Raw genomic sequence first — 288358 nt, 5'->3', positions numbered from 1 at the left:
TCCCAACAAACTTTTAATATTAGTCTAAACAATATTTTAAAATTATATTTTAATGATTTGGGGCAAAATTGAAACGGGTCTTATAATTCAAAAAATAGAATTTTTAAAAAAAATTAGATTTACCAAGATATTTAAATGACACTTGCTGATTATTTTTAGAATAATACGATTAAACTATAGTGAAAATTTCATATAAATTGGTTAAAAATCAAAAAAGTTAGAAATGCCCTGTGTTACCTTAAAGATTCCAAATTTGAACAATGTATGACAGAGAGAAGCTGTCTTGCGTTACATTTAAAGATGACGTAGAAGGTTTTTTGGGAAATGAGAGAAAAGAAAATTACAAAGAACTTGAAACTGAGTTATTACGTACTTATCATCTTTTGAGGTGCAATATGAGCATTAAAATTCACTTCCTTCACTCACATTTGGAATACTTCCCAGACAATTTAGGAAAAATGAGTGACGAGCAAGGTGAAAGATTCCACCAGGATATAAAGGAGATGGAACGCAGATATCAAGGACGGTGGGATGTTAACATGATGGCCGATTACTGTTGGTGTTTAAAAAGAGACAGTGATGTGGACCATAAACGAAAAACCCGAAAAAGAAGCTACTTGACTTCAAGAAAAACACAAAAGTTATCATAATATTGTAAATGAACAGCATTATTGTGTTTAATTAACTACAGTTGCAACTGTATGCATTATACTGCATTTTGTTAATTTTTTAATCTTCATTTGTAAAAAGTCCTTACGTGTTACATAATATTTAGTTTGCATTTTGGAATGATATCATCATTGCTGATATAAATCAATTAAAATTTTACAAACAAGAAAAAAAATATATATATTTTTTTTTTGCAGGGTGGTGTTATTCATAGTTTTTATTTATTTAATTTTTTTTTTTTTTTTTTGCTGCATAGTCTTTGTCTTTATCTCCTAGCTTATTGTGAAATCATTGGAGTTGGTTTACTAGCTCGTGAGGATAAGGAATCTGTCCAATGGCTGAGTAAAGCTTTTAAACAGAGCAATGATAAATGCCATGAAACTCGCGTCATTGTTACTGACAAAGAGCTTACTGAACGTGTGATCTTCAGAGTGCATAACTTGAAAGTTGCTTGTTCCACATCTTTAAACGAGAAGTATAAAAAAATGGCACAAATTTTAGTCGCATACTATTAATTAATATGTTTTATAGTTAGAAAATGTTATTTTTGCTTGATATTATATTAACCACTTATAATTAGGAATAACAAGTTTTTCCTTTAGTGGAAGAAATAGAAGAAACTCATTAAATCATCGAAATATTAATGTAGAATGTTAAACTATTTATGCCAGTTTGTATAGTGATATTATTTACAAGTCATATATTAAATCACTTAGTAAATTCAAAAATTATGAAGAAAAATTTGTTAATTTCTAAAGAAATTAAAATAAGTTATGTAGGTTGAAAACTTCTGTGTAAAATTAAATTATATAATAAATCTATAAATTACATCTAAATGTTTACTTTTTCGTACTTAGTTAAATTTAATTTGCTTTAAATTTGAACTATTTATTTATACAATTTTATTGGTCAATTTAAGTTTATTTTAGTTTTTTTCTATTTTCTTCGAGTGCCCTTGGTCGCTTTTGAACAAAATACCAAGCTTGTTTATGATGTATTTCATTTCAGATTACTCCAGAAAAAGCGGGTGTGTCAAAGGATGTTTGTGATACGGCACAGGAATACTTGACAAAATTGGCCTACTGCCAGTCTGAAGAGTCATACTCATTTCTGCATTAATCTTTGGCGCCTTCATCTATTCTTAAATATTACAACGATAACTGGCATGACTTACGAAAGGTAAAAAGCAGGTTATTTGAAGAGCTGTGTACAAATGTTCTCTAAGTCTTTACAGCATAATAACAATGATTTAGTCTGGTTGTACGATCACTTCAGTAAAACAAACTCAATCATGGATCTGATTGTCTATAAGTATCACTTGTTGACCTCATCAATTTATTTCCCAGAGTTATTAATGTAATATTGACTATTGCAGGTTCAAATTGATCAATTAACATGCATTAAAATGTTTTGAAATATTTACAAAGAGGGAAAATTGTTTTTTGGTTTTTAATTTTAGATTGCTTGTAAAACAACTGGTAAGTTTTTAAAACCCTGATCAGTACAACTTTGAAAAACATTTGTACTTGAAAAATGTTAATAAAAAAAATAGAACAGGGACCTTATTTGGGAACTATAAATTTTATTACCCACTAGACAAACACACATCAGAATCTTTGATTTTTATACTCCCCACAAATTTACTTAACCTGAAAGCAATCCTTTTTTGCTGTAAATACATTTTCAATAGCCTGAAATGTAGGACAACTTAAATGGCACAAAAATTTACCCGATTTATAAAGAATGCTGTATCCAACCAGCCTCAAACATATACTTGATTGTGTTGGACTGTCCAGGGCGGACTTAATTTCCGATTATCTCCTGTCATCGACTTTCTGGAGTTGATCTGACTGATGTCAGATCTATGAGGATGAGCAACAACAATCAAAATTATATCTATTCTTGAATCTTTGTATTTACTGCTTTCTTAATTTGTTTGTCTTGTTTTAGGAATGGACTTACATGAGTTGCGCCATCGGAATTTTTTAAACATGACAAACAATCGACTGGAATGTATAAATGGGAAGTAACAGACTGTAATAAGGAAGTTTAGCTCTTTCTCGACATTCATAAAGAGTTAGCTCTCGATTATATATTCAATGAGAAAGGAGCGTGATCATGCTACAGCTACTGCTGTATTAAAGATACCACCTTTAAAATTGCGGGTTGGAAGTGTCGAAGGACTGGGTCACTAAATTTTAAATCCATATCCTTTTAACATGCTCCTAAAAAAAATAAGCATGTCTAATGATCCGAAAGTGACAACAGTTAAGGAATCTAATTTTATGTATGAACACGAAGGAAATTTTTACACTACTAGTGCCATCTCCTGTCATTGTGTGTGGTTCAATGCTATGAAACTACCCTGCACACACATACTATCAGTGCGAAGAAAGTTATCAATCAGTACATTTGATCAGATTTTGCGTGACAAGAGGTGGTTAAGAAGTCATCTCGAATCTGTACATAGATTGTTTAGTAACAGTTGCATAGATTTTGAGAACTCTTATACTGAAGCAGAAAAAACCAACAGTGTTCCAAAAACCACCACTGCGAGTTACTGTCATCTTTTAACCTTAATGCAAAAAGTTGCCGCTGAGTCCACTGTAAGTGAGTTTCTGGAGAAAGAAGATTCTTTAAAACTCTTGCTCAAGTAAGATTTACTTAACCTTTATAAGTAGAGAAAAAGTGGTACAGAAATTATGTTTTATCATATTTACAATAACAGGTGTTGATCTAATTTTTACATTTGATTTTCTGTGGGGAATAATAATGAGGTAGTCATTCGAGGCAAAAGATTCGTTATGATAAATTATTATAATGCTGTAATGTAAAGGTTTTTATTCCTCTCTTAATTGCATATTTAGAAATTTGTCTTATTTGCTTATATTAGCTTGTGGGAAAAAGGTCAAAAGGTTACTTTAAGTGTAGCTGAACCAATAAAGAATGTAGAGACTGCTTTAATTGATCATAATTATGGATGTTCAGCTGCAGATGACGCTCAGTTAGCTTCTAGTTCAGCTGTGAGGGACAAAGGGTAAGATAACTCATAGAATTTCTTAATCTAAATGTTCCACTACTAAAGGATTGTTAGAAGTATAGCAAAAAAGTATCTTCGGACAAAAGTTGAAAAGCTCTCTTTTTTTTGTACTATAAAATTATGCTACATGTTTTTGTATCGTTTGGAAATATTTCGGTACTAATAACTTTAAGTGAACTGAGGTTATTTAATTTCTCTTTTATTTAATAGGACACAATTTACTGGTGTAGGTGAGCCTATTCCTAGCACATCAGGAATGAAACTTCCAGCTCCTCTAAAAAAAGGAAGACCGGCAGGTAAGATTATTGTTGTTTTACACACCTACCATCCCTTCTACATTTTGGACATACATATTAAAAATCTGCAACTTCTTAGTCTGTTACAGAAAAAAAGCTCTTTTAATTTTGGGGATATTTGCAAACCACTAAAGAACTGTCCTGGAGAAATATTAAGAATCCATAAAAAAAACCTATAAGAAAAGGAACAATTCTATTCTTTAAATTAGAAATAGAAAATGAAAAACATAAATATTGTATGCATTTGAAACTGGGTTAGCATTTGGTCCTGGAGCATATATAAGGAACTATTAAAATAAAAATTATTGAATCAATTTTTTCTGTACTCTTTAACTTTATGTTAAAACACTAGTTATTAAAATTTTTTTCTGAAATTAGAAAAGTATTTCTTTTTCTATATATACAGTCGGTAAAAAAAGTATTGGCACATCAATATAGTTTCAAATATTTACGCAACGAAAAGTTCTAACTTTACCAATTAAACTATATTACACTCAATTTTCAAATGAAAACTAAATCACAAAATATAAAATTCCTGTCATTGTTAACAAAATATTTACATAGAAAAAAACGCATTTTATTTTACAAAAAAAATATTGGCACACTCGAATTGCATTATTACCACTACAGATAAGAAGAATAAAACCTTATATTCACTTACTGAAACCGATTCATAATTTGTACTAAGACTAGATTATTAAGTTACGTTCAGTGTTATTTTGAATTTCTCTATTCATTAAGTATGAGTCCGAAGAAGTGTGAAATTCCAGGCTCCACTCGAGAAAAGATAATATGTCTCCGTGAATTAGGAAAAAGTTATCGGGATATTGGAAAAAAGTTAAAATTGAGCTTTTCAACAGTTCGTTCCATTATTAAAAAAGTGGAAGAAACAGGATCCACGAAAAATAAACCCCGATCTGGTCGCCCAGTCAAAGTAAATGACAGGGAAAGGAGGCATGTTGTTAAAATGGCCCTAAGAAATCCAACTCAAAGTGCTCGAAATTTAGCCAACGACTTTGCGTCAACTTCTGGCAAGTCAGTGACGCCACAAACTATTAGAAATGTTCTCCATATGAGTGGTCTTCGGGGTAGGAGGCCAAGGAAGAAACCTTTTATTAGCGAGGTTAATAGGAAAAAGAGACTTGAGTTTGCTCTGACCTATCGAAGTAAGCCAATGGAGTTTTGGAAGCAAGTTATTTTTTCTGATGAGAGTAAGTTTGAAATATTTCGGCCAAAAAGCATTTTAACTGTTTGGAGGAAAAAAGGTACTGCTCTTGATCAGAAAAATATCTTGTCAACAATTAAGCATGGTGGGGGAAATGTGATGGTTTGGGGCTGTATGGCGCATAATGGGGTTGGAAATTTGGAAGTTATTAATGGTAGGATGACAGCTTTATCGTATATAGAGGTTTTGCGCCGTAACTTGAAAAGCAGTGCTAGAAAATTAGGCCTCCAAGACACCTATATATTCCAGCAAGATAATGATCCTAAACATTCCGCGAATGTAACAAGGGAATGGTTGCTTTATAATGCACCAAGAAGGCTACGCACTCCCCCCCCCCAATCACCTGATCTAAACCCGATCGAACATCTTTGGCACCATCTAGATCAAGAAGTAAGGAATAACCACATTACGGGAAGATATTCTTTAGAATCTACATTGATTCATTCCTGGAATAATATTTCCTCAGATATTACCAAAAAGTTAGTAGAATCTATGCCACGAAGATTAGAAGCAGTCATTAAGGCCAATGGATTGCATACAAGATATTAAAAAGCAAATCACCGATAATGAAAAATGTTTTTATTTATTTCACTAAGTGTGCTAATACTTTTTTTGCAAAAATATAATAATGTTTTTTTGTTTTAAATTCTGTAAAAGCAAGTGTGCTTTTTATTTTCACTTACTTTTGTTTTTACTATAATAAAGGTAAAGAAAATCCTAGTTTGGATTAGTTTGGTTATTTTATCTTGCAAGAATTTTAAATTAGCTTAGTGTGCTAATACTTTTTTTGTCAACTGTACATATAATAATAGGGTTACATCCCTGTTATCATTGTTGTATTCAGCTTGAATAATTCAGTCGTAAGCCATAATACGTTCTAAAAATGTTTATTTAAAGGTAGGCTGGTGGTTATAACAGTTCACATCCCCACTCCACAAGGGAGGGCGTGTGGATAAAAATCCGGATGGTCCCGGCAGATCTTTTATGGAACACGTTATTCAGCAAGAGACATGCGAAAACCATCGGTCCCGCATTCAATACTAACAGAGAATGGTGTAAACAGGCTCAAGTCGTACATACCTTGTAACTCTACGCATAATCGATAATCATTTAATGCTTCCTAATATGAAAGTGAAAGAGGGACAAGATTTTAAAAATAACTCCTCCTTTGAAATATAAATCTAATAATAATTCAATTGTATGTTTTCAGCCTTGAAGTCCCAAAATAGAATTTCTACACCTATTCTTTACCAGAGACATTTAATGAAAACGAAAGAGTTTTAATGTTATTAATACAAAAGTATTTATAATTTTTGTATTACATGCATACACATTTTTTTCCCCGTTTTACTTCTTTAAAAGAAAATCACACATTAAACGGCCCAAAAATTAATTCTATTATTTAAGCAGAGTTCCCAAGGTCCTTAAAAACTGCTTGATTTTTATTTTCTACAAAGATTTTTTTTCTTCTTAAAATAGTTTATATTTTTAGGTTTAACAACAACAGTTGTTGGCTTGAAAAGGAAGAAGTGTAATAGGCCTGTTCCATTTACAAGAAAAGCTATTTTGGAGAGGCAAAAGAAGCTTTTGGAGTGCTTTGATGAAGAAACATCATCAAAGGCCATGAATAAAAGCATTTTGACCGAAGAAGCTTCCATAGAATGTAGTATCGAGAAGGTTTCTTCTTATTGTATGGAATCATGTGTGGAAATAAATGAAGTGAAGCAATTCTTTACTTCAGATGGATGGCTGTTAGTTCAAAACGTGATTGCTACAAAATCGAGAATGATGACATGGGAATATGATTCCTGCAAACAAGATTGAAGTTGTGGGGAGAGTAGTTACAGACCATGTCAACCGTCATCTATGAAAAGGTACCCCTGGTTAGAATCAAGTTAGCACGCTTTATATACTAGTGAATGATGTTAAACTTTTGTAGCAGATTTTTTGCGACATTACGGTTTGTTGATAGACCTTAAACATGGTTGTCTTAAAGATCCGCTGACCAATCTTGTCAGCACGGGCACTAAGTCCGCGGATGACACACCTCAAGTAACTTTAATTGCAAATGACGCTGCTTATCGGGATATTTTGAACAAATACAGTGATGTGATACGCCCCTATTCTAAAACCAGAGAGGTACCTTTTGATAGATGAAGGTTGGCATGATCGATAACTCCGCCCCCACAAAGTCATTGTAATACAATTTTGTGCGACTCTTGTTTGTAGTGGTATCACTATTCCTGTGTCGGCCTTCAGCTGCCTCCAAAACAAAAGTATTGGTTTTCTAGAAATTGTAACATCTAGGATTTTTTTCTTCAGTTTATTTTGTTTATCTTTCTGAAAAATATTTTTTGAATAGATATTTGTTGTGTGTTTGCCATTTTTTTTAAAAAAAATCGAAAGTTGGCTAAGGGCCAAAGTATTTGCTCTGATTGCAACTTTTCTTTTATTCTGTTCTATTTTACTTTCTGATATGCTGTAAAAATCAATGCCGGAGAAATCAAGGAATGCGAGTAGTGTGTGATCTTACTTATGAGTATTCAGGACACAATGTGACATGTGATAATTTTTTTACATCTTACAACTTAGGACAACTTCTTCTGAAACGGAAAATGACAATGCTTGACACCATTAGAAAAAATAAAAAGGAACTTCCTGAACAAATGCCAAACAAAGAAGTACACAGCTCATCATTTTATTTTACAGCAGACACAACTGTTGTCAACTACATTCCAAAAAAGAACAAGAATGTTACTTTGCATCACGACAAAGAAGTCTGCAACAGACCTGACAAAAAACCACAAATTATCTTAGATTACAATTCAACTAAAGGGGCTGTAGATACTCTTGATCAACTTTTAAGCACATACATTTGCAAAAGAAAAACAAATCGCTGGCCTATGATAGTATTTTATAACATGCTACTCTACTCTAACCCAGAGTTAAGTAACTTTAACCTGAAGATATTCCCGGTTAGAGTAACCGCGCATGCGCAATAAACGAATGTTTATTTACTTCGTCGGTATATTTTATATTTCTGCTGTTCTTTTTTGTTTCTATTTGCTAATTGTTTTTCGAAATTTTAAAAAAAGATTTCGCCTGGATAAGGTAAGAGTTAGAACATTAGTCTCCATCGTAGAAAAAGATTTACATTATTCATCGACTCTAAACAATGCCCTGTCACCTTTGGAACAAGTGATTATAGCACTTTGTTATTATGCCACCGGAAGCTTTCAGTTTCTCCTGAGAGATTGTTTCCAGGTGAGCCAGTCTGCTATCTGTAGAGTTTGTCCACAGAGTCAGCCAAATCATTGCGCAAGGAATTTATTTCCTTGCCAAAGACCAAAGAATGTGAAGAGGTAAGTGAAATTTATTTTATTGAACTTGCTTACACCTACAAAGCAATTAATATCTATGAAATTAAGCACCTGTTTAGAAATGCATTTTATAAATTATTTTTTTTTATCACTTACATTCAATTTTCATTTTTTTTCTTTGAATGTACAGACAATCTGCGATGCAGACTTGTTAATTAGAAATGTTGTGGCTAGGTGGCCTGGAGCTGTGCATGACAGCACAATTTTCAGTAATAGTGCTGTCTGTCTTGATCTACAGACAAAACCCATTTACAAAAACTATCATCTCCTAAGCGATAATGGTTATGGTTTTTTATTGACACCTGTATTGGGACCAAATTCACCTGCACAAGTGAGGTACGTCATTGCATTCGTAAATTTTAAAATGATTCTTGTATACTTTAAAACATGTTATTTTTTCACTTCATAATTGTTGGTAATTATTTATGTTTTGTAACAGGGCAATTACTTATTAGCCACCTATTACCATTTTTTGATAAATATGCTAATTATTACACTGTGGTATTTTTCATTTTAAAAAATTTGTTAGTTTATGAAGCCTTTTAGTTCATTGTATTGAACATTTGTGCTTTTCAATGTAACTGCTTGTATGCTATGAAATATTACATTCATTCAAAACCACCAAATAACCAGCAACAAATTATAAGCTAAAGACAAATTTAGGATAACAAAACGCTAATTTTATGCAACTATTAAAACATTAATTTTGATGCCTTAGACCATGTACAGGGTTCCGTTTTCTAATTATTACAAAGTAAAGAGAAGCATAAATTTTTACTTCATAAATCTTTTGTCTATTAAACATTCTTGCTTGTAAAAACTTATTTAATTATTGGAATGAGAATTTAAATACCTCTCTATATCAAATACATTGAGCAGGTTGTGAAATAATTTGATTGACATTAAATTACGAAGCACAGTGTTGATCTTGAATTGGTTCCTCATGGAAAACAGTGTCTGAATAAATATGTTGATACTAGTTATTGTAGGAAATTATTATTTTCCATTTGTCCAACTATTCTGTTCTCCTGACTTGATTTTTAATATATTTATACTTACTATATACAATACAAGTTTATAATTTATTATTTAGTGTCACATCACGCGAGTTTCAAAATATATTTTTAACTTTTTTCTCTTGAACTACTTTAAACATTTCATTTCAAACAAACTTTTTGACCTTATGATTTAAATCTTCAGCCAGATTATTTAAAATTGTATGTTGATATTGTGGAGTCGGGTTTATTTTTGGCCGTATAACAGGGGTGACCGGCGAAGCCAAGATTAACAATTCGTAGGCTTATATAATTCACCACTTTTTTCAGATATGTCGTGCTAAACCTTTTAAAAAAACTAGCAAAATCTGTCTGATATTTATAAATTTAGTTTGTAGTTATTTAACGTTTAGCCAGACGGGCAAGCCATGCCAAAATTAGCGTGGCATTCAATGTGTTAACATAATATAGGCAATGTTCCAAATTACACAATAATCATTTGTCATGACAAACCCAAACTCATATTAAAATAATTTTTGTAAAAGAGATATGATAGAAACTGTTATTTAGTTAAGTTGATTGGTATTTTGTTTCAGGTACAACAAGGCACATGTATTAACAAGAAATACTGTAGAGCGAAACTATGGAATTTTAAAAAGAAGATTCCCTTGCCTGAGCATGTCATGCCACATCGACCAATTAGACAATATTAATTGTGGGTAATTGTCCGGATTCAAATAATGCAGATACGGAAGTTGAAAAGTCTTGAACATGGTATTGAAGTTCCTGAAATAATACAGATTTAGGATCAGGACAAATTAGAAAAACAGGAAGGAAGTAATTCCCAAATCGATACAGAACTAACTTTAGAACTTTAAAGCCTTTCCATCTGACGACGAAGAGGATTTCGATAACAGAAGTTAAAGTTATGGGGGAATTCTTTTCAAATTAATCTTGTTGCAGTCAGTGCATTGCTCTCTATTCTCCGAGAACACTCTTGTTTTTCGGATTTACCATTAGAAGCTAAAATTTTGCTGAGACTCCTCCTTGTGTCGTTTCGAGGGCTGTTCAACCTGTCCAGTGTTTCAATATTGGAATAAAGAAAAATATCTGCAGATCGTTGAAGGCTTTGACAGAAAATATTTCAAGCGTTCAACTCCTGATTAATATTCATGGCCTGCTTGCTTTTATTCAAAAGCACTTACACAGAATTTGGTCTTGTTTAAGGTCTTGTAACAAATTTCCATTCTTTGAAATCCGTTGTATTCTCTATAGGCATATATTGTGGGAAGGAAAGCCTAATAATTGTTCCGTTTATCTAAAGGAATTCATAGAAGAAAGTATAATATTAATAACAAAGATTCAGAGTAGCCGAGTAAAAAATATTATCTATTAAAGGCTTCAATTGCAATGCACTAGCTAAGTTTTTACTTTTGGGAACTAAAGGGCATACCGGGTATAGTTCATACACAAAATGCTAACAAGTTGGTAAATGGGTAAATAATCGTGTAGCGTTTACTGAATTTACAGCAGCTGAAAGGACCCTACTATACATTTTTAAGTGATGAAGACTTGCATGTTTCAGAGTGCTGCTCATTCCAGATATTAATTTTGTTCATAGTTTACCTTTAGATTACATGCAACTAGTTTGTCTAGGTGTGGTAAGATCGCTTGTCTATCTGTGGATTTTTTGAACCAGCACCTATTAAATTTAACTCGCGCATAATAGAAAGCATTTCTTCTGAATTAAATGCCTTAAAAAATTGCGTTTCCTTAGAATTTTCTAGAAAACCCCGTCATTGAAATGATGTAAAGAGATGAAAGGCAACTGAGTTTAGACAACTTTTATTTTATACAGGGCCAGTTATATTAAAAAAATTTATATATTTAAAAATCGATATATCCCCTTTCAATTTCAATCTTGCTTTGCCCAGGAATTTTTATACTTTTTGACTTTGTATTAGAAAGCATGAAAAGTAGTCTATTTATTCTGGCAAATATAACAGCTTTGAAAATGCTTATTAACTATAATTACATTTTTTTTAACTGTTATGTAGTAGTTTAACTATGAGAAACACAATACATCATTTCATCTATAGTTACTTGAAAGAAGTGCTTTAATCTATATTTACTTACATAAATGATAAAAATTTGTTAACTGTAGGAAATGAATAATAAAACTATTATCAAGTCATCTCAACAAACATTTTCAAGATATTTGGCTGCCATATGCAACACAGGTGTAGAGCATGGAATATGCGGTAGTTTTATTCACGGAAGAAGAACACTCATACGGTGTAATACCAACTAACTGGATTCATATTAATGGCCATCATTGTTTTTACTCCAAAACACACTCGGATCTAAAGAAAACCAAATTTGTCATAGAAAGAGTAACACCGGAAGGATGATAATCATATTTTTCCTATAAGTCTGAAACGTCTTCTGAGAAAAGATACAAGAAATAATTATAATGATGTTATTTTTTCACCTATTGCAGAATATATAGTACTTATTTTATAAATACAGTAAAACCTCATTAAGTCGTCGTTTTCCTATGATCCCGACTAAGCCTCATGGACAGTAATGGAAAATAATTTACCCGTCATCGAATTTAATTCTACTCCGGATAACTCGTGACCCCCAAAAATGGCAAACTTATCTCTTTTCGCACTTTTTATACCATTTTGTTATCTTTTCAGATCCGCCCCTTTCACTTTAAGTATCTCGGGGAATTTCTGACCATCCACGAACTTCGCTCTACAGCTGTGAGAATTCCTTTCCTTTTAGGGGATTCTGGGAATTTTCCACGCCAATCGTTCAAAGTTCGCACTTCTTGCTCCGACTCAATCGAGTGTTGACGTTTTTCTTTATTGTACGTACTTCAGTTGGACTTCATTTCAAGTCGCGTAAGCCCCGCTATAAGGGCCCTTTTTTTCTTACAAAATTGTGATTTGATTACGTTTCAAAATGCCGGGAAAGCGAAAACTTACCTCGTTATCTCTGAAAGAAAAAAAAGGACTTAATTGGACTTTTTGAAAAGTCAAATGTTTCGAAAACAGCTTTTGCCAAAGAACACAGTATTCCGAGAACTTTTTTAAGTGATATTCTATCATCAAAGCAAACGATTGAAGAAGCAGACTGCAAAGGCAATAGAAAGAGAATGAGGAAATCAAAGTTTGACGAGATCGAGGAGAATTTAGTTCGATGGTTAAACCATACAAGATCGCAAAACGTGGCTATTTCTTCTGTCATTCTTAAAGAAAAATTGCTAAGGAGTTGAACATAGAAGGTTTCCATTGCAGCAATGGTTGGCTGGAGCGTTTCAAAGACAGAAATTGTCTTTCTTTTAAAACGATTTGTGGGGAAGCCGCAGCTGTTGATGGTGATGCTATAGAAAATTGGAGGAATAGTGTTCTCAAGGACATTTTATCCACGTTTGATGCCTCGAGTGTTTTTAATCTAGATGAAACGGGCTTATTTTATCGTCTTTTGCCTGATAAAACTATCGTTTAAGGGCGAAAAATGCATCACTGGAAAAGCCAGCAAGCAACGTCGAACACTATTGCTGGGAGCGAATATGAATGGAAATGAATATGATGCTTATTCAAATGCATGGATGACTACAACGATTTCCGTAAATTGGACTCCCAGTTTTCGTGCCAAAAGAGAAAAGTTACCCTTATTGTCGATAATTGCACAGCCCATAGTCAGCCCGAAAGCTATTGAAATCGTTTTCCTTCCTCCAACTGCTACTGTACTTCTTCAGCCATTAGATTAAGGGATAATTCGGGACAAAAAAATGCTAGTAAAGGACCTGATAAAAGCATTGGATAAAAATGACAAGTTTGAAGTTTCCGTTTTAGACGCGATCAATTATGTGCATAGAAGTTGGAGGCCTCAGTTTCTTCGCAAACTGTTTTTAATTGCTTCAGACACGCGGATCTGTAGCCAATGCAGAATCCGAAGATATCCTCTGCGAAGAAGTCGACCCTGAGCCCTGTAATATCTCCCTAACCGCAACTGAACAGAAACGAACTGCGCATGCGTAATAGTCAGTCAGTGATTTTTAAGAGAGTAAGTTGTAGGAGATCCTCTACTCTCTGCTATAGAGTCATGAATGAAAATTTGTGTGTTTTTTTATTTTTGTTATGTTTAAATAAATTGTTTTTGTTTATTACCACGTTTGTCTGTATGTTCGTTGAGAAATACATTACAGCCCTTAGAAAATTTGCTGCAAGTTCTTAATAAGATCCCTAAGTATACCATACCGCCACGTTCTGTCATAAGCCTTCTGAATATCAAAAAAAAAAAAAAAAAAAAAAAAATTTGAAACTAAATGTTGATTTTTCAAAAAGGCATGACGGATGTATAAGTTTCAAGTCTAAGTAAATTGTCAAGAGTGCTGCGACCTTTACGGAATCCCCTTCGGTGCTCAGAAAGATCATTCTGGGTTTCAAGTAGAAACATAAGGCGTCGATTCACCATTTTTTTCGAGAAGTTTGCAAAGACAGCTAGTCAAAGCAATAAGTCTATAGCTAGTAGTTTCTTCGGGGTTTTTACCTGGCTTTAAAATGGGAATTACATAGGCAGTTGACCAGTTTTTAGGAAAAATTCGTTCTATCCAAATGCGATTGTATAATTTTACGAGAAGATTTAAGATTTTATCCGGAAGGTTTTGAAGCATAGAGTAGTGAATTTCATCAGGACCTGGAGTTGTTGGGTGGGTATTTTTTAAAGCTATTTGAAGTTCGTTAAATGTAAAAGGTTCGTTGTAATTACTATTTGTTTTTTTATGTGTCATTTTTTATCTTTTCTTCATTTCTCTTAATTGAAGCGAATGGTTTAGTGTAGTTAGAAGCGCTAGAACCTTGAGGAAAAGCAAACAAGGGCGTTTGTAATATCGTGTATATGTGAGATAGTTAAATTATTACACTTAAGAATAGGAATATCATGTGCTGTATATTTGCCAGAAATCGTCCTTATTTTATTCGAGATTATGTTGGATGGTGTGTTATACTTTATGGAAGAGATATAGCTTTGCCATGAAGTTTTTAAGCGTTTCGTCGAGTTTTTCGGGCTGCTGAACTGCTTTTTGAAAGCAATCAGGTTATCAGTAGTTGGATGCTTACTAAAAATCTGGCAATACTGTTTTTGCCCCTTTTGTGCTTTTTGACAATCTACGTTCCACCACGGTTTCGGGTGTTTTGGTAATTTTGTGGATGGCAATTTTGAACTATGTTTGGTTGCTTTAAGTACCATATCTGTGAAATGATCAATTGCAAGATTTATATCAGCTTGGTTTATTAAGCTTTCATCAATATGCATGCAGGCGGAGAATCTTACCCAGTTTGTAGTGTTCAATTTTATTCGCGGTGTTTTGGATAATACATAGTTGCTATTGCCTGTGTGAGTAAGTGTAAGTACCAATGGAAAGTGATCGCTATTGAAGAGATCGTCACGAACATGAAATAACCAATATGGGTACATAGATGCACTGCATATAGCTAAATCTATAGCATGAAATGATCGCGATGGAGAGTGAAAGTGGGTGCTTTCCCCCGTATTAGGAAGACACAGAGAATGGTCATCAATTAATTTTTCAATTAAAACGCCTCGCTTATTGGAGTCAGAACTTCCCCAAGTAGAGCTATGACCATTGAAATCTCCTAATATTATAAAAGACTGCGGGAGTTGACCGATCAAGTTATCTAAGTCAATTTGGGATTTATTATCTCCAGGAGGAAGGTAGATACAGCAAAGGATTAAGAGAATTTGTAGGGGTAGTTGAACGGCCACTACTTGCAAGTTAGTATTAAGTGATATCATTTTCGACGGATATCTTGTGGAAGTCAAGATCATAACTCCGCCACAAGATTTATTGTTATTGATGTTATCTTTTCTAGTTATATTGTAACCACGCAGTTTAGTTGTTTGAGTTGGTTTAAGAGCGGTTTCTTGAGACCTAAAATTTCTGAGATTGTAATGTCTTGTCTGAAATTACGCCTTTCGAAATATTTAAGGTGTTATGAGGGGTTACTGTAATTTTAACGTTTCCAATTAGATTCAATTTTAAAAGTGAAGCAGTTTGTTTTTTAGAATTTGTTTCCACTAATAAGTTTCCAGATGACGTGGGTTTGACATTTTTTGGATTCCCAATGTGTGTCTCAATCGTTTTTTGAACTAGAAAAGGTGGCATAAAAGATAGTTTCTCTTCTGCAGAACTTAGAATAAGGCACTTTGCGTTAGAGGGGTCATAATTTGTACATTTTGATAGGTTAAAACTAGGTAAGGCTGTTCCGCTTTTGTTCTGGTGAGCGGAACTGAACACCTGTTCATTTTCAGCCATAGGAAGGGAAAAAAACTTCCACTATCGGCGACACCACCCACCTCAGGGGATGCGAGAAATAGATAAAATCTGCTACTCTACACCGATGCTGACCAATAGCTATAAGCCCGAAAGTCACCCCTAGAGCAGCCTCCACCCCGGGCCTTGACCCTAGCCAACAGATGACATTCGTGACTGGCAAATTGATGCATACAGGCCAATATGCCCTTCCCGTTTGCCAGAAGCAGGGGCCAAAGCAGTGTATTGGGGTACCAGGATGCCCCTCAACTACAAGGATCCCCTTTTCCAGGGACACGGGTCTCCACGCACGGCGAACACGCGGGTGGTTTCTTCTCATCAGGGTCCAACATAACACTGAACCAAGACGAAAGGTCCTTACCAGTTAATCTGGCAACCACGATAAGGAAGAGAATTGATAACAAATAAGGAATCGCCACAAGATTAATAAATATATCAAAGTAGCCAGAAAAGAGAATATAGATCATGAGTCTAGTGACCAATATTCTGCAAATGATATCCAGAATTTGAAAGTAAATAAAATAATTTTCACTCACTAGGTCAACGTACTTAAATGTGAAAGTCAGAAACTCAAAACAAGACCGCCGCAAGGGAGAAATTGAAGTATGCTCAGGTCCAGCTCGGGGCCCCTGTACCCGTCACATAAGAGTGTGCCCCTGGGGGCCAATATTATAAGGGCCTTAGGAAATCCTTATGATTTAGATAAACCTCATCCACATTTCCCTCAATCAAGACATACATGGAATTATCACATAGAGCAAGTCAACGATCCTTACTCTCCTTACAATATGGAAGATGCAGAAGATGAGTATGAATATTGTGACATTAGGTCACAGCCTAATTTATAGATATCTTTTTTTTTAATCAATAATACTAATTCTTTTAATTTTGTAATACACGTTTTATTTCATCATCTTTCGTTAGCCCCTTAAGCGGTAGCGCAATTTGGACATTCTCCCCCTAAAATTCCTTACCAGCTCCTTAAAGAGCCCCTTTTATTTCGAGAAGTTTCCACCCTTTTTTTTCTGAGAATTCCACTGGTCGTCGGCATCTTTCATCTCCGCGTGTTTGTTGTGTTTCTCAACCGTAACTTTTAACGCATAATCAATTTTTCGTCTCAACTCGTGATTTTTAGGTAATTTAACTTTAACTTGCACAACATGCACTACAACTTCAATTTTAAGTTTTTGGATCTTATAAAAAGGAAGAGCGCGAAAGAGGAAAGAGCTTTCGATAATTTGATGTCATATAATTTGCTGCCCTCCGCTTAACGGAGTTTTAACATTTTTTGCTCCCACCTCCCTAAGGTGGAGAAGCTTTTTTTTCTCGAAGATGGCTTCTCTGCGCCATCTTCATTTGATGTTGGGCTTTGTTCGCTGAAAATAACTCACCTATCGCCATGCTGTCCTTTTCATTGTCTCTGATGAATTGCTTACTAAAGAATTTTCCTTTTCCTGACAAATTGGATTAATGCCTACTAAAGAATTTTCCTGACAAATTGGATTAATGCCTACTAAAGAATTTTCCTGATAAATCGGTTTTAATGCCTACTAAAGAACTCTCCTGATAAAATCTCCAGTTTTTTTAAAGGATGATCCGCTGACCAACTACCGTCAGGGATGGAAATCCCCCACAGTCATTTTTAACTCCTGTTCCAGTCATCACTAGTTCCACATCCTTGGCATGAGCCATTCCTAAAATGATGTCGTGCCTCAACATGATGATTTGTCTAGTTTGTTTTTCCTCCAATAAAACAATAGTGATTTTTTTCAAAAAAGAACTGGACTGATTCCTTTTTCACTAGCCAAAAAGTTTTTGTTTGTTTCATCCTAAACTCATCTCCGATCCAGGACTGGATATCTTTTTATGGATAAAAAGGTATGTGCTTTGAATATACTTGTTATCTTCTAGAACTGTTTTTGAAGAAGAAGAATTACTATTTTTCTGGGTTAGCCAAACTTCGTAAAATGTACAACTAACTATGTTTCACCCGGCCATTATTTTTTAGTTTTTCTCTTTCTAAATTGTTATTTTTTTGCAACTTTTTCATTCTTTCTATACCCAACCTTAACAGGGCAAATATTATCCAGACCCAGCTTCTCATCGCACACATCCAAAGAAGAAGCCCATAATGACACTTAAAATCACTAAAGAACAAAAAAAAAAAAAGACACTCATAGAAAATAGCAGGGAGAAGAACGTCTTCTCGTTACCAGATCATTGTCTGGTCGTTTTCCATTGTCCGGTGATCAGCAATTTTTTTAACAAATATTTCATAGTAATATTTGTATTTTTTTAAATTACTTAAACACATAATTGTAATTAATTAATGACGTCTGATTTTCGAATGCCAAATTTTTTTTTGTTTTTCGACCCTGTAGTTCTGTACAGTATTTTTTTTTTCCTTTTCTAGTATGTCATAAGTCACTATTATTACATACAAAATTTTTTTTGGATTTTTTTTGCAGAGTGTGAATTCTCTTTGCATAATGTATACAAGTACACCTCATTGTACATCTCAAGGTGTCACAACGGTTGTTATGATTTTTTATTGTTTTGTGTTATGTTGTTTTATACAAATTGTTGATGCTGAGTTTGTTAATTGTATATTGTTCAGCAATTTTTGTTAGGTAATGCTTTTTGTAAGCAATGTGTCAAGGCCTTGTTTTGTTTTGTGTTTGTTTTGTTTTTAGCAGTTTTTTTTGGTCAAAGTTCTGTGAGTCAATTTGTTGTTTTTTTAAGTGTTAAAATTCCTTGCAGTTTTGTTAAGTTTAATGTTTTGCCTAGGCTTTTCCTGTTACAACTAGTAAATTTAATTGCAATTTTTTTAAATTTTTTTTCAAGTCTAAAATTAATAATGTTTATGCACTTATTGCTCTCACTAATGACTTTGATTTGTTTCAGGTATACAGTTTGATGGGTACTAATTTTTTGTCGTTTTAACTCGGATTACTACTTATCAATCTTGTTTGATTGGTTTCAACTTTTTTTCTCAAAAATTCACTTAATAGATTGATGTACAAAATGTTGTACAAAGTTTTCTTGTTCGTTTAAGCTCGGAGTATTGTCAGTCTACAATGGTAGCCTGATTTTTTTTCGTTTGTTTGCAATTTTTCAATTTTTTTTCATAATAAATTCCAGCAAACAAATCAATTTTTTTCAATTCCTTATTACAAGGAATAATTTGAGTTAATGTCCTTTACCTCAAAAAAATTGCTTTTCCACTATTACTAAGTGAGATTTTCTTTTTTTGAATAATCAATTATCCATTTTACCTCCTTAATGTTATTTTCTTTGGAGAAGATTTTCTCAGTCTACTTCATGTAGCCTGAATTTTTTTATACGGGTGTTATTGCACTTATAGGCATTCACATGCATCAAGGCATATGTTGTTTAAGTTTAATTTATAGTACATGTGTTGACGATTCTGTGTCAAAATGTTTGTTTTCATTTAGCAAACAATTAAGATTGTTTTGTGTTTTTTTTCGTCCATTTATCAAACAATTAACATTGTTTGCCTTTTCACTAATCAAGATGCAGCCATGTAAAGCTGCTTATATGTATGTGTTACTAATTCTTTGTATGTCTTATGTTTGAGGTACAGCTTTTCTCATTTCAGACTCTTACTAACAAAAGTTTTGATATAGATTGTTATGTAAACATCTGACTATTTGTAAGTGGAGTAGTGGTGAACTGGAGTTGCAGGCTGTTAGAACTTAATTTCATTTATAAATTTTTTTGGATTAATATCTTTTTTGGCAAAAAAAAAAAAAAAAAAAAAAAAAAAAAAATTTTTCTTCAAAATTTTTTTTCTGCAGTGGGGGGTATAATGTGACATTAGGTCACAGCCTAATTTATAGATATCTTTTTTTTTAATCAATAATACTAATTCTTTTAATTTTGTAATACACGTTTTATTTCATCATCTTTCGTTAGCCCCTTAAGCGGTAGCGCAATTTGGACATTCTCCCCCTAAAATTCCTTACCAGCTCCTTAAAGAGCCCCTTTTATTTCGAGAAGTTTCCACCCTTTTTTTTCTGAGAATTCCACTGGTCGTCGGCATCTTTCATCTCCGCGTGTTTGTTGTGTTTCTCAACCGTAACTTTTAACGCATAATCAATTTTTCGTCTCAACTCGTGATTTTTAGGTAATTTAACTTTAACTTGCACAACATGCACTACAACTTCAATTTTAAGTTTTTGGATCTTATAAAAAGGAAGAGCGCGAAAGAGGAAAGAGCTTTCGATAATTTGATGTCATATAATTTGCTGCCCTCCGCTTAACGGAGTTTTAACATTTTTTGCTCCCACCTCCCTAAGGTGGAGAAGCTTTTTTTTCTCGAAGATGGCTTCTCTGCGCCATCTTCATTTGATGTTGGGCTTTGTTCGCTGAAAATAACTCACCTATCGCCATGCTGTCCTTTTCATTGTCTCTGATGAATTGCTTACTAAAGAATTTTCCTTTTCCTGACAAATTGGATTAATGCCTACTAAAGAATTTTCCTGACAAATTGGATTAATGCCTACTAAAGAATTTTCCTGATAAATCGGTTTTAATGCCTACTAAAGAACTCTCCTGATAAAATCTCCAGTTTTTTTAAAGGATGATCCGCTGACCAACTACCGTCAGGGATGGAAATCCCCCACAGTCATTTTTAACTCCTGTTCCAGTCATCACTAGTTCCACATCCTTGGCATGAGCCATTCCTAAAATGATGTCGTGCCTCAACATGATGATTTGTCTAGTTTGTTTTTCCTCCAATAAAACAATAGTGATTTTTTTCAAAAAAGAACTGGACTGATTCCTTTTTCACTAGCCAAAAAGTTTTTGTTTGTTTCATCCTAAACTCATCTCCGATCCAGGACTGGATATCTTTTTATGGATAAAAAGGTATGTGCTTTGAATATACTTGTTATCTTCTAGAACTGTTTTTGAAGAAGAAGAATTACTATTTTTCTGGGTTAGCCAAACTTCGTAAAATGTACAACTAACTATGTTTCACCCGGCCATTATTTTTTAGTTTTTCTCTTTCTAAATTGTTATTTTTTTGCAACTTTTTCATTCTTTCTATACCCAACCTTAACAGGGCAAATATTATCCAGACCCAGCTTCTCATCGCACACATCCAAAGAAGAAGCCCATAATGACACTTAAAATCACTAAAGAACAACAAAAAAAAAAAGACACTCATAGAAAATAGCAGGGAGAAGAACGTCTTCTCGTTACCAGATCATTGTCTGGTCGTTTTCCATTGTCCGGTGATCAGCAATTTTTTTAACAAATATTTCATAGTAATATTTGTATTTTTTTAAATTACTTAAACACATAATTGTAATTAATTAATGACGTCTGATTTTCGAATGCCAAATTTTTTTTTTGTTTTTCGACCCTGTAGTTCTGTACAGTATTTTTTTTTTTCCTTTTCTAGTATGTCATAAGTCACTATTATTACATACAAAATTTTTTTTGGATTTTTTTTGCAGAGTGTGAATTCTCTTTGCATAATGTATACAAGTACACCTCATTGTACATCTCAAGGTGTCACAACGGTTGTTATGATTTTTTATTGTTTTGTGTTATGTTGTTTTATACAAATTGTTGATGCTGAGTTTGTTAATTGTATATTGTTCAGCAATTTTTGTTAGGTAATGCTTTTTGTAAGCAATGTGTCAAGGCCTTGTTTTGTTTTGTGTTTGTTTTGTTTTTAGCAGTTTTTTTTGGTCAAAGTTCTGTGAGTCAATTTGTTGTTTTTTTAAGTGTTAAAATTCCTTGCAGTTTTGTTAAGTTTAATGTTTTGCCTAGGCTTTTCCTGTTACAACTAGTAAATTTAATTGCAATTTTTTTAAATTTTTTTTCAAGTCTAAAATTAATAATGTTTATGCACTTATTGCTCTCACTAATGACTTTGATTTGTTTCAGGTATACAGTTTGATGGGTACTAATTTTTTGTCGTTTTAACTCGGATTACTACTTATCAATCTTGTTTGATTGGTTTCAACTTTTTTTCTCAAAAATTCACTTAATAGATTGATGTACAAAATGTTGTACAAAGTTTTCTTGTTCGTTTAAGCTCGGAGTATTGTCAGTCTACAATGGTAGCCTGATTTTTTTTCGTTTGTTTGCAATTTTTCAATTTTTTTTCATAATAAATTCCAGCAAACAAATCAATTTTTTTCAATTCCTTATTACAAGGAATAATTTGAGTTAATGTCCTTTACCTCAAAAAAATTGCTTTTCCACTATTACTAAGTGAGATTTTCTTTTTTTGAATAATCAATTATCCATTTTACCTCCTTAATGTTATTTTCTTTGGAGAAGATTTTCTCAGTCTACTTCATGTAGCCTGAATTTTTTTATACGGGTGTTATTGCACTTATAGGCATTCACATGCATCAAGGCATATGTTGTTTAAGTTTAATTTATAGTACATGTGTTGACGATTCTGTGTCAAAATGTTTGTTTTCATTTAGCAAACAATTAAGATTGTTTTGTGTTTTTTTTCGTCCATTTATCAAACAATTAACATTGTTTGCCTTTTCACTAATCAAGATGCAGCCATGTAAAGCTGCTTATATGTATGTGTTGTTATGTGTTACTAATTCTTTGTATGTCTTATGTTTGAGGCACAGCTTTTCTCATTTCAGACTCTTACTAACAAAAGTTTTGATATAGATTGTTATGTAAACATCTGACTATTTGTAAGTGGAGTAGTGGTGAACTGGAGTTGCAGGCTGTTAGAACTTAATTTCATTTATAAATTTTTTTGGATTAATATCTTTTTTGGCAAAAAAAAAAAAAAAAAAAAAAAAAAAAAAATTTTTCTTCAAAATTTTTTTTCTGCAGTGGGGGGTATAATGTGACATTAGGTCACAGCCTAATTTATAGATATCTTTTTTTTTAATCAATAATACTAATTCTTTTAATTTTGTAATACACGTTTTATTTCATCATCTTTCGTTAGCCCCTTAAGCGGTAGCGCAATTTGGACATTCTCCCCCTAAAATTCCTTACCAGCTCCTTAAAGAGCCCCTTTTATTTCGAGAAGTTTCCACCCTTTTTTTTCTGAGAATTCCACTGGTCGTCGGCATCTTTCATCTCCGCGTGTTTGTTGTGTTTCTCAACCGTAACTTTTAACGCATAATCAATTTTTCGTCTCAACTCGTGATTTTTAGGTAATTTAACTTTAACTTGCACAACATGCACTACAACTTCAATTTTAAGTTTTTGGATCTTATAAAAAGGAAGAGCGCGAAAGAGGAAAGAGCTTTCGATAATTTGATGTCATATAATTTGCTGCCCTCCGCTTAACGGAGTTTTAACATTTTTTGCTCCCACCTCCCTAAGGTGGAGAAGCTTTTTTTTCTCGAAGATGGCTTCTCTGCGCCATCTTCATTTGATGTTGGGCTTTGTTCGCTGAAAATAACTCACCTATCGCCATGCTGTCCTTTTCATTGTCTCTGATGAATTGCTTACTAAAGAATTTTCCTTTTCCTGACAAATTGGATTAATGCCTACTAAAGAATTTTCCTGACAAATTGGATTAATGCCTACTAAAGAATTTTCCTGATAAATCGGTTTTAATGCCTACTAAAGAACTCTCCTGATAAAATCTCCAGTTTTTTTAAAGGATGATCCGCTGACCAACTACCGTCAGGGATGGAAATCCCCCACAGTCATTTTTAACTCCTGTTCCAGTCATCACTAGTTCCACATCCTTGGCATGAGCCATTCCTAAAATGATGTCGTGCCTCAACATGATGATTTGTCTAGTTTGTTTTTCCTCCAATAAAACAATAGTGATTTTTTTCAAAAAAGAACTGGACTGATTCCTTTTTCACTAGCCAAAAAGTTTTTGTTTGTTTCATCCTAAACTCATCTCCGATCCAGGACTGGATATCTTTTTATGGATAAAAAGGTATGTGCTTTGAATATACTTGTTATCTTCTAGAACTGTTTTTGAAGAAGAAGAATTACTATTTTTCTGGGTTAGCCAAACTTCGTAAAATGTACAACTAACTATGTTTCACCCGGCCATTATTTTTTAGTTTTTCTCTTTCTAAATTGTTATTTTTTTGCAACTTTTTCATTCTTTCTATACCCAACCTTAACAGGGCAAATATTATCCAGACCCAGCTTCTCATCGCACACATCCAAAGAAGAAGCCCATAATGACACTTAAAATCACTAAAGAACAAAAAAAAAAAAAGACACTCATAGAAAATAGCAGGGAGAAGAACGTCTTCTCGTTACCAGATCATTGTCTGGTCGTTTTCCATTGTCCGGTGATCAGTTATTATCGCCATCTGGCGGCGTGTTATAGTTACGTTCAATGGCACTCAACATCTATTAGCAATTTTGTATGTATATATATTGGGTGGATTTCTGTTATTAAGAATGTCTGCAATCGACATCGCGAAAGCTAAAAGAACAACTGTTAGCAAACTTACTACTCAAATAATTAATCAGATAGATGCGAAATTAAGATTGAAGGGAGAAGATGATGTACAGGATCTTAGATACGATTACGAAAATTTGATTGATAAATATAACGAATTAAAAGAACTTGATCCATTAATCGAAAGCAACATAGGTTGATGATAGCCCTATTTCTGATATTCCAGTGGCTGTAGAAAAACCTCAAGCAACATTTGTCTTTACACATAGCGCAATGTTTAGTCAACTCCTTCAGAATGTGCCTTGTAAAACCTGTGGTAAAGAGTCACTGAACATTAATCAGCACCAATCCCTTAGATTTTCCATAAAATTGGAGCTGCTGTGTCAGGAGTGTGGCGAGAACTATGGCAGTACTTTCTCAAGTGTCAGAGAAAAGTTAAGCATGTCATTTGATGTAAACAATAAACTTGTAAGTGCCTTCTTATCAATTGGGAGAGGCCATGCTTCCATGGAAACTTTTTCCTCAGTGCTGAACATGCCTACTATGGACAGAAAAACGTTCACGAAATGTCTTCGCAACCTGAGTTATAAGAATGCGGAATTTAAGGAAAAGATATTTAAAGCTTCTCGCGATACTGTGAGAAAAGCTCATGTGGAAATATATCAATTTTTTCATCTCCGTGTACAGAAGAATCTAAGTGTGTCGTTTGACGTCACCTGGCAGAAACGTGGTCACACCTCCAATTTAGGAATAGGTCATCGATGTTCTCACCGGCCTTGTTGTTGATTTTGAAGTTCTTTCAAAGTATTGCCAAAACTGCACTGTTACAGAAAAGCAGTTTGGAAAAAGTGCACCAGAATTCGCAATTTGGTACGAAGGCCACTCTTCCGAATGTGATAAAAACTTTAGCGGCACATCAGGATCAATGGAGATGCATGCTGCTAAAATTATATGGGAACGCTCTGTTGATTCCTGTAACATGCGTTGTGTTCAATTCTCAGTGATGAGGAAATAAAAAAAAAAAGAATGCATTAACCATGTTGCCAAGCGCCTTGGCACTGGCAACATGGTGACAGAGTGGCGTATAAAAAAAAGTTACACTTGGCGGGCGTAAAAAAGGAGGTTAACAGAGGCGAATATATCGATGTTGCAGAACTATTACCGTAAAGCCATCAAGAATAATGTTCCTGATGTACAGAAAATGAAGACTGCAGTTTTCGCAACATTTATGCACTGCACACCAACGGACGCCAGACCTAATTTTTGTCTGTTTTCCTTTTCTAATTTGAATCTTTATTTAATTTCACCCCAAGCTCTTATAAGAGAGACGCAAATGCTTCTTTTCTTTCTCGATAGCAACAATTTTGTTTCATCTTTTCTTTTTGATTCAAGGTCGAGTGACCCCACTGTAAGGCCACTGGTCCCCTTCATGTCCTACCACCCCGGATTACTGTTTCAGGCATTTTCTCATGTCATTGATTCAACCTTCGTCTCGCACATGGTGAGCAAACCGCTTCATTCTGGTTTGAATAATTCTGAGAAATTTTAATCACGCCTTCGAGTGGGACATCTTCTTTCATACCTTATTTAGTATGAAATATGTACACTGTATCACGACAAATATGTACATATGTATCACGATGATCCATGGTGATATGAGAAGGTGATCTATTGATTGTGTTGGCACCTCACAAATGTTTGCATGAGAGAACGCACGAGAGCATGAAATGGACGGACGTATGAAGGTCTAGCTTCATACAGCCGTTCCAAGCTTGATGGAAGGACATCTTGCTTCAGAGGATGAGATTTGCCAGATTTCACACGATAGTAATAAGCCAAAGAATATTACATGCGGCGTAAATTCAGAGATGATTGATGAAAAATAGCATACAAACTTTCTACAGGGGAAGTGCGGAATGCGCCACTACATATACGTAAAGCCGTATGGTGCACTGTATCTAATAACCTTAAGTTGGGTGTAGTGGCAGTGCCGTAGACGGCACAAGCGTAATCTATACGTGATAGTATTTGTACAATCTGAGTAAGGCGATACGATCCGCACCCCAAAAGGTATTCGACAAAACGCGTAATATATTCAAAGTCCTCTTACACCGTTTTCTTAGATGTAAAATATGATTATTGAAAGTGAGTTTCTGATCAAATATGACACCTAATCATACCCTGTTTCCACTAGCCCAAGTAAATCCAGATTAAAGCGTAATCTAGATTTCAGTAGGTCACGTGATGGATTAAGTCTGAGTGAGCTGGATTACAGTTGATCTAGTTTGAGAAACTAGATTAGCGCGCGCAAATCGAGATTAGTCTCTGAAAATCGAAAATGGAAGCTAAGCAAAAGAAAATATCTTGGTCAGAAAGTGAGACCAAATTGTTAATTAATTTGTAGAAGACACACCACAATTATTTGCTAAAGGCAAAGAGAAATAAAACAGTTTATGAAAGAATTGGCAATGATATGAAATTTTATTGTTTCAATAAAACATCAGTTGCTATTGAACTCAAGTTGAAGAATTTGACAGCTAAATTTAAGTAAGTGATTACTTTTGCTTGAGAAATAAATTCCGAAATTAGAAATTTAAGAAATAAACTCCGGACGTAGAAAAAATGAAAACTGCAATTTATGCCACTTTACTTATGTCACTGTATGTCAAGTGATAAAAAACCGCAGCACAGCAAGTGCCCTTCCGGAGCCGAGTCTTGGTGCTTTTTTCAAAGAGCACTAGCAACAGGCTGTAAGCCTAAGAAGCACACAATAATGAAAAAAACTGACTGAAACAGTTGTTGAAAAAATATTACCAGTGTACCAGAGACTGGCCTCAACGGAACTTTTGGAAAGGTGTATTAAAGCCGGCACCCATAATGCCAATGAATGTTTACACCACTGCATTTGGGCTAAATGTCCCAAAGAGATATTTATCTCAAAAAAGAGACTAGATACTGCCGTCGTTTCAGCCATTAGCGATTTTAACCTGGGCTACGTCAAATCCTTAGAAATCGCTAGTCAAGACAATTCACTTGATGAAAGTTCCATGGTTGGTAATAGCTTCTAAAAAAGACAACAGAAGAGCATCTCAAAAGAGACGACAACAATCAAATGTTTTTTTTATAATCATATTTATTTTTTTAGTAATCATAGCCCACTAACGGCATTCCTATTATCTGACTGCATAATTTCAAAACTATATAAAAAAAATAGGACACAAACACACACAGCATATCCACTGGACTATGGCAAACCCGGTGAAGGAGTAACTCTGAAAAGGGTCCGATCCGGGTAAGCCATAGCTCCATTAATTATAAGTACAGTGAGCAACCCGGGACGAGTGGTGATCTACCAGGACGACCGGGTCACTGTTTTAGCAGAGCCATATCTTTATTTAAAACATATGTTGAATAACAAACATGTAAATAGTTATGTAAATATTTTGTATATACTTTTTATTTTAAACTTAATGTTAATTACGTATTATCAATTTATGTTATCATATCCAACTGTTAGTTCTTATCTTTTCCTGTATATCTTTCTATTGTTTTAACGATGGGGGAATTTCCCCTATATTTTTTTTAGATGAATCGGTTAGTGGCGCTTTGCGCCAAACACCGAGATACAACCCATATCAAGCAATCAAGCTCAGTTATTCTCACATTCCAGCCTGAGACGTCGTGGGAGAAGGATCTACTTTATCCTAGCTCTCGCAAGAAGTGATCCTGCGCGGATACCCCGTTTATTATGCGGACTCTGCGACGAAGCTGACGAACTGGGTGCGGCGTGGCGCTTCTAAGCCTATTGACCTGAATCGAGAGTAAGGCAATAGTGCTATCTTCAGATTGCTGCAGTATTTCTTTGCTGTTCCAGAGCTTTTTTAAGTTTTTTTTTTTTTGTGACCAGTGTCTCGGTAATGTATTGACCAAATAGCAGTGGAAACCCTAAGACTTGTTCTGCCCGGTGTCAACGAAGCTGCTAGGAGGTGATTGAGAACGAAATGAGGATTTTGATGGCAAAGTCTCTAACGGCAAAACCATAATTAAGCCTCAGTCTGCTACTACTCATAATGCAATTACTACGCAGGCCACCGATATGGGCCTACCCTTTCACACCTATAATTAAGAGGAAGATAAGGTCTTAAAAGTTGTGATAAGGGGCCTACATAAAAATACTGATGCCAGGGATATACAAGACGAATTGCAGCTCATGAATCATGCCGTTACTAATGTTACTCAGCTAACTAAAAGGGTTAAAGGGCAAAAAGAAAAAATACCACTATTCCTTGTTACGTTGGACAGGCGCATTGAAAGCGCGACAAAAATGTATGAGACGACATACCTGCAAGGCATCTCAAACATTAAAATTGAAAGCTTCAGAGGCAGGGGAAAGGATCCCATGCAATGTTTTAAGTGTCAGAGGTTAATGCATTCCCAGACCGGGTGCCACTACCCTGAAAGATGTGTAAAATGTGGAGAGGGACACGCACCAAAAGTTTGCGACAAACCAAGAGAAACTCCAGCTAAATGCGCCAATTGTGGGGATACCCACACGGAAATTTCAAAAAATGCCCAGAATATACTGCCCTGCTTGATAGAATCAACAAAAAGGCCAGCAATAAAACCCATACGAATAATGCTCCAAGAAGGGCACCTCCTCCCAGGAAAAATGTTTTCATTAACAAATCCTGTTATTTTTATGTATCAATTGCGACTTACTAATGTATATAACCCAGATTTTTACTTTATTTTTCTCATTGTAACATTTGATAGTCACACCTAGTTAGGCACCCCCTTTCCTTCCTCCATTTAAATTTTTTACTGAGATGAAAGAGCAGATATCCTGCACAGGATAGGCACTCTGCAAAACTTGAATAGTTAGTTAGTACTCAGTTATTCTAAAATGTGTGAGTCTAGACCTCTTGTGCACGGTGTCTTGAACTTTAACGCTTGCATAAAAAATTAAACAGAGAAGACTATCAATCAAGAGAAGAGAATTATAGCTCTGCCTGTGGATCTACCCATGATTTTACCATCCGCAAACTACAAAGATCGGTTAGCTACACTACAGCCCATACTAATTTGACAGCCACGGGTGTTACATGCAACTGTATGTCGAACCATGAAATATTTCTGAATCAAGCCTTTCGAAAGTATTTTTTAAATACTTCCACGGCTCAGTGCGGGTCATAGTAGAAAATGTAGTAAAAAATGACTATCATTTTTAAAATGTGATAAATAGTGACTTTAAAAACAGCGTTAATAATCAGGCAACATCCTAATAACCTTAAAAATATACCTACTAACTTTAAAAATATACAACTTAAAGGAAAAATATCGGTTTAGAAACATTTATTACATTTGTATAATATCAGGATAAAATGACTTTGAGAAAATTAAAAAAAAAATGTAGATCACTTAGCCACACAAAAGTGTGTTACCAGAGTGCACCACGTGGAGGTGGATCTACATTGCACCCCAAATATACAAAATGTTTTTTACTCAAAAATAAAAATGCCATCTAAAAGTGTCTTAACTTACTGTGGGCTAATGAAGTACAGATTTTGAGTTAACCCGTAACAAATTTTATCCTACAATATTAAGAGATAATGTAACGATGTAAAAAGAGGTCTGATTATGAGAACCTAGGTTTTAAAGCTCTGTCAGATATAAATTTATTTCACCTATGTGTCTATGCCTTAAAAAGACAATTTTTTAACTGCCATTCAGCTTATACATTTTTTGAGCAACAATCATAGAATTTTGGCAGACCTTAACAATCAAGAAGCTCACCAAAGAGCCCAAGCAATGAATATTTCATTGACCTAAAAATAAAAAGTATTAATTAAAACTTAGCAAAGTTCCTATTTACTCAAAGAATAAAAATATTGAGAAAAAATATAAACATTACTGTTTAATTATATAATAAAGAATATGCATCAGAATTTTTCTCCCTTTCATATAAGTTAATTTATTATTATTGTTCTTTAGCTTTAATGAAACAAAAACTTCTAGCTTAATGATATTCACTGAAATTTTGTGAATAAATGAGTTAATTAGATGTGGATAAATGAGAAATTAAGTGAAATTTTAAGTATAACTAGGATGATGGTGAACTAGTATTTCAATGAACTAGAGTCTTGAAAGTGTTGATACATTTTCGGCTAGACTGAATGTTTAACCTGAGATTTTTTTTCAACTATGTATTTTAATTAAACTTTTTAAAATTAAAAATGTATTAATTTTACTATTTTAGAATTTTTTATTGCAAGAACTGACAAATAGTTTGCAAAAATAAGGAGAGAAATGAACAATAAACATACTTTGTTAATACTATATTGCAGAAAATGGAATTAAAATTTATAAATTTAAAAAAAATTTCCGAATGTAACAAAATTCCTATTTATGCAAGGAATAATAAATATAAGCGTTAATGTGTATTTAAATATTTAATACATAGTAAAAAAAAGATGACATAAACTGCTTTAGTAAATATTCACTTAAAAAGAAAATCCTTCAACTCTAGTAAAAAATAAATAAAAGAAGCAACAATAAATTACATTATTTGAATTCTTGAACATTATCACATAGATTGTAAAGATGGACTGATATTTTTCAATTGACTAGATTTATGAAAATACTGATTTGTTTTAACGTAATAACGAATTATAAAATCATCAATCTTCTATCTATTCTAAATGTATACTATTTCTATCAAATCTACGACTTACTTTAATTAAGTAATTAGGCTGTAATGGAGCATTATTTTAGTTTAAAAGTGGAATAAAATATTATTTTCTATGAGTTTTAATACGACTGATTTTAAGAGAAAAGAAATATTGATTCGCTGTTAGGAGCATTAGGATCATTTCTTCAGACACTTTAGTGATAAATAACAACGCTGGAAGTTTTAAAATCTTCCTTTCACTTTGCACACTCTCTCAAAAACCGTAAATTTAATTCACAAAATTTTTACTAATAATTTACAAAGAAAGTTCATACGATATATGTGATATCAAAACTTGATTGAAATATCCTTAGCGGATGGAGACCGCACATTTCCATTCAACACATGTGACGTCATAACCAATCGGGGATCATTTCTTATTGCATCACTTACGGAGGCCTTTAGGGGAAATTTAAATGTTTAATAATTAAATAAATTAACATTTGCCGAAAAAAAACCAATCAGATTTTCGGTTTCAGGAGAGAATTTCCAATAAGTTAGATATGAAAATAAAAAAAATTATGATACGCTGCAATTGTCCAGTGCAGAGTTCATGCAATATATATGCTGATTTCCAAATGAATCCAATTATGATATCCATGAACATTTAAATACAAAAAAGCTTGCATAAAATAAAAATATCAATACTATAAAAATGTATGCAAATTCCATCAAATTATTTCATATTTTATTCATTACACATTTAGTAGTAATTACTAATTAATTAAGCAGGCTAATTTCAAAGAGAAATGTTGAAATTAATATTTTATAAAATAAGATTTAAAAATAAGTGGCACAGTTAATTGGAAAATAAATAAACATAGAAGAGCTTTAAACTCATTATATTGCAGTAACAAAAAATATTATTCTGGGTCTCATTTTCAGTTTGCCGAAAACAAAAAATTTAATTTTGAATAAGTAACATTTTATTTTAAGCATTTGTAGCTTTATAAATAATTATACTAAGTTTATTTCATTACACGCTTATTTTAAAAACAATATCAATGGATTCTATTGAAATATATATAAATTTCATGTAAAAGCTACCCTCCACCTTTCTACCACATAGTCAAGAAAATATGTAGAAATATGAGATCAAGAAAAGATGAGGCAATAATGTCAAAAAAACAAAAAAAGTATAAAGCATATAGCTATTCCTATTTGACTAATCTTTTATATTAAAATATCAACACAAAAATATGGATGTATCGTTTTATACGTGTTATGAAATAAAAATTTTAAGAAAAAGCATTTTGTTAAACTACCGTTTTTCCTAAAGTTGAATTTGTGAAAGTACCGCTAAACTGTAGTAAATTTGACCTCGACAGACCCCTGGAAAAGGTACAAAATTTCTACTTGACAGCACTTATTGACTGTGAATTATTTAAAAATAAGGAAGTTGCGTAAGTTTCATATTTCAAAATGTTAAGTTTTATATTCTATATGCCATTAGACAGCGATATAGCTGCTTTTGGAAGTGCTTTCGAATTAAGTGACAGCATTTTCTGCAAAAAATAAAATAAATAACTAAATTGGGAGTCACTTGCTTCTTAGCTATGGTTTTGGAAATTTTGCAAACTTAAGATAACCTAGTTTTAACAGTGTTTTCACTACAGCACGTGAACGCGAGAATCTTGCATATTTTTTTATTTTCTCGCATTAAAAAATTATTACTGCGCGAAATTTGCGGATCTCTTCCAGGATCTCATTATTTTCAACATCTGCCCCATTATCTAGCTTCCCTTTTTACCAGTGTTGTTCAGAACCTCTTCGAACAACAGAACACATCCATGTCACGCCTTTCAGAACACACTTCTCTGCAACAACGTGTTTACCGTAGGTAAGGTTTCTTCATGTAAAACGTTCAAATTTTTTACGCACTAATGTAAGATGGACAGATACCTTGTTAAGGCAAAATCTTCTATGATGATGCACCAAAAATATTCAATGCTTTAATAAATAGAAGACATTAAAAAAGTATTATAATTAAAGAAATGATTTTTTTTCCCCAAGAGTTTGTGTTTTTTTAGTATTTAGAAATCTCACTTAAGTTTTAGAAATCTCACCCTGTTTTTGAGAAAGGGTGAGAAATTCTTACCCATTTTTTTTCTATGATGAAAACACTGTTTTAACTAACCAATATTACAACTAATATTTTTAAATTTTCGATATTATTTTAGTGTTCCAGTAGCTAGTTAATAGTTCCAGTACCGGTTAATACTTCCTCTGATAACATTTTAAAAATTAAGAATTTAAAGTAAGATAGTAACAAGCAAAAACTTTGTAGCATCTTTATTATCTAATTTAGTATCTTTAGAACTGGAATTTCTTGACCTCATATAAGATGATTAAAGTTTAAAAAGCATGTAGTTACAATACAGGTCTATTTAATAGCTGATATTTCTAGTGCTTTTTTTTACAATGCTTTGTAATAATTAAATGCTGAAGTTATATATATACTAATATATATAATTATTTCGAAAGATCCTTACCCAGGGGTCAGTCTAGGTTTTTTTGAGAGATTTTGTGAAAATTTAAACATAATTTATTAACATTTAAAATTTATATTAAAAAATGAACACAAAAATATGCTAAAATTAGATAATATATATATATATTTTCGAAACTATGTTAAAAGTAATTTGTCAAACAACCGTTTTTCCTAAAAATGAATTTGATAAAGTGCCCTGGACAGACTCCTGTCACCACAATAAAAATTCATGCAGTAATTCAAATTAAAACAAAAAATATCACTAGTTTACTCAACAAAATGATAAATAAATCTAAAAATGTTAAATACTAAAGAAGAAGTCATTCACATCGTAACATTCAAGATAGACAATACTTACTTAATTTCGAAAGATAGAATTTTTGTTAGGCTTATCTTATGAGAGCAATTTAAAATTACTATTTTGTTAAACGAAGAACTATTTATACTGAATTGTAAGGTATTAATACTTGTGATAAACATTTTTAATATCATGTAGATATATTTCTTGATACTTGGTTTATAATTGAATCTCGGCAATCAAACTTGAAGAAAGAAGAAGGCGATAAACATGTTATCCAAAGAACCTGTATGGTTTTCAATTGCTTATTTTTGTCTCATACTGCACTAAACACAGAACAGAAAGACTGCACTAAACACAGTCTATACTTAAAAGCGCCACCTAGTGTCTTTCTTTCTTTGCATGACGTTTCGCATGAATTCGTGGCTTGTTACTCTCTGCAACTTTACGGGCAATTTCTCAGTTCGGAGTTGCCGATAGAGTTGTTTAATTGTTAGAACGGTTTCTATTTATCTAAACCTTTGGCTCTTATTTTTTTTTTATGTGATGCTATTATCTCGTATATGTTTCAACGATGTTTGTAAGGGGAGGAAAAGGAAATCACACACGCTGTAAAATATTGATTGATTTTCATTTAGTTTTGAATATTTTACAGTCTTTATTCAGCTGAAAATAAAAATTCTGAACATTTCCTTTCCACATTAGTGGAGTAGCATAAAAATGATTATGATTTCTTGCTCAGAATATAAAATGATATTGAGATATCAATGAATTTCGTGTTGCATCTCTAAAAGGATAAGAGGGTAAAAGGAGATTGGATTTAAGTACTATCTAATATTTTTAAGATTTTTTTTTACGTTGAAACGAGTGACTAATGTTATAGAAGTTATTATTATGTAATTATGTTATACATATTTACTTATTTAACATTACTAACTATAGTTATAAATGTTAAATACGTAAACCAATAAAACCAAGCTGTCTGAATTAATAGTTTAGCAAATAAAAGTTTATAAAAGTTTTATATATAGGAAGTACAATTTTTTGGCTTATGCCACTTTATGGAACTAAGGATATACTTATACCACTTTAAGCAACTAGAATAAGGGAGATTAAATACCATTAATTTGAAATCAATTAAGCCTTCAAATATCCCTTATAAACCTATTTTACGTTTGACAAATATGTTAATTCTAGTTCTAAGATTATTCTATACAGTAATGAAAGATGACAGGTATATTTGGTTTTGTACACTCATGTCCATAAATTAAGGATAATGAAGTTCAGGCACAGAAAGAGACAGAAGTCAAACAAATTTGACTTATTTGTAAAGTCTATATATTAAACAAGAGGTAAAGAGCAAAAAAGATGCTATATGTTTGACATAATTAATAAAAATTGCGATTTTTACTCCCTGGAGCAAATTCAAAAAAAAACCCTATTTACAAAAAACAGTATAACATGGTTAGTATGATGGTTAATACGGAGTATGTCTCCTGGACGATGCAATACAGGTCGTATAACGCCTAGGCATGCTGAGTATCAAATTATCAATCTGATCTTGGGGAATATTGCACCACTCATCAAGCAATGCCCCCTGAAAGTCCGGTAGACTGGTGGGATTGGGTTGACGGGCTGCAATTCGTCGGCCAAGCATATCCCACACATGCTCTATTGGATTCAAGTCCGGTGAGTATGCTGGCCAGTCCATACGGGTGATATCCTCCGATTGAAGGCATTCGTCTACAATGTTTGCACGGTGAAGACGGGTGTTGTCGTCCATAAACAAAAATTCAGCACTGATGGCGCCCCGAAACAAACGTACATGTTGTTCCAGAATGACATCCCTATAGATGTGGCCTGTCATCGTTACACTCTGAACATGCAGGTCAGTTCTGGAACCAAGAATAATTCCTCCCCAAACGAGCCATCCTGCACCATCGTAACGGTGTCGTTCAATGGTGTTGTCTTGGTGGTAACGGGTACCTGGCACTCTCCATATGAAAGTCCGGTGAGAATCCGACTGCAAACTTAACCTGGACTGGTCGGAAAACATCACACAAGACCACTGTTGCTGTGTCCACGATGCATGCTCTCGACTCCAGGCTAATCGCAGGCGACAGTGAGTTGCGGTAAGTGGAACACATCTGACAGGCTTATGAGCATATAGACCAATGTGCCCTAAGCGTCTGTACACGGTCTGTCTTGAAACTGTCGTACTGGTAGCTGAAGAGAGCTGACGAGACAGGTCGGATGCTGCGCTCTGTCTGTGTCTGTTGATAGTAACTTCCAAATACCGGTCTTCATTCGGCGTTGTAACTGGGGGGCGACCTGTGCTGCAACGTCTACTCACATTACCATCATCTTGGAAAGTTTGCCAAAGCCTGGAGATGACACTCTGAGTGATTCCAAGTTCCTCGGATACTTCCAGCTTGGTACGTCCACATTCCAGTCCTCCGAAGATTCTGCCTCGTAAAAAATCATCCAAATGCTTCCTTTGTGCCATAACTATGCGGTTATTGCACTGAAAGGCTTTTATAGCGCTTGTGAACAATTTTACTTCTTTGCCACCATTCTTTATATACCCCTCTCTTACTCTCTCGTCATTGTGACGTACTACCAGCGTCATCTAGTGGTTTTCTGTAATTTGCATATTCTTCTTCAGGATGTGTGTGATAATTCTACTAGTGAAATTTTAATTTTAGAGTTGTATTTCCGTGTGATTCTGAATTATCCTTAATTTATGGACATGAGTGTAGTTTTTATGTTTGGACTGCAATTTGTTTTTAAAAAATAAATTGTATTTATAAAAGAAGACTATTAAAAATGGAAGTATATTGAAAAATTAGTAAAGTAAACTTACATGCATACTACCATTGTAGCAACCAACCGATGCCCTGTGGTGCCACCTATGTCCTCACAACCGAGACTCAGTTCAAGTTCGGATATGAAACCTTAAACATGACTTTTCCCCTTTCCCCGAGTTTTCTTAAATTTTAATTCTTGTTTTTACTTTTGTTCAAATGTAATTAATTCATCTTTGTATCTGTGGTTATTAATTAAAATTCTTTATTAAGTGTACTTTTAGACACTTTTGTCCTAATTTACAATTAATTTGAGTAAGCCGATATTCCTTTACACTACACCATTGTAAAAACTTAAAGCATTGTAACGTGTCCAGCTATATTAAAACAGTTCTTTGTTTTATTAAAAAAAACATTTATTTAACACCACAACAAATACAGTAACAACATTAAATTACCCGTATCGGGTTAATAATAATCCTTCAATAAAATATCGAAAATCCCGTAACGGGTTGGAATAAACTTACAAAAAACATAGAAAGACCCGTAACGGGCTAGTATAAACTTCAAATTCAAAAACCAAAACTACTCTACAAAATATCAACAATCGTCTGTTCTAAAAATTCTAATTTTATCGCCTGCTTTTATTTTCTTATTTATCTCTTTATGTGTTTAATTTATTTTGTTCATGCTTTTGCGAGCCCGTTATTTTTTCAATATTTTTGCTTTTACTCATGCTTTTTCCAGCAAATTATTTTTTTAATATTTTTAGACTTTATAGCATGAATAAATACATGTTAAGTACAGATAAAAAGTAAAGCATCAATAGATAAATGTAAAGTATAAATAAAAAGTAAAGTACCAATAGTTAAGTTTGAAAAATACTAAACGAAATATTATGCAAATCATCATATAGAAGAAAAAAACAGTGGATGAATGTAAAATTTATTAAGAGGATTGTGAATTTATAAATTTGTATTTTTAAAAATTACTTTCTATAGATCATATTACTACCTTTTTAAATACTTTTCAATAATTACCAAAAAATAGGGTAACTTTGTAGGAGACAAGGTAAATATTTGCCACAAATGTTATCTAATTTGCTTTAAAATAAACTTTTCGAAAATTAAAAGAATTCTTAGAGAAGAATAAAATTATTATTTCACAAATAATAATAATTAAAAAATTAATAATTTTTTTTCTTCAAATAATCGAACGTATGCTTTTACAAATAATAGAAATGAAGATTATAATTTAAAAATAAAGAAATGCAATCATTATTATATTTTATTTTATAAAAATGCAACAAAATTGTGCCAGTGTGGATATGTCCTCATTGGCTCCACTATCATGCGTTTATGTTACAGTGAATGACCGAAATGAAGAGAATGTCAGCAATCACAATGTTGTTTTGATAAATGGCCGAAATATTTGTTATATACGATTTGATATTAATTAATATTATTATACATTTATTCGATATTTTAATATCTGCTGAGGATAGAAACATCATTCTTGTTGTACCGGTTAAATGCATACCGGGCAATGGCACTTGACTTAAAAAAAACATCAGTGTACTGTATACCGGCAAATGTATACTGGTCAGTGGCACTTAACTAGACCTAGTATATATTTCGGACGTTTACCAGGACTTAACTATGCGATTTTCAACAGAGGAAGTCTACAACTACTATTTTCGTACATTCACAGAAACATTTTCACTATTCCAACGAAAACATCTGTTTGCTTATGCCTACTGCTGATTAATGGTAACCATACGAACAAAAGTTAATTTTAAAAAAAAGCCGTATAATTTATAACATATTTTCTCAATTTGTATAAATTCGGAGAATAAAATATGTTAATGAAAGAGTAAAGAGAAAATGTGAAAGTTACTTTTTACCTTAAAAGTCTTCGTTTATAAATTTCTGTTAAAGTACAGTGTGATTTTGCAACGGCTCATCAATGTTAACCAATCTGCGATATTTCGCACAGGACATTTGACCAATAAAGAAATTGTTATTCAAAATGTTCACTCTTGCTTCATGTCCACTCTAGCTCCTCTCTGCCCTATCTATTTAAAATCAAACATTCCATCTGGTAAACCCCTTCTTTTGGGTTCTATAGAAAAATTTAATACTTATCCAAATTATTTATTTTTATTTAAAATATTGTCGGAATTAGCTGCAAAGTCACATTCTAGTTCATTCGTCTTTTATTTCGATTGCCGTTTCAAAACTAGACGAAAGTTATACAGGAGCATACCCAGTTTAATAATCCGATAATGGAATACCAGAAGAGAAAAAAAAAATGATTCACTATATATTGGTTTACTTTTTTTTAAAATTAAGTCAGTTCCTTTAGCGAGATAATAAAAACTGAGATTTAAGCAAATAAATAAATAAAATAAAACAAAAATATACGAAATGTTTCTGGAAACCATGGATGCAAATAGAACAAAACAAATCCTATAAGTGTCGAAAGAACTAAATGTTTGTTTATTTTATTTATTTTTTTGAAAAACTAATCTTCCTATTTGTCATTCTAGACATGACTTGCTCTAATTTTTGTAAAAATGCTAAAATTATTAAGAAAACTCATTTGTCCATGTAATATGTTTTACAAAAGGGAGGAAAGTTTGCTATTTTTTTAACATAATATTATACACCTTGTCGGTCGTTTGAGACAGGTTACAGTTGAAATATTGGTGTCATAGTTTTTGAAAATTCCCCTATCTGTTTAGAAATATTTATAGAAACTGCTTTTAAGAATCCTATTTTTTCTAAAACACACTCAGTCCAGATAGCACTAACATAAGGTACGAAGCTTTATAAATTGTTTTGTTAATTTTTTACGACGCGTCACCAAAACAGAAAAATGATTTAGAATTAAGATATGTGTGATATTTTTCGAAAATTCCCATAAAACGTTCATAAAAATTTAAAAAAAAAAAATCGTTTAGCTATAAAATTGGCTTAACTTATGGCGTTTAGCTAACTTACTGCTACTTACTTTAGCTAACTGGCGTTTAGCTAAACTTATAAAATTGGTCATTTTATAATCAATCCGAAGTCTGGGAAAAAATATATCATCCTTTTCTCAGACTTAATATACAAAATTGTTCCTTTTTTTCCTGACTGATTTACCTTCATTTTCTGTTTTCAAAATAATTGATCCGTTAACTTGTTAGCATTTGGAGAATATTCGTTGATGTTTTTATCTTTTACAATCAGGGATGTTTTAAAACCTCTTTTTATATTAAAAATAAAAAAATAAGAAAAATAAAAAAATGGGCAACAAGTTTTCCTAAAATAATTATATATATTTTTAAATATAAATAGAATTTTTTAAAAAATCTATAACTTGAAAAAATATGTAATTTGAAAATATGTATAATATGTAAAATTAATAAATTTAAAGATTATTTATTCAAAAATAAATAATAAATATAACAAATAATAATGGTGAGATTATTTAGAAAATCAGACGAACAGCCAAGAAGTTTTAAATTTATTTATTCTTTAATTTTTAGAAAAAAGTTTTTTTTGACTTGTTAAACATTGAAAAAATTGATTGGAAAACATTGGACTTGATAAACCTGTTTAATTCAGAATACAACATGATTGAATATCATTAAAAGAGGTCTAATGTATGTATTAGCATTTTTTTCAAAAATTAATAAATGAATATGTCGGATCCCAAATATTAACCTATTATCACACTAATACAGTGATTCTCAACCACTGTGCAGCGGCACTTTTCAGTGCCGCCAAATATTAATTATTACTCAATAATAATTGTTATTACTCAATAATTATTACTCAAGTAATAATTATTATAATAATTCCAATATAATATAAAGGAATGATAATTATCACTCAAGTTATAATTATTAAGTATTAAAAATATACTGCAAATAGGGAATAAGACCGGGATAGCCTGGTCGTTAGGGTGTTGGACTCGGGTTCAAGAAAACGGGAGTTTGAATCCAGCTGACTGAAGAATCTCCGTGTATTAAATGGTGACTGGTGTGCATTAATTTTATTTGGGTCACAAAATCCTCCAAGTTCCCATAACAAATTGATACCTATTGGGGGTACTAATTGGGGGTACTGATTCAGGAATTTCCTTGGCTTCTGGGTTGGTTCAAAATTACAAGGCTACGGAGTTGAACATTAGTAGCCGTAAACCCAAAATTGGGCCGGCTGTTCAACGACGTATATCAAATAAAATAAAACGATAAAGTAATAATTACAATGCTTTTTTATTAGGAGTAAAGTTTAAATTAAAGCAAAATATATATATATATATATATATATATATATATATATATATATATATATATATATATATATATATATATATATGTAATAACAGGGCTACAACCCTGTTATCAGTGTTGTCTTTAGCTTGAAATAATTGCAGTCATAAGCCATCAGACGTTCTAAACAGATTTATTTAAATGTAGGCTGATATTGCTAACAGTTTACGTCCCCACTCCTGCAAAGGAGGGGGAGTGGACAAGACTCCGGACAATTCCTGAACAGCTTATCAGGATCACATCAAGATGAAAAGGACACGCAAAACTATGTGTTCTTACGTTTTATACCAACACAGATTTGAGGAAAAAAGGCACACTGTTGTACATTCCTTGTAAACTTACGCATTAAGGAAAATCATTTCTGCTTCCTTATGTGGAATTGAAAAAGGGAACGATTCTAAAAATAACTCTTCCCTTGAAATATAAATCTATTTATATTTCAATGGTATGTTTTCAGCTTTGAATTCCCAAAATAGAATCTCTCTACGCTTATTCTTTAACAAAGACATTTTATGAAAACGAAAGAGATTTAATTCTTTTATTAATACAAAAGTATTTAATTTTTGTATTACATATATATATATATATATTTTAATAATTTTCAACACTTTAACTGTGTGAACATCTTTGACGGAGATAGTCCTGTCTCTGGAAATTTTAAAACGTTAAAATAAGTAGGAAATTTAATGACTATTTAAATTGTTAATTAACAAAAGAAAGCAAGCTAAATAATAATTTACAATAGGAAATATAAACTAACAATTAAAATAAAATATATGCAATTAATAGCAAATATAAAAACAATAGTATGAAATTAATAAAAACAAATTATCAAAAAACAACAAGCTGAAGTTTTTATTATTAACTTATAATTAATACCTTAATAAACGTACTGTTTATTAACTTTACGTTTTTGTAATATTATCTAATTTAACATTCAAAATTAGTATCATTAAGTAAAGTTATACTTTTCTTTGCCGTCAAATTTGAAAATCGTTAAAAGTGTGCTGCTACAGAATTTTATTTTAGTTTGATATGTTGCTATTTTGTTAATTTTTTTTTGTCGAACATAGCTACTATTATAGAAAACTAAACGTATACATGCACTATTAGATGCTAATAAAAATAACTTTTAATTAGCACATAACCATGTGCTAATTAAAAGTTAGAAAAGCTATTTTTGTTTCGGAGGGATAGTCTTACATATAAAATATATAAGCTTATTATAAATTCCATAGATAAGAAAGGTATGATATATGCATATAAGGCTTATGATAAATAAATATTCTACTGTGTAATAGTCCACTTAAATTATTGCATTGTTTAATGGTAAGAGTGAAATTGTTTATCATCATTAAAAAGATCGAAAGGAAATCCTGGATAGAATAAAAAAAACATAACAAGTAGTTTTGATAATGCGCTTTTTGAAACAGTAGATGGAAGTTTTTTTTTTTTTTTTTCAATGCTTAGGTCAACAGGAATATTTAATTTATCTACAATTATCTTTTTTATTTTTTCCCCTCAGCCATTGCGTCATCGCACTGTCGTCTCTAATCTCATTCTCTAGTGGCAATCGGGTTTGTTTTGATTCTCTCACCCACTATATATGCGAAATTCAATGTGTTTATGGAATGAAATTTTAACGTAATCCTTCAACACCATCTAACTATGGATTTAATGGATATTTTGTTCAATACCTATGTTATAACTGCCGCGTTGGGATTTTTAGTGTACTTTATTTATAGGTAAAGTAATTTTTTTAATTTTATTTTTGTTCGTAATTGAGTTCCTTATACTGAGATCTCAATTAACTTACACTTATATTTTTTTAAAATTAACTCTCCAATATTTCTAACTGTGTTCTTATTTTAACTTTTACTTATTTAAAAAAAACTGTTAAAGAATTAGTTGTAGCAGAAACATATTCGTGTAACTATTTTAGATTTTATATTTATTATTATATATTGTGTTTTATAATTGACATTAAACAGCCAATTCAATTTTGAATTTAAGACTATTAATGTTCAATTCCGTAGTCTTGTAATTTTGAACACAATCCAGAAGACAAGGGATAAAGTATTGTGAAAAATTTGCCTTCGTGGAGGACTATTGGTGGGAACCAACTCGCATTTGCGATGGTGGGGAAAACCACGAAAACTTCCTACGGTTAATCAGACGGCAAGGGGCTCCAACCTATGACCCGTCTACCACTGAGGATATTTTACGTCAGCACTGTGGTCGGTGCGAGTCGGGTGAGGAATTTCTATGGACCAACAATCGCTTGGATTCGAAACTAGCTTACCTCTTTGGGAGGCAACATTGTAATTGTGCATTATTAATGTTTTAAAAATAACCCTATTGTGCGATTAAATTTAGTTTACGAATGGCATCGTGGTACAGCCACCAGGCATAGAACCCAGCGCATTGAACTGTCATTTGGGTTATACATCCAGTAGTGCTGGTTTAAAGCCCATTCAATCTTTATTTTTAATAAAGTAAAGACAGCTGGTTCGTATTATCTCTATCGTGACCAGTGGTTGGAAATAGCGCATTACAAGTAGTGAAACTACTGTAGTCTTTACTTTTTTTTCGTAGTTTATAGCGTAGTGTGCTACATTTTTGAAAAAGGAGTGTTAGCGCGATACAAAAAAGCAGTAGTTTGTAGCTATTCCTGGCAACTTCTTTTAACGTTAGCTCAAAAAAGAAACATGATTTTAATGCAACTAATTTTTCGAATTTGATGGGTACGTCAATGGCTGCAATTAAAATGCATTAACAGAAATTACGTTTTTAAAATCACGTATATTTAAACTAGTCATTATGAATTGATGGGATCACCTCAGTCACACTTTCCCATACGAATGCACACTATTGAAACATGGATGTTATTTCAAAGGATGTACTTAATTTCTTAGAGGGAATAAAAGAGCATTAAACAATTGCAACTTTGCATTTCTTAAATTAAATGTCGAAAAAGGCCTAAAATATTAAATGAACGAATTCGAAAAAAATGTTATGGAATTACAAACTAGCTCATGTAAACATAAACGAAAATTTCTTTATATTTATTGTAAGCCAATTTCTAATTCAAAATAAATTTGAATATAGGAATAAATTAAGTTCTCCAGCAAAGTTCGTCTTCTTAAATGTGTGAAGTAGTTACTAAATTCCAAAGTAGTTGCTTGTAGTCATCTTTAAACGCGTTTTAAAATTATGAAATTAATTAATATTTAAAAAAATAACCGGTTTCTGAAAAAGAAAGGGTATGCAATTGGAGTTAAAATAAAGTGGGAAAAAAAAGCAAAAATAAAATCATATTAATGTTTTGGTTTTGTGGCATTGTTTGTGTTCTTTTCACGTTGTTTTAAATTTATCCAAATATCAATTTATTGCTGTATGTTATTAATTATGTTTATTAAAAAGAGGATTGGAGATGGTGTAGAGTGCTTTTTACATCATTTGTTTTTCAATTTCTATGCATTAAACGTTCCCAAGTAAACATTATTTTACAGCTTATAATGTTTGACATCTAGTAACAATATTATTTTTTGCTTGAGTTGTAAACTACCTTTCTTATTAATGATTTTTCACGATTGTACAAACAGAGTTAAACCTATCTACTAAAAAGTAGTTTGACCCTAGATCTATACAGCTTACTGGATCTATGCAGCAATGTCTATAAAGCATGCCTGGATCTATACAGCATGCTGTTCCTATTATGCAATCTATGTTTGAACTCTTTACAGCAATAATGCAGTACGGAAAGAAATGTTAAGGCAACTATTGTGTCTAAAAAATCAGATATTTATCTTGCGTTGAAAAAACAAAAAAAAATCTGTACTTAAATTTTAAATTATCTTAAATTTTAAATTATCTTGTTAAATTAATTGTTTAGCGTCTTAAATGGTGTTTTGTACCTTATCATAAAAAGATATTAAATCACAAATTCTATTTCAGATTCGCAACCAGAAATCACACTTTTTGGGAGGAAAGAAATGTCCCGTACGTAAAACCGTATCCCTTCATTGGATCACTCAAGGACAATTTTCAGAATGTAAGTTCAGTAATGGTTTCAACTTTTATCTCGTTAGTTCGTCCCTTTTTTGGGACGACTGAGAAAACAAAAAAAAAAAAAAAAAATGCATTAAGTACTAAAAAATTATTTTTGTTTTGTCTCAAATCTGAAAAAGATTAAATGACTAGATATTTTTGTTTCAAATTTCATCAATGGCCGTATGCATCAACCATTCTGAAATTTCTTATATATTTTTTTAAGGCAGACCGGAGAAAAATAACTTTTCGTGTAATCGAGACAGCTAAATAAATCAGGTTTTATTTTTAACCCGTTAGTGCACCTACGTTGCAGGAAAAAAAATGCATAACTTCTTCATAAGAATTTTTTTTTTTGTCTCACAAATTTGACAACTATTACTATTGTTCACTCCTCTAATAAATTTTATCAACGGAAAATCAACTGCGTTTATCTCAGAATCAGATTTTTTTTCACATTTGACACCACCTTAAATGTTGTTATTTAAATAATTGTCTACACTATTTCATGTGTATGAATATAGCACACATGTTTTGATTTACAGATTAAGAGGAAAAACTAGAATTTCATTTTTTATGAAATTTTTTTTTTTTTTTTTTTTTTGATAAGGCAAGTGTTAAAATGTTTAAAAATTTGCTTTTTTAACTACATTGATCCCCAATTCAGTAGTATATACACTTGCTTGGAAGATAGTAGCTTAAAACATAGCTGATAGTCTGCTAAATAAAATCCTCAAATGCTTTTGTTTTGTTTTAGGAGATCGAAATGTGTTTACAGTGTTTTAAGGTAAATGCAAAAAAAAAAGCCTTATTTTTATCTAAAAATGGTCATATAAATAGAAAATAATGATAATATTTTTGCTAGTTTTATGACATTTGAACCGTACTAAAACAATAAACAAGTTTTTTTTAAATTTTATATTAATATTTAAAAATAGTTGTCGAAACTAGTCGGATACCTCAAAAGGTACTGCTAAAAAACGAAAAAATTTAAACAGTAATTAGTTCGTTTTTCTTCGAATGTATTTTACCAGTAAAGATCAGATTTCCAATATATTTCTCAAAATTACATTTGAAAACTTCAATGTATTGTATGTATTAGGATTATAAAAAGGTTAATTTATAGCGATAAAAACCGTCCCCCTTTTGAACTGTTATAAGTCTCGTCAACGAGTAAAATTACTTCTTATTTATTTCTTCTTACTGAGTCCCACAATTTGTAATCTTCAAGTTAATTTTTTTCAAGAACGAATGATTATTTTTCAAATCTAAGTAATTGTCTATTCCGTTACGATTAACGTACTATTGACAAAATGCTCTTACATAAAGCTATAATGATTGTATTTTGAAAACAAAACTTTCTGTGTTTTTGTGGAAAATGTTAACGTTTAAGGAGAAAAACACTGATACATAGGAAGAAGTAAATACGGGGATCTGTGAGCGGAGCGAACAGGGTGTGGAGCCTACTACTTTTTTTTAAAAAAAATGTATATAAAATATATCGCAGTGTTATAGAAAGTTTTTGTGTCGAACAGTATTTGGCTTAAAATTCTCTAAATTGTAACCACTTCAAAGTTGTTTTCCCCATTTAATTTATATTCATGATATAATTTAACGCTAAATTAAATAACAGTTATTAAGAGCTTGTTAAATTGTTCTTTTAAATCTAAACTGCTGCCAAAGCGGTAAAGAATAACTAATCAAGTGAATTCTAGGCTGGTAATTATAGTTGAAGTTCATTTGAATGTAAGTAAAATCGTAAAATCTACAGATGGCGCCTAAAACTGAAACTCAACATTCGATTCGATATTATTAGACTGATAATTTGCTTGAAACTTCAACGATCATATCGGAAATAATCCCGGAATGTTTAAGTGTCATAGTGCTATTGTTTTCCATTAAAATCTTGTTCTTCTTATTAAACTTGACTTCATTTTTTTTCATTTCTTTTAACGAACCAGAAGCCAGAAACCATTGAATGATCGATTTGGGGTAAGGAACTTCGAATTTTGTATTTCGTGTCAAATACGTCTGGATTAATACAGCAGCAAGAAATTTTATACAGAATTTTTACTAATTACCTAAGTCTGAAAGAACAAAAAATATTTTCTGTGCTAAAAATACTGAAATAAGCAAATTTTGCAATAAAAAAAACTTTTTTACTATCAATAAAAAACTACAAAGATATGAACATTTGGGATTAGAGGGGGTTCACTGTTCCTTTCTACAACCCTTCTTAATGTATGATATAAAATTTTTTATCATACATTAATGTTGTTTCTTTGTTATTTCTTTCTAGAATCTAGAAGACTTGGATGCGGAACGATACAAAACTTTAGGCAAAATCTATGGGTAAGTATTACAAAGTTCGAACTAAATTTTAAAATTGAGAAAGTGATGTAAACTTTTAACAAGGAGTTAATACCGATAATTCCTCGTTTTAGCTACCACCTCAATATGGCGGCAAAATTACTAAAAATTCTGAAAGCTTTGGTTTTTAATTATTTACCACTCTATAAAATATTTTGCAAAAAGCGTATTAGTTGGCAGATCTGGCTAAACTATTAGGACTTTATTTTCCAGTTTGACCGCTACTCTTGGTTATTATATATAATTTATATGTCATTATAAATATGTTATTATCATGAGTCTGCTTATAGTTTTTCAAAAAAAAAATTAAAAAAAAATTTTGCTTTTTAATGCAGAAGTTTAAAATTTTTTCAATATTATCGCTATTCTTTGAAATCTGTTTAATCTAACCAATAAGTGCAGATGATATTTTAAATTACGAAATTAGACTTAAAAACGTACTTCCTCTGCACGTAAACATATTTATTTTTCGATGGATTTGGATTCCTCACCAAGAGTAGCGGTCAAGCTGGAAAATAAAGTACTAATAGTTTAGACAGATCTGCCAGCTACTAAGCTTTTTGCAAAATATTTTATAGAGAGGTAAATAATTAGAAACCAAAGCTTTCAGAATTTTCGGTAATTTTGCCAAAATGTTAAAAGCCTCACCGCAAAAGAGCTGGTACAAAGTGGCTTCGCATATGAACTTTTAAATCATTTGCGTGTTGAAAATAAGTTTAAATGAGAAAAAAAAACATTTAAACATAAACATAGCTGCCATTAGAATAAAATTTTACAAAAAGCGTAGAAAGTTGGCAGCCCTGGTTTAACTAGGAGAGAGGTCGAAAGTTTGAACCCCCCCTTCATGCTAATTTTACTTTTTACATAATTCGCCATACCTCGGGAACTTTTTAAGTTGATCGAGATATTTTTGCTCTCAATTATTAATTTCGTTCATCCAAAGATAATATCATGCAAAAAAATGTTTTAATAACAATTTGTTATTTTATTTAATAGCCGAAATAATTTTGAATTGTAAAGTTTGCACATTTTTACACATTTTAGTTATTTTAATTGAAAAAATACGAAAATCAGTCGAAAAATTTCTAAATTATCAAATTTAAAAGAAAGTCGTATATTTATAATTCTTGAGAACAAGAATGCGAAATTTCTATAATAAATAAAATGTTATTTAGGGAGTGTTATTTTTCAAGAGTCAATCAGGACATTTGTAAAATAAACCAACAGCTCAACAGACTTTCAAACAAAGAATATACATACAAAAATTACAAGACATATACAAGGAATTACAAGGAGTATACTTGCAAAAATAACAAGGTATATACAAGGAGTTACAAGAAATATACTTACAAAGAATACAAGGAGTTACAGGGAATATACTTGCAAAAATTACAAGGTATATTCGAGGAATTACAAGGAATATACTTACAAAAATAACAAGGTATATACAAGGAATATATATACAAAAATTACGGAGTTGAACATTAGTAGTCGTAAACCTAAAAAAATTGGATCGGCTGTCCTACGATGGTTATAAAATGACTAACGGTAGCAAGATTACATTAAGACCCAATCAAGGATTAGTTACATAGTAAACTAAAAATAAATATTCGTTTCAATATTGATAATCCAATAGCAAATTGTCCCTTTTCAAGAACTATAATTTTTATTACTAGCACACCAACTGATTGCAAAAAGTAGTTGATTATAAAATTTTTACATCCTTCATTTTCAAAAAACTAAATTAAAATGTACGTTCAAGAAATATGCTTTTAATATTTTAGATTCTATGAAGCGACAAAGCCATGCTTGATGGTTGCTGAGCCGGAACTTTTGAGGGATATTTTGATTAAAGACTTTCCAACATTCACAAATCGTAGAGTAAGTATTCAAGAATTTTCTTTGTCCTCTATCGTACATTTCCTTAAGAAACCATCTTATCTGAGGAAATTTTTTTGTCCTTTTCGTACATTTTCTTTGACTCTCATTTTTAGGAAATTTCTTGTCCTGGTCTGTGCATTTTCTCAAAAGTTCATTTCATGCTGAATTTTTTTTATTTTTTATTCTCGGTTCATTTTAACAAAAGTTCACTTCATGGGAAGTAAATGTGCTGTCCTCCTTGGTACATTTTCTTTAAAAAGAAAATTTAAAATAAATTTATTTTGTCTTCATTGGTACATTAATTGAAAAGATCATTTTAAGCGAAGTAATTTTTGTCCTCGTCTGAAAATTTTCTAAAAAGTTAATTTATGCAAAGAAATTTTTTTTGTCCTCATCTGTACATTTTCTTGTAAAATCATTTCTTGTGAAGAAAATTTTTTGTCTCGTTGGTATATTTTCTTAAAACTTCATTTAAAGCGAAAATAATTTATAGTAGATTTTTTTTGTAAATAAGAATATAACTGACTCAACATTTTTATTTCACGTACAGGAAAGTATTTTTTTCTGTTATGACAATATTTTTTTAAATTAAGTTTTTATATTATTTATTATATATAATTCTCTTACGTGGCTCCCAAATTTTGACTGTATTTCTTTTCCGCCGGTGGCAACGTTTGTTTTGTTTTGAAAACACCAAAGCATTCTGCCTTTTAATGATGTGTTTCTGATCTAATATATATAATTCTCTTACGTGGCTCCCAAATTTTGGCTGAAGTACTTTGTACAACTAAATAAGATTCTTTTCACAACAGTTAAATATTTACTTTATTTTCTTCATTCATAGAGAAAACAGTCGGCAAAGAATTCTGTTAGGTTAAAAAACATTTCGCTAAAAAAATAACGAATTCTAAGAGAAATAAAAATAAACAACTTAAAAAATAAAAATGCTGTTGCCAGCCATAGAATATTTTGAAAGTTAACTTAGCAACATAAATCAAAATGACATAGAAGCGCAACTAGATCAAAATTATGATACCTTATGAGACGTAACAAATCCTTCAATTCTAAAAGTGTTGTATCGCCAAATGCCCAAATTAACAATTGTGCTCTTAAAGAAATTCTATAAAAAGATTTAAATAAACAACCTACTTCTACAACTGCTTCTTGAAGAACTTGGCTCATTGATTAAAAATATTGTTTTAATTTTACAGTACTAACTTAACTTCTACTTTCATTATTGCTATGACCCTCTTTCATTACATTTTACAACTTCATGCTAAATTTGAGGACTTTAAGTTGTTTTGTGGTTGAATACTGACATTTAGAAATGTGTACATAAAAAAAATATTTAGAGGTTAAGAATTGCCTCAGAAAAATTTGAATTGTTGGCATTGAACTTAACAATGGAAGCAATCGTTTTTGTGAAAAATTGAATTGTATTGTTGACATGAAAACTAAAAATATTGTATTTCAACTTAACAATATTACCTTAATTTATTTATTGCCTCGGAGAAATTTGAATTGTTAGCAATGACTTAAACAAAAAGTTTTATTTTAACTGACAAATATTATATTATGATTTTAACTTTTTCTATGACTATACTCATTTTCTTACTCTTTTCTTTGTTTTTTATACATTTTATATTTTTGTGATAAAATAAAAAACTTATAGTTGTTCTGCTTCTGAACACTGATGAAAACACAAAATGATATGCTTCTTCAACAATCAAAAATATATACATTTATTTTACAAATTCCATATTATTAAGGTGGCGCCCTTCAGAGAATTAAAAATACAAAATTATCTTTATCGAAGCCGATGCTTTACATCCGGCGTTCAGCGGCAGACTACTATTTCATATTGTTTTAAAACACATGGCTTTAGCCCTCTGGTGGGAAAGACTTTAAAACAAAACTTACAACAGTTACTTTTCTCAACAACTGAAATTTAGAATAGTGTGATTAAGAAAAATATGTGAACTGCTTGCAATTTCAAATTAATATTGAAATGTACAGGTTTAGAATTTTCTACAGTGAAAAGTTTTCGGAACTTCAGTATTCAAAAAAGTATACAAAAACTAGACGTTAAGAACGTATCCAATGAGCGAGCAAAGCGAGCATTGGATTGCGAAGCAATCCGAAATGAACTGCGAAAGCAGTTCCGGGGGTTGGTGAGCGCCAGCGAGCAGGGGGCGAAGCCTCCTAGTTGTTAATATAACTCTTAAAGTGCATTGAGCCAGAAGAAGTTTTTGAGATATAATCCTGACGTTTTGAAAAAACTAAGAAATAATTTAAATTTGAAAGTAATTTAAACTTGAAAATTGAGACTTTTATAAATTGCTCTAAAATGCTCAATAATTTTTCCTTTTTTCTTAATTAACATTTTTGCCCATGTTTTAAGATATACCCAGGGTTGGATTAAAGTATGATGGGGCCTGAGGCTAATGTGCAACTTGGAGCCAAACCTATACCAAATTATCCAAAACTTACCTATATTCAGAAATATTATATCTTTTTATGAAATTCAATTCTAGTTTAATTTGTTTCACAAAAAGTAATTCTTTTCTACAAGAACATTAACATTTTTAAAACATCAAATATTAACGTTTGATTCGATTAAGTTTCTACGTTGAAAATACCCTCCGTATGAAATTATAAATATTAAGTAATAGTAAGAACAAAATACCATATTTAAACAGCAAACAAACAAATTTTAAAAATCGAAAGCAACATATTCTTTTCTTAGAAAGTTTTTTACACATTTGCCTACCAAAACCCCTAGGAAATTGTAGCTACTTTGTATATGGTCACAAAAAATTAGTTAGGAAAACCAAGCACTTGTGACTAAATCAAAAGAAGATAATTGATAAAATTGGGTGGGGCAGAAGGAAATAACATGACTAAGTGTAATTTTTGCCCCTGAATTTTACAGCTAAAAATTAATTAGCTTTTTTACTGATTCCAAAGAAAAATTATAAAACATTATACTTCATATCTAATAATTTCTTAGAAACAATAGAAATAAATTAGACATTCAGAAACTTACATGAACTTTAGTAGACTCTAAAAGATTTCGGAAACTGGGACTACAGCCCCCTCTTTATCCGGCCCTGGGAATGCATAGTTTTTAAAATACATTGCTTTCTAAATGACCTACATTCTATTTATGTTAATGAAAATCTGTCTAGTCTATTTCAAAGAAAAACAGGCAAAAGAAAATTACTCTGGAATTCTTTAAAAGAATTAATGAAATTTCTATTTTAGTATATGGACATGGGGGATGACGTACTGAATAAGATGATGACTGCTTTGCAAAGCGAAGATTGGAAGAGAGTTCGAGCTATTGTTTCACCCACATTTTCTACGGGAAAACTTAAGAGGGTAGGTAGTTAATACTGTGCATTACGCGATTAAATGCAATCATTGCAACGGTATTTATTAGTTTACTAACATTAAAACCTCACTGAGTAATTTTATTTTTATTACCGTCGTTGAACAGCCGATCCAATTTTTGGGTGTTTGACAGCTAATGTTCAGCTCCATAGCTTTTTAACTAACTTAGCCTGACGGCAAGGGCACTCTAATCCACGATCCGTCTACCACTGAGGATATTTTACGTTGGCACCGTAGTTTGGTGCGGAATTCGTATCGACCAGCCGTCGCTGGGATTTGAACCCAGTTCACCTCATTGGAAGGTAAATGAGCTCCCCTGAGCCATCACGGCTCTAATAATTTTTTCTTTTAATTATTACCGTCATAGAACAGCGGACCCAATTTTTTGGGTTTACGACTACTAAAGGTTCACCTCCGTAGCCTTGTAATTTGGAACCCAACCCAGGAAGCAAGGAAACTCCTGGATCCGTACCCAAAGAGGTATTGACTTGTTATGGGAACATGGAGGACTTTGTGACCCGACAGATTTAACATGCACCAGTAACCATTTACTCCACGGGGAGTCTTCGGCCGGCGGGGGTAGAACCCAAAATCTCTTGGAGATGCGCCCAGCCCTACCAACCAGGCTATCCCGGCCCTTAGTAATTTTATTTGGCATTAGGAACTCGTTTTAAAAAGTATTATCTTGATTATAACAATGAATTAGCCTAAAACGCCTTACGTCTTTCGTGTATTTCGCCAGATTTCGAGAACTGTTTAAAATACAATTATAAATTTCATTTATTCAAATACAATTACATGCAAAAAATAACTTTTAGTAAATATTTATTATTTTATTTAATAATTGTTGAAAAAAAATTTGAATTGTAAGGTATTAAAATTTTCACATCAATTTAAAGAAGGTTAAAATACGAAATTGAGCGAAATCTATCGAATAGTTCCCAAGAAATCGAATTTTAAAAATTCGATTTTAATATGTATATATATTTAATTTTTCAGTAGCTATGTGACCGATTTCGCTCGAAGTTTGTATTTTGCAATATAAAATTATGTTTTTTAAAATGATGGAAAAATTGTACACCTTACAATTCAAAATTTGTTCAACTGTTATTAAAATTAAATTTATAAAAATTATAATTATTTATTGAAAAAATATTTTTTACATGGCATTGTTTCTGTATAAACAAATTTTATAATTGCGTGCCAATCCCTTTAAAAAGTTCTTGAGATGATGAAATGAGCAAAAAATAAAATTTTCATTAATTGGTCCAAAATTTGGACCACTCTTCTGACCAAACTATTGTGACTATTTTTAACCAACGAAATATTGGGATCGTAGCTCAAAATATCTTCTGCACTAAATAATTAGCAAATTTATTTGAGGTCACGTCCTCACACCATTAAGATTGAGTCCTAGATCCAGATCATTATATGAAAATGTATTCAAAAAAAGTTTTCCGCTCTGTACATGGTAAGGTGATCAATTGCCTTTAGTTTTGTATTCTTTCTCTTTAGTTTAAAAATTATATTTCTGTTAAAATCTGAAAAACAAGTTTAGTGACAAATCATTTGCCATTCAGGTTCTGAACATCTTTCAAGACTGTGCCAAAACACTCATTCAAAGTTACACAAAATCCGCCGATTCGAAATCACCAGTCGATGTTTTAAAGTAAGTAGTTTAATTAACTCACTTTTTCGGAATATGAATTTATAAGCAAAATTTGTTTATCTCTTTTTATAAGCAATATTATAATTATAACTATCGTTGAATAGCCAATACAATTTTTGGGTTTACGACAGCTAATGTTCAACTTCGTAGCCTTGTAATTTTGAACCCAATCCAGAAGACAATGGAACTCCTGGATCAAGTATTGGGAGAAATTTCCCTTCGTGGAAGACTTTTTGATGGAACTAAATAACAATTGCGTTTCAAGGAAAGGAAGGTCACGATGCCCTCCCACGGTTAGTCGGACTGCAATAAGACTCTAACCCATGATCTGTCTACCACTGAGGATATCTTACGTCAGCACTTTGGTCGGCATGTGTGGTATCGACCAGCCATCACTGGGATTCGAATCCGTTTCTCCTCATTGGAAGGCGAATGCTCTATCCCCTGAGCCATCACAGCTCTTTTTCTAAGCAATAAAAAAAAGCTGTAAAAAAGTAGAAATTGTATGTTTTTAGGAGATTAAAAATATTTCTGAAACAGTACAAAGACTTTTCGTGAAGTGTTTTTGATAGTATATATTTTTATAGACTGATCAGGAAATTTTTTACTATCGTTTTTAAACTTTATTTTATTATAAAATTTATATTTATTGAATTTTTTGTTTGAATATGTGCTTAATTTTAATTTATTCTTATTCTTTTAAATTATTTTTTTTTTTACATATTTATATTTATTTTTTCCTCCACGTACTTTTAGGTTTTATGGGGCGTATACTATGGATATTATTGCAAGTTCTGCCTTTTCCACAAAAATTGACTCTCACAACGATCCAGATAATATATTCATCCAAAAAGCTAGATCGATATTCAACCAGGATATGGGATTTTCTGTTCTTCTTTTCTGTAAATATACATATTTTATAATATTCATTATACTTCTTTTAGTATGTACGTTATTAAATTACTAGTAAACTTAAATTAGTAACATGCTATTCCATAACTATGTTAAATATTATAATAATGTTGCTAAAACATATTACAATATTCAATATAGTAACATAATAACGTTAGTACTATGAATGTTACTAAAACTTATTGTTTTGTTACTAAAACTTATGGATTTTTTTAAAATTAAATATTACTTCGTTAGTTTAAATCTAAACTAGCTTTAAATATAGAAATTGAAGTTTGTGTAACTGAACTTTAAGTAACGTGCACTGGTCATGGGAGGAAAGAAATAAGAATTCAAAATAAAATTTACTTTAAAAAAAAACAATATTAGAAAAATTTATTTACATTTAAAGTCTTAAAAAGAAGTTCTGCAGTACGTAATAAATGTTTCAGCTGAATTTTCAAAAGCATAATTTTTGTAATTAAAATTTTTCTGTCTCATCTGTTGTTATTATTTTGTCATTAATTGTTTACCAATTCCTTATATGACACCTAAAACTAAACTCAGCGGCGCGACAGTCCTAGAGGGCCAAGGCCTACTGTGCCCATCTCAGTTCTCTTGACCTTGGGCTCTGTGATGCAGGAGCAGATTTTCCGGTCAGGTGGTCAGCCGAACGTGGAACCCCCCCCCCGTGTTTAGTTCCCAAGCATGCTTGGTACTCATTTATCGACCCACTGAAGGGATGAAAGGCTGACTCAACCTTGCCCGGCCCGAGGATCGAACCAGGGACCCGTGGCACGACATCGCGAAACGCTACCGCTCAGCCACCGGGCGTCTATATGACACATAATATACATTTATTTCTAAATTAGATGAAAATTGTCTGACAATGTGAATGCACCAGACAAGTGGATTGGCGACATTTTCCACTTTATATGCAGGAGCCTGGATTCCCTTTTCTTTAAAAAAGTACTCAAGAACCGTGACATAAATAATTAAAAAAATATTATTTAAATCTATATAAACATAATACTTTTTAACTAAATTGATCTGTAGGTTAAATCTTCTATGACATATTAATTAAACTAGCTTATTGACTTCTAGGCTTTGAACTACAATATGTTATTATTTTGTGGCCACGTGATTAGTTATTTGCCAAATAAATAAATAAAATAAAATGAAATTTTTTATACTGCATGTAACAGAAAGTAAAAGTTTGCAATCATTCTAATTCTTAGCATATTTTTTGCTGATCAAAAACCATATCTATCGAAAAGAAGGTGTATTTATTTGATAATTTTAAGAAAGTATACTTTTTGCTTGATTCTATAATATAGATGATAGTTATTGAATCATTAATATCGGTTTTTAGTGCGTGTAAATTAGGATAATTAGAACAAAAGTATTTCATTGGATTTTTCCTTGCTTTTTTTACATATTGTTTATAATTGTTTCTTACTAAACGATTTGTTTTTTTGTTTTTTTTAATCTGTTATCAAGCTATTATTTTTAACTATTGAACTAAAAAAACAATTTGGACTTTTATTAATTATTTTTTCGACAATGACTTTTTTATGTTTTTTTTCGGAGAGTGGCAATATTCAATACCTCCTAAAAGAGACAAGGTCTCCGCACGGGTTGCCACAAACGAGAACTCCAATCCTTTAGCAGTCCGAACGTACTAACATATTTCGTATTTCCACCACTGCACTGTTTAGTTGCTCAAACATTGATACATCTTTCTTATTATTCCCGCACTGCGCACATTGCGTCACGTCGGACTCCTCACCTGATCCGTGTGCGGAGGCCTTCTCTCTTCTAGGAGTTGTTGCGTTATTGCCGTATGAATGCATCGATTTTTTTTAACGTTTGTATGGCAAAGATATATATTTTTTTTCAGTTTTGTTTCCGAATATTATGAAACGGATTGGATTCTCGCTATTTCCAAAAGATACTATGCAATTTTTTAAGATGACGACTCTGCAAATCATCAAAGAGAGGAAGAAAACAGGACAGGTGATTTCAGTTTTCATTAACATTGCCAATTTCAGTTGTTTGACAATGCATAGACAATTACTCTTTGTTTTACCTTTAAAAATAAATTTAATTCTATTCAACATTTATATTCTGCAACCATTTAATCATAGTTGCAAATTACTTTCTCAAAACCAGCTTCTCATGCCCACGGTAATATAACATTAAAACTAATGTAACATTAAAAGTAAGTATAACCAAGTATTTTTGACAAAATAATAAAATATTTATAACAAATTCCACTGTTAAAGGCAAACATAACCAAAAATTGAAAACATGTTTAATTACGATTAAGTTAAGTCTGATTGGAAATGCATATTTTTTGGGACAAATTTTTCACTTTTTTGAAAAAAAAATATTCAATGATTGATACTTTTTTGTAAGTGACAAAATTTTGCAAAATAATTTCAATGGTTTGCACTTTAAATTGCTTTGTAAATGAAAGATAAAGCGAAAATTCATTCACGTTTGTTAAAATTAAAAAAAAAAAAAGCTCTTTTAAATTCAACCATTTTAAAAGAGTTTGGTTTTTAAACGAATTTGATTTTTAAAAGAATGAGACAATTTAAAAGAACGTATGTATATACAGTGGCTTAAAAAATACATTGATTAAAAAAAATTCAACTCGTACCTAACTGTTCTTCTTATTAAAACGCTGGGGGATGTTTCCGTATCGTGATCTGTCTCGCCAACTACAATCGCCAAAGTGCCTCATGGATTTTAAATTTGCAAGTTTAAAAAAAAAAAAAAAATGAGTAGATGTTTACCTGCGGGTGACTATGTGTTATATCTATCGAATTGGTCCTTTTCTGTGATTGCTATTCTGCTACAGATCACGATACGGAAATCTCCTGAAACGCTGAAGATATTTATTATTTTATATATTTATTTATTATTTTATATTTATATATTTATTTATTTATTTTAAAATATTTATTATTTTATATTTATATATTTATTTATTTATTTTAAAATATTTATTATTTTATATAAAATGAGATAATACATAATTTTTACGAAATAAAACATCAAAAACGCTACTTAAACAAAAGGAACTAATAATATTTTGAGTTAGAGTTAGCCTCATGGAAACATAAAGTTGATGAAACCTAACCCCTCGAGAGCTGGAAGTCGACTAATTGTTCTTATTGCTGCCATTCGATAAATTACAGTTGGGTTACAATGTTTCTTACATTTTTTTTATTTAAATCTACATGATGGATCGACTTCCGTCGGCTGAGTGGTAGCGCTTCGCGCTCCTGTGCCACAGGTCCTGGGTTCGATCCTCGGACCGGGCAAGGTTGCCTCACCCTTTCATCCCTTCAGTAGGGTCCCGCAGTGGACTGATCGTTAAGACACGGTTCTCATCAGATCACCGAAGTCAAGCATCACTGGCTGCGGTCAGTGTGCGGGTGGGTGACCCACTTGGATCAGTCTGCGTAGGGACCGAGGGTGTGCGGTATTGGTCCTCGTTAAACTGTGCTACCGTAAAGTGCTCGACTTCGCGTGCAGGTCGTTGGGCTACCGAAGCGGGGGTGCCATCCCCTCTGCAGAGGATCAAAATTGTGATGGCATGTCTTCGGATCATCCTCAGGGATGTTTCCCAGACCGTCGCCAATAGCCCATTGTGCAGCTCTAGTGCGACGTAAATCAACAACAACAACAACCCTTCAGTAGGTCGATAAATGAGTACTAAGCATGCTTGGGAACTAATCACTGGGGGTTTCGCGTTCGGCTGACCACCTAACCGGAACATCTGCTCCTGCACCCCAGAGTCCAAGGTCAAGAAAACTGAGATGGGCACAGTAGGCACTGGCCCTCCATGGGCTGTCGCGCCCCTGAATTTAGTTTACATCATAGATATTCTGAAAATCGATGGATCAAAAACTTCGAATATATTTCGAACAGTATATCTAAAGTTGTTATGCAAACTGAAAAATCATGTATTTTAGAAACATTAACAGAGAGATCTTAACAATTCTTAATTTTTTTAAATTGTTCAAAATTGAAATTATTTTAAAATTAAAAAAAAAAACTTTTCGTGTATTGTATTTTTTTTATTTAAAAAACTATTTTTTGTCCTCAAATTAATTTAAAAAATTTTTTTTGCAAAAAAAACGCGCTTGAACGATCAGGAATGTTTGATAATGACCCAAGTAAAATTTCCCATTGAATCCCTCCCCTCTCGGAATAACTCCGGTTTTAACCGTCGTGTCAAAAACCTTTCTTGACTTGGTTTTTGACAAATATCAAAAAGCCAAAATTTTGGTGTAAGAATCATTATTAGCTATTGTAAATATAAAGTAATTATAAATAGACATACATAAATTACAAGTGATCAATCAATTATACTCTTGAATTATTTTAATGTTGAATGCAAGTAACAAAATATACCTGCATACAAGTAATAACAGCAAAAATTGAGAATCAAAAATACATTTTATGAGTTGAGATTAGACAGTTATTGGCGAACACTTAAGTTTTTTTAATTAAAAAAATCTGTCTAAATTGTGACATAAAAGAATGAAAATCAATATTTAGGTTGATAATAATTATTATTAATAATAATAATAATTAATAATAATAATAATTTATACCAATAGTGATAATAATAATTATTATTAATAATAATAATTAATAATAATGATAATAATTAATAGTTAAAATATAGCAAGCAATTTTGAGATTAAAGTATTAAGAGTAAACCAAAAAATTGTCTCAATAATTTTGACTATATTTTTTATAAATGATATAGATTATGATTAATAATTATAGTAGTATATAAAAATATGTCATAAAATCTCCCCAATGACAAAAAAGAAGCTTGCCCCAGGTTTATGACAGATTTCGACAATTTATGTCAGTTTTTGTCAAAATAATATATATATATTTTTTTCATTTCTTTTTAGAAACGGAATGACTTTTTGCAATTATTAATGGATTCTGCTGATGAAATAGAAAAAGAAGAGGACACGGAAAATAGTTCAGAAGACATTATTCGAAATTATGGGGACGAATCCAACAACAATTTAGTCTTCAAAAATGTTTCGACAAAAAGTAAGTTTGACATTTCTTTAATTTTCAGTACCCATGTATCATGCTCATTACCATATTTTTCAGTACCAAACAAATGTGTAAAATCTGTGTAGTTGAGCACTAGTAGACTGCTCATTTAATAACTTTTGAACTTATGATCGGATTTTCATGTTTTAGGACTCAATCCTAATGGTTCGAGGGTTAATAGGCTAATAAATTTGTGAAGACGATACCTGATTGGTAACAGAAACACTCCAGCTGCTGTGATAAGTCGCAGTAGCGCTGCATATTATCAGAACGTCTGCAGATTATATTTCAAATAAAATTTTTGAAGAAAAATAAATAACGAAAAATTTTTTTAAAAAAATTTTGAGTAGAAAAAGTACGAGCGAGTTAAGGAAAACTAAAACTTTTTACGATAAAAAAAGAAATAAGAAAGAAAGAAAGGAAAGAAAGAAAGAAGAAAGACTCTATCGACAGCTTCGACTCTATTCGGTTTGACTCTATTTTTCGAAATATTTTAAAAACAAAGCCATAAGAAATCATCCAATCATATTTCGAGGTACAAAAGTATGCGATATTTTAAATTCTTTATTCATTTTTTTTAGAAAAGTATGCTACTGCCTTTTGCACCAACACATTTTGAAAGGTAGTTAGTATCATATATTAGTCTATTTTTAGAGATTAGATAAACACTTTTGTTTTTAACTAATAAACATTTAAAAACTTTTCAACATCATCCAAATCAATTTTCAATAATCTAAACTGCAATAATATTAAATTTTAAAAAATCCAAAAATTCTTAAAAATGTACAGTTTTTAATTGCTTACAAAAAAAAACCACGAATCACATAACTTTATTGCTTGAAAAAAAATGTATACTAGTTCCAAAAAATATCTAGCGTTTCTTCTCCCCTATTGAGAAAAAAAATCTATACTAGTTCTAGCACCAATTCTTCTCAGCTATTAAGAAAAATCTATACTAGTTCTAGCACTAGTTCTTCTCATCTATTAAGAAAAATCTGTACTAGTTCTAGCACTAGTTCTTCTCATCTATTAAGAAAAAAATTATACTTGCTCTAGCACTTGTTCTTCTCATCTATTGAGAAAAAAATTATACTAGCTCTAGTACTTGTTCTTTTCATCAATTGAGAAAAAATTTATAGTTCTAGTACTATTTCTTCTCATGAATTGAGGAGCTGAGTTGAATCAATTTTCTAATTGTTATTGTAAGATCTTTAATACAAATGAACTTTTACAGGTTTAGGAATGAATGAGCTGATTGCTCAGTGTGCCCTGTTCTTTATTGCTGGTTACCATACCACTGCGTTGACGTTAGGATTTACTACGTATCATTTAGCACTTGAACAGCGTGTGCAAGATAAGCTTTTTCAGGAAATCGAAGAAGTGCTGAATCAAACTAACGTGAGTTTCACAAAAATATACATTTTCATACTCATTCCACAAGGCGATAAGAAATTACTGTGATATATTGCGTCAGAATGGTGGGTTAAGAATGTTTTGCATTTTTTCATTCTTTAGCAACTTATCACTTATGTTTTTTAGCGCCTTTTCAGAGATTAGACTATTTTGCTTTATATTTATATTTCGCTAAATATTTGTACGAAATGTCTTAACGCAGTTTTTCAAAGCTCTAGGAACAGGAAAATTTAAAAAAAAAAAAGTCATAGTTTAATCGCCTTAGAATTGAAGCAATGCGAGGATTTTAAACTTTATATATAATCTTGCCGAGAAGAAGTATCTGGGTTTTGAACAGACAAATAACTTAAATATTGTACAAGTTATTAAACTTATTTAAAAATCGCCTATTTGGCGACATTTTTTTACCTAGATGAAAATTATCAAAATCTCTGCCTTATTCTCAGTTTTTGCAAATTTTCATGAGCCTAAGTATTGTAGCATTAGAGAAAATTTTTGAATATTAAAATATTAGACCGCAAACGCTTTTCATTTTCACAAAACTGTGGCTTTTTCTCCATATTGACGCTTTGCGCCATTTTCAAAATAAACTTAGACAGCTCTGGCTTTAGATAGACTAAACTTGATCTAACAGTCATGAATAACAGTTGCAAACTCTCAGTAGTTATAAAAATAGCGTATTATTCGCAAAAAAAAATCATTACATATAACGACGGAGTCTTCCAAAAACAGTCTTAAAAAGTAATTTTTGCTTTAATTTTGATAATGCGAGCCACGATGCCTCAGGGTGCGTGCGAGGTTGTATGTCAACACGGAAGAGTCCTTGACTTTCTTAACTGCCCAAACGACCTTCTTTTAGGACAGTCATGTCCAGCAAAATTCATTTTTAAAAATTCATAGTTGGTTAAATTTAACGAAAGTATCAAATTGCTTTCACCAGATCGAACTCAACTCTGTCGAAAAGGAAAATTCTAAGCGGTTTTTTTAAATTCAATTTTCATTTTAAATAAACCGATGTGCACGGTGGATCAGGGGATAGATCCTCCCAAAGTGGTGGCCCAGGTTTGAATCCCAGCGGTGGTTGGTTTGTATGAATTTTGCTCCTGGTTCGCACCGATCACAGTGCTTACTTAAAATATCCTTAGTGGTAGAAGGATTCTAGGTAAGAAACCCTTTTTTTGTGGGGCTAGCAGCAAGAGTCTTTCGTGTAACGCAAACGTGGGGTGAGTTTCGTCAAACAGTCCTCGATGAAGACTAGTTTGTCCCAATGCTTGTGTCCAGGAGTTCTATTGTCTTTTGGGTTGGGTCGTTGATAGTCGTAAACTCAGATTTGGGACGACTGTTCAACGCCGACTATGAAATAAAATAAAATTTCGATAATAAGAATAATGCAGATAAGCCTAATGAAGAATTTTGTTTTGTGTCTTCTTAGGGTGTTCTTACATATGAATCAATTCAGAAAATGAAGTATTTGGACAATGTAATTTCTGAAACACTTCGACTGCACCCCCCGCTTACAAGGTATATATTTGAAATGTTTCCTTTTTTCAGAATGTTCTTTAATAATATACATTGCAACAAAATCTTATTAAAAATTTTGAAAAAAACGGATTTGCATTTTAAAATTAATTCTCTCTCTACGTTTCAAAAAAAAAATAGTGCGTGGAGTCCCTCCGCGCGAAAGAAGTTAAACTTCGCAACCTGCGACGTTAATAGTAGAAGAATCAGCAGTCGTAGAAGGATCACTAGTTCTATTCAACGACTCTTTTTCCTGCTCCGTTCGCTTCCGTGCTCTGTAATCACGGTAATATTGTGCATTTTTCCCTCGTGGACCTCTTGAACCGGTGGAAGTGCTTGTGGTTGCCTCATCGTCTCGCCCTGGAAAATGTATTTGTATTAATAATGTATGTGAATCATAACGTAATTTCAGAAGAGAAAACCTAACAATCAATTGATATTCACAAGAGACGTACCTTGATATAACCTTAAATCCGTCGCATTGTCCGTGGGATTGTTTTCACTCATTTTTTACAATTGTTATCCACTAAATTTGAAAATAAAAAATACTACCCTATTAAATTATATGTGTATCAAAACAAACCAAAAAAATATTTAAAGAAAAACAATACTTTTATTATTTTTATGCTAGTAAGAACCAAAACAATATGGAAATGAATGAGGGAAAAATGGATTCTACCACGTGATTTCCCGGCCAATAAAAAAGTATCGTTAAACGTTTAACGCAACCTTGTTGAAAGTCGCATAAGAAGTATAGCTAACTTCAAAAAAAAAAAAAAAAAATTAAATTAATGCATAGCTGCAAGAAAAACAAAAACACGAGCTAAAAAAAGAAAATTTAAATAATTTTTTCATTTAGTGACATGTTGCGTGTGTTAAAATACTATGAAAGTTTTCCTAACTTTATTTGAAATATTTTGATCCCTATGATATTATGTAATATTCTAGGTATTAGGGATAGTACATAAGAAATACAAAAATAATTATTTACATTTGCAATAAATTTAAGTAAAAGGAAAAATGATCATAAAAAGTAATTTTATGGATTACGCATAATTAGCAGTGATGAAAAACACAAAAATTAACCGCACCCGGAGGTGATAGTTTTCCGTGATATGTTAGTATGTTGGAGTTAAACGTGTATGTTAAACATGTATAATTGCAAACGCTGTCATCCACCAACCACTATTTTATTCTTTTATACAGATTAAATCAATAATGTTAGATTATGCAGATTAAAGCAATCTCAAAATATTTTAGCAGATATTATTTATATAAATGTATTCTCAGAGAAACAGCTTAATAATTACAATATTGTTTACAATAGAGCAAAAATGGAAAACGAATCAACAATAAATTAAAAGAGAGAACTTTTCATTTTTCTCCAAACTCCGATAGTGGTTGGGAGGAAACCACCCTCTCCTCCCAACCACTATAAACCGCTACGTTACAAAAACCTTCCTCTACAAACCACTACTTTTAAAAACCTCCTCTACTCCCAACCACTATGTTTCAAAAACCTTCGTTGCTGTGCCTCTAAATGTTGTTTTTTCCTACATATATAGGAACAGCACCAAACTTGGAGGACCGATTTACATTATGTCTATCGAAGCTAGCCTTCTACACCTTTGTATATTATTTGCAGAACTGTTGGGGCAAAATTCTAGGGGAGATAGGGCACATCACCAGGATTAAACTGCACAGGAAATATCGTCATTCGAGGCTAGGGGTGCTTTTTTTATTCTGGCCTGTTCAAAGGAACAGTCAAAATCAGAAATATAAAAGTATCGAAGAGCTGCTTTAAAAAAAAAAAAAACTCATGTAACAGGGGAAAAAAACATTTGTTCCCCAGTGTAATTATTTACACTTTTAATAGAATTTGTTGCAAAAAACAAAGGTCGATAAAATATATTCTAGTAAAATAATGAAAATCAAACAATGTTCTTTTATTAAAAAAAAATCGTATTTTAAAAACAGGTTGGACAGAACAGCTGATGTTGAATACAACTTGAAAGGTACGGGAATTACTATTCCCAAAGGTACATTAATAAACGTTCCTGTGTATGCCATGCACTACGATCCAAAACTTTTTCCCGAACCTGAATGCTACAATCCAGAAAGGTGAGTAAAATTATTTTTAAAAAAACTGAGCATGAACTACTATGTATTTTAATTAAGGCAAATGAAGCATTTTGTAAAAAAGGAACTTCAAAGGTGAAGAATTGTTTTCAATTATATATTAAGTTTTTTGTATCAAATTTTAAATATGTATTATTTTTACCAACTGTCTAGAAAGGCAAACGATGTAATTCCAAAGGTTACCTTCCAAGATGGCTCAAAATATTAAAATATTAAAAATTTATTTGATATTTTGAAATTAATAGTTAAAGCAGTATAAGTGAGTCAACTAAAGGTTTCTAAAATATACAATTTTCAAATATACAATTAAATATAAAATAACTAATCACAGTAAAACCTCTCGGGAGTGACCACTCTCCGATCTACAGTAAAATGGTAATGAATGGAGGTGGGTAATTCTTACAGGTATCGTCCATTGAATTCAAAATTGTTATCGAAGGCGCATGATTTTTCGCAAAAGAGTTTAATTTTAGCCAGTGTCATTTTCTTGGTACGGAAATGCCACTTCTGTTGGTATCAAGAAAAGGTTGATTGATGAATAAAATGTATCGTCTATGAAAATTATCCTAACTGATATAATTATGCGTGAAAGCAAATTTACCAATTATGAATGATAAGGCTATTTTAAATAAATAAACAATTATGTTTTTTATTTAAGTTTGCATTTAATTTAATATCATAAAAATGAGTTAGCTTTAAACGATAAGAAGAGGTTTGATTGTTTTTTCTAAATTTTTTTTTTTATATTTTAACTTTCAACTCTTGAAGTAAATCGTTGATAGCATCGTCCTTAGTGCACCCTGACTGCAACATGAGGCTGCATCGTCAAGAAGCTCTACAAATATTTGGAATACAATTTAATCTACTTACATTTGTTTTGTTAAATCTTTTGTTTTGATATTTTTTCGTGTTTCTTTATTTGACTTTTTCCCGCATTTGGTGCATATGCTTGTTTGGTCACTGGAAGCGGTTTTGATGGTCTCTCTTAAATGTTTTCTTCAACGGAAAAAAATTTCGTTAAAGAAAACCTTCTACGGAAAAAATTCTCTTCTTTTTTCCTTCCACTTAAAAAATTCCGTGCCCCCCCCCCACCAAATTGGTCTTAAATAGGAGGGTCACTACATAGAGGTGGATTTCACTGTATTTTTGATGTGTACTCGATGACCCAAGAGTAACAATCCGATAAATAACGAAATGAAAAAAAGGAAGTAAAAATAAAAATAATTCAATATAAATGGCAAAAACTAAGTATACAAAAATCATGTCTAGGAAATCATGAAACTTAAGTTATAAAAATCTGATTAAAAATTTAGATAAGGCGAAGCTCTCTCCAAGTAAGCCCAAAACAAATTGCAATTTTTCTATTTATCGTGAAAAATAACCAAATTTGGTGAATAAAACTTCGGTTATATTGAATAAAAACGCACAAATATTTTCAAAATTTGTTTTATAAGACTTTTTGTGAAGATTTTATGATATTAATCATTTCTCTCTTTTTTTTTCTCCAGGTTCAGTTCAGAAGAAAGAGATAAAATAGTTCCTTATTCTTATTTACCTTTTGGTGCTGGACCCAGAAACTGTGTTGGAATGCGTTTTGCGCTGTTGGAAATCAAGATCTGTTTAGCTTATGTCATCAGTACCTTTCATGTTGAAACATGTCCAGAAACGAAGGTATTATCTCCTTATAACATCTAGATTAACGATCAAATCAAAATCTGATGCACTCTTAGAAATTTGGTCCAACTTACAACCATTGAATCATTAACAAATATCATAATAATTATGTTAATTTGTTTCCACCTCAATAAGGTGTTAAATTGAACAGTATTTCCCTCTTAGTCCAACCATAGTACCACTATTAGCACCACAATTTGCAGCATAATTTGGTACAACTTGGGACCTGAGTAAGGTTGCGGTAAATATTCATGATATATAGTTTGACGTGATCAAAAATTTCTAGCAGTGCGTCAACTAATGGATTGAGGGGGTTGACCACAAATATGATAATTAATAAGTGCAGACGATGTTTTAAGTCACGAACTCAGACACAAAAACGTACTTTCTCTGAATAAACATTCCTTTTCTTTCGACTGATTCGAATTTCTGACTCCCGAAATATAGGAGGTAATCGGAATCTGAGAAATATGATTCCAATAGTTCGGTCAGGAAACCGTTCCAAAGTTTGGGCCCCTTAATGTTAAATAAAGTTTTTTGTGTATTTCGAGAATTTTTAACTCGAATTAAAAAAAAAAAATTCTCACAATTATAAAATTCGTTTATCGAAAGATAATTCCATTCAAAAAATAGCTCTTAGTAACGATTTATTATTTTTAATTATTTTAGTCAATTAAGGTCAAAAATATTTTGAATTGTGAGGTATAAAATTTTTTGCATTATTTTAAAAAACATAATTTTACATACAATCGGTTGAATAGTTCGAAATCGAATTTTAAATATCTAACTTTTTTGAAATTTAATTTCTTAGGAATTATGTAACGATTTTGCTCAAACTTTGTTTTTTACTATGTAAAATTATGTTCGTTAAAATTAGGCAGAAATTTGCACACCTTTCAACTCAAAATTTCTTCGACCTTTACTAAATAGAATAATAAAAAATAATAAATATTTACTTAATGTTATTTTGTGTATGGAATTATCTTTGGAGAAACGAATTTTATAATTGTGCGCATATTTTTTTCAAATCGCTTATAAAGTTCTCGAGATATAGCGAAATACGCAGAAAGTAAAATTAGCATTAAAGTGTCCAAACTTTAGAACGCTCTCCTGACCGAACTATTGGGACCCTATTTCTCCGATTGCAGCTACCCTCGATATTTCGGGGGTCAGAAAACCGACGAAAAAGAGGTATGTTATTAATTTAAAGGAAGTACGTTTTTGTGTCTGATTTCGTAACTTAAAATATCGTCTTCTCTTATTAATTAACATATTTGAGGTCACATCCTCGAGCCTTTAAGATTGATTCGACCATGAATAACTTTTGATCATTAGATCAAAAGTTATTCATGGTCGTCCGTTTATTTTTTTGCGCACTGTACATTTGCACTTAAAAAACGGACTATATTCACTTAAGTTAAAAATGCCAAGTTTTCTATTTATGGCAAATATAATGCAATTCGCGAGATATTTGAGCGAGATATTAATGAATTAAAATTGAACTTCTCTAATTGTAATAAATTAATCGAGGGTATAGTTTAAATTTTTAGTTATTTTCAGCAGATGAGCAACTTACTAATAATTTAAATTAATTTTTAGATACCTTTGGAGTACAACCGTGGACAAGGCATACTTCGACCAAAAGAAGTGACTCTGCGCCTAACGCGAAGAGATAACTGCCCTCTCAAACAGTGATAAAAAAAAAAACAGTTCGTGAAAATATTGATGTTTTATATTTTTATGTGACATATTTTTTTGATTTATGCTAGGAAAAAATTATTCATGTATATACACTATATGTTATCCTTCTCACCCTCTTATCATGTTACCGTCCCTTCATTTATCGTGTGATTTTTTATACTTTTAGATGTGACTTTTGTTAAAATAAACAATTTTATACGTTTAAGAGTTTTTAGATAATTGAAAATAAATATTGCCTTGCTGCTGCTCTTACGTTTCTGTAAATCAGTGTTTCCCAAACTTTTATGCACCCTTTCTAAATTTTTCGTAACGCTGTGTATCACTAATAAGAAAATGAATGTATTTTTTACTATAAAAAAATAGCACAAAAGTTAAATATCACAACTGGCTGTTGACACCACTCATTATTAACTGTTAACTCTGCAATAAATAGCCAATAGAAAAATACTTAATCGTAAATTTTTATGGATAGCTTTGTTTCCAAATAAATTTTTTTGTAATTTTCGTTTGTTGCAAGATATTTCGCATAAGAACGCGTACCCCGCTAAACTGTTCCCGTACCCCTGGGGGTACGCGTACCGCACTTTGGAGAAGACTGCTGTAAATAATCAAAATTATACGACGAAGCTTAAGTAGCGCCTATTTTTTGAACGAATACAGGCACTTATCGAATTTTGACTTACCTTAAGATATTGTTTATTTATACCTCGATCCGCCCTACAACATTCTACAGACAAAACATACATAAAACACATAAAACACAAAAAATTACATTAGCAACAAGTATAAGTGACATATAAAGAATAAATTAAAATATGAAAATATTTACACTATTAAATACAAAGGCATAGTGAAATGCCTTAAACAAAAAGCATAGAAAATAATTTTAACGTAACTTTAAACTAAAGCACAGAAGTTAAAATGCATTTTAACTCTAAAATTAAGTATAAGAGAATGAATATATAATTGAAGCAAAATATTAGAATCACAAAGAAGTTTAAGATACAAAAGGTTCAAAAGTCATGGATAACCTGAGAGTTTGACTAAAACAAATATTGTAAGAGGAGTTGATAGAGTTTGTTGACACGGAGTGACAGCTAGGTTACATTGTAAATTGAATCTGGTGGATTTAACATGTCCTCAAGTGTAGTTTTGATGATTTCTTTAATAATTCTTCTGCAGGCAGGTTTACCATAAGATATTTCATTTTATTTTTTTTTCGCAACCGTCGTTGAACAGCCGATCCCCAAATATGTCTTTTAAATTTTTTATGTTATGCATAAGGCCTGTAATCCTGTCGTTCAAGTAGTTGCCCTTACGCTTTTCTAAATATTCGAAGCAACTTAGAAAAAAAAAAAACCTTATTAATTTACCAATTCAGAGACCCGTAAGAGATTTATATTTTATTTTATACCGGTCCGTAGATGAAATGGAACCGGACTAACCAAAGGAACATTAAAATATATCCATTTTATTTACTGTGGCGTATTTCTCTCGGGTTTATATGACTTTCCATCGACGAAAAGTCAACCGGGAACTGAAACGTCATCTAAAGCTACACCCATACCAACCATGTACAATTGTGTTTTATTTTGAAGGTATATTTAAATACAATTAAATTAAAATTAGTAAATCCAAACAGTTTAAAATATGAACAATCAACACCTACCCCCCCCCCCTCTTCAACGGGCCGCGGTGAAATTATTAAAAGTTTTACGGTCCACGGCGATAAAAAGGTGTGATAACACTGCTCTAAAACATTTATTTTGGTGTTGCATAAAATCACAATACCCACTCATCGATTGCTGCTGCCTTTAGCAAAATATTCAAAGCAATATTAAAAATATTTATTGACTTTTTCTTTTTGAACAAACTTATCTGACTTATCGACGATTTATCAACAAAAATTTATTTTGAGGGCATGTCGACGTTTCTCCCAAACGCCACTTATTTCAAAACGCTATCGCAACGCTTAAAATATTCACAATCAGACATCTGATATCTATTCATAATAAAGAATAAGATAATATGCACATGTTAATAAAAATTATTCTATTATGCATGCAAAGAAGAAACATCTTCACGGCCATCCATTATTAACAGGAGCAACCAAAGGGAGTATTTATTTTAGAGGCAATTGTGTGACACTTTTTGTAACAGTTACGTCATCTGCGCTTATTCCGGTGTTCTTTTTTCTTCCATTCCATTTCATTCTGCTTCAATATTCGTGTGTCCGCTTCGATCCAAAGTAAAAATTATTCTACAAAATCTGTTTTATAAATTGATTTACGATCAAAATTTTAAGATTTTATTCATGATTTTAAACGCTTAGAGGTCAACGACCGAGATCGCACAGTTTGCTAAACTTAACCTTTAGACGCTGATGGAATACCAATATAATTTTTTTTTCTGAGGCTATAATTAGAAGCAAAAATACAATATCAAATCCAAAAAAAAAAAAAAATAATAATTTGGGAAATATTTTTTTCTTAAATTCAAGTTCACAAATGTATCGATAATTGATTTAGTGAATTAAAAAAAAAATTAAATCATGAATAATTGTCGAAATTAGATCTAAATAAGTACAAATTTGAAAGATTATTGTTTGGAAGTGTGCCGTGTTTGGAAGACTTTACCTTTAACGCAGAAAAAGAGACCGCTGGTTTCATGCTCTTCTATATCATAACCATAAATTATTAAAATGCGTTATTTTTCACTTATTTTGACTCAATACAAAATAATGAAAGAAGTACGAAAATATGTTTAATAAAAATTCTGCGTCAAAGGCTTAATATTTATCTTGTGAATAATTGTAGAGCTTGGGTTGACACAATGACAAGCCACGTTTATAACTTATTTAAAAGAACCTTTTTAAGCGATATTTGGGAAAATTTAATATAATTGTCAGATTCAAGCAAGTCTGTACATGTTATGAGAACATGTTATCTTTTTTACACAACTAAAACCATGCATGTCGTTTATGACAGCGAACTTGCGTTGCGTTAAACATCTTGCGAATCGTCAACAAACATTCTCTCAGTGGTCCTTCAACAGTATTTCTCTCTTTCTATCTCAAAATACTTTAGATTTAATCAACATGAGTGATATAAATGTGATATTAAAGAGATATCTCAATAGTACAGTACTGTAAACAAAGTATTGTTTTCATCCGATAATTTTCAAACGTAATTAATTGAGGATTTCAGAAGTATGTCATGAATAGTGTAAATGTTACCGTGAATGATCGAAATCAAGAGAATGTCGACTTTCACCGGTGAATGTCAACAATCACATAGTCGCTTTGGTGAATGTTCGAAATATTAGTCATACCCGATTTTATATTAATTTATTCGTTGATATTATTATATTTATCCGATATTTTAATATCTGCTGAGGATAGATTCGAAGAAACATCAGTGTTCGGAGTACCGATTAAATGCATACCGAGCAGTGGTATTTGACCTTAATAAAAAATAGATGTAGGGAATACCAGGCAGTGGCACTGAACCTTAAAAAAATATTGATATTGGGCATACCGGGCAGTGGCACTTAACTAGACCTAGTCTATACTTCGGACATTTACCGAAGCGAGTATGTGATTGTCAACATTCACCGGTGGATGTCAACAACCACGCATTTCGGTCATTCACAGTAATATAAACGTTATTGTTGTTTAGAGTTAAATACACCTTTTTAAAGTGTAATGGTTAGTTTAATTCGGTATTATCTTAAAATGAAGGATTCCTTCGCACAAGTTTTGGATTTTTTCAAGACCGAATTCGAAGTTTTTACACTAAAGTTATAACTGATTATAGTTAAAATAATTCCCGTCTAACAGTCGCTTTTTGCACACACTCTTGCTTATACAATAGAATTTTTTTACACGACTAAGCACAATAGACTACTTGGTACGTATTTAATAATATATTTCTCTAAAAACATTTTAAAAATGTGTATCTATGCCTAAATTTTATGTGAATGCAAAAAGATAATTCATAAATTTTTCACTCATAAAAACCGGCATACTATTATAATTTCTAAGTGATCCCCCACCGCGTAAAAGCTATTATGCTATTGAATTATGTGCATGAATTGGTGCGTGTCATTCATGATCAGCGTGAAGGCTTTTACCGATTCATTTCATTTCGATGAATTCATGAATACTGTTGACTAGCTAGAGGGTATACTAAATCTAAAAGTGAGAAATAAAGAAAGATTGGTATTGTTCGTTCACCAGGAGTTGACACTTGGCTCCACCTTCTCGGACGAAGAGTTCATTTCAGCGCATAGTATGAGGAGAAACGTTTCCACGCTTGAAATTGAGACAACCCTTAATGCTCGCCAAACGCAAACAGTGAATTCTTTTTCAGTCACTAATTTCGCTTTATCACCTGCTATTATATCTTTCCTTTTTTCTAGATAATTAAATCCATTGCAGCAAAATGTCTCAAAAAGGAAAAAAACTATTCACTCAAAAGAGAGAAATATCAGCAAATTTATGAAATATTTAATGTTAAAAAAATGCACATAACGATTGCGAAATAAATATTTTTGTCATGCGATCTTCAAATAGCAATCTTGTTCAGGATTGTTCACATCCTTCTCCCAAAAATGGAGAAATAGTGTCGTCGGATATCACGTGATGAAGGCGGAGTCAAGTGCCACCCCCTAGTGAATGAACTATATATGTTATTGATGACCAGCTTGCAAGCTTTTGCGGATTCATTTAATTTCGATGAAATGATGTAAACTGATGACTAGGTAAAGGAAATAAATAAAGAAAAATTGATCAAAATTTATCGGTTGCTTTTTATTTTAGTGATATACAGAGGTGATTGTTTCAATGTCATGGCAAAATTCCTCTAAGTTTTCGGATTTAAGTATCAACAACATTGCAAAAATCTGCTGGGAAAAAATTAGCAGTTGGCATCTCTGATAATTCGAGAAAAAAAATGAAGGAAGGAGCACTTAGCAAACAAAACAAAGTGACTGTTTTAGAATATGTTCTCCTGACCTCAATCACAGGGAGAATATATAGACTTATTGAAGAAAAAAAGAAGAATCCAGACGCAAACTAAAAAATTTTTGAACGAAAAACTAGCCTCTTTAATTCATTGATTGACTGTGGTTTAGAGACAAAGAAATGTCCGTTTATTATATACATAACTATGTAATAAACTATGACAATTTTAAAACTAGCTTTTTCATTGTACATAATACTTTAAAAAAAATTGATTGTTATATCTTGAGAATCAGTCACGTGATTTATAAACAGCAACAAAACATCATTTTTGTAATGAAAATTTTAATATTGTAATACTTTTTCAGGAGATTAATAAAAATACCAATAACAGAAGAAAAATTTGAACTTTAGCACTGGTATCTTTTTTTTTTTTACAATTTGAAGACAATTTTGTAGAAGGCCTTGGAATTTGACCTGTGTCAAGAGAAATTAATATCAAAACATTCCTAAATTATCAGTTAAAATGATTGACACTCCAATGTAAGTTTTAAAGGATAAGATAAAAACGATAATGTGCTACAGGGTATAATATTAAATTTGAACCAAAGCAGTGTCTATTGTTTCCAATTGTTTTTCGACTATCGATCCCAAAATGATCACCCCTGTTTTTTTTAGCGGAACTTCATAAATAAAGTTTATTTACAATGGTGAATATGTAAACTAAAAGTATTACTATTTTAAATATTTATTTTGATCGGTTGGTTGGAGTTTAGTCGCGCAAGAGCCAGAAATGGCTATACTGCGCCATTTCTGGTATAGTCATTAGGTTTAAGAGTTAATGTTTTGTTTATTATTTTATAGAGTAATGGATATATCGTCATTCGGGGCTACTTTGTGCAGGATTTCGCAGTTTTTGAACTTTGACATGTAAAAAAACTATGTTAATTCAAACTTTAGTAAAATTTATCGATATTATATTCATAACTGGACTCAGACGAGTGAATTTGATCAATATTGGCATTATTTGTACGTAATATTTACGAATAATAAGTCAAAACATACCTTGCACAAAGTAGCCCCCAAATGGGGCTACTTTGTGCAGCTATAGGAATTCAGTTTAATAATCATGTTTTTAGTAAAATATTGATATAAAATTGTTAAAAAAATTAATTGTTGACATTTTTGAAGACAAAAACATCAAGATATGTAAAGATATTAGTATGAAAATAATTTTCAGCGTGAATAAACCATTTTTTTGAAGAATTTTTTTCTTAAAAAGAATGTTTATTTCAAAACATTTGAGTTTAAACAAAAGAAAACCATATACATTTTTAAACATTGAAATGGATGAAATTTTAAAAATAATAACTATTACATATTCATTAACATTTATAATATTGTTAAATTTGAACATGACAGAACTTGCTCTTCAGTTTCTGTCAAAATTACCCGATGTCCTATAAAATATATTTTTATGTGTTAAATCGCTTGATTAAGTCATTAGAAAAATCTTTGTAGAAGAAAAATAATAGTTTACCAGGAAGTTTCACGTGTTTCTTGTGAATTTTATTAGAGATAGTATTTCTGTGGATTTTGTACTTCCTAGAAGCTTCTGCAATCTACATACCACCAACAACTGCTTGCAAACATTGTTGCAGCTTTTCTAAAGTGTAATCACGGTAGTTTCTCGTTCCAGGTATTTTTTTATAATGTCTGACCATTTTTCTATCGAAAAAAAAAACGAATGAAACTTTGCACAAAATAGCCCCAAAATGCATTTTTTTTTTTCATTTTTCATTTATTTGTTATTAATTTTCAAATATTTTAACGCTAACATGATATAATTGTTTATTAATATATAAATAAAAAATTTTGCACTTACGACAATTTTTTTATCAACGTCTTTGCATTTCACAGCTAAAGTTTCCAAGCACACTTTTCGACATCCGACGTCCTCGGAAAGTTGTTGGCATTGGATGAACGAAACACACTCTGAGATTGTTTTAAAATTCGAATAAATGTTTGTAGTAATAGAAGAGACTTCTATCTTCAAATTCCACACATTTTTAAAGTGAAATAAACATAATACTGAATAGCAGCACTTGAAAAATGCCAAATTCGAATTTGCACAAAGTAGCCCCCGCTGCACAAAGTAGCCCCGAATGACGGTAGTCCTATTGTTTTAATAAATTAGATAGATTTGATGTATAGGGTCCCCAAGTTAGGATGAAAGCAACGAAAATGTTTGTTCCTCAACTGTTTGAACCAATTACAGTCGGTTAAAATATGATTAATAGTAATGTCGGCGCGCAAATGATTACGTAATAATAAATGTAAACCGGGAATGATTGATGCGAGGTCTATTAATTAAAACCTAGGTTTTGAGATCAGCAGATATTGTCGTACAGAGGTATCACGGTTAAGGTAAATTTAATGTAGTTTATTATTAATTTGCATTCCTGTGTTCTTTCCAAGCTTGCTGTATTGATGATTTGCAAATTTATTAAGAGAGAAGCTTTATATATAGAAGTATATAAGAAAGAAGTCTTTTTTTAATTCGATTTATTAACAATAGTTTTAAAATTGCATTTTACGTCAGACAACTGAATTCACAGAACTGGAGCGACATCTAGTTTAGTTGAAATTTGTTTTCTCGTGTATGAATAAGCTTAATAAAATCATAATGAATGTTTTGAATAGATATGGCTGGAATGATGCCGACTGGGGACGTATAGTCTTTAGCGACGAATACCGCTTCCAACTGTGTCCTGACGACGTGTTTGGAGAGGCACAGGGCAGAGGGGGATCTTGCCTTCACTATTGCACGCCACACCGGCCCTCAACAAGGCATTGTGGTCTGGGGTGCCATTTCTTTTAACAGTCGGACACCTTTGGTTGTCATTAGAGGTACACTTACTGCACAGCGGTACGTCGACGACATCCAAAGACCTGTTTTGCTACCGTTCCTTTTGCAGCGCCCTGGGCTGGTTTTTCAGCAGGACAATGCCAGACCACATACGGCACGTGTTGCTATGAAGTGTCTGCAAGCTTGTCTAACTCTTCCTTGGCCTGCCAGATTACCAGATCTCTCTCCCATCGAGCATGTCCGGGATATGATGGGAAGGCGATTGCATCTGGCACGGAATGTTGATGACCTCGTTCGACAATTGGATCGAATTTGGCAGGAAATACCGCAAGAGATTATCCGGGAGCTTTATCGGTCTATGCCACGCCGTGTGGCAGCTTGTATCCAGGCTAGAGGCGGGTCAACACCTTATTGAACTTGTTACTGTAACTCTGCAATAAATTATTCAATTGTTCTGAGATTTTAATCACTTACTATTCTGTACATTGTCTTCCTATCCACCAATTTTCGTTTCAATCGGACAACTCCTTCTTGGTGCGTCGATTTTTTTGTTATAGAGTGTATGTTTAAGTTCCAAATGTGTTAGAAGAATGCTACTTAAATTTTGTGTTGTTTCAGCTAAAATATCGGCCTATATTTATCCTATACTGAACAATAAATAAGTAAATAAGTTTAATGTGTTTGTACAAATTGTTTATAAATAGTGTAGTTCAAAATCATTCTGTATAAAATTTATTAAAAAATATGACAAACCACAAAATTAATTAATACTTCAAATATTGAAAAATAAATAAGTAAATAAATAACCGTCGTTTAAGCGGGAGGGGGGGGATTGGGCTTGTATTTGTGTATACTTCTTTGACAAAAGTTCTAAACATATAAATATTAAAAACAGTCATTATGAAATTCCTCGCTTTTGAGGAATTTATTTAACCCTTTATTCAGCCGTGAGAAGTATACTTTCCGCTAAGTTCATTAAGTCGATGGGTAAATATTTTTTCACCTGAAATTATTGCAGCCATCTGATCATAACTTCGTTAAATACGAGAAAAAATATCAATGAAGGGCTTTTTATAAGTGTGGGTAACAGTAAAGGATTGCGCGTGGTCAAGATGACAGGCCGAAACTGAAGAGATATTTTCGCCTAAACGTTATGCATTCGTTCATGTCTCATTAAGTTTATTCCTTTTTTCGATATTATCTCATCGATTAAAAGCATAGATTTTATGAATTCCGTTATTTATAATAACAGAAGTTCACATTTCAGGCTGATTTTTTATACTAAGTAAAATTGTGAAAATCAGAAAAAAAATCAGAAAAAAAATTATCTTAAAAATAAAATTGACTAAAGTTAAAAAGCTGAATGAAGTTCTTTCCCAAAATCAATTTTAATCCTAAAAATAATTTAATATAGCATTTCTGGAAAAAAAAGGGCTTAATTAAGGGTTAAAAACAGTGGTCGAAAGTGTAGCTGCTACTTTTTTCAGTAGTTTGTAGTGTAGTACGCTACTTTTTAAAAGAATTAGTAGTGAGTAGGGTGATACGAAAAAACGGTAGAGATTTCTAGCAGCTACTTTTATCGTTAGGAAAAGACACAAAACTCAAACGCAAAAATTTTTCGAATCTGATTGGTGTAAATCCTTCGAGGACCCGTCAACGTACGCAATGAGAATGCCTCTGGGGCTGAGCGTTAATAAGATCTACATCTGATGCTCGAAAAAATCGGTGCGAAATCGGTCGACTTGTTCAAGAGAAATAGAAATTTAAATATCTGCCTTTTTTAAAAATTTGATTTCACAGGAACTATAAAGCATGTTTTTGTGTCTGATTTGGTAACTTAAAATATTGTCTGCATTAAATAATTAGCATATTGGCGGTCATCCCCCTTAAGCCATTAAGATGGAGTCCTAGAACATGAAGATCCGATCATTAGATCAAAAGTTATTCAGTGTGGTCCGTTTTTTGTTTCTCGCGCTGTACTTTATTTCTTGAAGGATATAAAAAAGCATTGATCACTTAAATCACAAATATTTGAAAATTTCCTAGAATTTCTTAAGTCACAGTCGAGAAAAGCATAGAGTTTGAAAGTTTAAATAACAAATTCGTAAAAAGTACTTAACAAAAAACTGTTTCATGTCTTAGAACGTGAGGATTCTATATTTAGATCATAAGTCCTTCTGAGTTGTCCGCTTCTTTTCGGCGCACTGTGCCTGACATTTGTATGTTATCAAGAAAGGGTGTTTTGTATGTTCTTATTTATTTAGAGTCTATTGACTTTAAGCCCATGCCTCTCTTATGATAAAATAATTATAACGAGAAGTATGTGACTACTGATAAAAGTTTCTTTTTAATATAAATGTTGCGAATTGAAACGCGTTATCTTTATACCTTTAAGTAAAAAAAATAAACAAAAAATGCCTTGTAAAAAAAGTGGGTTGAAAAGAGAGAAAAGGTGATAAGTGAGTTAAGATAAGGCGACGAAAACATTCATTTAATTTTAAAATATGTGAAGTATAGATAAAAAGAATCGAAATTAGGATAAATACTAAACACCTTTAGGGTGAAAGAAGCAAAATCACAATTATTTTATTTGAAATAAAAAGGTTAAAAAAATTGACACTTTATTAACTCAAAAAGAACATTATCAATAACATATCTGCCTTTGTTAAGATTGCTAATTTGTTTCACACTTTGCTGGAGGACCTTATACATGCAGTTTCACTTGTCGTGTAAAATAGGATTCCATGTTTAATAAAAATTTCGTTTGATTTCAAATAAAAACATTGATATTAATTTTCAATTTCTAAGTCATTTTTTTTATTTTTATATGTTTTCTTTTGAGAGGAGATTTGTCATTTTTTCAAATTATTCATTATCTACATTCGTTATGAAGGAAATGAAATTTAAAAAAAAAAACATATCTTTCGCTTAAAAAGTTTTTCTGGAAGAAAATTAAAATATCGTAATTGATTTTGAAATGTGTTTATCCCAGTATTATCTGTACTAAAAATACATGCTAGAGATTGTGGGTCGATCATAATTACATTCATAAACAACATCACCTATTTTTAATTTCTTTAACGAATAGTAACATAAGAAAACTAATATTTTCTTCAGTATTTATTTTAAAATGCAACAGTGAGGTATTTATTTTTTGCAAGCACTTAAAATTTTTACGAAAGAGTTATTTTGCATCAAAATTTATATTAAAAAAATGTTTGCTACATAAATACAATAGTCCTTAGGTACATTTCCTGTAATTTATAGGCTTTTCAATACCTTATAGACTTATTTTTAAAAAATTTCCGCATGAGTAATTTTTCATGAGTTTTTTTTTACGCAGATTGTGAAATTTGTGTAAAAAAAAATTTTCTATATAAATACAGTGGTAATTAAGTACATTTTCATTAAATTATAGGCTGCGCTACCATAAAAAATATTAGAAGACGTAAAATGGTGGGAAATTTTTTTTTAAAAAACTTTTAATTATTTTGTAAGAGGTGCAATAAACTTTTTCACATGAAAAGTGGGCGATAATCCAAAAGAGCCTTAGACGTTAGGTCGATTTCTTTTCTTTTTTTATGGTTACCATTGTTTTACAACATTCATCTGTGATGAAGAAAATGAAATAAATAAATAAAAAATAAATAAATAAAATATATTGGTGTTTAGAATGTTTTACATTTCAAAATGTAAAGGAAACATGTCAAAAATTACAGAATAATAAAATAAAATTTATTAATTTTTAAAAAAAAATTTTTGTTGTCTTTTTTCATTATTATGTTATTTTTTCCATGTTCTCTCAACATTTTGAACCATACACAAACACACACGCATATATGTATATATATATATGCTTGTGTGTATGTGTATGGATCTATAAACTGGCTAATTAGGAAATCGGCAGTTTCTGTTTTATCACCTTTCCTTCAGTTACGTCATAGTTTCCCTTTTAATCCTGCCAAAGTCGGCTGATGGATTTTAACAAAGAACTCTACCACATTATATATATATATATGGTCCTGATTTATTCTCTTTTGTAAATATCATTTTTAAAAAAAGAGTTTAGTCCAATTTATTGTTTTACTTTCTAATGGTTTAAAATTTAAGAAATTGTCCGTCATAAGAAGTTATTTATATTTTTGAAACAATGAAAAATAATTTTTTATTTATTTATTTTTTGCCAATCAAGGGGTAAGAAAAATCTAATTGTTTTTCTTTCTTATTCATATTTAAACTTTTTGCCATCTTGTTTTTGATGAGATTTGAATCACTTTAAATTTTAAGGCTTACGCCTACAAATGTTACAAGATAAAAAAAACTCGCTTTTTGTCTCCTCTTTTCGATTTTATTTTCTCTTCATTGCTACTGCTAATATTATATTTTCCAAAAAGAATTTTTTCACTCATTAGTAAATGTATTTATTTCTTAAATATGAAAATTAGTACACTTATTAAGCTATTTGTTAATTAGACCCTGATTTTGTTGAAAATTCCTTATAAAGGTTTATGATTTTTAATTAGAACGATTTTTAAAAGATAAATACTCAGCATTTAATTTCTGCATTTTGTTTATCTTTATTAATTTTTATAAGCGTCATTCTGCTCGATGACTATTATTCTATTTTTCATGCAGCTTGAAAATTCGGTTTTTCAGAATCTCGCAGGTTTATCGGTAAAAACTTTATTTCATCTTTTAGATTTAATGTTCTTCCAGAAACGAAATCGTCTTACACTGTAAATTTGTATTTTTGAAATTATGTATCCATTTCTTTTAATTTTCAGTTTTCACGATTTTTCATATTTTATGCAATAATTAGAGCTAATAACATATTCATTCTTTCCATTCAAAGCACTTAATTGGAGTTTAAAGTTTCATTTTAAGCAAATTATTCTATTGTCTTTGAAGGTATTAATCAAAACCATGGCTGATCTAGGTAAGGTAATTTAAAAAAAAAAAAATTTTTATTCAATTTATACCATTTTCTGAATTCTAAACCTGTTTTTCGAAGGCTCCGTCGTCATATGAAATGATACTGTTTTAGCGAAAAATATGTTATTTATATAATTGCTGTGAGTTTACAACTGTTACTTATGACTGTTAGGTCAAGTTTAACGAATCAAAAACCAGCGTTGTCTAGGTTTATTTTGAAAATGGCGCGAAACGTCAATATGGGGAAACGCTAAAGTTTTGTGAAAATAAAAAGCGTTTGTGGTCTAATTTTTTAATACTTAAAAACTTGCTCCATTGCGGCATTACCTGGGCTCATTAAAATTTGCAAAAACTGAGAACAAGGCAGAGGTTTTTATAGTTTTTCTTTCGGTGGAAAAATGTCGCCAAATTGGCACTTTTTAAAAAAAGGTTCAATAACTCTTAAAATATTTAAGTTATTCGTCCGTTGTAAAGCCCAAATACACTGCTAGATTATATATATAGTTTAAAATCAGTTAACTGCTTCAACTGTAAGGCACATAAACTATAGCTTTTTTATTTTCCATGATGTCAGACATTTGAAAAACAGTGTTAAAGTAATCGTATATGAAAACTCAGTGATTATTTTTTGTCCAGGGAACATAAATTTGTTTCTTCAAATGTGACTTCATTTGCACAGTAGGGGGTAAAATGTCGGGTTCAAAAACACTATGTATTAAACTTAAAATTTTGTTTGGCTTTTCATTAAATGAAGAGTAAAGCATTCTCGCGGCAGTCAATTGTAGGCTTCATGGAGGTAAGCTCCACACTATCGGGATCAACGGCATGATTGTAACAATGAAATTAGTATTGTGCGCACGACGCCTTTACTTCGCCGAAAATCTGGTATCCATCTATTTGAAGCTGTGTGGCTTTAAGTCGACATAGAGAATTATCCGAATCGTAGGCTCAAAATTTACTAAAGTGCTATTTAAAACCACCATTCCTCGCAAAATTTAAAGAGTGCGCCAAGTTTGCTATGAAATGTTTGAAACGAATATAGCGGGACAACTAATAGACAAAGCTATATAAAACCCTATGTGAAGAAAAATATTTTTTTTTGTGATCGTAAACAATATTTTAATTAATTGAATCACGCGATTTAACACCGTTAAGACATTTTACCTTCCTTTTTCCTTTTCTTTCGAAATTTAAGTACAATTTTGTCAACAAGCCACAACTATACTCACACTTTGAAGGGGGAAGTTGAGAGTTTCATTGACGAAATTTGGCCAATTTGAACAAGCGGTGGTCGGCAGTTTTCAATGATCACAAACGACCATTGAAAACTGCCACGAAAAAATGTCATTTATCTAACTTGCTATTCCTTTTATAACTAATGAGTAATTTATGTAACGCAAGTAATTAAAAAATCTCACTTTTCAATTAGAAAATGTGTATTTTTTTTAATCAAAAATTCTTATTGACCGCATTTTTTAGACACCCTGTATGTTTGTTTCCGTGAAGGACCGAAATGAAGAGAATGTCGAATTTCACCGGTAAATGTCAACAATCACCTAGTCGCTTTGGTGAATGTCCAAAATATTTTTTATAACAGATTTGATATTAATTTATTTGTTAATATTATTATAATTATTCGATATTTTAATATCTGTTGAGGATAGATTAGAAGAAACATCAGAGTTCGGAGTACTGGTGAAATGTATACCAAGCAGTGGCACTGAACATTAAAAAAAAAACATCAGTGTAGGGAATACCGGGCAAATGTATACCGGCAGTGTCACTTAACTAGACCTTAGTATGTATTTCGGTCATTTTATTAATCGACTGTATGATTGTCAACATTCGCCGGTGGAAGTTGACAACCATTAATTTCGGTTATTCGCAGCAACGTATGCATTATTTGGTTCTTTTATTTGTTCTATGCTTATTCAGCTTTTGCAAAAGAATGAAATAATCTAAAAACGCCTACTTTCTTTGGGTCGTGAAGTACGAATTACTTCATAAAAATAAAGAATAATAAATAAGTTAAAAATTAATAGTCTCCAACCATATATGGCAGTACTTTTACTTTCGTTACTTGTACCGCCGGTACAAGTAAAAAGTACGTACTTTTACTTGTACTTCGTTACTTTTTAAGTTTAGTACTTTTACTTGTACTTTCGTTACTTTTTTAAGGAAAAAGTACAAGTATTTGTAACGGAAATATCGAATGAAATCGTTACTTTTTTCTAAAACTCGGTAAGCTTTTTTAAAAAAAAAATTCAATTAAAAAAAATACTTATGTTTTTTTTTTAATTTATAAAATTAATGTGCAATATACATGCATTCACGGCTAATTTCGTGTTTAAATACCTTCTGTTTCAACTTATACTGCACATTAAATTATTTTTTACTAGCTCAAAGATCACAAAGCTATCTGAAACCCCGTGTTTGCTTTGTTTACGTTTGTGTTTTTAAAACGTGTTTCTAAAAAGTAAAACAATTTTAAATCAATGGTAATTTAAATAAATAAAATTAATAAACTAAAAATTAAAATCAATAGATAAAATTTCTTTTTCGTGCAAATCCATAAAAAGTTTGATATTAAAATTATATTTGATTATAAAATTATATTATACGATTATATTATAAAATTATATTATAATACTCTTCCGAATTTAAAAATAAATTAATATCCATAACTTTCAAAATTAAAAATAAATAAATAAATAGCAACAATTTTGGAAAAACATTAAAGAACATAATATTATTCAATAAAAGTTTAGGTTACTTTGAATTTTCCATTTCCTGGAAATGTACTTTTAAATCGTTACTTTTTTTGTTCAGTACTTGTACTTTTACTTCTACATTTTACTCGTTACTTTTTAAAATAAGAACTTTTTACTTTTTACTCGTTACTTTTTTTAAAAATACTTGTACTTTTACTCGTTACTTTTTAAAAGTAACGTTGCCATGTATGTCTCCAACTACTGCCACATGAATTGTTTCATAATTTATTATTTTTTTAAATTCCGTATGTTTTATGCATTCTTACCGGATTTTCCATAAAATGGAGTCCATACATGGTGAACCAACAATTTTGTCCTTTTGTTATAGTATAATTACATTTTAATGTTACCTTTATCTGATTTACCTTATATGTATATGCCACAAATTATTAAACTACATCAGATAACACATCTTTATTCAATATCTATACTATCAGTAAACCTATCAATTCTTATCTTTTGATAGCATTATCTTCCTCGTTTTTTGTTATTGACAAGTTTTAAGGGGGAAAAAAGATATATATTTATAATAATAAAGTTAAATTTTTTTGATGACTTGCACTCTTGTTTTGATAAAATGTTTTCTTATTCGATAGCATTCGTTTTTATCTTTCATTTCATTTCAAGGTTGATAGTGTAGAACTCAATTTAGATACATACATTTTTTCTCCTCTTTTTTTTAAAAAAAATATTTGCGTCACCCTACTTATCTAATCTAATTTCAGATGTTACGGTAATCTATTTTGATTTCGATTTTATTATATATGCCGAATGAAAAGTGCACAAAGGATGCGGGATTAAGAGTGCAAAATCCAGAGCAGTAATTTGTTTAGCTATGGGTTTAATGGAAAGTTTTCTGGATGTCTATGTTTCAACTGCAGTCTTTGGAGTTCTCTTCCTTTATTTACTTTATCGGTAAGATAGTTTTTTATTTTATTTTTATGTTTGTATAATAAGAGTGATTGAATGGGCGTTGTAAACGCTAATACTAAAACTAAAAAGTCATGCTAATTTCCACATTACCAAGCTAATCTTTAGGATATTTCGATTATTTAGGATAATTCGTTAAAGTGCAGAATCGGGGGGGGGGGGTTCAGCAATTCACGTAGGAAATGTGCGCATTCACGCTTTCTGTATCGTTAAAATTCAAAAGTTTGCTTTTTCATTCTGTCAACTAATATGTTGATTATTTGTATTTATTGACTTTTAATAAATATGATATTAAAAAAATCTTTGAATATTAAAAATTAAATAAATAAGATGTTAGTTTTTTTAAAAATTGTAATAATGTTTACACCATTTGATACTTTGTTTTTGAAGTGATTCTTGGTTGATTCTATCAACTAATGTGTTGTTTGTTGTCACTTGATTTTTACGGTTATAAAAATATAACCGTCGTTCCGGATATAACCTTCTAATTTCCACCTACCTTCTCTGTAAATTGAATTAAGTCTATCAATTGTAATTGCAATAAATTTTACAGAACGGGGGATATTTAATACATTACTAACATTAGATAATTAAATTACTTAACTTATTAACATTAGATAATTAAATTTTAAATTTAAGAATATCAAAAGAATTTAAACTTCGATTTAGTTTTTCACTTTAAAATATGATGAACGAAATCAGATCATCAAGCATCCCGTTGCCAGTTAGCAAAGAAAAAAAAAGTTTAAAAATTCATGAGTTCAAAAACAAAACAATCAAATTTTTTCGTTTTGAAAAAAATTTTGATTGTTTTGTTTTGAAGGAAACACACTATGTCACTTTTTGTTTTGAAAAAAAATGTCTGGTGTTGAAGATAAACTCAGTTTTCTTTATTTAGGTTTTCCGTACGGAATCATAACTTATGGAAAGAGAAAAATGTACCCTACATAAAACCTTTACCATTTGTTGGAAATTTACTGCCTATTCTGCGAACTGTAAGTATGGCATTTAAATAACATTTATTTAATCAATGCATTGAGGAATTTATAGACAACCTACAGACAAAATAATGCGAAAACTTCTTTACTAACTCGATGAAAATTTTTTTTCTTTTGGTAGCAAATGTTTTGCAAGGTTTTACTTTGCAAAACTGTCAGCACCCATTTGAAAGATCAATGTCATTTACACCCTTTATGAAATTTGCATAGATCTAAAATGAGTGGAAGAAGTTCTTTCCTTTTTCAATACCGCTTTAATCCTAAAAACACTCTTACATCAATATTGCGATCCTGCAAAGTGTTATCAGAATGGGATACCTGCAAGTGACGTAGTTTGGGTATCTCGATCCTGATTGGTTGTTTCAACGTGACATTTGTTAACGTTAATAACTGTTCTTTCCATTCTATTTCGAGCAAGCCAAACACTAGTTTTTTTTTTCTTCTTATTTTGTGTGTGCAAAAAGTTCCGTGAGTTTCCTATACAAGCGTAAAGGATTAAAACTGTAATAAGGAAATAATTTTCGCTTTTCCTTTTCGATAGCAGAAGTACGCATGCATCAATTCATTCAGCAATAGGTAAATTATAAAACAGCTTTGTTCCTACTCATAATTTTACAAAAATATAGTTCTTCCCTAAATCGGAAGTCGTTATGGAGAAATTTTCAGAGGAAGGCATGGGCCCACATTGGGCTGTCTGGCCAACTATGATAATGATGATAGTTCTTCCCTAGCAACAATTTTACCTTGGTCCCATCTGGGCTTCAAATTGGCTCAATATAGGTTATATATGAACATGCACCGAGAGACCAAATATTGGGATGTCTATATTTTTTATGTTGGTTCAATAAATGACCTATGTCGGGCCACTATCGGTCTATACAGGGCCAATATATGGCCTATAATGGGTGAATAATAAATAAAAAATATCGGGTGAATCAGACAATTCTATAAAGGTCCAATACTGGTCCTTTGAACTCTTATTGAGCTGAGATTCGTGTCAATTGGTCCAATGATAGCCAAAGTTGTTTCGCTGCTGGGGTTTATTCATTAGGACAACTAGGACTTTTATATTTTTCCGAAATGACTGAAATTGCGGCTAGTAAAAGAAATTATCCAATGGACTTAATCATAACTTTTTTTTTATCACTTTTCTACCTTAAATTTTTTTTTTTTAACCATTGTCAAAAAGGCTTTCTAAAAACTACTATTTATCTGCCGGGAAAAAAAATGGCAGTAAAGACATTTCAATTTTACCTTTGTTTTTCTGGAAAAACACTCGGTTTAAGAGTTTTTTTTTAATTAAAATATAATTATACATGCAGGAAATGTCTTGTGTATATTTTATCTACGTTGACGATTCGAATTTCACCCCATAGGCAGATCGACGGATACCAGCTGCGGAGTAAAGGCTGTCGATGCGCATGATGTTAGTCTCAAAATTGTGGCACTTTTATCGAAAGTGTCCCCATAGTTTTTGAGGGAGTGCTTTACTTTTAAATAAACTGCTGTTTGTAGAAAATGCAACACCATGAAAGAATCATCAGAATCAAATGAAATTTAATGCAGAAACGACTTGTACTGATACAAATAAATGATGAAATTTTCAAAACAAAAGAAACAAATTAAGCGTCCGAAATCAGTATTTGGTGCAGCCACCACGCGCTGCAATAAGTGCTGCTATACGACGTGGCATGGAGTCAAACAGATGTTGAATATCTGCTTGAGGAAGAGAATTCCATATCGCTTGTATGCGCAACCAAAGTTCGTCTTTGGAAACTGCAGGACGCGGATCACGAGTGAGACGCCGATCAACCATATCCCACACGTGCTCAATAGGCGACATATCCGGCGAATAAGCAGGCCAAGGAAGAAGTTGCATGCGTTGTGCTGAACAGAAGTCTCTAACAGTCCGCGCAACATGTGGGCGTGCATTATCCTGCTGAAAGATAGCTCCAGGGATGCCTTGAAGGAAAGGAACGACTTCGGGCTGTAGCACTTCACGGACGTATCTGTTGCTATTGAGATTACCCTCAATTCGTATCAAATTGGATCGTCCATGATACGAAATCGCACCCCAGACCATAACTCCGGGTGTTCGACCACTATGTCGTTCAATAATACACTCAGGAAGGCAGCGTTGACCGGCATAACGTCTAACACGAACACGGCCATCATGGGTCCACAAATTGAAGCGTGATTCATCTGAAAAGACAACTTGGTGCCAATCAGCTCGCCAGTCTCTGTGCTCAAGAGCCCACTGCCGACGCAGCCGTCGATGATCCGCCGTGAGGGGAATCCTGTATAATGGCACCCTTGTACGCAATCCACGACGACGAATTGACGAAGCCGACAATTGTACACCTGTAGCAGTAGACCAATGTGCTGCCAGCTGCCTGGAGGAAGCTGTGCGATCATTCACCGCCATGCGGAGCAGGTGTCGATCATCGCGCTCTGACGTCACCTTCTGTCGTCCAGTGCCTGTTTTTCGAGTTGTTCGGTGCTCGTCGGTCCACTGCTTCCAAACTCGCATCACTGTGGAACTGTTCCGCTGCATACGAGCTGCTATTGCGCGATAGGAAAATCCTCCTTCTCGAAGGCCGATTATCCTCCCTCGTTCAAACTCCGTAAGTTGCTTGAATTTCTTATTCTTCCGTCGTGGAGGCATACTCAGGTCTCACTAAACGTTTGCCACTAACAAATAATCATAGACTATTTTCAACGTCCCGCTACAGCACTTTATTTATACGCTTTCAGCATCAATTCAGAGGGCGCTGCGCGCGCCACGCACGCGCGATGGCTCTGAAACTTTATTAATTTGCATAATATCCTATAATTGACATTTGCTGCGAATTTCATTTGATTCTGATGATTCCTTCATGGTGTTGCATTTTCTACAAACAGCAGTTTATATATTTCAAAAATGTTAGTAAGTAGCAGTAGTTATAGACAACTTCTTCTTCCTAAAAAAAGGTGAAAATGAAATATTTCTGGAACCAGTTTTTATTCATTTTACGGATAAATAAAAGATCTGACAAGCATGATTTTTAATATCAGCCAAAATCTAATAGAAAAAATTTATTTTTAGTGCCTGGAAGAATTAGATGTTAAGCGGTACAAAAAGTATGGCAGAATTTATGGGTATGTATTGAGTAAAAGATCATCATTACATAAAACAATTAAGAAAACCTGTACACAACTAAGTGAACTACGAATAGGTTCGATGCAGGAAAATATTCTAATTCTATTAATTTTTTTTTTTACCTATCAATAAATAGTTTTGAAAATATATACACAACTAAGTAAACTAAGACTGGGCACAATGAACGAGAAACTACGACTCAACAAAGGAGACTATTCTAATTATATTAAATTTTTATATTTTTCAATAAACAGTTTGTAAAATATATACACAACCAAGTAAACTAAGACTAGGCTTTATGAATAAGAAACTATGACTCAATAAAAGAGAAAGTTTTAAATTATATTAAATTAAATTTTTTTTATATTTTTCAATAAATAGATTTGAAAATATTCACTCAACTAAATGAATTACAACTTGTCTCAATGAGAGAAAGAAATTACGTCTCATTAAGCGAATTTTTTTTCGTATTAAACGGTAATTTTTTATATTCATGAAAGGAAACAATTTTGACAATATCCATACAACTTTGTGAACTACGACTAGACTCAATGAGTTATATATATATATATAGAGAGAGAAACTACGACTCATGTTTTAATGTTTTAATTTCTTTACTCATCAATAAATAATTTTAAAAGTCTGGTCATCTATGTGGACTGTGACTAGGCTCCGTGAGAAAGAGAGAGGGAGAGAGGTAGAGAGAGATTACAACTTAATAAATTTTAAAAAAGTACTATGATTCAATAGGAGATCATATAAAATTTTTAACTTTTTTACTCATCATCAAAAGAAACAGGTATCTACACAACTTAAATAACTCCGACTGTGCTCGGCTCCACAAGACAGTTATAAAGATTCAATTATTTTTTTAAAAAAAAATATCATATTAAGATGCATAAATAGGACGAAAACATTTGAAGGAATATATCTATAAGTCTATAAGTATGGTGTCTATATCTATAAGTATGGTGTAGAATTAATTGAGGAAAATATGAGAGAGAAGTTGTAAGAGGTGTTTATATTCAGAAATGTGCTAGCTTAAGGGAACAGACCAGCTATTTCCTCCTAATTAAATGTTAAATAAAATGTTAAGTGTGGCAATTATTTTTGTTGTAATTAATATAAAATACGATAAAAACTGGCATTTTTCCAATAAAAGTTGAAATGCTACAGTTTTAAATACAAAATATAGTGCACAAAAAATGAAACAATTTAATAACCGTTGGTTTAATAGTTGGATCTTCACTTAATAAGATGCATTTTTAATGGTTTGAATATCTAATGATGAGAACTTTCTCTGAGTACAAGCTCACTTGAGCCTTATGATATTTTCGAATGATGAACCTGTCTCAGGCTTTGATAAAGCCCGCCTGGCCTCGAGTGAGTTGCAGGGTTTTTTATTCGTTACAAGGAATTCACAACATTCTTCTAATGAGGCGTTTAAGGCTATAATAAATCAAGTCAACAAATAATTTTTAAGATAATCCTGTTTAAATCTTACTAACATTACTTATGCTCTGTACATTTCATATAAATAATCATTTTTGCGGGGAAAAAAATCCTATGCCAAATTATTCACCAATTATTTTGGTAAAAATGATAATCTAAAAATCATTTGATGTAATAAAAATGCATTTTTAATATTGCTTATAATCTTTAAAATAGCTCATTAAACTTCTATTTTTATAATTCAATAACACATTACATAATATACACGACATATTTATCTAAATTATATGTTTATTTACATTAATTTCAGGTATTACGATGCAAATACACCAGCCTTAATGGTATCTGATCCAGAACTTGTGAAAGATCTTTACGTGAAAGATTTTACTTCATTCATAGACCATTCAGTATGTAATCTTTGCATTTCACAGAAATTTCGTAAACGTTTAATTTTCTTATAAACAAAATCCGGAATATGTTAGCACTCCAAATATATCTATCGTTACTTGTGATTGTCCAGTGTCTTCGTTTGATAATTTTTTAAGGACATAAACAGGAAAAACAATGATCTAATCCTGAAATTTCATGCAAGCGAAATAAAAAAAAAAATATACTTCTCTACCAAGATAAGTAAAATATAGATTCTAATTTGGATCTGTAATCGTGCAGATTGCGTATAAATTATTAGCAAGTATACGCGTGAGAGCATTTGAAGTGAATGTAAATTCGTATCATGATGAATGCTTCTGGAGAGAATAGTGGGCAATTGTAATATTTTTTGGTGCCAGAAGGTGATCTTAACACGGACATTTACTGTAAAAATGGTATCGTTTTTGAAGGTAAGCACCATCTAGAACACACGGCTGCCAACGTATAGTCCATAATTTTTAGTAAAAGACAATCATCCATATCGGATCTACTAAGACCACTACTGGCAAACAAGCAGTTTTTCAATCGATACTAAATATGACAAAGTGTGAATGTTACTTTTATTTATTTAAAACAGCAAAGAGAATGAGTGAATTTGGAGTAGAAAACATATACGGATTCTTAACACTTATACAAAATATAAATTAATAACAAAAATATTTTCTAGTGTTTTTAATTTTAAAATATGCCGATGTTGTGTTGTACTTAATCAATATTTTTTTCAGGAATTCGAAACAGGAGAAGATATGATCGCCAAAATGTTGATAGTTATAGGAGGGGACGATTGGAAACGAATTCGAATGATTCTTTCTCCAACATTTTCCACTGGCAAACTCAAAAGGGTAAGTTCAACAAAAATGTTAAATTGTTTCATTGAAGAAACGATTGTATAGATTAATGTCGTTTGACATCAAAAACAGCTCAATCCAAAATCAATTTTTTTTTAAATTTTTGCAATCATTTAATAAATGTTTTCAAGGTTAATTGTTTTATAAATTATTTTTTGGCTCTAATGCTCTGAGAAAAGTAAGAAATTAGTTTAATTTTTTTTTTCGTATAATACAGGTGTAATAAAAAAAAGTCCCGCTTCTGAGAGGGCTCTAAAATGCTCATTTATTAGTCCAAATAAGGATGAAAGAATTAGAAATAATTAAATTGATGTGTATAATTTTTTTTAATAAATAATTTTAGAAACGAAAATCCACGAATAGGTGGCGCTGTAATAGTCAGAAACACATTTATTGTGCTCCATAATATTACATCTCTCGGTACTAAAAAAATATCAAGAGTGGCCTGCATTGTAAAAAAAGATGGCTAAAAGTTTTAAAAAAAAGTTATTAAAATTTTTTTGATGATCATAACTACTTTTTGATGTCCATAAAGCTATGTAATCACAAAGAAAAAATTTTAAGTTGGTTTTATCCCACTTAAATAACGAATTGAACTTATACTTTTAATCATCACGAACTAAGGAGAAAAACAGACATTAACATGTGCATTTGAATTCAATTGTTGTTGACATATGCCATTTAGGCAGAGGGAATGCGATCTATGGTCAATAATTAGACTTCTGACACACCCATACGTCACACCCGTTTATAGGGCGGACCCATTCATACATCCACAGATCTACAGATCGTACATCTACAGATCGTAGTTTTGTAATGAATCAGAGAACGATCAATCTCCTATTCAGCAGCCCCAGAGGTATTCATTTGTTATGGGAACATATAGGACTTAGAGAGTACACAGATTTAACGTGCATCAGTCACCATTTACTACACGGGGAGTCTTCGACAGGCAGGGATCGAACCCACGACCCCTTGGTCATGGGCCCAGTGCCTTACCAGGCTATCTCGGCCCCTACGAATTCAATTGTGAGAGTTTAATAAATAAAAATGTTTATAATTTTTGCTCATATAGACACGTATTGTAATTTTTTAGGAACATTTCTAAGTTGAAAAGTGTTGGTCTCCTATAATAGTTTTAAAATCGCATCGTTCTAGTTGAGAAACATCCATGCAATGAAAAAAATAAATGCACATATTTGAGCCAAAAATATTGTATATGCATTTGACTAAAAAATTTCGTTTGTTGGTGAATTCCACATTTGTGTTCACAAACAAGTACTCTACCAAATAATATCTCAAACAATTATTTGTATTTCTATAAATTTGGGTGAAAAATGTTTGAATCGTTAAGTAGTTAACCTAAAGATAAAAAAAATCATTAAAAATGTGCGAAAAACAAAATAAATACAAATTAAAAAAAAAGTTTTCCTTTCTACTTAACAGGTTGATTTTAGATTATTTTAAAATTATTATCGGGAAGTAAGAATTAAAACGGACATTAATTTTGTTCTTGGAAATTTAGCAACAAAATTCATTTTTGACAACAAAAATATTATTACCTAGTTAGAATATTACGTTTTTAACAAATGAAAATCTGTAAGTAGATAAATAAACAAAATATGCAGTGTAAGTAACGAATATGTGAGTTGCTGTTTCTTAATCGTTTCAGGCGAGTACGCGCTTCTGTTTTAGGTGTTTAACTTAGGTGTTTAACTTAGGTTTTAAGTGTTGCTACAATAAAACTATTAGACCTATGAACTTGAAGGTATACAAAAAAAAATATACGGAAAGTACGATGGAACAAAAAAAAAATATTTGATAAATAGTTTGATAAGTATTAATTAAAAAAACTCACAGTCAAAAAAATCCCGTGGGTCTCTTTCCAGCTCACAGAGTTAAAATTTGACATTCTCTAAGACCATTTTTATGCGTGAATTGAACATAAATCGTGCTAAAAATGCATAAAAAAAGTTAGAAATTTTGTCGAACGCGTTTTAAAAATTATTAAAGTTTCAAAAGTTTTTTTTTTTCTCTTTTAAGTAATAACCGTATTGTTACACAGAAAAGAAGAAAAATTCATTCTTCTCTCGAGATTTTAAAATTACATAGAAGCTCGATTTTTTACGTTTAAATTTGAAAAAAGAATGCGTTGTCTAAAACTCGCCAAAATGTACTGAAATTGTTATTTCTCAACTTATTAATAAATTATTTGAAAAGAAATTACAAACTAGATTGCATTGCCAAACGAAAAATAAGCGAGGTATTTGTTTGCAAGACAATATTATCGAGAATAAAAGCTCGATAAATAAATATTGCTTGCTTGCTTTCGTATGCCTGTTAAGGCAGAGAGGTGCGATTGTTCTTGTTTTCCAGTGGCGCTATCTATGACCAACTATCCGACTTCTGACCCACCCATTACGTCACGCCCATTTATAGGGCGGACCTATTCGTACATCCATTCATTCATCCACAGATCGTAATTTTGATCTGAATCAGAGAACGATCAATCTCCAATTCAGTACCCCCAGAGGTTTTGATTTCTTATGGGAACATGGAGGACTTTGCGACTCGAAAGATTTAACGTGCATTAGTCACCATTTTACTACACGGGGAGTCTTCGGCCGGCGGAGTTCGAACTCTCGGACATGGGCCCAGCTCCCTACCAACCAGGCTATCCCGGCCCAAAATAAATATTATGGGATTTTACTTAATAAAGTTTGTCAAATCCTCCAGCAAAGCATTTTAGGAAGAAACAACCATGAATGTGAAATAATCATGGGCGTTGCAGAGAAGAGCGTCATAGAGCCTCCAAAATGATTATTAAAAAAGTCTCCTTGTTCAACAATCGCGGAATAATAAGGGGAGGCAACTGTAAGGGAATGCAACCAAATTCTTTTGGTTTTGTTTGAACAGATCTATATGTAGTACTTCATTATGCTACAAAGGCATGATCCGCAGAGCAACAACTAATATTTTTCAGAATCAGCAGCATTTTTGCCCACAAAATATTTAATAATAAGTATGCTCTGCGACGTAAATGGTAAATGATGTTTCACGTTTTCATTAAATGTTAATTATACCATTTATGCCAAAGCGGATTTTCGTATTAACTTTATTTCTCTTTATGTATTTTTTTAAAATTTTGTTTCAAGATCATTATTTTGTTTATATTAAGCAAAAATTTTTATCCCATGTAGACAAATAGGAAACAACTTTAGAGTCCTCTGAAATAAGAAACTTATTTCTTGCTAATCCTGCATCATACAGCTTAAAATAGGGTTGGATTTAATTTTATAAAAGCAATTTTTTTATGCAATCACCAATAACAATTTGCTGGCTAATAAAAATGCATAAATCCTACAAGAAAAATTTAAAAAAAAAACCCACGTATTGTAAGAGTTTTGTCCAGTATATAAAAAAATCAGCTTAAAAATCAGCTTATAATTTTGTGATACATATAAGTTAATTTTCCCCCATAAATGTTTCTCTTTAATACTGAAAATCGGTGTCCATTTAAATATTATTAAATGATTGTAATTTCTGATTTGTCATTATTCTATTTAAAAAGAAATTACCTTTTTTAGTTGATTTTTTTTAAGCAAACCTAGCTTATTTTTTAAAGCTATTTCATTAACAAAAGAAATGTTTGAAATAATTCTGAAACTTTTAAAACAATAATCATAAAAAACTGGATTTTTTTCAAATTTAGAGAATCTAGATCACAGCTTGTATAAAATTTAATTCAACCAAAGAACTGTTTTTTTATTCGCAAAAGTTTAAATAATCATGGCTTTCCGTCTTTTTCAAATAACGTTTGTATAGTTTTAGATGACATGATAGAATAACTTTCACACTTTTGTAACATTTCTGAAGATGAAGCAGCTCTTAAAACCAGTAAATCTTCATGCAAACTTTTATTTCTGCATAAAAACCAATATCAAGCATTACAAACCTATATCTCCGCATACAAACCAATATCTTCTCTTACAAACCAATATATTCTCATAAAAACAAACTTTTAAAGAGGCTGTTTTTTTCAGGTTCTGGGTATCTTTGAGGATTGTGCCAAAACACTGACTCAAAGTTTTGGGAAGTTTGCTGACTCAAAAAAACCATGTGATGTCTACAAGTAAGTTTCAATATTTTAAAAACACAATTTCCGCTCCCTTTTCTTCCCGTTTTATTAATTGGTTAAATTAGTCATTGATATGAAGAACTTTTTTTACTAAAATCCAAATATTTATAACAAAATGTATTTATTGCCGAACTTTATATGATATTTGTTCTCGCAACTTGTAAAATTCCTTGAATACTTTGCACAACAGGTGTTAAAATCAACAATATTTCTTTAAAGGATTTGAGGAAGAAAAATTAAGATAGAACAAAATAAGATAAAGTCATAGGACTCAATATTAATAGCTCCAGGGCTTTACTTTAAATTAATTAGTGTAGATAATAAATAGTTAAGTTAGGAAATCAGGCATGAAATCTTATTTTTTCCAAACAAACATACCTTTTTTAATAAATTTAAGTTCTTAACCCTTAATGTCAACCTTCTTAATTCTTAAGTTCTTAGAAATATAGAAAATTAACGCAGTTTAGAAAATATGGTTCCGATACTACTTGATTTGATTTTATAACCGTTGTCGAACAGCCGACCCATTTTTGGGTTAACAACTACTTATGTTCAACTCCTTAACCTTGTAATTTTGAGCTCAATTCAGAAGACAAAGGAACTACAGGATCAAGTATTGGGAGAAATTTTGTTTTTATGGAGGATTTTTTGATAGAACCAACCCGCATTTGTGTTAATGAAGAGGGAAACCACGGAAACCTCCCACGGTTAGTCCGATGGCATGGGGACTCTGACTCATGTTCCGTCTACTACGGAGGATATTTTACGTCAGCACTGAGGTCGGTGCGAGCTGGGCGTGGTTCGTCATCGCTGGGATTCGAACCCGGGCCACCTCATTGGAAGGTGAACGCTCTATCCCCTGAGCCACCACGACTCAATACTACTTGATTGAAAAACATCATTCATTTCAAAAAATTACAAATTGGAAAGAGTCAAACTCAACTCTTACTTACTGGGTAGCACTAAATATTCGGACGCAAATGGCGATCTGGTGAGTGGACATTTCACGCCAGGGTGTGCATTGATATGCTTGAAATGTTAAAAATGAAATTTCATGGTGCAATTTCAAAATAAAATATTGTGTTAAATCTTTTGCAGAATGTATAGCTCGTTTACAGTGGACGTTATTGCAAGTTCTGCCTTTTCTACAAAGATTGATTCTCGCAACGATCCCAACAATCCATTTGTCAGACATGTGAAAAGAATATTCGATCAGGATCCTGGGTTCAGGTCAATACTTTTTTGTAAGTCCATTCTCTGAAAACTATTCAATACAATTCAGTTTTAAACCAGTGATTAAAGTTCACTTATTCTAATCGAGGATTATAATATATCGATTCGAATGAAATAATTTTATTAGATTTACTAATTCTCGACTACGATTTTAATCTGTAGTTTCGAACGATATCTATTGATCCATACTGATTCGGATTCTAATTAAAAATTATAATCTATTTATTTAAAAGAAATCTGTTGATCTGATTTGACTCTGATTCAGACCAACGATGATAATATATTGATACGAACGATGTCTATTGATCCACACTGATTCGGATTCCAATTAAAAAATATAATCTATTTATTTAAATAAAATATATTGATCTGCTTTGACTCTGATTCTGACCAACGATGATAATATATTGATATGAATACCATCTGGAAGTAAATATTACTTTAATATTTCAGTTGCTGTTCCCTCCCTCATGAGGAAACTAGGCGTCGAACTCTTTCCACAAGACTCATTGCAATTTTTCAACAACACAATTCTCGAAATAATCAAGCAAAGGAAGCAGACAGGACAGGTAATTTTTACTTTATAGCTATACAAGAATCTTTTCATCTTTCATCTTCATACAACGATATAAAATCAAATCTTACGACAATTTTCCTTCGACAATAGGATTAGACTATGTTCGTCATCGAGATGAAACTTATTGCTTATTTACAAATAAGCAGCGTATTATGACGGGTACATCATGAAAAAAATAGTCATACACACTTACCAGTTTATAAGATTTCAGCATATCATAGAAAATAATTAATGTTGAGAGATTATACTATTTACCACTCAAACGGGTGATATCAATTTTTAAAATGAAATTGCGAAATAAAAATAATAATAAAAAAATAAATAAATAACAGTACAATAAAACAAGGCAAGTTTCACTTATCCGATCTTTTTAAGGACTGTCACGGGAATACCGTAATAAACATCAAGATTTTTATTGCAAGTTGTCATTTAAACGTGATAGAAAGTAAGGAATAAAAATTGGGAGTATGGGATAGTGAGATTTACTACGATGCACTCATTTTGAAAAACTCTTAATTTATAGAACCAAATCACCGCAGCCTTACTTTTATTATTATACCAAAGTCAAAATGTTTGATGGTTTTCCATTGATGGACCTACATAATCTTGATAATAACCATCAATAATTCCATCATTGACCATTATATTTTAGATGGTCACTATCATAAGTAACCATCATCCTTAATGTAGAAATTCGGACAAATTTTTCATGATCCAGCATAAGAATAGCAACTTGTTTTGATGGTATATCCATTAAAACATCATGGAAATGTATAGTTGGAACCATCATGGACCATCACGGATTTTATTGGTGTATGAGAATCAATCTTCTCTTGATGGTTAACCATCATAGTATTAAAGTAGCATTTTTCATCATTGAATGATGGAAGTTTCCTTGGCATATCAAATACCACTAATGCATAATGGTAAACGTTGGATGATGGTGATTATCAAATGATGTTAGGCCATCATGAATAGCACTGAAGCAAAAATAAAATGATGGTTCATCAAAACTTTTTGATGGACCATCAAGAATTGTGAATTGGGTATATTTCTTGTTATATAATTAAACTACACTCAGTGGCTCGACAGCCCATAGAGGGCGAAGGCCTACTATGCCCATCTCAGTTTTCTGGACCTTAGGCTCTGGGGTGCAGGAGCAGACTTTCCTGTTAGGTGGTCAGCCGAACGCGGAATCCCCAGTGTTTAGTTCTCAAGCATGCTTGGTACTCATTTATCGACCCACTGAAGGGATGAAAGGCTGAGGCAACCTTTCCGCCGGAGGATCGAATTCAGGACCTGTGGCACGGGAGCGCGAAGCGCTACTTAAGCCACCGGGCGTCTGTTATATAATTATATAATATAATTTTATAATTATATTATACAATTTTATTATTATATAATTGTATTTCTCACTACATAAAATATATAAAATATTTCTTACTATATAAAGATAATTTTTCTTAATCTGACGATTTTATCTATATTTTTTTATCTACCAGGCAAGAAATGATTTTCTGCAATTATTGCTGGAGTGTGCAAATGAGATTCCAAAAGAAGATTTAAAAGAAAACAGTTCAGAAGATATGACTCAAAATTATGGTTCAGAATCTACTGACCGCGCATTTTTCAAAAATGTGTCAAATAAAAGTGAGTTCTTTTTTCTTCTTATATCAACTTTTATTATTTCATTTTTAACATCAAATAAATTAAAACGCGACCATTGGAAGTATTAAACCACAAAATATATTTTTTTCTGTGTATAAACTGAGGAGCTTATTTATTCTCGTTGCTCCAACCATTTACAGAAGTCTAGAAACTTTTTACACATGTTCCTTATAGGAGAAATTATTGAGCTAGAAGTGCCAGGGTAGCCTGGTTGGTAGGGCGTCGGGCCCATTATCCAAGAGGTGGTGGGTTCGATCCTAGCCAGCCGTATAATAAATAATGACTGGTGCACGTTAATTCTGTCGAGCCACAAAGTGCTCCATGTTCCCATAAAAAATGTATACCTCTGGGGATTCTGAAATGCAAATAGAGAGTTCTCTGGTTCAGGTCATAATTACGATCTGTGGATGAATGAATGGAAATATGAATAGATCCGCCCTATTATCGCGTCGTGAGGTGTGTGTGGCTGAAGTCGTATTCTTGGCCATAGATGGCGCCACTGAATAACAAGAAACGCTTCATCTTCCTTTAAATTTACTTGGGTTCACCAAGCAAGCTTGCTTATATTGGCAAGTGGCATTAGAAACAACAAAATAGAGATGCACTTTTGCCTTTGCTCTGCTCTCTTTTCAAATTAAAGGTTTAATTCCCAAAGCCATTGGCTTACAAGCTTGGCTTGCCCAAATGTAATGGATAAATGTTTAATATTAAAACCTAAAAATTGTTCATAAAAAGAAAGATATTGAATAGTTTCTGAGAAATAGTATTTTTTTAAAAAAAAACCTTTATTGTAAAAATACGTGTTATTAAATTGTTATATTAAATTATTCATTTAGCTGAATTGGTACTGAATATGATTTTACTTATTAATTAATGTGAAATTTTCTTCATCAGTCTAGACAATATTATGTTCTTTTTAATGAACAAACTAGCTATACCCTGGCCTCATTTGGATCTGTAAGTCAGACTGTTTAATAATTACAGAATATACTTTGTGCTAAGTATGAATAAAGCAAAAGCAACATAAATAAAGCACAAATTAAGGTTCATGAATGGTCATACTATAATTTTGAATCTATAAACAAGAATCTTTCTCAGTGTCCAACTACAAAATGAGAGTAGAAAAGTAATCAGACAAACACATGCGAAGTGGTTCAACCAATAAGAGAAGAGGAATAAGCCTTAACAAGGAAATAAAAGAATATGGAACGCTAGCAAGATCAGTAACTAAATTATTTACGTTTTTCAAAATATGGGATGGTTCCCAAAAATCAAATTTGGTAAATGAAAAGCATTGTTGAAGGATTTTAACAGAAGAAAACTCTTTGATTAGAATTCCAACTATTTAGAGTGATTAAAGATCGTTTAATACCATGATTTTGGACATATCTTTCATGTCCTTTAAGTCGACAGTTAATGTTTCGTTTCGTTTGTCTAATAACGCAAAAACCACAATAACAGAAAAGTTGATAACAATCCCAGTCATAGGTTCTTTAAGGTGGGTCAGGTTTAGTTTCTTTACAGAGGAGAAAACAATTTTAAATTTAATTTTAAATCTTAGAAAATGGGGGATTGTTTTTCGGGTAATAAGGTAAAATAATCAGATTTTACGAATTGGAGAGTTTGTTGCATTGAGTAATCAACTCTCTGGAAATGAAGTCAACATTAGAAGGAAATTGATGGTCAACACCGATAGTTTTAAGGAAAAGGAGTGCTTCATTTACGATATTACTATTGAAACAAGCTTTAGTAGACAGCTATTTTGTTTTTATTATTTAATGATTGTCCATTATGGAATAATAACCTCGAAGTAGTCGAATTTCTGAATAATTCTAAAATATTATTTCATGTTCCAAATAAATGTTTACACAAAAAAAATTCTTTTAGGCCTGACGATGGATGAGCTTGTAGCTCAGTGTGTCCTATTCTTTATTGCTGGATATCAGACCACAACATTGCTGCTTGGATACACAACGTATAATTTAGCTCTGAATCAAGATATTCAAGAAAAACTCTTCGAGGAAATTAAGGAAGTGCTAAGGGAAACTAATGTAAGTACTGTACTTAAACACAACACCAGAATTTCTCCAAACTCTGAGCTTTAAAAATTCAAGAAAAAGTACGATGTAATGAGTCTATCCTACCAATATAATACGATAAACTTCTACTTCCCCATAAATATTAATATTTTTATTGATATCCGTCGTTGAACAGTCGACCCAATTTTTGGGTTGGCGACTACTCATATTCAACCCAGCAACCTTGTCATTTTGAACCCAATCCAGAAGACAACGGAGCTCCTGGATCAAGTAGTGGAAGAAACTTGCCTTCTTGCAGGAGTTTTTGATGGAACTAACCCACATTTACATTACATAGAGAGGAAACCACGAAAACCTCCCATTGTTAGCCTGATGGAAAAGGGACTTTAGCCCATGATCCGTCTACCACTGAGGATCTTTCACGTCAGCACTGTGGTCGGTGCAAGCCGGATGCGGATTCCTATAGACCAGCTATCGTTGGGATGCGAACCTGGTTCACCTCATTGAAAGACCAATGCTCTATCCCTTGAGCCGTCGCTGCTCAAATATGAATATGAAAGGTTATATGTTTATAATGAGTTCGAATTTGCAAAATTTCGGCTATTGAGACACATTTTTTTCTTTGTGAAGTATTTTTTTCTGCTGTTTGAGTGAGCAATATTATACGAAAAAATTACGAAGCGAAATACATTTTTGTATTTCTGGTATCAATACGAAAATGTGATAAATGATCATCATTTCTACCTTATTTCATTTTAAAGATCTTAAATGAACTTGTGTTGGTGCCAATGTTATCTTCCTTCTTACAAAAGTGTCTGCTATTTTAGGAGTCCTGCAACCCAAATTTAAAGATTGTTTTTTTTTGGTGATCTTGACCGCCTACTATTGAAATCTATATTCAGTATAATTAATAACACCAAAAGTTCTTACTCACTATAACGTCTATTATATTGCTATTTTAACATTAAATACATATAATTACTTATGACAGCAAATTTTTCGTAACGACAATTTCATCTGCTATGAGGTATTACCGTTGTAACGGACTTTGCTGGTTCGTAATGTTATTCTGCAATAACAAAGTACAATTTAGCTTTTTGCACTCTTCCGATTTTCTCGGTCCAACGAAATTCATTTATTCAAAAATTGACGCCCTTTCATAAGTAATAAACAAGCAAAGAGGGCAAAATAAAAACTGCTTAATAACTTTTGATCTAATAATTCATCTATTAAGCAATTTTAATGGTTCTAAGGGCCAACTTGAAACCATTAAAATTGTTAAATAATTTATGAAGAAGAAATTATGATTATCAGTTTTTAATTGTGGTTAGTAGATACTATTTAGATTAATTTATTCTCAATATTATTATTTTTTCTTTTAACTTTTTTACTTTATATGAAAAAAAGAATGATGTTGATCTCTACTAAATTCAAATGCTACTTAATTTTAGAATAACGGAGAATTTAATTTTACAGGGCAAATTAACTTACGAAGCAATTCAAAATATGAAGTATTTAGACAATGTCATGTCCGAAGCTCTTAGACTTCATCCACCTGTTATAAGGTACGAATTAAGTATTTGTGTTTCATTTTTATAACAAATGAATTGAAAAATATGAACAGGGTGTTTCATAAATACCAACGTTATATTTTGAAATTATTATGAAAATTAGTACCTAATTATTCGAACCTAAACAATAAAGGTCGCAAGTTAATATTTTCAAATCAGTAATTTGTATTTCATGAAATGTAAATTGTATGTAAACAGTTTACATACCGAATAAACGAGGCTATTTTAAATAACGAGGCTTATTTTCTGATTTCAATGAGTGAGTTTCAGTACTTTTGCAGTAACTTTAGAAGTGTTTTGAGAATCATCTTATAATTGAAGTCAGGTTTCTCAAAGCACAAGATAATATAAATTTTTTAACTGTATTTTTTTTAAAAAACAGAAATGGATAATTTTGTTAGGAATAACCATCTAGGCCTCTTGATTTCAAAATACAAAAAAAGTCCTTGGTTGGTATAGTTTTTATAGTGTCAAGTCATCCGATTAGATATAAAATAAGTAAATAAAAAGTTTATGATTTCCGCAAATTTTTTCCAAGAACTTTTTTTTACTAGAATTAAGAGACAACTTTAGAAACATATATTTTGTTTTTGTTTTTTAAAAATTCGAAATTAAATAATAAACGTAATTTACTAAGAACTGAGATACTTAAATTGTTTGCTTAGTGAAGTCTAAATTATTTAAGTAATGAGATCTAAATTATTTTAAAACCGAGATAATTACAAGCATTAAGATCATAATTACTCAAGCATTTAGATTTAAATTAATAAAGCATTGAAACATGCACTAGTCAAACCTCAGATGTTGCAAGCTGTTATTAACTAAAGCACGAAAATATAAATAATCCAGCTTTGAAATCTTAAATGTTTAAATAGGGAGATGCAATTAATTCAAACATTAGTATGCAATTATTTCAAGCACTGAAATCTAAATTATTCAAGCCTTGAGATTTAAATTATTTTAAAATCGAGATCGTAATTATTCAAACATTGAAATCTTACTTACTCAAGTACTTAGATTTAAATTAATTGAGCACTGAAACCTGAGTAAGTCAAACATCAGATCTTGAAATTAAGCGGTTATTTTTTCAAGCACTAAAATTTAATTAATCAAGCATTGAAATCAAACTATTTAAATAGTGAGATGCTATTAATTTGAGCATTAGTATGCAACTAAATCAAGCATAAGGATGCAATTATTTCAATCACTAAAATCTAAATTATTCAAAGCATTGATATCTAAATTGCTCTAGAATCGAGATCTTAATTATTCAAGCATTTAGATTTAAATTTATAAAGCTTTGAAACCAAAATTAGTCATACAGGAGATGTTGAAAATTAAGCTGCTATTAACTCAAGCACTAAACTCTAAATGACCAAGCAGCGAAATCCAAATAGCAATTAATTCAAGAATTAGTATGCAGTTAATGGAAGCATTAGGATGTAATTAATTCAAGCATTTATATTTAAATTATTTACCCACTGAAACCGAAATTATTGAAGAATTAAAACCATAACTATTCAAGCCATTGACTCACCCAATTTTCTACATTTTACTGACAAAAATACTGTTTTTATTTAGGATGGAAAGAATGTCTGTTGTAGATAATTACACATTAAAAGGTACAGGAATCACTATTCCTAAGGGGACGACAGTGTCCACTCCAATATATGCTATACACAGGGATCCAGAATTTTTTCCTGATCCTGAAAAATTTGATCCTGAAAGGTAATTTATATATATATATATATATATATATATATATATATATATATATATATATATATATATATATATATATATATATATATATATATATATATATATATATATACACTCACTAAACATAAAGTGTTTCATTTGCAGTTAATTATTTTGATGATGATATTATTTATTCTATTACTTGAACAATATTTAAACGATCATAAAGAAATTTTTGAAATATGTAAGATTTGAAATCCCTTGGGGGTTTTCTTCACAGGTTCAAAACCTGCCGACTTATCAGAGGTGGAAATAAAAAGTTTTCAGGCACCAGGCTATGCGTAAATATTATTTGATACATATTCCTAAAGAGCTAGCATTCAAGTGACATAAAATCGTTGTGCTCCTCAATTAAAGTCAAGCAAAATCTTTCACAGTAAAACGGTTAAGTGTTTCGTTTTGGGAAATAAAGAAAATTTTAGTCATTATAATTGGTCTGTTAAATAGGTTCAGGGAAAAAGTTTTTCCCACGAGTCAGTTAAAGGGGTAATCGCTAAAACGTTAATTGATGCATACTTGAACTAAATATAGATTAAAAGACAGGACGTGAATTTTAAAGTGTGAGAAAGAGTATATATATATATATATATATATATATATATATATATATATATATATATATATATATATATATATATATATATATATATATATATATATATATATATATATATATATATATATATATATATATATATATATATATATATATATATATATATAGTTATTGAACGATAATAGTAATTATGAAACAAAATGTGAGTAAATAATAATGAAAGTTTAATAATAAAAGAGAATTATAATGCAGTAGAGATAAGAAATTATTTAGCTAAAAACTTAGACATCGAACTATCTTAGTCAATATTTTGTCTATTATGTTTTATTTTCTCAAGCAATAACTGAGTTTCAAACGATATCAGTCAATAACTATAGTATCATATTATCTTAGTCAATAACTTGAGCTTTGAATCATTCAGTCATAAATCTAGACATCGTGCTATCTTAGCCACTAATTTAAGTATAATATTATCTCAGACAATAACTTGAGATTCAAATTATAATAGTCAGTACCTTGATCTTTGAGTTATGTTTGTTAATAGCTTGAGATCATAATATCTCAGTGAATAAATTGAGCTTTAAATTATATCAACTATTAACTTGAGCATCGCATTGTCTCAATAACTTCAGCTTCATTCTACTCTGTAAAAATTTCAAATAACCATAAAAATATTAAAAGTACAAAACTTCAAAGAAAGGGTTGATATTAAATAAGGTAACGTATTTGTGCAAATGATATATTTAACTAACTAAATCAGACACAAAAACGTACTTTCACTGAATTAGCTTACCCCTTTTTTGACGGATTTAGTTTTTTGACGTTCAAAATATTAGAATTGACGCAATTTGGAAAAAATGTCAAAATTTTTCAATATGGTAAGTAAAAAAGTATTTCAAAGTATTTCATTTTATAATTTTAGCCAAAATAAGTGTTTTGAAAATATTATGTTTAGCATTTTAATAGTTTATAGTTATGAAATACAATATGAAACATCGGTGCCTTTTTCTGCTTTAAACGTAAAATCTTCCAAACACTTTCAAACAATAATTTTTAAATTTGCTCTTATTTAGATCTAAGAGAAACAGTTATTCTTTATTGAAATACTTTAATTTACAAAAACAATTATTGATAAATTTTTGAATATGAATGAAAAAAATGTTTTTTCAAACTACTTTTTTGTGTGGATCTTATGTTTTAGTACAAATATAATTCCGGTAATTAAGCATACTTTTTCGTAACTATTAAACTGTTTCTTTTTATGATTGTATATATATATATATATATATATATATATATATATATATATATATATATATATATATATATATATATATATATATATATATATATATATATATATATATATATATATATATATATATATATATATATATATATATATAATATGCGGTGTATCCACACCGATATTTTTTAGTTAATTAGGTGAAAGAAGCATGATTAAAGAGTCCAGATTGTGCATAATCTTCTTTTATTAAGTTGCTATGGTGAAATAGCAGTTTAACCCCTCTCCAAAGCGGGAGAGGGGGAACACATATCCCGTCTAAGCTGACGGATTTTATTTTAGCATGATAAACAACAAAAAGCACACACCAAAAATTTGCTCCCCTATTTTATAGGATGATAAAAAGTTGTGAAGAGGTCCAGTCATATGCTTTTTCTGTATTCTTAAGCCTCATCAAATTTATTTATTACTCATAGCAAATCGTTTAATCTTTCCTTCTATGGAAGTGAAAGATCTTAAAATAACTTCTCTTTTGAAGTATAAATATAATTATTATTCATTGGCATGTTTTTAGCCTTGAAGTCCCAAAATAGAATTTCTACTCTTATCCTTTACGTAATGAAGTTTTAATGCTTTTATTAATACAAAAGTATTAATTTTTGTATATATATATATATATATATATATATATATATATATATATATATATATATATATATATATATATATATCAAAATAATTCTGGCATGCAATTTGAGAGTCAGAGAAAAAGTATACAAAAGGGACATCAGTGTCCGCCTGCGTCAAAGGGTTAAATGTAATTTTACTTTTTATGTTTTTCGCTAATCAATATATGCAAAGAAATAAAATACATAAATAAAAAATTGCACGTAGTTTGAAAAATATATAATTTTTGAAATTATTTAATTACGATACTTTTTTAAATTGTATATCACACACATTTCACGTAGTCATTATATTTCCAATGCTTTTCGATTCTCACAATAATGGGAAAAACTATGAGGAAATAAAGGTTAAAACACGACTTTATTTTTCAACATTATGTACTTTTAAGCACTTAAAATCACTTTAATACTGTAATATAGTGTTTTCCAATTTCATCCTTAAATATTCAAATTTCATTCTTCGAAATACCAATTTTATAAATAAAATCTAAGGTAATAACGTATCAAAGAGTATATGTAAAATATTTAATTAGGGTTAAGAAGATTTTTCATAGTTTTATCATTAATGACCGTAAATGAGGTTTTATGTCTGACGGTTAAATTTTCAGCCCTTGTGCAGAATTTGTTTCCGGTGCATATACTATATGTAAGCTAAAAATGATTAAATTAAGTCGAATTATGGTTTACTTCGAAAAATTAAAATAACTGCTATAAACACTAAAAATGGTTAACAAATTTAAAAATGGTTAATAATATTTTATAACGTTGAAATGTTAGTATATTTAGGAAATACTAATGGAATATTCTATAAATACTTATTTTTTTTTAATAATATGTTCTATATATTGTTTTTATAAGTATTATATTTTTCTTTAAAAAATGCCATTTTTATTTCATTGGCGTTTTACTTAAAATAATTTCATAAAGGCAACCGTAAGATTTAATAAATTATGAATTATAGGTTTTAAAATTCATCACTGGTTATAAAAAGAACTAACTCGCGGAACCTTTTTAGAACCCTGAGGTTCCGCGGAACACCATTTTAGAACTACTGCTTTAATATAGTACTTCCAATGAAGTCAAACAACAGTTGTTGCTCCTGTTATCTTCTTTTGCTAGTATTTAATGTTTCATCAACACATTTTTTCAGGTTCAACCCAGAAAATAAAGGAAAAATTGTTCCGTATACCTATCTACCTTTTGGTGCAGGACCTAGGAACTGTATTGGAATGCGATTTGCCCTTTTGGAGTCCAAAATTTGCCTTGCCAATGTCTTTAGTACTTTCCAGGTTCAAACTTGTTCGGAAACACAGGTATTGCTTAACGAAAAAAAAATATTTCATAAATTTTGTGTGAAAAAAATTTTTTCATAAATTTTGTGTGAAAAAATTTTTTTCATAAATTTTGTGTGAAAAAAATTTTTACTCAAATTTTTCAATAAAAAAAATTAATTGTATAGTTACACTCTAACCCAGATGTATTTTAAATTAAATAAATAATCCTAAGAAACTGAAGTGATAAGATATCAAATCAATTCGTTAATTCAATCTTTTTCTACCAGTTTTTAAATTTTTACCGGTAGTGACTATTCTGTTTTTTATTTTTTATTTTATTATTATTATTTTTTTTAATGGTATTAAAAATGGTACTAATTAATTAGGATATTTGAACCACCTTTTTTTAACTTTTAAGAGTGAGTCCTAGAACGTTGAAGACCCGCTCAATAGAACAAGCTATTCAGGTTGGCTACTCATTGCTAGGATTACCAGCATAGTGGGAAAATCTGGTAGTAAAGTTCTTTTCAATCATTTCATCTCATTCAATTAAAAAATCATTTTCAAATCTACATTTAGAAACTTTACTGCCAGCTGATAACCCAAAGAATTATGAAATTTATTTCCTCAGCTAAAACTGTTGCAGCATTGCTGTCAGCAGGTCAAGGTTTAAGAAAAAGTGATGGTCAAACTATTTCGTTATTGAATTATTTGTGGGTGGGTTAACAATACTTCGGAATATTTTATCAAGAACCACTGCTTATTTTAATATGAAAGTTATACTAGTATATTTAGAGGTAACAATACTTTATGCATGTTAAAATTAAACTGAAAGCAAAAAGAATAAATATATAATAGTAATTATAATAGTGAATAGTAATTATAATAGTGAATAATAAATGTTATAATAGTCATACCTATATTTTTGCTACCTCTTTTTTTGCCAATTGCACATCTCTGATTGAGTTAAGTATTTTTTGAGTGTTGCAGCCGTTACTTATTTCATAATTCTGCTTTCAATAAATCATAAATAAATTAATAAACACTGTGCTTAACATTGGTGGTATAGTTTGTCGAAAGTAAGAACTCCCCCAGCCATTGATCTGGACCCGGGGCGGTGACTATAGTAACGAGGTATAACTATTTCAAGTAGGGGAATAGGGTCATTGTTTTGGGCAGTTTTTGGTTCGGGTCGGCGAAAAATCTTTTTCTTCGGTCTATTGTGTTAGCCCTAGAGTGAAGAGAATCTACCCTCCCTGAAATGAGCTATTCTTGTTTCCATAGCAGACTTTGGGGGGGGGAGTTCTTACCGTAGACAAACTATACACAGAGTTAAACATTAGTAGTCGTTAACTCCAAAATTGGGACGATTATCCAACGACGATTGTAAAACAAATAAAATGTGATAAGTTTTAACCTCATTTTTGATGGGGCTTCGAAAAGTACCATTTAAAAGCATTGATCATTCTGTATGTCTTAGCACAACTAATAATTGTTTCTTTTCAGATACCCTTAGAACATGACAGGGGTGGACTGGGCTTTCTTCGGCCTAAGGAAATAACCCTTCGATTTGTAAAGAGAGATAATTGTCCTTTAAAATGTTCATAGAAGTACAAATTCATCAAGCACAAATTTGTGTTATTACAAACATTTTTATGCGTGTGCGTGATTTATGTGCTTGAGTATAAGAAGGAAGACGTACATATTATCAATTACATTTGTAATGCTATTTTAGTTCCTTATTTTATAATTCATTTTGAATAAGATTTCGTTAAATAAACAATTTTTGTGTTTAAACTTGTTATTTGTATTTATATCGTCTCTGATGTTCTGCGACAGAAATTTAATTACTTATTTCTCTGCAAGTTTCGTTTCGTAAAAGTTTCTGCAAGTTTAGAAGATTTATAAAGATTGATTTTTTGGATATATTATGCCGATGCGTTTCTGCTGCTCCAACCTAAAGGCACCCAACATAACTAGTGCTTGAGAATGAAAACTGAATCGAATGCCAATATCAAACATAACGTCAAGAACATAAAATTACGACGTTGAATGGCCACCAGTGTTCAAGGAACCAGATCCGAAAAATCCGACATGTCTTTTTTTAGCTGTTTACCCATACAGATTTAAAAAGAAAAAAGAACTCAAATAAATAACAGTGATTTCCGCCAAGTTTTCTTATGGTACACACATAACGATTATTTACACTGTTCTGTTAAACGAGAAAAGAAAATTAGAAATTTAAATACATTAAAACGATTAAGTTCGTGAAATTTAACGCAGAAAGGAACTTAGTTTAATTTTCAAACACTGCCTGAGGAAATGAGAATCGGAATACATCAGCAATGACTTATAAATTCATTTCTCTTATTTGATTGCTCAGCTTTAAAGATTTGAATCTGTTATAACTATTGAGTTCGAGAAATCTAACACAAAAAGGAATTTAGTTTAATTTTCAAATGTTGCTTGAAGAGAGGAAAATTGGAAGACTAATTTAATCTACAAAATCTCGTAAATTCACTTCAAACTACAGGTTTTGTTTCTCGAATGCATCATTCTTTAGAAAATAAAATATTAATTTTTGTAAAATTAATGTTATTAGAAGTAAAAAACAACAACACCGTTCTTTCGTCACAATGTCAATTTAAAAAATAAATTATTTAAATTGCATATATATATATAAGTAAAATTTTATGGTATTTAATTTATAATTTTAGACAAATGCTAGAATTTATTAAGCATGCGATTAAATTGAGGCTTGCTTGAATTATAAAATAAAATGAGAGCAATACAGGATTTATTTGCTGAAACTAGTACTGAAAAGATTAATCCAAATATTAGTTTTAAACGCTGTAGAGCCCTCGTACTTAATGCATTTGAAGAAGATGATAACCAGTAACATAATTATTTCATTATTAGATTTTATTTAGACAAAACATACCTGATATACCATGATTAAATTAAGAAATCACAATTGTATCGCGATTCCAAATTTTTTTATCATTGATCTGAATTGAAAGCTATTAAAGAGGCATTTTGAGGCACTCTCATTCATTTTTCATCATAGCACTTTTCAAGGTAATTTACATATGCTAAATATTGTGCATGTTTAAACAAAGCAAAAACTTACTACTCACAATTGTAAAAGTTAATTTTCAAAAGAAAAAGTCTTCCTTCATAAGACCTAATTTTTCTTTTAATACAATTAAAAAATATATAAACTGATATGTGCTCTTAAAAACTTGAAAAAAATGTACATAAAAGACATTTTATTACATTACCTTTTTGCTCATGATGATTACATAAAAATCGTTATAACATGAGCGCTGTTGTTATAACTCTGAGCATTAACTATTATTCGTTAATGCTCAGCATTTATATTTAAACACAGGTCATTTTCTTCTTTAGAAAAAAGTAAATAGTGGTAATAACATGATTTGACTATTGACATTTATTTTAAATAAAACATTTGGGTGACTCAGGAGATAGAACGCTCGCCTCCCAATGAGCAGTCTTCTGTTCGAATCCCAGCTGTGGCTGGTCGATACGAATTCCGCACTCGGCTTGCACCGACAGCATTAATGACGTAAAATATCCTCGGTGATAGACGGAACACGAGTTAGAGTCCGTATGTGATCAGACTAATCGTGGGAAGTTTTCGTGGTTTTCCTCTCCGTGTAACACAAAAGCTCTCCTTAATGGCAAAATTTTGCCTAATATTTGATCTTGGACTTCCCTTGTCGTCTGGATTGGGTTCAAAATTACAAAGCTACGCACTTGGACACTGGTGATCGTGAACCCAAAAATTGGATCAGCTGTTAAGCGGCAGTAATAAAATAAAATAAAATAAAACATTTGAGACCTGGTGGCTCATGGGATAGAACGCTCGCTTGCAAATGAGGTGAATGGAGTTAAATTCCAGGTCCATACGCATCGGCTTGCACCGATCATATTTCTGACGTAAAATATACTCAGTGGTAAGGGGACCTTGGATTAAAGTTTTCTTGCCATCGGGCTAAACGTGGGAGGTTTTCCTCTCTATGAACGCAAATGCGGGTTAGTTTTATCAAGAACTATTGGATAACCGTGGTGGCTCAAGGGATAGAGCGTTCGCCTTCCAATGAAATGAATCTGGTTTCCAATGAGGTGAACCTGGTTCCAATTAGGTGAATCACAGCGATGGCTTGTCCATACGAATTCCGAAAACGACCATAGTGCTGACGAAAAAAATCCTCAGTGGTAGACCAATCAAGGGTTAGAGTCCCCTAGCCGTCAGGCTGACCATGGGACCTTTCGTGGTTTTCCACTCTAAATGCGGATTAGTTCCACCAAAAAGTCCTCGACGAAGCAAATTTCTCCCAATACTTGATCTAGGACTGCACTTGTCTTCTGGGTCGGGTTCAAAATTACAAGGCTACGTAGTAGTGCGCTCAGGCTTAGTAGTAGTATACTCAAAAATCGGGTCGGCCGTTCAACGTCGGTGATAAAATAAGATAAAAATAAAACAGTTGTAGTCAGGGTGGTCGCAACCGAGAAATTTTTTTAAAGAGGATCACAAATGTTTCATGAGATAGTTGGATACAGAAATAGGCTAAAAGTTTTAATTTCACTTAGAATGAAGTTTACTAGTTTTAACATCTTATATCGCTATATATTTTTTAACTTACAAATGTAGGAGTAATGCAGGAATGCATTACTCCTGTAAAAATGTAAGAAGATATAAATAGGAATCGGTAAAAACAAATACAACTTGTTTCATCAAACACGATCACAAAATCTCTGACTGAATCATAACTTGTACCACAAAATCACTTATTAAATTTACTATAGTTCGTTCACCAGGTGTTGGCACTTGGCTCCACCTCCTCGGACGAGGAGTTCATTTCCCTGTGGGAGTAAGAGGAAAAAACGTCTCCGCACTTGAAATTGAGACAACCCTTAATGTGCTCCAAACGCAAACAGTGTATTCTTTTTCAGTCACTTACTTCGCTTTATCATCAGCTATTATACCTTTCGTTACCCTAGCTAATTAAATATATTGTTGCAAAACGTCTCAAAAAGGACAAACTCTTCCCTCAAAAGAAGGAAATATCATCAAATTTATGAAATATTTAATGTTAAAAAAATGCACATTAAGATTGTGAAATAAATATTTTAGTCATACGATCGCCAAATATCAACCTTGTTTAGGATTGTTCACAACCTTCTCGCAAAAATAGCGAAATAGTATCATCTTTCGATACCACGTGATGAAGGCGGATCCAAGTGCCAACTCCTGGTGAACGAACTATAGACCATTAAATCCCTTACCCGTCTGTTACTATTATGATGATCAATTAATAGAAGTTCTGTTTAAATCTGCTCTCAGTTATGTATGCTAAGCACAAAGATTTGAAGTTATAAGTACTTGTTTATTCTAATCTAATACTTCATTTCATTTTAATACATAATGTACTGATATCATTGCGCATTTTTACTCACCATTCTTACTGTCGACAATAATCGTGATGTTATATCAATTGATAATACCCACGACTATTATCGTATTCGATATTAACCGCTGTCAAAAACGGTACTATTGGTGCTAATACGCATCGTACAAAATAGAATTCTAGATATAACATTATAATACGTATTTAAAATATGGTTATCACAATTTTTAAAAAGAATATCTATCATCAAGATGTAACCTTCAAGTGATATAGCGTTTGTAAAAAGTAATTAATCAGTTGATAGATTTTTAAATGAATTATTAATCTACAAATTTTAACTCTTTCATCGCGAAGGACGTCTTCCAGATATATTCACTGTGTGTTAGAGACGAGATAATTCGTCCTCCACACAAAGTTTTTCAATATATAGTAGCGCTTTAAGCGAATTATTTAGCACATTTAGTATAGATTATTATTTTATTATTTTTATACCTGCAAACACAAAGTGAGAATTGTAACGGATTGCAATCGATTTATTATTTTCTAAAGTTACAAACATTAAATAAACAACTTGGAAAGAAATTTGCGTTTAGCGCAGAAAAAAGCGAGACAAAGGCGCGCTTATGCCGCCATGAAAGTGTTAACTAAATGCTCACCGCAAATAGAACCAAAAAAAAATAATGAAAAAAGAGATCCTGGATTAGCTCTTGACGCAATTTTTGATTCGAAATATTCCTTTTGACATTATGTAGATAAGGATTGTTCAGGGTCATCTTTATAAAAGCGAGATCGAGACTAGATTAAACTACTACTTTTTATATTCAGACAATTGACTCGTCTCTCTGATTAGATTTTATTTTGCCAGAGTTAGCTGTTCAGATTGTTTCGATTTACCTAAAACATTCGTTCACTGCAGAGGATAAAAGAAAAAAAAATTCTCATGTCAAGATGAATATTTGGGATTTTTTACTCAATTATTATGTTTATACCACTGTACTAGGCAGTCTGATATTCTATATTTATAGGTGAGTTACTTTCTTATGATCTATATATTATGTTTCTATGTCCAATAAGCTTAAGAAGTACATCAATAAATTGGATAAGATCAAAATAAGTAAAATACAGCTCTAAATACATCATTAACAAAAGTATTTTTCCTCAAAAATGAAAAGTTTCTGACTTATTTTTTAAGCAATTTAAAAGTCGTGCTAATGTTAGATATAATGTAAAACCAATGAGATCTTTATGTTATGGTATACAACTTACTAACGTTAAGGAAAAAATAAGATTACTGTATACATTGCGCAAAATAAAAAACGGACCGCCCTGAATAACTTTTGATCTACTGATCGGATCTTCGTGTTCTAGGACTCATTCTTAATGTTTGAAGAGGATGACCTCAAATATGCTAATTAATTAGCGCAGACGATATTTTAAGATACGAAATCAGGCACATCTCTGAATAAGCATACCCTTTTTTCGACTGTTTCAGATTTTTGACCTATAAGATGTAGCCACAATCAGGAAAATATGGTTCCAAAAGTTTGGTCAGAAAAGCGCTCCGAAGTTTTGACCCCTTAATGTTAACTTTAGTTTTTGCGTATTTCGTTATAGCTCGAAAACTTTTCAGTAGAATTGAAAAAAATTTGGACACAATTATAAAATTTATTAATCCAATAATGATTGCAGGAAAAAAATAACCTTTATTAAATATTTAATTTTTTCTATTATTTAATTTAATAATGGTCGAAAAGTTTTTGAATTGTAAGGTAGACAATTTTTTGCATCATTTTAAAGAATATAATTTTAAAAAGCTAACTGCAAAATTTGAGAGAAATCGGTCGAATAGTTCTTGAGAAATTGAATTTCAAGAAAGTCAGATATTTAAAATTCGATTTCACAGGAACTATTCGACTGCTTTTGCTCAAATTTTGTATTTTGCCTTGTAAAATTATATTCTTTAAAATGATGTAAAAGTTGTATTCTTTACAAATTTTTTTTACTAATAATAAATACAATAATAAATATTTAATAAAGGTCATTTTTTGCTTGAAATTATCTTTGGAAAAATGAATTTTATATTTGTGTGCAAAAACTTTTAATTTGCTTAAAAATTTTTTGAGATAAGTTGAAATATCCAAAAAGTAAAGTTATTATTAAGGGGACCTAACTTAAGACGGATTTCCTGACCGATCGCGGCTACCCCCTACATTTTGGAGGTCAAAAATCTGAATCCGCCGAAAAAACGGTATGTTTATTCAGAGAAAGTAAGTTTTTGACAGCTTTCGTATCTTAAATATAGTCTGCACTAATTTGTTATTATGAAAAACGTTATAATATACGTATGTTTGAGTTGTAGAAAATAAAATAATTGAAGACACAACTTTTTAAATTAAGATTTAAACGTTAAAATATAAATATCATATACATATGTATGATCGATAGAAATTAAAGTAATTTAGGATTTAACTTTTTAAGTAACGATTTAAAAGTTAAAATATAACTGTTCCTAACACCAGAAATTTTTTTTCTTCCATACTACAGTACAATTTGGTATCTATGTGGATTATTCGGTTTTAAGGCAGTTTTTCGAAGGCTCTGTCATAATATGAAATTATTCTTTGTCTTTTGTGTGAATAATATGCTATTTTCATAACTGTTGTGAATTTGCAAATGCTACTCATGACTTAAGTTTAGCCTATTTAAGGCCATCGCTGTCTATGCTTATTCAGAAATCGGTGCAAAGCGTCAATATGGAGGAATTGAACAGTTTTGTGGAATTGAAAAGCATTTGTGGTCTAATTTTTTAATATTTAAAAAATTTCCTCCAATGCTGCATCATCTGGGGTCATAAAAAAACTGAGCAAAAACTGGTAATCAGGCAGTGATTTTGATAATTTTCATCTAGGTGGAAAAATGCCGCCAAAAATTGGCGATTTTTAAAAAAGTTTAATAATTTCTAAAATATTTAAGTTATTTATCCGTTGTTCAGCCCAGATAATTCTTCACGGCAAGATGAAATACTTAGTTTAAAATCATAGCATTTTTTCGAGTGTTAGGCACTTAAAATGTGATTTTTTATATTTTCCTTGGCGACAGAGCTTCGAAAAACAACGTTAAGATCAACCAATGCTTGTCTCTGAACATAATTAATTCTAAAATTGATTCACAGATATATTACCAAGAATCATACCTTTTGGGAGGAAAGAAATGTACCTTTTATAAAACCAGTCCCATTCTTTGGATCCCTGTGGTACAACCTAAAAAAGGTAAGTGATTTTCATAGTTTAAAAAAAAAACAGACTTCGAATAATGGTTGATATTAAACATAGAAGATAATTTTTAAAAAGGAAACCTTTAAACACGAGACTTGGAATTTTGTATTATCATTTCTCATATCCTTAAACTTACCTACAAAACAATATTTTTCTGACACAGGTTAATCATAAAACCCTCCAACGTAAATTTTACATAAAAATATTTGTTGCTGTTGTCGTAGGCCATTAAGGCAAGAGGTGCGAATGCTCTTGTTTTCCAGTGGTGCCATCTATGGCCAAGAATTTCAACTTTTGGTACACCCATACGTCACACCCGTATATAGGGTGGATCTATTCATTCCCGTAATTTTGACCTGAACCAGAGAGCGATTCATCTCCAATTCAGTACCCCCAGAGGTATAATTTTTCATGCGAGGACCTTGCGACTCAATAGATTTAACGTGCACCAGTCACCATTTACTACACGGAGAGTCTTCTGCTGACTGGATTTGAACTCCCGTTCTCACGAACGTGAGACCAGCGCCCTGCCAACCAGAATATCCCGGACTAGATACAAATATTTAACAAGAGCAAAACCGTGCACTTAAATATTTGTTATTTGCAAAGAACTAATTTAACAATTTTGGTTTGCTCGGCTTTTGAAATTGTAACCTCATAAAAATAAAACTATATTTAAGGAAATATATTTCCCTACCTATCTTGGAAAGCCGAACTTTTAATTGATCAAACAAATGATGTATACTAGTGGGCTGCGCCCCCTGCTCGCTAACGCTTGCCAACCCCCGAAAATTGCTACGCAGTCTTATATGGTTTGCAAAGCAAACCAAGATCGCTCGCTACTAACTTAGGTACATTGCAAATACACAAAATTCTAAGAATTCAAAACAATCATTCAAATCCATACAACAGCTTTTTTTTACAAAAAAAATTACATCTGTTTAGTAAATACTAAGTCATTAAAATAAATTTGAATTAAAAAAAATGACATGTAATTCGTTAAACCTATTAGAAATGCGCTATAGTATAAAATCTTAAAGCGTAACAGCACGACTGAGACTCATTTTTCAATGAATAACTAATAACAATAAGACAAATAAATTCGTGATATAAATCAAAGATCGTCAAATAAATTCACAATACATAAATTCGTGAAAAAAAGCGCTTTCGACAAAATACTAAAATAGAGATCTATCGACAAAGACTACTCACTTCTGCCTAGCTTAATGTTATTTCAGTTTCCGTTTTTAAAAGAGCTTTATGTTGAGCCAGTTTTTGGCATGTGACATTTTTAGCGGAAATCATTGGTCGATTTTCTAGTGTTGCCATTCGGGGAGTTGTAATGAGGCTTTTTTTTTGTCACCGTGTAAGAGAAATATATATATATAGATGTAAATTGTTCTTGATTAATTATTGAAATTTTTTTGCTCTAATTTTCATTGTTTACATTCGTACAAGTTATTGAGGTCTAAGGAGAATTGAGGCTTGCAGAAAATCTTTTTATAGATCTTATGCGGTAATAATAATAAAAAATATAACAACATAATATTTTTTATTATTTTTATCTATCCCTAACTGTACTAAAAGCCCATTTTCTTGTAACATTTTTCCTATTAATAAAAACTGCAAAATAAAGTAAAATAATGCTTTAACAGTTCAGGTTTAGCCTAAATCTGATTTCAAAGGACTATATATTTACTAGTGATTCACGGTACGCATCATTTACAGTGATGCGTACACTCATCAAATTTCTGTTACATATTGAGCGGTTTTCGGGAAAACTCCGTACTTCAGTCTCGTGTCGCACTAAGGGTACCGTACTGAGGGTACTAAGTCATTAGGAATAGAGGTCGTGGGTTAATAGTTTTGTCTTTATCTTGGCATAAATTGGCGAGAATAAAAAAGTCGGCACCTTCGTTCCTCCATTGCACCCACATAAGCCTACACACATTATCGCGAACTGAAAAAATTTAAATTAATAGTACTTTTTTTTTTTTGGAACTGATAATTCCGATTCTGAAATAAGAATAACCAATTCAAAGTGTGACAAGCCCGCCATAGACTTTACTTGGTCAGATCAAAATGGAGGAGTTTTCTTGGAGTAACAATTTCTTCCCGGTAACCACGACTGGTGCATCAAATTTTTTCCTGCAGTCGATCCGCCTCTCTCAAATATTAGTACGCCATGGCACCCACATCAGAAACGTGCTCTCGCAGCAGGAGGAGTTCTCCTCAAAGTCCACAGTACTACCAATGTTCTGCCACTGGTCACTGGGAACACTTCCTAAACGGTAATTGAGTTTACACCTTTCTCGACAGGGAACTACTGTATTGCTAAATGGAGAACCCTAGCGTACTTGGAGTTCCTTTGTGGCTACGATCCCCTAGATTGCTAGATCAGAGAATACAGAAGTGAGAAAAATATTGCTTGTGTAAAATAAAATTATGCGTGTTAAGTACACACCCGAAAATGCGGCAAAGCGAGGCATCCCAGGCAGGAAGTTACCCCATATGCTTTGCTTCTCATTAACAAAACCAGAGAAAAACGTTCTTTCTCGGAATATGAATAGCTTTTTTTCCCCATGGATTCGGATTTCTGACCCCCAAAATACAGAGAGTAGTAGTAATCTGGGAATAGGAAAATCTGGAAATAGGATCGAAATATTTTTGATCAGGAGATCTGTTCAAAATTTGAATCCCCTAATGTTATTTTTACGCATATTTCACAGTGTCTCGAGAACTTTTTAAGCGAATTTAAGAGAAATTTTGCACACAATTATATAATTTCTTTTTCCAAAGGCAATTGTATTAAAAAAAGTAACGTTTAGTAAATATTTTATTTTATTTTATTTAATTAAATAATTGTAAAAAAATGTTGAAATGCAAGGTACAAAATTTTTTACATCGTTTTAAGAAATGTAATTTTGCATGTCAAAATAAAAAATTTGACCAAAATCGGTTGAATAGTTTCTGATAAATCGAATTTAAAAAGTAAAATTTTTTGATCCCGTCCTTAAGATTAAATCCGAGAAGGTGAAGATCCGATCATTAAATCAAAAGTTATTCCGGGTGGACTGTTTTTTTATTTTATTTTATGCACTGTACCTAGCAGCCTACCTACAACAACACTGAAAGAAAGCATCATTGCTGCTGCTGCGGACATTGTTAGAAACTGGATATTGAGCGTATGGACTAACTAGATCACTATTAGAATGTGCGAATGTAATTATTACATTGTAAATGTAATTGTAGTACATTAAAATTAGTACATTGTAATAGAAATGAGTATATTGATCACTTATAATGTGTACCAGAAGAGTTACTGCATATTTCCGTGTAGTACACCGAAATCTTGCCAATAAACGTTTCTTCAAAATCCAATTGTTTGTTCAAAATTTAAGCTTTTCCTGTATGATATTAATTTTATGCATTAGTAATCTCACGTATTTTTTTATGGGAATTATGCATGCTTTTGTTTTATTTTTTGTAGAATTTAGAAGACTTGGATCTTGAAAGATATCAAAAGATAGGCAGAATATATGGGTATGTATGAATATTTTATTGAAATAAAAAACAAACTAAAATTCTTTATAATCTTTTAAAAATGTAATACTTCAGAATTATATATTGCATCAAAGACCGAAGAGCAAGGATACATTTACTTTTGCGTTCTTGGGAAGATACATGTATTTAAGTAAATGATAAGGCGCTTCTTCCAAAATTCATTAATTTGAAATTATGTCTTTTAATAAACAATCTGCAATGCTTCTAATTGTTGGGAATTCATAACCCCCGATTTTTCTCTTTTTAGGGAATCTTATCATCAAAGTCTTCAGATAGTTTACTTTTAAATCTAAGGTTGCGTCTATTTTCCCTACATATTATATCTTAGGCCTTAAACATTTTATTGTCAGAATAAAGATGAATTATAAAATCCCGATTATGAAAAAATATTTATTAATAGTAAGTATATTATTGCTATTAAACTTTTCCAGGTTTCAATATTAGTTAAAACGATAAACTTTTCACTGCACTCAAACATAAACTCTCTAGCACTTTTTCATCAGTATTTCTTAAATAAATTTTATATTATAAAATTTTTTAAAATTTGAGATTTTTTTTTTTTAAAAAGTATGTTTATTTTTATAATTTTTTATTTTGCAGATACTATGAGTTGACGAAACCATGCATGATAGTAGCTGAACCGGAAGCAATCCGTGATATTTTTGTGAAGGACTTTCAAATATTTCCAAATCGTAGAGTAAGTATCATTTATGCATCGCTATGAAAAAAGAAATGAAACTAAGTCATGATAATTATGTAATTATAATAGTAATAAGAACGTACTTAAAAAAATGAAACAGGACGCAGGAGACAATCCAAATTTCTAAAATAACGGGGTAGTAAATGAATATTAGTAAAATATTTAAATTAGGAATAATAAGTGGAAGAATAAGGAAATGTGATAATGTATGTAACGATAACTGAAATGCAATAATAATAAGTTTTGTAAATAAGGAACTAACATATATAACATAATGAGCAATGCAAAATACCAAGTACAATATTCACAAAGCAAAACGACGCGAATAAAGCACAAATGAAGATACAAAAATGGATCATTCGATTCTATAAAATTGGACTGTTGCCTCAGTGCCTAAACACAAAATGACAGTAGAAAAGTAACGAGACAAATACGTTGCAAAAAAATAGTTTAACTAGCAGGAAAAGAATCTTAAATAAGATTATTTAAAAAAAAGGGGGGGGGGAGAAAGGCGTGAGGGAGATTCGTGCGAACCCCAATGTGCATTGTGTTGAAATTAAATTCGAATAAACTTCTAAATACTTCTTCAAAATTAAATTGTGAGAAATTTTTAAAATGTGGAATGATACTCAGAAATTAAGGTTAGTCCTCGCAGAACAGTGTTGAATGATTTTAGCAGAAGAAAACTCATTTCTATGATAAGAATTCCAATTTTGTAGCATAAATTCCAGCGATGGACAAACGTTTGGAAGTATGTTTCTAGATCTTTAAGTCGGAATTAAATCGTATAGATACTTTTAAAAAAATGATAATATCCTAGCTATTAATATCAACCATAAGGTTTATAGCAATTTAGTTTGCTTACATGGGAACAATCGACTTTCAACTAGTATTTATTCAAAATCTTAGCAATTTAGAGGAGAGATTGGTTTTTCGATAATAAGGTAAAACAATCAGATTTTACAAATCCGGAGAATTGGAAGGATTGCGTGATTTTTTTCTATTGATGGAATCAATAATAATAGAAGTAAAACTCACGATGAATATAGAGAACTTTCGGCTAAAGAAGATCATTGAGCAGATTACTATTAGAGCAAATTTTAGAAACACGTTAAACAGGCATGCATCTTTAGGTTAGAGCAGTGTTTCCCAAAGTTAGGTACGCGTACCCCCAGGGGTACGGAAATAGTTTAGCGGGGGTACGAGTTCTTATGCAAAATATCTTGCAACCAACGAAAATTTCGAAAAATTTTATTTAAAAACAAAGCTAGTCATGAAAATTTACGGTTGCGTATTTTTCTATTGGCTATTTTTTGCAGAGCTAACAGTTAATAATTAGTGATGTCAACAGCCTGTTGGGATTTTCAACTTTTGTGAAATTCCCCAATTTAAAAAAAAATAATGAATGGATAAGATATCCGTTTAATATTAATACAACATCCATGCCAGAAAGATTGTCGTATGCGGAAGAAGAGCAATTATTAGTATTGGCTTCAGACGGATTCTTGAAAAATGAACATGAGGAGGATATTTAAACAGAATTCTGGCTGAAAATACAAAATATGTATCCAGTCTTAACAGAAAAAGTTGTAAAATATATTTTGCCTTTTCCCACTTCATATTTATGTGAAATCACTTTTTCAGCATTCGTGGACATTAAGTAGAAAAAAGGAAATAGATTATAAGACGTGAAATCGCAATCTAAGACTAAATTTGACCACAAGATAACCGAATTATGATGAACTGGTATCACAACAAAAACAATATCATCCTTCTTACTGATGCAAATAAACTTATTAACAAAACTTTGTACAAAAAAAGAAAAATAAATATATTTTTAAAAAAATACATTCATTTTTTCTATTAGTGGTACACAGCGTTACGAAAAATTTAGAAAGGGTACACAAAAGTCTTAAGTTTGGGAAACACCGGGTTAGAGGGATAGGATAAAGGGTTATGACAGAAACTACAAATGGCTTCTCTATTAAGAGTAGTAAGAAATTTATCACCGTTATGAGTTATATAAATAACTTTAATAAAGGTAAACGCTTATGATTCTCTCATTCAGATGTGAATGATTGCAAGAATCTGTATAATTCATAATATCGAGAACTTGATCAATGTCAGCTATGTCTATCGCTGTGTCACAATTGTTAACATATCGGTTATAAAAAGGAAACTAGTAAATTAAAGAATTTGTTTCTGAGTTGTGCATATATTATCGTGAATGACCGAAATCAAGAGAATGTCGACTTTATCACCGGTGAATGTCAACAATCACATAGTCGCCTTGGTGAATGTCCGAAATATTGGTTATATACGATTTGATATTAATTTATTCGTTGAATATATTCATTCTACATTTATATCTATATCTTAATATCTGTTGAGGATAGATTAGGAGAAACATCAGTGTTAGGAGTACTGGGCAAATGTATACAGGGCAGGCAATTATAATAGTTTTAATGTCAGATCTTACTTTATACAGCTCATATTGGTCTTGACAGAGCAACCTTAACTATAACATTTATTAATCTTTAACTATATGTGCATTTATTATTATTTATTTATTCTTGCAAATGTCCTTTTCAAAGGAGCCCTTCGTACTATATGCAAAAGCGTTCATAGATGCAACACATCAATTTAACATTTCAGTTATTCGACATGGGAGATGATGTGCTTAACAAGATGATGACTGCTTTACAAGGCGAAGATTGGAAGAGAGTTCGAGCCATTGTCTCCCCCACATTTTCTACGGGAAAACTTAAGAGGGTAAGCATTCTAAAATAACTCCCTGTGTTCAGAATATTAATTTAAACAATTAATTAATTATTTTAATTAGCACAATGGTGCTATTTTATTTACATAATTGTATACTCCCTTCTTTAGAGGATATAATTAAATAAGTTCTAGACTAACTTTAAGCTAAAAAACTTAAACGGGAATGAATTGATCATGTTCTACGTAAATCTGAAACATTAAAAGTAAAGCAAGTTTTTCATTGGAACCCTCTGGGCAACAGAAAAATAGGAAGACCTATTTGCCTAAGATAGGTACTCTGCCAGACATTCGTCTGGAGCTGTGGCGGTGACTATGGTAACGAGGTATGATTATTTCAAGAAGGGGTGCTGGCTTCCTCTTTAGGACTGGTTTCGGCGAGAGAAGAGACCTCTTTCATCGAAGCTACCCTCCCTAAAGTGCCCTATTCTTGTTTCCATAGCACCAGACTGCCGCTGACTTAGTGGCGGTCAGAGTACCTATCTTAGACAAATAGTAAAAATACTCGGAGCATGACGATTGTAAACGAATTGAAAATAATAGGAAAAACATGGAGAGAGGCAAAATATGTGGCTACAAATAGAGTGAGATGAAAAACTATGATAGAAGCCCTATGCTCCAATTCGGAGTGAAGAGGAATTTGTATGTATGTATGTTAACCTTAACATGTATGTATGTTATCTGAAGGGTAACAGCTATCGAAGAAAAAAAAACATCTGTTAACCTTGTGCTCCCATTGGTATGCATAACCTTGAGCTCCCATTTTTTTTTCTCTGAAGGGTGACAGTTATCGAAGAAGAAGAATATTTGTTAACCTTGCGCTCCTATTGGTATGTATAACCTTGAGCTCCCATTTATTTATCTGAAGGGTGACAGTGATAGAAGAAAAAAAAATTTTAAAAATGGTAACAAAATTGGATTAATGCAACAAACTAGTTTTTGTTACAAATTTCAATTCCATACATCTTACCACTAAATGTACTTCAGTCATTTTTCGTTTGAAATAAGCAGTGATGAATAAAACAAAGCATTGTTATCTGATCTAAAAATAAAATGATTGCCAAATAATATGGATCTTTTCTTTAAAAGCCTCGTTGTCATCTTATAGATCTAAAATGGGTTGATAAAATAAATTTATGCAGAAGTGGTTTGCAAGTTTAGACCTTGGAGGTAATTTATTTTCGTAGCACTAGAGCTGCACAATGGGCTGAGCTAGTGTCGACGGGCTGGGAAACATCCTTGAAGATGATCAGAAGACATGCCATCGCAATTTTGATCCTCTGCAGAAGTTATGGCTCCCCTTCTTTGATAGCCCGACGACCTGTGTGTGAAGTCGAGCACTTTATGGTAGAACAGCTTAACGAGGACGAATACCGCGCACCCTCGTTCCCTAGCAGACTGATCAAAGAAGTGGTCACCCATCCGCGTACTGACCACAGCCTTTAAATCTAGGAAGAGGACGCGATGCGATACATTATTTTATTCAGAATTGCTACACCCTAGAAAGTATCACTAAATTTTCTCAAGGGTACCGAAATGTTTAAATTTAGCTTTTATTTGAGTTTTACAAAAAATTCCCCAAACTTTGTTTTTATTTATTGTTTTACATGGATGAACATTACATTACATTGATGAACATTGATTTATATTGGTGGTACGGCCGTACCGCTCGGACAGGGTGACTTCGCATTCACCAATTTTATGAATTATATTTACTGGTAACTATAATTCATAACATATTATTTATGAATTATATTTACAGTGGTCTGAAAGAAATATTAAAGTGGTTGTAAACTGATCATCAAAACAAGTGGAAATATCTCTAATTATGCAAACGCAAAATTTAAATAAATTTCATTCCATGATCAACCAGAAAAAATGTCAAATTTCAATGTATGACTAAATGATTTGATAGTCCGAAACTTTTCATGATAAATTTTAAAAAATTAAAATTTTGTTTCATTATAGAAATTTTATTTCACATCACTATTTTAAGAAACTACTAGGTCTCTGTAATTATCTACTTAATTTACCTTATTTTATCTTAACCTTATTTTATTTATTTATATATTTTATCTTAACCTTATTTTAGGTTCTCAGTATTTTTCAAGACTGTGCAAAAACGCTGATTCAGAGTTTTTCAAAATCAGCAGAATTAAACGCTCCGATAGATGTTTTAAAGTAAGTGGTAACTATTTAATCATTTGCTGTAACTAGTAGGTTATAGTTACTAAAATGAAATGCATATAAGAGAATTTTCGCAACTCAATGGATCATCCCGCCAGTTTTCAAATAACAGCTCATTAACTATTTTATTCGTCAACACAAGCATATGTTCACTTCAGTTTAGAGTGTAATAGAAAATGCCAAGCAAACATAATTAAAAACTCGTCTTTAAACTTAAAAAAAAATCTTTTATTAAGCAAGAAATTAAATAACTTGAATTAAACAAAGCATATCTTTCTGGAAATTACTACATAACACAGCTCCATACACTCATTTACAAATCTAATCTCGATCTCTCTTATATAGACAAGCATACATCGAATATCCAATTCTAGCTATGCAAAGTGATTCAGAACCGCGGTTCCAATTTTGGAGAGGAAGCAAGGTCCATCTTTCAGATTGAGAATCGCATGGCCAGAAATGTTATCATGCGTATTTAGGGGCACAATCCAAACTGTTCAAGCTCATTAGCTGTTACTTATCTAAGTTATCTTAATTTTATGTTAAAAATTATATCCAAATACATCTAGACCTGAAATAGGATCATACCAGTTTCATCCCAATTTACAAATTTTAAAATCAGATTTGCAAGCTCTGCAAATTAGTTGAAAAAACAATACACCACGATATAACGGCTAAATCAGGGTTTATTGCCTGTCATTTTCCACAATAGAAACAGAAAAATTTTAATGTTTTTGATGAATAAAATAAAGGTTCAAACGTACATGAACAGTTGATTCATAATAGGGAAGAACCCTAGCAGCCACTCTGACAGTTTCGGCAATGGGTTGCTACGCAATTCTCAATCCTTATCATTCACCCTACTCAGTGGTCGGGTAACCCTACATTTTCTTTATAGTTGCAGTTAACTACAACTACAACTACTTTCTTTTAAATGCAGCGACTACAAACTACATTCAAAATGTAGTCACTACTTCGCTACTTTTAGAAGACAAACTTAACTGGAGTGCTTAATTTTCACCAATATACAAAATGATTTTGAATAAAAAATTGGATTGGTTAAATTTGAGGAGATATTATGAAGTTTTAATTCATATTTATATGAAATAGTTTTTTTTATTTTATTCTGAAACACTTTTTACGAAATTTGTTCTTCAAACTTTCAAACTCTATGTTTCTCTAGACAGTGATTTAAGAATTGCTAGGAAACTATAAAATATTTGTGGTTTAAGAGATCAATGCTTTTTTATATCCTCCAAGAAATAAAGTACCGTTTGAAAAGCAAAAGACGGACCATCCTGAATAACTTTTGATTGAATAATCGGATCTTCACGTTCTAGGACTCAATCATAATGGTTTGAGGGGGTGACCGCAAATATGCTAATTAATGAAGAGGATATTTTACGCAACGAAATTAGACACAAAAGCGTACTTTATAGTTCCTGTGAAATCGAATTAAGAGAGTCAGATATTCAAAATTCGATTTCTCAGGATTCCTGAGAAAGGAACATCTCGACCGATTTCGCGCCGATTTTTTCGAGCATCAGATGTAGATCGGCGACAGAGGCATTCTCTTTGCGTACGTTGACAAGCCCGCGGAAGATTTGCACCAATCAGATTCGACATTTTCTTTTGTGTTTAAACTTTGTTTCTTTATTTAACTATCGTTAAGAGTAGTTGCCAGGAATCGCTACAAACTACCGTTTTTTTGCATCACACTACTCACTGCATTACTTCTTTTAAAAAGTAGCGCGCTATACTACAGGCAACGGTAAAACCGATCACTGACCTCTCCAAGTTTGCACTGAATCACTCTGTACGTGCATGAAAGGTAGTACGGTGAGACCATCTTGTGCACACACTTATAAGCAAATAGTTTTCTAAAGTTATTCTATATGTTTAGAGTGACAAACCACCATTTTCTTTCAGATTTTATGGTGCTTTTACGATGGATATTATAGCTAGTTCAGCTTTTTCAACCAAGATTGATGCCAACAACGATCCCGATAACGTATTCATACAAAGAGCAAAACCAATATTTAATCAGGATTTCGGCATTCACATGCTACTTTTCTGTAAGCAATGTTCTTTTTTTATTATTTTACCACGTTTATATAAACTTGCCTTCGTGTATGTCTGTCCGGGTGGAATTTTGCAATCGATTTTAAACTAACTTCCCGACTAGCTACAGACTTCAAATTTGGCACATAGTTCAGAATTGGATGACAATGCATGAAAATGAAGAGAAAAAAGACATACAAAGTAAAATAAAATTGAAATTTTAAAAAAAAATTATTTTCGAGATTGTCTTTTGTTGTCGATTCCATTATTTCAAATTAGTATTACATGTCAGGTGAAAATATTTTTATTGTCGGAGTATTTTTATTGGCTGAAAAATCACGTGGTAGGATCCAGTTTTTCCACATTCATTTCCAGATTGTTTTGGTTGTCATCAGCATAAAACTAATGAAAGTCGTAGAGGTTTTGTTTTTCTATAAAGATTTTTGTATCCCTAATTTAAAATGAAAGTTCTATTATTTCAGTAGTGGTCTTGTAGCAGTCTTGACTACTCTTGACGAAGAAAAATAATCTAAATAAAAATATATATTTTTAAAAACCACGTTTTTTGTAGTGAATAATAATAATTGAAAAGTAATAATTTTTAAAAAATATAAAGTAAAAATTAAGAAAATTATATTTTAAAATAAAAAAATTCTAAGTAAAAAATAATATTTTTAAAAACCACGTTTTTGCAGTGGAGAATAATAATTAAGAAAATTGAAAAACGAAAAACGTGGGGCGCATGAAATACATAACAGTACATATACACATACATATACACATTTTCTTACTCATACACATGCACAGCCACATATACATCCACGTACATATGCATATACACAAACATATTCCACATCCACGTTCAGATACAATTACAAATATACATACACATATTCTCAAAAGCACACATACACACACTAATATAACATTACTGTTATGTATTTCATGCGCCCCACGCTTTTCGTTTTTCATTTTTCTAAATTATTATTCTCCACTGCAAAAACGTGGTTTTTAAAAATATTATTTTTTATTTTGAATTTTTAATTTTTTTTCCTTTTTTTTGCCATTTTTATTTCATTGGCATTTTATTTGAAATAATTTCATAAATTTAAAGATTAAATAAATTATGGATTATATATTAGATCTGAATATAATGAGAGGTTTCAAATATTATTACTAGTAATAATATGTACTAAGAGGCGGAAACCCTTTAACCATAGGGTTAAAGAGTTTCCTACGGAGAACTAGGGTTCATCATGAAGTTCACCGCTGTATTAGGGTAGCCCCTTTCGTGAAAAATTTAAAGACTAATAGAAGAAGTCGAGGAAACAAAATGTTTTAAAACAATTGCTATCGATTAAAAATATTTGTAAATTCAAAGTTTATGTTAAATGTGACCTACTGAATGCTCAAAATTGACGTTAAATTGAAGCCCATAAAACTTACGATAACCACATGAAACAATTAGCAACACTTTTTAAATTTTTCTAAACTATAGCCATCCAGTATACGGCATAAAATTAAATCCGTTTTATTTGGTCTTTAACTGTAACTTTATCAAAGTCTTTTTCTCATTGCAACGGGATTTTTAAATTTCATGCAGCAAACTGAAAACTCCCTATGAGAATTTATTTAATATAAAACACTTGCAAAATTGATTCTTTCTGTTGATAACTTTTAACTTTGGAAAAGATATCACAATAATGGAAGTCTTTTATTTATTATTTATAGTTATGTTTCCAAAACTCATGAAAAAACTTGGTTCCAGTGTCTTTCCAAGAGACTCTATGCAATTCTTCAAAAAAATAACTCTAGAAATTGTGAAGCAAAGGAAACAGACAGGACAGGTTAACTCACTTTTTCTATTTCCTTATGTTAGGTGTTTATACAAATTTTAATTATTTTGAATTTCGAAATGCGCAAAATAAAAACGTTTAGCTCCGAATATTTTTGTGTGGATTTTTACGCAAAACAAAGAATACAGCATACCGAATAACTTATTTCTACCTTATAATCAGATTTTTTAGTGAAACAAAGAATACGGCTCATCAAATAACTCTGTTCTAAATGATCGGGATTTCACTCAAAGCAAACAATACAGCAATTCAAATAACTTTTAATCTTGACATTCAAAAAATGCATTTTGAGCTATTTCCAAAATATACACAAACATACGCGATTCAATATTGTTAAATTTGGAGGTTGGTTGAACAATGCCAATTTGATTTGGTCAAAGGACTAACCTTGTCCAACAACTGATGGGGATTGAAGCACTCTGCATTGTTTACATGCACGGTAAATGTTCGGCTCAGAACTTTTTGAGGATAACGTATCCTGGTACGAGAAACTCCTTGATGCCAAAAGAGTTGTGTTGGAGAGATTAATTAATCGATCCAATATATTTAGGGATGTTGCTGTTGTAGTTTATTTGAGTCGCACCAGAGCTGCTCAATGGGCTATTGTCGACGGTCTGGGAAACATCCCCGAGGATGATCCGACGACATGCCATCACAATTTTGATCCTCTGCAGAGGGGATGGCACCCCCGCTTCGGTAGCCCGACGACTTGCACGCGAAGTCGTGCACTTTACGGTAGAACAGTTTAACGAGGACCCATACCGCACACCCTCGGCTCCCACGCAGACTGATCCAAGTAGTCACCCACCCTTACACTGACCGCATCCAGTGATGCTTAACTTCGGTGATCTGCTGGGAAGAAACGTGTCTTAAAGATCAGTCCACTGCGGAACACACTTAGTGATATTATATATACGGATTGGCCATTTTGAAGGTGTCCAGAAGATGTCCAACACTGAAGGAAAACGATCGATTGGAAGGCTCCTATCTGCCTCGGAACAACTAATGTTGCGACCTGACTTAGATCGACAGACAAGTTTGTTTTTAGGGAAAATACTTATTGGTCACTGACTTTATTAACATATTTGCACAAAGATTTATTGGAGGGTCAAAACTCTACATTATTGCGAGCATTATAGGCCACCAGTCATCACCCATTATGTTGTCTAATCAGGGGTGCCACTCTAAAAAAATTTCAAGACTGAACTCATTTTTTGACCAAATAATACTGTCTAGCGTTGTTTACCAAACGTTTAGAAATTTATAGCACACTGACACCAAAATTTACCTTTCCTTGATATTAGCCTACATATTAAATCAATCATTTGATTATTTTTTCTAATTTTTTATTTTATGTTTTTTTATCAAACAAAACATAAATAGCAGCCAACCTTGAAAATTTTTAACAACTATTTACTGAACAATCTGAAACCATTCGTATCCCTGTTTTTCACTTCACCATTACTTATTTTTTGCTCTAGCACTATAATTTCTTTCTTTCTTAAAAAAATAATCTTGATTTAACTTTGACCAGCATGACGATGGGTTAGGGTGGAGGAAGCAAACTAGAGCAGACTTAGATTCATTAATAGTACAAAATTTAATTATACAAGTAGATAAAATTCAGTCAATCCCATTTGTCAAGACTTTAAAGAATGAGATTTAGTGAAGCTGACAAAAAGAAGATAAATTAAAGTCCTGACATACAATATATTTTTATTTCGACAAAAAAAATTTAAAAAATTTCTAATGAAAAAGAAAAGAAACATTTATTTAATTGATAGAATTTATTAGTCTATTGATTTTTCTCAAGACTGATTTCAGTCCCAAGGACTGAAGAGTGGCACCCATGTCTAATTGGTCACATTTAATTGTGATAATTTGACCTCGGAATTTTGTCTCACGTCTCTGGTATTTTAGTATCCATGTGCTTGAACACAATTTTTTTGCTACATTGACTTTGATTGTTTTCTAAATTAAAAATTTTAAAGCTAAGAGAATTTTTATTTTTTTTCATTTATTTTTTTTATTATTTTTTTTTATTGTAATGTAATTCTAAGCTATATTTAATAATGTAATATCTAATGTCTAGGCTACAACTTACTTAAATCAGTGTCTAGACTTATTAACCGTTTTAGAATTATTATTGTTTGGCACAATTATCTTAATATACTTCTATAAATTGCAGTTAAAAAAATTTGTTAAATGATTTAGAACTTATCGATCAGCACATGCATTCATGTACAGAGTGAGGAAAGCGAAAATTATGCTTGATAAATATTAAATTACAGTTGTAAATTCACCAAATTTGTTATGATAATATACTTTTAATTTAAAACTTTATTTTAAAAAATTAGTGCTTAATTGATTAGAAGAATTATTTATGTTCACAAATAGATCTTAATAGAATCACAAGGGAAATGGAAGGGGATCACGTGGAAGGGGGGGTACAAGCGTAAGCGAATATTCACATATTTTAACATATGCTTTTAGCCTCCTTTTATATTTATAAAAAAATAAATTTCTTTAAATACAAATACTAAAATTATTTCCATTAAAGTTTAATTTTGTGTGTTATTTTAAATTCTGCAGATAAAAGGTTTATTATACTTTATTTAGCCTTTTAGAGACCATGAAATAAAACAAATATGTTTTCCAGAAAAGAAATGACTTTCTGCAACTATTGATGGATTCCGCCGATGAGGTATCTAAAGAAGAAGACGTTGAGAAGGCATCAGATGACATAACTCACAATTACGGAGACGAATCAGAGAATCGTTCATTTTTCAAAAATATTTCAACAAAAAGTGAGTTCGTGAATATTCTATATTCTCATATTTTCATGTAATAAAACCCAAACATATATTCTTAGATTATTAATAAATATATTTCCCTGTGTTTCATAAAAAGATAATTGTTTTCTTACTGATTTGTTCAGTGAGCAAAAAAATAAAGAAGACCATGCTGAATAACTTTTGATCTAATGATCGATCTTCACGGTCTAAGGTTCGATTTTAATGGTGATCTCAAATATGCTAATTAATTAGTGCAGATGATATTTAAAGTTACAAAAACAGACACAAAAACGTACTTTCTCAGATTCGGATTTCTGAGCCCCCCAATAAATAGGGAGTAACCGAGATCTGCCGAATAGGGTCCCAATAATTAGTTCAAGAGAACAGTCCAACGTTTGGACCCTTTATAGTTAATTTTATTTTTTGCACATTTCACCTTATCTCGAAATTTTAAAAAACGAACTGAAAATTTTTTACGCTGATTCTAAAATTTGTTTACAAAAAGATAATTCCATGCAAAAAATAACATTTAGTGGAACATTTTTTTTATATCTTATTATTTTATTTATAATAGTCTAAAATATTTTGAATGGTGTAGTATACAAATTTTTTCACCATTTTAAAGAATGCAATTATTAATGGCAAAATATATAATTGAGCGAAATCGGTCGAATAGTTCTTGAGAAATCGAATTTTAAAAATGCGATATTTTCCAAATTCAATCTCATTAGAACTATTTGATCAATTTCGCTTACATTTCTTTGTTTTGCTATTTAAAATTGCATTCTTTAAAATCAAATAAAAAAGTAAATACCTTAGATTTCAAAATATTTTCGACTGATATTATTATTAATTAATAAAATAAAAAAATAATAAATACTTAGTAAAAGTTTTATTTTGCACTATCGTTGCATAAACAAATTTTACAATTGGTGATAAGTGTTTCAGTTTCGAAATTGTTTTTCAAATTTTGTTTCTCTCAAGATGTGGTGAAATACGCAAAAAGTAAAACTAACGATAAGTGTTCCAAAAGTTGGACCGCTCACCTGACTGAGCTATTGGAACCATATATTCCAAATTGCCGTTACAACCTAAATTTTGAGTAAGAAATCCCGATCCGTCGAAAAAAAGTTATGTTTATTTAGTTGAAGTACGTTTTTGCGTCTAACTTCGGAACTTAATATCACAAACTATTTGAGGTCACCTCCTCGAACTATTAAGATTGAGTCCTAAAATGTGAAGATCCGATCATCCGATCAAAAGTTATTCAAGGTCACCAGTTTTTTTTTTTTTTTGCCCACTGAGCATTCCAACTGAACCAAAAAAAAAAAAAAAATTCACGATATGGTCAAATAAGACACAGATATCTTTCGCTGTAATCAGTATTACGTATTTACCAGTAGATTATTTATTTATATGATTAATTAGCGACCTTTACTAGTTGGCATAATATTTCTTTATTATTCCTGACTAATACTGTTACCTCATATTCCTATCTTATCTCCGTTGCTATTTCATTTTTAATCTCGATTCTCCTTCAAAATTAAAGCTGAATTGTTCCTTTATTATACAAGCATATTATAAATAAATCGACTGATGCTTCTTGATAATGCAACCTTTTAGGATAAAAGTATTATTTTATGATAAAGATATATTTATTATTTAAATAAAAAAAATGCTAGTCTTAAACTAAGAATGAAAACGTTGTGTTATCAGTTTTCAATGCGAGGTACGTTTTTTGGCAAAGCGGCTTTAATTTTTAAAGTAATTTGTATTAATTATTTTTAACAAATATAACTGTTGTTTCTATATAGGCCTAAATTTTATATAAAATTTTATATGTAGTTTTCAAGCAAAATGTGTTTAAATAGAAAAGAGTCTAAGAAACAATCTCTTTAGGTGTTTTGTTAAAATTGACAATATTTGTGGTAATAAAAATAATATTTTTTTTGTTTAGCTTTATCGATGGATGAGCTTGTAGCTCAGTGTGGCTTATTCTTTATTGCTGGTTACCACACTACTGCTGTGTCACTTGCATTCACGACTTATCATTTAGCATTAGATCAAAATACACAAGATAAGGTTTTTAGTGAAATCGAAGAAGTGCTGAGTGCAACTGATGTAAGTATTTATACACAAAATACTAGTCTAAAGAAAATTATCTTTTTTTTTAACTTTGAAGCACACACTCTCAGAAATAAAACTCACACTTACGATGTTTCATTAATCCTTGAGCTGACTTTTATTAATAGGGTACTTGCACTTCAAGAAGAAGATCGCAGATGCCCACACGTGTGAAGGCAGGTACAGCTAATCTTTTATAAGCAAAATGACGTGATAAAGTTGAGCAAATTTTCTCCACTTATGTTAGTTAGTTAATTCTTTCTAGTCTACATCTTTTACTTAACTTAGATTTATTACTTGTTTACGTACTTTATTGTAACCGTGATACATTTTTGTTTTGTGTACCTGGCAACTTCGATGCATAATTTGTTTGTATTAGGATGTCCTACGTGGTTTCATGCCTGTCTTTGTGTCAAGTAAAATATATAGTGAAAGAATCGAAATCCTTGTAAAAGAATCTTTGTGTACGAATATAGAATGTGCCAATTAAGAGAATTGATACTTGACTGACTTGGCTTACTCGAAATAGAATGGAAAGAACAGTTACTAACGTAAAAGAATTCCACGTTTCAATAACCAATCAAGATCGAGATACCTACACTACGTCACTTGCAGGTATCCTATTGTGAGAAGTATTCCGTCACGAAATCATGTGATTTGTGACATAACACGAACTTTCAAGTTTATGACGAGAATGTTTCCTCAACTCGGAACCCCTTCGCAATGCATTGCGGAAGATTGTTATCTAGAATGAAGACTAGACAATCAAAATAAAGTGACGAGACAAGCCTCTAGGGTGGTCTAGGAATTCACCTCGTACGACCAGGAAGAACCCGGATTCGAATCCCGCTTCGGGCATGTGTGTAATTTATCTCTTAGTTCTATCTGTCCTTCTTGTGCTGTTTGACCAACATTAATCGGCCTACATAATGCCCATGATAAAATTATTATTTGGAGAGTTGAATGCATTGAGCGCTACGAGGAGTTTTTTTATGAAGAAAAAAAAAATAAATGACGAAATTCGTTTCCTCAAAAAAGTGACGATATTTATTTAGTCACTTTGACGAAATCTTTCTCGGATCATATACCAGGGAACGGTTTTGTTTAAAATATAGAAAGTTTCGTGAAATTTGAGCAACAATATTTTACAGTTTAAGGATGCCGATTTTCTAAAATTAGGTACTGCCGGTTCATACTTTAATAACACATGTAAAAAAAAAAAAGCAAGGTTTTTTTCTCATTTATAAATAAATGTTTTGTGCGTTATTAGTTCAGCTCTGAGCGTGCTCTAGTCATATAACTTCTTTATCGAAATTCAATAAAATCAGTAATATTTTACTGAATGGCTGGATAGAATTGGCCTACCGCTTGGACAGTGCAAAAATCGGTTAAGCGATTCGAAGCTTTGAATGAAGAGATATTTTAGGATAAATTAAAATGTAAGTGCGAGTATAATATCTATATATATATTTCTCTTACACGGCGACAAAAAAAAGCCAATTATACAACTCCCCGAATGGCAACGCTAGAAAATCGACCAATGATTGCCGCTAAAAATGTCACATGCCAAATCTAGCTGAGGTGTGAGCCACCTATAGCGCTTTTAAAGAAAAAAAATTTAATAGCAGCTGCAGCAATCTCATATTATTAAGCTAGACAGAAGTGAGTAGTCTTTGTCGATTGATCTCTACTTTAGTATTTTGTCGAAAGCGCTTTTTTTTCACGAATTTATATATTACGAATTTATTTGACGATTTTTGATTTATATCACGAATTTATTTGTTTTATTACTGTTATTAGTTACTCAGTGAAAAATTAATCTCAGTCGTGCTGTTACGACTTAAGATTTTATATTATAGCGCATTTCTAATAGGTTTAACGAATTACATGTCATTTACTTGAATACAAATTTATTTTAATGACTTAGTATTTACTAAAAAGATGTAATTTTTTTAAAAAAAAAAGTTGTTATAGGGATTTAAATGATTGTTTTGAATTCTTAGAATTTTGTGCATTTGCAATGTATCTAAGTTAGTAGCGAGAGAAGCGAGCTTGGTTTGCGAAGCAAACCATTTGAGATTGCTTAGCAATTTTCGGGGTTGGCGAGCGTTAGCGAGCAGGGGGCGCAGCCCACTAGTAGCTTTTATTTATTAAGACTGTTTTTCGAAGGCTCCGTCGTCACATGAAATGATGCTTTTTTTGAGAATAATATGCTATTTTTATAACTGTTGTGAATATGCAACTGTTAGGTCAAGTTTAGCCTATCTAAAGCCGCCGGAGCTGTCAACGCTTATTTTGATAAGGGCGCAAAATGTCAATTTGGGGAAAAGCCACAGTTTTGTGAAAATAAAAAGCGTTTTTGGTCTAATTTTTTTTAATATTTTAAAAACTTACTCCAATGCTGCATTATCTGGGCTCTTAAAAATTTTCAAAAAATTAGAATAAGGCAGTGAGTTTAATAAGTTTCATCTAGGTGGAAAAATGTCGTCAAATTGGTGAACTTTAAAAAAGTTTAATAACTTTTCAATTAAGTTATTTGTCAGTTCTAAAGCTCAGGTACAACAAGATGATACATAAATATAGTCTAAATTCATCGTATTGCTTCAAGTGTAAAGCATCTAAGCTATGGCGGCCAGAGTTTTTGTGAGTATATTTTCCTTGAAGAAAACATCAAAATAAAATGTCTTAATTCTTTTTCAGGGTGAAATATCGTATGAATCGATTCAAAAGATGAAGTATTTGGACAACGTCATTTCTGAATCCCTTCGATTACACCCTCCCTTCATCAGGTAAGAACTGATTAAATAATATAAGAACCTCTATTTACTGACACTCAGGGGTATGTCGGAAAATCTAATAATCAAGGGACTATTTCAAATCGAGGTTTTAGTGCATAAATTATGAATGAAATTACTCATATAAATAGTAGTTATAATAAAATTTAAAATACTAATATTTTATTTTTATATAGTTGTAGTTCATTTACGTCGCAGTAGAGCTGCACAATGGGCTATTGGCGACGGTCTGCAAAGCCCCCCCCCCGCTTCTGTAGCCCGATGATCTGCACGCGAAGCCGAGCACTTTACAGTAGAACAGCTTACCGAGGACAAATAACTCACACCCTCGGCCCCTTCGTAGACTAATCTTAGTGGTCACCCACCGGCATAGTGTTGCTTGACTGCAGCCAGTGATGACTGACTTCGGCGACTGGGAACCGTGTTTTAACGATCAGTCCACAGCGGGACTTCTTTTTTTATAATTTCTATCATAATTAACGATGTTATTTAAGAAAAAAATATCATTGCAATTTTTTTTCTATTTCGCTATCTTTTTTGCACCAGAAGAATTTCGAATTTGTCACCACAACAGTAGTTGAGAAAAATCATTTATAAGAACAATAAAACATGAGGGGGGAATGCTTGCAACGTGCATCGAAACGATCCTCAGATAACCAAAGTGTTGTAGTATCGAGTGTCGGTAAAGGAAATTTTACTATAAATTTAAAATATACTTGTCAGAAATGAAGTAAGATAAAGCAGGGAGTTTCGCAATCACCTCCTTTAATACTTACTTTTTAGAATTCATGCAAAAAATCAATGAAAAATCTGATTTTGGGGGGATATAAGTTTGTAATTTTACTTACTAAGTTATGACCCCTATATGGTCATTTAAATCAAAGAAATGACAATAACGCTATTGAAATACATCGAATCACTTCTGAGAAAAGCTGTATGAAAAACATCAAAGCTAATTTGATTGCCTGAATTCTACTTTATTTACGTCGCCCTGGACCTGTGCAATGGGTTATATGCGACGGTCTGGGAAACACCCCTAATGATGATCCGAAGACATGCCTTCACAGTCTGTGAGGTAACTTCCTCACGATTTAGACAGATCTGAAGAGAAATGAAATTTTCTCCAGATCCCTGTACCTACGGTACTGCTCAGCGATCGACCACAAGACTTTCACTTCTATAGAATTTATGAGAACGTATTAGTCCTTCTCATAGTAGAACGTGAATTGACATCTGTGTGGCTGAAATCGTATTCTTGGCCATAGATGGCGCCACTGACAAAACAAGAAATGTACCTTTGAATTTGAATAAACTTTAACTTCCTTTTAAACTTCATAATCTGCAGCAAATGACAAAATTTGAGCAAAATCGAATAGTTCCTGAGTAATGAAATACCAAAAAGTTATACTTTAAAATTTAAAGAATTTTTTAACCAATTCTGTTCAAATTATGATTTTTTCTTTCAGTTGAAATTAAAGAGTTCAAAAGAGGAAAATAAAAGAGTTTTTAATATAGAATTAAATGTGGCTAAACAACTTTTACAGTTCTATTCACATAATTTATACAATAGTTCCAGAGCTATGACGAAATGCACAAAAAGTTAATGAACAATAAGATACCCTTACCCACGACCACTCCTGCTAAAACTATTGGGGGAATATCCTCTATTTTGTGTTAAAAATTGAAATCCGTTGAAAAAAAGAGAGAGAGAGAGAGAGAGAGAAATTTATTCAGAGAAAGTATAGTTTGTCTATGTTAAGAACTCCCCCCGCCACAAAGTCTGAGGCCGTCTGCTGCTATGGAAACAAGAATAGCGCATTTCAGGGAGGGTAGCTTCTTTTTACTCTAGGACAGTGTTTCCCAAAGTGTGGTACGCGTAACCCAGGGGTACAGGAACCGTTTAGCGGGGGTACGCGTTCTTATGCAAAATATCTTGCAACAAACGAAAATTTCAAAAATTTTGAAAAATGAACAATTACGTATTTTTCTATGGTTTTTTTTTGCAGAACTAACAGTTAATAATTAGCTGTGTTAACAGCCAGTTGTGATTTTTAACTAAAACTACATTCATTTTTTGATTAGTGGTACACAACGTTACGAAAAATTTAGAAAGGGTACATAAAAGTCATAACTTTGGGAAACACTGCTCTAGGACAACACGAAGAAAATATTTCCTTTCTCTCGCCCACCTGATACAAAACCCTGTTCTAAACAGTGACCCCACACCCCTACTTGAAATAGCTATACCTCGTTACCATAGTCACAGCCACGGGTCCAGACGAATGTCTAGGGGAGTTCTTACTGCAGACAAACAATACGTTTTTGCGATTCATTTCGTAACTTAAAATATCATTTGGACAAGAATGATTACATATTTTAAGTTAGTCCCTAGAACCATTAAAATTGGATATTGTTGCTTCCCCATCCGATCACTAGATCACAAAATTTTTAAAGTGTTCTGTTTTCTTTATTTTGCCCACTGAACTGGAAATTTTATTATGTGGTTGCTTACAACAGTATAGATAGAACAGCTGAAGCTGATTTAACCTTAACAGACACTGGAAGTTTTATTATGTGCTTTTTTTTTGCAACAGGTTAGATAGAACAGCCGAAGCTGATTTTACCCTAACAGACACAGGAATTATTATTCCCAAAGGAACGTTAGTCAGTGTACCGATCTACGCAATACACAGGGATCCAAAACTTTTTCCTGATCCGGAAAGCTTCAATCCAGATAGGTAACAATTATATATTTAAAATTTTATACAGTTTTTTTTTTAATTATATTTGCTGCGATTTCAATAGAAGTTTGAGTTGTTTTCAACTTTAATTAAATACAGATAATAATTACTTAATAAACTAATCGTGATTAGAAGTAGCCATGATCTTATTACACGTGATAATGATTGATTGGTATTGCAACAGTGTGGATTACCAATATTTATAACTGGTAATCATTATTAGAATTGAGTAATTAGCATTATGATTAATCATGACTACCTGTACTCGTTTATTGTTGTGATAAATATTTTATTTTATTTCATAGCCTTCGTTGAACAGTCGACCCAATTTTTGGGTTTACGACTACCAATGTTCAACTCCGCAGCCTTGAAATTTTGAACCCAATTCAGAAAACAGGGGAACTCCTAAATCAAGTATTGGGAGAAATTTGCCTTCGTGGACGACATTTTGGTGGAACTAATCCGCGTTTGCGTTACCCGGAGAGGGAGACCACGAGGACCATCCACGGTTAGCTGGATGGCAAAGGGACTCTCACCCATGATCCATCTACCACTGAGGATTTTTCACGTCAGCACTGTGGTCGGTGGAAGCCGGGTGCGGATTCGTATCGATCGTCCATCGCCGGGATTCGAACCCGGTTCACCTCATCCCCTGAGCCATCACGACTCGTGATAGATATTAGTAATTATGATAGCAGATATAATCAAAATTTATCTGGGCCCCTGAGGCTATCTCCGGCCGTTTTCCCATCCATCTTTAAGTTTTAACTTTGAGGTGCTGTTTTCTTGTAACTGGAGTGAAAAGAAAATTAAATATTTTGTATTCTAGACAGAGATGCATCGCAGCAAAAATAAGCAGCCATTGACCTGAGGTTGTTGTCTTCTTTCAGGTTGACCAATGTAAACATTTCTTTAAATCCTGCAATATCACTATTTTTTGGCTTTTTCAAGAAGTTTGCAATTAAGCTTCCTAATATGATGGTATAATTTGTGTTCAAATCACGATTGCAATTTTCTGATCTTTTAATAGTTAATTTTACTGCCTGTAACGCAATACAGATTTGTTATTAAATAAAATTTATTAATTTTTAATGAGTTTAAGAAACTAAAAAGGTAATTAAAAAAATTTCCTAATTCAATAAACAATAAACGTTTAAATAATTTGTAATTTTTAAGCCAGATAAGTTACACAAAGAAAATAACCATTTATGTAGTTAATAGATTTTTGTATTATTTTCCAATGTTTAATTCAACTCATTTGATTTTTAGATTCAGTTCAGAAGAAAGAGATAAAATAGTTCCTTATTCTTATTTACCTTTTGGTGCTGGACCCAGGAACTGTGTTGGAATGCGTTTTGCGCTGTTGGAAATGAAAATCTGTTTAGCTTACGTCATCAGTATTTTTCACGTCGAAACATGTCCCGAAACAAAGGTAATCCGCATTTTTTTTTTAAATAAATTTGAGATCATTTCAAATAGTACTTTAGCATATCCGGGGTAGAGTTAACTTGTTTTGACTGACAGAAAAAAAAGAAGATTGGAATGTATGAGCAATATTTACGAAAGGCAGATTTATTTTATTAATTAAAAATAGTTATCTAAAATAATAAAATTCTTGTTTAATAATAAAATTTACTTATAATAATCAAAAGAAGAGTTTGTCTGCGTGAGTTTTTCTTATAACACCAGAACCGTTTGTGCTGGTGTTCCGAAATTTAGACAATGGGGTACCTGCAAGTGAGATAGTGTAGGTGTCTCCTGATTGGCTGTTGAAACGTGGCATTTGTTTACATTAGCAACTGTTCTCTCCCTTGACTATTTGATTTATTGAATAAATACATAAACTAAATCAAATACCTACAAAAATTCCTGATTAAATCTTTAAATATTAGTCACAATAACACTGGATACAACATTAAAAATTTCATTATAAAAAATACACATTATTGCCATGAATTTTCAGAGATTCTTTTTTCTCCTTATCATGGAAAACAACATGGATGCACACTTATCTCTGGTTACGCCTAAGGTTTCTAACTCGGGTAATTTAGTCTCAAATAACCATAGAGACCTCTTCTATTGCAATCAATATCTTTTTGAAGGACAAGCGAAAGTAGATCTCTACCAGAAACTTGAATCATTAGTCTTCCAAATTTACTTTAAAGTTGGCTTATAGCTTTTATCTCCAATTAGAGGAAAACTTTTAATCAACTCTGAAGCAATACTTCCTTTCACCGTGGCTTGTGATAGATACGAAAATTCATCATGATTTATCTGAATTGCGATCTTTATCTATTTTTTTGAAATTGTCCCCAGTTTCTGATATCTCTATTAAAAACTGGACTGATTTTAGGATAAGATATTACTTGACAAAGCATTCTCATCAAATACAGAATATTCTTCCTCAGAACTAGCAAATTTTTTAAGTTTCTGTTCTAAAAGATGCCGACGATCACTATGCTTCCGATCAATGTTGCTTCACTAGCATTAAGATTGTCTCTGATTTTCATCGCAGTGTCTATCAATAAATTCGCTTTTTGTTCTATGAGTTTAAGTTTAATTAATTTGTCATCCACTGGATGATTTTGTGGTATATGGGTTCAAAGGGTGCGTAGCCAAATTATTCAACAAAAAATAAGCACTTTTCAAGCACTCAAAATATTTTTAAGCACTTGAAAAAAATATCGTAATTAGGCAGGGTAGGAAAGTTTTTGAGAATGAACGGTTTTATCTTGTTTTAACCGTCATGTCAGAAAAAAAAAACTTTTTTAGCATCGTTTTTGACAATTTTCAAAAATCACGAATTTTGAATCGTGTAAATAAAACGAATGTAGTTTTCATACGCTGCGGACTTGCAATACGCCGAAATAGATTGGGGTTGAATTAATTGTGAAAACGCCGAATAGAACAATGTGAACTGTGTCTTTTTGCATAATTCGAAGCGAAAATCAACATAGTAAAGGATATATCTCATTTTGAAAAAAAAAGGGAAAATTAAGCACTTTTTAAAAACACCAAATGGAAAAAGCAGCTTTAATGGCTTTTAAAAAACGAAAATAAGCACCTTTAAGCACTTTTTAAAAATGCTACGCACCCTGGTTCATAATTATCAAATTATCCTTATTTCATTGTATAGAAAACATGGGGAGTCAAGGTAGGTACTTAATTTACTTCGCAGTTGATCTGTGCTGATATTGGAGACCGACAGTGCGGGAAACATCCCCAAGGATGATCCGAAAGCATGCCATCGCTAATTTTGATCTGCAGAGGGGATGGCTGCCCTGCTTTGGTGTCCAAGTTTAAAGGGGACCGATACCGCACATCCTCGTTCCCTGCGCAGGCTGATCAAAGTGGTTACCCACCAGCAGCCAGTGATGCTTGACTTCAGTGTTCTACTTGGAACTGTGTCTTTATGATCAGTCCACTGCGGGACAGGGAGTCAAGGAACAATCTAGGCGCCTTAACATATTTGTAATTGATGTACCTTTTCTTATTCTAAGCTTCATGTGTGTGTGCTGCAGACTTGAAAAGCATAATTGAATCATCATTATTAGTTTGTGATTGTTTTGATATAGCTACAAGTACTTGCAATATTTTCAGGTTCCTTTGGAGTACAACCATGGGCAAGGTTTTCTGCGACCCAAAGACATTACTCTTCATTTGAAAAGGAGAGAAAACTGTCCTCTGAAACAACTCTAGTAAATGTGGTGCAATAAGTGATAGTTTTGTGGTATTTTCCCTCAAAATTAAGCATGTTTTATTTTATGAAAAATAAGACTCAATTATGTATGTACATAAAGAACTTGTAATCCAAATTTAACTTCATTTTTCACGTTAACTAGTTTTTAATTTATTTCAAACGTAATTTTGCTTAAATAAACAATATTTCAGGAGAATTTCTAATTGAAATTATTTCATTCATTTAACTTTTAATAATGAAAAAAGGTGGTTTCACATTAATATTTAAACTAACTTATTTTAAAAAATTGTAACATTTTATTAAAGCTGACATAATTGCTAAAGTTGCAAACAGCATAAGCGACTTTTAAATTGATTCTATTTAATTGGTTCAATTAAAAAAAACTATTTCTATGGCTTTCTATGGAAAAACAAATCTAAGATATAATATAACTACTAAATTTTTAAACACATATGTTCTAAATAACCAATATGAAAAAAAGAAGGAAAAAAAAAACACACACACACACACAAAAAAAAAGGAAGATAACAGAACTTTTTTTTAAAATTTATTAAATATTCTATACACAAGGAACTGCACTTTAGGACAGGCATTCCCATTAACATATTAAAACAGACTTTCGCAACAATTAATTCATTCGATTTTAGGACGGGTGCAATGCATTGAGATAACGTCAAAAACAAAGTTTCATTTTTAAAATCTATAATTTTCTTTATTGAAAGATCTTAGCGTTAAAATTTTTCACTCTTATGTCATTAGATTCAAAAATATAATTGGTTCCATATATCACAAAGTTCATTCTAATTTCTTCTTAGTCTAACATGTTCTAAATAATATTGACTGTTTTACAATGGATTTTTCACCTCTAAGAGCTGTGGATGGTTTTCTATGATGTTCATAAGAATACCATCAATGTAGGCTTTCAGTTTTGCATTTACTTCTTTTTGTTCATGTAATGCCTTCATCATCTGGAAAATAAAGCATATGCTTTTAGGGCACAAATCTAATACAAATATAAAAATAATGCAATAGAAGACCTATATAATTCTATAAACAGCAATTTTCCATTAACTAGTTTTCAAATATTAACTTTACTAAAGCAAACTTAAAATTGATAAATTTGTCGGTTTTTTGTTCCAATGTTCTTGATAATTTAAATATTTTTTTCCGTAAACAATAAGATAGTAAAGTGCATATTTTTGTATTTTAAACTATTTGCATTTAAAAAATTACTTTAAAGCACTAATACATATCTTTTATAGATACATAATGCTATTGTTTATAGATTCAGAATGCTATTGAAGGTAAATTTAATGATAGACGAAATGATCTATATAAAACAAAATTCTATACAAATCAAACCCTCACATTTTAAGATTTTTCTTACAAAGATCTTCGACCGTATAATAAAAAGTATTATTAAACCTAAAAATCACCTGCTAAGTGGACAAATCATTTTATTTTCTGCTGTTAAGGCTAACTCTACATTTAATTTGTGAATTAGATACTTCAGAAATAAGGAACATAATTCAATGGGATTTTTTTTTCGAATATCATATGATTCAAACATTTAACTTTTCTTTTAATAAAAATTATCATTAAATGACGTCAACATGTAATTTGTAGGTTTCATTTAAAAAACTGTAACAGTGCTGTAGTATTAATATAATTAAGCTACATACTTGCATGCTACACAAAGTTTAAAAAAAAATAGTAAATAAATAAAATAAATCTCATTTTTCACATAGACTTTATTCCTAAATTATTTACTGATGCATAAAACGATTTGCCGTCTGATTTATGTTCCCCTTTTTCATTTGTTAATAATAAATACACAATATATCAGGACTTTGAAGATTAAAATTTGAAGAGGCAGACAAAAACAAGAAAAATTACGAAATGATGAGACATGCAATGCCAATATCAGAAACGCAAATTTAATTTATAATTTATTTTAGAACACAACGGGACTTTGCTTTTATTTGAAGAGGTTGAAATTTGTTATAGATGTATATTAAATGCAGCTAAATAAAGAAATATGTTTTTTAATTGTCTTACATTTTTCCAATTGCGCTAAATCACACTTTCAATTCATTAATAATTCTGCTAGTTTAGACCTAAACCACTCAGCTGTGTCGTGACAGAATGTTTAGACAAGAATAATTTTTTATAGCATCCAATAAAAATTCTTTAACTCCAAAGTGTTTTTTCAGAAATTTTCTTGAGAAGAAAGTTTACATTTATCAACATCTTAAACTGATTGCTATAAATATGTTTGTAATTTTTGTTCTACAAATCCATACCTTATTTACAAACAAGAGAATGGAAACAATAAAAGTTCTTTCAGATACATTCAGGTTTTTATCAAGTTATTTTGTTTAAATATAAAGGACATCTCAAATAATCTATCATCCAAAAATAAATGTTAATACTCTTAGTTGTGAATGATGAACTTCTCTTCCTAACAAACTTACCTTATAAAAGAATTTTATTTTCTCATAAGTAAAGAAGTATTAATGATGTTGAAACTATTTTGAGTGTAAAACAGTCAGTCACCATACTCAAAAAATCAGAGATATCCTAAAAGAAGTAGTTCCTATAGTTTCACAATACCAAATTTTTGAACTCATCTTTCTTTTTCTTTTCAAAATTAGTTATTTTTTCTTGTAATAATTAATTTTTAAAGATGAAGTCAATAATTAAATTTCAGAAAATTTTGAGAACTCAGGTGTTATTTTTACACACAAATAGCTTAAATAATTTGGATGGAAAGAATTCAACAGATAGATATTATTAATCTTTCACATAGTTATTTTACATTGCATAAACATTTATCATTTTAAAAAAACTTTGTGCTATGTCTCAGAACACGATTTTCCAGAGTATTATTATAATTTAATTACAAAGTTTGAAATATATTAATGCTTTTTGAAAAAAATAAAGTAAATAAATAAAAACATAAAAATATTTTAGCAAATTTGTTAAATACCTTTAAAAAGTGCATACAAACAAATTTTTTTAAAAATTATCTACAAAATTAACTTTTTGAATTAATTTTTTAAATGATAACACAGTTTAGAGCAGAACCTTGCCTTTTTTCTATTTAATACAGCATCTTTTACCTATCGTTGTTGCATGGGTAACAATATTCAGAAGGAGAGAATTTTTCCAAAAATATATAATATTACTAACAATAAAAGGGGGGGGTATTTTACTCAAGCAAAACCTTTCTTGTTCAACTTCAAAAATGGCTTTTATTAAATTTACATGAAGAAAAAAAAAAATCAAAAAACTACGATCATTTCCCAACACTTGTACATATTTTTATAGAAAAACATATTCTTAAAGCATAAACAAAAATGTCATTTCTTTTTGAAATCCCCAAAGAAATCTCCCTTAAAATTTATGATAAATCGTAAAGAAAAAATGGATAAGTAGGATAAAAAAAATTATTAAACCATACATGATTTTCTAAAGAAATATTTTTCTCATTCTTTTAGATATTTTAAAAAAATAATTATAAAATTTCTTTAAAAAGAAAAAGTAAGTTTAGTAACATTTTAAATGTCAAGTATAGATATAGCCTTAACTTCTGAAGATCTTCCAGTTCTTTAGATCCCAATTCTAGATTTATTCAAATATAGAGGAAAGATCAGTTTTTACAATATTTATACTGTTACAGAAAAAACTGACACGGTTTAAATATAATTTTGCTGTAACAGTAGAACTTTCAATAAAGTTAAAATGAACATCATAAAATCAAAATACTTACATCATCTTTGGTTAAGGTTTCAAATTCGTCTGCTAAAGAAATTGCTGAGTTTTGGCTTACTAGTGTTCGACCTTCTTGCAAACTATTTGCTAACAGCTGAGCATTTAATTCTTCATTAGTTTCTAATATTAACTTGTTTTCCTAATAAATAAGAAAAGAATATTAATAATTATTATCTTTTAAAATAAATTAGAAGCTTATAGTACACAACTTACTAGTAGTTTATTTTTAATGGTTAAAATTTTTTCATCAATTTAAAAAAGTAGTTCTGAATAAAAATAAACTGAACATTTTAGAACAAAAAAAGAGAAAACCTTCAAACTGATTACTATAAATAAGACTCTCTTCATTATGTATTAGCAATAGTTATTTAAGTAGAAAATTATATTTAGTGAAGCAGTTTTGTAAATAAATAGTATTTTAAATAGATTTTGTAAGTTTTATTAAAAAATAACTGAGTACATGTAACTCAATTTTTAAGTATTTTATCTTAAAAAATTAAGGGACAGCCATGATGGCTATGGGGAAATAACAATCGCCTTCCAATGAGGTGTACCGGGTACGAATCCCAGCAATGGCTGGTCGATACGAATTCTGCATCCACCTTGCACCGATCACAGTGCTGATGTAAAATATCCTCACTAGTAGACGGATCATGGGCTAGAGTCTTCCTGCCATGAGGCTAACTGTGGGAGGTTTTCCTCTCCATGTAATGCAAATGCGGCTTAGTTCCATCAAAAAACCCTCCACAAAGGCAAATCTCTCTCAATACTTGATCCAGGAGTTGCCTTGTCTTCTGTATTGGGTTCAAAATTATAAGACTAAGGAGTTGAACGTTAGTAGTCGTAAAACCAAAATTGGATTGTCTTTTCAACGACGGTTATAAAATAAAATGAAAAACAAATAATTGAGTCAATTAAAGACAAAATTTAATTTTAAAACACAATTCATCATTTTCAATATTTTTTCATCTAATGAATACATAATATTAATATAAATAATGAAAATTGAAATAATATAAATTTAGTTGAATTCTAATCATCCAGATTATTTGGGTTGTTTTGCCTTAACTCCTCCAGTTTCAATTATTTTCAACTTTACAATTTTATTTTCAACAACTTTATTTTCCACTTGAGTTGAAAATAAAGTTGACTTTAGGCTAATAAATATTTAATGAACGATCAAACATTAACGTCAATATTAAAATGAAATATTTTGTATCAAAATTCTGTTCATTTGAACAAAATAATAATGCATAAAATTAAAATGCAATGTTTTTTTAGCTCAATTATATGCTTTTATTTCACTAATTGTTTCATGTACAAGTCTTTCAATGCACATATTGTACATTCTTTTTTTGTCTTTGTGCTTTGGTGACGTTTTTAAAAATTTCTCATCAATCTTCTGTAAATATCAGCCTTTTTTTCTACAACAAACTTGTCCCCTCAATTATAAATAAAGGGCATAATACATCGCTAAAGAAATATATACAATTATTTTTATTTTACTTATCTGACTGATCTCATCGAATTTGTGTAACAAATTGCAATTTTTCCAGATCTTTGATATCATTTAAATTTTTTTAAATTGCATTTATCTTCATTTTTATCATTAATTTATAAGAAATCTATATACAACACGATAGATATATAAGAATAACGTGATGTTAAATGTGGTAGGGAAAAATACAATTTTACCACTATAATACAATAAGCTCGCACTAAATGCAATTACTGCTCACTGAACATTAAAGCACCACGAATGGTCACACAGAACCTGTAGGAATTACACAGGACCTTTAAGAATTACCTGTAGGAATTACACCTACAGGAATTACAGAGGCTCCGCAGCATAAATCCAAAGAAAATGTCTCATTTCATTCTAATCTAATAAACCAGAGAGATTTAAAGTAATGAGAATAAGATGGTAAATTCCTACATACGTCTTTGACTTTTTTAAGCTCCTGCTGGAGTTCTCGGTACTGAGCAGGTAGTTCTAAGAGACTGGGGCTTCGCAAACGAGTTTCTCCTGCAGATTCTGAATGTTTTTCCAGTTCTTTAGACAATTCATCCAACAACTAAAAAAACCAAAACCATAATGTTAAGACAAATGCAGTTTCAAAAATCACAAATAATTAAAACATTATATGCTAAATAAAGCTTATCAGAGTGAATAAAACCCAGAAATGGACTTAAAATAGTTTTGTTTTCATAAGCAAGAGCCTTTCTCGATGTTGCAAAAAGAAGAAAAATTTTGCGTTTCATATGGAAGATAGAAAATTGTTTATAGATATAAACTATAATATGTCCATTTTTGTGCTATTATTTGTGCTTTATATGCATACTATTTTATTCATATGCAGCATCTTCATTTGAACTTTACAAGAACCCTAGAAATTCACCATTGCTGACTTCTGCTAAGAAATAAAATGGAAACTAATATGGATATCACAAAATGTTGTTGACAAATACATTTAGTTTAACAAGCGAAAGCTGATTTTCATGTGCAAAGCTTCATTGACTCCTGTCTATAATTTTTTACTTATAAACAATAAACTATATAAATATTTTTAACTTTGATTAAAGGAAATCATAAATTACTATGACGAAATTGCTTCATAAAATATAGTTTGGACTTTTAAAATATTTTTAAAAACATGATAAAAAAAAAAAGAATTTGAAAGTGTGTGTTTTCCTTCGCATTGTGAGTGAATTGGGATGCTATGCTTATAGAAACAATATTCAACATAAAAATAGATATGTAAAAATTCGATTAAGTTGTACAATGATAACTTTTTTTTATTTAATTTTTTTAGGAAAAAATAATTAAATGATAAACTGATTCATCATCTCTAATTTGATAAATTAACAATATTACTATAGTTACATAGGTTATAAATTTTTATACAGGTTTATTTTTAGCAATATTTTTAATACAACAGAAATAAATAATGTGCTGTTTATTTAAGTAAGGAAATTTCAAACAAGTAATGAATCTTTTTCACTCTTTTATTCCATTTTATTTTCAACAATTACTGGGACACAGAAAAACGACTGAATTTCTTTAACAGCAAAATTCCTTATTATTCTTGATATTATTCTAATTATATAGAAATTTTTTTTTCTCATGCCTGAAATAGAACATTTTCTAAGAAGAGAAACTGATAGGAAGTGCAATTTAATTTAAAAGTTGAGGAAGAAAATAAAAGCTTCCCACCATAGAAAATCTTAGTTTGAATTTCAAAATAATCTTTGAAGGCAAGAATATTTTTAAACAAATTTTAAAAAATTTCTAATATACTTTAATAACAAATTTATTTAACCAGATTTGTATTAAATTTTTGATGCAAAACTATGCTTTTTCAATTGTATAACATGTAGAAAAAGATGTAAGTTACAAAGAGCAATCTGATAAAGGTTATGTAACAGTTATAGGATTCAATTTAAAAACTTGAACTAAGAATTGAACTATCAATAGCATGATAACAATACCCCTAAATTCCAAAAAGTAAACTATTTGATCATCTTGAAATAATATTTTTTTCTTTTTCAAACTTTTTACAATGCTCACAGAAGAAAAAAAATATTTACAATAATCAGCATTGTCTAAATGGTGTTCCTAAGTTAAAGTTAAGAGTAAGGATTTAACAGTTTGCTGTAAGGATTTTTTTTTTATAACAGTTTGTTTTTAAAAAATATTTTTGAAACCTGTAATTTATTTAGATCCAATTAATATTTCATTATTGACTTATTTTAGTAGCCTTTACAAGATTATTTTAAGTAAAATGCAAATAAAAAGAAACTAACTTTTTTAAATATATATATATATATAATTTTTCTAATAATGCATTTAATAAATTATGTAAAAGATATGCATTCACAAAAATTTTGAGTTAAGTATTTCTTAGCAATTAGACTTTTCAAAACAAAATAGGCAACAAAATTTGCTAATAAAGAAATATGCTCCACAAATAATAATTTTCAACATTTATGGCAATTTTTATCTGTGTTCATTTCAAGGAAATCATAATTCAGCTTATTTTATTTATTTCTGGTTCATGTATGTATACCAAAAACAAATTTATGTGAATTTAAATGTTGAGCATAAAATCTAATTTAAAATTATTAACAATAAAATGATGAAAATATTTCACTCCTCTTGTTATACATATATTTTTTTTAAAAAAATTGGTCTTTATTGGTCAGTATATTCAAATAGTGTTCATACTTTATTTATAAAGTCAAGGTTTAGCTGAAAAAAAGTTCATCATTTAGGGTTTCATAGAAACAAATAAATAAAGAAGGAAAGACTAACAAAAGACAAAGTATTATGCATTACTTTAGTAAAACCGAAAATGAATACAAATATAATGAAATGTACTTTTAGGCAATTTTATTTTTTGAATGAGATTAGGCAATTGAATGAGAACTGTTTCATTCAATTGAACAATGTATAAAATGTATTGTAAAATATCCCATATTATTTTAAATAAGTATTTAATTGAACAGACAAGAAAATCTTACCTTATTACTGTTGGCCCTCTCAGTCTGGAATTCTTCTCTCTCCCTTCGAGTGGACTCTTGAAGCCTGTGATGCTCATCTCGAAGATTCAACAGTTCTGTTGTACACTCGTAGAGTTGGTTCTGCAGATCTTGCTTTTCCTGACAATCAAAAGGAATTTTTAATTTAAAGCAAAAACATATGAACACAAATAATATTTTACATGTACAATTAGCAATTCCTTTCACTATATACCAATTACCAAGACTTTAAAATAAAGAATGTATTTATTTCAATACCTTTATATCGTTAAAAACAACAACAAAAATTTCAGGAAAAGAAAGTTATATTTAAGCTTATTTCTATATTAGGTACTCTGCATATAAAATACAGAAGAGTCTGCTTAATGTGATCATTCTGGCACATAAAGATTTTAATAACAATAACCGATGAGATAACAGTAAACGAATCACAAAATTAGATAATTTTAACCCAATAAAGCCACACATACTAAGTTTAAAACAAATTAAAACAAAAGTAACCTTATACTTATACGCTGCATATTTTGTTTAAAAACTTTAAAATTATACATTTATAAAAAAAATCATCAGTTGTTGACTATTTGTTTATAAGCTGACTGCTCGTTTATATATATGACTGCTCGTTTATAAATTGTGTGTGGTCATAATTTTTTTTATAGTGATAAAGTATTGTACTTCCCAGTTTCAACACTTTCACTGCACTTTTCATTTCAGCATGTACATGAGGTAACTCAATATCTTAATTTAACTTGTAAGTTCAATCACTTGCCATTTTCCCCATAACAATCTGGCAAACTTATTTAGTACATGTGGAAGTTAGCTAAGGAAATATTCCAACAATAATGCAAAGAAAGAACAGAACAGGTTCTTTCTAATTACACAGTCAATATTTTGTTGGCAGCTAAGATGGTTTTCCTATAAATAAATAACTGTTGCTGCTAAATAGTATAATGATCACAGAATGTGATAATTTTAGCATACAAATAAATAGAGAAAATCCGGACTATGAGACTTTGATGACAACAAACAATGGATAAGAGTGAATGAAATCCACCAAAATGAAATCGTGACACTGTTAGACCTATCACAATTTTGACAATGTTTAACATCAATGTTTCTCACTTTTTGGTGTGGGTAACCCATATTATTATATAGAACATCATAAGCATTGAGTAAATACGACAAACACGTGAGTGAAACTGTCCATTTCTTCACTTGTACTGCATAATATACTATTGCAGTTTAAGTCTTCATTTTAATTAATCAATAACTTAATTTTAAGACACAGAACAATGTAAAAATTTTAAATAATCTTAAAATTTTTCTTTATTTATTTGGTAATTTTAAAATTGTTATAATAAGTCGAAGAAATAAAAAATTTGCTAAAATTTTTGGTTACTGCAGTTGCAGATCCTGCGACCCCATTGGAGTTAGAATTATGGTTTATATTAAAAGTTTAAAACCTCAAGATGAAAGTTCTCTTAAATAAATAAGCATAATTCAATATAAAATTAAAATTCAGCATTAAACAACATTTAAATGAGCATTTTAATTTAAATAAGCATTTCAAGGGCTCTTCAACCTTATGTAGGGTTTACAGTAAACATGATTACATACTTGTTTTAGTCTTTCTATCTGGGTTTTTAGACGAAAAGACTCTTCACTCATTTCCATATACTCTTTTTGTAACTGGAATAATCTAAAAGAAAATAGTTAACAAATTTTAGTGCCTAATAATTTTCCATTCAGCTATGAAATTAATATAATCTCTAAAATAAATACAATTTAAGGATAATAGCTATTAAAGTTCTGAACAGTCAAAAAACAAAAAAAAAAATATTTGACCAATTGAGTATTTGCTCAAATGAACATTTACATGGCCTAATAATAATTATTCAGCATTCCCTTACTAATCAGTTCAGTTTTTATATTAATTAGGATGTTTTGGCCGATAGTCCTTCAATTAAATCAAATACTTTATTAAGAGCAAATAAATTATTTTGCTGATGAATTCTTCGAAAATTGACAACTGCTTAAATCCTGTCCATTCCTCTTTTTCTCAATTTATGGATTTTATACAAATAATAAAAGAAAAACTTCTTAAGTGAGAGTGAATTTTAAAATAAATTTCATCGCAATTAATAAAATAAAATAAAGTTACTTATGTAAATAAAAGAACTTTCCAGCACTCATATTTTTTCACTTGGCTACATTGGTTTAAAATTTTGTGGCTGTATAAAAATTGTTTTAATGATTGCTTGATTAATAAAATAATCTAAGTTCTCAAAATTAAGGATTCTGTATTTGTATTAGAGTAACTTTAATTGAAATATAATTATGAAATATGTAAAATAGTAATAACACTATCATATATAGAAATATTCAGATTGATTTTTAAGAACTCAATTGCTATTCAATTAATTTCTTAAGAACAAATTGTTTTTATATAATTAGTATCAATAAATTTAAAATATTAAACACTTATGCTAACCATGTTTAAAATATATATTTTGAAAAAAAAATGAAGTAGCAATTAACCCTTTCGCGCCGACTGCCACCTGTACATGCCATCGCCGGCGGGCAAGACCGTTTTCTCATTCACCCCCGGCCATCAACCATTAGTGCCAGTGCCCTGGAACGTTTTAAAAAATAAAATTTTTCCAGAAGATGGTGTTGTATGTCTATATGGTTTCAGATACATGTAGATTTAACATTCTACTCAAAATAAGAGTAGTATGACTCACATACACGTGGTTTTTAGGGGGAAGGAATGGAGAAGAAAGGAATGTTTCTGAATGGCATGCTTTATGACGGCTCTTTAAATTCGCATGTAGTATTTGTTTACAGTAAGCAGGGGAGGTTTTTTTTTGCTACAGTGTTGGGTATATCGATTTGCGGTTAGTGCAGTTTTTAGTGGAATGTTAGTGTTTTCAAATTTTTCACAAGAAAGAATAATTTTAAGTCATATATTTAGTTTTCAGATATATAATGTTAAAAGTTATTAAATAGTAAGTACATAATGAAAATAAAATGTGTAAAATATATATTGAAACAAGAAATAACTTAAGTTAATAAAGCATCTATAGAAATATATATAAAGCATATGCCACTTAAACACTTTACAGAACATTATCAGGGGTCTGTCTAGGTTTTTCTGAGAGGAACCTATTTTGTGAAAATTTAGACATAATTTGAAAAAAATTTAAAATTATATTAAAAAATCAACACAAAAATATGGTCAAAACATGGATTTATCCTTTCTTAAGGGATACAAAAATAAAATAAACAACGTGTTGATATTTCGGTGATTTCATGGACTTAGGCTTAATGGCAAAGAAAAACCTGGCCCTGAACAGACACTTGCAAGAGAGACTGCCGGCCTCAGCGATAAGCGGGTGTACGCACTTCCCGCCGAGAAAGGGTTAAACATCGCTTAAATTACCTAACTTTTTCATTTACACCTTATCCCTTCTAGAGAAAAAAGTAATACAATTTAAATATGCGAATTAAAAACAAAAATCTTTGCTAATTGTATTAAAACTAATAATTCAAATTTTTGCATTAATATTCTACTTTGAAAAACACCCTTTGATAAATATGAAAAAGATTAAAAAGTGTTCAAACACCTTAAAACAACTATGAGAAGAAAAAAAGTTAAGTAATAAACTGAAACAACAACAAAAGGTTACTTCAGTATGGATTAGGTACTTGCTGTTAGATAGGAAATGGATGAAACTCTATGCCATGAACGCATCAAAAATTTTTCTCTGCTGCAGCAGCAACTTTTTTATTGGAATTGGTTGGACTATTAGTATTTTATTTAAATTGTATAATATTTTATAGCGATTCAATTAAAGTTGATTTTTCCAATTACAAACTTAATCAAAGAATAGTTTTCTTAACTGATGTTACTAGCAAGTTCACAATAATTAATCAATTTTAGTTTTAACTATCGTTCGTTTTTTCATTTTAAAAACTTAGCGATCATTTTGCCACCTGGCTAGCAGATAAGAAATTTGATGTATTATCGATTACACATTTCTAATCTACATAAAATTTCAAATAGTTCTTTTAAAAAGAAAAAAAAACTTTACACTCGAATCTCAGATGATAACACAGGAAGGACCAAAGAGGAGATTTAACAATAATAAAAATTCATTTTCATTAGAATTTTAATTTCAAAAAAATAAAAGTTTGAGCTAACTCATATTTAACATAAAAAGAAAATTTATTTTGATTACAACAATATTTAATTAACTAGTACTTCGTTTTTTATTATTTGAATTTTTCTGAAAAATTTTGCATGCTAACAAACAGCATTATTTCTACGAATCTAAATTTGGCTAAAATATCTTCTTTCTTTTTACAAAAATGTTCCAAAAAGCGTGCAACACAGGGAAATTTTAATGACAAAAGTCAATAAACTTTATACTTCAAATTCAAATAAATAAATTCATTCAATCGATAATATTCAAATCTAATAACTTGTAGAACATACATAACAATCAATTTTGAATCAGCAAACTCAATAAATGACAGTCAGCAAACTTACTTGGTGGCATACTGTTCCAATTCTAATTTACTTTCTCGTTCACATCGAGCCTAAAGTGGAATAAAACTTTATTAAAACATGATTATAGTCATACAAGAATGAAGAAAAAGTATAAAACTTTAATTGAATGCTTGAATATAAAACTCTCTTACAAAAAATATTTATTAAAAATTGAATGCATTTTTTAAATTATTAGCATCATAGCTTTATTTGAAATCCAAAAGAGCTTATAAAACTGATAAAAACTTACATTACAGATTTATCACTTTTATTGATTTGTTTATTGTTTAAATTTTGCTTAAGAGGGCAATATATCATAGTTGAAAATTTTCATCACTAAAATTCTGTTTCATTTCCAAATGTATATTAAAGAAAAGTTAATTTCAGTAAGCCTAGAGTAAACAATGGAGTTTCAAATGCTGAAAAAATGCTTTCAAAATATAAAAATGCAAACAAATTGTTGGAGAACTTTCCCATAGCACAATCGCAGGATTACTTAAGATTGTGCTATGGGAAAGTTCTCCTATAATTTGCTTGCAGTTTGATACATTGAAATAAAAACATCTTCAGCATTAGAAACTTCATGGTTTCCTCTAGGTTCATATGAACTTATTTTAGGTTTATGTGAACTTATTTTTTCTATATTTTAATATACCAATGGTGAAAGAGAAATTGTCATGAAGGGTTTCTCCTCTACTTTAGCATTCTCTTAAATGTTAGAGCCTTTGTAAAATAATTAATTCTGTAGAGGATTAATAAAATTAAAAAAATAAACCAAACAAAGAATGACATGTTATCAAGGTAGCATCTAATTGATTTTAAATTATATACATAAAAGGAACCTAAAAGCTTAAAACAGGCATTACTTAGGCATATAAAATAAGAGCAGATTTTTAAGTTCTTTTTACAAGTCAATACTATAAGACTATTAAAAAAAACGATAACAAAGAGGATGTGTATAATTTATATGGATTATTTACATAAAAAATAAAGACAAAAAACATCTATAACTTCGTAATTGTGGGCATTGCAATGCTATTAAAACATAAAATAACCTGGACAAAGGACAAATTATATAAAAAAATAAAATAAAAAAATTAATTTATAATTTTATAAGTAACAAAAAACTCAATTATAACATTAATTACAACTTTAAAAAAATTAACAATTTAGTAAGTAATATATGCTAGTTTTTTTTTAATAGTATTTGGTGGATGTTTAAATATTATGCAAGCAGTTTAAAGAGAAAAGATTTTGAAACTGGTTCAATTTTGCTGACAAGAGCAAGAAAAAAGCATAAAAATTGAAGAAAAAAATTTATTAATAATTTACAAAAATAATTGTTTTTTTAATTTATTAAATGCTAAAACTTTTAAAATACATTAATAGAAAATTATTCAACAATATATCTTGCAGTTGAAACAAATTCTGCCATCAAATTATGCAGCTAAGTAATTACCATACATAAAAAGCTTCCCACTAAAATATTTTTTTATAATATTTTAAAAAGTTAATTCCTTAATTTTCGATAGCAATTAATTAACAAACTATTCGTATGCATACCAAAAATATAAAGCAAAGCAAATTAACATGATCAACTAAGTAAACATTGAACATCATAAATAATCTAATTTGAACAATAGCTAAACAGAATATTACCCTAAAAAGTTGCAATTTGTGTAAATAGATATACACATAAATGTAAAAATCAGTATGAAATAAATAAAAATAAAAAAAACACAAACCATAATCTCCTTGAACTTTTGCTGCTCAGTTTCTAATCGATCCTCACTGCGGATTTCAAGCTCCCTTAGCTGTTCCTCCAATGAATGGATTCTGTGAAGAAAAAGAAAATTCCTTTTACCTTTATGTAGCAACAATGGGAACTGAATAGTAATAAAATAAATAATTAAATTGAGTACAAAACAGTTAAAATGTTGCCAACTATAGTATGTATGTGTGATTTCAAAATGCAATTTTAATTTATTATATAAAGCAAGAATTATTGTGAATAAATAATTCAATCATGCATCAAAACATATCATACAATAACCATTCTAAAGATATCTAGCAAATTATGATGAAAAAACATCAAAAATGATTTTAAAAAATTTATAATTATTTTTTTTTTAAAATCAAAATTTGGTAAGAGGAAGGCTAAGCAAATAGACAGAGATAAGGAATTTTCCAGCTTAATATCTTTTGTTTCAGCAACCTTTATCATGTAACATCTGGCTGAGAACAAAAATGCTCTACACATTTAATGCTGTTTGTTGAAGCTCTGTCGCCAAAGAAAATTTAAAAAAAAGCCATAGTTTAAGTGTCTTGCACTTGAAGCAATGCGATGATTTTAAAACTATATATATAAGTTTTTCGTGAAGAATTACCTGAGCTTTAGAACATACATATAACTTAAATATTTTAAAAGTTATTTTACTTTTTTAAAAATTAGCAATTTGGCGACAATTTTCCGTCCTAGATGAAAATTATCAAAATCACTGCCTTGTTCTCAGTTTCAGCAAATTTTTATGAGCTCAGGTAATGCAGCATTGGAGTAAGTTTTAAAATATTAGAAAATTAGACCACAAACGCTTTTCATTTTCACAAAACTGTGGCTTTTCTCCATATTGACGTTTTGAGCCATTTTTAAAATAATCGCGGACAGCGCTGGCTTTTGATAGGCTAAACTTGCCCTAGTAACAAGTTGCAAATTAAAAGCAGTACTAAAAATATCATATTACTCGCAAAAAAAGCATCATTTCGCATTACGACGTAACCTTTGAAGAGCAGCCTAAAGGAAAACTTCTTAAACAAGTTGATTGCTTAGTAAACATGAGGGGGTAGATAAAATATTCTATTTAACTCATTTAAGTTGCCTAGAAACAGAAGAAAGTTGATAAAATTTCCCCTAAACATCACAGAATGTTCTCTAGAGAGGAGTTCACTGTAAGAGAAACGCTCTTTACACTAAATTAATAGAATGTTATAAATATTGAAATTCAAATACTATTAAATTTGAGGAAATAAGACATTTCATAAAAAATGACCCAATAGAAATCGAATGGATAGAATACGATTGAAAGAAGTAGTCAAGTCAATTGAGCTAGGCGATACATCATACTTTTTTGATTTTGAAATATCGTTAGAACCATATTTTAATAAGTATTATAAAGATATCATGCCTTATGATAATATCGTGATCATTATCGACAACGATAAATATCTAATGCGATAATGACGAAAGTATTCGCGATATCGCGATCGTTACCGAAAACGATATATATCAAGAATAAAAATATAACGAGAATTATCAACAAAGATAATAAAGGAATATGATATCGTAAATAGCTATAAATTTCATTTTTCAAAAAAAAAATATTAAGCAATAGGAAATTAATGTCAATTAAACTGAAAAAATACCACAAATAATTAAGAAATATTGATATTTCGTGTTAGGATATTATCTGGACTAGATATTAAATTTTCAACCAGAAAAGCATTAAATTATTGCGCAAGTTAGTAGTCATAGCAACTTTCGTAACAAACAAAAATCGTACAAATTTTTAAATACATCATGTTAAACATAAAACTTAAGAAAAAGATAAAATTTTTATAGAATGCAAACTTAGCATAAATTATCAGTATAACTAAACCCATTTAAATACTGAAATGGTTAGGGCCATAAAAAAAGGAAAAAAAAAGGATTCAATAATAAATTCCAAAAAAAAAATTCAAAAAATTATTCCTTAAATATGTCTAATACTAAATATACTAAATTTCAAGGAAATTAGAAATTACCGAAAACGATATTACTAATACATATTTATTAAATTTTAGGCAGTCATCAGAACAAATTAAAAGGAATTGTTGATATAAAAACATATTTATCTGATTGGACTCGTAATTAAAAATATAAGTAAAAAAAAAGAATTGTTAATTAAATTTAAGGAGTTTTGGTTTATTGAACCATTAGTTTAAAAAAAAAAAAACTATTCCGAACGAACTACCATTTATTGAATTATTTTCTCTTAAACAGTCTTCTTCTTTTAAAAAAAATATATAAATAAAAATAAAATATGTATATGAAAGAAATAAAGTACGGCAAGCCACTTATAGTTTCAAGTTATTCTTCAGCAACAAATTGGAAATTATTTTAAACATATTTATTTTATAAATTATAAATAGAATATATTTTTCGCCAATATTCAGTCATCTGTTCAATAACAATTGCTAACTAAAAAGAAGAAAAATCTCTGTACACATAGAACTTTAGCTCTTTTTTTAACTATATGAAGTCAAAAGAAGAAGAAAAAAATTTGCTATATTTCACCATATTAATGAAATCACTATAATGGAATACAATATCAAAATTCTGGAAAAATCGTATAAATCAGAACAATTCTTCCGTAAAAATAATACTTGCCTGGAGTTCTTTTTTTTAACTATTGAAATTATTAATGAAAAAGTAAATGAAATAAAGAAATGTCAGCAGCTTCACTTTCTGCAAAAGATTTAAAAAAAATTAGTGAAGAATTAAACATTAAATTTTTTGAGGAATGTTTGAATTACTTATAAGTCCTGATAAACAAAATGCCGTTCATCAAATTTACTAAACCAACACAAATTTTGCTACACCAAGAAAAAGTTTCTACAATATATATACAGTGGCTCCCAAAAGTGTATAATTTTCACATACATTTATAACTTTCAATGAAATGGGGCTACATTCATTAATTAAAATGAATAATATTTATAAGATCTTTAATATATTCTTAACAGAACTGTATGGAATATTTTAAAAACAAAGCAAACGTTTATATCCATCTGAAATATCCATTTTAATTAATGAATAGAACAATATTTCATTGAAAGAAAAGCGTTTCGAACACTTTTGAGAACAGCTGTATATTTATAACCGAATAATTCAGCAAGTTTTTTTTATTATTATCGGTTCATATTAACCAGCTTTATGAAACTTAGTTTTACGGAATTATCTTTTTAAATGATAAAAAAATAGGTTGCGCATATTTTGGCACGATACAATCAATTTTTTGAGTACAACTTTTACATTAAAAATTATGAGTTTCGTAAAAATAGAAATGTGCCCTATATATTTAATGATATGTTTTGCAAAGAATCTATATTTTACCATGCAAATTATTTCGCAACAATATGATGGAATAGCAAAATTTCAGAAAGATCGCATAAATCCGAGCGATTCTCACAGAAAAAGCGTCAAGAGAAGATCTTTCTTCAACTGAGCGTGTCACATTTGTTCCGGTTACTGCAACCAGATAAATATTTTCTTTTGCATAATTTTTTTCTCAGGCAGTCAATATCGTCATGCCTGCCGGATATACGGAAGTCTGCTAATCATGATACGGACTAGTAGTGAAAAAAAATGAATACACTTGAAGTAATTTGTAACTTAAATTTAACTGGCTGCGACTAGACAAAAAATGTGAAATACTAATTCCCCTTCTTTACTCTTAATAAACTAAATCCTAATTCTAATAATTAAATACCAGTTCCTTCTTAAAATGCAAATAAATAAGTAAATAAATTTTAAAAAATTTAAGGGAAGAGGGGTAAAAGGCAAAAGTAACAGTAGAAAACCGGTAACAGTCCGTAACAAATAGCGATTAAAAAATTGCTTTCTTATCGCCACCTGATCCCCACTTGTTTCGTCCAAAATGCACCCCGCATACAAATTTATTACGGAATTATTAAAGATGGAATTATCATGAATATTTCATAAAATTTTGAAAATTACTCTAAATTCACGGCTTCATTTCAAAAATTTATTTTTCAGTTTATAAATTAATTTTCTAACATCTTTAGAGAAATGCCTCACACAACTAACATTGTCGTTTTTTTTTCATTCGTTTAAAAACTTTTAATTTTTGAAAAAGTAGCCAGATCCACCCATCAATCAACACTACGAAATCATTCACAAAATTGAAATTAACTTCGACAAAAGTATAAAGCAAAATAAGTTTACATTTTCTTTTACATATTATTTGTTGACTTTCCAGGTGGTTTTACGCTATTAAATGAAGCAAAACACTCATTCGGAAGAAAAACTAACTACACTTAATATCCATCGGCATGGTGACCACTTGTGATAGCCAAAATATACCACAGTCAGGCAATTTTCTTGATTCATTTTGCTCTTCAGTACATTGTTAACAAACCGTTTATTTTAGGATATTTAATTTTATAGAAATACGTTTCAGAAACAAAATAAACGCGTAGTTCCATATAATTTTTAGAAATACTAATTTGATGGAGTAGATCTCATTTACCACTCACGGTAGATCCTCGAGCCTACTAGACATGCATACAAAAAATAATTTTTAAAGAACGTGCAAGGAACAATGTTTTTCATTAAATAGAACTGTATGATGGGAAACATTATTGTTGTTATATTTCAAATATTTGGGGGGGGGGGCAGAAAATCGACTTAAGTTTAATTTATGACAATGCCTAATGTTAACCCTACGCGAATGTCTTATGTTAAACCTTTTTTTGAATCCCAGCGATGGCTGGTCGATACGAAATCCGCATCCCGCTTGCACCGACCACAGTGCTCACGTAAAATATCCTCAATGGTAGACGGATCACGATTTAGAGTCCCCTTGCCGTCAGACTAACCGTAGGAGGTTTTACTCTCCATATAACGGAAAATCTGGGTTAGTTCCATCAAAAAGTTCTCCACGAAGGAAAATTCCTCCCAATTTTTGATCTAGGAGTTCCCTTGTCTTCTGGATTGGGTTCAAAAATACAAGGCTACGGAGTTGAACATTATTATTCATAAACCAAAAATTGGGTCGGCTGTTCAAAAACTGTTATAAAATAAAAACCAAAGTAATACTAAAAATAAAATTCCTTAGTTAGACACATTACTCCTCTTTTTATTATTACAGATATTAAAATTACAAAGCATTAAATACCAATAAGATTGGAATGCACAACTAAAAGATTATAAGAAATTCTATACAGTTTAATGACATTACAAAATTAAATTGGTGAGTGATGAATGGAAAATTACCGTAATTTTAATACCTATTTTCACAAAATTGAATTAAACCTCTTAAATATTTTCTATCCCATGCTCCAATTCACATGAATTTACATTCCATTGAAAGCTTTCGACAAATCGAAAGCTCTCCTTTTGTATTTTTTTATAACCAGATCTTTTCAGCAAACAAAACCAAAAATTCTACTTTACATAACGTGGGTATTAATTTTCAGTTTTCATTGCCACAAGAGGAGGGGGAAAAAACGGTTTGCATGATGAAACACTCAACGGAACATAAGAATTGGTGGGGGGGGGGGAATAGAATGAAATGAAATGCTGAGAAGCATGATTACAAGACTGAGAGGGAGAAAAGAAATTGCATTCTTCATTCATTTCTTCATTCAAAAGTTCATAACTCCTTTTTAGTGAATAACATGCAACAGTATTCATGACCATTAGGTTGAGTTAAGTTTCACCCATCTTTAACTAGTGCCCTCTGAGGAAGAAAGAGCATAACGTCAGATGATTAAATAAAAAAAGAAATTAAAAAAAAGCCAGTTTTGTGAAAAAAGAAAATCTGTGAGAGCCCACATGGGGGGGTTCAAGAGGAGGCTCTTGCGGCCTTTGGGAACATAATAATAAAATTATAGTTTGCTATAACTGTCATCAATTATTATTTTAAATGAAAATATTGATTGTTGTGTGTCACATTGAATCTATTCCGGTTCATAAAATGGTACAAAAGTTGCAATTCTCAATTTGCTATAATTAACAAATATTTTGCGTTAATTAACAGACACAAAAGAAAAGTGTTTAGGTAAACCAATATTCACTGTATCTTCTTCTGTGCTAGCATATTTAATTAACTAAAATCATATTTAAAAAGAGATTTTATTTTTGCAATAAAAATCTGCATTTTGTGCATTTTTGAAATAATGTACGATAAAATTATTATTTTTAAATTTTTTTGCAATAAAAATCTACATTTTGTGCAGTTTTGAAATAATGTACGATAAAATTATCATTTTTTATATTATTACAATTTTATAATAAATAAAAAAATTGTTAAAATTCTTAGGTCTAGAAGTTTGTTTATAATTAAAATTGTTTATGAGCATATCTTATACCTACATATAAAATTGCTTTTTAGAATAAAAAGAATTATGCACGATTTTTACAAAATTTTAATGAATATTTCCTCTTGTTTAACTCCTCTGAGAAAATTTCGAGGGATCAAGTGTTGTGATCCAATTAATTACAGCAGTTACTTCCAATACAGCATTATTTGAAATTATTGACACACTATTCACTATTACTCATTTAAAGGAGTAAAAAAACTATGTGGATACACAAGGGTTTTACTTATTTTGACCTATAGATTTCAATTTATTTTAATTTAAATAATTTAATTAAATTTTTATACACGGGGAGAAGCCTAACTATCCTGAAATTCACGCAAGTAAAGAGGATAAACTTAGGTCAATCACGGGTAACGGAATTAAAACTAAAAGAAAAGGTCCGTGTCAGTAAATAAACAAATACGTTATTTCTTGTGAAAAATAATAATTAACAAAATACTAATCATAAATACGAAAAACATTTTACACCCACGTGGATAGGAAGAAACCTGTTAACTAATATGCTATAGAAAGCAAGGAACAACTGCTTTGCAAAACTAAATTAAATCTAAAAAAAGTCCGCGTCAGTAAAAATAATTATTAAAAAAAATAATCATTAATACGAAAAAGATTTTATACTCACATGTATAAGAAGAAAGTCGTAAACCAATATGATAGAGAATGCTAGGAACAACTGCTTTGCAAATAGACACACGTTTTTAATACCTCTCTCCTTCAATTTACTTTTAACACAATAACTTTTCTAAGAAGAACTGTATTGTCCAAACATGCTCACCAACTCCCCAAAACTAGTTTTTACGGTCATAGGTAAAAATATGCAGCAGGCCTCCCGTGACGTCACGTGGAACTAATATTATGCTCAACAGACATTGCAACAATTGGGTGAAATCATTCATTTAACTTCACGAAAATTTTACCCCCTAACTACTGAAATCCCTCCCTACGATTTCATCTATCCCCAATGAGATTGGGATACATATATAAGGGAATGTCAAAATGGATTAGTTTATAGATAGCTAACTAATGTTAGTAAACTGAAATTTCTTTTCTCTGTCTCAGCTCAAAGCCACTAGTCTCAGTTGCCCTAGGGCCAGTAAACAGATGAAGAAGTGAGGTCCCGCTATAATTTGCAACTATAATATACCCCAATACTTTTGATAAAGTAGCAAAAACATTTCTTTAAATAAATAAAATAAATATTAAATCAATTAAAAGGAATTACTTATGCAATTTATTTATCAACTTATTAAGTTTAAAATGCCATGCAATACAGAATCTACCACATTTTAACACGTGACTTATTAAGAGTAAAATTTACAGTTTGCTTAAAAAAAAAAAAAAGAAAGAGACGAAAAAATAGCAGTTTTCATTTAACCCTTTTAACACATATTAATGAAATTTGATTGAATGGCATCTTTTATAAATAACTTAAAAATATTCCTAACTTTAGAAAATGTACTTATTACGCTATAAAATGTAATTAAATATTTAAGTACCAAACTTTAAAAATTAAAAGATCCATCTACGGGTAATTAATCATTCAATTTAAATATTTTTACTTTATTTGAAAGGAACGCTTAAAAGCGATTAATTACATTAAATACATTTTGGTACTTTTCCGTTAAGCGGGCGCAACTATTTCTTTCTTTTTTATTTATTATTTATTTAATTATTTTAAACACAAAACGTTCCCACTAAAAGAATAAATAAATATATAAAAAAATAAAAAGTAGGTGAATTGACTTGCGTTCGGTTTGCGGAAAAATACCTACATTTCCAAACAATAACAACTGTCAGTAACGAAAAAAAATTTTTTTTTTTTAATTTCTAGAAAATAATTAAATAAAACTAATTAAAACCTTTCTTTCTGCAAATTACAAAATAAATAAACAAATAAAAAAATTTAATTTCTAGAAAATAATGAAATAAAACTAATTAAAACCTTTCTTTCCGCAAATTACAATATAAATAAATAAAAATTAGGTTGATGCATTTATAAAACAAAAACAAGACCACATGAGGTGCATAACTATTCAAAACATACCCATGTGAGGGAGGAGGGATCTTTCTGTGAAGTGCACTTCATAACATCTTCCTCCGCATCCTCAGAGAATAAAATAACACGGATTTTTTTTTCTCTCTCCTCTTTCCATTCAACGTCTCACATTACTCCCGACAATCCTTTGACTCATGAACAATGTTTTGAAACAGATGTTTGAGAAACATCGATGAATCAGGCGCACGCTTACACGATCCCCGCAACACGACTGACAGTTCTTCAAAATCTCGCAACTTCTCGCGGGACTTCTTTCTACCTCTACTTTGAAACCATTTCAAGCGTGACGTCACGGAAATGCCCTGCCTTACGTCCACTTTCTACCTCCCCTCTCCTTTTCTGCTCCCCTCCCTACCACATGAAATGATTCACTCATAAAAAATAAACAACAACAAAAACAGAGTTTGTTTGTTTAGAAGCAAATTGAACCATAAATTTAGTTTATTGAACTTTTAATTTAGTTAACTTCATAGTTTTTTTTTTTTTTAAATCCTTTTTCTTTTGTTTTAACAAGACTGTTAGTCATAAACTTATTTTCATTATTTTTTATTTGTTTACCATAATTTAACGTAATACATCTTTTTTTATTAACAATTAATGTAAAAAAAATTTTTTTTTTAAACTGTAGCGTAAAAACAAAAACAATCAAATTCTATATATATTAAGTTACATAAAATGTTAATTATGCAAATGTAAATAGTACAAATTAAAAATAATTGTGAGAATTATACTTCATTTTCATAAAATTTAAGTTAAAATAATTCTTTAAGCATAACATTATTGAAATCGTTAAGTTCATTTATAATTTTAGTTCTGCAGTAGAATCTGCCGAAAAACACTAGAAGAACATTGATATTGGTATTTTAATAGGGCTAAAGTGTTACCTAATAGACCCATTATGAAACAAACAAAAAAATTTATTGACCTATCTCAGGGCAACACACTGAAATTAGCATTAAAAAATAGTTTTCAGCTCAAAAATAACAGTCTAAATAGTATCCTCAGAAATAAATAATAGTAGCATACATAATATTTTTGATAATAAAATAGCACATAAGGTTTACAAAAGTTAAATAAATATAATATATAATTAGGAATGGGAAGTGGATTTTTTTTATTGAAAACAAATCCAGAGGGCGCTCTGTTAGCCCATTTATTTTTCACAACACTGCCCACGTGGTTTTTTGATCCAACAACATCGCTTTTCAAAATTTACTATTTATAATCGAATTGGATGACTAGATTTGTAGCGGATAGCTAGTTTGGTAAGAAATTTCTTTAAAAACAATAGCTTTTCTAAATTAATAACCGTTTATCTGAAAAAGTAGCTTTTTACTTGTTTTTATTTATTTATTTATTTTATTTATCGATTTATTATTTTTGTTTTGGTAAAAATAGTAGCCATTGTTGTCAGTTTCTAGAAGCGTCTCAATTCTAGAAGCGAACAGTCACCAGGTTTTAATCTAAAATAATCAAAATCTATATATATTATCCTTCTAAATTTTAGAATTAAAAATTCTTCTCTATTATTTTGAATGACTAAATAAATCGGTAATAGGAAAAGTAACTCCACGCATTGTGTATTTGTATTGGAAAATCAAAAAGACTAAATTACTTAAAAAACATATGCAAAAAGAAAAAAAAAATCTTTAATTTATTGTTTACTAGGCTGTAAACACAGCTTATTTGCAAAATTATAAAAAAAAAAAAAAAAAAAATATATATATATATATATATATATATATATATATATATATATATATATATATATATATATATATATATATATATATATATATATATATATATATATATATATATATGTATATATATATATATAAGACGATATAAGCAGCCACATAATTAACGAGAAAAAATGGTTTTTTCTTCACTCGATTTAACTTTTTCTGTTTACAAAAGCGTAAATTCAATTTTCTTTTCCTACACTAACAAGTCTAAATATTTTTCAATTCATTTAAAAAAAATTCGTAAATATGTAATCACAGTAAAAAATTTTTATTCATTCAAAATTTTAAATTTTGAAAAAAAAATTCCTGATTTGCTTATCAATAAGGGTCATATTTTGGTTTTAGTGTGGTTTGGTTTAAAGTGGTTTAGTAAGAATGACTCCGATGTGAATAAAGTTGCTTCTAAACAAAATGCAACTTAATTTATTTTATTAACAATAAAATAAGAAACTTTATGTCCATTATGGGATAACGAAATATTTTTTTATTTTATAAAAAAAAAAAAAATTTATAACTATGTGACCACAAAGACAATTTTTTATAGACTTAAAATTTTTAATTTTGAAGAAGAAAAAAAAATGTATGATACATTATATTGTTCAACAATAATGTCATGTTTGTCAAGTGACTTGGTAAAAATGATTCAGATAGGAATACAGTTTCTCCGAAACGGAAACAAAATCTATCAAATTGATTCATTTTATTAGCTTCCGACGGCCAAAGCTCTTTCTAACAATATCAATGAGATCATAAAGCTATAAAACTTTTTAAGTTGCTGGTAAAAAAAATTGGAAAAGCTCTTAGAGGAAACAATATTATCTCAATTTTGTGGGCGCGTTCATTATTTGCAGTGCAATGCTAAGTAACCACAAATGGTAAAAATGTACGATTTTAGCATTAAAGCATGAATCAACATGTTGAATAAATATAGTGAAACAGATTATTATAGAGAAATCGTTAGGATGTATGGTGCAATGAATTAAAAGAAAAATGAAAATGAAAAGTATTGAAAAAAATTTGTAATGTTCTCACTCGGTTTCAGAAGGAAAACACTTCCTGATCTTTTCAGGTAAATTTCAACAGAGCAGTGAAAAAATATTTTAAGCATAATTTTTTTTTATAAAAATAAACCCTTTTTTTCTGGCATTGATATCTAGTAAACAATTTAACCTTTTGACGTACCCTTTTATATAGTTTGTTTTCCTGATTCTCTAAATACAAGCATAAAAATATATTTTGGTATTTTTTTCATTATAAAAAACAGTAACAGGTACTAAAAAATCTATTAGATAATCGGAATTGTATTTTTACTAAAATATAAAATCCAAAAAAAAAAATTTCCATTCATATTTAAAAAAATTTCAATAATAAATTTTATAAATTAATGAAATTTTAATGATAAATAACTGTTTCTCTTAGATATAAGCAACTGCAAATAAGTGCAAAGCTGAAGAAAAAAATTGTTTGGGACTGAGCCTTTGGAAGATTTTACCTTTAACGCAGAAAAATGCAGCGGTGTTTCACGATCTATTTCATAACCATAAATTATTAATAAGCAAAAGAAAATATAGTTTTTACTTATTTTGACCTAAATTAATATAAAAATTATGAAAAGTATGTTTAAAATTTCTGCGTCAAAGGGTTAAGGCAAGAAATTGTTGGGTTAGAAAATAGTGGTTTAAATTACCAGTTTGATATTAATTAGGGCTATTATTATCAAACACCTACTTTAAAAAACGAATCGATTATTTAAAATTTAATAATAATCAACAATTCAAATCAATAAAATTAAGTTAATATCAAAATTTTAGAATCACTTAAATAATTCTTTGGTTTTCATTGTTTCAATTCACGTATTCAATACAGAATTGCTTAATGCTAGTGTTGTCTACTTGATTTATGGACATACTCTTCCGACTTTAAAGGTTTTTACGAAAAAATTTTCCCAGTACTAGTGAACTGAAAAACAAATTCACTCTTCCTTTTTATTCTTTTTTTTTTTTTCAAATTCGAAAGCATTTAAGAACACTAGCAATTGGTTTTTTATTCTTTAAAATTTTCAAAATTGTGACAATTACTTTAAATCCAATTTGTGAAACAAACAATTAACTACTAATTTAAAAAGTAAAAATAACTGTGAAAAATCTTTTTTACTTGCGACAGAAATTCCGTAGCAATTAGAGAGTATATCAAAGGATTAATATTGATTTACAAAATACATTCAACTATACTCTTAACACATCACATTTATTCCTAACATATTGCAGTCGCTTGTTATTTAAGAAATTTATTAATGTAGATAAAAACCATCTACTTAAAAGCCATCAAGTTGATTAATTTATTCCGGAAAAAAAAAGTTAAATCACAATTTGAATACGAATTTTGCAAAATAAATAAACAAAAAGTGAAATGAAAAAAATAGAATAAGCAAAATTTCAAAGAGAAAGCATTTGAAGCACAAAAGAGAAAATGCTTTTTTTCTTAATGGTCCCCATTTAAGTCGACAATTGCACACCCAACAGAAAGAATCTAGTTTTGCCGCATACTTTTCGTGACTTTATGGCATGTCGCCCACACCCATCTTCTATTATTCTAGAAGGAAAAAAAAAGGAACTCAATATTAAAAAGTTCTTTCTTTGATGAGTGGGAGACGCCCGAGACACCATTGAGGACACAAAGGGCACACACTAACTCCATTTTTCTAGTTGCAAGTTCACGACATGCAAATTCCTGTGTAAATGTAATCAACATTTATGTTAACTTCATTAAAGCTGTTTTTCGAAGTTCTGTCGCCAAGAAAAATTAAAAAGCCATAATTTTAAAAATATGATCTTACCGTGAAGAATTATCTGGGTTTTAGAACAGACAAATAACTTAAATATTTTATAAGTTTCTAAACTTTTTTTTTTTTTTAAATCGCCAATTTGGCAACATTTCCCCATCTAGATGATTATTATCAAAATCACTGCCTTATTCTCAGTTTTTGCACATTTTTATGAGCCCAGGTAATGCAGCATTGGAATAAGTTTTTAAATATTAAAAAATTAGTAGACTACAAACGGTTTTCATTTTTCACAAAGCTGTGGATTTTCTTCATGGTGACGTTTCGCGCTATTTTTTAAAAAAAAAGCGCAGACAGCGCTGGCCTTAGATAGGCAAAACTTGACCTAACAGTCGAGAGTAACAGTTGCAAATTCGCAGCAATAGCATGTTATTCGCAAAAAGGCATCACTTCATAAAACGACGGAGCCTTCGAAACAGTGATCAGAGAATTTCATAAGTGCTTACATTGAATCGACGCTTTTTTAAAATTTTTCTTGGATAGACCAAATTTAGAACTGGAACAAATCTTCAACGATCAATTTAAATTTAAAAGTAAAAATACAATCTTTAAAGAAGTACACAGAATTATTTCAATTTACTGCAAAGCTTTTGCTTTGTCAATTTTATTTAAAAATTTTTGATTTTCTTTTCTAGCACTATATGAAAAGTGGGAATTTTTTCACAACTACAAAGTTACCCTCAAATCCGTTTGAAATATCCTATAATTGTTTAATGCTAACTAACGTAAATAATTTCTTTTAAAAGTGTTTTCCAAAAATTTGTGTATCATTGATGGAAATTTATTTAAAAAAAAAAGTGGAATGGTTCAAATATACAAGCGGTTTTTAGAGCTTAAAAAAAGAAGGGGAAAAAAAAAAGACGACGAAGATGAAGAAAGAGTAGGGTGTAAAATTTTATACCATTAAATATGAGTCAGGAAATTTTTAGTAATTAACATGATTTTTGAAGCTCTTTCGCCAAACCAAGGAAAATAAATAAGCTACAGTTTGTTTCAAGTACCCTACACATGAAGCAAAGCTATAACTTTAAGCTAAATATCCCATCTTCACGTTAAGAATTCTTATTGAATTATCTAGGCTTGAGAACGGAAAAAGAATGAAAATAGTTTTAAAGCTATAAAAAAAAATTTTAAAAAATCGCTGAAAAGATAAAAATTATCAAAATCAATGCTTTAATCTTATTTTTTGAAAATTTTTATGAGCCCTGATAATAAAGCATTAAAAAGTCTTTATATATTAAAAAATTAAGCCCACAAATGCTTTTCTTTTTCACAAAACCGTGGCCTTTTTATAATTGACGTTTTGCGCCACTTCCAGAATTAGCTTAGAAAGCGCTATTTAAAGATAGTCTAAACTTGACCTAATAAGCATGAGTAACTATTACAAGCTCCCAGCAATTATAAAGATAGAATATTATTCGCAAAAAATGCGAAATATTTCATGCGGAGACAGAGCCTTCGAGAAACAGACATTAGGTAATTTCTCGATTCAGCCACCACTTTTTCTCTTTCTTGGATGAAAATTTGTGAGGGTAGACGCACTCTAATGGAATATGTTAAAGAACATTTTACTTCTGCGAACAAAATGAGGAAGTGCGCTTATTAAAAACTGAAGTAATATAGTTTTCGAAATGTGAGTTTAAGAAAAAAGTTTCATGTAAATAAATACTAAAGTCGTTATTTATTGACCCACAATTGAAAGTAATGAATTTTCATTTTTTTTACGGACTTGGGCACGGTTGTGCAGAACTACGAGAAGAAAAAAAAAATGCAACAACCAAAGCAATTTTTTTTTGCGAAATAAGCACTCTAACAAATTATATATAATAAGCTCCTCTCATTAGTGGATTAAAAAGGTAGAAATGATGTTATACCCCTTTTTCTGTTTTATTAATTATTTATAAAGCAGATTATTAATTATTTATTTCTTTGAATGCATAAGAAAATTATTTTTCCCTACACTGCCAATTTATATGCAATGATCTGAAACAATATTGATAAGAGACACTTCTTTCAAAGGTGACACTTTTACACAAGACCCTTCCTTATAATTGTTTCCAGACAGGTATTTTAAAAGTTTATGGAATTTTCACTCATAACAAAACAATACACTTAACGTTTACTAAGTGAAAATCATAATATTTTTACTTGAAAATGCGGCTTTTCATTTCTTTCCCCCACAAGCTCTTTAAATATAAAAGTTTTGCTTGGTTTAATAAAGAAAATTGTTAGACACTTTTAATTACTTTATTTATTTGTAGAAGCAACACCACAGCGGTTTTATGTATAAAAAAAAATACGATAATTTTCCTTATCATATTTAAAATTAAAAACAAAAATAATCACAGCTTTGACCACAAAATAAACAGCAAAATGGAAAGGAAAAAAATTACCTATCAGGGGGGGGGGATGTGGTAATTACTAAGTAAAAAATGTAATTATTTTTTTCCACGCAATATCATTATCTGTTTTATATTTATTACCTTTTAATTTATAATAACTAAAATCTAAAATCAAACATTTGATTTTCAGATAAAGTAGCTCTTTTTATTTTTTGAGATTTAGATAATAATAATGACAACAGATGCATAACAAATAATTGATTTCAAAAGTCAATTTATTTGTGTTGTCCGGTGAATAAATGGACGTTGTATAAAACGAATTTTCGTCTGCAACTTTGTCACACTATTGACAGAAAAAGGTCAGCGAACGTCACGCTTTGAGAATTATAATCGATGCCAACACAAATGTCAGAACTTTAGATAAAGCCTATTTCCTAATATTGATTAAAAAATGTTCTGTTTTCAAATCATTAAAAGAAGTTTTTGTTAAAAGTAACTGAGCCGTTTTGTCCCATTATTTTAATTTTATTCGAATCGAACAACAATGAGAAATTTATATATTTATTTGTTAGAAGGCTGAGCTCATCCCTACCATTGATTATTTCGTAATTATTTTTGATTATTTGCGATAAAAAATTTGTAAAAACAAAAAAACTTTTTTTTTATTGCATTGACACAGTTTCAGTTCCTGACTTATTCAAATACACTTTAAAGCTAAACATTTAAAATTAAACAAACTAACATATTTTTCAAAAAATTATTATTTAATTTTTTATTGTTATAAAAACACATATGTTTTTTGCATAAGAGATTATTTAGTAATAGTGCGGAAAACTAATTTAAAAATTTTGCTTCAAAAACTTTGATTAATTATTTTATATTCATTATTTTAATGGCATATGTTGACTGGAGCGAGTTTTATTTCCGAAAGCAGTTTATTCCTATTTTTGTAAAGCAAATAAATCATTTTATTTATCAGCACTGCACCGCTAAATAACGTTCAATTTCTCAGTACTATGTTAGCAAATAGCGATTCACAATTTTCTTATTCAAGTTTTTTTTTAATGTTGCATCATTGAGTTAAGCGACTTTTTAAAAACAGTTATTATGATTTACACAAAGAGAATGGCAAATAAAATATCTGCATTATTACTTCCGAGACAAACTGGTCAAAAAAAGTAATCATTCTGAAGCTTGATGGGCTTCGAGCCGCCGCCCGGAATAGAATCTCGGTTGTTACGAATGACTGCAATAACCACTACGTCGTTAGATGGTTTTAAAGTTTTTTCTTTCTTTTTTTCAAAATAATAATGAATTAAATAAATAATAACTAAAAAAAAATAACTGCAAGAAAATAATTCAAAATTGTATATTTTTTAAAACTTATTTTTTAACGGTTTTCAACTAAAATAACCTTAAGAAGCTAAATCTTAATATATTGAATAATATCAAAATTCTTGTAAATTTCTTCTAAGAAAAGAGAAGAGAAAGACAAAATGACAACAAATGTTTTCCTTGGTTTTCTGAGTAAAATATCAACAATAAATAATAAATAAACAAAATATAACTGTTTTATTTGGATTTTTTTTTAACTTATAATATTATAATTTGAAGCCCATAAAAAAAAAACTATGCTTCTTCATTGTGTTGTCTAAAACAATAGAAAACTGTGGAGAAAAAAAAACTTCAACAACGTTCTATAATTAAATTACATAAAAAAATAAATAAAAAATAGCGCAGAATACTCAAATCTACAGCTATCACTATCGCCATATGAGAAGAATTGCAAGAAAAAAAAAAAAGGAAAGCTTTTGAAATTGCTAATTATTGTTTGAACTAATAATAATAAAAAAAAAGTTTATTTTTGTATTCAACGAAATCCTAAAACTTTATTAAATAAAAAGAACCATTTAGTAAAAAAAAAATTTTTTTTATTTTTATGAGGCAAGTAAACTAAAAGGTTTTTAAAATACTTGTGCATTCAAGCTTTAAATAGCAAATAGGTCAAGCACAACGACAGCATTCTGTGAACAATTACGATATTAAATTTAGGTTAATATTTTGAGACAAAAAACGTGAATATTCAAGGAAGAAATAAGCTGTTATGTGTATAAAATTAAATTTCTATGCATAAATAAAAAAATAATAATAAGAGGAAAGAATCGTAATTAGGAGCGGAAGAAAAATTTACGAATGGCAAAAAATTTACATTAAAGGCTAGTTGATAATCGTCCATCAATTTTTAGAGACAAAAATAGTAAAGTGTTGACAGTTTTCCCTGTACGGATACAGTGTGTAGAATTTATACAAAATATATGCAATGCAAAAAAAGATGACAAGGGAAAAATAAGAAATGTCCCCGAAACACCACTTGCACAGGTGATTATTATTGTATGACAAATAAGATAAAAATAGCGAAGGCAAGAAAGTATAATTTCAGTTTGCTCTTATAAACGGGGCTATTTTCGCTATTTTTTTTTCTTTTATTTACTCATTTTGCTTATAAATTTAGAAATGAATCGTGTGATCTTACAACGATTGGTTCAGTCAATAAAAAAAATAATTTTATTGGTTTTTGTTTAACATAATAGTTGTTTAATTGCACTAGTTCCATTAGAAACTAGATTCATTTTCGCTATATCAAAATTATAAATTATATTTATTTTTACTATACAATTTAATTAAAAGAAGTTAAATGATCAAGAGAAGTTCAAAGATATTTTTAAATTAGTATTATTATTAATAATAAACTGCCTTCCTTATCGCTGAATTTATCCAAATCTATAATCTACCAAATTTTTCTGTTCACAGATACGGAGTTTTACGTAGAGCAAAGCCACCAAAGCAAAGGCAAAGCTTGAATCGTATGCCACCATAGACCACAGCTTTAAAGAAATAGTCTACACCCATTTTAAATGTTTGTTTTGTGGTAAAAGTTAAAATAATATTCTACTACTAGTGGGCTGCGCCCCCAGCTCGCTAACGCTCGCCAACCCCCGAAAATTGCTACGCAATCTTATATGGTTTGCTTCGGAAACCAAGCTCCCTTCGCTCGCTACAAACTTAGATGCATTGCAAATGCACAAAATTCTAAGAATTCAAAACCATCATTCAAATCCATATAACAACTTTTTTTTAAAAAAAAATCTTTTTAGTAAACACTAAGTCATTAAAATAAATTTGAATTCAAATAAATGACATGTAATTCGTTAAATCTATTAGAAATGTGCTATAGTATAATTCGTGATATAAATCAAAAATCGTCAAATAAATTCGTGAAAACAAGCGCTTTCGACAAAATACTAAAATAGAGATGTATCGACAAAGACTACCCACTTCTGCCTAGCTTAACAGTATGAGATTGCCTCTCTCTAGTTATTTCATTTTCCGTTTTTAAAAGCGCTATATGTTGAGCCACCTCAGCTAGATTTGGCATGTGACATTTTTAGCTGCAACCATTGGTCGATTCGCCGTGTAAGAGAAATAGTAACGTAAACAAAACAAAGCAAACGTTGCCACCGGTGGAAAAGAAATACAGCCAAAATTTGGGAGTCACGTAAGAGAATTATATAAGATGTTAACGTTTTAGCTTACGGAATTTTGAAAAATCTCTTATTTTTCTCTTACGTAAGTTTGATATGTTTTTTCACGGGCTCATGCGTATTTCGCCAGAACTGACGCTTGCGCACCAAAAGGGCACATGCGCAATAACTTAAAATCTTATTTACCGGGGACGTTCGGAAGCTAATGTAAATTTGCGAATTCTCTCTCATGACAAAATTCAATCGTATCGTCATATAATTATAGGAGAGATTACAAATCAGTTAAATGTATCAAACACAACAATTGAAAATTATATAAACATCTTAGGCATGAAGTTCGAATTGAAAAAAATTCATCGAACACAACGAATCTATATACATTTTATGAAGCCATTTTTTATCACTAACTTTGCATGACAAACATTTTCGAATTTCCAGTAGGTTCAGTGGCGTAGTTTTAATGTATGTTAGGAGGTGATTTATCCCACACCTCCTTCGCCTACACATATATATTATAGTTAGTCCGTTCAGACTACTATGAAGACAAACCAGTTTGCGAAAGAGCCATTTAATAGAAAATCTAGCAAAAATAAAAAAAGTGGTAGGAAATTTGTTTAATTTATGAATATGATGGGTTTGTCTTATTTACTTGTCAAATAAATATATAAATGTTACCTTTTTTTACTTTTTGATTATTCGAAACATTTAGAATTATTTTTATAACAATTCGTCGTTTTCAACGACTTCTGAAAAAAAGGTGTTTTCTGAAAGATTTCATTCTCTGAGAAGAAGTTGGGCAATTTCTTTAAAATTTTCGATCGAATAAAGGGATCTGCATAACATACAGTCTCATTTAGAGAGTAATGAAGAAAATTACCAATTTCTGGCAAAAATATTTCGAAGAGAAGTTAAGAAAAAACATCTGGACACTACTTGAAGCTTTTTGGTTCAGAAAAAAAAAATTTATAATTGCAAACATGGTTTTTCGAAGCTCTGTCGCCAAAGAAAATAGAAAGCCACAGTTTAAGTGCCTCACTCTTGAAACAAAACAATGATTTTAAACTATACATAGGCTTTAGAACGGACAAATAACTTAAATATTTTAAAAATTATCAAACATTTTTAAAAATCACCAATTTGGCGACATTTTTCCACTGATATGAAAATTAACAAAATCACAACCTTATTCTCAGTTTTTGCAAATTTTCATGAGCATTGGAGTGCATGCAGCATTGAAGTAAGTTCTGAAATATTAAAAAAACTAGACCATAAATGCCTTTTATTTTTACAAAACTGTGGTTTTTTTTCCATTGCGCCATTTTCAGAATAAGAAAAGACAGCGATGCCTTTAGACTAAACCTATTCAAACAGTCATCAGTAACTGTTGCAAACAAACAGCACATTTTTCGCAACAAAAAAAAAAGAGCATCATTTCGTATGACGACGAAGCCTTCAATAAAGAATATAAATGTCAAAACCCGATTTCAAAAGTTTCAATATTTAACAACTCATTCTACCTTTTCTACTTGATTTATAGAATAGGGACCTAAATATGGCAAAAGGTCAAGGATAAAATAAAGTGAAGCAGAAAGTTGAAACTCACTTGTTCTGTAGGGCAGCATTTTCTTGCTTGACCCTATTGTACCTTTGGTCTGTATTGACTTGGTGATCTGTTAACGTTGCCACTTGACTTTGTAATTCTTGGACCTACCATAAAACAAGAACACAAATTCAGAAATTTTAATTTTTTATATGAAGTGGTTTGAAACAGTCCCGTCTGAAAATGATTCATTAAATATTGTTTTGTATCAAAATGATTGAGAGTAGAGTCTGTTTTAAAATTAATTTCACACAATTCAGATTTCATCCATACATTAGATTCATCATATTTTAATCAAATAGTATCCTTTTTATTTTCTTCAAAATTCGTAGTTTCAAATACCGAAAGAAAGCAAAGTTTATGTCGTACAAAAACACAAATTAATAGCGGAAACGAGTTTCCAAAACGATAATAGAATAAACTATTTTTAAAAATAAATACCTATTTAAAAAAGTAAAGTTTTGCTTCGTCAAAAATATATATATTATTCATTTTATTTTACTTGTTTTTTCCTGTTTGTTCTACGAGTGAACTGAGGCGTTGATGCTAAAGGAATATGAATTAATCTTCCACCCATCTTTTTCTTTATGTTTACTACTTTAAAACGACAATGTTTTGACGATTATTTATGTTTACTAATTTATTATTATTTCGAGTGATCACCCATTTTTAGCCACCAAAAGAAATAACTAAATTGATGGTGTGTTTGACTGAAGTATGTTATTATTTAGCTATTGAAAGTAGGGTAACTTTAACTTATTTAAACTCTAAGAGTGATGGAAATATAACCACTCATATTGAACTAATAATATGATTTTTAAAAATAAAAAAGCAGTAAAATTATCTCCATTAGCACCAGTAAAGCTAAAAAAAAGCCTTCACACTATGCTCAATTCATACTAGAGTTTGTCTACGGTAAGAACTCCCCTCGCCCCAAACTCTGCGACCGTCTGTTGCTATGGAAACAAGAATAGTGCATTTCAGGGAGGGTAGCTTCTCTTCCCTCGAGGGCTAACGCAATAGACCGAAGAAAAAACATTCCTTTTCTTTTTCGTTGACCCCACACCCCTACTTTAAATAGTTATACCTCGTTACCATAGTCACCGCCACGAGTCTAGACGAATGGCTAGGGGTTCTTACTTTAGACAAACTATAGTAAGAAAGGGCTTAACCTGGTGCCTAGAGAATATTTATCAGTCAGCCTCCCATAGATTAGCTCAATTCTTCAACCCTTCCATTCAACAACCATTATGGTGAGAGCCACGATGGCTCAGGGGATAGAGCGTTTGCCTTCCAATGAGGTGAACCGGGTTCGATACCGGCGATGGCTGGTCGATACGAATTCCGCATACGGCTTGCACCAATCACAGTGCTGACGTAAAATATCCTCAGTGGTAAATGAATCATGGGTTAGAGTCCCCTTGCCGTCAGGCTAACCGCGGAATGTTCACGTGGTCTTCCTCTCCATGTAACGCAAATGCGGGTTAGTTCCATCAGAAAGTCCTCCACGAAGACAAATTTCTCCCAATACTTGATCCAGGAGCTTCCTTGTCTTCTGGATGGGGTCCAAAATGACAAGGCTACGGAGTTGAACATCCGTAGACGTAAACCCAAAAATTGCAACGGCTGTTCAACGACGGTCATAAAATATAAAAATTATGTTGAAATTATTAATACTTATAATAAAGCATATAGAATATTTTGTAGAAATATCCTCCCTTGTTGAAATGGAATCATAAGTTTCACCTGTCGAAGTGAAAAATACATTTTCCGTTCACGTTAAAAGTAAATATTTTTCCAAGAGCATTTAAAACTAGAGTTCATAGTAAAGGATAGTTTATGTTATGAATTCTCAAAAATATTACATCCGCATAAAATTTGACGGGAAATCAAAAACTAGTTTATGTTAAACGATATCCGCATTAATAGAGTTCTGATTAACTTTTTTTTTTTTTTAAATTAAAGATTAGAAAAATTTCTAAAATATTCACACTAATAATTATTTCGTCGTATACAAAAACTTCTAAAGAGCAATTCATAGCTTTTTGAAATCAATAATTTTCCCTTCTATACGTCTATCATCGATGCTTTTCGAATACATTTTAAAAAATAAACTGTTTGCTAAAATTTCATACCTATTTTCTTTCAAGAAATGTCAAAATCAAATAGCCCAATCTCAACGTACACCGAAAATGGAGCGAAATTTATTAAAACAGTCTTCAATAATATAATCTAAAAATCGCTAAAAGCACTTTTTCTCTACAAGAAATAAGAAAAACCCAGCTATCCAAGGAATATCCTTCATACACGCGAGCACGTGTTTGTGCCGCTTTACGTAACCTCAATAAAGGTCGTTAAAAAAAGAGAGGGAGGAAGAAGAAGAAAAATAGATTATAGAATATCGAGAATCTTCCTAAGTGGTGCTCCCAAATTATATTGTTTTATTTTTTTGCGTGGGATTCAAACATGTAATTCACACTCATGCATGTAAGCGACGGTAATCATCAATTTAATGATACGAATTCTTTCTTCTTGCGACGCTAAAACAAAATTATTTTGGATAATAATTGAATTATAGTTGCGAGTTTTAACAATCAGTATACAGTAGAGCACCGATTAACCAGACCAAAGCCGATCCGGATAATGAAAAATACGGATAATGGGACAACTTTATAAAACGGCAATGAGAATGTTTTTAAGTAACGTCCCTTCAAACTTTTTCTAGGCTTAGGATTCGCAATTGTAATAGTGCTTGTATACATAAAATCTCATTTAAAAACTTTCAGCTGGTAATGATTAACTCTAGTAACTAGTTTCAATCCTTTCGTCGCCATCACAATTTGGCAAAATTTGTTTGAAAATGGCGATTTTTTTTCTATTTGTTTTTTTAAGGTAATTTTTATGAAGTAATTTTCTCTGTAAAATAAGTAATTTTCTCTGGTTCAGGCGAAAATTACGACATGTAGTTAAATGAATGACTCTGCCCTGTAAAACGGTCTGTGACGGGTGTAAGTGGCTGATAACATATTCTTGGCCATAGATGACGCCACTGAAAAACAAGAAGTGCACCCTCTGCCTTAAATTCGGTTGGTTGCAGGCATTTGGCAAATGGCAATAGAAACAACAATAACCACTAGGGATATTATGCACTAGCACGGTGACCGAAGCGAGACACGAGCAGTGCACGAATCGAACAGTCATCGCTGCGATTTGCAACTGGGTCACTTAATTTTAAAGTGAACGCTGTAACTTTGAACCATTCCGGCAGAAATGTACTATTTAGTTGTTCCCCATTTGGCATGTATCAGACAAAATACGTTCTTTAAAAATAAATTATATACAAAATTTAATTATTCGTAGTAGCCAATACTAATCACAATAATTAAAACAGTTCTTATCCTTCTTGGCATTGGTAAATGTCCAGTATACACTTGTGTTATATATAAAGCCTTCCTCTATCTTACTTTTTTCGGTTCCAAAATTTACAGCTATTATTTGCAGACAATATGCAAGCATTATTAAGAATGTTACGTATTTACACGTAAGTAATTTTTCACAATAACATTAAGGATTGGGAATGCTAATACTACACATATCCAATCATTTGCTTTAGATAGCTATTACTATTTCAATATCTCTAATCAAAATTGACGTAATTCGGAAAATTTAATTAATACTAAAAATCAATTTTTTTAATTTTTTAATGTTCGACCATTCATTGCGAAAGCTCCTGCGATTTAAGTTCAAATCCAGACAACCCAGTTCAAAATCGACGTTAAATCTATATTAAATAAAATTGTAGAAAACTACAATTCACTAGAATACATAAAAACAAACTAAATATAAGGAATTTTCATGAAATGGTAAAGCTCTTTGAAAATACAAAAATAGAAGCAAAATTGGCAGAAAAGAAAAAACCCTCAACTGTAAACAAATCAGAAGAGAAAAAAAAAGAGACATAATGTCAGTTTTGTTCCATTTCGGGATAATTTATTCCACTTTCGAAAGAGGCTTCCAGTGGTGAAAGTAGAGAAGAAAATTGCTTTTCCTGAAAGCGATAACCATTTTCATCATGTAGAGGCAAAAATAATCTACCACTCAGTGGGACGGGTAAAAAGCATCTCCTTGTGAGAGCAGCATGATATATCCTCATAAATCTTCAATTTTTAGTGTTTTTTCCTCTTTATCATAAACGATCCTTCCGTCATCAGTCTTGATAATATTTCAACTATCTTCTCTTCATGGTGAAACGCCAGAACGAAGAGGATACTCAAGAGCACAATGAATCTTTTATGAAATGGATGGGGAAGATTAGGAGAAAGGATAGAGAAGAGGTCCGGTAATAAAAATGATAGAGAAGTGTGAATTTAAAACCAGTTCAACCAATTTTCGAACATAAATTTGAAATTGGGCGGAAATTCTTGTTGATGTTTTCCGAAAAGGGTTAAGTTCATATTTAAAATGATTTATAAGTAGATAAAGAATTTATAAAATAATTCCACAATTTCGACAATGTCGAAATTAGTTCCACCCTAGTCACTTCATAACATCTTGATGATCTGGAATCTTGTTTTATTCATGTGACGTCCGATTCCCTTGTTATCGACATTAGTTCCTAACTACCATGACATAGCGCTTGGAAATGCATTTTACCCTGATTTGCTCCTCTCGGCTACTGTGGTTTTCTTATTCTGCTTTTTAATCTTTTTCTTTCTCTCGGCTGCTGTGGTCATTCTAGTTTTGTTTCTCATTAAAAAAAAAACAACTTTTTTTTTCATTTTTCGTTGGCAATTTTACGTTTTTTTATTTCAAGTCACTTTTAATTCTTCTCATTTAAGTCTGGCAAGTCTTGACAAAGTGCGAACATTTTTGTAGCGCTTGAAACACGTAAACTGCTATTTCCTATTTGTATATAATCGAATGCTCGATTTATAATTCGAAGCAAATGTTATTTTCTATTTGTATACATTCGAATTCGATTTCCTTAAAATTTAGAAAAATAACATTTTTACTAGACGCAATAATGAGCCATTTTTTTTAAATGCTTTCATTCATTTAGTATAATCCGGTCCTCCAAGTCCGGTGCCCGGTTTTTATAATTTATTTGATAATCAAATAAAATAGTTTGAAACTCATTCAAATGAAACATGCTAGATTTAAAATTAATCAGCAATAAAAAAAATGGATATTTCGTATCAAATGGAACTTATAGGATAAAAATTATGAGAATGTTAAACAAAAGTATTCTATCAAATTATACCTAGAAACTCATAATTGTAACCAATCAGAATATAAATTTAGAGTTGCGAACAAACCGGAAGTTGTTTAATGCTATAAAACTAAAATAAGTTTTAACTATACTTAAAGCTTTCGTCAGTTCAGTTATAGAAAGTAAATAGCGTCTTTAAAAATTATGACACAATGTTAACAAAGTGGTAATTAAAAAAAATATTTATTGTGCGTAAATTAAACTACATAAAGAATAAATACAATTATAAACTAATGGTGAAATCTAAGTAATAATCAAAATAGTTTTCTTTAAAAAAAAACACTAATTGGTACCACTTAAAAAAAACATTAATTGGAACAATTAAGATACCACTTTCATAAGTGATGAACACAGAATTATTTCGTCAAATTATTGATAAACTATCTAATTTTTTTAATAAAAAAAAAAAATTTTTTTTGATACTTCAAAAAAATAACAGAATAATAACTGAAATTTAATAATTTTAAAGGTTTGAAAAACTATGGAGTATACACGTGCCCCTATGCGACTCCACGCCTGTTAATGAGGTGCTTTTTTTCATGGGACTTTTTTCCCGATGCGTTTTTTTTGGGGGGATTTACTCTCTTAATGATATTTTTTTTTACCGTGATTCATCTATAGCGACTCTCTCGTTAGAGATAAAATCTACAGCGACTCCATTTTTAGAAACTGAGTTCATTGCGATCCATTTTTCAGAAACTGAATTTATGGAAACTCGAGTCATACGCAACACAGCAAAATTTTACAGCGACGAAGAACCCAGTTTTTTTTTTCTGGAAATAGGTGATCACGAATTACTATCAAAATAAATAACCGCGAAACTGTAATTAATTATTATTTTTAACAACTAGTAACGTTTTATTATGAAGATGATTATTAGACTTCGTTTGTTACTTAAAATATGTTAATAAAATAAGTTATGAAAGAATTTAAAGTATGTTAATTAATAATAAGGTAATTATTGCAAGTATGACTTAAGCTGCAAGAGAAAACTTTCAAAATAAAATAGCCATGTACTAATTTTAAGCAATTTACCCTTTTTTATATTTTATTTACTATTTTTTCGGTGTACACAAAAACGGAAAAAAATAAAAATTTTAAAAAAAATATTTCATCACATAGAATAATAAAATACTAAATATACAAAAATTAGTTATAAATTGAGACCTATAAATAACCGCTATCCACGTGACGAGTCAACAAAAGAAAATAACGATTTAAACATCACTTTTTCCCATCGTTTCTATTTTTATCAATCGTTTAATTATAACAGTACATCCGTGTAGAAAAACACCCTGGATGTCCAATATTGCATCCACTCAAAATTTTGATCCTACAGAATTCATCAATTTCTGGTGGAAAGATTCATGCAAAAGATTCCTTAACAATTCACACATTTCAAAGTTGTAATGTATATGTTATTGTGTCAGAAATCAAGAAAATGTCGATTTTCACCTGTGAATGTTGACAATCACATAGTCGCTTTTGTAAATGTCAAAAATATATACTAGGTCTAGTTAAGTGCGACTCCCCGATAAACCCTACACTGATGTTTTTTAAAGGCAAAGTCCAACTGCCAGGTATACTTTTGCCCGGCACTCCAAACACTGATGTTTCTCCTGATCTATCCTCGGTAGATATTAAAATATCGAATATACATAATAATATCAACGAATAAACTAATATCAAATCGGATATAATAAATATTTCGGACATTCACCAAAGCAACTAGGTGATTGTTGACATTCAACGGTGAAAGTCGACATTCTCTTGGGCCATTCACGGTACATATATACTTTAAACGCATTTTTCCTCAAAAATATTTTTAGATAAAGTCAGTATTTTTAAGTAAACTTTGTCACAGATTTATATTATTTTTATTGTTAAATTAACTTTTTATAGCCGTAGATTATTTCTAATATGAATATTTTTTTTAGAATATAACTTCATCCAAGCGAAAAAAAAAAAACTATTTTAAAATGTGATTATTAAATTGAAAGGACCTATCGATGACAGCCCTCGACTCATTAGGTTAGAAGAAAAAGTTCGGGACTTAGTTATTAGTCTACGGGATACTGGCTAATAACTGAAAATTTAAATTTTCAGAATGTATTATACATTCAACCCACTGTACGACAGCAAATGCCATAAAAAGTCTGATATTATACTCAATTCAGGTCGAATGCTGATAGTAATTTTTTGATAAATAATTTTATAAATAATGAAGGCGAACCATTACCCGTTAAAAAAATCAGTTTTTAATTTACTATAAATTCATTCCATTGTATTGCAGCAATTATCAAAAAGTCTTATTTTACCCGTTATAGAGGTCCAATATTTATTAAATTATCTAATTTAGACAATAAATATATGTGTTATAATAATTTAATTTAATTCGATAGTAAATATTTTTCTTAGTGAATAGAAGTGGTTTATCAAATTATTATTATATTTTTATCAGATCGATATTTATTACTATACAAATAGTAACACAGGAAAACCAAAAAATATACTTCAGATACGTAGACCGATTTTACTGAGAATTGGTATGCAATATTTGCATACTTAAAAGACAATAGAGAATTAATTTAAAAAAATTATAACTAAAATGAGTAAAAATACATTCAAATGACGAAAATGCCAGGGAATATTCGTTAAATTAATTCAAATTTTCTGGAATCGTAGCTATAAACATTATTTACGTTTACAGCGTTTATAAATAAATAAAAAAAATTAATAAAAAAACCGAACTAACCTTATGCGAGAGAATATATTTAAATTCGGAACTAATACACAATGCGTCTGCTAGCTGAAAATCCGTGGTGGTATCGGCATCCGGACAATAATCCAGCCAGCTGGAATCCGGCTCAAGTGTCCAGAAAGAAGTGGATCCCCATCGATTGTTGCTGGCCGACATTGAATATCCAGGAGAATAAATCCCGGCTAAAACCATCCATCAAACAACAACAACAAACGACACAGAAAGCGGGAGAAATTCGATTTGCGTGTCATAACACTGAAGAAGGTTTTGTCACCATTTTTTGCAGGAGAGAGAAAATTCTAGAAATGTTTTGAAAAGAAGAATAAAAATGACTGCTATTTAGAACAAAGCGATTCTTCGAAATGTTGGAAACGGGTGATGCGTTTAGTGGAGATGAGCATCGATATCCGCTAAATAGATTAAGGTTATCAGTCTACGTTTGAAATCATAACAATATTTTAATGTTTTAGATTTCTGCTTCAGTTTTTTCTTCTTTTAAAAAAATAATGTAAAAAAAGAAAGAAACACCGAAAATTATCGTTTCTATGACGTCAGACGGATATAATGACATTTAAATCATTCGGCAGGGAAAGATTAATAATGATTATAATCCTATTCAAATATCATAATTTGATGTGTAAAAAAAAACAAATTATTTGGTTTTAAGCTTAAAAAAAATATGCATCAAATTTGGTATAATTTGTATAATTATTACTAGTATGAAATATGCGTAAACGTTAAATATTTTTTTATTTTCCTTCGTCCACAAAATAAATTTGAATACTTCAAAAGATACATATTTAGATGGATCTAAAATCAAACTTTTTCTCTTTTGAAATATAAATTATCTCCTTAAAAAAATAATAATAATAATAAATTAAACATGACAGCGAGAGTCGCAGATTATTATTGCATGCGCAGATTATATTTCATTTTTTTTATTTTTCAAAGAATACAATAGGTTGATAAATAAGCCTCCTATTTTTAAAACTTCTCTAAACATGTTTCTAATAAATATTACGAAGCTGAAAAGAGTATGAAAGAAAGTAAAGAATATTTTTTCCTGCTAAGTTATGACAGGTTTCTACTGTATTATGGTATTAATCCCATTTAAACAACCCTAAAATTCAAATTATATTTAAACTGCAAATTTTTGCATCATTTTGAAAGACCTCGTAATTACAAAGTTTGCTACATTTATATTAGATTAAGCTTACTTCTTACTACAATAATCTCTGACCGACTGTGTTGCTGATGCAGACAAATTCGGATTTTAAAAAAAAAATTCGACATTTTTTTTTTTGCTCCGTACATTTTATTACCAGGGCTACAACATAGTATTTCCAGTGCCAATGTTACCGCGAATAACAGAAATTGGTGTTGTTGACTTCCACTTGCGAATGCTGACAATCATATAGTCGCTTTAGTAAATGTCCGAAATATATTCTAGGTCTAGTTAAGTGACCGGTGACTGAGTGGTAGCGCTTCGCACTTTCGTGCCACAGGTCCCTGGTTCGATCCTCGGGCCGGGCAAGGTTGACTCAGCCTTTCATCCCTTCAGTGGGACGATAAATAAGTACCAAGCATGCTTGGAGACTAAACACTGGGGGTTCCGCGTTCGGCTGACCACCTGACCGGAACATCTACTCCTGCACCCCAGAGCCAAAGGTCAAGAAAACTGAGATGGGCACAGTAGGCCTTGTCCCTCTATGGGCTGTCGCGCTGCTGAGTTTAGTATTTAAGTGCCACTGCCCGGTATGCCCTACATCAATGTTAAAAAACATTAAAAAGGAACATACATAAACTTTAAAAAAGGTTCAGTGCCATTGCCCGGTATACACTACACTGATGTTTAATTAAGACCAAGTGCAACAGTCTTGTATACATTTAACTGGTACTCCGAACACTAATGTTTCTCCTAATCTATTCTCAGCAGATTATTAAATGCATTTTGCCTGCCTCCCCAGCATTTTTATATAAAGTCAGTGTGTTTAACTAAACTTAGTCACACACTTATATTATTTCTAATATGAATATTTTTTTTTAAATATAACTTCATCCAAGTAAAAAAAAAAGCTTTTAAAATGTGGCCATTAAAAGAGAAGGTCCCATCAATATCAGTCCCAGACTCATTAGGCTTGATGAAAAAGTGGCGACTATGTCTAAATTTAAATTTTCAGGTCTAGTTATTAATGTATTAGACATTCATCCCATTGTATTGATACTGATGTATGATGTTTTTTTTTTTTTTTTTTTTTTTTTAACGTTCAGTACCACTGCCCGGTATGCCGATACTCCATAAACTGATGTTTCTCCTAATCTATCCTCAGCTGATACTGAAATATCAATTAAATATAATAATATCAACAATTAAATTAACATCAAATCAGAAATAATAAATACTTCGGACATTCACCGGTGAAAGTCGTCATTCTCTTGATTTCGGTCATTCAAAGTAACACCAATATTTTAAATATTTATTGCCTTTTTCCATGAGCGCACTGTACAAGTAAATAAAAAACAACACAACCGTTAAAACAACACGTATTAAAACCGTTCAGAACAAACCATCCTTGTCAAATCACCCAACCATTTAAAAACATTCTTTGTTTTGAGCAACGTAGGACAGAAAGGGTTTTTTTTTTTTTCGTCGAACTATGGTTTTCTTGGTGCCAAATGTATGTTTATTTAAAATCAACAATATACTACTTCTAATGGTGTTTCCGGAAGTTCTTTCACCTTTCGCTAAGGAAAAATAAATAATAAAAGACACAGTTTAAATGTACTTGAGGTAAAACTATTATTTAAACTATGCATTCCATTTTGCTGAACTATGGCTAAACTGCTGAACAATTTAAACGATACATTCCAAGATTATCTGGGCTTTGGATCTGACAAATAACTAAAGATTTCAAAAGTTATTACACTTTTTAAAAATCACCAAATTTGGCGATAATTTTTTCATCGATAAATAAAAATTATCGGACTCCATGAATGCTTTTAAATTTTCTCACTTTTTCAAGGGCCCAGATAATGCGGTGTTATACTTTATAACCGTCGTTGAACAGCTGACTCAATTTTTTGGGTTTACGACTACTAATGCTCAATTCCACAGCCTTGTCATTTTGAACCCAATCCAAAAGACAAGGGAACTCCTTATCAAGTATTGAAAGAAAGCCTTTGTGGAAGGCATTTTGATGGAACTAACCCGCATTTGAGTTACATGGAGAGGAAAATCACAATAACCTCTCTCAGTTAGTTTGACGGCAAGCCATGATCCGTCTACCACTAAGGATATGTTTACGTCAGTACTATGATAGGTGCGCAATTTATATCGACCAGCCATCGCTGGGATTCCAACCCGGGTCAAGTTATTGGAAGGCGAACGCTCTGTAACCTGAGCCACCACGGCTCATAGTAACTTTTTAAATATTAAAACGCTTTTCATTTTCACAAAACTGGGGCTTTTCTTTGCATTGATGTTTTGCGCCATTTTGAGAATAAGTACAGAGGGTGCTGGCTAAAGATAGGCTAAACCCAACCTGACAGTCATGAATTTAACTATTGCGAACTCGCAGCACTTGTGAATTATATTCGCAATAAAACAAAAACGTTATTTCGTGTGATACACCAGAGATGGCGACTCACCTTCTGGTTGAGATCTATAACATCATCTTCAATTGACATAGGAACATCCAAGGGATACATCTCATCGGAGCTTTGAGAATTTCGACGACTGCCACTTCGGTGAAGCTGACTAGAAAAAACAATAAAATTGCAAACTAATTTTATAAATCACAAATTATTAGAATGAATTTCTTCGCGATTCTCACCTCAAGTCTCTTACTGACTCTAGCTGCCAAAGATCACACAAATGTGATCTCAAAGCAGTGTTTTCATTTTACATCACATTTCGTATTAGTATGTATACCTACTCTTCAGTACTTATAATCTCGGAATTTGCGGGTCTGGGAAAGCGTTTCTCTCCCTATCCTCAAGGCCCTATTAATATATAGATATATATATTTATAGTGCCTGAAAAGAGACCTTTATAACTCTTCATTCTTCGCCTATTTCAAATTTTTAATACTCTTAATTTTTCTGACTCTTATGGGTTCTAAAATAAGTTTTTATTTTAAGGTTTAACATTAATTAAATTTCAAAATTTAATTGGTAACTGTACAAAAAAGTTACCTCAAACCTTCACATCTTAGATTCACAGATTCAATCTACACTTAAGTTTGTCTTATTTAGATACCCCTCCCCCCACCTAATTAAGGCCCTAAGAGGGCAGGGCACAGGGAAATTTTTTTGATGAAATATTTGTTTTTTCTTATCAAAATTTATTGGAATGGAAATTGTTGCGGAAAGTTTTGTCTTGTAGAACAAAGCAAGATTTTTAATCATTTTTCTAGATATATATGTAACTAGTAGTTTAATCTTTTCGTTGACAGAAATTAATTTGATGTTTCATAAAACAGAATATTGATGATAGATAATTTTTAAATAATATCAGCTCCTTTTATAACAATTTTATCAAACTCATATAACATTTTACCCTCGATAATAATACACAGTTTATACTATAATATAGTTTATAATTTTCTAATTGATTATTATTGATAAGAACTTTTTCGCTCATCTTATATTATGGTCTATAAATTTTAAAATGTAATAAATAAATAAATACTTACTTAGCTAATGCACTAGTTGAGAGCCTCTTACAACTAAAACGAAAAAAGAAAGAAAAAAAAGCGTAAATAAAGATATCATAAGGGTCAGCATCTCACTACAAATATTGTATAAATAAAAGGTAAAGTAAAAGACCATTTTATTCAGATTTAAAATGTAGTTTTTTTCCAGTTAGACTGTCAATTTACAAAAATTCATAACATAAAAACGGTTAAGGTTATTAAAAAAATGCAACTAATTTGTATAATAAGGTATGGATGTTAAAGTGAATGTCAACAATCACATAGTCGCTTTAGTAAATGTCCGAAATATTTTTTATAACCGATTTGATATTAATTTATTTGTTGATATTATCATATTTATTCGATATTTTAATATCTGCCGAGGATAGATTAGGAGAAACATCAGTGTTTGGAGTACCGGTTAAATGCATACCGAGCAGTGGCATTAAAAAAACATCAGTGTAGGGCATACCGGGCAGTGGCACATAACTAGACCAGTATATATGTCGGATATTTACCAAAGCGAACTATGTGATTGTCAACATAGTGGTGGAAGTCAACAACGACCAATTTTGGTCATCCACACTAACATATACTTTCCATCCTTGGTTCCTGCTTTTAGTTTTTTTTTTCTTTTTAAGCTTTCTTTTTTAACAAAAAAATCGTCAGTTTAATTAAGAATTTTATATAAATGAAACCTATAAATATAAATTCGATAAATATTTTGTGATAAAAGAGATAGTTAACCTCTGTTTTCCGCCATTTGTCAAACACAACAGCCCTGTTACGATTAGCAACAGCACAGTTGTGTTCTTATTGCAATGCTATTTCAGACTTATTTAATTAGTTTGGAAGAAGAAAAAAAAAGTATTCCTAGGATACATTTTATTCCTTCACCAATTCTTTAGCATGTTTATCAATATTCCAATAATTTTCGAAGGTATCAACAAGAGTGCAAAGTCACCTGGGCATAATATAATAAATCCGGGCTGCCAACTTTCTACGCTTCGTGGGAGAATTTTTTTTAGTGGCAGCAAATTTTAAGTTTTACTGTATGATATTTTGTTAAGTAAATTTGGTTAAAATTATTTTCCACAACACTACACGTGAATGGTTCAAAAATTTATGTCTTAAACCACTCTGATCCAGTACTCGTGTGGTAAAGTTTTTAAATGTTAGCAAAATTAACCAAAATACTGGAAGATTTTTCGACTGTTTACCACACTATAAACAAACATTTTGAAAAAATAGTTGCTTATGTATGTAATATGTAAAAAAACTTCTTAACATAGTTTTTAAATTATTTACCAATAAAATAAACAAACAAACATCTACTTGTTATCAATAGTAAAATAACCAAACAACAAAACAAACGTAAAGTTTATTTATATTATGTGTTATAGAGCGTGAAATCTTACCAGTAATTCTAATTCACCATATTTATAAATGAAATAATAGCAAAGTTAACAACAATTCAAAATAAAAAGTAGGAAGATTATGATAAAAATTTCTATTAAAACACATTTTCACAGTTGAATATTTAGCAGAAATATTTTTCCCTACTTATTTATTTATGTTAAATTGACTTAAAAATTATGAAAACAAATGTTCAAATACCGGTGAAGCTATGTGATTCAAAAACTGTAATTTGACAATTTACGTAATGCAAAAATATTCTACTTTAAGAAGAAAAAAAATTTTAATAAAAATTAAGGTTTTAAACAAGAATTTTATATGAAATTTTCATATTTTAACCACACAAAAAATAGAGATATCTACTATTTTGGGAATTCGGAAAAAGGCACAGATATTTAAAGTCCCACTGAAAATTACATGACATGTATGCTATCAGAACAAAACTGAAACTTTATTTTATTAACAGAATCTTTTATTTAAACTTCATTTATTAACAGCTTACTCAGATACTAAGTTTTTATTAATAAACAGTTAAGACTCTAAAACAAGCGTTGAAAAATACCCCTGAAAAAAAATAAAGAAAAATCATAATTAAAATAAAGGCAAAAGAAGAAGTTAACAATAACCTTTGAAGACCTTGAAATGTCCTACAGACCTTAAAACATGTTTTATTTATTTATTTATTATATCTCGATTCTAAACAAGAAGATACATCAGATGATGATCGCTTTCAAAGTTAGCCAACTGATGCAGAAAGGTCAGTGAGGGACAAAGTAACTGACCCATCTTGATATGCCTTCTTCTTTTAATGCAAAGAAAGTAGATTGAACTCATAGAGGGGACGAAAACCCTTTACTTACTATCTTTTTTTCTTCCTCTTTAAATTTAAACGGTATTTTATATTTAGAGCCCGGATTTTATTTATTAGAGCTCAGAACCGAAAAAACCCTTGAAAATACATACCTCTAAAAAATTCGCTTTAAAATAGCAAAACATGTCCTTACAATATCAAAAAATGCACTTAAAATAAAATAAAAAAACTGGTATGAAATGTAAAAATATTGTTCTTAGATTCAATACTCCCAATATTTGATCCAGGATCTTCTGGATTGGGCTAATAATTAAAAGTTTGCGGAATTGACCATGGATAATCGTTAACTCAAAATTGGGTCGGCTGTTCAACGACAGTTATAAAATAGCATAAAAAAAAAATCATCAATGTAGTTTTTGCGCAGTGTGGATTCGTCAGCCATAACATGGCAAAAGTGTCTGTAAAAAACTGATACAATTTGGAATTATTCTATTTTCTAGAGGAACAATATTTTAAAGCTGTAATGCATTAAAATAGTAACACTCAGTTGAAACGTAAGTTTTAAGAATGAGCCAGTACTTAAAAACATTTATAAAATCCCGTAAAATGATTCAAAATTCTAAAAAAATTTTTAAAGTAAAATCTAATAGGAAAAAAAAATCCCAAAAAATGTATTAAAATAATTATTTCTTTATTTCCTTTATTTATTTTTTAAATCCAAGAATCTCAAAATTTCCCTAATAGAGCAAAAGAGTTCAAAAATGCAATATTATCAAAATATGGGCCTTACTTATTATTACTAAAATACTTGTTCAAAATAGGATTCATTTAAGGACAAGTTTGGGACCGCTCCTCTACGATTATTGCAGCCTTTGCAAGATATTTTACCGTAAAAGCGACCTCTTAATAATTTATTTCATCTTAAAAACGAACCATTCACAATATCTTTATTCTTTCAAAAAAGGAACCTTCACAAAATTTTACGTTTCAAATACAGAGATGGAGCGTATTTAATTCATAATTTAAAAACTACAACTCCTTAGAAGATATGGGTTTTTTTCTTCACTAAATCAGGATTTTATTTTTACAAGTTTCAAAAGGACAAGACCATGGCAGATGGAACCCTATCCTACCGTAATTTTAGGTACACAGAAAGTTTGTGTAGATTTTTCACAAGAAGTCTGCTCTGATTTCTTGTAAAAAATCCTTTCCTTTCACAAAAAAAAAAAAAAAAAATCAAGAATAATCTCGGTTAAGTTAAAACAAACATTTTATGAGTAATAATTCTACTTCTGTAGAATATAAAATTAATTCGAACTTCTCGACAACAGGTCCTCCTTCACACTTTAGTATATTAATTAATGCTCTCAATTCAACATAATTTACATGGGCTGGTGTATTTTTTTAGCATTCTTTCAACGTAAATATCTGTTTTTAATATAATTATCATATAATAAAAACATTAACACAATTTGGATAATATACATTATTCAATCTACGCGCTCTGGTGCATTTCTAAAAGCATATTTTCAACGTGAAAATTAAAATCTTTATTCGTAAAATGATATTAAAAATCTGTAAATATTATAAGCAATCTCAATAATATATTTTAATTGGTCTTTTTCTTCGGAAATATTTTGGCCTTAATCTGTTATACTAAATCTCGGACTTTGGGCAGGCTCGGATAAAAATTAAAGAATTCTATGGATCTCGGGGCTCGTTCGAGTACAAAAGAATTTTATCGATTTCAGACTTGAGCGGACTCAAGAACAAAAGAATTTTGACGATTTTGAAACTGACCAGGCTCGAGTATAAAAGAATTTCGTCGATTTCGGACATGGGCAAACTTGGATAAAAAATTTTTTTTATCGCTTTTTAAACTTGAGTGTGTTCGAGTACAAGAGAACTTTAACGATTTCGAACCTGACCGGGCACGGGTACAAAAACATTTTGTCGATTTCGGGCTTAGATTTATTCTTCTGGCTCGAGCGGTCTCGGGTTTTTAAAAATGAACCCGAACTCATTTCTGGTAAGCGGTATTCACATTGCCATGGAAGTCAAAACAGTTCTGTTATTCGATCTTCTCAGCATTTATGGTGTCACGAGTCATTTTTCCTGATCACGCTTTCTGATCTGAAAAGATCACGAACTATATCACGATTTAAGCTTCCAAAACAATTACTCAGTGCTCCATTACCTTGTTCATGCGATTTATTTAGTGCGCCGTGGATATTCTCTTTACAAAAGACAAATGGCAAGAATATTCAATTCAGAATTAGACAGCTTTGTTTAGTTAACTTTTAGTTTGGTTCACGATTCAATAGATTGGAATAAAACCTAAAATTAAGTCTACCGGAAAAATTATCCGTCTTTCTTTCATTAAACTAGCTTCCGAAAACTTTTTTTTCTTCCTCCAAATAATAAACAAACTCGTTTAAAAGATGCATGGAGAATTGAAGAGAATTCTCTTGTTCAAACCAGAGTAGGTATAATTGTACAGAAATGAAAATTATAGTAAACAGCGTGCAAAAGAGAATAAAAAACATTTTTTGTTAAATCACGAACTGAGATTCAATACTTACTCTCGGGAGCGAACTCAGCTCTTGAAAAGTTGGAAGCGGGTAGAGAAAATTCTAAATATGCTTTTAACCATTTTTATTTAGTTACCCCGTATTAACTTTCGTGAGTAATATTTACTCTATTAGGCAGTTTCTTTCGATTCATGCAAAATAAAAGTTCGCCATTCAATCACAATTTCAGATATAAAGCTTGCGGTATTTTAGATTTTCTATTAATTTTTTCTGACAAAATTATGTTATCTTTTTGATGAGTTATTAAATAATATATAGTTGTCGAGTTTTAGATTTTTTTATAAGCATTTATTGTTTTTTATGCAATTATCGTTAAAAGAATTTTTTTTGCGTCATCCGAATCGGTTTTGATTCATTTAAATGAAATATGAATAAACTGTCTCTATTATTCAAATTTTAAATAACTAATTATTATTGCATAATTCACCATGAAACGTTTCTCTCGCGATATGTAACAGATTTTTATATTTAAGAATATTTTGATCTTTATTTAAATTGTAGCTAATTTTTGTTATTTTCAATACACTTAAGTTTTATAGAAAAAAATATCCCCGTATCTATTATACCGAGTTATTTTTATAAGCAATATGCTTCAACATAAAGTTATATAATAAGGTAATTTATCTTTGTTCAAAACATATTTTTAATCATAAACATATTTTCATTAATTTCTACAGAACATATTTTTAATCATAATTATTTCCAGATTTTTCTATTATAGATACACTTGCGCGATTTAGTGGTTAATTTTTTTGTTCTTTTAAACATATATATTTCTTCCTTGTTTTCTTTATATTTTTAACTTATTCTATGGGTTCTGTATATTTGCAGCTTATGCGCGGTAAATAAAACGTATTATTTTTCTTCGTTTCTCTCTTTTCCTTCTCCTTATCGTTATATATACATATTTCCTTTTTAACTATTCTTGAATTTAAAAAATGAAAAAATTGGAATTTTGCGATTTTTTAAATTAATAATTTTAAAACAATGCAGAAGGCTCGCAACACTCCTTAAACTGAAAAAATATTCTTCCTTTCGAACAATAATTATTATTTTGAGCAACCTGGATGCTCGTTTTTCCAACAACCTACACCTACAGAAAATGATAGGGTTAAGATAGCCCAGAATGGTAGTTAGGCGTCCTAGTAAGTTGAGAAATAGAATTTATGTGCCTTATTTCGCAATAAGACCCTACTCACTTCTCGCATTCATTTTAAAGAGCGTTTTTAATGTTGAAGTGTGGGTGTTGATACCTGACTTAATGACCGTCAACATTGTTCTGCATGGCGAGGTCCAAGTCATTTTCCTCTCTCCCTTAGAGGTGATTATCCTAAATATGAGAACCGAGGCGATATCGCGGAGTGACGATAATTAACTACTTCCGTCGCCACACTACCCTCATGAGACACTTCGAGAAGTTGTCACGATAGATCTTCAGAAGGGATATCAAGATGACACGAAGGTGAATATGTTTTTCCTAAATCATGCATGAAAAAAGAATCATGCAAGTTATCAGCAAATAACTTTTTTTTCGAATATCGTGAAAGATTATTCTCTTCGAAATTGAATTTTTCAGATACTTTCTATGGTAGCAAATATGGGTTACATTTGTTTTGGGGATCATTCAAATAGAACGAAAGCTCCCATGTCAGTTGCGATTAACTAATATTTAATGGAGGTATATGGGAAATGCTCACTAAGATACTGAATTTCTAATAGGGGAGGTTACTTAAGGTTAGAAAGGAGGTTAGGAATTTACTTATTTTTGCTGATATGGGGAAAAGGTGTCTAAATGCTTACGCCAACAGTAATTTTTTCTTCAAAGATTTCTTATTTTTTATAAAATGAATTAATTAAATTAAATTTTGTTTAAAGCTGAATTAAAACTTAATCATTAAGTTCTTAAAATTAGAATATTATTGTAAAAATGTAGGGTGAGGGGAAAAAAAGTTAGTGCATGGAATTGCGACTTCCTTACATAAGCATGAAAAGGGTTTATAATTTGTTTAGTTATTGCTGATAAGGGGGAAATGGTACTCTGAAATTACTAAAAAAAAAACAACATGCTTAAGTAATATTTGAACTGCCTCCTATCGGAAAACCCTATTATATGGCTACATAGATGAATTTAGAAGAGGGGAAAAAATGATGCTTTGAAAGAAGAAAAAAATATTACTTAAGCAGGAGAGATATGCAATTTGTTTGTTTTGTCGATAAAAGCCACAAAATTATGCTCACATAATATTTGAACTACCTTTTAAGAATTTTTTTGGGTTGCACTCAGATCTGAAGATAACTATCATTTTCAATGTTTCATTTTTTATAAACTTATTCTATTGTACAATTTAACAGAAATAAAATAAAAACATGAACAAAAGTTGTTTTTTTAAAAAAAAGTTTCAAAAAAATAAAATTCGTCCCTAATCCAATTCTGAAATTTCTCCATCCCTAATCCAATGACGTGCTTTACAGACAATCGCTTATAATGGTTTAACGGAAGAGATAATCTTGTCCAAGAAATGGTAACACATTTGGTACAAAGGAATGGTACAATATAATGTTGGAAAGGGCCATGGGATGGGGTGGATAACCAAAATTAATCAGCTGCAAGATTTGGATAGGGATCAGCTATAGGAAGGTTAACAAAGGAATGGAAATCTTATAAGAAAAAAAAAAAGGGGGGGGGGTCCTGAAAAGAGGAGAAAGGGGAAAGAACTTACCTAGAGCGATTGAGTATTCGGGAACGCCGCCTTCTGGAAGCACCTCCGGTACAGCTGCCGTGACTGCTGGTACTTCTGAAGCTGCCGGAACTGAAACGGTAACACAAGGACACAAAAGACACATCAGGCAAAAGACACACATGGAAAACATATTAAAACACAAAAAGGAAATGTGTGAATAGATGCTCTTGTGCAGATACATCTTTTTTTTTTTCAAAAATAAATATATAAATCAGACAAAAAATAAATAATTTTATTTAATTCTTTAAAGCCTTGCGAGTAGTTTCAAGAAATGATATCGTCATACGCAGGAAATGTAAAGGTACTAGTGAGGAAAATTTATTTTGAAAAGCATGGTCGGACAAAGGTCCGAAACAATAAATTATGACTGACGAACTCTGCTACAAATCGCACTTAAAACATACTAAAAAGAAGTTTATTTAAAATAACAAATTTTTACAGAATGGCTCATAAAATAAAGTGACATAAATTTTTATAATTTAAAATTTCATGAATAATTCAAAAGAAGAAGAATATTTTAAATTGGTACATCATTAGATTTTGCCTTTACATTAAAAAAAAAAAAAAAAATTTTATTTGAGATAAACTCTTTGTACAATATACATTTTTTTAATGTCAAAAACGACTGTCATACAGAAAGTTTGGCTTAAACGCTTATTATTAAATAAATACCTCAAATCGGAAATTCGTACTAAAAAAAAAAATGTCAGGCAGATCCAAAAAGTGTGTTTTGTATATAGGCCCACTTCAGTGAACAAGAGTGCATGTTTGACGTATAAACGATTAACCTTTATTATTATTACTTACTATAGTAATTTATTAATAAAAATCCTAGACAGCTCCTATATCTAATTAGATAAGTTCCAGTGTGGCATTGTAATCATAATAATAATTTTAAGACAAATATTTTTTTCCCTCTTAGGTACGGTGAAACTGGTATATGTATATCACTTGCTGTACATTGCTTCTGTGATCAATTAAGAGAGGTGCTCAACTTGACTTGTTTCGGTTAACTACGAAGTTAAATTCAAAATTTTTTATTTAGTTGTAAAGAGCATATTATATATATATATATATATATATATATATATATATATATATATATATATATATATATATATATATATATAATCAACTACGTTGGTAATCATTCTTGCTCATTAGTGTAAAGTTAATTAATTAAATTAATTAAACTAGAGAACTTTACTAATAGGGTAGTAACCATCAGTTAAAAAAACGGGGGGGGGGAAAGACCTCTAAGTATTGCAAATCCTTCAGGGTGTGCTAATTAAATATTTCCAAGTTCATTGACTAGTCATAACTGCAGAACTCCAATCATCAGGATTGCTCATTATCCAGATCACTTGGGGGGGGGATATAAAAAGCTCGAACAATGGTATCTAGTTTGAAGAGCTACCTTTATTTAAATTAAAGCAATGAAAAGTTATCGACAAGCTTAAAAGCAAAAGTAGCAGAAAAATTTACATTACTTTGCATCCAAGCTATTAGTTTTTTACCTCTACTTGAAAATTTCTCTTTCTCTCTCGTATGCATTATTAATAAAATACATAATTAGCACATTTCGATTATTTGGATAAGAGTTCCACAACTAAAAAGTACTTCCTCAAAATGGAGCGTGGCTTCAAATGACGTCATTTTCGTTAATAACTTATATCAATAGGGAAAACAATGACATACATTGTAAAATTATATTTGGATTCAACCTATCATTCATTGATAGTTCTGACTGATTGGAGGGTCCGTATGAATTGATACGTCATCTCAATTAAAGATTTACAAGAATGACGGATAATGGAAAGTTTCAGTCGTGATTGTAGTAGAATTAATGGGAGAATTTATTACGAAAAATAAATAAATCAAATTCATCACAAAAAAAGACAAGAAAAGTAAATGGTTTCATTTTGCCTTGGCAGTTTTTTTCCCAGAAAATGTATTGTTGTCGATGGGAGAACATCATCATACCAAACATTTTTGGTATAGTACAATTTCCTGTGTTCCGAAATATTTCCTTTAAAGATTGTATAAGCCTTTATCAATTAAGTGCAACAATAATTTTAACGAAAATAATTCCTATTCAAAAACACATGTAACTAAAATGACGTCATTTAACGAATGCCATAAGTGCTTTACTTTTTAAAAATACAACATCGAGATGGCTCGATTTTAATGTCAGTTATCGGATAAAAAATTATTATATCGATACAGCGCTACAATCGGAATAGGATCGGTCACATAATTTAGTACAAAAACGATCAGAGATGTCTCCGTGAACTAGACCTAGAGAGTTACGAATGACACGTCCGGTCATAATCCATAAAGAAAGACGTTAGTATCTTCTTTGGAAGAGGGTTATTTCATTTTTGAAAAAGAGGATGCAAAGCTGAATCACTTAAAATAAATGGGTTACTACCCTATCCATTAAATGAGCGCTTTTTAACTATCCCTACCTATTTTCAGGTCGCGTAAGATGTCCCATGCAAGTAAAATTCTCATCACAATCATCACTGCCACTACAAATAAAAAAAAAAGCAGAAAACCTTAAGCACAAACACATGACTAGAAGCACATACAAGTTAAGCACATGAAAGTTAAGCAAACAAAAGAGGAAAAAAAGAAGAACACCACAAAAGTCACCATGCAATTATTAAATAGAAAAAGAATGTTTCTCTTTGGAAGCTAAATAATTTCACATGCTGTGCCATAACATGCATTAATATAAACTTACATATTTTTCAAAAAAAAAAAAATTTTTAATGCAATTAATTACAGTCTTATAAATATTAACAGTGATAATATAAACTACATAGGTAAATAATAATACAACTAAGCATAAGTATGTAAATATAACATGTAAATATAGAACTATATTTACAGGGTTAAATGCCACTATATTGCTGCAAAAATCATTTTATTATATTTATTCCTTTCAATGTTGTCGGGTTTACAATAATTATAATGTTCATTAATAACATAATTAATATTATAACTCATTGTTAAAATTAACATTATTGCCATATTCTTACTAAAATAAAAATATCTTCTTTTCCATATTTGATATAAAAATACCAGAATTTATTTTTCTTTATTAGAAAATAGTTAAGAATTGGTCATAAGTAAAAGTGAAAAATTTCCGGACTGTTAAGGGTTAATACACGGTTACATATCACGAGGCAGATACGCAGTGCTCGATAATCTAAAATTTAATATTTAACAGTAATTTTACCTAAGACTATCTCATTACTTTATTGCAAGTAGAAAAAAAAAACGTAGAAAAGACAAAAACTATTTTATCTACACAAAAGCAAAACTGCATTTTTTTTTTTTTTTCAATTTCGAAAATATTCTATTTACATTTTGTAAATTTATAAAATATTCTACTATCAATTGACTTGTAAGACAGACTAACATTCTGCTTCTAAGGATAATTTAGATATTATAAAATGGCACCTAATCTGATTTTATTAAGGCCCTAATGATTGAAGTTAAATTATGGAAAAAAGATGCAGCTCCTTTCTAAAAAAACGCTGTGCGTCTCTAACATATCGGATTGTATACATCTGTTTGTATCCCTTAAAATAATTTTTATAACCATACATTTAGAACGTCCAATTACCCAATCAAACAGAAGGATACGGAGTTGAACGTAAGTAGTCGTAAACCCATGAAATTGGGTCGGCTGTTCAATCGACGGTTATAAAATAAAATCAAACAGAAGGGCCGGGATAGCCTGGTCGGTAGGGCGCTGGGCCCATATCCAAGAGGTCGTGGGTTCGATCCTCGCCGGCCGAAGACTCCCCGTGTAGTAAATGGTGACTGATGCACGTTAAATCTGTCGAGTCTCAAAGTCCTCCATGTTCCCACAACAAATCAATACCTCTGGGGGTACTAATCCAGGAGTTTCCTTGACTTCTGGATTGGTTCAAAATTACAAGGCTACGGAGTTGAACGTTAGTCGTCGTAAACCCATGAAATTGGGTCGGCTGTTCAACGACGGTTATAAAATAAAATAAAATCAAACAGAAGGTATTTAAAATCAAATTCAAGCTCTTTATGTTCTTTTCGTTAACGATTTTATTTTAAAATATCTTTTGGGTAAGAAAAAATTGGAGAAAAAAAATTGGAAAAAATTGAATTTCGAAGATGTAGAATGTAATTAAAGCATTCAGGGTATGGTTCTTCCATAAGTTGTCTAATTATCCGGATAGCCCTACTGTACTAGAGCCCATAACTACGATAGAAACTTAAATGCCTGAACATCCAATTCATTGTATACGTTAAGCCCTCCAATAAACAATTTCAAGTTGTACCTGTCCTGCTTGTCGGCTAAAGATTCTCTGCTGACATCGCTGCCTGTAGCAATGGCACTGTCAGTGTCACCTGGAGGGGGTGGGGAGGAGTCATCTCTCGCTGTCCCATCCACCTGTAGGTGTGGACTGCTCACCAGCACATTTGGCTGCAATGATAAAAGAATGATTGCAATTAAAACAACATAGTAAGCAGTATACTTATTGAAATACAATATTGCAAACCGCTTTGTTGGACATTTAAGACCTTGGCACAATAAGGGCCGTTATTTTTCCGATATTGGCTATACGTAGAATTGTCAGGCTCTCAAGATATTTTAGATTCATTATTCAGTCAATATAGGCTATTCTAGGTCTCATATTAAAAAATCTAGACATCCCACTATTTTCTCCTAGGTGCATGTCCTTATAGCATCCATATTGAGCCAAACTGAGGCCGCAAAGGTAAAATTGTTGCTAGGATATATCTTTAAAGACAGTTTTTCGAAGGCTCCGTCGTAATATGAAAGGATGCTTTGATGCTAATAATATGCTATTTGTTTTAACTGCCGTGAGTTTGCAAGTGTTACTCATGAATGTTAGGTCAAGTTTAGTCCATCGAAAGCCAGAGCTGTCTACCTTTATTTTAAAAATGGTGCAAAACATCAATTTGGAGAAAAGTCACAGTTTTGTGAAAATGAAAAGCGCTTGCTTACTCCTATGCTGCTTTACCTGGGCTCATAAAAACTTGCAAAAACTGAGAACAAGGCAGCGGTTTTGATAATTTACCCTTAGGTGGAAAAATGTCGCCAAATTAGCGATTTTTAATAAAGTTAAATAACTTTTAAAATATTTAAGTTATGTGTATGTTCTAAAGCCTAGATAATTCTTTACGGTAAAATTATACTATATATATAGTTTTAAAATCATTGCATTGCTTCAAGTGTAAGGCACTTAAACTATGACTTTTTTTACTTTCCTTTGATGACAGAGCTTCGAAAAACAGCGTTAACCCCTTTAAAGTAGATGGAACACCGGTGTCCTTGTATTTTTTTTCTGACGAAAAGTAGAAGCAAAAATACATTTTGGTGTTTTTTAATTATAAAAACAGTCAAATAGTTACTAAAAAAATCTGCTAAGATTATCGAAATTACATTAGTATTAAAATATAAAATCCAAAAAAACAGTCTCAATTTTTTTTCTTCTTTTATTCATATTTAAAAATGCATCAGCAATTGATTTTGTAAATTAAAGAAATTTTAATGATGAATAACTGTTTTTATTGGATCTAAATATCTGCAAATTTGAAAAGTTATTTGGGAGTGATCCTTGTTTGCAAGATTTTACCTTTAACGCAGAAAAAGACACAAGTGTTTCATGTAGTATTTCATAACCGAAAATTTTTAAGATGCAAAACATATTATTTTTTTAAACTTATTTTGACCTTAATTATGAAATGAAAAATATAGGAATAAGAAATATAGGACTAATATAGGACTAAATATAGGAATGATATGAAAAATATAGGACTGAATTATGAGAAATATAGGATTAAGACCGTAGAATGGACGTTGGCGCACGAAAAAGAGGCAGGCCGAATTTGAGATGGATATATGGCCTAGAGCAGTGTTTCCTAAAGTGTGGTACGGGTACCCTCAGGCGTACGGAAACAGTTTAGAGGGGGTACGCGTTCTTATGCAAAATATCTTGCAACAAACAAAAAAAAATTTTAAAAAATCAAAAACAAAGCTATCCATGAAAATTTACGATAAAGTATTTTTCTATTGGCTATTTTCTGCAGAGTTAACAGTTAACAGTCAACAGCTAGTTGTGATTTTTAACTTTTCTGCAATTTTTTTATAGTAAAAAATACACTCAATTTTTTATTAGTGGTACACAGCGTTACGAAAAATTTAGAAGGGGTACACCAAAGTCATAAGTTTGAGAAACACTGGCCTAGAGCAAGACCTTTCGGTGTCAAAACTAAAAATTGAAAACACTAGCAAAAAAAGGTTAGTCTGGAAAAAACTTCATGAGAAGGCCAAGGCCCACCCTGGGCTGTCGTGCCATTAATGATGATTATGAAGACCGCAAGGGACTAATTCCTATTAATGAATTACACCCCCCCCCAATTTTTATAAATTCTTTTAGCCCTAAGAATAAAGGAAGAAATATGAAAATTATTTATTTTGATATCAAATTAAAAATAACTGCATTTTATTATGCACCTCTCTCTGCTCGTTCACTTCGCTATCACTTTAAATCAAATAATTATCGCTACCTAACACCGCAGTGAAACTTTCAAATCATATATATTTTTTAAAACATATAATGACAAATGGAACTAACACTCAGAAAATAAATTACCTCATTTTTCAGACTGATCTTATGGAATTTCCTCGATTTTTGTAACCGACGGCATCAATTTTATAATTAAATTTTCAAGTTATGCCTTATTCTTATGCAAAAAATGTTTAACAAAACGTTTTCAACCTTATAGATAATGGGCCTTAAGATACTTCAAACTCTAATACATTTCCCTCGACTGTTTTGGGCGTTTTAATTAAATTTTCCAGATAGATAAAACTGACTTTTTCCTTGATCTCCTTATTCTGTGGCCACCCTGTGCAATATGCATATTAATTAGCACTCATCTAATAAATAAATTTATAAAATTATCTTCAAATGGTATGGTTCTCAAAACAACTGTTTTCTATACTGCCGCTATTTTAAATAGCAATTTCCTCAAATTTAATTAAAAATAGAAAAATACATTTAGTTTTTAGTTATTTTCAGCGAGAACTTCTTATAATTTAACAATGGGTGCCTAAGGTTCGAATCCCAGCAATGGCTTTTCGATTGGAATTCCGAATTCGACAAGCGCAGGAGTACAGTGCCGATGTAAAATAAGCTCAGTGTTAGACGAATCATGGGTTAGAGTATCCCAGCCGTAAGAGGATTTCCTCTCCATGTAATGCAAATGCGGGTTACTTCCACCAAAAGAGTGCTCCTCGAAGGCAAATTTCTCAGAATACTTGAACCAGAAAATCTCTTGTCTTCTGGATTGGGTTCAAAATACAAGGCTACGGAGTTGAACATTAGTAGTCGTAAACCCAAAACATTTTGTTGGCTGTTCAACGACAGTTATAAAAAAATTAAAACATTCATTATTGTCATTTAGTATTGTTAACCATAATATCTTTTTCTTATAAACCAGATCGCTCTGTTTTCTCCATCATTTTGTTCAGCGAATGTCATTTATGGGAACTCTTTAAACTAAGTTATTATTTTTCAAAGAATGTAAATAAATCTGTTTCAAATTTCTGGTAAATATCTATGACGACGTCTGTTCAATGATAATGAAACTGTTTTTTACAGCTACGGAGTTTAACAGAAGCTCAAAATTAGGTTGGCTGTTCAACGACGGTTATTAAATAAAAATAATTTATTAATGATCAAACAAGAATTTTTGAATAGTGAAATTTAAAATTTTTCTTTTTTATCCCCTTAAGATATGTAATAAATTCAAGTTACAAAATCCAAAATTTGACTAGTTCTCGAACTGGTTGAGCTTTACAAACTCCGATTTTCCAGAGAATTTTGTACAGAGAATTAAAAAACTAAAATTTTCAAGGAATCTTATTTTGTTTCTACTTAAACAGACAAACAATTGTTTTCTGCATTTAAAAAAAAAATACTATTGTGTCAAGTGTGGTAAAAATTTTCATGAAAAATATATTAACACACATGCGAGGTCACTCGGTAACCCATTTTTTTTTTTTTTCGGAGAAGGTTGCTGAGGTCTGTAAAAGTATATATTTAATATAAGATATACCTCTGTATTTTTTCAAAATTTTGAAATTGTTTTCAAGAAACCTATCTTTTTTAAATTATTAATAACTGGAAAAACGCAATTAAGTTAGCTTTTTTTCCTCATGATAAATATAAGCATTTATTCCAAAAAAAACAACAACAAAAAAATTATTGATTCCATTTAGAAGGGGGTAGCTACGTCTTTGCGAGGTCACAGAAGGTTAAAAGATTTGTTTTTCAAACACAAACAATTAAATGTCGGACAAATAACGCCTTTCAATTAACTCATTTCATTCTTTCTTTAAATCCTAATCTAGATCCACAATCTAATTTCAATCCAGGCAAAACCAATAACTTACAACTATTACGTTGGCTTTGAGAGTAAAGGAAAAAAAGCGTATATTTTATCACCTCATATTACCCCCAAGCAAACTCTGTAAGCATGCAGATAAGTAGAAAAATAAATTATGCAGGTACATAAAATTACCTATGCAGGTCTCGTTTGAGAGTTTAAAAAAACCTAATTGACTAATGAGGTACACTTAAACGTCAAATATGTTCGCCCGTCAAGAGGCATTGCTCCCTATTTCACTGAAAACTCGGCACAATAAAAGAAGAAAAAGGCATTAAAATGAGTCTTAAACTATTACGAGACTGTGTTATGTAACATAAATAGTAACACAATTTGAGTGAAGTTGTTATTAAAAGGATGGCAATGACCTTTCGCTTCTTCTGTTTCCGGATTTCCTAGAAAATTTCAAAAGCTGGACGCGAAGGTAAAGAAAAAGAGAGCTTTTTTTCCCCTGAAGCTTCGTCAGTTGCTTAGGAGACGAAAACCAAAATATCATTATGTCATGAGGGTGATATGGATTATTTCTCTTTAATTTTGCACGCACTAGCGCGTTTTTACACCACTGCACATGTGCGTGACATTAAAGAGAGAAAACATAACAACGAAAAAGTAAAAATGATTGTTTCTCGGTTTTAGTTAATTCAATAAGTAAGTTGATACGAAAACGCTGTATAGATTGAGAAGAAAAAAAATGCTCTAATTTAAAGAAAATGTAACCATCAATGTTAACAAGTCTATACTTTTGTAAATTTGTTATAAGCAAGAGAAAGACAAACTTTGAGCCCATCCCTTAACTATCTAGCAGCTGTTCCCAAATGGTGTTCCGTAAAACCCTAGGGTTCCGTGAAAGAGTAAAAAAGGGTTCCGAGAGTAAGAACATTTTTTTATTCCACAGTAATGATTCGATTAATATTAATAATCCGATCAAATTAATAATATATTATTTATTTTATATTTCGGTTCTCTTTTATGAAATTAAAGTAAAATGTCAATGGAATTTTTTTTTAAAATGATTATTTTTCTAATAAGAATATCTTGAATAAATTATGAAATGGACCTCCATTTATGAAAAACTGCATTAGTATTATTCACCGTGGCTTTGAAATCAAAATAAAATAACTAAAAACTTTAATGTAGAAATGCGGTTCCCGGGTAAGCATTTAAACGTTTATAGCTGTTCTTTCAGCTTTTATTTCAAGGAAAACCATAATTAGGATTTCTTATTTTCAGCCTTTGTATTTGCAGAAGAAATAAATTTAAAATTAATTTTGATTCAGGAATAACATTAGGGCGAATTCAACGGCCGGATATAAAATTAAATTTTATTTAAATATTATTTTTTCTATTATTATATTTAAATTTTATTATTATTAAATAGGATTTGAACCGTTCTCCTGACCAAACTATAAAAAACAATATTTCCCAGATGGCGGCAACCCCGATTTCGTAACTTAAAATATTGTCTGCGCTCATTAATTAGCATATTTGAGATCACCCCCTCAAACCATTGAGTCATAGAATGTGAAGGTTCAATCATTAGATCATAAGTTATTCAGGGTGGTCCTTTTTTAATTTGCGCACTGTACAAACAATAGCTATTGATGCATTTGAAATCAAAATAGTAGCTCAAAATAAAAGATCAAGTAGAGAAAAAGTTTTTTTTCTCTTTCAGAAAAAGTACGTTTTTATGTTTGATTTCGTTTAGAGTTCCTTTAAACCATGAAGTCGTCCAATCACTATCATCTCAACGGAGGAAAATCGCATCATAAGTTCAAAAGTTATGGCCCACTTTACATACAACCTTAACACTGTTTTCGAAGCTCTGTCGCCAAGGAAAATTAAAAAATCATCAAGTGCCTTACACTTGAAACAACGCGATTATTTTATACTTTATATATAATCTTACCTTGATAAATTATCTGGGGTTTAGAACAGACAATTAACTTAAATATTTTAAAAAGCTGCGTACCTTTTTTAAAAATCTCCAATTTGGCGACATTTTTCCTCCTAGTTGGAAATTATAAAAATCACTGCCTAGTTTTCAGTTACTGCAAATTTTTATGAGTTCAGATAATGCAGCATTGGAGTAAGTTTATAAATACTAAAAAATTAGACCACAGACGTTCTTCATTTTCATAAAACTGTGGCTTTTCTCCATATTGACGTTTTGCGCGATTTTCAAAATAAGCGCAGACAGCGCTGGCTTTAGATAGGCTAAACTTGACCTAACAGTTATGAATAACAGTTGCAAACTCAAAGCATATTATTTGCACAAAAAAAGAAAAAAAACATTTCATATTACGACGGAGCCTTAAATACAAAATTGTACTAACCTTTTGATATCGCAGAGTGGTCTCTTCAAAGCTCGTCCCCTTGTTTTGCATGGTGGAAACAACACCCGAACAAAAATCGGCAAATGTGACGACTCCATGCTGATTAGGATCGAGACACTCTATTAGTTGCGCTATTTCCTAAAATAGAAACAATCTTTATATAGACACTATTCAAATATAGGTAATAAGTAACAATGACAAAAATATCTGAACTAAGCAAACTTCATACACTTCAAAAATATACAAAATTGGAATGACAGTCGCGCATCAAAAATAGGCTCCCATTTTCAAGACTTGACAGACGTGAATGAAGTAAACCTTTCAACGAAGAAAAAAAAAAAAAGAAAAAATAAAGGTAAGAAACAAAAATTAGAATAACTATAGAAACCGAAAGAAAAATCACACACCCAGTGGCCGAGAGGCAAATCTGGGTAAAAATATTTGTATATTTTTGAAGCGTATGAAGTTTTCTATCATGTATTGTCTTACCACTTCAATATCTAGGCATTATTTATTTAAGCAAATATGTATTTATAAATGAAGAGATAATCGTAGTGAATCTGAATATACAAAGAGACATCTGTGATACAACACTTAGTTTTTCCATATCGAGTTAAAGGATTAAAAATTAAAATTTGTATGTATGTTTGAGCAAGTAAAAATTATGGGATTTCTCGAGCTGTCAGATACAAGCACAAACATACACAAGGACAATAGGTTAAAATATGTTTTAGTTTATAACAGGCCGACACAATTCTGAGTTTACGACTATCAATGTTCAAATCCGAAGTCTCGTAATTTTGAACCCAACACAGAAGACAAAAAATCTCCTGGGTCCAAACATTGAAATAAATTAGCTTTCGTGGAGGACTTTTTTGATAGAACTAACATTTTTGTTACAAGGACAGGAAACCACGAAAACGTCTTTCAGTAAAAAGGAGTTTTAACTCATTGTCCGTCTACCACGGAGGATATTTTATGACAACACTTCTGCCGGTGCGTGCCAGATGCAGAATTCGTGTTTGCCATTGTTCGGATTCGAACTTCAATCCCCTTATTGGGAGGCGAATAATGGTCTATACCGTGAAACGCCCCGGCTCTAGGTTACAATATGTAACAAATGATAAGTTGCGTAAAAATTATCAAGAAAAATGTTTTCTACGTCTCCAAAATAACCTTCTAGGCCACCTTGTTATTTGAAATATCGTAGTTAGCTGTCTCTGCGTTCTTTGCAATGCCTTTTGTTAATCTCATAAAAAAAAGAAGGAAAAAAAAACGATTAGTTTTTTTTTCGCTTTCTCTATTTGTCCTTTCTCAAAAAACCATTATCTAGTTAATGAGATTACCTTTGAAAATACAGCTGAACAAATATTATGACGAAAGGTTAATGTGAATATTGTTTTTGGATTAAAAATAATCAAGCGCAGTATAAAAACTTGCATTAAAGACTTTTGTTTCAAAATAAAACAATGACGAAAAAAAACATTTTATAAATAAATTTGAAGTTTTTATTTATGAATAATAAACTTACTTTAAGTCAATCATAGTAAATGACAATCGTGTTCGTACTCACGATTGATAATTTGTGACTGTGACTATGGTTTAAATTGAGTGGGTTATTATTTTAATTACATTTAAAAAAAAAAGACTAAACCAAGAAAAAAAATCTATAAAAAAAACTACGAAGAATGTACGAACGATAAAATGAAATTAGGAAAATGGTAAAATATAGATAAAATTGTCTGAAATAATTGTTTTGTAATAAAATTAAGTTCAAGTGACAATAGCTTAAAGTATTCTAATATCTGATTGACTTAGACACACGCGATCTAACATTTAATGATACACGAACCAGCTTTGGCACTGTCGCGCTCAACTCAAAGTGAAAGTGCAAATTAACGGTTATAATGACTATGTTAAATGAAAAGAACAAAATGTCATAAGGCACCTAGATATTAAATTGAACTTTCAATTATATGAGACGACAGCAAGAAGAGACTGCACTAAATACAAAAATTGCGTAACAAAATCAGACTGTGTTATATAACAAAAACAAACCAATTTATAATTATAAAATGAGGAAAGAACAAAAGAGAATGCGAGTCCTACATCTACCTATAGAAAATGAGTCCTCTAAAAAATATAACTTCGAAAGCCTTGTGATTTTGAACCCAATCCAGAAGACAAGGAAACTCCTGGATCAAGTATTGGGAAAAATTTTACCATCGTAAAGGACTTTTTGATCGAACTAATCCGTGTTAGCGCTACATGTACAGGAAAAAAACGAAAACATCCCACGGTTAGCCTGTCGGAAAGGGGATTCTAACCCATGATCCGTCTACCACTAAGGATATTTTACCTTAGTACTGTGGTCGGTCCTCCCGTTTGCACCAGGCATCGTTGGAATTCGAACCCGGTTTATCTCATTGGAAGGCCAAAGCTCTACACCCTGAGCCACCACGGCTAATACATATTAATTTTATATAACCGTCGTTGAGCAGCCAACCCAATTTTGAGTTTACGACTACTAATGTTCAACTCAGTATCCTTGTAATTTTAAACCCAATCCAGAAGACAAGGGAACTCCTGGATTGGGAAAAATTTGCCTTCGTGGAGGACTTTTTGATGGGACTAACCCGCATTTGCGCTACTAGGAGTGGAAAACAACGAAAACCTTCCATGATTAGCCTGACTGTAAGGGGACTCAAGCCCATTGGGGAACTCTACCACTGAGAATATTACGTAAGTACTGTACTGTGGTCGGCATTTGACTAATTGACAGATGCAGAGAAGAAAAAAGTTAAGCAACTAAAATTTAAGAATTTGTTTTCAGATTTCCCATCTTCAAACACTGAAAAGAATTTTTTCAAAATATCAAAATGAAAACAAATTATGAGAGGATAACTTAGGATTATACAATGAGGAAGTTCTTTTCCAATAATTTGCTTGCATTTTGATATTTTGAAATCATTTTTTCTTTCATCTCTCTAGTTTTGCCTAAATTCAATTTTTCTATACTTATTTTATGGATACGAAACAGAATTCGCGATGAAAAGTTTCTCTAGCGATATAGCCTTCTCTTCAGATCAGCTATCTATTACCTAATGACCACTTGAACATCTTTTTACGTAACCTACAGAACAAATATAAAAGATTCGTGTAATGCATTTGGGAACCTTTTCTTCATTACCTGTACATCACGAAAATATAATGATGTAAACTTAATGTAAAAAAAAAAAAAAAAAAGAGGGAACGATTAAGGCTCAGGTAGAGAATGAAAATGACCAACAAAAAAAAAAGTAAATAAATAAAAGTAAACATCCATTCATTCTATTGGATAAAATGATGAGGTTGTGTAAGGCAGGAAGTTCACGCGGAAAAAGAAATTTAAACAACTCGTAAAAACACGGATATTGTTTAATGGCAAAGTCTAAACATAATGGATGCCGGCCCGGGATATCGTCCATGATTGTTTCGTTATTTAAAGGAAGAAATAGGAAATGCGCCACTTCATATAACGACACTGCTTTCCAACAGTAAATCATAACAGTCAATTGATATTGGAAAATTACTTTAACAAATGGCCATGAAAGTGATTGAAGTTGCGCAACTGAAATAAAATTTTCAAGCAACGGAAGCAGAAAAACAAGCGAAAGAAAGTGTGTGAAAGTGCTATGAAATTTCATTATCAATTAAATATATAAAACGGTGAAATATCTAGAGAAATATACATAGAATCGAAAAAGTGAAAATAATTACATTCAATATTTATTTTTTAAAAACCATAGAATGATACTAAACTCAAATTTTCACCCCCATCCCCTGGGGACGGAGGGAGGGGGGGGGATAAGTTCGAAATCTTAAATATGAACCTCTATTTTTTTGTAGCTTCGGATTCTTCAGAAAAAAATAACCTTATTTAAATTACTAGTTTATGCATTTTGCTTCATAGAGGGTGCTGTAACCGATAAAAATTAAATAGGTTACAAGCTGTTTAAATACAACAAATTGAAGAGATAAATATAGACACGTTTCAATTTTTTTGTCCTTTTTTTCGAAATATTTTTAATTTTATTTCTCTATTTTTTTTTCAATCTAAAGGGTCTCAAGACACTACAATTTTAAACAGTTTGTACCTTATCTTAATTTTCTCGGTTACAGCACTATCTGTGAAACAAAATGCATCAACCCGCAAGTCAAACAGGGTTACTTTTTAGGAAAATCCAAATCTGCAACAAAAATAAAGACTCATATTTAATATTTCAGGGGTTGCCCCCCAACCTACGGGATGGGGAAGAAAATCGAGTTTAATATCATTGAATAGCTTTTAAAAATTTTTAATGAACCAAGACAATGCAGGGTTCAAGTAACTTCCTAAATATTTAAAATTTAGATCTTATTTTCCTTTTTACCTAGCTGTTACTGTTCTGTACAAAACTGTTATATTGATGTTTAGAGCCATTTTCGGAAAATAACTTCACTCAAAATAAATAAATAAATCATAGCTGCAGACTTGGATAGGAAAAATTCCAGTAGATTTTACGAAATAATATAAATTTCACAATTGTTGCAAATATATACAAAATATTTCACATATAGGGAATTTTAGAGATTTTTACTGTCCCCAAAATACAACAACTTTATTACAATGACTTTAAATTGTCTGCAATATTTTCCATTTATGATTGGCCTAATTTTTATGTTAACTCATAATTTTAAACAGTAGTAGACACGTTAATCGTTATTAATAATTAAAAGGTTTTCTAATTTAAAAAGGGTCTTCTAAATAAAAATAAACTGAAATTTTTAGAAAAAGAAGAAGAAAAGAGCTTTAAACTGATTACTATTAGTGAGACTCGCTTCATTATGAATTAGTAATACTTATTTAAATATTCAAGCAAGCAATAGATTGTGTAAAAATTCTATTCTAACAGGGATTTCTTTTTACGAAAACGTGCTTAATTTCAGGACATTTTCTAAAATGTACAAAAACCAGGAAAATTTTTATTATACCAGCAGTAGAAAATGGCAAAATCCAGTAGTCTAGTGGTAAATCTCGTAGAGTTGGCAACTATGAATAAATAAAAAGTAAAAATACATAAATGACTGACTTTATTGTGAGGCTGCCTCTCGGAAAATTAAACAAATAGATCAAATATAAATCAACTCAACTGCAAAACAAATTTTAAGCAATCGTCTACACTATAGAGCTTTTCAAAGAAGAACAACTCAATAAATTTTAGCAACTCATGCAACGATTCAAACATTAAATAAGAAGTTCACTTCATTTCTCAAATGGGTGATTGAATTTTCGAAAAACAGCATTGAAATAAACAAAAAATTTAGATTCAATTTTTTGTTCCGCTCGCATACACGTTTTGTTCTTGAAAAATAAAATAACAAATGAGATGAGGTCAAGCCCACACACACGCTTAGATAAAGACATTGGGCTGACCTCATGAAACAGAACCCATAACGATGGTTTAGAACTATATACGGATGAAATGTTCCAGAGCATCGCCATTTTCCGTTGCTAAAAATAATTTAAACAGTTTCTTATTTTATTCACTTCTCACACTTATGACCGTAACCTTTTGAAAAAAGTTTACATTTTTTTGCATTCTAAAAACAGACATGTTATTGAGAATGAAGAAGTTTATAATGCGGTTGTTTCATTATTTAAATTTTATTAAAATTTTAAATATAATCTGTTATTTGTCGAATTTTTAAATTTGTTCGACAATTTTAGAGAACGGTCAACATAATACAATATTTAATGCGAACATATTCTCGAAAGTCTACTCATTTTGCGAAGAACATCATTTTGTTTCAAAGAATAAATGAATAAAAAACAGTTATAAAAATATTGTACGCGTCTCTACAGAAAGTTAATAGCACTAAAATAATTCAAAAAACTGTAAAAAAAAAAAAACATTTAAAATTATCATAACAGTTTCAAAAAAGTTCAAAAGTACTCATAACTCAGAGATGCCAACTTGCTCCGGACAGCAAATATATATTTTAAAGTGGTAGTTTATCAATTATGATTCTTGGTTTAATAAATTCAATTTAGTAGATTTTTATCCACCACTATTTCTAAATAATTCGTAGGCTTATATAATTCCCCAATTTAGAATGCTTAAGTCATGCTATACCTTTTAAAAAGCAAGCAAAAATAGTCAAATATATGCAAAATTTGCTTGTAGTTATTTACCGTTTTTTCAATTATTTCGGCGTGTCCGGAGCAGTTGGCATCTCTGATAACTTGCAAAAATTAATGATAAATTACACGCTCAATCAATTTAAGTATGTTTTAATTTTATTTCGTACACAATCATTGATAATGTGTAATGAATTAAGAAACTTAAGTGTATACAAAAAAAGACTTTTCCTGCACTAAACGACTAATATTTTCAAGTTTTTTGTTGTTGTTTTTTTTTTCATTTTAAGCACCTGTTGGATGTAGAGTGCGCAGAAAAAAATTAACGGACCAGTCTGCATAATTTTTGATCCAATGATCATTGCGTTCTAGAACTCAAATGTTGAAGGGGTGACCTCAAATATGATGCAGATAATATTTGAAGTTACGAAATCAGACACAAATACTTACTTTCCCTCAATAAACATACCTTTGTTTTAACGGATTTGAATTTCTGAACCCCTAAATATAAGGGATAAATAGTCCCCAATCTCGAGAACTTATTAAGCGAATGGATAAAATTCGTCTATCTAAGTATAATTCCAAGCAAAAAAATAGCTATTAATAAACATTTATTATTTTATATTTTTTTATTTAATAATAGTAAAAAAATTTTGTATAGTAAGGTATACAATTTTTTACACCATTCCAAAGAGTGTAATTTTACACAACCAAATATAAAATTTGAGCGAAATCGGTTGAATATTTCCTGAGAAATCGAATAAAGAACTATGGGGACCCTATTTCCCAGTATTGGGGGTCAGAAACCCGAATCCGTCGGGGGGGGGGGGGAAATATATTTATTCAGAGAAAAAGCGTTATAATGTCTGACTTCTTAACTTAAAATAACGTATTAATTAGCATATTTGAGGTCACTCCCTCGAACCATCAAGTTGAGTCTTAGAAAGTGAAGATCCGATCATTTGACCACAAGTTATTTAGGATGGTCTGTTTATTTATTTTTTTCGCACTGTACACTATTACACGCTTTCAATAAATATACTTTTGTATGCATAATTCTATAAAATACACTTTCGAACTTGTCAGCATTTGGGAGCAACATAGTAATTATAGAAGAAAAAATTAAAAAATAAAAATAGATAATCGAACATCAATTCTCGAAACATCCCTTCATAGCACAATAATAATCATAAAAGGAATACAAAAGAATAAAATTCACTATTAGAACTGCTTATTATACGCTCTCTCGGAATCATAGAAAGAAAACTTAAGGGAATGTATAATAAAAAAGAAAAATAGAGATCGAATAATAAATGTAGGTCAATAGGTAAGCGGCATCGATTTTTTTTCTTCTTCTTTTCTTTTTAATAAAATTGAAGGAGACTTATAAAAGAGCGTTTTGAGCAAAAATAGCTAAATATCATAAAAATAGACAGTATGATGTTCATGAAATGATTTCAATGTAGGTCTTGTTCTCATTCGGTTCTAAAGATTTTTAACAATAAATTTTAGGTGATTCGTCATGATAAAAGGGCTACGAAGATTCTTTCGTCATATGAAATGATGCTGTTTAGAGAATTATATGAATGAGAAGAAAAAAAACTAGTTTTATAACTATTGTGTGATTAAGTAACAGTTATTCACGACTGATAAGTTTTGCCCAGTTTTAGCCAGTGCCCTCAATGCTTATTATGGAAATTGCACGAAATATCAATATAAACAAAACCACAATTTTGCGAAAATGTAGATCAATTGTTGCTCATTATTGAACCTTAATATTTAAATATATACTCCAATGATACATTATTTAACTTTTAAAATATTAAGAACGCTTTATTAGTCTTTATTATTTTATTCTAGATCAGATATAAAAATCTCATTAATTGGATTTTTAAAAAGTTAATTTTAGTTTGTTTTTTTTTAATTTTTTTATTTAATTCATTTTTTTAATTATTTTTTTAATATTCATGCTACGAGCCCAGACAAGTCCAGACAATTTTTTTCAGCGAGTTACGATTATGCATAAAAATTAAATCTTGGCTTCCAATTAAAGGCTCACCAACCAACGCTTTTTTTATTAATCTCGGTGAGAGAGTTTCAAAAAACACTCGTAAAAATATTATTTTGTCAGTGAAATAACTTTTTTTACTAATACCCTTACGTGTTGAATTTTCTTAAAAATCAATACTATTAACGCGCATAATTGTGAATATTAATCTTAGTTTTTGAATAACATTACGATTTTTTACCAATAAAATATAAATATGTTGAAGCCATGGTAACTATATTTACATTAATTTTGATTCATGACAAAACTAGCTTTGGAACTAAAAAAAGAGAAGGAAAAAAATTAAAAATAAATCAGAAATCGAATTCGGTTTCAAATAAAAAAAAGATTAAAATGCATACGCTTTTTACAAAATTAAATATTGGCATTAGAGCAAAATAAATATATCATAACAAAAAGAATCTACCATATAACGTAATAAGTAAACGAAGATTCATTTGGAATGTGAACAAATAATTCAAGTTAATTTAAACAATCATGAATTCGAATAATTATTATAAAAAATAGGGTTTTCTAAAAAAAAATAAATGAAAAAAAAAATCTTTAAAACTACATAAGAAAACCTAAATCGGTACTATGTAGCTTAATAGTTTCAGTCAGACTACAAATTTTAAAAAATGATTATTTTTATTATATTTATTAATATCAAATAAATGAGCGCAACTTTAAGGAAATACTAAATAACTTTTATTGAAATATAGAGAAATATTAAAATTAAATGATTCCAAGGGGCTCTTCCGGACTCCGCAAAACTCTCGAAATTTCGAAGCTAGGCATTAACTATAAGCCGTTGGAGGCATTCATTAACTAGTTTCTAGTAGAATAGCTTTTTAACGTGTATGAATAGCTTCTTATCTTGTTGATGAAGGATAAAAATTCACCACATAATCAGGGGGGGGGGGGAGAGAAATCAGAAGCAAGAATAATTCCACTAAAACAAATTAATCACGGATATTTATTTCAGATTCCAAACAATTTCCTCTTAAAATTTTTCAATCAATTGAATATTGTAATATGTAAATTGAAGGAACAGTAGGAAGTATTTACATTAAGAAGAAAAGAAAAAAAAAAAGTAAAGATTATCGAACGCCAATATTATTATGGCGATACTGCGTTGAATGAACTTAACGTATACGCACGTAGTAACAGTACACTTTCAACGCGTTCAAAAATTCCATCTACGCACGAATCGTACTACGAACATAAAACGCAACTTACATGTTCTAAAATGCATTAAAAAAAATAAAGAAAAAAATTAAAAGAATCAAAAACTGTTTCTGCTAAAAAAAACTAAACACGGGTATTTTGTTACTTCCGATTCCGAACATTTTCAATTTCCTCTTAAAACTCAACTTCCTAATCAATTAAAGAATGTAGTGTATTGATTGGAGTAAAAATAGGAAGTAACTCACATTGGTTTAGAGTAGAGTTTAGCTAAGATTGACATAATAATGCTGTGGTACTGAACTTAACGTAGTAAAAACGTATAAAATTTACTATGTACTACTACAGATGTGTTGTTCTGGGACTGTGAACGAAAGAAAAAAAAATTACACACAAAACTTATTTCATCTACAAAAAACACACACACAATTAAACACAGATATTTCTTTACTTCCGATTTGGGACAATTTCCTCTTATAACTCACTAATCAAGTAAATAACGTAATATGTAAATTGAAGGAACAATAGGAAGTATTCACTTTGGAAAAAACCAAAGTAAAGAATTAAGATTGTCAAACACCAAGATTGATGCAAACCAATTTGTCTGTAGAAAGATAATCCAGAAACAATCGCGCCAGGTTCGAATCTAGGTCAAGAAGGACATTTCACGCACTGTTACTCGCTACAGCAAATACTCCTAAACAAGGGTTAAACGCATGTCAACTTATTCTTATGTTGTTCCTAATCTTTATATCACTATTGAAACTGAGAATATCAAAATCAATATAAGTTATAAAAGAAAGGTACTTTTTATAATTTAAGGTACTTCAGAGTCTCAAAGAACTTCTTATTCTTATGATTCATTATCAAAATAGTGAACTTTTTAAATTGTACAGACTTAAATCAAGGAGGAAAAAAACGGTTATATTTCATTATCAAATAAATAAAATAATTCACCGATATTTAAATTATTATTTGTGTTTATATAATTATTTAGTAGAAAAATAAAATTACAGTAACACGAAGATCAGAGTTTTGACTATTTCTCAGAAAAAAATTATTAGGCTCACGTTTTCAGAAATGAGGCTAGACATAGTTTTGACAAGTTGTCCTGATTTGTCGAATGCGAAATTAAGAACTTTTGCCAAACTTTATAAATTGATTAAAAACTATTATTTACATAACAGCATATTAGCATGCACATAATTAGCATAACCCTCCAACAACGAAGATAGCAACTTAACACGAAAAAATCCAAGCATTAGATCAAAAGTTAATTGCTTCTTTTATTTTGTAAACTGCACAATACATTCTTTTACCCAAATTAAAGAATGAATTAAAAAAGAATTTTAATACATTCATTTAAAAAAGTATTAGAGTGAGCAGTTTTGCAGCCAACAATAAAAATACCAAAATTGATGACAAAAAAAAAAAAAAAATACTGTTTACAAAAGGCTAACCAAACATTAAAGATTTAATATTGTTCGATATCAATCGAGGAAAATTAAGTAAATGCCATCCAAAGATTTCATCACACTGGAAGTGATAACTACCGAAGCAGAAAAATAACTTGGGCCAATATTCACGAACCTTGGCACAATAAGGGTACAAAGAGCCGTTATTTTCCCGATATTGGCTATACTGTCAGACTCTCAAGATATTTTAGATTCATTATTCAGTCAATATAGGCTATTCTAGGTCCCATATTAAAAAATCTAGACATCCCAATATTTTCTCCTAGGTGCATGTTCTTATAGCATCCATATTGAGTCAAACTGGGGCCGGCAAGGTAAAATTGTTGCTGCGATAAAAGACAATTTTTTGATGGCTCCGTCGTAATATGAAATGATGCTTTGATGCGAACAACATGCTATTTTCATAACTGCTGTGAGTTTGCAACTGTTATTCATGATTGTTAAGTCAAGTTTAGCCAGCGCAGTCAACGCTTATTTTTAAATAACGCAAAACATCAACATGGAGAAAAGCGACGGTTTTGTGAAAATGAAAAGCGTTTGTGGTCTAATTTTTTTAATATTTCAATATTACTCCAATGCTGCATTACTTGGGTTCATAAAAATTTGCAAAAACTGAGAATTGGCAATGATTTTGATAATGTTCATCTAGGTGGAAAAATGTCGCCAGATTGGCGATTTATAAAAAAGTTTAACAGCTTTTTAAAATATTTAAGTTATTTGTCTGTTCTAAAGCAGAGATAATTCACGGATGGATTATATCTATAGTTAAAATCATCGTATTACTTCATGTGTAAGGCACTTAAACTATGGCATTTTTATTTTCCTTGGCGACAGAGCATCAAGAAACAGCATTAAAAACACCACAAGTACAGCGCTACCGCAAACAGTCCATTGTGGTGGAGAGGATTCAAGCAACACCTCCTAGAAGTATGAAGGCCTCAGCACGGATCAATTTAGTAGTCCGATGTGACGAAGTTAACTGCGCAGTTGATGAAAAATAAGAAAGATGTCATTACGTTCGGGGTACTAAGCTGCGCAGTGGTTGAAAATACGACATATGTCATTACGTTTGGACTACTAAAGGATATTTATGGTAACCCGTGCAGAGGCCTACTCTTTTCTAGGAGGTGTTGATTCAAGCAGATAAAAGTTCCACAATTTCATGACCAATAGCATGAAGATAACCGTGTGATCACCATTACTTATCGGCCGGTTTTCCTTTCTAAATATGCTAATACCCTATGATTTGTGTAATTATAATATGCTGGTACCCTATGATTTGTGCAATTATAAGTTGTGTACTTCAAGTCACCACCAGGAATAGAACCGGGAACTTGAGTAGGAAGTTTGTTATTTGTTTAGTTTATTTGACTGGGGATGAGAAAATATTATGCAAGACATTTACAAAATCCAAATATTTTCAACAACAAAAATTTTAAAATGTAAGGAAAAAAAATTTGCAATGGCAATGTAAAAAATAGAATTTGGGAACAGAAAAAGTTGGGGAAAAATATTCTCAAATAGTTCCGCAGAAAGAAAAAAAAGATTTCTAAAAAATATTCTATTCAAAATTTTATGGAATGAATTAAAACGTAAATTTTATTTCATGCTGAAAAACGTTTACTTATTTTATTTGATCCCAGAATTATTTAATTTGATTAAAAGAAAGTTAAAGCGAAAAACAAGGGAAGAGGATTGCGACTTTCAGTGAAGAGTAGTTTCTGATTTGCTAAGGTCGAAAGAATCTAAAATTGCCAAAAATCCCGCCAACACATTTGAACGGTTGCATAATTTTTTTGCAATTTTTTTTTCAAACTTTCTGACACCATTAATTTTATTTTAATTACTTCATAAATTACTTTTTCAGAAGAAAAAAACAATTGATCACCCACAGTATTAAACCTGTTACGCACAAGCTCATTAAAGAAAATCATCGTTCCATCTCTTTTAATTACTTCAGCAAATAAAATCTAATGAATCGAGTCGAGACCTTACAATTAAAGGAAACACACAATTACCTCATTTAATAATGATGATTAAACTTCGACATCGCTCAACATTAAATAATCATTTATGGCACAAGCTGCAATAATTTAATTTACCGAAATAATCAAATTTAAAAATCACTTGAGTATACAGCTCGGCGATACATCGATACACATCGTGAATATCATGTCTTACGATAAAAAACGAATGAAAAATACGTATGGAAAACGATTGATTACTGAAAACAATATTCGTCCATTATCGTCAATCGTTACCATTATCGTCAACGATACTTATCGAAAACGATAATATCATATTAATTTTCTAAAACGATAATTACCGAATAAGACATAAATTTCGACAGTCGGTGATGAATCTAACTTACTGCAAAGCTATTCAGATATATTTTTATAATAAAAGAATTATTTTTTGAACTAATAGCTAATTGAATAACGAATTTTTTCTTCAAATTTTAAACTTTAAATTAATCTAATTTTAAATTTTTATTTAACTGGTGACAACAATTAATAACAATTTAATAAAATTAATCATAATGTTTAAGAAAATGCCTTTTGTTAATTGGATGTTGTTTTGTTAATTTTGTTTGTTAATTGGTATGAAAATATTATGAGTTATAGGCAAATTAGTCAAATTGAATGAATGTTAAAAAAAAAAAAAGTGCCAATTTTTCTGATGATATATCGCGAAATTGAAATTCCGTAATCGTCCAGCTCCATTTAACAGAGACATTAACAACTAGTTTTATGACAATTTTTTATTTAAACCGAGACCATCTTTATCTTTTTCCACGTTAGCAGTTTTATGACTCGATGAATTAAGCATGAAAATTCTTATTTTCTCAGCTTTTTCTTTTTCACAAATCACGTTTTTCATTCTGTCACGTAATAAAACAAAAACAGAGAGATGACTCAATGGGGAATCAACTTTCACGTTATTGAATTTGGCCAGGTGGAGAAAGAAAAAGACGAGAGAGAGAGATTTCCGAATGCTTCATCAACAGATGTTTGAATTCCACTGCTGTGTTTTTCCTTGTGGTATCAGCCGCTCGAAGGTCGAATAGATCGATCACATTTGAATTCAATATCAGGTGGATGTATTCCAAAAACTACTACATGTGAACGTGGATAAATAATAGATGAAATTTTCTAAAAATATAATAATAACAACTCTGTAAATCGTGCAGAACTTAGATTATAATATGAAGAGAAAAAAACTTACAAATCCAGCGTTTGCGAAGAATCGCGTATCGGTACTCGTAACAAAAAAGCCGTCACATCTTAGCATCAAGCGGGCTATGGCACGCAAAAAATAAAAATAATAAAAATAAATGAAAAAAATCACAGACGGGGGTTTTAACCAGAAGGGTATAACACAGAGCCATCCCCGGGAAACCGCTACCAAATATTAAAATTTTAAAAAAAGGACAAAATTTATTTGGCACCTTGGCGATGTTATGGAAACACCCCTCAGTCTCTGAAAATGAGATGGTTATAAGATATAATTTATTAATTTTTAATTTTATTACCATCGCACGTATTCTTCAAACCTGTATCTCCAGTAGGCTTAAAGTAACAGCTTTTATCTTTCTAATGCTAACTCAGAAAATAAATAGAATTTTACTCCGTAGAAAACTTTCAGAATGAAATTAACTCGCGTTTACGTTTAAAGGGAAAACTAAGAAAACCTTCAACGATTAGTTCAACGGCAAATACACTTCACCTATGGCAAATGGACAATTTTCGCATAATCCTGTAAATATTGGCTTTGAAACTCGAAGTTTCCAGAACAATAATTTTGTCGTCAAGTATCGCTATGTCGCCAGGATTTTCGCCAAGTCGACAAAAGTATTGCTAAACTGAGTCTTGAGAAAGAAATGAGACGTTATTTCCTCTCCAAATTACATCAGCTTTACTTATGATTTTCTCTCGCAAATTTTCTAATTAAACTGTTTAGTTAGACGCCAGAGATATATATAGCCTCATAACAAAAAAATATTCACTAAATTATACACACATTTACATATTCGTAACAATATTGATATGTTTCAAAAATAACACATTACTCAGTTTAGTCCGAGGTACATTTTACTTCCGTCACAAATACAAAAGCACGCTTCATAATATTTAATCTACGCATAATACGTGTTGCGAAACAAGTTCGGTTTTTGCAAATATCCAAGCTTTATTTGAAATCACTTTGTTGCACTTCGCAGATTTGGCAGGAATTGAAAATATCTTTTTTCAGTTTCATTCAATTCGAAATCTCATTTGTTATGGGTTTCAGAACACGCATATTTAGTCAATGGCTATAAACGACCTCCAAGTCACGCCAGGATGCACGAAGAGAGTTGAAATTTCCTCTCGTTGGATTTCACAAAGAAAAGTAAAATAAACGCGAGTACCCGCAAATAAAAAAACGGACAGAAACATTCATATTTTTTTCTTTTCTAAAAGGTAGTTTATAAAACAGCTTCCTGCGTGAGCATTTAAGATAATCACAATGGCCGACGATGAATTATGTCGCAAAAGAAGGAGCATAATGCCACAAACTTCGTGACATTTAAGGCAGCTAGTTGTAGACGATTGAGGTATTAAAATTGGTTTTATATTTCTTTAGGATGGTGACAGTTGCACTAGTTACCTACTTCGTCGTTTGTTTGAGCCCGCCACTTGAGAAATATTTAATCTGATTTAAAGAATGGGCTGTAGAACTTCCGCACTATTATTTTCTATACGAACCGAAGACTTCTTATAATCTATTACGAAGATAGCTAATGGTTATATATATATATATATAATATATATATATATATATATATATCTCAGGGGTCTGTTTAGAAGAAATTTGGGTCCGTTAACGGACCCTTCACAAAATATCTTTTCATAAAAACGGACCCTTCACAAATTATTTTAACTTAAAAACGGACCCTTCACAAAATGATTTTTCTTTTAATCGGACCCTTCACAAATTTTTTTTTATCTTCATTATTATTTTGTTAATCGAATAAATCCTTTCCAGGGCAGAAAACAAGAAAGATGGATGCAAACGTATTAAGTTTTGTCTTCGGCAGACGATTCTTCTATTATTCGTCCGAAATGAATATTCTGCGTTCAGCAGTATAGGCTAAATACCAAATATTTGTATGTTGCATCTCTAATTTAGAAGGAGAAATTGTTGTTTATTTTTTAAAATTTAATTTTTTAAATTACAATTTTACAGTGTTGAGCATAATCTTGTATGTCTATACAATTTAAAAACTCTTTGAAAAAAAATTTTTTTTTTTGCAATAACGGACCCTATTTGCACAAATTCATAAAAGCGGACCCTGGTTGTAAGAATGTGAGTAATTTTTTCACAATTTCACGAAAAACGGACCTTTCACAAAATGTCTGGACAGACCCCTGTATATATATATATATATATATATATATATATATATATATATATATATATATATAAGTTAAAAAATTGAGAAAAAAATAATAAAAAATAATGACAAGAGAAGAAAATTATTTACAAAAATTTTTTAAAAGTTTTTAAAAACATAAATTTTAGTACCTCAAAAAAAAAAATAAATAAATAAAAAATAAATAAAAAATTTTTAATTAAAATTTGGAAAACAAAACTAAGAAAAGATATAATCTCTTCATCAGCTCACACGATTATATCCGCAAGAGGAGTGCTTTCTAATATTGTATTAATATAGCCAGAGCAAAATATATCAATACAACAGTGTGAGGAGCACTCAAAAAAATTTAAACGAAATTGGAACACATTAAGTAAAAAATATGTATGGAAAAACAAAGAAATATATCAAGCAAAAAACTGAAAATAAAATGTAAAGAGATTAGAGAATAGTACACGAAAGGAAATCTACATGGTGAGGAGCGAATTAAATGAACTTACGCGTACCGGAATCTTTCAAGAATGATTTATAATATTTTCGTAATAAGATTGCCAGATTACAATATATGAAAACAGAAGCATAAATAAAGTGATATCTTATGGCACGTTCTTACTGCAAAACTAAAGCGCGTCTAATTTGTTAGTTACCTTGGGTGGGCCCGAAAATGGATGCGCGCAAGGTAATAATAAAATACAGGATAATTTAAAGTTTGTAATTAAAAAGTTTGATAATTAAAACAATTATTTCTCTGTTTTTCCATACATATTTTTTACTTAATGTGTTCCAATTTCGTTTAAATTTTTTTGAGTGCTCCTCACACTGTTGTATTGATATATTTTGCTCTGGCTATATTAATACAATATTAGAAAGCACTCCTCTTGCGGATATAATCGTGTGAGCTGATGAAGAGATTATATCTTTTCTTAGTTTTGTTTTCCAAATTTTAATCAAAAATTTTTTATTTATTTTTTATTTATTTTTTTTTTTTTTTTGAGGTACTAAAATTTATGTTTTTAAAAACTTTTAAAAAATTTTTGTAAATAATTTTCTTCTCTTGTCATTATTTTTTATTATTTTTTTTTCTCAATTTAACTTATTTTATGAGTTCTATATACTTGCAGCTTATGCGCAGTTAATAAAACTTATTAATTATTTTCGTTTTTCTCTTTGTTTTTATTGTGCTATGTTATAGTGATCATATTTAAAGCAGCTTTAGCGCTTGATATTATCTACTATTACTTTACTTCCGTTTTCTTTTTGTTTCCGTTTTGCCGTATATATATATATATATATATATATATATATATATATATATATATATATATATATATATATATATTAAAAAGATCATACTATCTTTTTTCTTCGCCATAATTTTTGAATCTGAACCCAAAACGGCACTTTTTTCCTTTAACACTTTGGATCCGGTTCATCTAAATACCGAATTAAGAGGAAACAACCAAATTAAAATCCTGGTAGCAAGTTTCTGATTAGAAAAAAAATTTTTTTTTTGTCAAACAGTTACCAAATATAACCTGACATCTTCACTAAATGCTTTGTCATTTATAAGATGTGGCAGTCATCAATGCATTATTTTTTTTCTGAAATACACTAACAGCAAAATATTTTAGTCGAAATTTTTCACTTATTAGTAATAAATGCATGACGAGTCTCACTCGTCAAAAGTGCCCAAAGGTTTAACAGTTGAAATTATTCACTTAAAATGGTTTCTGCATCAATTTGTCAAGCTCATTTTGTCGTGGGACAATACGTAGTGAGCACAATTCATCGTCATCACAATTCATCGCAAAAAAAATTCGTCATGAGCACAATTCATCGTCATCACAATTCATCGCAAAAAAAATTCGTCATGAGCACAATTCGTAATGAACAGAATTCAACTTGGGCATAATTCGTCGCGACAACAATTCTTCATGGCCACAACTCATCGCAACGGCAATTCATCGTGGGCACAATTGATCACAATGGTATTCGTCGTGAGCACGATTCATCGCGAGCATAGTTCATCGTGAACAAAACTCGGTGAAACGATCATTCGAAGCGTGCACAATTCGTCGCAGGTAAACTCGTCGTGAGCACAATCACGTGAGGATTTCCATGAAATATATCTTATTCTAGTAATTATATCAATATAAAAGGTGTTCCTTCGTTAAAATTAATACCAAAAGTAATTTTTGGACTAAGAGCTAAGCTATGTCATTATAAATATTTGACAGCAAACGTATGTCTTTTTCACCAAAATATTATGCTGGACGCGGACTAGCCACAACAATCATTTGGAATTTAGTGTCTTACGCAAAAATTGCTCATACAAAATACCTTAGTATGAGCAATTTTATGTATTCAATTAATCTTAGTATGAGCAAGGAACACCTTTTAACAATAAGTACCTTAGGTACTTTCGTAGCTTTTGAGCTCCCACAAATTGAATATTTATTTAGTTAGCTTTGTAGACAATGCAAGAGCTTTCTCTTCGTAAATTATTGCATGGACACCGCAACAAATTTTCACGACGACGAATTGCTGAAGCGACGAATTGAACTTGCGACGAGTAATGCACGAGATGAATTGTGCTTGTGACAAATTTAGCTCAAACGAATTGTAGCCGCGGGAAATTGCGCCCACAACGAATTATAAGAGATATAATAATAATAATACGGGGAATTCATATAAAAATCATAAAATAAATTCATACCTACATAAAATAAATTCTAACATTCCAAAATTCGGAATACCCTTTCCTCAGCCTTTTGTATTCTACAATTTACCTAACTCTTTTGTTTTTTTTTTTATTTATAATTAAGTACAGAACTAGGCTTAAGGTTGATAATCCCATTAAACCACTTATGAAGATTGACTACTTGCAATTGTAAACGAAATAGATGACTACACTTATAAGAAACCACGATTAAGGTTATCGCACATATGAACTTGACAATAAAACGATAGAAAATTTTGTAGAATTACGTGTTACGTTTAAATATCGATCTTACGGATCAAGACTACTTATGTATCTCGATTAGATCTCTAAACCTAAGTATATCATTAATTATCTCTGACCTTAAATCGAACATAAATGTATAGCAATGCTTAACAGACCGAACTAAATTCTAAGTAGCATACTCAAATTTTAATTAGAGATTTTATACGTAAGTCAACCGGAACCACGAATACCAATTTGCTAAACAATACGAGCGCAAACTATTATCTCGCCGGGACGCTCAAACATAATGGAAATCTATACAGCACCCTTGAGTCAGCTTCGGCTCTATTGTTACAGCTTTTTTTATTTTTTTTTATTTTGTACCTCTAACTCAGGCAAGTGGATAAATGAAAGAGTAAGACGTTTATGAGTTAAAAGACAAGAATGGGCGCCGGCGACCTTCATTAGAAACTGATGTAACCACCGATAATCTCGTAAAATATATGGTAAACACTTATATTTGGTAAAGAACAGGGTCATTATCATTGAACAGGCGACATTATAGATATTTACCAGAAATTTTAAACAGATTTATTTACACTTTTTGCAAAATAATAACTCAGTTGAAAGTTTCCATAAATGACATTCGCTGATCAAGATGATGAGAAAATAGAATAATATGGTTCATAAGAAAAAGATAAAAATTTATGGTTAACAATACTAATTGACAATAATAATAAATGTTTTTATTTTTCCTATAACCGTCTTTGAAAAGCCGTCCCAATGTTTTGGACTTACTACTACTAATGTTCAACTTCGAAACCTTGTAATTTTGTACCCAATCCAGAAGACAAGAACTCTTGGATCAAGTATTGGGAAAAATTTACCTTCGTGGTGGACTTTTTGATGGAACTAACCGGCATTAGCGTTACATAGCGAGGAAAACCACGAAAACCTCCTATGGATAGTCCGACGGCAAGGGGACTCTGAAAATGATCTAAGAATATTTCACGTCAGCACTGTGGTTGTAAGCCGGATGCGGAATTCGTATCGACTAGCCATCGCTGGGATTCGAGGCCGGTTCATCTCATTGGAAGAAGAACGCTCTATGCCCTGAGCCATAGCGGCTCAATAATAAATGTTAACAATACTTTAACCATATAGTATTAGTTAACATTATTTTAACCAATATTATATGGTTAAAAGAATAGAACCCTGAATATCCGCCAAATTAAGAATAAATTACTGATATTCAGAAAAATCGAAAAGCTAACAGGGAGGAAAATGAGTGAAATTTTAGTAAATTTGGAAGGAAAAAAAAATTTTTTTTAATGTATATAAAAATTCGGTTCTTTATAAAACTTCTTTTTCATTGAAAACAGCCTTATTTAACAACCTAGTAGAGAAAATTAGTTTTCTGCCTGCATTTACAATTGATCAAAACATGTTTAATAAGGAAATTTGAATGTTTTCGAATTTCATTCAATAGACTACAACGTTTTCTAATATAATAAACACTCTCTTCCAGTCATTTGCGTTTCATTTATATATCCTGCTAATTATGATCGTATATTAGTGGACAAAACTATCACAAATAAAGTAAACAGTTAAAAAAAATATCTTTAAAAAAGAATGTATCCTAATTAGCTAATGTATCAATCAAAATAATGACAAAGAATCAAATTTCAGTAATAATAATAATATAGCACATGTGTTCAAAATGATGATTAATAAAGTTTTTTGGGGGGCAAATTGTCCACACCAGCCCTTCCCCCTCTTATGATAATACATGATAATTTGATGATAAAAAGGTAACTCTTTTTCATAAATAAACATGGGGGATACTGTCAATGTCTTCAATATAAATCTCCAAGGATGATTCAATTTATTATTTGCTAAAAACTATAAAATAGATAAATAACTTTCATTTTAAAACAGGAAATTTAATGTAATGTTTATTTTAATACCAACATGACCATCAGCTGCCTATATTCAAGGAAGAAATGGTATCGTTAGACGGTCGCCACGATTTATCCAAAAATTGACACCCTCTTGTCGTCGCTTTAGAAGCATATTCGAAGTTAAGCAAAATGTTAAAATACAAGCAATGAATTATTTATATTCACGATTAGATAGATAATTGATATTTAACGTAACCATAATTACTTGCAATCATTCGTTTAATATTACATGTAATTGCAACTAGTGATTACTAGCATCTATAATTAAAATTATAACCATAGCATTTGACGTCACCCATTTAAAAAGTAATTTAATAATTATAATCAATTAATTACACAAGGCGCAACTTTGATAACTAATACCTGGACATGTAAGTAATATATGATACGACTCTTCAAACTAAACAGATACTGACCAACTGATAATCAATTTCATTTCAAAAAACTTAATGTTTATTAATTTTCAGAAAACGTTAATGAAAATGTAAATTGTGCTAAATGAGAATCACTTTACTTAAAGAATAAAAACTTTAATTCAACAAATAATGGGTGGAGGAAAAAGTTTATCACGTTACTAGTGTCGTGTTTACTACGTGATAAAACTAAACTCGTTTAACCATTCCAAAAAAATTAAAATAATTTAAACAAAATCCTTTCACTTTCCGACGCAGCATATGACCTGGACTTCCCAAAGCATCCATTTAATCTAGCAGGTGAAGGACAACTACTTTTAAATGGATAATACACCTTGTCCACTGCAACACCTTCTCTGAATGTCGAAAAAGCAAAGAAAAAAAGTTTTTTGAATGCATATGAGTTTAGAAATCCTAAAAATAAAGACAGGCGGCTTCATTTAAAAGAACAAATAAAAGTTTTCAAACAAAGAACAATGAGAGTTGAGGTAAAAGCGAATGTAAAGATCAAGATGTTAGTAATCTTTTATCAGACGATAATGAAGTACTATCTCTTTTTTAGGCAGCGGTGAAGTGAAACGAAACTGTGTAACAATAAAACTTTGTATCTGAATAATTATGTTAGTACTTAGAATGTACTTAGTAATAGAATAACGATTTTTATTGAACTAAGAATCTTCTGGGCTTGCAAAGAGCTGAGTAATTTTTTAAGATTAATTTATTCTGTTTAATCAGTAATGTAATGTGTTTATATTTTTGTTAATCATTTGTTTAACAATAATCAAGAGTCGGAATGAAAGATTTTAAAAACAATCGACAAGAATTTAAATGTATCTAACAAAGTTTTTGTTACCTTTAGAAATTATACAAACATTTTTCAAGTATTAGCAAAAATGCATGCTTCCATATTTTAGGCTAGGTTCATTAAATTTTATCAATAAAAAAAATGAGTATGACTACCACGAAATAAAAGACATGATAATGAAAACACGATGCAGAAAAAAATACTAAAAACATTAGAACTAAAATATTCTGAATCGAAATTGAATGAAATGTACAATTAAATCGGCCCACGGCGGCTATGCTGCTCCAAATTTGAGATTTAAGAAGATACAATAAAATAACTACTCAAGGTAACAACATCAAACGCTCGGACAATATTTTGCGTCTCTTTATGAGACTTTTACACCTCAATTTCTCAATTTTTTACGACGTTTCTAAAATCTATAATAGGGGCGGGGCGTTGATTACAGGACAACTGTTGCACAACGCAACAATCACAAAACAGGGATCCCCCCCACAAGCTTGTCAAATTTCTGCCAATACTTGATTCCGGAGTTCCCTTGTCTTCTGGATTAGGTTCAAAAGTGCAAGACTATGGAGTTGGGCATTGATAGTCGTAAACTCAAAACTGGGTCGGCTTTTCCTCGACAGTTATAAAATAAAAAAGAAAGTCATCTAATAAAAACATAACATTAGCCGGATTTTCAATTCTTTTTAAAAAATAAAAATGCAAGCTTTTAAAAGATGTGTTTTTCAGATACACTAAAATGACACTCAACTTCAACAATGTTGTTCTTCCATTTTCGAGAGTGAACATAAGCATGAAACAAATAAACAAGGTCCGATAACGATTTATCAATAAAACTCCACACACAAAATTAACGCCCTATTAACTTATAACGCCCATTCATAATGGCAACAATGAAGACACATCAGTCAGATCTGCCAAATGGAAATGAAATATGGGCTGTTAAAGGATGTCTTTCTTTGATTGAAGCATCTTGAATTCGAATGCATGACAACGACTTTTAATTGGGACAACTCACCTCAACTCGAGAAAACAAGCTCTATTTCGCAAAGGGAGTGAACGACTCAAGTAAAAAGTCTCCACGCTTCCTTAAATCTCAATTCTAAGTACCTTTCCCTTTTATAGCTCTCTTTTTTATTTCGAATAAATTTAGGATTTTATTAATGGGCATTCATTTTTCTCTGACGAATTAAATTAAATAATTTTAATAGATACTGCTAGGACAATTTTTGTATATAAATGATAAAATTTTTTAAAAGCATTAGATGTTTCTGAAAATAGTCGTAATTCAACGTCTAACGCATTTTCTTCCGTAATATTTATATTTGACAAAAGTTGGACAAATAAAGTAAAAATGAACAATGTGAACAAATAAGTGAAAATGGCCAATGTAAGTAAATAAATAAAAATTACTAAATGTAAACAAATAAATAAACTGACCAAAGTAAACAAATAAAATGGATCAAATGTAAATAATTGAGAAATAATGTCCGAATGCTAAATTAATTAATACTAAATTACCGAATGTAAGTAAAAATGACCTACTAAATTGTAAACAAATATATACTAAATTACAAAATGCAAGCAAAATAGTAAGAATAACCAAATGTAAACAAATAAAAATATTCAAATGTTAGCAAATCAAAAAAAAAGATCACATTTAAAAAAATAATAATGTGAACAAAAATGATGCATATCTAAGACAATGGATATGAAGACGTATACTCGGAAAAAACTGGGGTTTAGATCCGAAAATGATGTTTAGAATGTACAGAGCAATTGTCAGGCCTGCTATCACTTATCCTTCCTTCCTTCCTCAATGGCACGACAGCCCCGGGTGGGCCCTGGCCTTCTCAATCAACTTCCTTTAGGCCTGCCTCCGCCTGGCAGTTGTCTTCCAGTTTGAGCTATCACTTATGCTTATGTGATTTGGTGGAGCAAAGTCGAACAGAAAACTGTGAAGTACAAGCTAGGGAGTCTGCAAAGACTGGCCTGCCTGTGTATCACAGGTGCAATGTACACTGCGCCCACCAGAGCACTAGAAATTGTTTTGAACCTGACTCAATTTGACATTTTCGTATGCAGCGATGCCAGAATGACTGCATGCAGGAGGAAGTTACAAACTTAAAGGTATGACAAGCCTACCTTTCATTATTAGTATCATTATTACTAAAGAAAATCCACCATCCCACTTTGCTAATGCCTTCTGACAATAAGGGGAGAACATACGTGCTTGACAGGCCAATTGAGAGACGAACGAAACTACAACACATTTAATTTATCCGATGACTTAGTCTGGTTTACGGATGGATCAAGGAAAGGTAACCTCACTGGACTGGGAGTATGTATCCCCGGGAGTCAACCCCTTTGATGGTCTTGGGAAGTATGCCACTGTTTTTCAGGCAGAGGTTCTTGCCATCACCAACTGTCTGCAGGCAAACTTCAGAAAAGGTAAGAGGATTCTTATTTTCAGCGACAGACAAGCAGCCTCAATGGATCTAAATTCATTCAAAATTAAATCAAAAATTGTTATGAAATGGAATGCCTATTAAGAGAACTGGCAACCAGGAATAAAGATTATTCTTATCTGGAAGCCAGGACACGTGGGAATTGAAGGTATCAAAAGTGCTTATGAACTTGCAAAATAGGGATCCTCTTTTAATCCACTAGGAATGGAACCCTTCTGCGGCATCAACATGAACATTACAAGGGAAGTCATCCTTAAATGGGAAAAACAGGAGTTGAACAAAGTTTGGAACAACTCTCCAGGACAAAAACAAGCTAAAAGTATGATTATCAGTTCATCTGCAAAAATCGCTAAAAACCTTAGGCTCTCAAGATTGAAGATACAAACAATTGTGGGCTTCATCACTGGGCATTATTTATCCTTTCAGAAAACACTTTCATAGAATGGGAAGTTACTATCTTTCTCTTTTGACAATAACAAATATGCAGGAAATGCAACAAGGAGTTGGATCAACATATCATATTTTATATGAGAGCGATGCTCTTGCCCTTACACGATTTACTATTTTAGGCACCCTCCACCCTAAAGAACTGCACCTCAGCTCTATTAAAGAACTGTCAGACTTTATAAATAAAGTAGGCAACTCAAGACAAAGGAATTAGGTTTGGAGCACTAAATGCTACTAAAACAGAGGTGCCTCACATCATATAAACCCAAACAGAAAGAAGAAGGCAATGAAAAAGAAAATTTCAGTTATAGGAAGCATAAACATTATTTTTTAATAAATTAATAACATTTCGTAATTTTAAGGAACAAAAACTGGCCAAGTAATATTGTTCTTTTTTTTTTTGCGGGTATGCAATTTATATTTTTGCTAGTATACATCCATATAAAAAAACACACTTAACTTTCAAACTTTTAGTGGTTCAATGGTATTTTTAAATTTTAATAGTGAAGATTTATGGTTATTAAGCGATGCAAAGGCTTCAACAAAAAAAAAAGAACTTTGCAAAAATATGCTGCAAAGTTCCATTCCTATTGGATTGAAGTATGTGGCGTATCACCGAGAGTTTAGTGGCTCAATGGCTTTTTTTAAAATTTGCTAGAGAAGGTTCATGCTTATTAAACGCTGCGAACGTTTAAAAAAGAGAGAGAGAGAGAGAGAGAGAACTTAGCAAATCTTTTACTATATTAAAAATTTTCCAAAATCAATATTTTTTTTTACTTAAAAACTCAACAAGAATATTTTAAATTCAATTAAAATATTTTCAAACAACAATACATCACAACTATACTAACAATAGCCTTGTAAAAAATAAAGTCCATGAAGAAAGGGGACTGACTGGGTACAAGTTATTATAACCCCTCCCCTTAGTTAATTATAGATAACAGCAAGTTTGACAAGCACAATCACTTGTTGCTACACGAACATTACATTTTGGACTATCTCTACGCCAAATATTTATTTTCAACAAAACTAACATAATGCAAAATATTTCTTAAATTTAAGATTGTAACAAACAGTAATTAAAAAGAAAGAAAGATAGAAAATTGCGATAAAATAAACTTTCCAATTTTCCTAAAAAAATTACAAAAACTGGCATTCAGGTTAAGAAATATTGAGAAATTTAAAGCAATTTAACAACTCATTTCACATCAATACATTAATCTAAAAAAAGAAAAAATACGCGCAGCTTATTTCTTAAGTCTTTCTCAAATAACTACATAGAATTAACATTTTTGCAATAAATTTTCCCTTCAATTTGAAAAAAAAACGAAAAGCAGCAGCAAATAAATATGAAAACTTATAATTTATGAGAAAACAATGTGTTCTAAAAGTTTCACTTTCCGAATCTACGAAGTGGAACGATACAATTTAAGAAAAAGGAGAAAAAAAACCATTGTTTCGCAACAGAGAATTTATTGGAACAATCTAAAAAGTCAAAAGCATCATAAATAAAAATTAGTATTCCACACAATAGGGAAATACAACGATATAGTGACTGGCGACCAGGACTCCTTCATTTATTTTAAACGGCGCCATTAACCATGCTTTAAATGTGAACCCGAACGCCAAGTTGATTTTTTGCGCATTGATAATCCGGATTAAAATTTTAGCGAGCCTTGGGCATAACCTCGAGTGACAAATGGCGCAGGAAATGCAAATATCGTCTCCATCATTGTCAAGTATACGATACCTGTTATCAAGGTCGTATTCATTCACAGTTCCTAGCATGCCTTGTTCCACTCTGTTTACCGTATCAAATCGTGATTTTTCAGAGAATTTGATAAAACAAATTAGACGCTTTTACTTTACAAATTATAGCTTCTGGGAGAGAATTCAATAAAAAAAAGCGAATTATACACCCACCCTTTTACACCCAGGGCAAGATTAGTTAAGATATAAGCCGAACTACACACAGTTCGGCTGATTAATGATAGCTTTCCTTCAGAAAATAAACGTGTTAAATTGTCTGTAAAAGTAGTTCTGCTAAATTTCTGTGTATGAGGGAAAGTAATTGAAATTTCTTTTTTGCAACGGAATTGCTGACTTAGGCAGGGTCAATAAACTCGGAAGTAAGCATTTTAAAGTCAAACGGTATCGAAGATTTGTGGAATAAAAGACATATGCCTCTTAAAAGAGTCGAAGCCCTTGGCCATATAATTATTGAAAGTAGTAGTAAGTTCAAGTCAGATGTTTAGTATAAATTCCAAGCTTATTTTTTTTAACGCCGATGTTCTATAAACGGGAGAACCCTATGCTTGCAGTGTTGCCAGATTGGGCTACAAGTAGCGAATTGGGCTACTTTTGAAAGTCCCCGCTACTCAAAATCGAAATTTGGGCTACCCGCTACTTTTTGGGCTACTCATTACTTTTCGAACGCTACAAATCTTAAAAATCCGTTACTTTCTTACCGAATTTTATGATACTTTTGTTACGGAAATACTTTTTTAAAAATTTTTTTCCTTTCCTATGGAAGGTATTTTCTACATTAGGGAACGCTGCAAGCTCCATACCGCCTATACTTCCGGGTTAGTGTTTCCGGTGTATTTTAAAGCTATTTGGCTGACAACGTGATCATTGTGTTTTGAGATTCTTGCAAACGTGGCATTATTTGATTACTAGTGCTTACAATGCTAACAATACTTGTGTTTACAATGCTAAAGGTGCTAACACTAACGTAAGATGGTGCACAGCTTGCAACAAGAACAAACAGTAATAAACAAATGAAAAGAGGCCAAATTAGGACTGCCAAAAAAGCGAGCTATTCAAAATCTGGCAACCATGTCACCTTTTTTAACAATGTATCTATAAATAACTAAAACAAATTTTTACTTTAAACTCATCAGAATTACTTAACATTAATATCTTATGAAATTCGGCAGATTTGAGTTCAGAAATTATCTAATTTACTTCTTTGATTGAAAACAAAATTATCCGTTTGAAAATATCGCCTCGTAGAATAAGCTGTAGTAAGCAGTTGCAAACTTTCTAACCGGAACTAGAGCAGATATATAGAGCTCGAGATTGTTATTGTTTACATTTATATTGAGAACACCATCTATTATAAAATGATTCGGAAAAGTCTGCAGTTTTTATATCTTTTAAAAAAGAGAATTTTTTTTTTTTTCCTTCCTGAAAACGTTAGACAAGCTTTAGTTTTGGATTCTTGATTTGTTTCGCTGCGCAGAGTCTAGAATCTCTCCATATCTATGCTTCATATCATAAACTCGTGAAATCGATATTATCGATATATATCGTATATTTGTAAAAATACATGGCGAGTATGGTGAGGAAAAAAACTTCAACCATTATTAAACGTTTATCTTCTGGAAAAATCACGTGACCTTTAACGTGACATGAGTTAAAACGAAATATTGAATTTGACGAAATTTTTAACACAATACATTGAAATTTAAACTATTTTTTTAATTTAGTGTATATATATATATATATATATATATATATATATATATATATATATATATATATATATATATATATATATATATATATATATATATATATATAAAACGTAGTTTTTTGGGGCTACAAAATGTTCGAATCCGCTACTTTTGGAGCTCCCATTCGCTACTTTTTAATCTTAAGCTCTGGCAACACTGTATGCTTGTTATAACCGTTTAAATTGACGATAATCTATCACTACCTGCCACATACTGATGAATTATAGATAAAGCGACAAAAAATAAAGGTGGATGAATATATTCCGTTCCTTGCACGCAAATTTAAAACTTGTATATAAACGAAAGAAAGAAAGTTTTAAAAGCTTTAAAAATCGCTGACGTGACGTGAATCTTAGTGTCGTGTCAATTCGTCGAGGGAAATTCATCCAGCAGAATTCATCGGGGCGACAGTTTGTTGTGAGAGCAATTTGTCGCGGTGACAATTCGTCGTGGGCACAACGCGTCGTAGCGACAATGCGACGCAAATACAATTTCTTGAGGTTTTGATGAAGTATATCAATTTACGAAACTAAAACAATTGTTTACAAGAGTTAACTAAATATTTAATTTGCAGGGGTTGAAAAATTATGAAATCACTTAGGGTTTTGTGATGTGTGAAGGGTTTTGTGATGTGTTTGTTACTTGAAAGAGAAAGGAAGGGTATGAGTATTGCTTGCGTAAGACACTCAAATTAAAAATGATTTTGGTTTTCCTCTTCGTGTAACACAAATGCGTATTATTCCATGAAAAAGTATTCCACGAAGGCAACATTTCTCCCAAAACTCGACCCTGGAATTCCCTTGTCTTCTGGATGGGGTTCAAAATGTTGAAGTCGGGGTTACAAGTAGACCTACATTTATTTGGTTAGTTGTTTCGTTGTGTCTACATAGATAGAGCGATGCGCTGTTCATGTAATAAACACAATAGTTATGAATCCTCCATTCATTCCTTAAATATTAATTTTTTTCCTAAAGAAATTGACCGTTCACCATTATTTTCATGAGCTCTTAATCGAACCACTCAAAAACCGCAAATGAAGAAAAAATATTAATACAGTCATACCTCCAAAATGAAAACATTTTTGAGCATCGTTTCTAACACTTTAATTTATATGAACAGTAATTCTATTTCATGGACAGGAATTCTATTGAATGACATCATTATTTAAAAATTATACATTATTTTCCTCTCACTTTATATAGACTTATTCACTTTATTTAGAACATAGTGTAACGCCGGACCAAAAATTTAATAATAAGGTAGGTTAGTACTTTATGTACGTCGCACTACAGCTGCGCAATGGGTTATTGGCGACTGTCTGGGAAACATCCCGGAGGATGACCCGAAGACAAGACAGTACAATTTTGTGAGGCCACGTCCTCAATTAAGACATAGATCTAAGGGGAAGGAAGTTTTCTCCAAATCCCTGTATCCAGGGCACTGCTCAGTGACCGACCACAGGACTTTCGATTCCACTGATTTCACGAGCCCGTACAATCTAAGGAAGATCATATGTACTCGGTGGGTTTTAGCGGGGTCGAGGATCGAACCCCAGCCACCTCCGAACCGGAGTCCGATTCTCTAAACACTGGGCTAACACGGGCCATGTAATAATAAGAAAATGAGTTTATTTAAAGTGACCAAGCAATCATTTTGACAAAATCTTTCCTTATACTAGTATGTAAATATGATTTTTTTTTAAAAAAAAATTTTAATATAAAAAGTTTCTTATTTATGAACTCCTTAGTTTTAAGTTACAATACCCCATAATGTCTGATACATTATAGTTTCTAATCTTATTATAATTACTATATATCGAGCACTACTAAATACAAAACGAATATTTTATTAATTGAAATGCATATTTTTTAAAATTATTGGAGTAAACTGTAAAACATTGGAGATTGCAAAATTGATCATCATAAAAATCAAATCCCACGAATTTCCATCACTAGTTAAAATAATATTTTGAAAAAACTAGGAAATGGTAACTCGTTGATAAATCCAGACATGTAGCCTAATTTCATTATAGAGCACTTAGGTACTTTTAAATCAACTATATAGCATCATCTTACTTCCATCCGACAATCTCATCCTTCGCTTTTGAGTAGCGCTGAATAATTCATTATCCGAAATTGGGGGAAAGCGTGAGAAAAAGGAAGAAGAAGGCATCGCCCCAATTACCTGGACGAAGAAGATTCTCACACCTACGCTATCACTTCCGCCCTGCCAGCAGTTCAACGCATCGCTCGCAGCCTATGGCCAATTACAGATAATCAAAATAAATTGGGGTACTACTCTAATCGGCCGTTAAATGAGATCGAATGAAGACAAGTTCAAGTGAAACAACAACAGTTTATCGATAACTCAGTTGGGAGTTGGCTATCTTTTTTTTACTATAACGATAACGTTTTATATTTATTGTAATATAAAGATTTAAAAGCAACCCTATTTTATTTTTCTATTTACTTCAACACAGATGTATTTTTAGATCTGCGTTTCCTAAGACCTGTCGTCATATAATATCACGCGGTTTTTCCAAGGATTTGTTGTCAAATGGAAAAACGCTGCTTTTGGAAGGGTCAAATGGAATAACGCTGTTTTTCGTAAGATCTATCGTCACACGACTTTAGCGAATCTTAATATATGTACCTTTAGACAGCGCCATTTATACTAATTTTGGAAATGGCACAAAACTTCAATTTGAAGAAAGCGTTTGTGATCTAACTTTTTAATATTTAAAAAGTTACTTCATTGCATTTAGGTCATTAAAAATTGCCAAAAAATGAAAATTATTTATTGATTTTGTTAATTTTCACCTCACCAAATTGGCGATGTTATTTGTCTGTTCTAAAAGCAGGGAAAATTCGTTACGGCAAGATGGTATACATATTTTAAAAGAAGTAAAAATGGTATGTACAGTTTATAAATGGTCTGTATGCTTAGATTATAGCTTTTCCCAAAATGTTGTAACTTTTTAATTGAAGTAGATCAACTAATTCTCGATTTTCTTGATTAAAAAAAGATTAGTTCTTTGCCTTTTTTTAAACTTACAAAAAAATTTTGAAAGGTATCTAGTTTAAAATTTATAACTAAATTAAACTAAGTTTTCTTTCAATTTTAAAGCCCACCCCTCCTTGGTCTTGGAGAAAAACCCTTGAAGAATAAACTATCAATAATAATTTTTGGAGTTTAGTAAGCTGTAGCGTTAGTCCATAAATTAACACGCCCAAAAAAGTAACTGTTCTCATGACTTACTCATTTCCGCTGAAGGCATTTCTCATCACAAGGAATGAGAAATAGTCAGCACCTGTTTCAAACATCTGTTTGAGGGGATCTTTTTTCCAGGGATGTCAAGATTTACTTTTGGAAAGGATATCCTCGATTTCTTCAAACAAATCGTACTTTAAAACAGGAAAGAGAAGAAGAAGAAAAAATCGGGTTAAATTAAGACATGAGTTGAAACTTTACAAGTGCTATAACCAACTTAACTGAGGACAGAAGGTATTAACAGTGTTTATTGAAGCTCTTCCCAAAAGCAAAATAAAAATAGAAAAAAAGCCCCAGTTTAAGTGCTTTACAGTAGGAGCAGAGCTATAATTTTTTTAACTAGAAACTGGGTACTTCGATCGTGTTGAAATTAGTTCTGTTTTTAACCGGACAAACTCTGAGTTAATCAAGAAGGACCAATCATATTGGCGTGTAATTGCTGAATATGATTGGGAAACAAGCTTCTTGTTGCATTTATATATATTTGATCTTATCTAACTAAAGTGGGGGGGAGTCAATAAACTGAAATTAGTTTTGCTCTTAGAGTTAGATTTTTTTTTTTCTTGATGAAATTTCTTGTCTAAATATCGATTCTTAAAAACGTTACAGATAACATGGAGTCACATAAATGTTGCGACAAACTTCTAGAGAATTAAGGTACATCATCCACATTAAAATTGCAGAGAAGTCCAGGACCGGAAATGTCGTCATATGCGGTTAGGGACGATTACATATTATGAACTGTTTCTTCGTGTACTTCTGAACGGAGAAGCCTCCCTAAACGACATTTGTGGACATAGTTTTCAATGCAATTTTAATCCTGATAATGTGCCCAAGAAGTTAGTCGTCAAAAGAGTTGCCCAAGAAGTTAGTCAAAATGGCTAGCTAAAGCTAGTCATTTTTCTGAACCGTGTTATATATAACGTTTTTTATTTAGTCCAGCTCATTATAAGTTTACTAAAAAATTCATACTCGAACAAACTATAATTTTGTCGAATAGTAGCACTATTCTTTACTATTTTGTCGAATAGTAGCACTATTCTTATAATAAGCTTACTATAATTGCGACCAACTAAAGTAAAAAGGAAAATATTCAACAACAACAAAAAAGATCGAGTCGTTAAAGGCCATTGGATTGCGAATTCGGGATCTTGTATAACTCCACTAGTGAAGTAAGAACGGATGATTTGATTTTTTCTAGAAAAAAAAATAATTTATTAAAAAAGCAGAGCATCTATGAACTTTTAGGAATGACATATTGTACACAACCAAACAATAAACATCTTGATTAAATCTGACAGTTTCAAGGTCGAACAGTTTAGCTCCAACAGGCCTTCGAATTTTAGCTACCCGGTATTACCCCAATTACCCCCATACCATTTTGTCGTACAAAATTATCTCGATAGCTTCTGTCGCGTTCCTACGCTAGGTTTGTGAAACTCAAAAAGCATGCAATGCCGGATAGGGTCCTATTCCGCTGAACACTTCATTAATTGCAACAACAACAAAAAATGATAATTAAAATTTAATTCTTTACGAGTGTGCAAATCACTCTATCCTTAAAACATCTTTAGCACCTCTTTGAAGTACACAAAGAGATGATGAATGACAAACTATGTGCAAAAACGACATTATTTTAGAAAAACACTAAAATAATACAGAATTCGTATTAACCAGATACAACTTGAACGAAACAAAAACTTTTCATGCTCTGCAAATTTTATAAAATGCATGTATGTTATACTTAAATTATTATAATATACCCACAGACTATCACGAAATTACTAGCAGGAACATATCTCATAACACGGTAATAAATTGAATGTCCACTAACTAATACAGTAGAAGGAATCGATGGACTATTCATCTTTAATGGAAGCAGAAATACAACGATTATAACAAATCTGGTGCCATGGAAACACGATGTAACGCATCATTAAGGAGTGAAACATCAATACATGCACCATTCCGACAAAGTAAAAAAAAGTATCGTGATTTAAAGGTAAAAAAATCCAATATTTAATGACATTTTTAGTTTTAATAAAATGAAAAAAGGATTCTTTAAATTTCTCTAGTTACGCACTTGTTTACAATTATTATAAATTAGGTGTTGAAAAGGAATATACTGTTGTACACAGATTTTGAATAATGAAAAGAAAAATTTATGAAAGCTAGTAATACACTTGTAAGATGTAATTAAGTTACCTCAGACAACTGAGACTTAAGAAACATGACTAAATTAAAGTTACACATTTCTTAATAGATTTCATTTTATTGCCGACGTTGAACAGATGACAAAACTCTTGAGTTTACGACTACATATATTAAACTCCGCAGCCTTGTAAGTTTGAACCTAATCCAGAAGACAAGGGAACTCCAGGGTCAAGCACTGGGACAAACTAGCCTTCGTAAACTTTTTGATGGAAATAATACGCATTTGCTTTACTTGGAGATGGAAACACGAAAACCCCCCACGGTAAGGGAATTCCAACCCACGATCCATCTACCACTGAGAATATTTTACTGCAGCACTGTGGTCAGTGCGAGAATCCGGACCAGAATTCGTATAGACCAGCCACCGCTGGGATTTAAACCTGGGTTACCCTATTGGGAGGCAGACGCTCTATTACCTGAGCCTCTTACTGATTTAAAAAATATCCAGAAGTCTCAAAGATGAAAACTGTAAATTTCTTTTGAAAAAAATTTTTAAACAAAATTAACCGATTTCGTTGAAATGTTGGGTAATGTTATTAAATATTGAGTAGAAAAAGGAAAAAAAACTTTTTATGTCTTACAACTAAAAAGAAAAAAAATATTCGAACCTTATTAAATTAATTAATAAAACCCCCACAAATTATTAAAAAATATTATTTCTTAGAAATTTCCCTTGGGTAAACTAATTTTATAATTAACAAGAAAAATTATAATATTTTTATTTTAAAATATGTAAATACATATTTATCGAAACATAATAAATGCAAACTTGCATTCATTAAAATTCATAAAATTAATATTCCAAGATAACAAAATAAATGCAAACTTGCATAAATTAAAATTCATAAAATTAATATTCCAAGATAACAAAATAAATTAGCAACAAAAAAGACAAACGAACTTTATCTTTCACACGTTTGGAAGATAGTGACATCACAAAAGACAAGCAATTATGAAATGATGACTAGAATGCAAAATGGCGAAGAAAAACAAAGATGGCGTGAGAAAACAAAGTCTGATTTATACATTTATTCTTATTTTATTTCATAGTAGTAGGCATTATCTTGACATTCTTCCGGAAAACAGTGGCGAATCGAACGAATCCGTTAACAACGCTAAGTAATTATGCGGAATAACCTGCCGCTGTTCTTGGAAAACGTGTGAACGTGACAAGGGTTCCAATTTATTTTGATTCGACAAAACAGAAAATCGGGGATTATCTACGCTGTTCCACACAAAATGAGTTACGATGATTTAAAAATAAATTCATATCAAGAATTTCAACTCCGCTGATTTAGAAACGCATTTACACATATTAAAGTAAATCTTTTTCAGCAAGGTGATATTTTTTTACATGTGTAAAATGACGCTTTATCACACATCAATACTACATGTATCGATTAGCTTGACTTAGGCAGTTTTAGTATAAAGATAAAAAAAATCCATTCCAAAAAAAAAAAGTTAGCGATTTCTCGCTTACACCTGAACTGTCTTCAATTAAGATTTAATTTCGAGAAGAACATTTTTCTTTTCGGTGAAGAACATTAATATAAGGAACATCGCTGAGCAAAATATACATCTCCTGTTGTTCGAAACATTTCACAAAAAAGCACTAAACGTGTTCAAACAATAGTTGTTTAACTTTAGCAGAATAACTTTGTATATTTAATATCTAGTGGTTTATCTATTTACTTCCCGATGACTTAACTATCAGGATAACAGACGCTATAAATAAATATACATTTATAAATTTTGCTACCTGTATCGAGATCAAATCGTGAAAAAGCTCGTAGATAATGACGAAGACACAGATATACAAAAATAGGGACGAAAGTTATGCAATGGAAACAACAGCATGTTATTGCATTTCTCAAAATTTGTACTTCTAGAAAATGTCTAAAAAGATTCTTAAATAATGTCTGATATTTTCAAACTTTTGCGGATAAAGTTTTTATTTTTATTTTTCAAATCGTGTTCAAGGATAGCAGTGATTTAGTTTCAGCAAATTTCATGGGTCATTTTCTAAATTATATTAAATAGTGCTAAGAAATGTATATGTTTGGTTTCAAAATTGACAGATTATAAAGATTTGTGATCCGAATTCTATCATATATTGTGAAGCAGCACCGCAAAGTTTCATCTGGCAATCAAACTGGCTTTGATGTTTTTCATCCAGCTTTCTTTCACTTTGGAATATTCGATATGATTTGGAATATTTCAATATCATATTTTTTTTCTACGTTTCAAATTAATTTGAGACCAGCAATATGTATATTTTTCGTATATTTGTATGTATATTTCGACAAGGATTTTAAACATATATAATTAATGGATGTGAATAGGGAACATACAGTACTTATGATGTTAAAAATAATTTTTCCTTTAACCTGCTTAAATCCTATTTCCTTACCACTTTAACAATTCTATTTTTCTTAGGGGGTGATGGGGCTACAACGTCGTCAGCGTTAGCATTTAGGATAACAATTTATAAACAGGTCAAACAATTACTGCATATTCTCCTGAGATTCGGGCTTTGAATAATGGCAGAAAATTTAATTTTCATTAAGGAATACGCAGCTTAAAAGAAAGTAAATTCATAAATGCGTTAAAAAAATCTTCTTAAAAATACGATTAAGTAAACTCAATTTTTCCCAGTTATTTTTACCTATAGCATAAATTATAAATTTCATTTTTTAACATTTTATTACTTTTGTAGAATATTTGTTCACATTATCCACTCTAATAATTAGATATTATCGACAGAGGATTTTCTACTAGTTAGCAGATATGGCGATATTTTTACTTTCGTTACTTCTAACGAAAGTAGATGCAAAAAGTAAATATTTTTTACTTGTAACGATATGTAAGAATAAAAAGTATGTACTTTTACTAGCACTTCGTTACTTTTAAAATTTAACACCTTTACTTGTTTTTCCGATACTTTTTTTTTGGGGGGGGGGAGTACAAGTATTTGTAACGAAAGTGTTAATAGAAATCGTTACTTTCTTTTGAAAGTTTTTAAAAATTTACCTAAAAAAATATGTTATTTAATTTTTTTATTTTAATTTATAAATTTAATGCATGTTACATTCTAACTTACTACTTTTTCCAAACACCTTTGAGGATTTCATTTTCCTGACAGGGAGAGAGCGGCTCTTTTGAACACTCAATAACTTTTTGTAAAAGTCACAACAAATTCAAAAGAAAAAAAAACAAAATTTCTAAAGATTTCGTAGTTTTAAAATTAACATGCTTTGAAACACATTTATATGCTAACATTAAATTTTGATTTCTGGCTTGGTTTTCGGATATTTTCAAAGTTTATTATTTCAATGAATTTTGTAACATTTAAATTAAATAAAAAAAGAAATATTTTTTCTCGCATTTTTTAAATAAAAATTAAGGTTATTTTGAATTTTTGATTTCCTCGAAATGTGCTTTTAAATCATCACTTTTTTGTTTTGTACTTGTTTACTCGTTAATTTTTAAAATCAAAACTTTTAACTCATTACTTTTGCTACAGCCTATTGCATACCTGCCAACTTCTAAGCATTTGGCGTAAAATTTTATTTTTATATTTAAAGTGGTAGTAAATATATACTATTTTTTTCTTTTATAAACTTATTTTTTAAATGATTTCGATCACCACTATTCTTAAAATTAAGCATATACCTTAATATGTGTTACTATCACGGTTGTCAGCTAAAGCCTTTTGAAATATAAAAAAAAATTTTGCTTACAATTTAAATTTTAATTCTATTTTACTACCACTGGGAATAAACATAATGGAACGGATAAAAAGTTGGCAGGCTTGCTATTGGAATTAATATTCGTAGTAAAATATAAAATCCCAAAAAAACTAGCTAGAAAAAAAATTATTTCTATTCATATTCAGAAATTCATCAAATTAAAAAAATTTCAATGATGAATAACTTTTTCTTAGAATTAAACAGCTGGAAATATGAAAAATTATTATTTAGAAGTAAGCAGAGTTTGGAAGATTTAACTTTTAAAGCGGAAGGGCATATTTCATAAGCATAAATAATTAAAATGCTGAATTTAATATTTATCACTTATTTAGACCCAAATTGAAACAAAAAAGAAGAAAAGTATGAAAAATATGTTTGATAAAAATTCCTCGTGAAAGTGAAAAGCAAAACCATGTAACAATATTTATGACAAAATATTATCAAATTCTGTTCAATATGTTGAACGCTCTATTTCGGGAAAATATTGTGTTTTAATTAAAGAACTGAATCAGTTAAATCACGTGCATTAATACGCTATTCAGTCACGTGATTTGAAAGAACACCTGACTTGAATATTCTGCAGAAATTCTTTCACAGAATGTGTTACTTTCTGTAGACAATAAAGCAGTACTCAAATTGAAAAAGGAGAAGAAGAAAAAAATAAATTAAAAAAAAAAAACTCTCTGCGACACAATACGTTTATCTAACTTTAGGTCACAAACAATAGGAGGTGGTCAAGGACTTACGAGGGGGGGAAAATGAAAAGAACTAAACAAATAAATCGATATAATGATGTATATCGGAACAATCATATCTTCCTCTTTAAAAAACGCGATTACCTGTGCACTTTTCAAAACATTAGTGTGATATTTTTAAAAATGGATTTTAAACATCTAAGGGATATGTCAGAAAGGATTTTAAAAAAAATAAACAAAAATTTTTAAATTGGTTTTCATTTATGGGCTGTTCCATATTGTTACGTAAGAAAAATGCTTGCAAAGACACAAAAAATCCCAAAATTTTTAAAAATGCTTTAAAATGTTTTTAAAAAAAATGGGAAATTATACTAGAGTTACACAAATAATATATAAAATTTTTTGGAAGAAAAAAAGTTTGGTGAAAAAAAACTATTTCAAAGAGTTTCGGAGATTAGAAAAAACGAGAATTTTAAGCAGTTACAACTTTTATCAGAATTGAATTTTAAAATTATTTCGTTCAGTTAAAGTTAAAGCAGAAAACAAGGGAAGGGACTTTACGACTTTCTTGCGTAACTCATGAGATTTTTGATTTCCTTTATTTTTGCTGACCAAATAGATGCCTCAACTTGCCAAAAAAAAAAAAAAAACATTTAGAGTACTTTTTTTGGACTTTGTACCCTTGAACTCTATATTCTATTCAATTCAATTCCTATACTTTGCGGTTTTGACATAGATTCTAAAATAATATGTAGGGCAGTCATTACGAATTACCCTATACAAAGAGGAGGTAGTAATTGCAGAAAACCTTTTGTAAATTAAAATATCTTTTTAGAATAAAAAGCATTAGCGTAATATTTAAAAAAACCCAATATTTCTTTATGCATTTAAACTGGCTTAAAAATTATTTTAATAACATAAAACTCTCTAACTCTTAGTTTCAGAACAGGAAAAATATATCAAGTACTCCAGCTTTCATTTTTTTCATTGCGCAACCATTATCTGCATATGACCAAAGAACTTTAAAAGCGTATTTCTCGAAGATTCAATTTTTAAGTTAACCAAATCCAATATTAATATAATACTTCATCGACGGAATTAAAATTTAAACTGTATATTTAAAATACCATTCTTTCAGAAATACGACGGTTTATTTCATTTTATCGCATAGTTTTTTCGCATTAAAAAAAGCAATTGATTTTTAGGACTATCATTCTGGATACATAAGGTTTAATATTTAAAGGAAAAACTACAGACACACAAAAATTCAAAAAATGTTTTACATTGTTTTTATAAATAACTAATTTCCTCTAACTAAACCTCGCTCTAATTAACTTCAAATGCTTCACATTTAGTCATGCAAAACAAATCTAGCGTTCACAAAGATTATTTGTTAGACAATTTCTATAGAGTGATTGAACAGGAATAGTAAAAGTGTTTTTAGTAAGTACCAAGAGAAAAGTCCATTATTATTTCAACTAGCAATATAATAACTAATTATCAATATTCAAATTTATTAGTAATATACAAAAAAAAATTTAAAAAGTACCATCACAAAGCATTAATGATTAAAAATTATCCAAATCTTAAATCAAGTAATTGAATGGGTGATAAGTAAAGCCCGGAATTTCAGGCAATAATAAATGCAAAAATAGGCAGGCAAAAAGGCATTTAAAAAGCTTGAAATAGGCACTTAAAAAAGGCTCTTAAAATTGGAGCAAAATGGTAGTTGGTAATGACTAAAAGCCCATATGGGTATCCAAGGTATAAAAAAAGTTGCTAGAAGTATCCGGTATACCTACATATTCATTTCACTCGACTGTCGTAGCAATAGTACAAAAGAAGTGGACATAATTGCACAAAAAAAACCCTCAACTGCGTAGGTGTGAAATAAAAATTGAAAACTCGTACTTACTATAATATTGTATGCAAATTTATTCTGATGATTGGTTGTTGTTGCACATCACAACTAGATGCTTTTTCAAATTTTCAAAAGAGAAATTTTGTCTCCTGTCAGTCAATATAGTTTTAAACAAAGAGAAGGATCTTTCTACTTCGACAGAGGTTATGGGTGCGTACCTAGAACAACTTGCCATGGTAGGAGATATGGTAAGTGCAACTGTAGTATTACCAGAAAGTACTTTTGCAATGTCCTTGATGCATTCAAAGTCTGTATTTGTATTGATGACGTTTTCACATTTCTTACTTATTCTGTCACCAGCTGGTCCAGGCACAGACATAAGTTCTTAATAGAATTGTCGAAAATTTTTAGTGACTCGGACAAAGACATATTTCTTTTTTCCTTGTGTTCAATAGCTTCAGGGAGCTTCCCAAAATAAGTTGAAATAAAAGTCAGTTCATTTTTTATTTTGGAACTGCTAAGCAGATTTTCACTTTTTCTTATGGATATTTCCTCTTCATCCGAAAAGCTGGTAAGGACTCGAGTAACTTCCTCAAAATTTGTGCAGTAGTATGAGACTGCTGAAATCCATGTTCCCCATCTCGTAAGGATCGGTTTAGGAGGTAATTGAATGTCTAGTGCAATTTCTTTGAGCACTTTAACTCTTGAAGGGGCTTTCACAAATACTTTTTTCACACTAGAAACAAGCGAGTCTACCTCAGGATAGAGACCTCTTACTTCCTCTGCTATCCTGTGCAATGCATGAGCAAGGCACGTTAGATGGATCATATTAGGAAAAAAAACTTTTAAGGCATTTCCAGCTTTTTTCATGTAGGAGGCTACATCTGTAAGAAATAATAGCACTCTTTCATGCTCAGTACCATTTGGCCAAAGTAAAGCCAGTGCATTAGTGAACAACTGTGCAATTGTAGTACTGTTAGTCTTTTGCAACTGTTCAGATGTCAACAAAAAGATTTTATGTTTTTCAAATTAGTCCATAACACCAACAATAACATTCGCAACATATCGTCCAGTTACATCTGTCGTTTCATCTATAGATAGCCATATGTTTTTCGTTCCGATTTCATTTTGAATAGTTCTAAGAACTTCGGTGTAACAGTCATCTAAATAAGTTTTCCTTAAAGTTGATTCACAGGGCACACTTTGATTCGTATATTTTTGCAAAAAAGCTCGTATGCTTTTATTTTCAAGCTTCCACAGCGGAATGCCGGCATCTACAAATGATCTGCATAAATACATCGCAAATTCCGATTTGCGAGAAGATAATTGAAAACAGGTGGGAATCAGAGTCGGTGTTTTCTCAGCTTTTTTTATCTTTTGCTGTTTTATGTTTAGATGTCTACAAGTGCTGAGATATAAAATACTTCTTCTCAAAATTTACTGACTTCTAGCATGCCTTACAAAATAGAATGCTCCCATCAGTAGAAAACACATTCGACCTAAACTCTTTCACAAAACTGTACAGTTTTTTGCTTGTGCAGGCTTTTACTTTAGGCATTTTTGAAATAACTAGTACTAGAAAACTTTTTCGTGCTCCTGCTACAATGTGCTCAACCAGCTTGGTGAATTCGTTTTGTAGATAAGAGAGCATACGAGTTATTCGATGGTGTAGGCTATATGGGCCGTAAGTAAGAATAAATTCTATTGGTTGTAAGTAAAAATAACTCCTATTGACTGTAAGTAAAAATAACTCCAATCTTTTCACTCCCTTTCTCTCTCTCCTTGCAAAGCGCATCGGGCGAAGGTGACGCCACGTTTTCTGACGCCACGACGAAGGTGACGCCACGAAGAGACGGAGAGGAAATATTAATAAGACCAAAGGAATAAGTCCTAATTTCTATAAATGCATTACAATACGTCGGATGACAGTCAACCATTTCTGTACTTCAAAATTTCTTCATTTTGTGTTTATGTTCGGTCAAAAGCACAAAAAGCTTTGCAGAAAAATTTTAAATTTGACAGAAATAGGCATTTATGAACAAAAGGAAAGAAAAAGGCATTTTCAGAAGAAAACGTTTAAAAAAAGCAGAAAATGGCATTTATGGCATTTTGCCTGAACTTCCGGGCTCTAGTGATAAGAAAAGGCATAAAATCGTCTTTTATTTCGGACATAGCTAAACATAAAACAAATTTAAATTGCGTGAAAATAGATAAATTAGCAGTAAATGTAAGATTAAAAAAAATGGACACGGCTACAAAACGTGCTTAAGAAAATCGACAATCGAATGTGTGGGATGGCACAGGGGATAGAGCCTTCCTATTAGGCAGGGGTCTGTCCAGACATTTTGTGAAAGGTCTGTTTTTCGTGAAATTGTGAAAAAATTACTCACATTCTTTCAATCAGGGTCCGCTCTTATGAATTTGTGCAAATAGGGTCCGTTATTGCAAAAAAAAAAACTTTTTCAAGGAGTTTTTAAATTGTAAAGACATACATGATAATGCTCAACACTGTAAAATTATAATTAAAAAAATTAAATTTAAAAAAATAAACAACAATTGCTGCTTCTAAATTAGAGATGCAACATACAAATATTTGGTATTTAGCCTATACTGCTGAAAGCAGAATATTCATTTCGGACGAATAAAGGAAGATGTGTCTGCCGAAGACAAAACTTAATTCGTTTACATCCATCTTTCCTGTTTTCTGCCCTGGAAAGGGTTTATTCGATTGACAAAATAATCATGAAGATAAACATATTTTTGAAGGGTCCGTTTTTAAGTTAAAATATTCTGTGAAGGGTCCGTTTTTAAGTTAAAATATTCTGTGAAGGGTCCGTTTTTAAGTTAAAATATTCTGTGAAGGGTCCGTTTTTAAGTTAAAATATTTTGTGAAGGGTCCGTTTTTATGGAAAGATATTTTGTGAAGGGTCCGTTAACGGATCCAAATTTCTTCTAAACAGACCCCTGCTATTAGGTGACCCGCGTTCGAATTCCAGCAACGGCTGGTCGGTACGAATTCTGCATCCGACTTGGACGGACCACAGTGCTGACATGAAATATTTTCAGTGGTACAGATCATGGGTCCGTGAGAGGTTTTCGCGGTTTCCATGTAACGCAAATGCGGGTTAGTTCCAGCAAAAAGTCCTCCACGAATGCAAATTTACGCTTTTTCCTACCAATGCAAACGCGATTTCAAATTACACGTTGCGATTCCTATTTACGAGATTTAAGAACACACTGTTTCGCATTTTCACGATTTTATATCAAATATAACGTTTCGTATTCACGCGATTTAAAAGCTACTATTATGATTCGTTTTCAGGTGGCTTAAAAATTATACAACGGAATTCGTATCAACGCGATTTTAAAATCAAGCACTGAGACTCAAGCACAGAGATTCATATTCACACAATTTAATTAAATAAAATATCGCAACGATATTTTTAATGCTTCCTTACATAAAAAATGCTTCCCTACATAATTTTTTTTTCCTGCTCAAATTTCAGGTTTTGTTTCAAATATTTAAAAATTGTTTTTGTGCATAAAATTTTTGATTTTTATTTCCAGCTTACCAAACTCGTACATGTGCTATAAATCAATATAAAATTCTATAAAAATAATTTTTTTTTAAACCGTGATTTTCAAACAAATCTTGTCAAGAGTTAATCAATGCGTGCAGAAAGTTTTTTAATTGAGATTTTGTATTCGAAGAAAAGTTTTTCATTTTATCTAAGTTTTGATATGGACGTCAAGCTCATTAATCATAATACTTCAACAATAATATTCGTTTGTGCTTTTTTAAATAAATGTCTGAAAAACCTAAGTAATCAGACTCAGTGCAACTGACAGATTAACGTCGATTTTGTGCAGTTGACTTATCTTTCTCTGAATCTCTTCGTTTTTTTAAATCAAAGGTACAGATAAACCTTGTTTTTAATTTTTTTTTTTTCGTTAGGTACGTTACAATTTTTAACAACACTTTACACAAGTTAAAAAATTTTTACTGTAAATTGCAAAATATATCAATGTATCGTATTCTGATAAAAAAAAATTTTTTTTGATAATCAAAATTAAGAAAACGCGTTCAAATATATTAAACATTTTAGTCTCCTATTCACTGTCACTCGTCAACCCCCACGATCGTTTTGCAAATAATATTTTTTATTTATTTTTTGGCGAAAAACAGATTTGTAAAACAAAATCAAAATTATTCAATTAATAGATCACAAAATTTTTATTTAATTTTTATTAAATTATTACGATACATTAATACTTTTTCCTCTGTGATAAATAGCTTACAGTAAAAATGTAAACTTGCGGAAAATGTGAGAACTAATTGTAACGTATTTAAAAAATAAGAAAACAAGGTGTATCGACAATTGTTTTCTTCAATGATTCATAGTCAAAAAGAAGAATTTTTTTCCCCTGACTTTCCCTGTCAATTTACATTTAAAAAAAATCGAAAATTTAATGAATTTATATTTAATATGTGAGTTAAATTACTTTTAAAGACTAGACAATTCATTAAAAAAAATGAAAACTAAATTCAACAAGTACCTCAGAGTGAATGATTAAACTTAATTATTTAAATAATCTGATTTTCTGAAGAAAAAATTTATCGATTTAAAAATTTTATGTAAAAATCAACGATTTAGACAATTTGTTAGGTTTTAAATTTTTAGCAGTGAGAAAAAAAATATATTATCTTTATAAAATAATACAAAAAATTCAAGTTTCTCTAACTAAAACAGCATTTTTAAATGTATAACATTTACTTTAAGCATTGGCACTTAGAATTCACAATAAACAGATATGCAAACATTTCGGCTACTTGATCTTAGAAAAGCTCAGGTTTCTAATTGACCGTATTTTAGATTGCCGCGTTTTAATAAAAAAAAAATTATCAGGAGCTTTAAAAAATCTTTCTTAATTCTTCTAAATCAAAATCTTAATCTAAAGTCTTAATTCTTCTTTAATACCGAAAATCTCTGATGTCAATATAACACTTAAAGATGTTAAGTAAAATAAGCAGGAAAGGAACACAGTATACATAAAGTCATATTACAAATGTAAGTTAGCGAATGGACCTTGTTAAATTTGCATTAAGTACAGAATTCAGGGGTCTGTTTAGAAGAAATTTGGGTCCGTTAACGGACCCTTCGCAAAATATCTTTTCATAAAAACGGACCCTTCACAAAATATTTTAACTTAAAAACGGACCCTTCACAAAATGATTTTTCTTTTAATCGGACCCTTCACAAATTTGTTTATCTTCATTATTATTTTGTTAATCGAATAAACCCTTTCCAGGACAGAAAACAGATGGATGTAAACGAATTAAGTTTTGTCTTCGGCAGACGATTCTTCCATTATTCGTCCGAAATTAATATTCTGCGTTCAGCAGTATAGGCTAAATACCAAATATTTGTATGTTGCATCTCTAATTTAGAAGGAGCAATTGTTGTTTATTTTTTAAAATTTAATTTTTTTAATTACAATTTTACAGTGTTGAGCATAATCTTGTATGTCTATACAATTTAAAAACTCCTTGAAAAATTTTTTTTTTGCAATAACGGACCCTATTTGCACAAATTCATAAAAACGGACCCTGGTTGAAAGAATGTGAGTAATTTTTTCACAATTTCACGAAAAACGGACCTTTCACAAAATGTCTGGACAGACACCTGGAATTGTTAATTCAATACAACCAGCGTAGGTGTATACTCAAATATGAAAAAATTACAAAGCTGAGAAATTCATTAAGTAAATTTTAAAAAAAACTTTGGTTTAAAAAAATGCCTACTTCATTTAAAAATTTAATATTTTACTATAATCTGTAAATAGTTAAATATTTCTTTAATCAAATAATTAAGAAAAAAGAAATACTTAATAGCAAACAATAATCAATATTCCGCATAAAAAAAAAAGATAGAGAGAGAATACATAGAAGTTCACTTAACATTTGCCAGAAAACTGTATACAAATCGAAACGTAAAAATAAATATGTCTTATACACTAATAGTTTATAAAATTGAGTTATATTTGAGAGTCAATGTAATACAATCAAATGTGAATACAGGCTTAAAAATACAAACGATGTGTCACATGCTTATTAGCAAACGATAAATATGTTCCATAAAAAAACGGACACAGATGATCTCTTTACTGTTACCAGAAAATTGAATACAAATCGAAACGTATAAATAAATACGTCTGGTTAAAAAAGAAACTAATGGACAAACTTAAAGAGACAGGCACATGGTTGGCCATGCATTTTAAAAATCCTTGCTTTGGAAATGGTCCAAGAAGACCCAGAAGTTGGAAAAAGTCAACGTCGCGGAAAGCTGAAAGGATTCAATATGATTTAGAACTGCTCCAAGCACTTTTTTTTCTTCCTTTTTCTGGAAGAAACGTGACTGCTGGAAACAATGACAGAGACCCGAATTGTTTTTGTAACCATAAAAATTGTAGGTTTTGTTGTAAACAGTACCTCTGCACAGTTCGTTCCCCTGATTTTTTTTTCTTTTTTAAATTTGATACCGGATAAGAAATGACATTCACAGCATGATTTAAACGATTTGAATGAAATCATTTTTAGAAAGATCACTGATTTAAAATATTTACAGTAGAAAAATATATGGTCAGGATATAATAAGCATTAATTCCCATATAGCCTGACATATTTGTCAACAAATAGGGTGAAGCGAGAAATCATAAAATATTATGAATTTAGTAACAATACTTCAAAAGGCATATCATGCGCAAAACAAAGTATCATTCTTGGACAACGCGATAATTATCGAATACGATAACGCCACGAATATTAGCGATAATGATGATTTTTAAATGCAATGTTATCGCAAACATTGATAAATCTCATTGGGTAATAAAAACATAAACAAATGATACTAACACCATATAATGAGTATTATAATCATATAGGACTCCATTAGATCCAGCAATCTTCAAACACTTGACGATCAGGGGTGATTGTGAGCCCAAGTCAAATTTCCGGAAAATTTGACTTGACGGAAAAATGAGTAATGGAAAAAAATTTAAACAAGGTTTTTTTCCTTTTTCTCAATCTTTCTTAGTTTACTTAAAATATATTTAAAATTTTACACATACTTATACCAATTACACATACCTATGATAACCTGGAGAAGTAATTGAAATTTACAAATGTCTTTTTTCTTGGGTTTATGGTTATAATAACTACTTATTGATAAAAAAATTAATATTAATCTTGAATATAAAGCTTATAAAGTATCTGCCTCTCCCTTACAAACAAATAAAAAATACTGCGTTAAGATCCACCTTTCAAAATTTGATTTCCGGAAACTTTTGTGATCAGTGATTTTTTGAAACGTCTGGACCTTCGATCTCCGAATCACGGTTAGCGAAAAGTCCGGAAATCCGGATTTTTTCCGGAGCACAATCAGCCCTGCCGTTACTTCATAATCATTCTGTACATAGCATCAAAAAGTTAGAACTTCCCCTACAATAACAAGAATTTATTTCTCAGAAAAAAAAATTATTTCCTACTGTAAAAGAAAGGTCACCTGATGCGGAAACAAAAAATAAGTTGGTTACTTTGTGAGGTAGAATTTATTTTAGAGAGAAATAGCAAACAAAAGGTCAACTAGAACAACAACAAAATGGATTCATTTTTACGTCAAGGATGATTCTTAAATCCATAATTGAGGGGATGGGGGAGAGAAAGCTATTTTAACAACAATGCAAATCGTGCAAACGTTTTCAAATAACACGAAAGCCCTTCGATAACATCATATTCTTGGAAATATCTTTTTGTCGGAACTATTTGAAAGAAAGATCAGATTAGGTCAGTTCGAATTTTCGTAAACTTTCATTGCAAAATTTTAGAAGACCACAGGTTTACATTTGAGATTTAAAGCTATTAAGTTATGAGATCGCTTAACATAAATGGTTTAATTGAGGATTTCATAATTTTAATTCTGCTTTTCGAAGGTTCCTGCCAGCAAATGAATTCTATATTGATAATTATAGTAACAATTCACTGTTTTTTCTGTCTATGCTGCTAATAAAAATAAATGGGGCCAAATGTCACAATAAAGTCAGCAGTTTTTTTTTTTTTTAATCAAATGCAACTGTGATGAAAAAAATTTAATAAATGGAAATTTATCCAAGCTAAAATATGTAAACTCATGAAAATATGCAAAAAGTTTGAATTTTTGATTGAGATAGTAAGACTGTCCTTCGATTTTTGCTATCTCTTATTTTGAGTTTTTTATTTTAAAAAAATTAATGTTTTTTATGCTGAAAAGGCATTTTAAAAGTAAGTAAGCATTTGAAGTTTATGCATGGATGTATGCCACAAAATTTTAAATTTGAAAAAATTTAAAAAAAAATTTAAAAAAAAAAAAAACGAAGAGAGTTGCTAATATTTTTAATGGCTATCAGAAATTTCTGCTGGCTACCAATATTTTTTTAATTCTTTTAGCCCTGGTCATACATATTCTTAATTACTTTTATATCCTGTTTTACTTTACTTTAATGAAATCAGATAAACAAAGCCAACTAAATCACGATATGTTGCTGAAAAGTAAGTATATAAAAACAATAAAAGTCCAAAAGTAATAGAATATTAGTAACGCATAAAATGGTACTTCATACATAACTATTAGTAAAGTCACATAACTTTAATAAGCTATAATGAAATGAACTGGGTTCAAATCCGAGTGACGGCTGGTCGATATAAACTCCGAACCCGGTTCGCACCGACAATAGTGCTGATGTAAAATATCCTCAGTGGTAGACGGATCATGGGTTGGAGTTCCCTTGCTGTCAGACTAATTGCGGGTGGTTTTCCTCTCCAAGCAAAGCAAATACTGGTACGTTTCATTGAAAAGGTCTCCACGGAGGTAAAATTTCTCCCAATACTGGATCCAGGAATTTCCTTGTCTTCTGGATTGGGTTCAAATTACACGATTCGCACAGACCGACCACAGTACAAACGTAAAATATCCTCAGTGGTAGACGGATCATGGGATGTTTTCATTTTTTTCCTCTTCATGTAACGCTCATGCGGGTTAGTTCCATCAAAAAGTCCTCCGCGAAGGTAAAATTTCTCCCAATACTTGATCTAGGAGTTCCTTGTCTTCTGGATTGCGTTCAAATTACAAGGCTACGGAGTTTAACATTGATAGCCGTAAACCTAAAAAATTGGGTCGACTTTTTAACGACGGTTATAAAATAATATAAATAAATTATATAGTAAATCCATCCGGTCGAGAATCGGTAACATTTTTAATGATCGAGAAAAACAGGCCAATCATAGAAAAGTTGAGAAAATGGAATTTTAGTCAAATCTGGGAGAAAATAATAATAATACTTCATGAAATCACACGAACGCGAAAATATTACCCGCATGACACACTTCTAAAAACTTGAAACATTTTTCATTCAGGTTGAGAAAAAAAAAAGTTTTATTTCAATGACATCCTTGCCTGAGGCAAAATCAACTATTTAACTCGCCCCCGATTTTTAAAGAATTGAAAAAACTGCCACCAAAACAAAGTAAAACATATCTATCAAATACTAACATTACAACAACGAAATATAAATTTCACTATCTGGGTCTTCTGCTATTAGATGCACCAAATTTATTATTATATATTGCATAGATTCGAATCAACTTATGAACCGCAACTAACGACAAGAGCTTTGATGTTCAAATGAAGCGTGGGATTTGGAAAAATAATAACGGCAAATAAGCCTGTTTAAATGATTCACCAAGGTGAATAATGCTAAGTAGTGAGGTATATGTTGGAGGAAAAAAAACAGCCGCATTCAAAAATTAACGTCAATCACTGCCAGATGCACAAGCATTTGCAAACACGCGAAGCCCCAATTTAAAAAAGATTGGCAGAAAAAATAAATCAGTTATTTTGGCTGATAAGTTTGTTTATACAGCAATTTTACAGGAAAACAATGGTCCAATTATACAGTCTGAAAAAATTAAAGAGAGATTATTTTTTTTTTATCTTTTGATCATGGACTTAAAATCTTTATCCAAAAAAGAAATAGTCTTCATAATTTAATAGTAAAAATTGCGTCACAAAATCATGCGACTTGCTTGTAATAATATACATTAGAAAGAAAAGAATTTGTTACAGAATCCGCAGTACATAGGATTGAATATATGGCGTAACTTAATAATTTCAAAATTCTAGTTGCTTATATTTAATACAATGTACGAATTACATCAAATTAAAATTATGAAACTACAGGGCAGTCCTTACGCAGAAGCGAGCATTTTCAAATCATCTATTACAGCCATGTAAAAGAAATCATACGACTTACACGTCACAAAATCATAGGACTTGCTTACAATAATATGCATTAAAAAGAAGAAGAAAAATGTTACAGCATCCCCCTTACATAGGATTGAATAAATGGTGAAACTTACATATTTAAAATTCTATTTGCTTATATTTAATACAATGTTGCTTACTTAATTACTTACATAAAACTATAAAATTGCAGTGCACTGCATGCAGTCCTTACGCAGTAGCGAGCATTTTCAAATTATATAACATAGCTATGTAAATAACTTAAGTATCATTTGACAGTGTCTGATTCATTAGAACTAAGAGGCCTAGCACCCCCTTATTGCTACAAATATATATATATATATATATATATATATATATATATATATATTTAACCTTTTTTCTTAAGAAATGTCTATTAGAATAATGAGTTAACAAAAATTGCAATAAATATAAGATCAAAATTACTAAAATATCGTAATTTACTTACGTTGAAAATAATTTAAAGGCACTTATTAAGTAACAAGTAATTTTTTTTTTTTTTAAATTTATGACTAGGGGCCCCTCATTTCTAGATCAGGCCTAGATCATTTACCATGTTTTATTTTTACTGTCTATATAAAACTAATTGCCACACACGAAACCTAATTACAGAAGGCAACAGTCTTGACCACAGGACACAACTGGCCAATAAATCAGCAAAATATTGAGAGTTGCTGCCGTTTTTTGCTTGCAATGGAAAGAAAGCTCAGAGGTATTTCTTTCAGAAATATGCAGGCATAGATTAATAGTTAAGCCAATATCGACCTATATACTGCCAATATAGCTTATAGCGGCTGAATAAGGAATTTAAAATATCGGGTGAATCTAACAATTCCATATAGGACCGATATAGGTTGTAAACAGTCTGTAAAATATCAGGTGAAACTAACAATTCTTTATAGGACCGATATTGGTTGTAAAGTGTCTGTAAAATATCAGGTGAAACTAACAATTCTATATAGGACCGATATTGGTTGTAAAGTGTCAGCAAAATATCAGGTGAAACTAACAATTCTATAAAGGACCGATATTGGTTTGTAAAGTGTCTGCAAAATATCAGGTGAAACTAACAATACTATATAGGACCGATATTGGTTGTAAAGTGTCTGTAAAATATCAGGTGAATCTAACAATTCTATATAGGACCGATATTGGTTGAATCAGGTCATATCGGGTGAATCAGACCATTCTACACAGGGCCCATATTGGAAAATATCGCTTATTTAGGCAGGATTTGTGAATATTGGACATTGGACCAATGATGGGTCAAGTTATTTTGCTACTAGGGCAGTTATTTAATTAAAAATGTTTTAAAATTGACATTGCATTCAAATGAAAACTGAGTCTACTTTGAGATTCACATGAATAAAGCACCATTCTATTCACGTTGTAATTTTTGTGGCCATAATAAATAACGGCCATTTGTAATCTTATTGATCCAAGATTCGTGAATATTGGTTTAATGAGGGCCCAAGTTATTATGCTGCTAGGGCATCCACGAAACGTAACACAATAGACCAGATGTTCGTATCCATATCATTTGGAAACTCTACGCAAATTCGTTTTGAGACACAGAAGACTACTGTGTCTCGAAATGAACAAAAGAGTAGAGTTTTGTTCAGTACTAAAATTAATGAGAGTATTGTTTTTCCTTGATGGCCTCGATTTAGCAGCAAAAATAAGCTAGAGAAAAAATTTTAAGTAAAATTGTCTCCAGCTCAGCGCATAAATTTTTTTTTAAATATGAAACTTTTTAAAATTGTAAAACTCACGACACTATTTCACCAATTTCGTTCACATTCTGCATTTTGAAATTACATATTTTAAAAAGTAAAATGGTACACCTTTCAAAATTCTTTCGGCTTTATCATTAAACAAAATAAAAAAATCATCATCAAAAAGTATTTTTTGCATGGAAATTATTTTTAAATAAACCATTTTTTTAATTGTCGTGCAAAAATAGTTCGATTCGCTTAAAAAGCTCTTCGAGCAATAGCAAATTTAAAACAAATTAATATTTTCTTAAAAATAAATTAAAATAAGCATTAATTTGAAGAAAAAAAAGATATTCTAAATCAGAGAATGAACATTTATGTGTTTGATTTTGTAATTTAAAATATCGTGTGCAATAATTAATTAGCATGCTTAAGATTATCCCCTTTTAAATTGAGCATTAGTAGTGAAAATTCGATCATTATATCAAACGTTATTTAAAGTTGTTTTTTTTTCCTGCATAGGTTATTAGTTTTAAAGTAAGATGGAAATTAGTTGAACATGAAAGTAAAGATAAGATTTTTTTTTTTTTTTTAAATAAATGGAGTAGGTCTACTATTCAAATGAAGCCTTCATCTATCCTCAAAAAATAAGTTCTGATAACAAAATTTTTGTCTTAATTCATGTAATTGAACTCACTTGTGTTGATCAGCAATTTTTAGATCAACTTTCAATATACTTAAATCTTTGCTATTTGGGCTGACTAATTGAAATGAATGTCAAGATTAAATTTGTTTTCAAATATTATATCTACTAATTGTTAAAAGAGTTATGAAAACTGATAAATAATTCTTTAAAATTATTGAGAAGTACTTTGATATTGCGCATCATAACACTGCAATTTGAGACATTTATTATTTCAAAGAGTTTATTTTCACATCCATGAAATACCCAAATCAAAAACATCTTTTTTTTCCCCCTCAAACTGCCCAGGTGAATAAAACCAACTGATTGCTAATGAGGAGCCAACAATATCTATTCAGGCAGTAGAGTAGCTGATGCTCTAAAGCTGAAATTATTGAGCTAACTTGAAATATGCTCAAAACTACACAACATTTTTGAAATACGCAATATTTTCCTTAAAAATTTTAATAGGTAGAATGCACTTTAACAAGATATGTTAAAATAAACTTATATCTTTTTCATAATATTTTTAAGGACCAAGATGTAAGTAAGGTAAAAAAAAATATATAACTAATATATTAGTTACATAATAATATATTTTAATATATAACTCTTAAAAAGTACACTTTACATGTTATATGGTTCTGACATCCTTGAAAATAAGTATATAAATCACATTAAATCATCATTATGAAAGCATAATTAAAAAATATATACCTATTGGGAGTATATTCATGTATGTTAGTTACGCATGTGTTTATGTACTAAATTCCATGTGTGTATTTAAAAAAAAATTTAGATAAAGCTACTGGGTTAAAAAAAAAAACAGCAGGTAATTCAAACTGTAACTGTATTCAAATTAAATGGCACAATCTCATTAAAATTATAATCTTAAATAAACAAATGCAATTTATTAACTGATTAGCTAACTTACAACTACAAAATGATTGCTAAATATTTATTGCAATCTTCCATTAATTTATCAACAAAAACAATAGGTAAATCAACCTAACTGATATGAAACAATTGTGAGATAGATCAAAAATATTAACCAGATAAACTTTTGATAGTGCATGGCTTTTTTTATGAGATACATAAAATATGAATATGTGATAAGAAAAATTTTCTATGACAGAAATGAAATGACACAGGGGTGGTGTAAAAAGAACTTTTAAATTTTGGTTGCACCTACACATTGAAATAAGAGAGCACAAATGAATCATTAAACAAATGGAGTCTGTGATGATGTTTTGTATTCTATAGCAATTTAAAGAGATACATGTTTTTATGCCTTCAGTCTGATTCATTTAATACATTTCTATACAAATATTCCATTCATACTGGTAAGAATGAAATAAATTATAAGAAAATATGTTCCAAAACTTGTGACTTTATTGGCCAATAACTAATTCACAGCCATTAAAAATCACTATTCTTTATCTGTGTATAAAAAAACCTGGAAAAAGAAATTATAACAAAATTGCTCAGCACTCACCATAAAATTTAAAAACAATGTTTGTTTTTTTTTAAAAATATATATAATTAGATGTAAGAAACATTTACTACTTTCTATTTATTTTATTACTCAGCTTAGAAAATACAAAATTTAATGAAAATAACTTCATTTTGCCAGTTTATTAAAATAAAATAAAAAATTTCAATAATCTTTGAAAAATATATAGAATTTCGTTGCCAAAAGTTTGAAATAGTTGTGTTAAAATTATTAATATTTGAAGTATGTACTTTCCCAATTTAAATTTTTTTAAATATATTTATTGCTTTCGATGAATATTTTGAAAAAGCATATTTTTGACAGCTTATCATTAACAAATGTATGTCTTTGAAACAATATTGAATTTCATAGGCAGTACTTAAGATTGAAATGGTTCTATTAAAATTATGAAATAATTTGCTACTTCCAACTTTCTTAACACCACTTTTTTCACTATCACTGGGAGGAGATTCATTTATTATTATTATTTTTATCTAATTTAAAGTTTTACTCAGTAAAAAAACACTATAAAAGCAACATATCTTTGGAGCTTATTGAAAACAGTGAAGAAATACATACAATAATCTTTTAAAATAGCACATTGAATGTCATTGTCAAAATTTAAGTTGGCAATGGGTACATAATACTTCCATAATTTTTCATTTCAACTATACTAATATTTTTGGCTAAAATCAGGACTAAGAAGCATGTTCTATTTCAGTACTATTATTTTATTGCTACTAATTAAAAGATTTGAGAGTAACACATGTTTAACAGCTTTACAAAAGATACAAGAGTAAAAAATCTTTGAAACAGCACTGCCTCCATTCTGGAAAATTAAGTTTGAAATAAGCATGTTGACTTGATGATTTTCAATTTCAACTCTACTAGTTTTTTACTGAAACCAGGACAAAGAATCATGTTCCATTTTATTAATATTTTATCACTTCTAGTTCACAAGAAACTTAGATTTCAAAAAAATTTTCACAACTTATCAAAAGTTGTGTAGTAATCATTTCAAGAGCATTGATTTCACTTTCGAATACTGAGTTTAAAATGTGACAGGACAAAGAATTATGCTCTAGTTTACTATCTTTTATTGCTTCTTGTTTACAAGAAACTTCGATAGTAATATATTTTTTAACAACTTATAAAAAGATGTGTAGTAATCGTTGAAACAGCACTGATTTTCTTTTTAAAAAATTAAGTTTGAAATGGGCGTAAACATATTTAAGAATATAAAATTTTTAAAATTATATGAAACATAAAATTTTCTATTCCACAATGTGGCTACCTTTTCCAAAGAAACTTAAAGTTAACCATATTCCAAATCTCGGCATAAATAAGTTACTATACGAATAATAAAAATCAAATAATAGAGTTTTAGGGTTTGAATTCCATCGACCTGACAGAAGACCGAATATATTTTCCATCTTTTTTTTACGGAAAACTTGGAGGGAAAAAAAGCACATTTTTGACAGGTGACCGGATGTTATGGAATGTCAAAACAACTCCATACCTGATTTTCCTATTAAAAGAAATAAACGCGTAAAAATGTATTTCGTATTTTAACAAATCTGAACTATTACATACCTCTTCACTTCCACCAAAGTGTTTTCGAACAATGTCCCGTAATTGATTTACAGAAATAATCCCACATTTTAATTCATCACATAGATCAAAAACTTCTCGGAGTTGTTTCACTAATTCCTCGTCGGCACTGGCCATTTGTTAAGCATGGTTTTTAGCACATTCTTCAAAAATTAACTTTAAAAAAATTGCAGACAAATTCAACAGAAAAACACTGAAACACACACAATCAAAACATAAACAAAGCTTATGGACGGATATTTACAGAACTCAACTAAAATCTACCTGGCTTGACGGCTAATACATCACTACTTATTCTCTGAAAGCGTTCTTCGCTCGCTTGCTTGCTGCTCCGTTGCGTTTTTTTCCAGGCAGGTTTGCTATATTTTCTACATTTCGCCAATTTTGGCGAAAAACACTAATCTTTTATTAAATGTTTTCTCCACAATAAAAAATTTTAAAAATTATAAGGAAAAAAAGCTAACTGTTCATAAAAAACTTTGGATAGTATTATTTTATTAAAAAAAATTCATAATGTATTTATATAACGCATAAAAAAGTTATGACTTATATTTTATTAAACATTTAAAAAGTGACTATCAATTACACTTACAACATTTTTTTTAAGAAAAAGTATAATCATTCATTTTACGGATGCTTTACATACTCATTAAACTTGTAATCAATAGTTTACCTTCAAAAAATTAGATAAACTGCTTAATTTTTTTCAATTTTTTTAAAAATTTAAAGAATTAAAAATTTTTCAATCTTTAAGGCTTTTTCATTTTGACATGTTTCAAAAACGTTAAAATATTACAAAAATTTTTCTTGGTGCTTATAATATTCATCTTGACAGTTTTGTGCATTCGTTTGTTGATATATCAATTAGAACATTTTTTATTGGTTATTTTGTAAAAAAGTAGAAGAAAAAAAAGGTAAAAAATTCCTGTTAGGTATATATAACCTGCTGTAAAAATTGTAATACCTCATAAAATACTTATTCCATGCACAGTTCAAAAAAAGTGTATTATACTTAAGATAAAAAAGTTTACTTCAAAGCTTTTTCCTCAATAGAAAAAATTCCTTTGGGATTTAATTAAGATTAAAACACAAAATTATCATCTATGAGAAAAAGCACTTTAAAGTCTGTCTGTTGATGAAGTTTCTGTTTTAGAGCAATCTAAAATCATTTATAACTTTTCTAGAAATGTAGATAGAGAGATGATTTTTTTTCAGTGCATTTGAAATAGTTTGAAGTTTCATTATAAGCAATAAAAAAATATCGATATTTTGGTCATTTTTTGGGTACTGTGGTGGTCACAGTAGGTGGTCAACAAATTTCATTATCATAACAATTTGCCTGAAGAACTTCGCAATATTAGTTTGTTTTCGCTGATATTACAGAATTTTCCTCCAGAACGTTTTGTTCCGGTGAGAATAACTCATGAATTTTCCCTTTGTGAATTAAGGTTTAGTTTAAATTTAAAATTGCAATTTCACAACAATCAGGTTTTTGTAAGGTCTATTATAGTATCATATTAACGTATTTTGTGCTAAATTGTGTGAAACACATTTTTAAGAATTGCTAAATGATGCGAAACATTTCATCTTCAGAATTTTCAACAAAAAAAAATCTAAATTTGAATAATTAAGAAGTTAGAACAGTTGCAGGTTAGGTTAGAACGCAAAGTCCAGATCATAAACGTAGCTTCATGGCGTGCTAGGAGTACATCCATCAGACGATGATTTTCCAAAAGTAAAGAATTTTTCTTTATCTATTTTGGGTAAATAAAAAAAAATTAAAGTATTAAAATTTTTCAATGGTTTATGATTATAAATTAACAAATTCCTTTCGTAATTATCCCTTTATTAAATGTTTTATTTCACATTTTTTCTTCATTTTATGTCGAATTGTTCTATTCGGACGCAATAATTTAAAAAAGAAATTAAGTATTAGTACGGGTTGTATCGCGGAAACTGGCATTTTTAGGATATGAGACCATTCTCTAAATTATAACTTTAAAATTACATTCACTATTACCCATAAAGACAAAAGTTATTCCGCTTTCATTTTTTCTTATTAAAACTTGTTACGATTTAGAAATGTGTTGCTCAAACATTTTTGTACTAAAAAATTCTGTCTTTTATAAACTACAAAGCTGCATATTCCACCTACAGTTTATAAACAAAAATAGTCTACTCTAAAGATATGTATTTAAAATCAAAACAGTTGTATCAAAAACAGTTTCGTTATAAAGAACTTTATACTAAAATTTCTCAAGAGAAACACAATATTTTTTTAACACAGATTCATATTTCTGATTCAAATTACAATAATTAAAAAGCTACGTAATTCAGTCCACAATTTATAAACAAAAATAATCTACTCTATATCTGTGTATTTAAAATCAAAATATAGTTCTCCAAAATAAGTTCATTATAACGAACTTTCAATGAACTTTCTCCAGAGTAACTCATTATTTTTTAACACAGAGTCGTATTTTTTACTCAAATTATAATAATTACAAAGCTACGAAATTCCGCCCACAATTTATGAACAAAAATAATCTACTCTTAAGATATGTATTTAAAATTAAAATAGTTGTCCAAAATGGGTTCATTATAATGGACTTCAGACTTAACCTGCTACTTAATTGAGTAATATTATAAGAAAATTTTTTAAATTGAAGGCCCTTTTAGCATTTTTATTAATTTCTGGTATCTATATCAATACAGAAAAGAGAAAAACGAACATCACTTCCCTTATAGAATTAATTTTAATAAAGCAAATCATGTACGACTACCGGGTTCTTCCTAACAAGAGAATAGTTCTGCAGCCAATTTTTAAAATTTCTGTCTTGCACAAATGCTCTTTTTGTTGATCACACATCTGTCGTACTCTCTTATTTTCCTAAAAGGCAACTTACAATTAAAATTAACATTTACAGTTATTAATGACATCAAATGATATTACACTTTATTTTATTTTATTACAAAAACTTGTAACGATTTGGAAACTTAATTTTCAAGCATTTAATGTTCTAGACATTTCTGTCGTATATGAAGAGAAGGTAATTCGCAGCCTACAATCTGTAGATAAAAAACAGTTTTCTCCAGATATGTAATTTAACTGTTTTTTTAAGGTCAGTTTAAGTGCCCTTCACTTGATGCAAAGCGATGATTAAGGTTAAACTTTATATATCATCTTGCTGTGAAGAATTATTTGGGCTTCAAAACGAACAAATAACTTAAATATTTTAAAAGATGCTAATTTTTTTTTTAAAATTTACCAATTTTTATTTGTTTATTTATTTATTTATTTTGCGACATCTTTTCAACTAGATGAAAATTATCAAAGTCGCTGCCTTATTCTCAGGTTTTTGCAAATTTTTTTGAGCCCAGGTAATGCAGCATAGGAGTAAGATTTTAAATATTAAAAAATTAGTCCACAAAAGCTTTTCTTTTTCACGAAACTATGACGTTTCTCCATATTGCGCCGTTTTCAAAATAAGTGTAGACAGCGCTGGCTAAAAATTGGCTAAACGTGATCTATTACTACAGTCCTAAGTAACTGCTCCAAACTTACAGTAGTTGCAAACATATTTTTCAAAAAAAAAAAAAAAAAAAAAAAAAAAAAAACATCATTTTACGTGACGGAGCCCTTGAAAAACAGCCTTAAATCAAAACAGTGGTCCATAATAGAAAAAAAAGTAGTTCGTTATAACGGACTTTTACTGTACTTTCTCTTGAGAAATACATCTATGTTTTAAGATAGATTGATACTTTTGATTGAAATTATAAATAATAGCCACCAAAATCTGATCCAAATAGTTAAACTAAGAAAGCACTCAACCCATATCACTATATCCCCCCATATCATATATCACTTTATCTCTAGAACTATTTTAGCAATTCAAAAAATATTAGTACAGGATTAAAAAAAATGAATAATTTATTTAAACGTAATTTTTGACTTGAAGCATTTTTTTTACTTGAAAAGAAAACAAAATTTTACATTGCAAAAGGCTTCTTTTCCTATTCAAATCCTTTAAAAAAAAATCCAGTAAACCATTTTACTTATTGTTGTTATTGTAGGCCATTGAAGCCCTGGGGGTGCGGTTGTTCTTGTTTCCCAGTGGCGCCATCTATGGCAAAGAATTCGACTTCTGCCACACCCATACGTCACACCTGTGTATAGGGCGAACCCATTCATACACCCATCCATTCATCCACAGATCGTAATTTTGATTTATACCAGCGAATGATTAGTCTCCATTCCAGTACCCTTAGAAGTATAATTTGATATGGGAACATGGAGAACTTAATGACCCGACAGATTAACGTCCACCACTCATTATTTTCTACACAGGGAATCTCTGGCAGCCTGATTCGAACTCCCGTACGTACGTAACGAACTTAAGTCCAATTCGAACGAAATTCAGGGGCCTACGAAAAACTGGGGAGAAAAAAAATTTTTGACGAAAATAATTTAGCTTTAAAAACAAGTGTATTTTGCACAAAATTATGGAGATACAAATAAAAATATAATATTTTTCGGTAATAAATTATTTTGCAGAATCTCATGATCTAATATAATACTTTTTTGCGATTTTTGGCTTCAACGAAATCTTGTATTATGCTGTCGAATTTCAAACTATGCAAAATGTCGTATTCAATAGATATAAGTGCGAGCGATGCCAAACGATCTTGATTCATTGTTGAACGCAAATAATAATAATCACCAAACAATTAATATCACCAAACAATGAATGCAAATCCAATTGTTGACTATAATTTATGATCCTGAAAAATATATATAAAAACATTGGTCAATTGCTAAAATGACTCATTTGAAAAAACCTGACTAACATTTTATTAAAATAGTATTAAATCATTTTTTTTCTATTAGTAAACATTTAACCTACCTTGCAAATTTATTTATAAATAATTTCAAAAGATTTACTTTTGACAAAGTTAATTTCCTTCACTTAGTTATCATAGTAGTATCATGAAAACTATGAAGCTATTTGTAGCATAAATATTTCTTGTAATTAATCTCACTATCAATTTCACTGTTTTCTTTGCTGGTTTGTTGTTGTATTGTTGACGTGAAGTGTTTACATAGTTATCGATCGAACTAATCATAATGGTATTATCGATATCAACTGCAATATCGGCAGTATGTCGGTATTGCAGATAAAGTTCGATAAAAAAAATTTGTAAATTGAAATCCATATTAATAAAAATATTTTAAAAAAATATGCAAGAAAATTTTAGCATATATTTTGAAAAGAGGGAAGGGCCCAAAAACGGCTATGCTTAGGGCCTACGAAAGGTATAATCCGGCTCTGTGTGTTCTATATATAAATTCTAAGTTATATATATATATATGTTCTATATACAAATACTAAGGTGTTCTATAAATTAATTTCCTCATCCTTTACCGTATGATCCCCGACGAGGGCGGGACGGATTTAAGCTTTGATATGGCATATAAACAATTTAAGTAAAAATACTTAGTCTAAAACTGTTAATGGTGTTGTTTTTAATCTAAAATAAAGCATAATAAAAAATGGTCATGCAAATCTAACGAAGACATGTTTCATGCAAATTTAAACGACTCAGTAAATTAGAAAACTACAAAAACCTTTCCACCATACGTAAGAAATTTCCAATACCCTCTCCCTGTTGTTTGATTTTGCTTTGACTTTTAATATAGTGCACATCTAATTTTAGAAATAAATTTAAATAAATAATTTAACTTAGCATAAAATTAAGTTTTAATATATTTTATAAAAGTTCGCAATTTCTTGTGTTTTTCTTTTGTAATCTAAAGTAGTATTCTGAAATCACAGAGTAGTCCTATTTGGTAGTCCGTACAAACTCAAGAAAAAAGTTTTTTTTTTTCAATTTTTTCCCTACCCAAATTAAACTTTAATTATAAATATAAAATTTTCCAAATTCATTTTTCCATTTTTGTTACACTTTTTGAGTTTGGAAATAAATAGAATTGAAAAAAAGACGGTTTTAACGTCTTAAGTAAGCATCGCTTATATCATACCTTTCCTCTTTTTTGTACGTAATAATAAGCTATGCACAAACTCCCACTCCCCCCCCCCTAAACGCTTTCGAAATATCTCAACGGCCACAATTTAACCTCTTTCCTCCCTCTCGCTTCAAAACTACGGGCGAGCTTTAGTCTTCTCTTTCTCGTGCCTGTGATATTTCCAGGCTAAAGCATTCAAATGCACCATAAAGGTTTAAATATCTAAATCTCTTGTGCCCGTAATTTTTTTATTTCTTATTTTACACACTAGATGGCTGCACCAAACTATTTTTTAATATAGCTGGGAGATAGTTTATTTAAAGCAAAATGTCAGAACTATCCATATACTATATGTAATTGAGATATGTATTTCGTACTATAAGCTCAGCCATTTATGCTTTACACTTTAATACATATTAATGCTTTGCACTTTAATATTGTGTACATAATCTGAGTTACATGGCACATGGAGTTTTAAATTGCAAGACAAAAAAATTCCAAAAATCGAAAAAGAATACATATATATATTGTATATACACTTTTTTTGTATATATAATTTTCTCGAATAAAAGAATAGGCACTTTTATGACCGTTTTCTGGAAAATATTAAGATCGTTAAGGGTTTAAAGATTTAGTTAACTTATGAAGACAATGCAAAAGTTTTGTCTTCGTAAATAGATAGTCCAATAATAAATTATTTTTCTGAAAAATTAATGCCTAAGCTATTTTTACTTCATAAATGATACCTGAAAACTCTATCCTTTTTCAAAATAATGAGGTTAATTTGATGGAGGAAAAATTAATTTCTTCAATTAGAAGGTATAAGCGTCTTGCGTAGAAAAAATATAAATTTGTACTCGCACATATTTACAGAACTACCCTAAAATGCGCTATTCGGTTTTCCATCGCAGCAGACAGCCTCAGACTTTGTGGCGGGGGGAGTTCTTATCGTAGACAAACTTCCCTTTTCGGAGAGCCAAATTTCTGACGTCACAAGCTCTCTAGACGCTGAAAAGAACGTTATATCAAGTTAGAAACCCTTGACGGCGAATTCTATTTTACCTCCATAAGTTATTTAAAATCAAAGTCAAGAGAAAAGGGAGTTTAGATAATTCTAGAGTAGGAAATAAGGTTTCCATTGTTGGAAAAAAAATCAAGATCTAAACAAATCATAAGAGGATTATGCTATGAGGAAGTTCTCCTTCATTTTCAATTTAATTCCATTCCTAATTTTCAAGTTTCATCTACGCAAAAAAATCGTTTTAATAATTTTCGGTCACCTTACAATTTGTACAAAAGTTATATAAGAATCTTTTAATCGTTTTATTGATGATTAGTATTAATACTGTATAAAATATCCAAATTTTCTATTTATGAATGCTTAATTTACCACTGAACAGAAAATTTATTTTCAAAATATGTTATTAGAATTTTAAATGAACAATCTATTCATATATTTTCTTCCTTTAGCGTAAAATATGCTATTATTGTTAATAAAAATTTGAAATTTTATTTAAATAATTTTACGATTGTATATGCTAAATTTCTATTTATGAAAATATTTTTTTAAACATATTTAAAACATATTATTAAGTTATTATTTAACATACTGCTGAATATTAGAAATATACAGATACTGCCTGAATATTATTTAAAAAAAATTGACAATTGTAAAAATCATGATGTGAAGTTGTATTTATAAATAATTTTAATATTATAATAGCTTTTTAAAATGTTACAGCGAATCGAGAAAACAGTGACATGGCTCTATAGTTAATTTTTTTGACGTCATAATATTATGTTTGAAATCAAATATTCTGCATTTTTATTGCTAATTAATTTTAATTGTAGTATTAGATATTCTTGGCATATTTGAATGTGTTCCAAAATATTTTATAAGATTAAAACAAACTTTGGAAAATGTGAACTTGATGAAGACCGGATTGCACAAAATGGATAAAAATATTAAAAAAATGGAAGAAGAAAAATATAAAAATAACAAAAAATTTATTTATTTAGGTAATTATTTAATTTATTTACATATTGAATATTATTATTTAGTATCTATAAAGTACTTGTATCTAGGAATTTTGCAATTAAATTACAAAACATTGTTTTGGATGCGATACCCCTAAACTTTTACTTTAATATTATTTATTATCTATTAAGTACTTATATCTAAATCTAAGAATTCTACGATTATATTACAAATAAACATTATTTTGGATGCGATTCCCCTGAAAATTTTATGTTGCAATGAAAAAGATATAAATTTATTTATTTGCTCATTTAATATTATCATAATTTAGTATTTATTATGTATTTATATCTACGATTATATTACAAATAAACATTGTTTTGGATACGATTCCCCTAAACATTTCATGTTACAAAAGAAAAAGAAAGAAATTTATTTAATTTACTTACTTATTTGATATTATTATTTAGTACCTATATCTAAGAATTCTACGATTATATACAAAGATGCATTATTTTGGACGCGATTTCCTTAAAAAATTTGCTACAAAAAAAAAAAAATATTGATTTTGTAATTTAAAACTTTTTTTCAACATTAATTACAACCTATCATATTTTCGTTGTAAAAATATTTTGCGAATATTAGATATTTCGATAGCATTAGATTTTTTTCTTTCTGTTTCACTCAACCAATTGAATATGAAATGAAAATATGAATGAATATGAATTGTGAGAAAGAATAATTCCTATAAAAATAGTTTCCTAATAATTGCTTAGAAGTTTTGAAATGGGTAGAATAGTATTTACAAATACATCCTTAGGAATCAAGGAAAATTGGATTTTAATTTGTTTTCATTCCTTGAATTGGAATTTACACCATTACCTTTTCCAAAAACTGATTAAACACGAGGCGTTTTGATAACGCTTTTTATCATTTTTTTTAATGGAAAATTATCAAAAATTAGATTGCCATTGTTTCACAGTATAACCTTTGAATAAATACCAATAACACTATTTGCCATGTCTTCGGAAAGAAATTTTTAATTATTGTCAATACAAGTATTAGCTTTAACTCTCATGTTAAAGACAAAAAATTATTTAAAAACGGAACACATCGAGTAACTTTAGATCTAATTTTCACATAGACTCAATCTTTTGAGATGCTACTCTTAATTTGAGATGCTATATACTCATTAATTTGTGCAATCAGATACAACAACGAACTTTCTCTGAATAAAAAAAAAATTTTTTTGACGGGTTTAAATTATACTTAATATAGTCTAAAACGGAAATATGGTTCGAATAGCTTGGTCGACAGTTTGGATGGCCGTTTAATGTTAATTATACTTTTTGCATTTTTAACTTTTTAAACGAATTGTAAAATTTTTGCGCAAAATTATAAAATTCGTTTTTTTGTGGATAATTCCAATCGAAAAAATAACTTTTAATAATTGCTTATAATTTCAAGTCGAAAAGTTTTTGAATTGTAAAGTATACAGCTATTTTTTAAGAATATAATTTTCTATAAAAAAATACATAATTCGAAAGAAATCAGTCAATAAGTTATATTTTAAATATACGGCAATTTTAAAATTTGTTAACTCAGAAACTATTCGACCAATTGCTACAAAGAATAGCGTAATCAAGTTTCAGAAGGACGATAATGTACTTTTACTTAGTACTATATCAAGATCGCAGTAACTATAATGGCTTCAATTTACGTAAAATTGCAACAAATGTATACCATATTGTGGTTAAATACACTCGGATATTTCTAATAATCCACTGGCAAGCATTTTCTTCAGAATATTTTTTTGATGTTTAAAATTTTTTTAAATCAGGCGGTTTTATTATATATACAGGGTGTCTCAGTTAAGCGTTTCAGAACTTCTAGGAGGGATAGGGGGCATCCTGACGACTCGAAATCATATAGCAATGTGGGGTCGGAAATGCTTTCCCGAAGCGGTGGCGTACACAGAAGCACCATAAAGAAAAGAGACCGTAAGTGAAAAATCGCTATAATAATACATTGAAAAAATTATATGGCCTCCTCGGTCACCCGACCTATCATGTCTTGCCTTCTGGAGTCATATGAAAACGCTGGTTTATGACACCCCTGTTGATAATGCTGGTTGCAAGAATCGCAGTAGCTGCCTGCGAGATATGCCTGGAGTATGGCAGAATGTTCGAATGTCCATCCGCCGGAGATGTGAGGTGTACATTGTAGCAGGTGGCAGAAACTTCGAACACTTACTTTGGCCCATGTACCATATAATTTTTTCAATGTATTATTATAGCGATTTTTCACATACGGTCTCTTTTCTTTATGGTGCTTCTGTGTACGCCACCGCCTCAGGAAAGCATTTCCGACCCCACATTGCTATATGATTTCGAGTCGTCAGGATGCCCCCTACCCCTCTTAGAAGTTCTGAAACGCTTAACTGAGACACCCTGTATATAGTTCTAAACTACCATGTTGTACAAAATAATTTGGTAATATTATACAGGAGATAATTAACAACATGAAAATTGAATATTTTATACAGAAAATTAATATGAGATTTTGGGCTCATAAGTTTAATTTAACAATGACTTTCATCATTTAATGCAATGAAGGAGGTTAAAATGAACATTCATTATTGATAATGCTTTTAAAAAAATAAACTAATTTATAAAAATCCAGAAGCAATTATTTTAATGCAAAAAGGCTGTCGGGCTATGTAAATAGAGAAGTCGCCCTCTTCTACAGAGGATAGAAACTGTGATGGCATGACTTTGGATCATCCTCAGGAGTGTTCCCCAGGTGGTTGCCAATAGCTCATTATTTTCATCTCTATTGAGACATAAATAAACTACTTAAAAATATAATACGAATCACTCACATAAATATAAATGAAATGAATTTTAAAGAAAGATAGACACAGTGAAACCTCCAAAAAAGACCACCTCTATTTACGACCACTTTGGGGAGATACAGAATTTTTTTCCGTAGACTTTGTGTTGAAGAAAAGTCTTTAGGAGAGACTAGTAAAGCCCCTCCCAGCGACCGGGCAAAAATCGGCACCAAATGCGGAAAAAGTCAAATAAGGAAAGACGAACAAATATAAAAACGAAAAATTTAACAAAACAAATAAGTAGATTAAAATGTATTCAAAATATTTATGACGCTTTTATTTTGAGAGCTCTTTTTGACAACATAACCTCATGTTGCAGTCAGAGTGCACAAAAGACGATGCTATCAATGATTTACCTTTTGAATTGAAAGTTAAATTGGAAAAAAAAAAAAAAATTTAGATAAAAACAAGCATCTTAAACAAACCTCTTTTCATCTAAAGCTATCTCATTTTTATGAGAAATGCAATCTTAAACAAAAAAATATAGTTGTTTATTTATTTAAAATAGCTTTATCATTCATAATTGGTAAATTTGTTTTTATACACATTTATATCAGTTGGGATACTTTTTATAGATGCTATATTTCATTCATCTTTACGTCTTTTCATGTCACCAACAGAAGTGGCATTTCGGCACCCAGAAAATGACACCGACTAAAACTAAAATCATTTTATAAAAACATGAACTTTCACTAACAATTTTGAAATCAATGGAGTTAACCTCTAAGAACGACCAATTTCTATCCACGACCATTTTACTGTGGAACGGAAAGTGGTCTCTCTCGAAAGAATTCACCGTATTTTGTTTTCAAATTATAGTACAGAATAAATATATTAGTGTCATGTTATCTGACAAAAAATATGAATTCAATGTGTCCAATAGCCAAAATATTTCTTACTGTAGCACTCCCCTAAAAAAGATTATTCTCACCTTGTACAAAGTAATAAAAATTTGCAATTTATTAAGTTACCTATCATTATCCACTGGTCAAAATATCCAGTGATGTAACTTGAATCAAATCATTTAAAAACCATTGATGAAAACGGGTCAGGATATTTAAGAAAACAAAAAGTGTAAAATAAAAAATAGTGGAATAATAATAATAATGTATTGCATTATTTTATCAATTATTTTCAATCTTTGAAAGATTGAAATTTATTTAGGATATCAAAATTAACAAATCATTAAGATTAGCAAAATCATGCATACTTATAGAACATTTATAAGAATTTCTGAGCATGAACCGCCAGAATTGCATCACTAAGTATCATAATTAGTAAATTTTATTGTTATTTTTCGAAATGTGGTTTTTTAATAGCATACAAACATTTTATTAATCTAGAATAGAACATAAATTATGAATTAAACACTTGCTTTCAGGAAGAAGCATCTGACACAGAACTCGAATTAAAGTATTGAGATCTGTGTCAGATGGTTTTTCCTTAAAACAAGTTAATTAAGCACAAAATATTTGTCTGTAGAATTGAATAAATATTTAGGAAGTGTCTATTATCTCTGTTCTATATGAACCCAATTTATTTTTAATTCAATGCACTCACTTCATTAAAAAAACTACAGTTAAAGCTCACACTAAAAACTTATGTCATTACTTTCATACAGTTACTTCAAAGTGTTTAATTTGATGATTATTTCCAAAATTAAAAACATTGAGCTCAAAATTGTTAACAATTAAGACACAAAATATAATTTTTTTTAGCATTTGATCTTAAATACTATCATTAGACATACACTTTTCAACTTATAACTAATTATTATTAAACATTTACTATTCTTCAATGTTACAGACATTAATGAAAACATAACAAACTCATATTATTATAGCAAAGATACATAAAAGTAAAAGTATCATTTTGCTTCATGAGCAAAGTTTAAAAGGACATATTATTGGTGAAAAGAGTACCTACTTAAATATGGAAAGGAACAAAAAACGTTTTCGTCACATTCATCAGTTTATTTCTAAATAGCTATACATTGGTATGGCCATTGCAGAAGAGTTTACAAAGCGGTAATAAAATATGATTCTCAAAGAAAAAATTTATTTATCAATTAAAAGCAGATCTATCAGGTGAATAGATATTATACAAGTGTCATTGAGTTATTATTTAGTCAACAAGATACATAAAAACATGTTTATATATGCTAGTATCAAGAAAAAGCTTCTTTAATAATACAAGCTGGCAGCTACACAGATTTACTCCAACATAAATAAAAAAATTTCAAATAAATGAATAAAACAAAAAATTAAATACAAAATTTTTAAAAAATTGAATCATATTTTATGGATTTTGGCAACATTTAAAAATAATCTTGCTAAACTAATGCATCTTATAGAAGTACATTTGAATTATTAATGCGTTGAGGTAGATAAAAAATTTTCTTTTAAATTTTAAAATACAAGATACATGTATGAAAAGATAAATGTTACTACCTTAAAAATAAAAATTTTTTTTTGACAAGAAAAGTATAAGCTGACAGATTTACAAAAACATGAATATAAAAATTACAAATATATGAATATAACAAGAAATCAATAAAAATACTTTTGAAAAGCTTAAATGATAATAACAAAACATTAATTATAAATTACATTAAGCTGCATCATATGCTAAGAAGCGTGAAAATGTATTTTATTTAAGAAATTTCTCAATAATATTTGTTTTAAACCATGTTAAGTCTATTTGCAAATGATCACCAACAGTTTTCAAAAAGTGTAATTGTCCTTTCCCATCCATCTCTTTCAAACCCAACCAATCTTCCTTATACAATGGACTGTCTTGCAAACTAAGAATTTCTTTCGACTGCCCGGGTGTATAAAAACCAAACCACTCCGATTCTTTGGGATCTACCATTTTATCTTCAGTAAACATAACAAGTACAATATTCTCAAGCTTTTTCAGGTTGTTTTTGTAGGTTTCATTTTTCACATTTTCATTATTGATTTCTGCTAGAAACAAACTTTTAGCTTTATATTTAGCCTCTTGCAGGGGATCATGCCAATATTGAGCCTGAGCCAAATGTCGCTGAATCCAATCCACATAGGCTCCTTCATTTAATATCCTGCGGACATAGTCACAGAATTTAGCGCTCTCTCCAGGACACCTAGGAAATCCATATACTCCTTGGTGTTGACCACCAAATGAAATAAGATTTTTCATTGGGGGATTGGGACAACGCTGTGCTACAGCTCTCAAAAACTGACCTCCTTGGGAAAAGCCAATAGCATTGTAGCCATCTTTCAAACTGCTGTCATTTGCAATGATTCGACATGCCATAGCAACTTGATCATTAACACTCATTAAATAGCTATTTTCCATATCTGTAAGTTCATTAGAACCTATTTCTAACGATTTCACATAGACACCAGCGATGCTTTGCTGAAGGAATTTCTGTATGCTGCCCATGCTCATGGGATTACAGCAGCTATCACCCATACCATGCCACAAAACAATAGGCACTAATCCATTCGTATTTTGGTCATTTTTTACAAAATCAATGCTCTCAATTGCTTCTATGCAACTGAATTTAAGAAGTATAGGTAAAATAATGAATAGAGTTTTTTGAAACATAGCATACATCTATTGTTACTAGTTTTTCAAAAATAATAATTTTTTCTGAGAGAATTAGGTTTGGTTATTCCATTTATGATGTGAGATAAAATGTGTAAAAAGAAAAAAATTATCACAATTTAGATCACGAGATTGATGAAGTGGTTATCTCTAGGTTGGTCGTGAGAAAGATAATTAAGTGCAAGTTATATTATGTCGGACAAACAATTGCCAAAGCTCTGTGTTTTTTGAATAAGTTTATAAATTGTAGGCTAATTTTGGTTCAAATTCAGATTTAGTTCGGTTTCAAATTCTGTTTTGCCCGTTGTCTCTCTTATGTTTACAAATATCTGTTTACTAACAAAAATCAACGTGATTCCGGGTAACTCACTTCAGTTCGTACTTAAGTATAAAATATTATTTATTTTTTAAAGGGTTTTATATTGTGTCTCATTAGAGAATTTTAAGGAACATTTACCACTCACAATATTTACATTTTAATTATAAAAATTCATTGCAGGTTATACTTTTGGTAGATATTTATGATCATGTGATCAAAATGCACCAATCAAAATTTGCAATATTTCAGTTGGTTTTAAAATCTTCACTGTTAACTGCGAATATCTTAAAAAAGAAAAAACTAGTAAAAATAGCGCCAATGCTAAAGCAAGCGGGAGTTTGAAGTGTCTGAAGTATATGAATTTTTTTATGCGTTAAGTATTTTATTCACTTCTTTTAAAAATTCTGTATCATCATTTGTTATCTCACCCCTACCTACGCTGTAAGAATAAATTCAGAAGTATTTGTAACTTGGATGTAAAAGACTTAATTTGAAGTGCCTAATTACGTTGTGAAAGATTATTAACTTAAAATGGCTTTTTACACGTCATATAAACAAGGACAAATGGAAAAAGGATTGCGTCCTAAAGAAAGGGCTCCTTTGTCGCTTATAAATGGAAACCAAAAATTGCCGCGTGCGAAAGATGAACTCCAAACAAATCAGTATTTCAGTACATATGAACCTAATGTCTTAAAAGCGAACCCGGTGCAATCATTTTCAATTTTCTCTGACAATGATGAAAGCTATAATGTGAAAGTGAAAGAAGAAAAACAACCGGAAAAACCAGCTTTCCGTTTGTTTGACGAAGATAATAATGAAAACTTGGATATTGAAAATTTTCCACCTCCTCCCCCTCCGCTGTTTGAAGGTATTCGAGAAAACGAAGCCATAGACTACCTGTGTCACGATTCTCCCTACAAAGATGACAATTTTATGCACCTAAGAAGAATTGAGCAGAAATACAAACCAAATTCAAAGTACATGAGTCTACAAATGGACATAAACTCAAATATGCGAGCCATCTTGGTTGACTGGCTTGTAGATGTTGGCATACAGTTTGAATTTTCCAGTGAAGCTGTACATCTTGCTGTCTCGTTAACAGATAGATTTTTGTCCTGTACAACTGTTACCAAAGGTAAACTTCAACTAGTTGGAATCGCTTGTTTATTTATCACAGCCAAATACGAAGAAGTTAATGCACAGGAATTGAAAATGTATGCTTGGATTACGGATAACACTTACACCAAGAAACACATACTTCGTATGGAGCAAATAATCATGGATAGGTTACATTTCTATGTAGGGGGTCCAACAGCACTTTCCTTTATGAGTTTGGTATATAGTTTGACAAGATCTCCAAAGAAGTTGCTCTACCTTGGTCAATATTTGTGTGAGCTTGCTCTCATAGATAACGAACCATTCCTTTCCTTTTTACCAAGCCTCCTCGGTGTTGCAGCTTATTGTCTCGCTCGATATATTTTGGGCTACATCATGTGGATCGACGAGCTCAACATGACGGGGTATACGCTCGAGGATTTGAAGCCAGCTATTAATAGTTTATTTAACAAAGCGCGTGATGTGGCAGGAAAGTCAGCAGGAAGCATATCTGAAAAATACAGCCACCCAAATTTTTTGAGAGTTGCGGAGATTGAGCTACCAGAAATTTTAATAATCTGTAACTAAAGCTATGTGTGTTCAGAACTGTTAAATATCGCTTGGATTTGAGTGATTTATTTAGTCATTCATTATTTAAGTGTACTATTGGAATAACTAAATTGCTGTTATTAAGCGTCTTGCCCTTCACTTGAATAAGACAGCTTAGCAGGCATTGAGCTTCTGGAAATTTTAATTACCTGTAGCTAATACAATGTTTTCCAAGACTCAATATGGGACAAAGATAACATATAGAAGAAGCAGTAATTATTTAGTTTAATTTAACAGCTATTAAGTGGGCTACAGAAATAAATGTCGTTTCGAGACAGATGGTGGTTCAACAATGTACTCTACAGAATGTGGCAGCATTAGATATTAAATTTTTAGAAATATTTCTCTTAGCTAAAAACCACATGTTTTCACACAGAACTAAATATATTCATCTGTAACTTATTTGGGAGCAATTTCTGTTTTGATTGCAATTTATTCCGCTATGGAGACAGAATGGACAAATTAATTCTCCAAATAAGTATTATCGTCTTGTATTCTTTTGTAAAGAAAAAAACTAACGTTGCAGCTAAAGAACGCAAGTTTTCGCTAAAATTAGATGTATTCAACTGGAATAGTAATGACTTAATTTAGTTTCGCAATGTAGTATTGTTCAATGGTAATATGCTCAATTCAAACAGAAACTGCAATTATTAGCTGCAGTGTGAAAACAGTCTTGTCATGTTCATTTTCAACATAAATAATTAGTTAATGTTAAATAAATGCTCATGCAGTGTATAATATGTTGACATAACTCATTTGAATTTTTCTGACCTGTTAATATGGGTTTTAAAGTCTGGAGGGGAAAAAAAAACTGGCGATTATTGGAAGATAGCAACAAGCTAACTTTCAGCATATACTTAATGTGTTTAAATCAATCACTCTTTCACGGTTTTCGTCTAGATAACCAAATTGATAATTAAGTAGACTGTGTACTGTTTAATTGATATAAAATCAGTTTTTGTATATAGCAGGTTGATAGTACGAAAAGAAAGACATTTTTTTATATGTTTGTAAATATTAACAAATGTTGAATCTCAACTGTATGTGAGTCAACTCATAGTTTTATAGTGTGGTATTTGCTTTTGTTTCTAAATATGTTAATATCAAGGGATTTGTATTTGCTACAGAGCTTAAATTTTATTAGCGAAGTATTTAAGTGAAATTAGTTTCACAAATCTTATTGTTCTTGCTTTGGTTATGAACTGCTGATTATTTTAACAATTTGTAATATTTTAGGCTAGTGAGATATTAGGTTGAAAGACAAAATTTTGTATATAAAAGGATAAGGTTATTGTGGAAGTAAGTTAAATTCAAAATTATAGTCTCGCTTGTATGTAGGCTGAAAATGATTGCTATTATTTTGTATGCAGCAAAAGTCTTTAATACCACTTCTTGCATGTTTATCAAGTACCAATGTTGTAATTTAGGTGGCTTAATTTTTATTTTATTGTTAATAATTAGCTTATCACATTTTCTTTCAATAAATTTTTTCATAATTTTCGACAATATTAGATGTTTTGTAAATCAGTTAAGTTTGAATTGTTTTTCTTTGAAATATTTTTTTAAAATGATAATTTGACAAGAAGATATATATCTCGCATATCATTTCTATGAAAACTGAAAAGAATTTTAGGGAAATTTCAGAATATTTTTTGTGTATGCATTTTGAAGATTGTAAAATACTGCAAAAGAAATGTCTACTGAATATTTGAAATGACAATTTCTTTTTTAAAATCAGTTATGGGATCATAAAGACAGATTTTAAAATTGATTTAATAAATTATTTTAGTTTTTGTATCTTTTAAGTTGATGGAAATCAAATGTACATTGTAAATTTTGGCTTATTTTAAATAATAAAGTTTGTGAAATTATATGAATTGAGTGGTGAAATTAATTTAGTTTGTTTTAAAAATGTATCACGTAAGAAATAAGATTTTTCTGAGTGTGGTGTTCATATCAAGCAAAAATTCAAGAAGGTTGTAACTACTTATTTGAAAACAGCTCTAAGGAATGGTTTGATTTAACTCTGCTTATAACTCTATTACAGAAAGCATTTCATACATTCCTATTTATTCGTGACTTATAAAAGTGGTGATTGCATTCTGGGTTTTTCGTATCAATTTTTCCTGATCTAAAGAGTAATAGCAGGGCTCAGCGTATGGTATATATATAAATATATTGTTTTGAATTCGTGTACTTCCACGAATTAAAACCTATAATTTGGCAAAAGTTCCATCTAAAATTCAAACTTTCATTGTTAAATGTTATTCTTCTGCCAATTTGATTATTTCGGATTTTCGACATTCATAATATTTCAAACTTCATATTCACAATATTTTAATATCACATCTGTGTTCATATTCACACGATCGAAAAATCATTCATATTTACATAATTAAAAAATCCGCTATCGCGATTTGTATTTTCACTTTCTTAAAATTCAATATTATGAATCACACATGTGATCTTAAAATCCATAGAGATTAATTAAATTAGTTACTATAAAGGTGTAATAGTTTTTATTGGTAGGTAATTTAATTATAAATCTTAGTTGAAAAAAATAAGTTATTATTTGAAAATATATTTAATAATTAGTTGAAATATATTTAAAATATTTGATATGTTAACTTAAGTTGTTCAAATTGAAGTCTAAATCAATATATTTAACATTTATAATTATAAATGAGAAGGAAATTTGTTATCAAACAAGCAGATACCATTATTAGTCCCCAACCTTTTCAACTTAGCCATCCACCAATTTTGTTAAAAAATTTTTAAGTCTTACTAATTCTAAATTTATTAGTAAAAAATAGGACCTATTATATACACAGGGTTCGTAGTTCTGCTAAAAAATATTTTGTCTGAATATTCCTTATTTTTAATTATATCTTCAAAATTTGATAGTTCCAATTTAGTGGAGAACATCAACTAATTTTACATACATAATTCAGACACATTACGGGACCCACAGTATTTACTGTACTGTGGATATTCTATTGTAAAGAATTAATTTTTTTATTATCAAATTATATGAATAAATTCAAGGGTCATACGTTTACTTACTATTTTTAGGAACTGCATTAATAAATCACATGGGTAAGTTGTAATTTCACAATTATCGAGTCATCTAAATTTCAAAATCATAGATGAAAATCAACAATTAGATTACATCCATGAAAATTACTTCATTTCGAGATTATTGATAACTCTATTTTAAAATTATTTGATTAAGAAAATCTTGAATTCAATTTTTATTATATATTACTAATTTTAATTACATAGTGGTATGAGGAAATGTTAAGGCTGATGTTAGTTTTTTTTTTTTTTTAATGTGACAAAAAACCAGAACGAAATTCGATAAAATTTCCCGCCATTTAAAAAAAAATTTTTTTTTCCTCCTAAGATTTTAGGATTTTTCTTTCTTTTTTGAAAGATGTTAACCATACCATCATTTGAAATAATCATTACTGTATTACTTCATCGTTTTTTCTTCTTTTTAAGATTATTTCCTAATATTTTTTTTTAGTTGGGTTTAACAATAAAAAAAACTACTTTTTGTAGCGATTCAGAAAAATCAGTTATCCGGAATAGCGCTGGTCCCGATCGTTCCGGATAATCGGTTCCCTACTGTACTAAAAAATTTTCCATTCATGGATTTGAAAATGAGGATCTTAATAATAATAAAGTTTTTAATATCTATTTTACTTTTGCCATTATTAGCAAAAAGTACACATTTTTTCCACAATTAAAAAATTTATTTCACTGGTAGCTTTTAATCTATTTGCTTTACTAATAAGGTTTAGCTATAAAAGGTGAAGTTAAAAGTACTATCTATAAAACTAGTAAAGATTTGTGTTTCTACAACCAAAGGTTTGTATTTTATTGCAAAAAAATTTGCAGTTTTTTGAGATTTTATTTATTTATTTATTTTCTTCAAATTTTGACAATCTGAGACGAGGTTCAAATATTGTTTTACTGAGTTGAAACTTTCCAAATATTTATTTCATCTCAAATGGTACCTTTTTAGGGAGTAAAAAAACTTTTTAAAAATCCCCTTAATATATGCACAATGTCGATGCAAATTCTAAGGGGACTTCTTACCAAAGAATATACATAGGGGAAGGCCAGCTTCAGTAGACATAATATAGACCGGTCTCCCAAGGTTTGATGCGGTCCTTGTGCACAAAAGAAAAATGAATATTTACGGGCACAGCAGCAGAGGTTTTTCAATTGCGT

The 288358-nt window shown here is 30.6% G+C and overlaps 6 protein-coding genes across 14 annotated transcripts; 4 read left to right on the top strand and 2 right to left on the bottom strand.

Moving 5' to 3' along the window:
• The first annotated feature begins 42540 nt into the window (after positions 1-42540).
• LOC107448086 (cytochrome P450 3A11) lies at positions 42541-69009 on the top strand. Its single transcript, XM_043046503.3, has 14 exons — positions 42541-42753; positions 44966-45062; positions 47358-47410; positions 49213-49309; positions 52574-52690; positions 54283-54371; positions 55128-55273; positions 57163-57278; positions 60206-60353; positions 61594-61757; positions 63205-63293; positions 65268-65411; positions 66938-67100; positions 68703-69009. The coding sequence occupies exons 1-14, from the start codon at positions 42677-42679 to the stop codon at positions 68796-68798; spliced, it is 1596 nt and encodes a 531-aa protein (XP_042902437.2). The 5' UTR covers positions 42541-42676; the 3' UTR covers positions 68799-69009.
• An 11555-nt stretch (positions 69010-80564) lies between these two features.
• LOC107448085 (cytochrome P450 3A11) lies at positions 80565-110678 on the top strand. 2 transcript variants are annotated; one of them, XM_071184312.2, is made up of 15 exons: positions 80565-80827; positions 85062-85251; positions 86165-86261; positions 89350-89402; positions 91166-91262; positions 92010-92126; positions 96176-96264; positions 97369-97514; positions 97957-98072; positions 99583-99730; positions 101636-101799; positions 103264-103352; positions 104940-105086; positions 108758-108920; positions 110388-110678. In XM_071184312.2, the coding sequence occupies exons 2-15, from the start codon at positions 85172-85174 to the stop codon at positions 110487-110489; spliced, it is 1608 nt and encodes a 535-aa protein (XP_071040413.2). In that variant the 5' UTR covers positions 80565-80827; positions 85062-85171; the 3' UTR covers positions 110490-110678. The 2 variants fall into 2 exon arrangements, with proteins under 2 accessions (XP_071040413.2, XP_042902433.2); XM_043046499.3 differs by lacking the exon at positions 80565-80827 and having other exon boundaries at positions 84950-85251.
• A 4412-nt stretch (positions 110679-115090) lies between these two features.
• Positions 115091-145085, top strand: LOC107448092 (cytochrome P450 3A18). 3 transcript variants are annotated; one of them, XM_043046500.3, is made up of 14 exons: positions 115091-115338; positions 117486-117582; positions 121079-121131; positions 121753-121849; positions 124508-124624; positions 126723-126811; positions 128747-128892; positions 130610-130725; positions 133394-133541; positions 135487-135650; positions 138354-138442; positions 141043-141186; positions 142459-142621; positions 144790-145085. In XM_043046500.3, the coding sequence occupies exons 1-14, from the start codon at positions 115262-115264 to the stop codon at positions 144886-144888; spliced, it is 1599 nt and encodes a 532-aa protein (XP_042902434.2). In that variant the 5' UTR covers positions 115091-115261; the 3' UTR covers positions 144889-145085. The 3 variants fall into 3 exon arrangements, with proteins under 3 accessions (XP_042902434.2, XP_087009569.1, XP_087009568.1); XM_087153443.1 differs by having other exon boundaries at positions 115116-115338; positions 124447-124624; XM_087153442.1 differs by lacking the exon at positions 115091-115338 and having other exon boundaries at positions 117500-117581; positions 121077-121131.
• A 482-nt stretch (positions 145086-145567) lies between these two features.
• On the bottom strand, positions 145568-267953 carry LOC107448091 (rab11 family-interacting protein 4B). 6 transcript variants are annotated; one of them, XM_071184313.2, is made up of 16 exons: positions 267598-267951; positions 211130-211267; positions 204656-204801; positions 202796-202858; positions 200307-200396; positions 192769-192801; positions 191723-191831; positions 180048-180151; positions 159500-159590; positions 157755-157804; positions 154820-154901; positions 153185-153322; positions 150604-150738; positions 148662-148802; positions 147364-147469; positions 145568-145857 (listed from the first exon to the last, which is right to left on the bottom strand). In XM_071184313.2, exons 1-15 carry the CDS (start codon positions 267730-267732, stop codon positions 147386-147388), a joined length of 1539 nt encoding a protein of 512 aa, XP_071040414.2. In that variant the 5' UTR covers positions 267733-267951; the 3' UTR covers positions 145568-145857; positions 147364-147385. The 6 variants fall into 6 exon arrangements, with proteins under 6 accessions (XP_071040414.2, XP_042902438.2, XP_071040415.2 ...); XM_043046504.3 differs by lacking the exon at positions 147364-147469; XM_071184314.2 differs by lacking the exon at positions 202796-202858.
• A 12510-nt stretch (positions 267954-280463) lies between these two features.
• Positions 280464-282133, bottom strand: LOC107448095 (palmitoyl-protein thioesterase 1). The gene has a single exon (XM_016063186.5). The coding sequence runs from the start codon at positions 282106-282108 to the stop codon at positions 281161-281163; it is 948 nt and encodes a 315-aa protein (XP_015918672.3). The 5' UTR covers positions 282109-282133; the 3' UTR covers positions 280464-281160.
• An 816-nt stretch (positions 282134-282949) lies between these two features.
• Positions 282950-285999, top strand: LOC107448094 (cyclin-A1). The gene has a single exon (XM_016063185.5). It carries the CDS (start codon positions 282950-282952, stop codon positions 284099-284101), a length of 1152 nt encoding a protein of 383 aa, XP_015918671.2. The 3' UTR covers positions 284102-285999.
• The last annotated feature ends 2359 nt before the right edge of the window (positions 286000-288358 follow it).

This window comes from Parasteatoda tepidariorum, chromosome 10, assembly GCF_982258835.1.
Source record: "Parasteatoda tepidariorum strain Cologne lab strain chromosome 10, Ptep-v5.0, whole genome shotgun sequence".
Taxonomy (NCBI): domain Eukaryota; kingdom Metazoa; phylum Arthropoda; class Arachnida; order Araneae; family Theridiidae; genus Parasteatoda; species Parasteatoda tepidariorum.
Note: the sequence above shows the minus strand (reverse complement) of the source record. Positions and strands in the feature narration are given on the sequence as shown.

What these genes read in the sequence shown, in the direction of transcription:
- LOC107448092 (XM_043046500.3), top strand. Translation starts at nt 115,262, where the DNA reads ATGAATATTTGGGATTTTTTACTCAATTATTATGTTTATACCACTGTA. An exon ending in GCTCCGATAGATGTTTTAAA is followed by an intron (nt 126,812 to 128,746) that starts GTAAGTGGTAAC and finishes ATTTTCTTTCAG; the next exon opens with ATTTTATGGTGCTTTTACGA. An exon ending in CATTCACATGCTACTTTTCT is followed by an intron (nt 128,893 to 130,609) that starts GTAAGCAATGTT and finishes TATTATTTATAG; the next exon opens with TTATGTTTCCAAAACTCATG.
- LOC107448086 (XM_043046503.3), top strand. Translation starts at nt 42,677, where the DNA reads ATGGATTTAATGGATATTTTGTTCAATACCTATGTTATAACTGCCGCG. An exon ending in TTAGTGTACTTTATTTATAG is followed by an intron (nt 42,754 to 44,965) that starts GTAAAGTAATTT and finishes ATTCTATTTCAG; the next exon opens with ATTCGCAACCAGAAATCACA. An exon ending in ACTTTAGGCAAAATCTATGG is followed by an intron (nt 47,411 to 49,212) that starts GTAAGTATTACA and finishes TTAATATTTTAG; the next exon opens with ATTCTATGAAGCGACAAAGC.
- LOC107448094 (XM_016063185.5), top strand. Translation starts at nt 282,950, where the DNA reads ATGGCTTTTTACACGTCATATAAACAAGGACAAATGGAAAAAGGATTG.
- LOC107448085 (XM_071184312.2), top strand. Translation starts at nt 85,172, where the DNA reads ATGGGTTTAATGGAAAGTTTTCTGGATGTCTATGTTTCAACTGCAGTC. An exon ending in AAGTATGGCAGAATTTATGG is followed by an intron (nt 89,403 to 91,165) that starts GTATGTATTGAG and finishes CATTAATTTCAG; the next exon opens with GTATTACGATGCAAATACAC. An exon ending in CCACTGGCAAACTCAAAAGG is followed by an intron (nt 92,127 to 96,175) that starts GTAAGTTCAACA and finishes TGTTTTTTTCAG; the next exon opens with GTTCTGGGTATCTTTGAGGA.
- LOC107448095 (XM_016063186.5), bottom strand. Translation starts at nt 282,108, where the DNA reads ATGTATGCTATGTTTCAAAAAACTCTATTCATTATTTTACCTATACTT.
- LOC107448091 (XM_043046504.3), bottom strand. Translation starts at nt 267,732, where the DNA reads ATGGCCAGTGCCGACGAGGAATTAGTGAAACAACTCCGAGAAGTTTTT. An exon ending in ACTTTGGTGGAAGTGAAGAG is followed by an intron (nt 211,268 to 267,597) that starts GTATGTAATAGT and finishes TTTCTATTTTAG; the next exon opens with GAAATAGCGCAACTAATAGA. An exon ending in TTATAGATCTCAACCAGAAG is followed by an intron (nt 180,152 to 191,722) that starts GTGAGTCGCCAT and finishes GTTTTATGGTAG; the next exon opens with GTCCAAGAATTACAAAGTCA.